The following is a 288,358-nucleotide window of genomic DNA, read 5'->3' on the forward strand; positions in this document are numbered from 1 at the left end:
CCAGCCGAAGTGGTTGAGGCGGGTTCGATGTTGTAATTTAAAGTTAAATTGGACGTATATATGGACAGGAGAGGAATAGAGGGTTATGGGCTGAGTGCTGGTCGGTGGGACTAGGTGAGAGTGGGAGTTCGGCACAGACTGAAAGAGCCGAGATGGCCTGTTTCCGTGCTGTAATTGTTATATGGTTATATGCAGTTGATGACATGTAAGCTTATTTCAATTATCCCTGCTGGTGTCCTTCGAACATTGATTTGACAGTAACAAAGGTAACTTAACAAAGGACATTAACCGAGGTAATTGCTTGGAATGAACATCAAGGGCAAGTTCTTCCAAAATTTACGCTACTGACTTGAGTGTTGAATTGCTGAATCAAACAAACTTTATTGATAAGCTTGTTTGAAGCACTCAATTGTTATGCAGACCTGAGTGACAGGTACTTTGAACTTGAAAAGCTCAGAATGGAGACTGGAGAAACTCAGAACATAGACTAGAGAAGGTCAGAACATAGACCAGAGACACTCAGAACATAGACTAGAGACACTCAGAACATAGACCGGACACTCTCAGAACATAGACCACAGACACTCAGAACATAGACCACAGACACTCAGAACACAGACCACAGACCTCAGAACATAGACTGGAGATACTAAGAACATAGACGAGACACTCAGAACACAAACCAGAGACACTCAGAACATAGACCGGAGACACTCAGGACATAGACCAGAGACACTCAGAACATAGACTAGAGACACTCAGAACATGGACCACAGACGCTCAGAACATAGACTAGAGATACTAAAAACATAGACGAGACACTCAGAACACAAACCAGAGACACTCAGAACATAGACCGGAGACACTCAGAATATAGACCACAGACACTCAGAACATAAGACCATAAGACAAAGGAGCAGAAGTTGGCCATTCGGCCCATCAAGTCTGCTCCGCCATTTTATCATGAGCTGATCCATTCTCCCATTTAGTCCCACTCCCCCACCTTCTCACCATAACCTTTGATGCCCTGGCTACTCAGATACCTATCAATCTCTTCCTTAAATACACCCAATGACTTGGCCTCCACTGCTGCCCGTGGCAACAAATTCCATAGATTCACCACCCTCTGACTAAAAAAATGTCTTCGCATTTCTCTTCTGAATGGGCGCCCTTCAATCCTTAAGTCATGCTCTCTTGTACTAGACTCCGCCATCATGGGAAACAACTTTGCCACATCCACTCTGTCCATGCCTTTCAACATTCGAAATGTTTCTATGAGGACTCCCCTCACTCTTCTAAACTCCAAGGAATATAGTCCAAGAGCGGACAGACGTTCTTCATATGTTAACCCTCTCATTCCCGGAATCATTCTAGTGAATCTTCTCTGTACCCTCTCCAACGTCAGCACATCCTTTCTTAAATAAGGAGACCAAAACTGCCCACAGTACTCCAAGTGAGGTCTCACCAGCGCCTTATAGAGCCTCAACATCACATCACTGCTCCTATACTCTATTCCTCTAGAAATGAATGCCTACATTGCATTCGCCTTCTTCACTACTGACTCGACCTGGAGGTTAACTTTAAGGGAATCCTGTACAAGGACTTCCAAGTCCCGTTGCATCTCAGAACTTTGAATTCTTTCCCCATTTAAATAATAATCTGCCCATTTATTTTTTCTGCCAAAGTGCATAACCATACACTTTCCAACATTGTACATCATTTGTCACTTCTCTGCCCCTTCTTCCAATCTATCCAAGTCTCTCTGCAGACTCTCTGTTTCCTCAGCACTACCGGCCCCTCCACCTATCTTCGTATCGTCAGCAAACTTAGCCACAAAGCCATCTATTCCATAATCCAAATCGTTGATGTACAATGTAAAAAGAAGCGGCTCCAACACGGACCCCTGTGGAACACCACTGGTAACTGGCAGCCTACCGGAATAGGATCCCTTTATTCCCACTCTCTGTTTCCTGCCAATCAACCAACGCTCTATCCACGTATGTAACTTTCCTGTAATTCCATGGGCTCTTGTCTTGTTAAGTAGCCTCATGTGTGGCACCTTGTCAAAGGCCTTCTGAAAATCCAAATATACAACATCCACTGCATCTCCCTTGTCTAGCCTACTGGTAATTTCCTCAAAAAATTGTAATAGGTTTGTCAGGCAGGATTTTCCTTTAAGGAATCCATGCTGAGTTCTGCCTATCTCGTCATATGCCTCCAGGTACTCTGTAACCTCATCCTTGACAATCAACTCCAACAACTTCCCAACCACCGCTGTCAAGCTAACAGGTCTATAATTTCCTTTTTGCTTCCTTGCCCCCTTCTTTTTTTTTTTTCTTTTTTTTTAATTTTATTTTTATTTGGATAAGGAATTCACAATTATCATGTACTTTTTTCACACATATAACCTTTTCCATTTTTTTATATGTATAAAACTACAATTATTTATACATTCTTAAGTACACATTGAGATGATATAAAAGGAAAATAAACATTTAAATAGATAATTATGTACTGTGGTAAATCTAACCTATTAGGCTAAGTAATGAAATTAGTTGTTAAGAAAAATGGTAATAATAGTTTCCATACAACCCTTCTGGACCATTTCCAATGGTCCAAAATGTTGCATACAAGCCTATATACCAACCATTGTAGGTGTTTATATCCCAATTTGTTCATGCTTGTTCCTGCCCGCAGACATAATTATCCAATCCTTATGTACTTATTTACTTAATTTTTTCATTTTTTTTTATCCCTTTCCCAAATCTTTCCCTTTACTTGTGTTAATTCTCTATTTTCCAAAAAAAAAACAAACATTTAGACTAGGGGTGTTTACGTTAGCAATATTACTGTGTTGATGAGAAGAGCAATATAAATCATTAGGAGAGTCATCTAAAGTCTGCTCGCATTGGGGTTATATATTCAATCCATTTATTCCAGATTTGATAAAATGTTTCTTTTTGAGTTCTCAGGGAGTAAGTCAACTTTTCCATTTTAAATATTTCCAAGATAATTTCGTACCAATCTTCTAATGTAGGTGGTATTGGATTTAGCCATTTTCTAGTGATTGATTTCTTACTTGCCGCTAAGAGGGCCTGCAGCAACTTTATGTCTTCCTTCTGTTCAAGGAACAATACATGCCCCAAATAGAGCGTCTCAAAGTTCAGAGGTATCTGGGACCTAAGTACCTTAACTAATGTTCTATGAATACCTTCCCAAAATAGACTTAATTTAGGGCAATCCCAGAAAATATGAAAATGATTCGCCTCCTTGGAGCCGCACCTTCTCCAACACATCACATTTGTATCTTTATATTTTTCCTGATATGGGGTCTTGAAGTATCTTATAATGTTTTTCCAACAATGTTCTCTCCAAGTCAAAGAATTAGTCGAGGACCATTGAAAGCTGCAGATTTTCCCCCAAGCCTCCTCTGAAAGTACCAACCCCGCTTCTTTCTCCCACTTCTCTTTAATATACAGTGTATTTACATTTTTAGCATGGGAGAGTGCATTATATAGGCGAGAAACTGATTTACTAGGTATTGAACTGCAAGCCGAATTCAGAATCTTGAAAAATTCTAATTCTACTTTTGATAGGTCTGTATATCTACAACTCTGGTTAACATAGTTTCGTATTTGAAGGTACCTAAAAAAGTCATTATGTTCTAGGCCATGTTTGTCCTGCAGGATTTGGAAACTTTGTAATACTCTTTTATCTATAAATGAGAGGTAAGACCTTTCTTTATCCATAGCTCAAATCTTTTATCTCCTCTGTTGGGAAGGAATTCGGTATCATATGCACACCATCTAAAGAGTTTTAACATGTTATTAATTCCACATGAATTAACCACCTTCTGCCATACTTTTAATGTAAGATTTATCCAAGCATTATTAAATTTTTCCAACTGGGCCATCAATCCTTTGTCAGCTATTGAGGCTTGAAGAGGAAAACTGTCAACTAATCCAAATTCTATTTCCTTCCATCTAGCCTTATATTCCCTATTACACCAATATAACAGAGGGGTTATCTGTGAGGCATAAAAATAATTTCTCAGGCAAGGAAGAACCATACCTCCTCCTTCCTTCCCTAACTGTAAGGTGTTATATCGAATTCTAGGTTTCCTTCCTTGCCAAATGAAGCGGGAAATCCATTTGTCCCATTCCCTGAATTGATTATCATCCACCTCCACCGGTAAAGTACGGAAAAGATACAATAACCGAGGAAGAATATTCATTTTTATAGTATTTATCCTTGAATTTAAACTTAAAAAGGGGATAAGATTCCATCTATGCATATCTGCTTTTATCTCTGAGATTAATGGCCCATAATTTACCTGTGACAGTGTTGAAAGATCCTTCGGCAGGGTTATTCCTAAATATTTTAATGATTTAGCTTCCCACTTAAGATCGTATATATCCTGCAATTTTTTGGATGGTGTATAATTTAGGGACATAACCTGCATTTTCTTTACATTTATTTTATAACCTGATATTTTCCCAAAGTCATCCAACAGTGTAAACAATCCTATAAATGATTTTTCTGGTTCACTCAGATAGACCAAAACATCATCTGCGAATAACGCCACTTTCTGTTCAATCCCTGCCACCTTGATACCTTTTACGATACTTGGATAGGTTGGGTGAGTGGGCAAACTCATGGCAGATGCAATTTAATGTGGATAAATGTGAAGTTATCCACTTTGGTGGCAAAAATAGGAAAACAGATTATTATCTGAATGGTGGCCGATTAGGAAAAGGGGAGGTGCAACGAGACCTGGGTGTCATTATACACCAGTCATTGAAAGTGGGCATGCAGGTACAGCAGGCGGTGAAAAAGGCGAACAGTATGCTGGCATTTATAGCGAGAGGATTCGAGTACAGGAGCAGGGAGGTACTACTGCAGTTGTACAAGGCCTTGGTGAGACCACACCTGGAGTATTGTGTGCAGTTTTGGTCCCCTAATCTGAGGAAAGACATCTTTGCCATAGAGGGAGTACAAAGAAGATTCACCAGATTGATTCCTGGGATGGCAGGTCTTTCATATGAAGAAAGACTGGATGAACTGGGCTTGTACTCGTTGGAATTTAGAAGATTGAGGGGGGATCTGATTGAAACGTATAAGATCCTAAAGGGATTGGACAGGCTAGATGCGGGAAGATTGTTCCCGATGTTGGGGAGGTCTAGAACGAGGGGTCACAGTTTGAGGATAGAGGGGAAGCCTTTTAGGACCGAGGTTAGGAAAAACTTCTTCACACAGAGAGTGGTGAATCTGTGGAATTCTCTGCCACAGCAAACTGTTGAGGCCAGTTCATTAGCTATGTTTAAAAGGAAGTTAGATATGGCCCTTGTGGCTACAGGGGTCAGGGGGTATGGAGGGAAGGCTGGGTTCTGAGTTGGATGATCAGCCATGATCATAATAAATGGCAGTGCAGGCTCGAAGGGCCGAATGGCCTACTCCTGCACCTATTTTCTATGTTTCTATGTTTCTATATAGCGCAAAAAGGAGAGGAGAAATTGGGCATGCCTGTCTAGTGCCTCTCTCTAAAATGAAGGAGTCAGAGAGGTCCCCATTTATCTTAATTCGGGCTGTAGGGCTGTCATATAGAGTCTGAATTACTTTAATAAACCTTTCTTGAAAGCCGAATCTTCCTAACACTCTGTATAGGAATGCCCAACTAACCGAATCAAAAGCTTTCTCAGCGTCCAATCCTACTACCATTGTCTCTGTCTTGTTCTTATTAACCTGTTCTAATATGTGCAGAGTTCTCCTTTTATTGTCCTGTGTTTGTCTTTGTTGAATAAATCCAGTCTGGTCTAAGTGGATTAGGCCAGGTAAAAGCTTTTCCAATCTGCGCGCTAATATAGATGTAAATAGTTTGTAATCTAAATTAAGAACACTAATTGGCCGATAATTGCCACATTCTAGTTTACCTTTACCCTCTTTAGGAATAACTGAAATAATCGCTTCTCTCCAGGAAGGTGGAGTTTCTCCTCTCTGCAAGATCCAATTAAAGGTGTTAAGTAGTAATGGGGCTAACTGTGTCTTCAGGGACTTGTACCACTCTGAGGTAAACCCATCAGAACCCGGGGACTTTCCAGCCTTTAACCTAGAGATGGCCACGTTCAGTTCTTTGACAGTTACTGGTTCTAATAAACTTTCATTTTGTAAATCTGTAAGTTTAGGTAGATCTAAAAAATTCAATACACTGTCTATATAGGGCTCATTGGGGGCCCGGGGTTGGGAGTACAGCTCTCGATAATATGTTTCAAAACTCTCTTGAATTTTCCCTATTGTACTCTCCACAAGCTTTGTCTTTGGATTCTTTATTTTATGAATTGTATTGTCTGCTTGTTGTTTTCATAATTTATATGCTAATAATCTAGCTGATTTACCTCCTACTTCATAATTCTTTTGTCTCAGGTAAAGAAAATTTCTTTGAGTTTCCAACGTATAAATATCATCAATTTCACTTTGCAATTTCCTAATTTCCTGTTTTCGATTTGAATTACTTTTGTTGCTATCTACAACTTGAAGTTGTTTTAATTTTCCTTGAAGGTCTGCTAATTTTTGTGCATTGATTTTTTTCATGTGAGTAGTAATGGAAATAATTTTCCCTCTCAGTACAGCTTTCAATGTATCCCATAATATCACTGGTGATGTTTCTCCCGTGTCATTAAGGTCTAGATATTCTTTGATTTCTCCCCTTAATCTCTCCATTACTTTCGGGTTATTGAGTATATGTGAGTTTAGCCTCCATAGTGTTTTCCTCATTTTCCTTTCCAGGATTAGAGACATAGAGACTGGGCTATGATCCGACAGATCAATTGTTGCAATATTACAGTTTTTTATCCTGAGTCTATCTGTATTAAAGATAAAGAAATAGTCTATCCTTGAATAGGCTGAATGAGGGAAAAAGTAATATGTATAGTCTTTACTAGTAGGGTGTAATTCCCTCCAGACATCTATAAATCCCAACTCCTCCATCAATGAATTCACTTTCCGAGTCAGAGGTTTATTCTGAGTAACTATTCTTGAAGAATCTAATATAGGATTTAATCTAATATTAAAATCCCCTCCACAAATTACTACCCCTCGAGAACTGACCATTAGGTCAAAAATGTGTCTATAAAATGACCATTCACTACCTGGAGGAGCATAAACATTCAGCAATGTTATTTGTAATTGCCCCCTTCTTAAATAGCGGAGTGACATTTGCAATGTTCCAGTCTTCCGGAACCATGCCAGAATCTGTCAACTTTTGAAAGATCATCGCTAATGCCTCCACAATCTCCAAAGCTACTTCCTTCAGAACACGAGGGTGCATTCCATCTGGTCCAGGAGATTTATCGACCTTTAGACTATTCAGCTTCCTGAGTACTTCCTCTGTCGTAATTGTGACTGTGCACACTTCCCTTCCCTGCCACCCTTGAGTGTCCGGTATACTGCTGATGTCTTCCTCAGTGAAGACTGATGCAAAATACTCGTTCAGTTCCTCTGCCATCTCCTTATCTCCCATTACAATTTCTTCAGCATCATTTTCTATTAGTCCTATATCTACTCTCACCTGTCTTTTACTCTTTATATACTTGTAAAAGCTTTTAGTATCCTCTTCGATATTATTTGCTAGCTTCCTTTCATAGTTAATTTCTTCCCTCTTAATGACCTTCTTGGTTTCCTTTTGTAAGGTTTTAAAACCTTCCCAATCCTCTGTCTTCCCACTAATTTTTGCTTCCTTGTATGCCCTCTCCTTTGCTTTAACTTTGGCTTTGACTTCTCTTGTCAACCACGGTTGCATCCTTTTTTCACTCGAAAATTTCTTCTTTTTTGGAATATACCTGTCTTGCACCTTCCTCATTTCTCACATAAACTCCAGCCGCTGCTGCTCTGCCATCTTTCCCTTTCCAGAGACACTGACCAGAGACACTCAGATCATAGACCGGAGACACTCAGAACATAGACCACGGACACTCAGAACATAGACTAAAAGACACTCAGAACATAGACCGGAGACACTCAGAATATAGACCAGAGACACTCAGAGCATAGACTAGAGACACTCAGAATGTGGACAAGAGAATAGCCGGCATTCTCACCCAAGACTGACCGATGTCAAAATGCTATGGTTCAACCTCCGCTGAGTCCATTACTTGGAGGGGTCCTTCTCTCACAGTGTACATTGGCAATATCAGAACCCAAGGATAGAGGAAAGACAGTCTCCGATGTAAGCATGCAATCATATAGCATTAACTTATAAATATTACCAGTTCTATTTAACGAGAATACTAACTGGACTTGATGATTCAAACTCTCTACAGGTAGCAAAACCTTGGAAAGACAATCTGAATCTTCCCCAGAATACAAAGACCAAAAAGGTTTGGAATATGTACTTGCCAATCATTTCTTGTACTTTCCTCAAGTTGAAAATGAATTTAATTATTACCAGTTGTCCAACTAGGTTATTGTCATGACGTACTCTGGTAATATCGGAACCTAAATGTGCAAACAGGCTCCAATGTAAAGATGGTTTTAAGTGTTTATTCATAATTCCAACAGAACATCGGTGGTCCAGCCAAGCATCACTGTGAGAAGTGACATTCTGAAAGTTAGCTCCCTGAGATTAGCAGTATTCAGGCATCCGCATAAATTACACAAATTACACGGAATCCCCGAACCTATAAAAATAAAGCTGACAAACTTAAAGAGAAAGCACAGGCCTGAAAAGATCATTGTAGTTATGTTAAAGATTGCTTTTCCATTTAGTTAGAACTCATCCTATGGTACAGTGTCCAATACTGGGCTTGGGATTCATATGTAGCTGCATTAGCCTATGTATGGACCCAAAGTGCAGTACTTGGGCATCAAATGGCTCAATGTGCCAAGCTTCTATCTACCCCTAGTGTTGCAAACGATGGGTCTATTCCCATTACTGCACAATATCCTCATCAGCTGGATGTTGCTGTACAACCTGTCATTCATAGAAAAGTTCTTCCAAACCCACACCTTTGACCACAAGTCCATCAGGCAGGGGTCAACATGGAATATCTTGTGGATATTGCAGGAGAAAGACTTGAAGGAACAGACTGTCCAAACCACCTGGTAGAATGCCTCATCACCTAACCTCACTAGCAGGTACCAAGATATTGCTTGGCTGACAGTAGGAGCCCCCCAACCAAGTCAGTTCCTGTTTGCATAGTCAAAATATCATTCCCAATGTGTGCTGCCCTCAGGAAGGCTGCGCTGGGAACACAACAGTCAAGAGCCTTAACAATGTTGCTGAGCAGAGTGATCTTGGGATCCAACTTCATAGCTCCATAAAAGTGACTACACAGCTCGATAGGGTGGCTAAGAAGGATTATGGAATGCTTGCTTTTATTAATTGAGGCATTGAGTTCAAAAGTCAAGAGATTATTTTGCAACTTTATAAAACTCTGGTTATGCCTCATCTGGAGTATTGCATCCAGTTCTGGTTGCCCCACTATAGGAAGGATGTTGAGGCTTTGGAGAGGGTGCAGAAGAGGTTTATCAGGATGCTACCTAGTTTAGGGGCTATGTGCTATTATGAGAAGCTGGACAAAATTGGATTGTTTTCTTTGGAGCAGCAGAGGCTGCGGGGAGATCTGATTATGAGGGGCATAGAGTGGACAGGGAGTATTTTTCCCCAGGGTAGGAATGTCTAATTCCAGAGAGTATGCATTGAAGATGAAGGGCAGGTTCAGAGGATGTGAGGGGTAAGATTTTTACTCAGAGTGGTGGATGCCTGGTGTTTTTGATTTACATTTAGCTGGTTCAGCTCGACACTGTGGCCGGAAGGGCCTGTTCTGTGCTGTACGACACTGCATGGTCCACTGCTGTACCGCACTGCGTGTCCCACTGCTGTGCGGCACTGCGTGTCCCACTGCTGTGCGGCACTGCGTGTCCCACTGCTGTACCGCACTGCGTGTCCAACTGCTGTGCGGCACTGCGTGGTCGCACTGCTGTGCGGCACTGCGTGGTCCCACTGCTGTGCGGCACTGCGTGGTCCCACTGCTGTGCGGCACTGCGTGGTCCCACTGCTGTGCGGCACTGCGTGGTCCCACTGCTGTGCGGCACTGCGTGGTCCCACTGCTGTGCGGCACTGCGTGGTCCCACTGCTGTGCGGCACTGCGTGGTCCCACTGCTGTGCGGCACTGCGTGGTCCCACTGCTGTGCGGCACTGCGTGTCCCACTGCTGTACGGCACTGCGTGGTCCTGTACTGTGCGGCACTGCGTGTCCCACTGCTGTACTGCACTGCATGTCCCACTGCTGTGCGGCACTGCGTGGTCCCACTGCTGTGCGGCACTGCGTGTCCCACTGCTGTGCGGCACTGCGTGTCCCACTGCTGTACGACACTGCGTGGTCCTGTGCTGTGCGGCACTGCGTGGTCCCACTGCTGTGCGGCACTGCGTGTCCCACTGCTGTACTGCACTGCATGTCCCACTGCTGTGCGGCACTGCGTGGTCCCACTGCTGTGCGGCACTGCGTGGTCCCACTGCTGTGCGGCACTGCGTGGTCCCACTGCTGTGCGGCACTGCGTGTCCCACTGCTGTGCGGCACTGCGTGGTCCCACTGCTGTGCGGCACTGCGTGGTCCCACTGCTGTACTGCACTGCATGTCCCACTGCTGTGCGGCACTGCGTGGTCCCACTGCTGTACTGCACTGCATGTCCCACTGCTGTGCGGCACTGCGTGGTCCCACTGCTGTGCGGCACTGCGTGTCCCACTGCTGTACGGCACTGCGTGTCCCACTGCTGTACGACACTGCGTGGTCCTGTGCTGTGCGGCACTGCGTGGTCCCACTGCTGTGCGGCACTGCGTGTCCCACTGCTGTACGGCACTGCGTGTCCCACTGCTGTACGACACTGCGTGGTCCTGTGCTGTGCGGCACTGCGTGGTCCCACTGCTGTGCGGCACTGCGTGTCCCACTGCTGTACTGCACTGCGTGTCCCACTGCTGTGCGGCACTGCGTGGTCCCACTGCTGTGCGGCACTGCGTGTCCCACTGCTGTACTGCACTGCGTGTCCCACTGCTGTACGACACTGCGTGGTCCTGTGCTGTGCGGCACTGCGTGGTCCCACTGCTGTGCGGCACTGCATGTCCCACTGCTGTACGGCACTGCGTGGTCCTGTGCTGTACGGCACTGCGTGTCCAACTGCTGTACGGCATTGCGTGGTCCTGTGCTGTGCGGCACTGCGTGGTCCTGTGCTGTGCGGCACTGCGTGTCCCACTGCTGTACTGCACTGCGTGTCCCACTGCTGTGCGGCACTGCGTGTTCCACTGCTGTACGGCACTGCGTGGTCCCACTGCTGTATGGCACTGCGTGGTCTCACTGCTGTACGGCATTGCGTGGTCCTGTGCTGTGCAGCACTGCGTGTCCCACTGCTGTACGGCACTGCGTGGTCTCACTGCTGTGCGGCACTGCGTGGTCCTGTGCTGTGCGGCACTGCGTGTCCCACTGCTGTACGGCACTGCGTGGTCCCACTGCTGTGCGGCACTGCGTGGTCCCACTGCTGTGCGGCACTGCGTGGTCCCACTGCTGTGCGGCACTGCGTGGTCCCACTGCTGTACGGCACTGCGTGGTCCTGTGCTGTACGGCACTGCGTGTCCAACTGCTGTACCGCACTGCATGTCCCACTGCTGTACCGCACTGCGTGGTCCTGTGCTGTGCGGCACTGCGTGGTCCTGTGCTGTGCGGCACTGCGTGTCCCACTGCTGTACGGCACTGCGTGGTCCTGTGCTGTGCGGCACTGCGTGGTCCTGTGCTGTGCGGCACTGCGTGTCCCACTGCTGTACGGCACTGCGTGGTCCTGTGCTGTGTGGCACTGCGTGTCCCACTGCTGTACGGCACTGCGTAGTCCCACTGCTGTGCGGCACTGCGTGGTCCCACTGCTGTACCGCACTGCGTGGTCCTGTGCTGTGCGGCACTGCGTGGTCCTGTGCTGTGCGGCACTGCGTGTCCCACTGCTGTACGGCACTGCGTGGTCTCACTGCTGTGCGGCACTGCATGGTCCTGTGCTGTGCGGCACTGCGTGTCCCACTGCTGTACGGCACTGCGTGTCCCACTGCTGTGCGGCACTGCGTGGTCCTGTACTGTGCGGCACTGCGTGTCCCACTGCTGTACGGCACTGCGTGGTCCCACTGCTGTGCGGCACTGCGTGGTCCCACTGCTGTACGGCACTGCGTGGTCCCACTGCTGTACGGCACTGCGTGGTCCTGTGCTGTACGGCACTGCGTGTCCAACTGCTGTACCGCACTGCGTGTCCCACTGCTGTACCGCACTGCGTGGTCCTGTGCTGTGCGGCACTGCGTGGTCCTGTGCTGTGCGGCACTGCGTGTCCCACTGCTGTACGGCACTGCGTGGTCCTGTGCTGTGCGGCACTGCGTGGTCCTGTGCTGTGCGGCACTGCGTGTCCCACTGCTGTACGGCACTGCGTGGTCCTGTGCTGTGCGGCACTGCGTGTCCCACTGCTGTACGGCACTGCGTAGTCCCACTGCTGTGCGGCACTGCGTGGTCCCACTGCTGTACCGCACTGCGTGGTCCTGTGCTGTACGGCACTGCGTGTCCCACTGCTGTACGGCACTGCGTGGTCCTGTGCTGTGCGGCACTGCGTGTCCCACTGCTGTGCGGCACTGCGTGGTCCTGTGCTGTGCGGCACTGCGTGTCCCACTGCTGTGCGGCACTGCGTGGTCCTGTGCTGTACGGCACTGCGTGTCCCACTGCTGTACGGCACTGCGTGGTCCCACTGCTGTGCAGCACTGCGTGGTCCTGTGCTGTGCGGCACTGCGTGGTCCTGTGCTGTACGGCACTGCGTTGTCCCACTGCTGTGCGGCACTGTGTGTCCCACTGCTGTGCGGCACTGCGTGTCCCACTGCTGTGCGGCACTGCGTGGTCCTGTGCTGTGCGGCACTGCGTGTCCCACTGCTGTACGGCACTGCGTGGTCCCAGTGCTGTGGGGCACTGCGTGGTCCCAGTGCTGTGCGGCACTGCCTGTCCCACTGCTGTGCGGCACTGCGTGGTCCTGTGCTGTGCGGCACTGCGTGTCCCACTGCTGTGCGGCACTGCGTGTCCCACTGCTGTACTGCACTGCGTGGTCCTGTGCTGTACGGCACTGCGTGTCCCACTGCTGTACGGCACTGCGTGTCCCACTGCTGTGCGGCACTGCGTGTCCCACTGCTGTGCGGCACTGCGTGTCCCACTGCTGTACTGCACTGCGTGGTCCTGTGCTGTACGGCACTGCGTGTCCCACTGCTGTGCGGCACTGCGTGGTCCCAGTGCTGTGCGGCACTGCGTGGTCCCACTGCTGTGCGGCACTGCGTGGTCCCACTGCTGTGCGGCACTGCGTGGTCCCACTGCTGTGCGGCACTGCGTGGTCCCACTGCTGTGCGGCACTGCGTGGTCCCACTGCTGTGCGGCACTGCGTGGTCCCACTGCTGTGCGGCACTGCGTGGTCCCACTGCTGTGCGGCACTGCGTGGTCCCACTGCTGTGCGGCACTGCGTGGTCCCACTGCTGTGCGGCACTGCGTGGTCCCACTGCTGTGCGGCACTGCGTGGTCCCACTGCTGTGCGGCACTGCGTGGTCCCACTGCTGTGCGGCACTGCGTGGTCCTGTGCTGTACGGCACTGCGTGTCCCACTGCTGTGCGGCACTGCGTGGTCCTGTGCTGTGCGGCACTGCGTGGTCCTGTGCTGTGCGGCACTGCGTGGTCCTGTGCTGTGCGGCACTGCGTGTCCCACTGCTGTGCGGCACTGCGTGGTCCTGTGCTGTGCGGCACTGCGTGGTCCCAGTGCTGTGCGGCACTGCGTGGTCCCAGTGCTGTGCGGCACTGCATGTCCCACTGCTGTACCGCACTGCGTGTCCCACTGCTGTGCGGCACTGCGTGTCCCACTGCTGGTCGGCACTGCATGGTCCAGTGTTGTACGCCACTGCGGCTCGACAGGCCTGTCCAGTGCTGTACTCTTCTGGGTTTTCTGTTCACACCGACGCTTTGTCCACACAGAGTGACTCTTCTACAATGTTCCTCTCAATAGTTCAATGTTTCAATGGTTCAATTTAATGTCAGAGAATGTATACAGTGTACAAGCTCAGACATTGCATACATGGGTGTTATCAGCAAGAATAAACAGTTCTCAGCAGTCTGTAGTCCGCAGTTCACAGATGGACAAACATACAATTGCATGTGTGCAATCCAGCTTGCCTTCCCAGTGAACCCTGGATGACAGCACCATCGGAGGGATCAGCCCCCAAGCCAACATGGACACCACACTACACTGCCTCCGGTGTCTCCTCTCCTGAACTGCTGCAACATGCAACCCTGCAGCTCGAGGCCTAGTCCTTGCTACAACCTGGGCCACACAGCTGTCTCTCTCGCCAATAAAGAAGGGAAACAGACTTGCAGTATTTTACATTACCAAGTCCAACAGGTCTTACAATCACAAGAGAAACATCCAAGACAGTCTCTCACTATTAGACTACCCACCGCCATCAGGCATTGACTCCAATGCCTTCTTGAGGCAGGCAGTAATGTGGTCCGCACCATCCAGCTCCTCCAGCAACGAGCAGCTCGCTGATGGGGTAGACCTGCTGTACTTGAAGTTCTTTATCTCCAGCAGTGTCTTACAATCATAAAAAAAAGTTTAAAAAAGACAAAAATGTCTTTGGTTGGCCCCTGAGAGGCCACTGTGTCTGAACATGCTGCCATCTTACCAGAAAAAGGTGATGTCATTAACCTTGATGGAAAACAGAGAGAAACAAAGTATGTTTAAATGGTGACGGATCAAAAGGTACTGATACACAGAATGTTCTTGTACACAGATCAGTGATTTACATGCAAATAGGGCAGCAATTAGGAAAGCAAGTGGTGTGTTAGCCTTTATTATATGAACAGAGATGTATTTCTGCAAGTTCTGATGAGTATTGATGAAGGGTCTTGTCCTAAAACATAACTATTTCCTTTAGATACAGCCTTTAGATCCATTGTGTGTTGGTCTTTCTGCAATTATGTCTGGCCCTGACAAGACCACACCTGTATAGGTCTTCTCTCCCCACATCAGAGAGGATATATTGTACTACAGGAGTGCAGTGAAGGTTCACCAGACTGATTCCTGGTTTCGCTGCTTTGTCAATTGAAAAGAAGTTAAGCAAAGTGGACCTGTACTTCCTTAAGTAAGAGGTTACATCAATGAAGCATACAAGGCTTGAGAGGATAGTTGCAGAAGATTTCCTCTGTTTGGAGTATTCAGAACCAAGGGTCACCATCTCCAAATAAGGAATGAGCCATCAGGACAGAGATGAGAAAGGACCTAGAATTCTCTGTCCAAGGGAGTTGTGAGAGGTTAGTTGCTGCATATATTCAAGACAGGGTATGCTGGATGTTTACCATGACATCAATCCCATGACAGGAAAAGCATGGGATTCGTGGCCAGAACAAGAAAGTGGTGCTGAGCTAAATGGTCGGCCGTGATCTTACGGTATTGCAGAGCAATCATAGGGGACTGAATGACTTCTTGCTGCTTCTCTGTTCTTTATTCTCATATACTCTGCCTTCGTCTGGGAATGCTTGATGTTGATAGTGAGATGACCAAGAAAAGAAAGGTGCTTCATTTACAGTCACAACCTATAACTAATGCCAAATATGGGGGTGAGAGTTGGTTGAAAGCCATCAGAATTGAATTGGTGACTTGGCCTCAGCTCCCTGATGTTACTCACAGTTTATGGCTTTATCAAATAGTTATTGTCTGAGTGGTTGATCTCGTAATCCTAGTATGCCTCAGGTGTATTATTTGCAGTAATAGGTTCTCCATTAATTCTCCCAATAATCAGCAGACACCCCTGAACATGGGACATATCTGTTGGGTTGCTATCCCCCAATATAGTTTGTGAAAGGATGGAAAAACCTTTCCTAAGACTGTTCATAGTGACTGCCACATATCTGATGTTGACGCTAATTAGGAGGGTCTCTGTAATGACTGGAATTGAGAAGCACTATGGGAAGTGCTGCCTCATAGCTCGTGACCCAGTTTCGATCCTGACCTCCTCTGTTCTCTGCTCACGTCCTCTATCACTGAAGGCATCGTTGTTGGATGCGGTAAAATACCCCTAGTCTGTAGGTGTGTGGTGGAATCAGGCGTGGGGAGGGTATGATGGGGGCAGAGTATGGAGATAATCAGAATGTAGGAGAATAAAATGGAATTTAGTGTAAGATTAATGCAACAAGGTAATTTAAGGTTGTTACAGACACAGTGGGCCAAGTGGCCTTTTTCTGTGCTGTATGGCTCGAAGTTGACAAGTCTGTCAAAGAGATCTATTACGTAAAATATTTTTTAAGCGTTCTCTTACACTGTGCTGTTACATGCAATGTCACAAAGATATCCTACAACTGAAAACGTAATCTCTATATTGCAGATATTGCTTATGGCCAAAAATATAAGCTGAAAGAAATTAAAGGTGAGCAGAGTAGTGTAGAGCTAGTCTCTTCTTCTTTTGTGTCACTTGAGCTCCCTTTATAGCAATGAGGACAGAGAAGCAAATATCCAATGAAAATATAAAAATAAATTTTGCTGAAAATACAACACAAAAACAATAAGTGAGCTCAGCAGGTTAGTGGCCATCTGTCGGGAGAGAAGCTAATGTTTCTGGTCTGCTTCTGATGAAGGGACCTGTGATATTATACATCTCTTTCTCTCTATCCACAGATATTGGCTGATGTGCTGAGTGTTTTCAGCATTTTCTGCTTCTTTTTCAAGTAACTCTCTTATTTTCTGCATGATGATTCAAAGAACCCTAATCTATGTTGTGGGAAAGGGAAAAGTTCACTTGCAACAATCTCAGTAAACAGTTGGTGTTCTTAAGCTGCAGCGCACCAAGGCCCAGGAAATGGTTTTCATTCTGTGTTGGTGTGCTAAACATGTACAAACGGATCCCCTGCAAAATGCACAAATTCGTATCATGATTTACACTGAGAATCATAGCCTAGAATAGATTTGTGGCCATTCCCACTAGACACTAGACACTAGAGTACTACGGCACAATACAGGCCCTTCGGCCCTCGATGTTGTGCCGACCCATACATTCCTTAAAAAAACCTGACTAAACCCACACTACCCCGTAACCCTCTATTTTTCTTTCGTCCATGTGCCTGTCCGAGAGGCTCTTAAATACCCCTAATGTTTTAGCCTCCACCACCATCCCTGGCAAGTCATTCCAGGCACCCATCTGTGTAAAAACTTACCCCTGATGTCTTCCTTAAACTTCCCTCCCTTAACTTTGTACATATGCCCTCTGGGGTTTGCTATTCATGCCCTGGGAAACAGGTACTGGCTATTCACCCTACTTATGCCTCTCATCTTGTAGATCTCTATCAAGTCCCCTCTCATCCAAAGAGAAAAGTCCCAGCTCTGCTAAAATTGCCTCCTAAGACTTGTCTTCCAATCCAGGCAACATCCTGGTAAATCTCCTCTGCACCCTTTCCATAGCTTCCACATCCTTCCTGTAATTTGGTGACCAAAACTGAACACAATACTCCAGATTCGGCCTCACCAATGCCTTATACAACTTCATCGTAACATTCCAGCTCTTATACTCAATACTTTGATTAATAAAGGCCAATGTACCAAAAGCTCTCTTTACGACTCTATCTACCTGTGACGCCACTTATAGGGAATTTTGTATCTGTATTCCCAGATCCCTCTGTTCTACTGCACTCCTCAGTGCTTTACCATTAACCCTGTATGTTCTACGTTGGTTTGTCCTTCCAACGTGCAATACCTCATACTTGTCTGTATTAAACTCCATCTGCCATTTTTCAGCCCATTTTCCCAGCTGGTCCAAGTCCCTCTGCAGGCTCTGAAAACCTTCCTCACTGTCTACTACACCTCCAATCTTTGTATCATCAGCAAATTTGCTGATCCAATTTACCACATTATCATCCAGATCATTGATATAGATGACAAATAACAATGGACCCAGCACTGATCCCTATGGCACACCACTAGTCACAGGCCTCCACTCGGAGAAGCAATTCTCTACTACCACTCTTTGGCTTCTTCCATTGAGCCAATGTCTAATCCAATTTACCACCTCTCCATGTATACCTAGCGACTGAATTTTCCTAACTAACTTCCCATGCGGGACCTTGTCAAAGGCCTTACTGAAGTCCATGTAGACAATATCCACTGCCTTCCCTTCATCCACTTTCCTGGTAACCTCCTCGAAAAACTCCAATAGATTGGTCAAACATGACCTACCACACACAAAGCCATGTTGACTCTCCCTAATAAGTCCCTGTCTATCCAAATGCTTGTAGATTCTGTCTCTTAGTACTCCCTCCAATAACTTACCTACTACCGACATTAAACTTACCGGCCTATAATTTCCCGGATTACTTTTCGATCCTTTTTTAAATAACGGAACAACATGAGCCACTCTCCAATCCTCCGGCACCTCACCTGTAGACAGCGCCTTTTTAAGTACTTCTGACAGGGCCCCTGCAATTTCAACATTAGTCTCCTTCAAGGTCCGAGGGAACACCCTGTCAGGTCCTGGGGATTTATCCACTTTAATTTTCCTCAAGACAGCAAGCACCTCTTCCTTTTCAATCTGTACAGTTTCCATGATCTCACTACTTGTTTCCCTTAATTCCGTAGACTTCATGCCAGTTTCCTTAGTAAATACAGACGCAAAAAACCTATCTCATTGTTGTTATCCTATCTACATTTGCCATTTCTCCTGGCAGTCCCTTCAAGGCAATTACCACTGTCTATGTCAAAATTTGACAAAAAAAATCTGTTTTAAATTCACCCCCTCTTACCTTAAAGCTATGCCTTCTGTTATGAGTTTTCTACCCTGGAAAGATTATCTACCTCATCTATACTCCTTGTAAATTTACATTTACATTTTCCGGAGTTTTCTGCCCTGGGAAGATTATCTACTTCACCTATACCCCTTGTAAATTTACATTTGTATCAGGTCACCCATCAGCCTCTGACATTCCAGGTAAAACATTCCAAGTTCAGCTTTGATGCAAGCTTTTCTTTATAACTAATACTTTTTATACAAGTAACATCCTGGTAAACCTGTTCTGCACACTCTCTGAAGCCTCCACATCTTTCCTTCACGAGCTTTCCAGAAATGCACGCAAGACTCCAATGTGGCCTGAACATTTAGTTGCAGTATGACTTTCTGACTTCAATACTCAATGCTCTGACCAATGAATGCCAGCATGCTGTCCACCTTCTTTACCACACAATCTATTTCTGTTACCACGTACAAGGGCGTATGGAATTGCAGACCTGATTCTAATAATGTAATTGAGATACCTGTGTAAACACTGTTAAATGGCATTCAGTGCTTGCATCAGTCATGAGTTCATCCTGTCATAGAATAACAGGAGGTCCTCCATGCCATCAAGTGCAATGCAATCCAACTTGAATCATTCCCTGTTTTGCACCTGTGATCCGAAAGGTTTATTCCCATCCATCCCAGATCCAATTTACCTTTTAAATCACTAATCTTTGCTTCCATTGCCTTTGAAAGACCTAAGACTCTAATAATAGTTCTTCCTGATATTCACACTTGCCCAAACCCATCTTGCATCCTCCAATCCTTGTACCATCAGCTAATGGTAGCAACTTTGATTTGACTGACATTTAAAATTGCCATGACATTAAATGCCTCTGTCAAATCTCCCCTCACCCTCCTTCACTTGAAGGAGAGACTCAGTTTCTCCTGTTTAATCTTGTCAATGACAGACACCCTCTTTTACTGGTTTCTACTTATTCTCTAGCTCCCTCATCATCCGGGAAGCTCTGGGTGTGATCACCATCCTTTCCCTCTTGTCCGAATGTACCTAGCCCTTACTTTACTTGACACATCTCTATAAACACCTCAGCTTCATTGAATCTTCTCCATATTAATGCTTAGTTCCATTTTGTTTTGCCAGATCCCCTCCCATCCCTCTTCCAATTCAGAAGACTGACTTTGTTCCTTGCCCTTCTCTGTTACTAATAGAGCTTTATCAAATTATTTGGAAATGACTCTACAAAAACTCTGAAGTGTCTGTACTGTCAGTAATATCCTTTATGATTAATTTTATTTTGTTCTCACTCCAGATATATCACTTTATCTAAATTTGCAGCATACACTTAAAGCTGCTGAGAAACAGGAAAGAGATGCGCTGGGTTAAAAAGTACTGACAATGTAGCACAGTGACTATAACTAGTGCTTCTAAGCCCAGCAGTCTGGGTTTGGCCCAGACCTTGGGTGTTGTCTAAGAGGAACTTGTACACTCTCTGTGACTGCATGGGATTCCTTTGGTCCTCTGGTTTTGTGCCAAATCCCAAAACTGTGCAAGTCAGTAGGTTCATTACCCACTGTAAATTGCCCCCAGTGTGCTGATGAATGAAACAATGTGGAGAAAATAAAAGGATTAGTGCAAAAATGGGTGTGTGATGGCAAGGAACAATGAGAGCCTTCTGAATTGGATGAGGGATGGGATTGTAAATAGATGAGGTGTTTATAGAGCTTTGTCAGGTCAGGCTAGATACATTCCAACAAGAGGAAAAGCAATGAGAATTGACAGTCAGATGCTACATCAGGAACTACTGCTCTTCTGAAAGGTTTAGAATGAAGGTACTCTCTGCCAATCTAACATATCAAGTTGCACAACTACTAGAAGCAATGTTCCCACTCTAAGGAAAGACTTATAATAGCACAAGGAAAATCGGAAGTCATTCCCATTCCTGAGCCTCGTTACATGCTAATTATCATATCCGTACTGTAAAATAGTCAACCAGGCAAAGTAGCAACAGGTCAAGAGTGGAAATATTGTCAGCTAACTGACAGGCTCCTTGGAAAGAGGTATAGTCAGCAATGATGAAGTGTATTTCTAGTTTAGCCGTCCCTTAACACACCAAGGCTTTGTGCAGTCATGTGAGTATGATGTCTGGGGTTAGAAGGAGTGATAATCCAGTCCCACAAGATCCTTGTTTACACTTGGAGAGCTAATAACAAGCAGATCCCCAAGGATAAATGAAACTACAGTGTAAATGATAACTCCGTGGTAAAGCATTTAGGACTGATATCATTAATCCATGTGTGTGAAAGGTTATTAACATTCAGAGGTCACACAGATTACACAGGATCGTAATAGTGAGAAGTTTGAACTGGATGTTATGCAGGTTTTCTGGAAAGAACGAGTTGGGCAGAATGGCCTTCCTGCCTCCTGTTTCCCATTCCCCCACCCCACAGTGACTTTGTAAACCGAATCAATGAATCAACAGAAGGTTCGGAGAACTCTTTCCAAGTGGATGCTTTACTTACTGATGGTGATGCATAATGTAGTGAAGAATCCCTCCACCGGCCCTGCGCTTCAGTGCTGCTGTAGTGCCCATGCTGTCAGCATGGCGATGAATGCTTCAGTTAATGACTGTGATTAAGCTGAAGAACACCAGGAAAGACACCCCAGGGATCACTATACACTTGCTAAGCAAATGTCTTGATGGTGATCATCATACTTCCAATAATCATTTCAAGGTACATCCATGGACAGTGGGAGGTTTTGCTGCCTTCAAGAATTTGATAACAACACTTGCATTAAAGATAGATGCACTGGAATTTATTTCCTCTCATGGTCTGAGCTACCTGGAGGATGGGGTAGATAAAGAGGATGCAGGAGGTGGGGACAAGATCAGAAAGCTATATCTGCCCATGGACTTCACAGAGTGTCTCCCATCCCATTGAAGCACGTGGGATTCCTGCAATGCAGCAAGCCCATCCTCACTGAGAGAAGCCTGCAGTACTCACAGAGCAGCAAAGACAATCAAACTGTGACCCTGTGGCCATGCGAACTAACCTCACGTCCACACTCTTGGTCTGAGACCTTGCACATCAACTGGTGATCAAGCAGTAAATGCCCCCATTGATAGTGAATTCTGACTAGAAAATGATTTCCTCCTCCCTCCAATCCTTCCAACAAATAATTTCAATCCATCACCTTTGTTCTTGGTGTCTCTGTTAAATGAAATATATCCGCATTAATCCAATTTCCTCAATGTTAGCCCATTGCATCTTCCCTCGACCTCTTCTATTCCAATGTAGAACAGCTTATCTAGTTTTTAACCTGGGTTAGTTACTTCAGTTCCAAAGGTATCCTTGAAAATCATGTGTCCTCTCCAGAGATGTTATCTGCTTGCTGTCACAATGAAGTATATTTCTCTAACCTTACCTAATACACTTCATGCATATTCTCCCTTTTCTGCTTCTTGATCAATAAATGAAAGCATCTTATAAGCTTTCTTAGCCAACTAAACTGTTAACTCTCGTGTCTTCCACACTTCCAGGACACCCATTTACTGGATTTACCTTACCTTGTTTGCCCTGCACAAAGTGCATTACTACACATCAGTGTGTGTGTTAGAGGACACTTGCCCTTTGGAGCCATTGCAGTCCATTGACACCTCACGGTTTTCTTCCTCCTACTTAACTATCAGGTATTATTTTGACTCAAGTGTGCAGTTATAACCGAAAAGCAGAGGGAGAGACATGGATGCAGAGGAACAGTTCACTGATTTTCAATAAGAACTATGAAGAATTAAAGGAAAAACAAAAAAGCTTGGCTAACAGGGGTAGAACATAGAAACATAGCACATTACAGGCCCTTCAGCCCATAATGTTGCGTCGACCATGTAACCTACTCTAGAAGCTGCCTACAATTTCCCGAGCGCATAGCCCTCTATTTTTCTGAGCTCCATGTACCTGTCCAGGAGTCTCTTAAAAGACCCTATCGTATCCACTTCCACCACCGCTGCCAGCAGTGCATTCCACACACCCACCACTCTGTTTGAAAAACTTACCCCTGACATCCCCTCTGTACCTACTTCCAAACACCTTAAAACTGTGCCCCCTCATGCTAGCCATTTCAGCCCTGGGAAAAATCCTCCAGCTATCCACACGATCAATGCCTCTCATCATCTTGTACACCTCTATCAGGTCACCTCTCATTCTTCGTCGCTCTAAGGAGAAAAGCCCAAGTTCACTCAACCTATTCTCATAAGGTACACTCTTCAATCCAGGTAACATCCTTGTAAACCTCCTCTGCACTCTCTCTATAGTATACACGTCCTTCCTGAAATGAGGTAACCAGAACTGAACACAGTACTCCAAGTGGGGTCTGACCAAGGTCTTATATAGCTGTAACATTACCTCGTGGCTCATGGGTGTAAGCCATGACATGACCTCATGGGTGTTAACCAAAACATTGAAACTGAACCTAACTGGTGGATAGGTTGTGGAGAAAAAGTCAGGAATCAAAACTTGAGCACGGTGTGAATAATGTTCTGAGCTATGTATATTTCAATGCAAGAATTATTGTGGGAAAGGCAGATGAGCTCAGGGCATGGATCAATACATGGAATTATGATGTTGTAGCCATTAGTGTGACCTGGTTGCAGAAGGGGCAGGACTGGTAGCTCAATATTCCAAGTTCTGTTGTTTTAGATGTGACAGAGCGGGAGGGATTAGAGAAAGGAGGGGTGACATTACTAGTCATGAAAATGTCATGGCAGTGCTCAGTCAGGACAGACTGGAGAACTGGTCTAGTGAGGCATTATGGGTGGAACTGAGGAATAAGAAATGGGGCCATACTACAGACTGCCCAACAGTCCACAGAATTTAGAGGAACACATTTGTAGAGAGATTGCACTGTTGCAAGAAAAATAAGTTTGTTATAGTAGGTGATTTTAACTTTCCACATAATGACTGGGACTCCCATACTGTAAAAGGACAACAAGGGATAGAATTTGCCAAATGTATTCAGGAAAGTTTCCTTAATCAGTACATAGAAGTCCCAACGAGAGAGTGAGATACTAGATCTCCTATTAGGGAATGAGACAAGCCAGGTGACAGAAATTTGTGTAGGGGAACACCTTGCATGGAGTGATCACAGTTCCATTAGTTTCAAAGTAAATATGGAAAAGGATGGGTCAGGTCCGTGGGTTGAGATTCTAAATTGGAGTAAAACCAATTTTGATCGTATCAGAAAGGATCTGACAAGTGTGGATTGGGACAGGCTGTTTTCTGGCAAAGGTGTACTTGGAAAGTGGGAGGCCTTCAAAAGTGATTTTTTGAGAATACAGAGTTTGTATGTGGCTGTCAGAATAAAAGATAAAGTAACAGGTTTAGGAAACCTTGGTTTGCAAGAGATATCAAGCCCCTAGTTAAGAAAAATAAGAAGGTGCAAAGCAGATATAGCCAGGTAGGAACAAATGATGTGCTTATAGAGTATAACAAATGCAAAAGAACACTGAAGAAATAAATCTGGAGAGATAAAAGAAGGCATGGAGTTGCTCTAGCAGACAAGGTGAATGAGAATCTTAAGAGATTCTACAGATATGTTAAGAGCTAAGGGATTGCAAGGGACAACTGTAGTCATCTGGAAGATCAGAATGATATTCTATGCGCGGAGCCAAAAATGGTGGGGGTGATTTTGAGTGGGTTTTTTTTGCATTTGTATGTACTCAGAAGATGACACAGAGTTTATAGAAGTGAGCCAAAGCAGCTGCGAGGCCATGGACCCTATACAGGTTACAGAAGAGGAGGTGTTTGCTTGCTTGAGACAAAATAGGGTTAATAAATCCACAGGGCCTGACAAGGTGTCTCCTTAGACCCTGTGGGAGGCTGGTGCAGAAATTGCCAGGGCCCTAGCAGAGATATTTAAATTATCCTTAGTGACAGGTGAGGTGGTGAGGTACTGGAGGACTGGAGGTTAGGTAATATTGTTCTGCTGTTTAACAAAAGCTCTAAAAATAAAACAGGAAATGATAGGCCGGTGAGCCTGACGTCAGTAATGGGAAAGTAATTGGAAGGTATTCTAAGGGATCAGATATATGAGTATTTGGATAGACAGGGACTGATTAGGGTGAGTCATCTTGGCTTTGACAGTGGTAGATCATGTCTAATCAATTTTATAGTTTTTCAAGAGAGTTACTCGGAACATTGATGAAGGCAAGGTAGTGGATGTTGTCTACATCGACTTTAGTGAGGCATTTGACAAGGTCCTGCATGGGAGGTTGGTCAAGAAGGTTCAGTCGCTTGTGTTACGTACCCCGTAACTGAGTTGCCAAACCAGCAGAAATGGAACGCTTGTTGGAGTCTGTGATTACTAGGAACTAATAAAGTTTTATTAAAGAAATAAGTAATACAGTACACTAATCGCAAGGTTATAAATGTAACAGGTTAGCAATGATAATACACACATGTACACAGAAATAGGGTAATAGGAATCAACCAAGCTCTATCGCAGTGTAGGGGTAAAATGATCAGTCTTAAGTGAAGCAGAGTTCAGTTCAGTTTAGTGCAGTTCAGAGTAATCGCTGTTGTTGTACCATTAGGGAGAGAGAGAGAGAGAGTGAGAGATGCAGTTGGTTTCGGGCAGACCTTTTGATGTCTTCTGATCCCGCTGTGGTCACCGACTGTGACCCCTCCGTTCTGGATATGATCGTTCTTCCGTGGTGAACCCGGCATCCAGGCAAGAGCGGACACACACCTCAGGTTCCCACCGATCGTACCTTTACACCCTGTGAGCCTCTGACCGATTCCCATGAACCGGTCCTCCAAAGTCCCACCAACTTGTGGGGGCACACTGCTCTTTCCAGGGTCTCGTGGCATGTCATTCCCATTCTGACATGTCTATCCACGGCCTCCTCTACTGTAAAGATGAAGCCACACTCTGGTTGGAAGAACAGTTTTTGCAGAACTTCCGATAGTACCCCACTATCCCCAAGAACTTTCTCAGGGCTCTCTTGTCTATCGAGATGGGAACTTCAGAGATAGCCTGCATCTTAGCCTGCATCAGTGCCAGCTGCCCCTGTCCTACCACATACCTCAGATAAGTGACCTTAGCATGGCTGAACTCACTTTTCGCGAGATTCACTGTCAGTTTGGCTTCAGACAGCCGTTTAAACAGTTCCCCTACTGCCACGTGTCACTCCAGACCACTAAATCGTCAATATACGCGTCTGCATTCTTTAACCTTTTTATCACTGAATTAATCATCCTGGGGCGTTCTTCATGCCAAAAGGTAAAACATTATACTCGTATAACCCAGATGGAGTGACAAATGCTGAGATTTCTCTAGCCTGGTCAGTTAAAGGAACGCACCAGTACCCTTTCAGCAAATTGATCTTTGTGATGTACTTAGCTCTCCCAAATTTATCAATGCAATCGTCTACCCTTGGGATGGGGTAAGCATCAGTTTTTGTGATGGCGTTCACCTTTCTGTAATCTGTACAGAATTGTATGCTTCCATCGGGTTTCGGGACAACCACACAGGGAGAAGCCCATTCCGACTTGAATGGCCTAATAATACCTGTGGCTAGCATGTGTTCAATTTCTTTCTCCACTAGCTTTCCCTTCTCCAAGTTCATCCTATAGGGGTGTTGCTTAATAGGCTGATCTGATGTAATGACAACATCATGTACCGTCCCCTTGCATCGCCTCGGGACATCCGGACATACAGCTGCAAGCCAGTTAATTAGCTTTATCAGCGGCTTGCTCTGTTCAGGGGTTAAGTGAGAGACCTTATAAGCAAAGTTGGCCAAAACAATAGAGTTCTCCAATCTAGTCGGCACCATATTTATCTTTTCAAGATGGTTTTTCCCCTTATCATTTGGCTCCCCAGCCTCATTTATTTTTGTGATAACACCAACTAGATCTGCTTTCTGATTGTGGTAAGCTTTTAACATATTAATATGTACTAATTGGGTCAGCTTACGTCTGTCTGGCGTTTCAATAACATAATTCAAAGAGTCTATCTTTTTAATCACTTTGTACGGACCTTGGAATCTCGCCTGGAGGGGGTTGGTTACCACTGGAAACAGAACTAAGACCCTATCGCCCACTTGAAACACTTGTTTGCGGGCACGTCTATCATACCACTGTTTCATTTTAGTTTGGGAGTGTCGTAGATTTTCTTTGGCAAGGTCACAGATCCTTTTAAGCCTCTCACGAAATTTTAAAACATAATCAATCACATTGACTGGTACTGTCGGACTGGACCATTGCTCTTTTAGTAAGGTCAGCGGTCCTCTGGGCCGATGACCGAAGACAAGCTCGAATGGGCTGAACCCCAATGACTTCTGAACCGTGTCCCTTACAGCAAATAACAAGAGAGGCAAGGCATCATCCCAGTCCCTAGTGTTCTCTTGACAATAAATTTTAATCACGGTCTTTAATGTTGCATGGAATCCTTCCAACGCCCCTTGGGACTCCGGGTTGTATGCGGAGGCCAAAATCTGCTTCGCTCCCATCTCATCCAACATCCGTCGGAATGTGTGAGATGTGAAGACACTCCCCTGATCTGACTGGATTTCCCTTGGCAGCCCCACCGTAGTGAAAGATTTCACAAGCACCTTTACCACTGCGGGAGCCTTGACGCTTTCCAGGGACACAGCCTCCGGAAACCTGGTGGCGGCGCACATCATAGTCATCACATACTCTCGCCCACTTGCAGTTCTGGGCAGGGGACCGACAAAATCCACAATTATTCGGGAAAAAGGTTCCCCGAAAGCGGGTATCGGTCGAAGGGGTGCTTTAGGCAGGACCTGGTTCGGCTTTCCTACCCCCTGACAAGAATTACACTGTCTACAATAGTCAATAATATCCTTCCTCATATTCAGCCAGTAAAACCCTTTCATAATTCTATCGACTGTTTTCCTCACCCCAAAATGTCCACCGAGGGATATCTTGTGGGCCAGGTTAAAAATCTCGTCCCTATAAATTTTCGGCACTACCACCTGGTGTACGACCCCCCACTGCTCATCTGCGGGCACGGTACTTGGTCTCCACTTCCTCATCAGTACTCCCTCCTTCACATAATAGCCCACTGGTTCCCCTTTTATTTCTGCTTCGGAGAGAGCTGTCTCCGTCAAAACCGTCAGCTCCTCGTCTCGTTCCTGTGCCTGTATAAATTCCTTCCTCGCTAATGTTAAATCTACGTCAACTCCCTCACTTCCTTCCGCTCCACTATGCTCCTTCTTCTCACTTTCTAACCCCTCCTGGTACAAGGCTGGTAAAAACGTCTCAGCTAAATCTACATTCACTTCAGTAGCCTTCCTCGACATGCGCCGAGTTACTGCGCAAACAGGATAAACCTGTGAGTCCATGGGCGGGTCCTCAGTCCTGGCAGGCTTGCTTGTCAGCTTTACTGCTGGGTACACATCTCCACCTGCAAGGTCGTTACTGAGTAAGACCTCCACGTCTTCCATCGGTAATTCGGGCTTCACCCCTACCGTGACCAGTCCAGAGACCAAGTCACTTTTTAGGTGTATCTGGTGCAAAGGTACTGCTTCAGTCCCTTCCCCAATCCCTTTTATCACCCTGACCTCCCCAGTCTCGGTCTCTGCACTAAAATCTAACACCCTCCTTAAGATCGATGACTGACAAGCCCCAGTGTCTCTTCAGATCCGTACTGGAACTGGGTTTGACCCCTCCTTCATCGACACCAATCCGGCCGAAATAAACTTCTCGCGCCCTTCCTGAACTCTATCAGACCTCTTCTCCCCTAGCAGTTTGTTTGCCGGCTCAATACAGCCAGTCGGAGTCGTCGTTTTTCCTTTCCCCGTCTCCTTCTTTAGGGCAAAGCACCTGGACGCAAAGTGACCGGCTTTTCCACAATTATAGCATACAACCCCAGGAGACTTCCTACCAAACTGCTTCCTGTCTTCCTTATCCTTCTTATTAGTCCCCGGCTTACTTTCTGGCTTTTCCAGTGGACTTTCTCTACCCTCTCGACTACCCTTCTGGTACCTCTTACTCGGGGTAAACTTTGCTTTATGTGTTAATGCGTACACATCCGCTAACTTAGCAGTTGCAGCTAAGGTTTCTGCCTCTTTCTCATCTAGATAGGGCCTCATACCTTCAGGGACACAACCTTTAAATTGCTCAATCAGTATTAGCTGTAGCAGTCTGTCATAATTTCCAGTGACCCCTTTCGAGGCGCACCAACGCTCACAATACATCTGCATCTCACGGGCAATCTCTAAATGCTGCTTCCTCACATTCCGGAACCTTTGCCGGTATGCCTCCGGGACCAACTCATGAATCTTGAGTATAGCCTCTTTCACCACATCATACTTCTGGGCATCGTCTGCTGACAACGCTGAGTAAACTTGTTGAGCCTTCCCCTTAAGTACGCTGACTTGCAGCGACTTTTTCAAAATGTAGAAAGTACCGATCAGCATCAGCCTCCTCAAATGGGGGAACCAACCTAACCTCCTGGGTCGCCCTGAACCCTCCACCTTGGTTCAGCATTTGGCTCCTCTCTAGCGCCATCCTTAACTTCTCCAGCTCAAACTCCCTTCCCTTCTCTCTCTCTTCTCGTTCTAACTGCTTTATTCTCTCTTCCCATTCTAACTGCCTTACTCTCTCTTCCCATTCTAACTGCCTTACTCTCTCCTCCCATTCTAACTGCTTCTCTTCTCGTTCTAATTGCTTTACTCGGAACTCGTGCTCGGGTCTTAATTTTTCCATGTGCAGCTGCACTGCCTCTCCACAGGTTTGCTCATAGATACCACCTCCAGCTCCCTGTGGGGAAACACACCTTTAGATACATAATGCTCAACGATAGCTCTGTGCATCTCCACTCTCCTGATTGTCGGCTTCCCCTTAAAAAGATTCAACCGTTTGGCAACAGTCGCCAATTCTGATTTCCTGGCATCCTCTAATGCCTCCAAGGTTGGCGCCTTTAGAAATTTCTCAATCTCCTCTTCTGCTGTTTGCCCTTTTCTCTCTTTCGGGAATTTTAACCCAATCAATTTACTCTGTCCCAATTTTGGCATTCAAAATCCTGGACATGATCCCCACTTATGTTATGTACCCCGTAACTGGGTTGCCAAACCAGCAGAAATGGAACGCTCGTTGGAGTCTGTGATTACTAGGAACTAATAGAGTTTTATTAAAGAAATAAGTAATACAGTACACTAATCACAAGGTTATAAATTTAACAGGTTAGCAATGATAATACACACATGTACACAGAATAGGGTAATAGGAATCAACCAAGCTCTATCGCAGTGTAGGGGTAAAATGATCAGTCTTAAGTGAAGCAGAGTTCAGTTCAGTTTAGTGCAGTTCAAAGTAATTGCTGTTGTTGTACCGTGGTGGGGGTGGAGAGAGAGAGAGAGAGAGAGAGTGAGTGAGAGATACAGTTGGTTTCGGGCAGACCTTTTGATGTCTTCTGATCCCGTTATGGTCACTGACTGTGACCCCTCCGTTCTGGATACAATCGTTCTTCCGTGGTGAACCCGGCACCAAGGCAAGGGCGGACACACACCAATCGTACCTTTACACCCTGTGATCCTCTGACCGATTCCCACAAACCGGTCCTCCAAAGTCCCACCAACTTGTGGGGGCACACTGCTCTTTCCAGGGTCTCGTGGCGTGTCGTGCCTTAGCAAACTTGCTCTTTTTATCCCCCGATGGGGTATCACCTGTCCATCAAACTTCAAACAGTTCAGGTTCAAAGCAAACGGTCTGTCAATATCTGAATTGAGTTTCTTTCTCGTTAATCTCTCTCTTCTCTCTTATTAGCATTTTGAATGTTTCTCCATTGTCTTCCGTTATCTCTCTCATTAGCATCATCCATCCAGTAGCTCTGCTTGGTGTCACACATGACACTTGGCACTCAAGATGAGGCAATAAATTGGATTAGACGTTGGCTTTATGGGAGAAGCCAGAGAGTGGTAGTAAATGGTTGCCTCTCTGACTGGAGGCCTGTGACGAGTGGTGTGCCGCAGGGATCGGTCTGGATCCATTGTTGTTTGTCATCTATATCAACAATCTGGATGATAGTGGCAGAAGACAGCATATGTTTCTTAGACATTAAAAAGGTTCATAAATGGATCGAATGTTAAATTATCATTATTAAACAATGACATAACAAAAGTAATTTCTTTATTTTTCAGATGACATATACAATCTAAAGTCCATGAAAATGGACTTGTCAGAATTTGAAGCTCTCGATGCTTATGCTTGCAAGGTAAGCATCAAAGAGATTCAGGGGTGCTCCTGTGTTACCACATTCTGCTCTGTAAATCAAATGTCAGACAGTAGCCTGGTTCCTATAAAGCCTCATTAAAATACTAGGTTCTCAGTTGCCAACGGAAGTAGGCATTTTTGCTGCTTACCCTAGGAAATCCAGTCATGCATGTTGCTCAGTCAGTCATGCTCTTCTCCTGCAGAGTGAATGAACAATATCAGGTCCATTCAGAGCAGGGATTCCCAACCTGGGGAACCCCTCGGTTAATGGTAAGGCTCCATGGCATAAAAAAGGTCGAGAACACCTGGTGTAGAGCAAGGGTCAGCTCAGGAGTTTCAATGGGTAAGAGCCAGAGCCAGTAATGAGCTATGGTGTCCTGGTGGTTTTGGTAGTCATGATGTCAGGCTGGTGATCAGGGAGTCAGACTCACAATAGTCAGGGGTGAGATTGACAGTTGTGTATAAAATGCTGGAACTGATGGGATTTGGTGGAAGCTGTGGCAGTTAGTGACTGAAATGTGATCAACTGACATTTTTTAGAATGTTTCTCAGGAAAGGGTTGGTGACCGGAGGCCTGATTTAGATTGTTGGGGGAGGTTGGGGTGGTCAGTGGGTCAGGACTATCTACAATCCCACACATGTAGATGCTGGGAATTACAGGCCTATGTTGTGGAATACCCTACCAAGCGCACTTTCTCTCAGCCAGTAGAAACAGAAAACACCGGAAACAGGCAATTTAGGCAGCATCTGCGCCGGGAGAGAAATGGGTTCCTTGTATGGGAACTGATCCCTCTTCATTGATGCTACTAACCTGCTGATCAACTCTGTTCATGGTGCAGAGTTGGTCCTCTCGGTACTGCAGACTAACAGAGGGAGGTGGGAGGAAAGTTTCCTACTGGTGGATCTTGCATAGAGCCTGTGATGTTTCACGCCATTAGATTTTTCTTGCAGAGTGCATGGAAGTCACTGAGCACATGCTGATTTCACAGTCCAGACATATCCTTCCATTGCTCTAATCCAAAGTAATTCCTTTTGTTCCCCAAAAGAAAACTGACATGCACATTGGAAACCACAGAAGATGCTAGAAATTTTAGTTAATCATCTGTTTCCATAGAAGGATCACTGTTCATGTGATTTTTACATTGGCTGTTACTCTTTCATCTTTTCCTACTGATGATCTTGACGAAGTTCAGATCAGGCTTTCACTTAGCTTTTCTTCTCCCCTTTATCAGTCCTGACCCGAGCCGGGAACTCACTAGAAATAATTGCTAAAATCAAATGGGAGCTGAGAACAAGAATTAAATTGTATAAGATGTTAATGAGGCTGAGAATATTGTGTGCAGTTTTGGTCACCTACCTACAGGAAAGGTATCAATATGATTAAAAAGTACAGAGAAAATTTACAAGGATGCTGCTGGGATTTGAGAGCCTGAGTTATAGGCGTAACACCCTGGGTAAGATTTCTACTGCTATGCAGTGAGGTATTTTTATCTTAGCAGTTTTCTGCAAAAACAGTGAGTGCTGTTGGTAAGAGTGTTTTGGCTTTGGCTAAAGATAAGGAGCCATGTTGTCCAACTTAGGAATGTGGTGTCAGCCAGTCGGGGTAGTCTTGGTACGTGTTGTAACTTTCTGCCCAGTGGGATGCATTGGAAGATTCCAGAGAGCTGGGCGTGATCATGTTTCTGAAGGAGAGTAGTCTGGTTTGGGGTCTTCTGGCAGGAGCAGGCACAAGGGAAGATGCTGGCCAATTGCTGCCCAAAGGAGCCACCCTTTGGAAGAAGTAAGAAGTATTTCGTGCAGATGAGAGTTCCAAGGAGGAAGTGCCAATACTCCTGAGTTAGCCAGTTCATTCGAGATAGACTTCGAGGGAAATTCAAACTTTGGCTAGTGTCATTCACACAGAATATGGGGTCAGAGTGAGTGAGTAAAGCGAAGCACTTGACTACTTCAGAAATTAGCTTCGACATTTATGTGCACATTGGACTGGTTCCATTTTCCTGGGCCCTTTTATTGTTTTTTTCCTGTTAACTGTTTTATAAATTTGAATATTAGTAAATATACTTAGTTTGGAATTTTATGCTAGTGAATCATCTGTCATTTCTGGGCGACGGATAATTGTGTATGGGGCAATATTTACACAGCATTTGCTACAATCAATGTTCCTTAATGAGAATATCCCAACCGTCCTCTTTGGTTAAACACACATCATACCAATTCTAGACGTGTGTTACTTATGGAAGGTGGCCTTCTCACTGCTGAGGTGTTAGCAGAGACAGCGAGCAAGCCAAGTTTGTACACTAACCCAGTGAGGGGATTACATAGGGAGAGGTTGAAAAGGTCTAACCTAACCTTTATTCCCTGGAGCACAGGAGAATGAGGAGAAATTTGATAGAGATATACAAGATTATGTGGGGTATAGATAGGGTAAAAATAAGCAGCCTTTTCTTCTGAAGTTGGGTGAGGCTAGAGGTTAAGAGTAAAAGGTGAAATATTTAAGGGAAACCAGAGAGCAATGGGTGTGTGGAATGAGGTGCCAGCGGAAGTGGTGGATCAGGTCCAATTTCAACATTTAAGAGAAATGTGGATAGGTGCATGGATGGGAGAGATATGGAGGGTTATGGTCAGGGTGTGGGTCAATGGGAATAGGCAGAATAACAGTTCAACATGGAATAGGTAAGCTGAAGGTCCTGTTTCTGTGCTGTAGTGCTCTAGGGCTCTAAGCAATTTTCAAATAGTCTGGTATTGGCTCAAAGAAATAATTCCTCCATGAAGTTCCAATAAACCAGCACAATTCCCCCTCACTTGTAACATACCCTCTGTGGTTTCCCCCACTTTTCTGTATTTAGAATCTTGGATATTGCCACATTCCCAGACTCACTATCAAGATGGGCTTTTTGCATTCACACAGCAGCTGCCCGTCAAATCGGAATTTCCAAATACAACGAAAGCTCGCCTTCGCACAGCTCATCCATATCAGATCATTACACTGTGCCTAACTTCAGGTAGTGCAAGAGAAAGCAAGAAAAATGCAGAATAAAGTCAGAAACTCAGCGTGTTAGGTCTCCTCTTAGCGGTGTGGCATTTTGTAAGGAGTCTGTACATTCTGTTTCCTCGTGGATTTCCTTTGGGTGCACTAGCTTTCCTCCCAGATTCTGGAGATGTATGATCCAGTAGGTTGGTCTCACTGGACTGGGTCCATCGGCCTGAAAGGGCCTGTTACTACATCACTCATAAAGCAGTGCGGCTATAGAGAGTGCAGTGAAGTGCAAGAACACGTTGAGGTGGTCAGGAGCCCTCACAATTCTCTAGAATTACATATTTATCATGGAAGCGTAAATGACAGTAATCTCTCTCTGCGCTTTCCAAACTTTTGTTGGATATCTAGGCATCCAAACTACCTTCATCTATCACTGCAATGAGAGAAGACACTCTACAGACAGGGTAGGGTAATGAAGTTATTTTTGTCCTGAACTTGTATTAAGTTTGTGTTGGGCATGTGGCCAAGTGGTTAAGGCATTCGTCTTCTAGTTATCTCAAGGTCGCTAGTTCGAGCCTCAGCTGTGGCAGCGTGTTTGTGCCCTTGAGCAAGGCACTTAATCACACATTGCTCTAGTTTGTGCGAGGAGTGGCGCCCCACACAGACTTCCAATCTGCACCTTGTAAGGCATGAAAATGCCCAACACAGGCCTCTCATGGTCTGAGTCGGCGTTCCCTCCCTGTATTAACTTGTTGCAGCCCCCATAATACCTGAAAGATATCCCAAGCTGAACAATCCCTAATGCTACAAACCACTACTGCAGCAGTTCCAAAGTTTAACACAGTGTTATGGGTGACAAGCATTACTGCCCAGTCCAGGTGGGGCAGTGTAGATGGCACATGCCCTTCTTCTCAAATAGCTGAGAGCTGTCTGTGCGAGCAAGACTGTGGTGACAGTGTTGTCTATCCAGGGAAACTGGTTCATTTGGAAGAAACCCAGGGAAAGATGCGAGACTAGTGGTCTAAGTCATTACTGCTTCTAGATTCTGAAGGCATCACTGTATCTGGAAGTGGAGGCTAAATATACCAACCCATCCCTACCCAAAACCCAAAATAATCTGCAGATGCTGGGTCAAAGCAACACTCGCAACACGCTGGAGGAACTCAGCAGGTCGGGTAGCATCTGTGGAAAAGATCGGTCGACGTTTTGGGCTGGAACCCCGGCCCGAAACGTCAACCGATCTTTTCCACGGATGCTGCCCGACCATCCCTACCCATATGTCCCGTCTGACGAAGGGTCTCGGCCTGAAACGTCGACTGCACCTCTTCCTATAGATGCTGCTTGGCCTGCTGCGTTCACCAGCAACTTTGAAATATTGAAGCCATTTCACTTGCACTTCACAAATACCTGCTAGTGGAGTTTTTGACAAAATAGAAAATTCATCAAACAGATAATGGTAAATAAATTACTATCTCATGTTTGAACAGGTTTCTCCAAGGAGTTCTGTGTCGGCCCTGGTAGAGGACTTACTGCTGTATGCAAGCACAGATCTGGAAAAAATTCGAGCAATATGGATGTGGATCTGTTGCCATATTGGTAAATGTACAGTTAAATTATCTTAACCATTCTATAGAGGAGTTATTCACAAACAATGAAATGTGAATTTAGCTGCCGGAAGTAACTTTATGAGCACAGTATGTGCCATCAAGCAAAACTTGCTTGCTAGATCCCTAGCAGGGAACTGCACTCATTTTTGATCTTCTCTCCTTCAGGAGTATCTCCAAAGGGAATCTACTCAGTTGACACATGCTCCAGCATGCCTTCTTCATTATTGCATTAATGTGCTGGCCCCACAATAGATTTTTTGAGATGTTGACACCCAGGAACTTGAATCTGCTCACCTTTTCTACTGCTGACCCTTCAGTGAGGACTGGTGTTTGTTCTTCTGACTTCCCCTTCTTGGAGTCCACCATCAACTCCTTAAATCTTGCTGATGCTGAGTGTAAGATTGTTGTTGTGACACCATTCACTCTTGTACACCTCCTCATCACTGTCTAAGACTCTGCCGACTGTGGTGTCACCTGCAAACTATTATGCCATTTGAGCTGCACTTAGCCACACAGTCACGAATGAAGGGAGAGTCTTTTAAGCTTACATCCTTGAGGTGTGCCTGTGTTGATTGTCAGCAAAGAGATGTCATTACTAATCCATACTGACTGTAGTCTCCCAGTGACTGAGGATGTCAAAGATCCGTTTGCAGAGGGAGGTGCAGAGGTCCGGCTTTAGAGGCTTGTTGATTAATACTGAGAGGATAACAGTGTGGAATGCTGAGCTGTAGTCAATACGGTCATTTTTCTGAATGATAGCATGGAACCTGCTGCATTTTATAACAAATTGGTTAATTTTTCTGGCAGCAGTCCTTTAATTTAGAAATTAATTGTTTTACCGATTACCACAGTGAGAAGTAGAGAGAGATCTGGTTCATGGGAGCCAAGGGGGAAAGATAGGTGTGGTTCATAGGGGCCCAAGTGGGGGATAGATATGGCTCATGTGACTCAGAAGGGAGAGGATGTTGAGCTATTGAAAGAATCAATACTGGAAATACTCAACATATTAGGCAGCATCCATGGAGAGAGAACAGTGTTAATGTTTCAGATCAGAGACATTTTATCATACTCTACGTCCATGCACTCACTAACCAGATGTATTATTGAATTCACAAGAAAGTCTGCAGATGCTGGAAATCCATAGCAACAAACACAAAATGCTGTAGGTACGCAGGAGGCCAGGCAGCATCTTTGGAAAAGAGTAAACTGTCGACATTTCAGGCAGACACTTCCTTAGGACTGGGGGGTGGGGGGGGGGGATACCAGAATAGAAGGGTCGGGGGAGGAGAAAGAGGCTAGCTGGAGGTGATAGGTGAAGCCAGGTGGGTGGGAAAGGTCAAAGGCTGGAGAAGAAAGCATCTATAGGAGAAGAGAGTGGACAATAGTAGGAATAATGAAAGGAGGAAGGGACTGGGAGAAGTAAATGGCAGGTGACAGGAAATGAAAGTTCAGAGTGGAGAATAGAGGAATGGGAGGGGTTGATACAAGTTCTTCCCTGTCGCTGTAATAGGGCTAGGCTCTCAACTCACTGAGCCTTCACTAGGTAATGATGTGAATTCTACATGGGCACTGTCTCCAACACCTTGCTTTATAAATATGTTACGCACATTCAATGGCTTATGGCAAAAGCTTTTTGCATTTTGTTTGCAAGCTAGTGAGTTACTGGTGTGGAAAATGAGGAGGCTGCCCACCCCTAACTGGACAACATCCAGTCAGTTGAGAATGTCTCACTCCGCAGTTTTCTTGAAGTACAGAAACTGAAGTGGAAAGGAAAACAGTTATATACCCAAATATCTCAAGCAATGTAGTCCGTCAACTTCTGATCCAAACTTGCATTACTCAGCAATCAATCTTGAATCTACCCCAGATGTTGTAACAGCTTTATCTGGATGCTGATTCTGGACTGGGATTGAGGCACCAAATAATTAACTGACATTCCCTTTATTAGTTTTCATCATAATGCCCCTGACTCTTTCTGTTTCTGACAATACTTCTCCAGTAATGAGAAAGGGTCTTGGCCTGAAAAGTTGATTGCTCATTTCCTCCATAGATGCTGCCCAACTTGTTGAGTTCCTCAAGATTTTCAGCAGCTAGAGATATCTCATATTTCCACTTACAAAGCTGTTTTTTTATAAAAATAAGTGTTCCAGCTCTCCTGATGTAATAACAGACGGTGCCAAGATAACCAGGATGCACTTCAAAAGCCTTTCAATTCATAAAACTTTCCTTAAATAGAATTGTAGAAAAGTACAGCACATAAACAGGCCCTTTGGCCCATCTAGTCAAACCAAACCATTAAAGTGCTGACTCTGGGAATATCACCCTTACTATCCATGTACCTATCCAATCTTCTAAACATTAAAATCAGGCTTACATGTACCACTTGCACTGGCAGCTTGTTCCACACCCTCACGACCCTCTGAGTGAAGAAGTTTCCCCTCATGTTCCCCTTAAACATTTCACCTTTCACCCTTAACCCATGACCTCAAGTTGTAGTCCAACTTTTTCAGTGGAAAAAGCCTGCTTGCATTTACCGTATCTATACTCTCAATTTTGTATACCTCTAAATCTCCCCTCAATCTTCTATGTTTCAAGAGGTAAAATCCTAATCTATTCAAACTTTCTTTATAACTCAGGTCCTCCAGTCCTGGCAACATCCTTTTAAATTGTCTCTGTTACTTTTTCAAACTTAGTTACATGTAACATGTGCAGCACCAGTCTTATCATGTGTGCCTAGTCGTCGTTCTCTTTAGAGAAAATCAAATTACACTAGGTGCGAATAGGCCATCAGAAGAATCCAGGTATCAGAAGGAGGCAGTGAAGAGAAACCACACACTTCTGGAAATAAGGTCTTGTTTAGAAGAAAAAAACAATATACACAAAATGTTTACATGAGCAAGAACAATTCAAAATTCAAACGTTCTGTTTAGGCTCCAAATAGAACATAGAACATAGAAAACCTACAGCACGATACAGGCCCTTCGTCCCACAATGCTGTGCCAAACACGTCCTTACCTTAGAAATTACCTAGGGTTACCCACAGCCCTCTATTTTTCTAAGCTCCATGTATCCATCCAGGAGTCCCTTAAAAAGACCCTATCGTTTCCACCTCCACCACCACCGCTGGCAGCCCATTCCACGCACTCACCACTCTCTGCATAAAAAACTTACCCCTGACATCTCCTCTGTACCTACTCCCGAGCTCCTTAAAGCTGTGCCCTCTCTTGTTAGCCATTTCAACCCTGGGGAAAAGCCTCTGACTGTCCGTTTGATCAATGCCTCTCATTATCTTGTACACCTCTATCAGGTCACCTCTCATCCTCCATCGCTCCAAGAAGAAAAGGCCAAGTTCACTCAACCTATTCTCATAAGGCATGCTCCCCAATCCAGGCAACATCCTTGTAAATCTCCTCTGCACCATTTCTATGGCTTCCACGTCTTTCCTGTAGTGAGGCAACCAGAATTGAGCACTGTACTCCCAAGTGGGGTCTGACCGGGGTCCTATATAGCTGCAACATTACCTCTTAGTCACAGTCATAGTCATACTTTTTTAAGCCCGGGGGAAATTGGTTTTCGTTACAGTTGCTCCATAAATAATAAATAGTAATAGAACCATAAATAGTTAAATAGTAATATGTAAATTATGCCAGTAAATTATGAATTAAGTCAAGGACCAGCCTATTGGCTCAGGGTGTCTGACCCTCCAAGGGAGGAGTTGTAAAGTTTGATGGCCACAGGCAGGAATGACTTCCTATGACACTCAGTGCTGCATCTCGGTGGAATGAGTCTCTGGCTGAATGTACTCCTGTGCCCACCCAGTACATTATGTAGTGGATGGGAGACATTGACCAAGATGGCTCTTAAACTCAATCCCACGATTGATGAAGGCCAATGCACCGTATGCCTTCTAAACTACAGAGTCAAACTGTGTAGCAGCTTTGAGTATCTTATGGACTTGGACCCCAAGATCCTTCTGATCCTCCGTGCTGCCAAGAGTCTTGCCATTAATGTTATATTCTGCCATCATATTTGACCTACCAAAATGAACCACCTCACGCTTATCTGGGTTGAACTCCATCTGCCACTTCTCAGACCTGTTTTGCATCCTAATAATACCCTGCTGTAACCTCTGACAGCCCTCCACACTATCCACAACACCCCCAACCATTGTGTCATCAGCAAATTTATTAACCCATCCCTCCACTTCTTCATTCAAGTCATTTATAAAAATCACAAAGAGTAGGGGTCCCAGAACAGATCCCTGAGGCACACCACTCGTCACCAGCCTCCATGCAGAATATGACCCATCTACAACCACCCTTTGCCTTCTGTGGGCAAGCCAGTTCTGGATCCACAAAGCAAGGTCCTCTTGGATCCCATGGCTCCTTACTTTCTTAATAAGCCTTGCATGAGGTACCTTATCAAGTGCCTTGCTAAAATCCATATATACTACATCTACTGCTCTACTTTCATCAATGTGTTTAGTCACATCCTCAAAATATTCAATCATGCTCGTAAAGCACGACCTGCCTTTGACAAAGCCATGCTGACTATTCCTAATCATATTATGCTTCTCCAAATATTCATAAATCCTGCCTCTCAGGATCTTCTCCGTCAACTTACCAACCACTGAAGTAAGGCTCACTGGTCTATAATTTCCTGGACTATCCCCACTCCCTTTCTTGAATAAGGGAACAACATCTGCAACCCTCCAATCCTCTGGAACTTCTCCCATCCTCATTGATGGTGCAAAGATCATTGCCAGAGGCTCAGCAATCTCCTCCCTCACTTCCCACAGCAGCCTAGGGTATATTCTGTCTGGTCCCAGTGACTTATTCAACTTGATGTTTTCCAAAAGCACCAGCACATCCTCTTCCTTAATATCTATATGCTCAAGCTTTTCAGTCCACTGCAATTTATCCCTACAATTGCCAGGATCCTTTTCCATAGTGAATACTGAAGCAAAGTATTCATTAAGTACCACCGCTATCTCCTCCGGTTCCATACACACTTTTCCACTGTCACACTGGATTGGTCCTATTCTCTCACGTCTTATCCTCTTGCTCTTCACATACTTGTAGAATGCCTTGGGGCTTGCCTTAATCCTGTCCGCCAAGGCCTTCTCATGGCCCCTTCTGGCTCTTCTAATTTCATTCTTAAACTCCTCCCTGCTAGCCTTATAATCTTCTAGATCTCTATCATTACCTGGTTTTTTGAACCTTTCCTAAGCTCTTTTTCCTTCTTGACTAGACTTACCACAGCTTTGTACACCACAGTTCCTGTACCCTGCCATCCTTTCCATGTCTCATTGGAATATTGCTACGCAGAACCCCACACGAATATCCCCTGAACGTTTACCACATTTCTTTTGTACGTTTCCCTGAGAACATCTGTTTCCAATTTATGCTTCCAAGTTCCTGCCTGATAGCCTCATATTTCCCCTTACTCCAATTAAACGTTTCCTTAACTTGTCTGTTCCTATCCCTCTGCAATACTATGGTAAAGGAGATAGAATTGTGATCACTATCTCCAAAATGCTTTCCCACTGAGAGACCTGACACCTGACCAGGTTCATTTCCTAATACCAGGTCAAGTACAGCCACTCCTCTTGTAGGCTTATCTACATACTGTGTCAGGAAACCTTCCTGAACACAACTAACAAACTCCACCCCATCTAAACCCCTCACTCTTGGAAGATACCAATCAATATTTGGGAAATTAACATCTCCCACCACAACAACCCTGTTATTATTACTCCTTTCCAGAATTTGTCTCCCTATCTGCTCCTCGATGTCCCTGTTACTATTGGGTGGTCTATAAAAAACACCCAGTAGAGTTATTGACCCCTTCCTATTCCTAACCTCCACCCACAGAGACTCCGTAAACAACCTCTCCGTGACGTCCTCCTTTTCTGCAACCGTGACACTATCTCTGATCAACAGTGCCACACCCCCACCTCTTTTGCCTCCTTTCTGAAGCATCTAAAGCCTGGCACTTGAAGTAGCCATTCCTGCCCCTGCACCATCCAAATCTCTGTAATAGCCACAATATCATAGCTCCAAGTGCTGATCTGTGTTCTAAGCTCATTTGCTTTATTCATAATACTCCTCGCATTAAAATAGACACATCTCAAACTATTGGTCTGAGCTTGTCCCTTCTATTATCACCTGCCTATCCTCCCTTTCGCACTGTCTCCAAGCTTTCTCTATTTATGAGCCAACCTCCCTTTCCTCCGTCACATCAGTTCGGTTCCTACCCCCCAGCAATTCTTGTTTAAACTCTCCCCAAAAGCCTTAGCAAACCTCCCCGCTGGGATATTGGTCCGTCCTTTTTGTACAGGTTACACCTGCCCAGAAGAGGTCCCAATAATCCAGAATTCTGAATCCCTGTCCCCTGCTCCAATTCCTCAGCCACACGTTTATCCTCCGCTCATTCTATTCCTCTACTCACTGTCACATGGCACAGGCAGTAAATCAAGATTATTACCTTTGAGGTCCTGCTTCTCAACTTCCTTCCTAATTCCATGTAGTCTGTTTTCAGGACCTCCTCCCTTTTCCTACCTATGTCATTGGTACCAATATTTACCACGACCTCTGGCTGTTCTCCTTCCCACTTCAAGATATCATGGTCACAATCAGAAACATCCCGGACCCTGGCACCTGGGAGGCAAACTACCATCCGTATTTCTTTCCTGCATCCACAGGATCGCCTGTCTGACCCCCCCCCCCCCCCCAGTAATAGAGTTCCCTATCACTGCTGCCATCCTCTTCCTTTCCCTATCCTTCTGAGCCACAGGGCACGGCCACTGTTGTTTCCCCCAGGTAGGCCGTCTCCCCCAACCCTACTCAAACAGGAGTACTTATTGTTTAGGGGGATAGCCACTAGGGTACTCTCTAGCATCTGCCTCTTGCCCTTCTGTCTCCTGACTGTTACCCACAAATCTTAGATATCAACAAAAGCCAAATTCCTGTTTAATAGAATCAGTGATATTCCTTAGAGTAACCTTGGTTACTTGAATTTCTCAAACTAATTAGATCTAGTGTTATTTAATCCCTATTCTCAAGTATTATAGTTAACTTCAGTTTCAGTTCTGGGCAGTATATCTACAAGTTTAAATTCAAATTCAAAAATTATATCGTCGTCGTCGTTCACACACTGCTTCTTCATCTTGGGTGGCTCACCATCATGTTTCTTGGTTCATTGGATGAAATAATTGATCATCCATGGAAGGTCAATTCACAAACTTGTACAAAACTTGTCCAAGTCCCTTGGTATGATTTTGCAGAACTAATTCCTGACTACAGTGTAGGGATTTTGGACACTGGTCTCTGCTGATATTGTCTTGGTAAAGCTGCTGCATGTTATAGCTTGTGAACGCAGCAGGCCAGGCAGTACCCCTTCCTAGAGATGCTGCCTGGCCTGCTGTGTTCACCAGCAACTTTTATGTGTGTGGCTTGAAATTCCAGCATCTGCAGATTTCCGCATGTTTGCGTGTTATAGCCATAGCTTCAATAAATCTTTTACCGCTATTGTCTCTCCTCTAGGGGTTTCACCCTGAGGGTTTTAAGTTAGTAGGGTAAGGATACTCACTACTAATTCCACTCTTAACAGTTCATGTCTTCAGCTTCTAATCGTTGCTGCGTTTCTCTCCTTGTCCATCCTGTGTCCTGCCCGCCCCTCCCTTGCATAGTGTTTTTTTACCAAATTCTCTTTTTTTTTATAAAATCAGTAAACCTCATCTTCATCCCTCTGCAGGTCGAACTTTCTAACATTACAATTTTGGGTTTAATACACCTGGGTTACATACATCTTTCCTGTAGGTAGGTGAAGAAAACGGCACACAGTACTCCAAATTAGGCCTCACCAATGTTTTATACAACTTCAACATAACAATCCATTTCCTGTACTCAATACTTTGATTTCTGAATGTCAATTGGCCAAAAGTTTTCTCTTTTCTAGAAATGTAACCCTTTACATTATTGAGGAATTGCTCCAGTTTAACCACCCCTCAAATATATTGTTTCCTGGTTTGGCTGAAGGTTTCTATCAACAGCTGGACAAAGAGTAAGGGGGTGACCTCTCTCCTTCTTTAGTACCTTCTGCAGAGAAGAGGACATCATACACCACTTAACGTGCTTCTTGAGAAGATCGCTTCATCTGGAAGGATTGTGAAGCCTTTGACCCACTTGCCCCAAGGGGTATTATAGTGCAGTAACAGATAAGCAGTAACATTGCCTGGTTGGCAGATTGTTGTCTGTGAAATCATGATATGTTCATTGTCTGTTAGAAAATGACCACACCAAGTGTACAAACTTCTAAAGTAACATGAATGTGAAAGGCCTGTGTATTTGCTTCTTCACAACTAACCCCCAAGTCATATAGATAGACATTAATGAGTTCTGTGTAGTCCCTTCCAAGGTTAGCTTCTGTCATTGATCAGTTCTGTGTAGTCCCTTCCAAGGTTAGCTTCTGTCATTGATCAGTTCTGTGTAGTCCCTTCCAAGGTTAGCTTGTACCATTGACTCTTGTCCTCTACATCTTTCTGCAGTTGCAGCAAGACCGTGTCTGGTTACCTCTCTGTGATGTACATTTTCACACTTTTACAGCACTTGATAAATAATGATCAAATTAGAATGTAGCAGACAGTGTTTTTGTGTATTGGCAGAGTATGATGTGAAGGGATATCACAATAAGGATAAATTACACTCTGGCCCAGAAGATGTATTGAAGACTGGCAAAGCAGTGTGCGCTGGGTATTCAGGACTCTTTTGTCAAATGTGCAGGTAAGACAGTTTTGTGTTAAACCTTGGCTCTTTTCTTCAGCAGCTGCCTTTGCCCTCTTCTAGAATGCAAACTACAATTGAGCTAACAGGATCCATCTCATGTATACAATTGCTGCCTGTTGCCATGGTAATTGCAGAGTTCAGAGATTATTTAAATTCCTAAAGTGGCCTGCTCCACTTAAAGCCAGTCTGCAGCTCATGAAGGGGAGCTGCAAGTATGGTTCCCAAAGAGGAAATGGCAACATTTGCAGACTGACCTTGGTGGAACATGCAGAGAGGAATGGCAATGTGCTGTCTTCACAGCAGACCAGGAGACCCACTCACCTAAGAAGTCAGGAGCATCTGAATGTGATACTCAAAGGCATGGACACAGCACTGGCTAACTGGAGAGGTATGACTGCATCACTGAACCCCAGTATCTCAATCCAAGTGTGTTCCTGAATGTAGTATCTTCATACCTAACCCCCGTTTATGCCACCCTGTAACGTGTCATGTCACACTACTCTTAGCTGACTTGTTGCCGACTGCTTATACATTGCCTCATTAAGATGATTCTGCCATGTGTAGCCTGATCAGGTGATCGTGACATCAATTTTGTGGTCATTTATTGATTTTCCACGACTTTGGCATCACTGGCTAGGTCAACATTTAAGAGTGAGGGCAACACAGAGCCCTTTGGCTCAATGAGTCCATGTAAACTATGGTACACACTCCCACTTACAAACCATGTTCAGCCCATATCCTTCCAAGCTTCACTCCTCCATGTACCTATCCATGAGCTTCTTACCTGCCTCAACAATTCCTCTGGTGTCTCATTCCATACACTGACTATCCTCTGCAAGGAAAATACCACTAATCATGCCCCTTTTAAGTATTTCCCTACACCCTAAACCTGTGCCCCTAGTTATTGATTGATTGAGATACAGTGTGGAACAGACCCTTCTGGCCCTTTGAGCTGCAAACGCTCAGCAATCCCCCAATTTAACCCCAGCCTAATCACAGGACAACTTACAATGACCAATTAGCCTACCAACCAGTACATCAGAGGAATGTGGGAGAAACTGGAGGAAACTGACCTGGTCACAGAGGGAAGGCACCAATCCTTACGGGTAGTAGCAGGAATTGAACCCCGATCACTGATACTGTACAACATTGTGCTAATCACTACACCACCATTTTTTGGACATTCATCTGAACTGTAGCTCAATATTAAACATTTCCATAATGTTGCCCCCTCATTCTCCTACACTCCAAGGAATGGAGACCTAGCTTGTCCTTGCTACCCTTCTTAAACAACAGACACTAGTCACCTTCCATCTTTGGGAACTCCATCAGTGGCTAACATGAATTCATGGAAGTGTTTCCACAAGGGCCTCCACAATTTCTCCTCTCGCCTTCCACAAAGTCTGAGGATGTACACAGTCAGGCCCTGGGGCTTAATTCACGCACAGCTGCATATACATCTCTGGTATTGTCAATGCCCTCCAAAGCACCTCCACCCATTTCCAATCACACACAAGAGAAAATCTGCATATGTTGGAAATCCAAGCAACACAAACAGAATGCTGAAGGAACTCAGCAGGCCAGGCAGCATCTATAGGAAAGAATAAACAGTGAACGTTTTGGGCAGAGACCCTTCTGCAGGACTGGAGAGGTTAAAAAATGAGTTAGATGGTGGGGGAGGGGAGGGAGAAACAAGGTTATGGTAAAACTGGGAGGGGGAAAGGTGAAGTAAAGATCTGGGAAGTTGATTGGTGAAAGAGATACAGGACTGGAGAAGGAGGGAATTTAATAGGAGAGGACAGAAGGCAATGGAAGCAGGAAAAAGGGGGAGGAGCACCAGAGGGAGGCAATGAGCAGGAGATAAGGAGAGAGGGAAAATGGGTGGGGGGCCTTTACTAGACGTTCGAGAAATCAAAGTTCATGCCATCAGGTTGGAGGCTACTCAAACAGAATTTAAGGTGTTGCTCCTCCAAACTGAGTGTGGCCTCATCGCGACAGCAGAGGAAGCCATGGATGCACTTGTCAGAATGGAATGGGAAGTGGAATTAAAATAGGTGGCCACTGGGAGATCCCACTTTTCTGAAGGATGGAGCGTAGGTGCTTGGCCCCAAACAGTCCTTCCAGGTGAGGCAACACTTCACCTGAGAGTATGTTGAGTCAGGTATAGACCCGATATAGATTGGGAGACTGCTTCGCCAAAGCGGGATCTCCCAGTGGTCACCCATTTTAATTCCACTTCCCATTCTGACATGTCCATGCATAGCCTCCTCTACTGCCGCGATTGAGGCCACCCTCAGGATGGAAGAGCAATGCCTTGTATCCTGTCTGGGTAGCCAACAAACTTATGGCACAAACATCGATTTCTCGAACTTCCGGTAATTGCTACCCACCTTTCTCTATTTCCCATCTCATTTTCCCTTTCTCACCTTATCTCCATGCCTGCCATCATCTCTCTCTGGTGCCCCTCCACTTTTTTTCTTTTTTCCATGGTCTTCTGTCCTCTCCTATTAGATTCCCCATTCTCCAGTCCTGTATCTGCTTCACCAATCCCTAGCTTTTTACTTCACCTCTCCCTCTCCCGGTTTCACCTATCACTGTGTGTTTCTCTCTCCCCCTCTCCCCACCTTCTTACTCTGACTCCTCATCTTTTTTTTCTTCTGTCCTGATGAAGGGTCTTAGCTTGAGACGTCAACTGTACTCTTTTTCCATAGGTGCTGCCTGGCCTGCTCAGTTGCCCAGTAATTTTTGTGTGTTTCTCCACCTACTTCCCTCCTCTTGAACCACCATGAGCCACACCAAGGAGTCTGAAGTCCTGCTCTGCATTGATTTCAATGCATGGTGGCCCTGCTGATCTCATTGTACCTTCTCTTTACCTGTTCACCAATTTACTTTTAATAGACCAATAACTTGTTGGCTTTCTTTAACCTTCCTGGCTAGATTCATGTATCCTTAACCTTTCTATGGACATCCAGAGATTCACTTATCCCTGACTTCTTATCAACCCAATATTTCCCATCAACTTAGGCTCCAAATGTGGCAAATTTCATCCCAACGGGAGCACGACACACCTAGGCATCCCAATCGGAACATGAAACATAGAAGCAGAATTAGGCCATTTGGCCCATCGAGTCTGCTCTGCCATTCAATCATGGCTGATTCTTTTTTTCCTTTCCTCAGCCCCACTCACTGGCCTTCTCCCTGTAACCTTTGATGCTGTGGCCAGTTAAGAACCTGTCAATCTCTGCCTTAGATACACCCAACGACCTGGCCTCCAGTGCTGCCTGTAGTGACAAATTGCACAAATTCACCACCTAAGGGAATTTCTACGCATCTCTGTTTTAAATGGAGGCCGCTCTATACAGAGGTTGTGCCTTCTTGTCCTAGACTCGCGCCCCCCACGGGAAACATCCTTTCCACATCTACTCTGTCTAGGCCTTTCAACATTCGGAAGGTTTCAATGGGATCCCCTCTCATCCTTCTAAATTCCAGCGAGTACAGACCCAGAGTATCAAACGTTCCCCGTATGATAACCCTTTCATTCCTGGAATCATCTTTGTGAACCTTCTCTGAACCCTCTCACTGCCAGCACATCTTTTCTTAGATGAGGAGCCCAAAACTGTTCACAATCCTCATGGTGAGACCTCACCAGTGCCTTATAAAGCCTCAGCATCACATCCCTGCTCTTGTGTTCTAGATCTCTTGAATTGAATGCTAACATTGCATTTGCCTTTCTCACCACTGACTCTACCTGTAAGTTAACCTTTAAGTTGTTTTGCACAAGGACTCTCAAGTCCCTTTGCATCTTAGATTTTTGGATTTTCTCCCCATTTATTTCTTCTACCAAATGTACATGACCATGTATTTTCCAACATTGTATTTCATTTGCCACTTTCCTGCTCCCAGGCCTCCCAGCGGGAACACGCTGCTCCCAGGCATTTGATATCACACTTTCAATGCCTCCAACTTGCTGGACTATAAAGAACATCCCACTCAACAAGGGTGTATGCTTGTTGGTACATGAAGGACCCTGCAATAACTGCCAACTTTTACTTTTCCTGATAGTCTCCCATCTACAGTATCTGAAGCCTCTACCTTGGATGTGACCACCTCAGTCAGCCTCATCTATGATTCTCACTCTGCTAGATAATCTTGACTACATCCAACTCCCACTCCAGAAACTTGGCTCACTGCATCAGGAGCTGCAATTTGGAGCACTTCCTGCAGATGTAGGCATCAAGGAAATCCCCTCACTGCCCACATCTTGCAGGAGAAGCATTCCACTGTCCCAAAAGCCATCCTGCTTAAACAACTATGGAACAAAAGTAAAACCTAACCTGCTCCTTCCCACCAAAGCCTCTTGAACTGAGTCCTCAACTCTCCATTTCTGCTGCAAAAGGCTGCTCCACCTAACCTTGCCTTCCTTTTATTGGATAAAGTGCCCTCCAATTCACAGGTCAATGAAACTTGTCTTTTCAAAGTCCTTCTCTCGCTCCACTTACTCATCCCCTCCACACCAGTCTTCCCACTCTTACACTGACTCATTATCACAATAGCCACTCTACTTGAGCCAGCCTTCCTCTTATCTGATACTGTTAATTAGCCAATCATCTATCAGCTAATGATTAGTTGAGTTACCTCTTTAAAAGTGAATCGGACAGCATGTACCAGGACTCAGCTTGTTTCCACTTCGTTACTGTTGCTCCAAATCCAAACACAGAGATTCAGTTCTTTTAAATTGATCTTCTTGCTCTCACTCCAACACCTAACCAAGTGCATCCACAGACCTCATGGAAGGCCAAATCAGAAATCACAGACATCTGCTTTGTTGTTAGCCACTGGCAAATTTCCAGAAGACTGGAGAGTAGCTAATGTTGTTTCATCGTTCAACAAGGGTAGCAAGGGCAGACTGGTGAACTACAGCCTGGTGAGCCTGACTCACCTCAGTTACAGGGAAATTATTTGGTGGAATTCTGAGCAACAAGATCTACCATCGCTTGGATAGTCAACGCCTGATCAGGAACAGTCAGCATGGTTTTGTGCATGGCAGGTCATGTCTGATTAATCGTTTGGACCTTTTTGGAAAGGTAAGTAAGGGTATAGGTGAAGGTAGGGTGGTGGATGTTGTCTATATGGATATTTTAAGGCCTTTGATGAGGTCCAACACGGCAAGCTGATCTGGAAGGTTAGGTCACATGCGATTCAAGCTAGTGAAGTGGATTCAGAACTGATTCGATAGTAGGAAGCAGAGGGTGAGGATTCCAGGTCTATTCTCCAACATGGAACAGAGGGACCAAACAGAGAACAGTGGAGGGGGATTAGTCGTTTAGATGTAATGCAACAAAAAAAATTGTTTCTTGAAGACACAGAAGTGAAAGTGGTTCCTACGAGGATAAGAAAGGGAAGATAAGACGTGGTGGAATCATGCTGTAGCCAGTGGAAGGGCCAAAAGATAGTATGCTAAATGCAGAGGCCAGCAAAATGACAGGCGAGCACCAAGAGAACTCTATCCTAGGTCTTGCTTGGGGATGGGGTGAAAGCAGAAGTGCAGGAAATGAGGGAGATATGGGTGAGGACTCGATCAATCACAGTGAGAGGAAGCCACATTTCCTGAAAAAGCAAGACATCCATGGACCCTGTAACCTTCTCATCCCACCAGATACCCCGCTTCTAATTATGTGAACTGCTCTGCCCTGTTTTTTAGGTACGAAGTGGGTGACCCCATATTTGCTACAAAATGAATTTCATTTCCCATAGTTATCCATTATGTAATTGACTATGTCCAGCTGTAGTGCTTACGGAGATGTCCCCATGTCATCTGCAATCTTGGACAGGAGGGTCTCTGACCTACCTTCTAAATCATGCAGTGAAGAGTCATAACTCCAAAATATATCCTTGAATGAAAGCACCACTCGTATTCAGGGAATGTGGGAGCCTACCCATTATACCCAGTCCCTGTGCTTAATAACCAGCTCAATAACTTATTCAGTTACCATATCTTTAAATTTGGTCACGAGTGTCTTGTACCAAATGCTTTCCAGTATCCTGTATAAATTATCAACTAGATCTTTTCTCTCACCCAGTGACAAGATGTTCAATGATGTAATGGAGTGACATGAGTAGGCAAGTATAAACTTGACCCACAAAGGATACTGGACGCCATTGGCAACAAGTAAAGCCCTGTCCTGAACATTGTCAGCAGTCAAACCTGCCAAAATGAACGATGTTTGTAACTTTCAAAATGCCTAAAAAAAACCCTCAAGAATTAAATAAATCTCTCAAAATAATTAAAATATTGACTTTTTTTTGAAAAGGAATCAACACTTTAAACATTAAAATTTGATGTAAAGATGATTAATTTTGTGAATATAACTACCCCATCCGTTCCCGTTCTATGACATACTACACATTGAGCTCTCTTGAGAGTAGAGTCCTAGACCCTATCCAGGATTTCCCAGGCAGCTGTAATCCAGGGAAACGAGTGCGAAACAGTTGGTGGAGTTCTGGCATGAAAGCTGGTAACTTGAAGCATACCACACCTAAGCTAAGAAGCACCAGCAGTTCCTTGCTGAACCCTTGATACTTCCAGAGGAACTTGGGACAATATCCCATCTGTACAACGTCATCCATAGCTTCAATCGGATTTCCAGATGTTAGGTATCTTCTATAAATCCATGCAATCTTTCTGACCATTTGAAGAGGCATTGCCATGTAACGTTCCTCCTCTGTGGACACTTCCAAATTTTTTGTTTTGCTCCAGCAAAAGGGTCAAGAGGTTAATTTTCATGACTTCTGAATGTCAGGCTTCCTGGATTGTAATTCATTGTTTTTCCTCTTTCATTTTTGTGAAGCAGCGCATCTCTGATTTTCCAGTCCAAAGAAATGGTTCTCAAGAGGACATCACTGAAATATTCTCTGCACTTTCTTGTCAAATGCTGGTTTAGAAACCACTTTCTCCATAGAGTTTGTTATCCTTTAGTGCTGGTATTTTCTTCATTACCTTTATTTGCTCACCATAATTTTGGAAAGTCCCTGTATCTGATCTAGATTCCAGTTCACCTTGTCACCAACATAGATAATTGACAGATAAGCGTAACCACACTTTCAACTGCATGCTGCAGAATTATCTTCCTTTATTGGTATACTCCCAAACAATCAGTATTATTTAGAGTTTAGAAGAATGAGAGAGCAGCTTTCTGAAATGTAAGATCCTGAGTGAGCTTTACAGAGCAGTCTTGAATGAGAAGGTATGTCTTCAGTGTTGGACGCCAGTCACTTAAAAATGAGGTTTGTAGAAGTTTCATCTCACAGATAATGGTGAATCTCTGGATTATGAGGTTCGATCAGTGGGGGTTAGGGTCTTATAGATAATAGTGAACCTCTGGGATTATGAGGTTTGTTCAGTGGGGTTAAGGTCTCACAGATAATAGTGAATCTCTAGATTCTGATGTTCGATCACTGGGGTAAGATTCTTACAGATAATAGTGAATCTCTGGGATTATGGGGTTCGATCAATGGGGGTATTTAAAGTGGTGGTAGATAATGTTTGAAAGATGTGGTTAGTTATAAACTGGCAAAGAGGAGGAGCAAATGATAAACACAAGTAGTTCTGCAGATGCAGAAATCCAATGCAACACACTCAAAATGCAGCCGGTCAAGCAGCGGCTATGGAAAGGAATAAACATTCAACTTTCTGGGTTGAGACCTTCCATCAGGACTGGAAAGGAAGGGGAAAGGGGTGGGGGGTGAAGTCTGGGACAGATCAGTCATGATAAGAGTTAGTATCAGGCTTAACAGGTTGTGGCCTATTCCTGCTCCGTGTTTCTTGTATTTTCTCTGCTCTTGGCTGCAGAAAAGATGGTAGCTTGAGTTAGTGAGAACATGGATTGTTCTCAAGGCTACAGTGACTGTATTTGGTTGTTGCTCCTTCACCCTTACAATGCATGTACTGTATCATTATGACCATTAAAGTTTGAAAGAGATAGCAGCTTATTTTCACAAGTGTACCTGGAAGTGGTTACTGACCAAATGTACATTAACCACCACAAATTAGCATTGCAGCTGTAGAGTGTACTGAAATCTCCGGATATTCCAAAGGCTATAACTACGATATGGGGAAGAAGTTCAAAGGGGATTCGGATCATGCATGGAATGCGGTGTTTCTGGAGGGGAAGTGGCACCTCCTGGACAGCACGTGGGGAGCTGGTCATGTTAATGAGACCTGCACCAAGTTTACCCGCAAGTAAGTCATGCTTCTCGCTCATGTCCCGCATTGACAGAAAGAAAAAAATAAAGCAATGACAACATGTTCTTTTTTAACTTTTAGTCCTGTTAGCTTGTAGTTTCCATGTCTTACCTGAGGTGTATTGGGGAGTCTGTATATACTTGGTTTGTGTATATTTACTGGTCTGTGTGTACTAGGTGTGGTCCGTGTGTACTGTGGGAGGTCTATGTGTACTGGGGGAGATCCGTGCGTACTGGGTGTGGTCTGTGTGTACTGGGTGTGGTCTGTGTGTACTGGGTCAGGTCTGTTTGTACTGGGTGTCGTCTGTGTGTATTGGGTGTGGTCTGTGTGTACTGAGTGTGGTCTGTGTGTACTGGGTCAGGTCTGTGTGTACTGGGTGAGGCCTATGTGTACTGGGTCAGGTCTGTTTGTACTGGGTGTGGTCTGTGTGTACTGGGTCAGGTCTGTGTGTACTGGGTGAGGCCTATGTGTACTGGGTCAGGTCTGTTTGTACTGGGTGTGGTCTGTGTGTACTGGGTCAGGTCTGTGTGTACTGGGTGAGGCCTATGTGTACTGGGTCAGGTCTGTTTGTACTGGGTGTGGTCTGTGTGTACTGGGTCAGGTCTGTGTGTACTGGGTGAGGCCTATGTGTACTGGGTCAGGTCTGTTTGTACTGGGTGTGGTCTGTGTGTACTGGGTCAGGTCTGTGTGTACTGGGTGAGGCCTATGTGTACTGGGTCAGGTCTGTTTGTACTGGGTGTGGTCTGTGTGTACTGAGTGTGGTCTGTGTGTACTGGGTCAGGTCTGTGTGTACTGGGTGAGGCCTATGTGTACTGGGTCAGGTCTGTGTGTACTGGGTGTGGTCTGTGTGTATTGGGTGTGGTCTGTGTGTACTGAGTGTGGTCTGTGTGTACTGGGTCAGGTCTGTGTGTACTGGGTGAGACCTATGTGTACTGGGTCAGGTCTGTTTGTACTGGGTGTGGTCTGTGTGTACTGGGTCAGGTCTGTGTGTACTGGGTGAGACCTATGTGTACTGGGTCAGGTCTGTTTGTACTGGGTGTGGTCTGTGTGTACTGGGTCAGGTCTGTGTGTACTGCGTGAGGCCTATGTGTACTGGGTCAGGTCTGTGTGTACTGAGTGTGGTCTGTGTGTACTGGGTCAGGTCTGTGTGTACTGCGTGAGGCCTATGTGTACTGGGTCAGGTCTGTTTGTACTGGGTGTGGTCTGTGTGTACTGGGTCAGGTCTGTGTGTACTGAGTGTGGTCTGTGTGTACTGGGTCAGGTCTGTGTTAACTGGGTCAGGTCTGTGTGTACTGGGTGAGGCCTATGTGTACTGGGTCAGGTCTGTTTGTACTGGGTGAGGCCTATGTGTACTGGGTCAGGTCTGTTTGTACTGGGTGTGGTCTGTGTGTACTGGGTCAGGTCTGTGTGTACTGGGTGAGGCCTATGTGTACTGGGTCAGGTCTGTTTGTACTGGGTGTGGTCTGTGTGTACTGGGTCAGGTCTGTGTGTACTGGGTGAGGCCTATGTGTACTGGGTCAGGTCTGTTTGTACTGGGTGTGGTCTGTGTGTACTGGGTCAGGTCTGTGTGTACTGGGTGAGGCCTATGTGTACTGGGTCAGGTCTGTTTGTACTGGGTGTGGTCTGTGTGTACTGGGTCAGGTCTGTGTGTACTGGGTGAGGCCTATGTGTACTGGGTCAGGTCTGTTTGTACTGGGTGTGGTCTGTGTGTACTGGGTCAGGTCTGTGTGTACTGGGTGAGGCCTATGTGTACTGGGTCAGGTCTGTTTGTACTGGGTGTGGTCTGTGTGTACTGGGTCAGGTCTGTGTGTACTGGGTGAGGCCTATGTGTACTGGGTCAGGTCTGTTTGTACTGGGTGTGGTCTGTGTGTACTGGGTCAGGTCTGTGTGTACTGGGTCAGGTCTGTGTGTACTGGGTGAGGCCTATGTGTACTGGGTCAGGTCTGTTTGTACTGGGTGTGGTCTGTGTGTATTGGGTGTGGTCTGTGTGTACTGAGTGTGGTCTGTGTGTACTGGGTCAGGTCTGTGTGTACTGGGTGAGGCCTATGTGTACTGGGTCAGGTCTGTTTGTACTGGGTGTGGTCTGTGTGTACTGGGTCAGGTCTGTGTGTACTGAGTGTGGTCTGTGTGTACTGGGTCAGGTCTGTGTTAACTGGGTCAGGTCTGTGTGTACTGGGTGAGGCCTATGTGTACTGGGTCAGGTCTGTTTGTACTGGGTGAGGCCTTTGTGTACTGGGTCAGGTCTGTTTGTACTGGGTGTCGTCTGTGTGTATTGGGTGTGGTCTGTGTGTACTGAGTGTGGTCTGTGTGTACTGGGTCAGGCCTGTGTGTACTGGGTGAGGCCTATGTGTACTGGGTCAGGTCTGTGTGTACTGGGTCAGGTCTGTGTGTACTGGGTGAGGCCTATGTGTACTGGGTCAGGTCTGTTTGTACTGGGTGTCGTCTGTGTGTATTGGGTGTGGTCTGTGTATACTGAGTGTCGTCTGTGTGTACTGGGTCAGGTCTGCGTGTACTGGGTGTGGTCTGTGTGTATTGGGTGTTATCTGTAAGTATTGGGTGTGGTCTGTGTGTACTGGGTGTAGCCTGTGTGTACTGGGTGGACTATGCCTAGAGTCATAGACCACTATAACACAGATATGGGCCACTGCTCCCTACCATGATGTCCACCCCCTATCTACTTCCAATTTCCTGCATTTGGGCCATATTCCGCTTAGCTCCGCCCCTCCATGATCCACCCAAGTAGCTCTTAAATAATACTTTTGTTCCTGCCTTAATCTCTTCCTCTGGCAGCTCATTCCATATACTCTGTGTGAATATATTGCTCCTCAGATCTTTTTTAAATCACACCCCCCTCTTCCCAAACTAAATCTATGCCCCTTAATTTTGGGCTCCATCATCCAGGGTAGAAGACTGCTGCCATCCAACTTCTCATGATTTTGCAAACCTCAATATGTCAGCGCAGCACACACGAAATGTTGTAAGATCTCAGCAGGCCAGGCAGCATCAACAGTCGACATCTTGGACCGAGACCCTTAATCCAGACTCATAATGTCAACCCTCATTTCCTATGTTGCAAGGAATGGACCTTGGCTGCCACATCTCTCCCTATGCCTCAAGCTGTCTGGTCCAGCAACATCTTTGTCAATCTTTTCTGCACTCTTCCAGTTTTAATCACATTTCCCCTCCACCAGGATGACTAAAACTGCACATAGTCCTCAAAGTGTGGCCACTCCAACAACTTATACAACTGCAACATAATGTCCCATTTTACCACCATGTGTACACTTGTACTATATCTGTTCCATCACACTCCCTACCATTCATAGTAGTTTGACTTTCCAAAATACATCACTTCACAACCATTATTGAAATTCATTTAAACTAACCTCATTCACCAGGAGTTGGAATTTAGCTTCCTATGCCCTGGAAATTCAAAAGCTCATCTAAGTATTTTTAAAATGATTTAAGAGTACCTGTCCCTGGCACCTACTTGGGCAGTGTATCCACATACCAAACACAATGGGGAATGCAGTTTACTCCACTTTCCTCTGACCCAGCAACTCCTCACATTAAACCTATTCTCTTTGGTTTCTAACATCTCCATTACGTGGAAGAGTTTTTCATTATCCACATTATGAATGCATCTCATCATTATGTATACCACTGTGGTCTCAAAGTGAGAGAGTATTGTGGTATATTTGTATGTAAACATCTAACAGACTCATCTGTGAAGCATCAGAGCTGAGAGGAAAACTGATAAAAGTTTATAAAATTACGAGAGGCATAAACAAGGTAGAAATGTTGAATATTAGAAGTTCAAAGTTGTCTAATGTTCAAAGTAAATTTATTATTGAAGTACGTATATGTCACCTGAAATTAATTCACAGTAGATATAAATAAACAACAATCAAAAACACGAAAAAAGACACAGAAACAAAGACAAATAACCAATGTGTATAAAGAGACAATTTGTGCAAATACAATAATAAATAAGTAATAAATCTGATTGAGAGTATGAGTTGTAGAGTTCTTGAACGTGAGTTTACAGGTTACAGAGTAGTTCAGTGCTGAGGTGAGTGACGTTCAGGAGCCTGATGGCTGAAGGGTAGTAACTGTTCCTGATCTGCTGGTGTGGGATCTAAGGCTTCCCAATGTCAGCAGTGAGGAGAGAGAATGGCCTTGATGGTGGGGCATGCAGGCAGAGCATCCCAGGCAGCCACCACTCTGTAAAAATCTTGCCCCTCACACCGCTTTTGAGCTTACCCTTCACCTAATGCACACCCTCTCGTATGAGACATTTCAGCCCTGGAAAAATAGTCATGTCTGTCTACTCTCTATGCCTCTCATAAACTTGTAAACCTCTATCAAATGTGCCATCAGCCTCCACCACTTCAGAGAAAACAACACAACCTATTCTCATAAGACATGCTCTCTAATCCAGGCAGCATTCTGATAAATCTCTGCATTCTCTCTAAAGCTTCACACTCTTCCTATAATGAGATGACTAGAATGAATACAAATCCCATGTGGTCTAACCAGAGTCTTACCAAGCTGCAACATTACATTGCAGTTCTTAAACTCAGTCACTCAACTAATGAAGGTCAACACACCATACCCCTTCTTAACCACCCTATCAATGTGTGCTGCAACTTCTGTTGCCATTTCAATTCCAGATCAAACCCACCTGTTAAAGTGCAACAAGACATTTGAAATAAAATAAAATGCAGCGAGGAATGGTGGGGTTACAAAAAGTATGTGTTCTTCGGGAGGGAAGACACGATCAAGTTTTAAAAAGAGGCAGTAAACGGAGGAATTCGTAGTTCATAAACAGTGAGTACTGAGTGATAATAATCATTTTAAAAAATCAGAAATGGCTGGCTACATGATGAATTTGATTACACAACAGATAATCGGCTCATGTTTATTGAGTTATCGGAACAGTGTTTTGAAGCAAGTGAAATAGACAATGAGATACGAGTGCCAATTATGCTGAGTTTAAAGGCATACAGTTTGCTTTGAAGCTTGCCTGCTCCAAGCAAACCATTAGAAATGAGCTTTGCTGCTATTGTCAAAGTAATGCGGGAACACTTAGAATGGAAGCTATTGTTGATAGCAGAACACTTTAAATTTCAAAAGCAGAATCAAAAAGAAGGCGAGTCTACTTCAGTGTACGTAGCTGAATTGAAGCAACTGAGTTCAATGATGGCCTGAATGATACACTAAGAGATTGTTCAGTTTGTGGAATCTTAAAAGAAAGCATTCAAAATTGGCTCCTAACCGAAGCACAACTTACCTTCAAAAGAGCAGTTGAAATGGCTGTTTCAAGGGAAGCCACAGAAAAGAGACACAATTGAGTGCAGTCAGCATTGAAAGTGGGTGTGAACAAAACTACAATGTCTAAACAGAAACCAGAATGGCTGAAAAAATTGTGCTACCACTATGGCAGGGGTTCACATTTACCAAACAAATGCAGATTTAAAGGTGAAACTTGCAAAAAATGCAACAAGGTAGGACCATAAAAAGAATGTTGGGCGAACAAAATTAAGTGGACTGCACAGAGAAGAGAAAAAGATGAAAAGTTAAGTTGCAGTTTTAGAAAGAGCACTAATCTGCACGCTGTTGCTGAAAGATCTGATAATGATGAAAGTGGCCAGGAGTGAGTGCCCTTGAGATTCACAACATGAGAATTAGCGATAGACAAGCAATATGGCTTACACCAGAAACAAATGGCAACTTAATTAAAATGGAATTGGACACTGGTTCAACTGTTTCAGTCATTCCACAAAATTAGTTTGAGAAGCATTTCAAAGGTACTAAATTTAGGCCTGCAGAGTTTATTCTGGAGAAAAGATAACTCATGTGAGAATGACATTTGTACCAGTGAAATACAACAACCAACAAGCAGATTAAGCTTGTATGTGGTAAAAACAGAAGGACCAGCATTGTAGAAGTGTGACTGGCTGAGACAACTACAGCTTGATTGGAAATCCATCCACCAATTGCATGCTATGTCCCTGCAATAAGACATAGGAGTAGAATTAGGCCATTTGGCCCATTGACTCTGCTCCATCATTCAATTATGGCTGATCCTTTTTTCTTCCCTCCTAAGCCCCACTCACTGGCCTTCTCCCCATAACTGTTGGTGCCATGTCCAATCAAGAACCTATCAAGCACTGCCTTAAATACACCCAACAACCTGGCAATGAAGCCAATTAGATAAGATTAGATTATGAGGACACGCAGTCCTCTTTTATTGTCATTTAGTAATGCATGCATTAAGAAATGATACAATATTCCTCCAGTGTGATAGCACAAAAACACAGGACAGACCAAGACTGAAAAACTAACAAAAACCACATAATTATAACATATAGTTACAACAGTGCAACAATACCATAACTTGATGAAGAACAGGCCATGGCACAGTAAAAAAAAGTTCAAAGCAAATTAAAACTGAAAGCAAATTAAGTGTGTTACGATATACTTCCGACCATGCCAGCTTCTGAGATTTAAGTACTCCAACTTTCTGGCATACGGATAACTGGCACAGCCTCTTTAAAGGCTTAGGATGTTCTCGTTAATTGATAATCATGTTTTGGGTGCCAAGAATGGAGTATTTAAGGAACACCTGAACATAGGCTGAGCTTACCAGTGATTTGTCTAGCATTTGTTTTGTGCTCAGATTCTCGATCCTGTTTTAGATCGTGTCTCAGTCCCAGCCTCGGAGACTCCAGCATTTGGGTCCAAGCCATCCTTGTCAAGGACTCTCTTCACAGTACGATTGAGCCAACATGAGCCAGCAGGGCTGTCAGTGTCTATCATCCGCTGTGACCAGCCACAGCGAAGATATTTCCAGACAGAGCCTGGAGATTCACCACCTCCAGGTAGACATTGGTTAATTTTTGCAAGGAGGAAGCCAGAGTCGCTTGGGAGAACCATTCGGTCCCGGTCCCGGACAGATTCAACGGTAACCCGGGGTCTTGCCACAGCTTGCTCATTCAATGCTTGTTAGTGTTTGAACTTCAGCCATCCCAGTTCCCAGTGCAGAAAAGTGGCCTTCATTATCTCTCTCCTGACTGGAAGAGCCCTGGTCTGGGCAACCACGCACTGCGAACTTAGGTCAGAGATTTGCTCAGATTTGGTCGTCATGAAAAAAGTGCTTCATCACCCCACCGGAGCCTCAGACTGCCTGCTGAGGTTTCAATGGGGGTGGGGGGGGGAACGCAGAAGATGGTCAGTGACCAACTACATGATCGAATTTTGAAATTTCAGACCTTGGCCTACGAGAGGGGCTAGAATGGGGAGGCCTTGGCCACGCTATACCGCCACGGACTCCGAGACAAACTGAAGGATGCCCTTGCCTCGGGAGAGCCAACAGAGAACTTAAGAATTCTCATCGACTAGTCCATCTGTCTCGATAGTCATCTGGCAGAGTGAAAGTGGGACCACTTCAGGAGATCGAAGGGAGCAGGTCCAAGCCTAGTTCCTATGCATTGCAGTACCACTCCATGACCCATCCATCGCCTACTCAAGATCCAGTCAAACCCACGCAGACCAGTGGCACTGGAATCTCTGCTGACGAGATATCCCAGTGTTGGAGTCAAGTTTGCTGTTTTTACTGCAGGGGAAGCAGGTCACCTACAGGCCGAATGTCCGAAGCTGCACCCACCTGGGGAACTGCTAAGACTGTCCAGTGTCAGGTACGGCCAACCCCCAGATTCTGGTTTCGTGCTGAAGGTGGAGATCAATTGGGGGAACAACTTGAGGCAGATGAAGGTTTTCTAGGGCAGCCAGTAGTTTTCTGGCTTTAGAAACTGCCTGTCAGTTCGACATACCATTGCGAGAGTTGAGCCAGTCCTTGCCTGCAACTGTCTTGGATGGCTGACAGCTAGGTCCCGGACTGTGGAATTGTAGATGAGGTTAGGTGATCATGTGGACAACATTAGTTTCTACATTATTGGCTCTCCACTCATACCCCTGATCCTGGATACCCTTGCCTGTCTCGACATAACCCATCCATGCACTGGAGAGAGGGGAGAACCTTTGCTTGGTTTAGTCAATGTAAGACGGTTTGTTTGCAGTGTGATATTCCAACACCCAGACTCTCTAGTGACCAGTGACCTATAATGCGGCAGACTTCAGTGTGAGGGACCCGAGACCTTCTGGAGACCTAGTCCAGTCCTCATGAGTGGACAAGCTGGTATGGCCCATGGGACAGTGCAAGTCCCACACAGGAACTAGAGAGAAGGAATTTTTGGGTCAGGAGAAAACCTGGGAGACTTGCTACTAAGCTGAAGGGAACCTGACGCCAGGTCTCAGGACTTGCTGTGTGAAGAAGAAGGTGGTACTTTGTAGAAACGTATCACAAGGAAGGCCTCCCCATGACCACGCAGTTTTCTCCAGGTTCTCCGGTACCTCACACAGTCCAAACACATAGGTTAATTGGCCTTTATAAGTTGTCCCGTGATTAGGTTCAGGTTAAATCGGGGGTTGTTGGGTGGCGCAGTTCAGAGGACCGGAAAGTCCTATTCCATGCTGTATTTCTAAATGAAATAAATAGAAATATTGGATTCGGATTAATGGAATTCACCACTGTAAGGAAAGTCTTGGTCATACTGTATGTAACGTTGCTTTGGATTCACACGGGTAAGTTGGATAACTTGGTTTAGGCCAGTGCCTAAGGCTCGAATTGCACGATGACAATGTTTTATTTTTTGATTCTATTTTAGTGATACAGCACAGTGGTCCTTCCAGCCCCTTCAAGCAGCACCACCCCAGTAACCCCAACAAATCCAATTGACCCTAACCTAATCGCAGGACAATTTACAATCACCAATTAACCTACCCACTACATCTTTGGCCTCTGGGAGGAAACCAGAGCACCTGGGTGCACCCCAATAGCATGATCGGCAGCAATGCTTCACTACCAGATGAACTCAACACCTTCAATGCCCACTTTGAAAGGGAGAACACAACTACAGCTGTGAAGATCCCTGCTGCACCTTATGACCCTGTGATCTGTGTCTCAGACGCTGATGTTAGACTGTCTTTAAAGAGAGTGAACCCTCGCAAGGCAGAAGGTCCCGATGGAGTACCTGGTAAGGCTCTGAAAACCTGTGCCAACCAACTAGTGGGAGTATTCAAGGACATTTTCAACTTCTCACTGCTAAAGGCAGAAATTCCCACTTGCTTCAAAAAGGCAACCATTATACCAGTGTCTAAGAAGAGTAATGTGGGCTGCCTTAATGACTATGGCCTGGTAACACTCACATTGATGGTAATGAAATGCTTTGAGAGTTTGGTCATGACTAGACTGAACTCCTGCCTCAGCAAGGACCTGGACCCATTGCAAATTACTTATCGCCACAATAGGTCAATGGCAGAAGCAATCTCAATGGCTCTCCACACAGTTTTAGACCACCTAGACAACACAAACACCTACGTCAGGATGCTGTTCATCGACTATCGCTCAGTATTTAATACCATCATTCCCACAATCCTGACTGAGAAGTTGCAGAACCTGGGCCTCTGTACCTCCCTCTGCAACTGGATCCTCAACTTTCTAACCAGAAGTCCACAGTCTGTGTGGATTGGTGATAACATATCCTCCTCGCTGAGGATCAACACTAGCACACCTCAGGAGTGTGTGCTTAGCCCACTGCTCTACTCTCTGTATACACATGACTGTGTGGCTAGGCATAGCTCAAATACCATCTATAAATTTTCTGATAATACAACCATTGTCGGTTGAATTGCAGGTGGTGACAGAGGGCATACAGGAGTGAGATATGCCAACTAGTGGAATGGGGCCGCAGCAAAAATCTGGCACTCAACGTCAGTAAGATGAAAGAGCTGATTGTGGACTTCAGGAAGGGTAAGACAAAGGAGCACATACCAATCCTCATAGAGGGATCAGAAGTGGAGAGAGTGAGCAGCTTCAAGTTCCTCGGTGTCAAAATCTCTGAGGATCCAACCTGGTCCCAGCATATTGATGTAGTCATAAAGAAGGCAAGACAGTGGCTATAATTTATTAGGAGTTTGAAGAGATTTGACATGTCAACAAGTACACTCAAAAACTTCTATACTTTATACTTTATACCTTATTGTCGCCCAACAATTGGTACTAGAATGTACAATCATCACAGCGATATTTGATTCTGTGCTTCACGCTCCCTGGATTACAAATATTAAATATTATAAATAGTTAAAATTAGTAAATATTAAAAATTTAAATTACAAATCATAAATAGAATATAGAAAAATGGGAAGTAAGGTAGTGCAAAAAAACCGAGAGGCAGGTCTGGATATTTGGAGGGTACGGCCCAGATCTGGGTCAGGATCCGTTCAGCAGTCTTATCACAGTTGGAAAGAAGCTGTTCCCAAATCTGGCCGTACGAGTCTTCAAGCTCCTGAACTTACTCCCGGAGGGAAGAGGGATGAAAAGTGTGTTGGCTGGGTGGGTCATGTCCTTGATTATCCTGGCAGCACTGCTCCGACAGCGTGCGGTGTAAAGTGAGTCCACAGACGGAAGATTGGTTTGTGTGATGTGCTGCGCCATGTTCACGATCCTCTGCTGCTTCTTTTGGTCTTGGACAGGACAACTTCCATACCAGGTTGTGATGCACCCTAGAAGAATGCTTTCTACGGTGCATCTATAAAAATTACTGAGGGTTTTAGGGAACAGGCCAAATTTCTTTAGTTTTCTCAGGAAGTAAAGGCACTGGTGGGCCTTCTTGGCAGTGAACTCTGCTTGGTTGGACCAAGTCAGGTCATTTGTGATATTGACCCCGAGGAACTTAAAGCTTTTGACCTTTTACACTTGCGCACCACCGATGTAAATGGGGTCATGCGGTCAGCTACTCCTTCTGACGTCAACAACCAATTTTTTTCGTCTTGCTGACGTTGAGGGATAGGTTATTGTCTTCACACCATGCCACCAGGTTCTTAATTTCCTCTCTGTACTCAAACTCATCATTACCCAAGATACGGCCTACAATTGTGTCATCAGCAAACTTATATATTGAGTTTGATGGAAACTTGGCTACACAATCATGGGTGTACGGTGAGTACAGCAGGGGGCTGAGTACACAGCCTTGTGGGACACCGGTGCTCAGAGTGATTGTAGAGCAGCGGTCCCCAACCACCAGGCCGCAAAGCACGCGCTACCGGGCTGCGTGGGAATGATATGATTTGGTGATTTGAGTCAGCTGCACCTTTCCTCATTCCTTGTTATGTCCACTGTTGAGCCATTACCCATGCGAGGTCATCACCCGCTCGTCATCCATGTCAGCGCGGGAAGAAGATCAACTCCTCGAGCTTGCAAATGACGGCGGGCTGAAAAGTATGTTTGACTTAACATCTCTGCCGGCATTCTGGATCAAAGTCAAGGCTAAATATCCTGAGATAGCCAGGAAAGCACGGAAAACGTTGTTTCCATTTCTAACATATCTCTGCAACGAATACAACGAAAACTAAATTGCGGAATAGACTGGATATAAGGAACCCCCTTCGAATATCGCTGTCTCCCATCACCCCTCGATAGGACCGTCTCGTTGCAGGAAAACAAGCCCAGGGCTCCCACTGATTCGGCGATATTAGTGTGTTGCAATGATTTTATACGGGGAAAATATGCGCTGTGTGTCTAATATCCAAACGTTATTTAAAATGTTATGATGCTATTGATTTATATAACAATTACAGCACGGAAACAGGCAATCTCTGCCCTTCTAGTCCGTGCCGAACGCTACTCTCACCTAGTCCCACCAACCTACACTCAGTCCACAACCCTCCATTCCTTGCCTGTCCATATACCTATCCAATTTTTCTTTAAACGATAATATCGAACCTGCCTCTGCCACTTCTACTGGAAGTTCGTTCAACACTAACTTGTCCTCCCCAATAATTGACTTATCACTATATTCATGCGAGGAAAATATGCGCTGTGTGTTTAATATTAAATTCGTTAGATAAATCCTTTTAGAAACGAAACTGAGTGTATTAGCCACTTATCACTGATATTCCAGTCGTGATTAACACCCCCCCCCCCGAACAGAATTGCAAAAACGATTTGTGGAAAAAATCGTACATGCATGCGCAAGTTACGCATGTGCGCTGGTGCCCGCGCAAGGCTTCATGGTCATTGTAGTCTTTCTCGGTGTAAACCCAGCGTCTTTGACTGCTGCTCTTGTCCGTTGGCAACTCTACCACCACCTCCCCCCCCCACCGCCCCCCCCCGGTCAGCTGGTCCGCAAGAATATTGTCAATATGAAACCGGTCCGCAGTGCGAAAAAGGTTGGGGACCCCTGTTGTAGAGGAGAGCTTGCCCCCTATTTTTACAGCCTGGGTCCTGTCTGTGAGGAAGTTGAAGATCCAGCTGCAGATCTGAGTGCGAAGGCCCAGGTTCCGGAGCTTAGGAATCAGTTTATTTGGAATGATGGTATTCAAGGCAGAGATGTAGTCAATGAAAAGAAGCTTTACATATGCGTCTTTATTCTCCAGGTGTTCTAAGGAGGAATGTAGGGCCAGAGAGATGGCATCTGCCGTTGACCTGTTGCTCCAGTAGGCGAATTGCAAAGTGTCGAGGTTGACCAGTAGGCTGTGGTTGATGTGTACCATAACCACACATAGCAATTGATGTCAGAGCTACAGGTCGATAGTCATTCAGACATGCCACCTTGCTCTTCTTCGGCACTGGGGTAATCGTTGCCTTCTTAAAACACGAGGGGATCTTAGACTGAAGCAAGGAGCAGTTGAAGATGTCAGCAAACACTCCAACTAGCTTGCTTGCACAGGCCTGGAGAACCTGTCTTGGGACATCATCTGGGCCGGTCTCCTTCCTTGGATTTATCTTCAAGAAGGCCCTTCTAACGTCCTCCTCGGTGACGATGAATCTCGATGCCACCAGGTCCGGTTCATCTGGAGGGAGCGGGACGCTCCTCTTCTGTTCAAATCTTGCATAGAATACGTTAAGTTCATCAGGAAGAGAACGCCACAGTTATTGATATTCCCAGCCTTTTCTTTGCGCCCAGTGATCTCATTTAGACCCTGCCATAGTCTGCTGGCATCCCTTTGGTTAGCCTGGGCTTCCAACTTGGGTCTTGGCACTCTTAATGGCTATAGTTGTACCTTGGAGAGCATTCTGACAGCCTGCATCATTGTCTGGTATGGAGGGGCTACTGCACAGGACCGAAAGAAGCTGCAGAAGGTTGTAAATCTAGTCAATTCCATCTTGGGTAGTAGCCTACAAAGTACCCAGGACATCTTTAAGGAGTGGTGTCTCAGAAAGGCAGCATCCATTATTTAGGACCTCCAGCACCCAGGGCATGCCCTTTTCTCACTGTTATCATCAGGTAGGAGCTACAGAAGCCTGAAGGCACACACTCAGCAATTCAAGAACAGCTTTTTCCCCTCTGCCATCCGATTCCTAAATGGACATTGAAGCTTTGGACACTACCTCATTTTTTTTTAAATATACAGTATTTCTGTTTTTTGCACATTTTAAAAAATCTATTCAATACATGAAATTGATTTGTTACTTATTATTATGTTTTATTTTATTTTATTTCTCTGCTAGATTATGTATAGCATTGAACTGCTGCTGCTAAGTTGACAAATTTCACGTCATGTGCTGGTGATAATAAACCTGATTCTGATTGTGGTGCATTCCATGGAGAGGACATACAGAGAATGGTGCTGGAATTGAACTCCAAACTCCGGAATGCCCCAAACTATAGTAGTGTCTCCCTAACCACTATGCTACCATGGTGCCTAGCACCATGTAAATTTCTGTCTTTACAGCCCCCAGACTCTGTGTCCTTGCTACTTTGACTGTTTCTTGCAAGTCTTATTCATCCTGGAGAGGTAGTGACTCACCATCCGAAGGAGAGAGTAGAAGACGACCAGCAGGAAGTTTCCATGCCGAGTTGCAACCATATAAAAAACGCTGTCTCAGTCACTAGTATTGGCAACTGACTCTATCAATCACATCAGAGCAAAAATCAAACACTGAAATTGAAACAGGAAATGCTGGAAACACTTAGCAGCCTAGGCAATATCTGTGGAAAGAAAGACACGATAGTTTCAGTTCCAACATCATTCTGACCTGACCTGTTGAGTGTTTCGGTACTGTCTATTTTTATAATTGTATATTTTCCTTCAACAATGATGAAGCTGAAGTGATATGGATACAGGATATGGTCTCACTTGTACAAGAGACAATTGACTGTGCAAACTCACATGGATATTCTAAATCAACTACACTGCAAAATGAACTGATGCCATTTCTCATCATATTAAGACACCCTACCTTTCTGTTGCAGGTATGTTGAATTTTACTTCTTTACACATCCATCACTGTTCATCAATAATCATTTCCCCATGGAGGAAAAGTGGCAGCTGATTACTCCAAGGATTTCCCTCAAGATATTTGAAGATATGGTGTTCAGGACTGGTGACTTTTTTGAAATGGGTCTGATGTACATCCACCCGGATGTCCAGCTGATATCCACAGGTACAGTGAGACTGTGTGATCATCTGAAATTTCTCCATTTGGCTAATTTGAACAAGAAATCAATGTAGAGTGAAGGTGAATAAAAGAAAGATGCCAAGAGAGTGCAGAGGAGAGACCCAGAACTTCAGAGACAGATAAGTTACTGGAAGGGATTCTGAAAGACAGGATATATCCATGTTTGAAAAGACTGATTGTAGATAGTCAACATGGCTTTATGCATGGGAAATTGTCATTCACAAACTTTGTTGCACTTTTGAAGAGGTGGCCAAGAGAGCTGATGAGATAGGGCAGTAGATATTATCTACAGTACCTTGTGTTCAATACAGCTTTTGACAAGGCCCCACATGGTAGGCCCATCTTAAACAGGAGAGCTTCTTCAGATGCTGGAAATCTTGAGCAACACAAAGTGCTAGAGGAACTCAGCAAGTCAGGTAGCATCTGTGGAGCGGAATAAACAACTGATGTTTCAGGGCTAGAGCCTTCATCGTGACTGGAAAGGAAGGGACAGAAGCCCAAATAAGAAAGTGGGTGGGGGAGGAATAAAAGCTTGTAGGTGAAAGGGAAGGTAGGTGGTTGGTTTAATTTTAACAACAGAATGAAGCTGGGAGGGGATAGGTGGAGAAGGGCAGAAGGAGGGGAGGAGCACCACAGGGAGATGTTGGGCAGGTGATAAGAAGTGGTGAGAATTAGAACTAGAATTGGGAATGGAAAAAAGAGAGAAGAAGAGGGGGAAGAAGTTACTGAAGTTAGAGAAAGGTTAGGTTAAATGGAATCCAGGAACAATTAGAATTGGCTTGGTGAAAGGGGATAGAGAGTGGTGGTGGAGGACCGTTTTTTTTCAGACTGGATTGGTATTGTTTGTCATTTATCTTAATGATTTAGGTGACAATGGTTAAGTCTGTGGAATGTAGAAAATTAGTTGTGTGTTGGGCAGTGACAAAAGTCGTCTAAGGTTGCAACAGGATCTAGCTCAACTGGGAAAGCCGGCAAAACTGTGGCCAAAGCAATTTAACTTAGACAAGTGCAAAATCAAGCAAATGAAAAGTAAACTGGAGCAGGGCTTGGATGGTGAAAGGCAGGGTCCTAGAAATTGTTGTAGGACATAGGAAAAGGCCTTTCAGCTCATGATGTCTGCACCAAGTACAACACCAAATTAAACTAAATTTCTTCTGCTGGCACAACCCATGTCACTCTGGATGTTTGTGAGCCTCTTAAACACCATTATTGTATCTGCTTCCACCACTTCCGCGCTGGCAGATGGTTCAGATACCCACTCTTTCTGTGTTTAAAAAAAAGCTGTCACACACATCTCCTTTAAACTTACCCCTTCTCATCTTAAATGCATGTCCTCCAGTATTTGACATTTCTACCTTTCTTATGATTCAGAATTTGTAAACTTATTTCAGCTCCTCTCTCAGCTTTTCGTGCTCTAGAGAAAACAACCCAAGTTGTCCAACCTCTCCTTACATCTCTTATCCTTTAATTCAGGCAATATCCCGGTAAACGTCCTTCTGTACACTTTCTAAAGACTCCACCTTCATCCTATAATGTGGTGACCAGAATTCCAAGTACAGCCTAACCAACGTTTTGTATACAATATCTTCAACATGACTTGCTAATTCTTGTACTTTCTCCTCATTGCCATCTGAGATACTGCCAATATCAGTGGTGTTATCAGCAAATTTATATCTTGCTTGTGCTGAGCTGTGAGTGTAGAGAGGTGGGCTAAGTACACACCCTTCAGGTATGCCTGTGTTGATTGTCAGCGAAGATGACATGTGATCTCCTGATAAGGAAGCTGACCATCACAGGAAAAATACAAGGGCCTAGGTTTTGAAGCTTATTAATTAGTAGCGAGGGGATGGTTGTGGTGAAGGCCAACCTGCAATTAATAAAGACTAATGTTTGTTTTGTCATTATCTAGATGCTCCAAAACTGAGTAGACAGCCAGTGATATTTTATTCTTTGTAAACCCATTGTGGTGATAGGCAAATTCTAGAAGGTCCAGTCCCTGTTCAGGCAGAAATTAATTCCAGCTACCATTAACCTCTCAAAGCATTTCAGCTCAGTAGATGTGAGTGCTGCTGGAAGGTAATCATCGAGACAGCTCAGTCGATTCTTTGAAAGTGTGTGGAAATCTCAAAGCACTGTACTGAAAGGGTGAGCATATCTGTGAACATCCAGCCAGTGATCTGTACAGATTTCCAGTACCTTGTCAAGGTCACCATGATGCCCTGCAGAGGTTCATCCTCTTGAAAGATGTTCTGACATCAGCTTCCAAGACAGATGCAGTGGGAATTCATGCATATGCAGTGTTATTCATACATAAGGCATTAAACTTAGAGAATGAAGCATCAGTCCCATTTATACTAGTAGGTTTTATTTATTTTAATTAGCAGTGCAGAGTGGAGTAGGCCTTTCTGGCCTTTCAAGCCACAGCACCCCAGCAATCCCACAACCTTGATTAACCCTAAAGCCTGATTTCTGCTTCTGCGTTAACTCGACGCCATAACCTACGTGAGTAACTTACACACGTTGTGAGCATTTATATTTGTGTGTTGATGTGTCTCCATCGCTCTGCAATTCGGGCACATCGCGCATGCGCACACAGCTGCCCATGCAAGGCTTCATGGTCATGGTAATCTTTCTCGGGGTAAACAAGGAGCGAGTGTCTTTTTTCGTAAAAGCGAAATATGTCCTCCATAATTTCGGAGGTCTGTAAAGCTTTATGGAAAGAGTTGCAGCCAGAGTTCCTTACCTGCCCTTCAGTCGCCCAATGGGAAGTTATTGCAGCGTAGGATGAAATGCGATGCTACCAAGTGGACCAATCACGTGCAGTTACATTTTGGGAGAGGTGCGCGTGGCCGCAACACAAGCTCTCACATAGGGTTCCGCGTCAGCTTTGCGTAGGGTTTGCGGCGACGCAATACTTAACAGTGACGCATTGACGCAGAAGTATAAATCAGGCTTAACAATTTACAATGACCAATTTATGTGCCTCTGGTTGTGTCCCTAACTTCATAAAGAATTGTCTTCTTGCTCTCACAGTAGTTGAACGAATTGTCGTAGGAAATGGTAGAGGTATGTAGAAATACCAGAGATATTGGTGTAGACTTGAGTAAAGGGATATGGGCCAAACATGGGCTAAAGGGACCAGCTCAGAATCCAAAGGCCTATTTTCTGTCCTGTATAATCTAAAACTCCATAGGACACGGTGGTGCAGAACCACAGAGAGGAGGAGCAGGGAGACAGAGGAACACAGAGATAGACGCAAGGGTGGATAAGAACAGAGATACTCAGATGTGGAGACAGTGGGACACAGGACCCAGAGAGGCAGCTACAGAGTCTATAACAATTTCATACTTAGTGACCTTGTGAGTACGAGAAGGACCTAGAAATATAGAGAATGAAGAGAGACAGAGGGACAGAGAAAAAGGGAGATAAGCATACAGCGAGAGAGAGAATGAGAGAATTGAAGAGAGATGGAGTGGATGGGGGGGTGTGAAATTGCTGAATCAGTAGATACCCAGAGGATGAAGCTAGAATCTGTGTTGAGTGTTTCGGTCAAAGAATATTCATTCACTCTCTACCTATACATCACACTGAATGACAATGTGGCATGCACTTTCTGAAAACAGAAAAAGATTGCCTTTGTATAGCACCTTTTCCATCTCCATGATATCCCAAATCCCTTAAGAAAACTGGAGAATTGTGACGGTTATAAGCACAGCTGCAAATCTATGCTGTAAAACACCAGAAGCAAAAGTGAACTAAATGATCAGAATATCAAAGTGATGATAATGGAGGAAACAAAGTTACACAGGGCAAATGAGCTGGGAGAGGGGCAAGTTCGTTATAACACTGCCGTGATATGGTATATGTCAGGATACTGAGTATAGAAGTTGGGATGTTACCTTGTACATAATGTTGCTAAGGTTCCACTTGCAATACTGTGGTGGAAGAAAGGCTGAATTCAACATTTAAGAGAAATTTGGATAACTACATGGTTGGGATAAGTGTGGAGGACTTTGGTCCAGGTGCAGATCAATGAGATTAGACAAATTAATTGTTCGGCATGTACTAGATGGGCCGAAGGGCTGTTGGTCTGCTGTAGCGCTGAATCAAAATTGCAGGAATGCATCTGGAATCTATCCCTGCCCCCAGCTGGGATAACAACGGGTTATAATCTGGAGACACCTCATATTCCATCTGGGTAACCTCCAGCCTAATGGGATGAACATCAATATCTCTAACTTCTGGTAATTCCCCCTTCCCCTTCTTGAATTCCCCACTCTCACCTCTTCTCTTCTCCTCTCCTGCCTATCATCTCCCACTGGTGCTCCTCCTCTTTGCCTTTCGCCCATAGTCAGCTCTCCTCTCTTATCAGATTCCTTCTTCTCCAGCTCTTTTCCTACCTATCACCTCCCAGATTTTTACTTCATCCCCCCTCTTCTCCACCCACCTGGCTTCACCTATCACCTTCTAGCTTGTACTCCTTCCTTCCCCCTTCCCACCTCCTTATTCTGCCTTCTTTCTCCTTCCTTTCCAGTCCTGATGAAGGGGCTCAGCCCGAAATGTCGACTCTTTATTCATTTCCATAGATGCTACACGCCCTGCTGAGGTCCTGTTGGTTGGTTATTGATTTATTGATTGAGATACAGTGTGAAATAGGCCCTTCTGGCCCTTGGAGACATTTCGCACAGCAATCCCCTGATTTAATGGTAGCCTAATCATGGGGCAATTTATAATGACCAATTATCCTGCATTTGGACTGTGGGAGGAAACCGGAATACTTTGGGGGAACCCAGACAGTCACAGGAAGAATGTAGAAATGCCTTACAGCAGCAGTGGGAATTGAACCCTGGTTGCATGTTGTGCTAACAACTATGCTACCATACCACCCAGCATTTTTTATGTTGCTTGAATTTTCCAGCATCTGCATAGTCTCCTGTGTTGGGAAAATAAATTGTCACTATTTCAGGTGGAAACCTTGCATCTGGAGGGCATCAGTTCTTCAGAATATCTGCTGCTCCAAGTTATATATTGACTGAGTAACTCGAATGAAACAAATGAGGCAGAGAAAAATGTGATTAACCCCAGTGAGCAGTGAAGAGATGACTTGTTTACCACTCAGGGTTGCAAAAGGCAGCTTGGGCAATCACACAGGGCAGTATGGACCAAGCCTGTACGCTGCTGACTTAGTGCTATTCACCAAAAAGTTCATTATGTTTCATTGACTTCACACACAGAACAAACCCTGGGATGTGTGTGAAGTGCAGAGTGTTTCTTCTAAGGAGATTCACTTTAGTTTATATATAACTTGGGTATACGAGTTAGGAACCTAATTGCCTCTATAGATAATGTGGATGGTAACAATCCCAAAGGGTGAGGAGTCCAAGTCAAGTAGACATGGTTTAGGGTGAGGGAAAAATTTAGAAGGGACCAGGGCAGCAACCTTTTCACTCAGAAGGTTGTGAGTATACAGAATGGACTGCCAGATGGAGTGGCTGAGGCATGTGCAATAGCACAATTTAGGAAGCTTCTGGATAGATACATGGAAGGGTGGGACTTGGAGGGATCTAGGCTAAATGATCTAGGACTAGATGGGTGGGCACAATGGTCCGCATGGATTTGTTGGCTAAAAATGCCTATATCCATGCTGCGTTTCTCTGACTCTATAACCTATAACTCTATAGTGTGTGTTATTTGAACTTACAGTATGTGCCTGTGAAGCTTCTCTAAGCAAGTTTTCATTGGACCTGTACATTAGACTTGTGCACATGACAATAAACTGAACTTAATGTAAACCATCTTCTTTACTTAAAGCCCAGCAAAACAGCAGGAGGGGTTGTCAGTTGTGGACACATTTAACTAATTTTAACTCATTTCAAACAGTAAACGGAAGAGTGATTATCAACATAGAAGGGCACTCCCCAACCTTGTTTATGTACAGCCTGGATGAGAGGAAGGACTGCGCAATCCTAACCCTGACTAGGTATGGCATGAAGCTGGAAGTCCTGCCCCAGAAGAGAGGAGACCACAAGTTAAAGATCTACGCTAAGCCGTGGGACTCCGAATCAGAGACTTACACTTTTATTTGTGCCTATTTAATTAAGTGCGAGTCAGTGGATGAAAACTTCAAGCTGCCGAAGGTGTTCCATAACCCAATGGGCCCTAGCTGGCTCACAGAGATGAAAGGGCTGCTCCAACCCTCACACCCTGAGCCCCTCATTTACTGTAACGATGGCCGGTGCACGGTGCGCTTTATGGTGAATAAGGAACTGAGCTTCACCAGTAAACTCTCCTGCGACGAGGTTAACCTGTCAGATGAAGTCATGAGGAACCATGTATTCAAAACACATTTGGGCAACTGGGTGGAGTTCAAAATCCAGCTCCCACATTCTGGCCTCTATGTGTTTGCAATCTTTGCCAAGGACAAGGCCAGCCACAGCCCCGCACATGCCCATGTCTGCGAATATTTAATCTCCTGTGCCAACCACAATGTTCACTGGCCAGGCTTTCCCAAGATCTTCAGCTCCTGGACAGATGGGTGTGAACTGGTAGAGCCTCTGTCTGGCATCCTGCCCCCAAACCAGATTGTCAAGTTCAAGCTGAAGATCCCCCATGTCAGGAAAGTTCAGGTGTATGGAAAAGGAGCGTGTCCACTCAACATGAGCAAGGATGGCTACTGGGAGGGCATCTGCAACACCCAAGACGTCAAGCACCTCAATGTGGGTGTTTCGGACAAAATGTTTGACAACAAGTTTACATTTGCCCTTCAGTATGAAGTGGGAGACAAATAACATAGGTGAAGTTGCAATGGTGCTGACAGTCACCATCAGTAGCAAAAACGAGGCTGGTTGGAATAAAAATTTAAAAAAAACTTAAAGTCTGTCTGAAGGTGTTTAGTAAAATGGTCTCCATTTCACACTGAAGCTTCACAGCTGACTAGAGACTATATTCAAACTATTCATTTAACACCTGGACCCCATGACATGCTCAAAGAAGAAAGAATTAGAAACTGAATATGACTTTTACGTCTTCAGAATGTCCAAAGATATTTCAGAGCTAATAAATTACTTTTTAAAGTTTTTTAAATGTCGTGGTGTAGGGAACAATACAGCCATTTACTGTAAGTGACAGTTTGTCCTCAGTGCCTTAGAACATAGAACATAGGAATCTACAGCACATTACAGGCACTTCAGCCCACAATATTGTGCCGACCATGTAACCTACTCTAGAAACTGCCTAGAATTTCCCTACCACATAGCCCTCTATATTTCTAAGCTCCACGTACCTATCTAAGAGTCTCTTAAAAGACCCTATTGTATTCAAGACCCTGTTGGTCTTGAAGGTACCTTAACAGGTTGGTCACCATGAGGAGACACATTGATTGGTGACCAAGGAGGCTTCAACAAAGCAACGTAATTATACGCAAACAACAGGAATTCGACAGATGCTGGAAATTCAAGCTCCAACCTGATGGCATGAACATCGACTTGTCTAACTTCCGCTAATGCCCCACCTCCCCCTCGTACCCCATCTGTTACTTTTTTTTTATACACACGTTCTTTCTCTCACTCTCCTTTTTCTCCCTCTGTCCCTCTGAATTTACCCCTTGCCCATCCTCTGGGTTCCCCACCCCCCTTGTCTTTCTTCCCGGACCTCCTGTCCCATGATCCTCTCATATCCCCTTTACCAATCACCTGTCCAGCTCTTGGCTCCATCCCTCCCCCTCCCCCTCCAACTTTCAAATCTCTTACTCACTCTTCCTTCAGTTAGTCCTGATGAAGGGTCTCGGTCCGAAACGTCGACTGTACCGCTTCCTAGAGATGCTGCCTGGCCTGCTGCGTTCACCAGCAACTTTGATGTGTGTTAACGTAATTATACAGAAGCTTGGAAAGGGAAGTGAATCGAGACAAGGAATAGAACTGGAGGAGTACAGTGAAAATAGGGGTCGTCAGGCTGAAGGGAGTTGGGGAGGAACAAGGCTATCAGGGGGATCTTTAAATCAGGACAGTGGGAGAACAGGAGTGTAACAGGGGTGGTAAAGGACAGGAAAAAGGCGAGGGGATGTGGGGACAAGTTAACACACTGGGTGGTTGAGATGATCCGACATGGAGGGTGAATGGCGAGAACCCATAGAGAGAAGGTTAACATTGCTGAGAGCAAAGGAAACAAAAAAAAATAGGAAATGTGTGGCTAAGTTTGGGGAGGGGGGTCAGATTGTGTGAGGGAAAAGCTAGGCTGTGATTGATGTCCAGCCTCAAGAGAGAGGGTGGAGGGATACAGAGAGCGGGCAGAGGGAAGAAAGTAAGTGGGTGAACAGAGGGATGGGGAGGTTGAGGGAATGAGGGATGGGGAAAGTGAACAGAGAATGGGCTGGAGTGGTTGGAGTAGGTATCTACAAGCGGTAGTGATCAATGTGGTGTTCAAATCAGTTTTTTGTCTGTGATAAGACCCTGCAATCTGAGAGGAGCATTGGCTGGTGGAAACCTTACCCTGAGGAGGAACTGGTTTCTGCTCATTTGTAGCATGTCCTGTATATCAAGCTCTGTTCTCTCACTGGATCATGGCTGAATGGCTCCAGAATTGTCTGCCTACACCAGCACCAATTTGTATAGCACAATCACTTGATGTGCTGACAGATGGTAAGGTGTAAGTGAAGCACATCATTGTTCAGAGTTCATCCACATGAAAAGGGTTTGCAGTCCTATGCGATTGGAAATCAAGTAAGTCCACAGCGTACGAGTTTTGCCACCTTTTTCTCAGACAATGCCAGTTATGTACTCGCACCGGGGGCTGACCTGCGCCTGTGCCATCCAGAGCAATTTCCAGATCCACCACTTCTAACTGTACAGACACCCAGAGTTTCGATCCTGTGCAGGCTCCTGCAGAGCCCTAATGGGTCTGCATTGTCTTCATCCCATTACTGAGACCCAGTAGACTTGTGACAAGAGTGGCTCACCCCTTCGCTCACTCCACTCTGAACAGACCTCTCAGTGCCTTGCATTGCCTGATGGCCTTCAGCTGCCCAACATTTGAGCATGCCCCTTCACCATCCCCTACCACTTCCATCAAATGTGCTGCCACTTCTGAAACCCCTTGCCTCGCCGCAAATCCCGGGTTCCACCCCAACACTGTTGGCCAAGCTAACCCTTCACCCTTTTCTTGTCTCCACCATTGCTGCTGACCCTTCTCCCCCAGTATGCCAACATGCAACGGCCTAAAGACTTGTAACCAAGGCTACAAGTGTACCTCGATGCACTGGGATATTACTGGTTGTGGCCCCAGCATGTTAACCTTTCTCAACCCACTGCAATCACATAGCAGGTGATCAGAAGACCCATGGTGGCTGCACTAATGTGCACAGACAGTACTTCACTGGCTCCTCTTTCTCTGACATTCCATCCAATTTTAACACTTGTAATATGAGTGATAGAATCTAGTGGTTGGTGAGAATGTGAGAAGAAAAATAATAGATGAATGTAATGGGTGGTTGACAGTCAGCACAGACTCAGTTATGGCATACGATTCTATCATGCACTCTGCATGTGATTCAGTGCTGCAAGTTCACCCAGAATGTTCTGTTAAATGATGCAGTGCCAATGCATCACCCAGGGTGTCCAATCCCAAGTGTAAATGGTCAATGAAAGATGCCCTGTGATCACCTGTTGAACAGAGTTAGGCCATTCAGATGCCCAACTTTATGACTTCTTTGATGCAACATTGACTATGTATTGATGATGCAAGGGTAAGGTGTATGGCTAAAATTTGTGTCATTTATGTGTTATAATCCTGAAAATGTAAGAATACTCTGCCACACAGGATATTTTATAAGACTAGAAATGGAGATGAATGTGTGTAATTAAACCACAGGGCAGTCTAAGTATTTAATTAGTGCTGGACGATACCTACAGATAACCAGCCCTTTTTATCGGGATATAAACGTCAAAGTCACAAACAGTGCTTTACTCTACACAAAATGACGGAGTAACTCAACAGTCAGACAGCATCTATGAAAATGAATAAACATTCAACGTTTCAGGCCAAGACCCTGAAGAGAGAGTAGGAAGATACCTGAATAACAAGGTGCAGGAAGGGGAATGAGGACAAGCTAGAAGGTGATAGGTGAAGTCAAGTGGTTGGGGGAGGAGGGGATGAAGTAAGAAGCTGGGTAGAAAAGGCAAAGGGCTGAAGAAAAAGGAATCTGGAGAGGAGACTGGACCATGGGAGAGGAGCACCGGGGGAAGGTGATAGGCAGGTGAGGAGAAGACGTAAGATGCCAGAGTGGGGAATTGAAAAAGAGGAAGGTGTTGGGGAGAAAATTAGCAGAAGTTGGAGAAAGCGATATTTATGCCATCAGATTGCAGACTATCTAGATGGAATATAAGGTATTGCTCCTCCAACCTGAGAGTAGCCTCACTGTAGTAGTAGAGGAGGCCATGGACTGACATGTTGGAATGGGAATTGGGAGTGAAATGTTAGCCACCGGGAAGAAGAAAAGGCCATGGACTGAGATATTGGAACGGGAATGGGGATTGGGATTGAAACGTCAGCCACCGGGAAGAAGAAAAGGCCGTGGACTGAAGGCTGGAATGGGAACAGGGATTGGAAGTGAAATGGTTGGCCACTGGGAAGAAGAAAAGGCCATGGACTGACATGTTGGAATTGGAATGGGGTTGGGAGTGAAATGGATGATGCTCTGCAGCAACTGTACAATAAATAGTAATAACTAAATTACAATAAGTATATTTAAAACTACTTAAAATAGAGGAAAAGAAAGAAAAACTGGGTGATAGTAATCGAGGTTGGTTATTATATATTTAAATATAATAAATATATTTAATTAGGTCACCACACTCTTCTTGAACACCAGTATGATTGAAGCTGGTGGGTACCACACACTGCTGAAGTGAAAGGTTGAAGATATCTGTGAACACACCAACTAGTTGGTCAGCACAGGTCTTTAGTACCAGGTACCCCGTTGGACTGGATGCTGTCCTTGGAGCTTGTTGAATAGAACTAAGCCATTCTGTAAGTGCTCCTCTGCTTCCCTTGACCGTACCTTCTTGGTCCTCACCACTGGTGCTGCCATCTTTCGTCCCTGCTATATACTGGGAGTAGAAGTACAGCCAGGTGATCGGACTTTCCAAAGTGTAGGCGTGGGATGCCTTCTTGAGGTTGGTATGACAATGGTCAAGTATGTTGGCTCCCCTGGTTCCACAAGTGATATATTGGTGATACTTTTTCAGAGAATTCTTCAAGCTGGCTGGTTGAAATTTCCCATAATGATAGTGAAGGTATCATGGTTCACAGTTTTGTGCCTGCTGATTACATTGCTCAACTCCTCCAGTGCCTGCCAGAAGTTGGCCTGAGGTGGAGTGTAAGAAGAAAAGGAGCAGATAAAATGGATGACATTTGATCACTAGATATTCCAGGTTCAGTGAGCTGTACTGAGACAGAACCACCCTGTTTGTGCCTCACGATAAGTATCCTCCACCTCCTCTGCCTTTAAAAGACTTTGCTGTCCTGTCTTTGCAGGGAATGGTGATAACATCGAGCTGCAGCATTGTGCTTAAAATGGCTGGAGATTGTCATGTGTCCATGAAGTAAACTACACAGCAATCTCTGATGTTTCTCTGGGTACAGCAATCTTGCTCTGAGGTCTTCAATTTTATTTTCCAGAGACTGTACATTCACTAGCAAGATAGTCAGGAGTGGAAGGCTTAGGCCTCTGCATTCCAATTGTACCTGTAAATCCCCGCTTCTATTTTCTTGAAGGAGAACTGCACTCACAACCCAAGTCTGCCGTCTGAGGTTCATTGGTTTTGAGTATTGATAGACTTTTTAAATGGCAATGGCTGTGACTGTGGATTTCAGTTGCAGTAGTCCTAAATGGAACTATTTGATGATTCCCATTGGAGCTGCATGCAAACCAATGCTGCTTAATGCCACCATCTTACCAGGAGTGAAAAAGCACTTGGCTGGGAAGCATTTCTTGAGGATGATCTATAGTCAAACCACTGGACTGAGTGTGCCCAGGTCTTGCACTCATCTACAGTGGTAAACAATTAAATGGCTGGCAGAGAAAGAAAGGACAATGTAAGGAGTCGATTATTTCAAGAGGATAAATTGATAAGCCCAAATAAAATTATTACTGGCTCTTTAAAGGAGGGAGAAAAGCACAGGGTCTGGCCCTCATCTTCCAATATTATTCAACAGATGGAGTACTGGAAAACTGCAACTCGATTGTTAAAGCAGCATACATCAAAGTTGCTGGTGAACGCAGCAGGCCAGGCAGCATCTCTAGGAAGAGGTACAGTTGACGTTTCAGGCTGAGACCCTTCGTCAGGACTAACTGAAAGAAGAGCTAGAAGAGATTTGAAAGTGGGAGGGGGAGGGGGAGATCCAAAATGATAGGAGAAGACAGGAGGGGGAGGGATGGAGCCAAGAGCTGGGCAGGTGATAGGCAAAAGGGATATGAGAGGATCATGGGACAGGAGGCCCAGGGAGAAAGAAAAGGGGGAGGGGGGAAAAACCCAGAGGATGGGCAAGGGGTGTAGTGAGAGGGACAGAGGGAGAAAAAGGAGAGGAGAGAAAGAATGTGTGTATATAAATAAATAATGGATGGGGGTACGAGGGGGGAGGAAGGGGAATCAGGGGAAATTTGAGAAGTCAATGTTCATGCCATCAGGTTGGAGGCTACCCAGATGGAATATAAGGTGTTGTTCCTCCAATCTGAGTGTGGCTTCATCTTTACAGTAGAGGAGGCCGTGGATAGACATATCAGAATGGGAATGGAACGTGGAATTAAAATGTGTGGCCACTGGGAGATCCTACTTTCTCTGGCGGACACAGCGTATATGCAAGAGTTGGTAGAATATCAAGCGTAGAACAGAGAGCATGTTACTGGACAGGACAGGTTTGAGTGATGGCCATGAGGGCAAGTTGGATGACACAGTGGGACAACTGGTAAGAACTGTTGCCTCACTTCAGTGACTTGGATTCAATCCTGACATCCACTGCTGACTGTGTGGAGTTCGTATTCCCTCCCTGTGACCATTAAAGTTTCCTTTATGTGCCCTGATTTTCCCCCACATCCCAGAGACGTGGAAATCATTAGGTTAACTGGACATTGTAAATTGCCTCTTGGATGTAGGTGAGTAGTAGAATGTTATTTTATTTAGAGATGATATAACACAGTAGCAGACCCTTCTGGCCCAACGTGTCTGTACTGCCCAGTTACACCCATGTGACAATTAACCCCCTGACCCATACATCTTTAGAATCTGTGAGGAAACTGGAACACCCAGAGGAAGCCCACGTAGTCACAGAGAGAACGGAACCCGGGTCACTAGCACTGTAATAGCACGATATTATGGTGTTGGAGGGAGTTGATGAGGATATGGAGAGGACAGACTATGGGGAAATTAGTGAGGAGTGGGATTGCTCTGTAAACCAGCATGGACACAGTGGGCTGAAATAGCCTCATTCTATATCATAAGGACTTCAGAGTATTTTCCATTACTGGCCAAAGCAAAGAAGGTAATGCTCAAAATGTCTGAAACACTAGTTTAGGCCACACATATACCTTATTGAACACCACACTATGAAAGGTGGTTTGCACTGAGAAGAGTCCATAGATTTATGAATACCTTATTAGGTCTGGTGAATGAGAGGGGAAAGATGACTAAACTGGCTTAGATTTTTATTTAACAAAGGAAGTTGAAAGCACATTTAATTGACAGACTTCAGTGGCTCCACCATAATTTGAAGGTAATTAGGGATGCACGATAAATCCTGGCTTCACCAGTGATGCCCACATTGAATAAATGAATGAATGAACAAGATTTGTATCAAACCAATATGGAAAACAATCACATCACAAGTTTGGTGATTCAGGGCAGCAAGCAGCTCAACATCAACTCAAGGCCAATTCACAAGGTCTAATTGTGGAGGATATTCAACATCTGCTGTGAACAATCCAACGAAGATCACACTGCAGACTGGAGAAACTCACATGAACTTTTCTGTGCAATGTATAATTGCAGTCATCCAGTACAGAAACAAGTTCTTTGACCCAACATGTCCACACAGACCATTAGGTAGTCCATACACTCATCAATACCAACCCTTGACTACACCCAATTTTCTTCTCACATTCCTCTAACTGTTCCCCCCACCACCCCCCACCAGCACAATTAACATTGGAATGTGGGAGGTAATCAGAATAGCCAGGATATATATATATATATATATATAGACACACACACAGGTGAAACCCCTTTTTACCAGGCGTCTCAAGATGCAGCTTGTTAGCCCCTCAACATTGGACTCAGCGGTGAGTCCACCATAACCGGGAAGTTGGGATGTCTTAACCACCCAAACTCCAACCTGTGTAAACGCTGCCCCCATGCAATTAGCTGTCAGCAAGAAATAACAGATTGTACACTGCATACAATTATAAAGTATATTTACAAATTTCAGCTAGTAGGAGCAGTTAGTAGGAAAAAGAAAAGAGAGACGAAAAAAAGTCCACTACAGTTAACCCAGTCCAAATGAGCACATAAGTTGGAGCTCATCTTGAATCTGTCTTTAACTCAAGTGCTGGACCCTCGGTCTGCGTGAAAGCACAAATGTCACTCAAAATCCATCTTGAACAAATGGGCTCCCCCACGGGATTATTGGTCTTTCCTTCTTGAAGCCATTCATTTGCACAAAGCACCTTGTGCAACAGGGACAGCATACTCAGCCATCTTTCCTCCTGTTTTCACCCAGCTCCTGCTAAAAAGACCTCGATCTACACCAGTGTCCATCGCCAAAACCTCTCCACCCGTTGTTCTCTAAAACCTTCTCCCAATTCTACCATGTTGATTGGTTGACACAGCATAATAGCCCTTTATCTTTAGCTCAAACCCAAACATGCTAAAAGCAGAGCAAACTGCTGTTACAGAAGCACTAAAATGAAATACCTTTAGCACAGCAGTAAAAATGTTAACCAGAGTATATATGCTAACTCCACATAGACAGTGCCCATTGTCAATACTGAAGATAGGATGTTAGAGCTGTGACAGAGCAGTATGACCACTGCACCATCCTGGGCAAGGGTTGCATTAAAATATCACTGTAACATGTGGATGCTACATTTGCACTACATTTTATCAAACATACTTAAAAGGTCAGGCAAGGTCAAGTCATGAATGTGATGGAATTTGCACGGCTGAGTACAAGTTCAGCAATACTCAAAAATCTTGGTATTATACAGGGCATAGAAACCCACTTGATTGGCACTCCATCCTTTATTCATTCACTCCACCACTGATGTACAGTGGCAGCTGCTTGTTCCACTTTGAGGATGCACAGCAGTTACTCAACAAGACTTATCAGAGAGAATCTTCCAAACCCACCTCTACCAGCTAGGAGAGAAGAGGAAGCATGGGAACACCACTACAGGAAGTTGCTCTCCAACCAAAAGCATCATGATGACTAGGAAATCTTCAATGATTTTAATATGCAGATAGATTTGGAAAATTAAGATGGTGCTGGCTCCCAAGAGAAGGAATTTGTAAAATGCCTGAGGTGGCTTTTTAGAGCATCTTGTGGTTGAGCCCACTAGGAAAAAGGCAATTCTGGATTGGATGTTGTGCAATGAACCAGGAGTGATCAAAATATGGTAGAATTCACCCTGCAGTATGAGAGAGAGAGAAAAGCTAAATTCAAGTGTATCAGTATTACAGTGGAGTAAAGAGAATTACAGAAGCTTGAGAGAGGAGCTAGCCAAAGTTGATCAAAAGAGGACTCAAGCAGGGATGATGGCAGAACAGCAATGGCTGGAGTTTCTGCGAGCACTTCAGAAGGCACAGGATGACACATGCCAAATAAGTAGTGTTGTAAAGGGAGATTGACACAACTATGGCTGACAAAGGGAGTCAAAGTCAGCAAAGAAAGAGGACATACTATAATATGACAAAATTAGTGGAGAATTGAGAAGCTTCTGAAAATCAACATAAAAAGCAACTAAATAGCCATGAGAGAAAATATGAAATATGAAGGTAATCTAGCCAATAATATTAAGAAAGGATACCAATTGCTTTTTCTGATATATAAACAGTAAGAGAGGTGAGAGTGAATATTAGACCACTGGAAAATGACCCTAGAGAGGTAGTAATGGGGGGCAAAGGTAAGTATTTTGTGCCAGTCTTCATTATGGACAACGCTAGAAAATCGAGTGAGTGTAGTTACTATTTCAAAGGAGAAGTTGCTTAGGAAGCTGAAAGGTCTGAAGGTAGATAATTTACCTGGATCAGATGGACCACATCCCAGGGTTCTAAAAAAAGGCTGAAGAGATTGTGGAAGCATTCGTCGTGATCTTTCAAGAATCACTCGATTCTGGAATGGTGTCAGAGGAATGGAAAATTACAACTGTCCACTCTTTGGGGGGGGGGGGGGAAGGTAAAAGGCAGGAAGCTATACACCAGTTAGCCTGACTTTTATGGTTGGGAAGATGTTGGAGTCTGCTATTAAGTATGAGGTTTCAGAGTACTGGGGGTGCATGATAAAGTAGGCCAAAGCCTTAAGGGGAAATCTTGCCTAACAGATCTGTTGGAATCCTTTGAAGAAATTACAGGCAGAATAGACAATGGAGTCAGTGGATGTTTTTTACTTGGATTTTCAGGAGACCTTCAACAAAGTGATGCATATAAGGCTGCTATACAAGGTAAGAGCCCATTGTAATACTGAAAAGATACTAGAATGGATAGAAGATTGGTTGAGTGGCAGAAGACAAAAAGTGGAAATAAAGGGGCCTATTCTGGTTGGGTGTCGATGACTAGTGGTGTTCCAAAGGAGTTGGTATTGGGACCACTTCTGTTGACATTATATGTCAATGATTTGGATAACAGAATTGATAGATTTTGTGGCCAATTTTGTGGATGATACAAAGGTAGGTGGATGGGCAGGTAATGTTGAGGAAGCAGGGAGTCTTCAGAATGACTTAGGTTAACAGAAGTGGCAGATGGAATACAGTGTAGGAAAGTGTATGCTAAGGCACAGACTATTTTCTAAATGGGCAGAAAACTCAGAATTCAGAGATGTAAAGGGACTTGAGATTCCTCATACAGAATCCCCTCTCTATAGGTCAACTTGCAGGTTGAGTCCATGGTAAGGGAGGTCAATGCAATGTTAGAATTCATTCATATAAAAACAAGGATGTGACTTTGAGCTGGGGTGGGTAGGGTATGTGTAGGAATCCACACCCCAATTGCCCAACAACAATCTGTGGAATTCATTGCCAAAGACAGCTCTGGAAGCCAAGTCATTGACTATATCAGTAAGGGCATCAAAGATTATGGAGAGAAAGCAGTGAATGGGGTTGAGAGAGTAATAAATCAGCCATAATTGAATGGCGGAGTAGACATGATGGGCTGAATGGCATTGATTCTGCTCCTATAGCTAATGTGTAATGGTGAGAATTTTCGGCCCCTCATCTAAGAAAGGATGACCTGGCATCAGAGAGAGCCCAGAGCATGTTCATGAGAATGATCTCAAGAATAAAAGGGTTAATATATTAGGAGCGTTTGATGACTCTGGGTCCATACTTCATGGTAGAGAAGAATGGCGGGGGGGGGGGAATCTTATTGAAACCTAGCAAATACTGAAATGCTCAGGTAGGTGGACGTGGAGAGGATGTTTCCTATAGTGGGAAAGTTTAGGACCAGATGGCACAGACTCAGAATAGAAGGACATCCCTCTGGAACAGACATGAGAATGAATTCCTTAAGCCAGAGAGTAGCGAATCTGTGGAATTTATTGTGGCAGATGGCTGTGGAGGCCAAGTCTTTGGGTATATTAAAAGCAGAGGTTGATAGGTTCTTGATTAGTGAGGGCATCAAAGGTTATGGGGAGAAGGCAGAACTGATTTGAGAGAGATAGTAAATCACGATGATAGAATGGCAGAGCAGATTTAATGGGATGAATCGCCTAATTCTGCTATGAATCGCCTAATTCTGCTCCTATGTCTTATGGCCTTATGGAAATATACTGTTTCTGGGCCCAAATCTTGGAACTCATTTCGGTATACCCACATCACAAGGACTGCTGCAGCTCATCACCAGCTTCTCAAGGGCAACTAGGACAAGCAATAAAATGCTGACTGAGCCTGCAGCCAACATCCATTTAAAAAAAAGAAAATAGCTGCTTCAATTCTATATAAAATTTATTCATAAATCCATGTAAAATAAATGAAAACATTAGTGATGAAAGTTTCTGCTCAAAAACCAGCTTCATAAGTTTGTATTTGCAGTATTTACATTTCTCCATCAAATACTTGCAGCACAAGGTAGGCTATGGATAAAATAATCTAAAGACAATGTTTCTCAACCCTGTTTGCATCAAAGAATGTTATCAGGAGTTGGAAGTCTATTTTCACTTATCAGTTCTCATCAATATACAAAATAAAATGCACCATTATTTTAAACACAAGACATTCAGTGTGTATTTCTTGCATGTTGAATCATCTGATGAACACAATTAGCGCAGCACCAATGTCAGCCAATGCTCAGTGTTGTGGTCATACAAGTAAAACTTGCAAATTTAGCAGTTCCAATATTAAATCCTTGGCCTAGTTGCCTTATCTATAAAAGGAGATTCTTTGATGGATATAGGGGCATAACGTGGAAGTCTGAACCACATCTCCATATGTACATCAGTAATACACTAGCAACGCTGTCTTGCCTTTCCAGTGTAATTTAAGGAAGATAGAACAAAAAGCCACAGTATTGCAAACAAAGAACTCAGAAGATAGACAAGATGGCAAACTTATACCCTAATATACATGAGATGCCTTTCAAGGAACCATACAGTTCAATCACTGAGACTCAACAACCTATACAATAGCTTCAAATTACTGATTCTCGCACAGTAGAACTTCCACCAAAGGAAGCCCATGAGCTGCCCTTCCAACTGTAGGTCATTTGTATTTATCAACAGTTCTTTCACTTTCAATTTTCAGTTCCTCAATATGGATGTCCAGTTGCTTTAAGAGTTGCTGTGACCGTATATCCTCATCCTCAAGAAACCTGGCTGCTATTGATGTATTAGAAGATTCAACTGCTAGGCTCTGAAATAAAACAGCAAGAGAGGATTATTGACTTTTTACTGGCATGCGTACAGTAGTATTAGTGTGAAACAATTTATCGTGTGCTTAGTCATCAACAGAGACCCTTAACTGAGGAAAACATTTACATCACACTACAGGCCTTCCAGACAATCTAATTTGGATTCCCATTTGAGATAATCCCACGTGCTTCTGCGTGGCCTTCTTAACCTTCCCATCCATGTACCTGCCCAAATCTCTTAAATGTCATTAATGCAACTGTCTCTGGCACCTCATTCCATATACAGACCACACTCTGGGTGAAGAAGTTGCCCGTCAGATCTATTTTAAATCTTTCTCTTCCTATTCTAAAGCTACGTCCACACTAGACTGGATAATTTTGAAAAAGCCGGTTTTGTGTAAAAACAATAGGCGTCCACACCAGGCGTTTTTGAAAATACCTCCATCCACATTAAAACAGGTATTTGGGCAAATCTCCTCCTACTGGGCATGCGAAGGACACATCTACAGAAAACAAGCGAAGAGGAACCGGTATACTGGTGCGCTTTGTCCAGTTACAGACTAGAAAAACTTAAAAGGAAATTGCCAAACGACAGACAAAAAAAAGGAACAGAGCCTTATACAGCGGGCAGTGTAGTTTGCGGGCTGCGGAGTGAGCCGGGAGCAGAGTGAAGGCTTAAGGGCTTCGGCTCAACGGGTTTAGGCGGAAACGGGCGAGGCGAAGAGGGTTTGGTATTCATTTTTTCTTGTTATTTGAGGAGAGGGGAAGTATGAGTGTGAGGGCAGCTTGTCATTCTCGGTGCCGGATGTGGGAGGTCCTGGAGTCTCCAGGCCTCCCGGACGTCCGCATCTGCGTCAGGTGCACCGAGATGCAGCTCCTAAGAGTCTGTGTTAGGGAACTGGAGCTGCAGCTCGATGACCTTCGTCTTGTCAGGGAGAGTGAGGAGTTGATAGAGAGGAGTTACAGGCAGGTGGTCACACTGGGGCCACGGGATGCAGACAAGTGGGTCACGGTTAGGAGGGGGAAGGGGAAGAGTCAGGTAATAGAGAGTACCCCAGTGGCTGTGCCCCTTAACAATAGGTACTCCTGTTTAAGTACTGTTGTGGGGACAGCTTACCTGGGGGAAGCGACAGTGGCCGTGCATCCGGCACAGAGACCAGCCCTGTAGCTCAGAAGGGTCGGGAAAGGAAGAGGAGGGCAGTAGGGGACTCGATAGTAAGGGGGTCAGATAAGCGATTCTGTGGACGCTGTCCGGAGATCCAGATGGTAGTTTGCCTCCCTGGTGCCAGTGTCCGGGATATTTCCGATCGCATCCAAGATATCCTGAAGTGGGAGGGAGAGGAGCCAGAGATCGTGGTACCAATGACATAGGTAGGAAAAGGGGAGAGGTCCTGAAAGAAGAATATCGGGAGTTAGGAAGGGAGTTGAGAAAAAGGACCGCAAAGGTAGTAATCTCGGGATTACTGCCTGTGCTACGCGACAATGAAGAGTAGGAATGCAATCAGGTGGAGGATAAATGCGTGGCTTAGGAATTGGAGCATGGGGCAGGGGTTCAAGTTTTTGGATCATTGGGACCTCTTTTGGCGCAGATGTGACATGTACAAAAAGGACAGCTTACAGTTGAATCCTAGGGGGACCAATATCCTGGCGGGGAGATTTGCAAGGGCTACTGAGGTGACTTTAAACTAGAATGGTTGGGGGGGGTGGGAATCAAATTAAAGAGACTAGGAGAGAGGAGGTTAGTTCACAAATAGAGAAAGCTAGTAGACAGTGTGTGAGGGAGGATAGGCAGGGGACAGAGATCAGGAGCACTCAGACCAAAGATGTAGGGGACAAGGAAGAAAAAGTTAACAAAGTTGTTTGCTCCATTAAGGATAAAAAGAGAGTAAGAGGTGGAGAGTTTCTTAAATGCATCTATTTTAATGATAGGAGCACTGTAAGAAGGGTGGATGAGCTTAGAGCATGGATTTATACCTGGAAATATGATGTTGTAGCTATTAGTGAAATGTGGTTGCAGGAGGGGTGTGATTGGCAACTAAATATTCCAGGATTTCGTTGCTTCAGGTGTGATAGAATAGGAGGGGCAAGAGGGGGAGGTGTTGCATTGCTTGTCAGAGGAAATATAACAGTGGTGCTCTGGCAGAATAGATTAGTGGACTCGTCCAGGGAGGCTATTTGGGCGGAATTGAGGAATAGGAAAGGTGTAGTGATGCTAATAGGGGTGTATTATAGACCAGTTAATGGGGACCCAGAACTGGAGGAGCAAATTTGTAAGCTGATAGCAGATATTTGTAGTAAGCACAAGGTTGTGATTGTGGGAGATTTTAATTTTCCACACATAGACTGGGAAGCCTATTCTGTAAAAGGGCTGGATGGTTTGGAGTTTGTCAAATGTGTGCAAGATAGTTTTTTGCAGCAATACATAGCGGTACCAACTAGAGAAGGGGCAGTGTTGGATCTCCTGTTGGTAGGGCAGGTGACGGAGGTATGTGTGGGGAAGCACTTCTGGTCCAGTGATCACAATACCATTAGTTTCAATATAATTATGGAGAAGGATAGGACTGCACCCAGGGTTGAGATTTTTGATTGGAGAAAGGCTAACTTTGAGGAGATGCGAAAGGATTTAGAAGGAGTGGATTGGGACAATTTGTTTTATGGGAAGGATGTAATAGAGAAATGGAGGTCATTTAAAGGTGAAATTTTGAGAGAGCCATGATTTTCAAGGGATATTAGAAACTTGGTTCAGAAAAAGAGAGGGATTTACAATAAATATACGCAGCTTGGAGTTAATGAGGTGCTTGAGGAATATAAAGAATGTAAAAAGAATCTTAAGAAAGAAATTAGAAAAGCTAAAAGAAGATACGAGGCAGCTTTAGCAAGTAAGGTGAAAATAAATCCAAAGGGTTTCCACAGTTATATAAATATCAAAAGGATAGTGAGGGATAAAATTAGTCCCTTAGAGAATCAGAGTGGAAGGCTATATGCGGAGCAAAAAGAGATGGGGGAGATTTTGAACAATTTCTTCTCTTCGGTATTCACTAAGGAGAAGGAGATTGAATTGTGTAAGGTAAAGGAAATGTAAAGGGGTTTCGACTTTTATGTTACTGCGGAGGCCAATTAAAATGGCGTCTTGTTATGTTAATCTGGGGAATGTGGCTTTGTTGTGTTAAGCGCTGAGAAAGTTTGCGCTAGCAGCTTGTTTTTACTTTAGAGTGTGATAAGAGAATGCTATTAACCAATTGGGATAGTTGTTATGGTTTTGGTGTATTTGAAGATACTGTATGCGCGGGGTTTTGGGGGAGAAGGCGGGAGAGCGAGACAGAGGATGGATGAGGTGCTGTGATGTCCGCTAACGGGGTTGGACCCCGAGGAGGGCGTTCGGCGAGGAGACGGAGACAGACTCGTGTGGAGCGTCTGGTCGACCACCGTTGTTGGTCCCAGGCGGCCGGTCGAGGTGGTCCGAGGGGTCGCAGGGTGAAGAAGAAGGTCCTTGAGCTCCAACGGTTTTGTGCACGAAGAGATTGAACTTTGAGAAGTGTGGCGCCTTTTATTTTCCTTTTATATTTTATTCTCTTTTAATTATATAATTCCAGTAATATCTATAAACTGTAAATCATTTAATTGCATCTGGTGTATTGTCTGTTATTTGGGCGGGGTGGGGTACATCACACAGCATCCACACAAACGAATTATCCAGTTTGGCGGGGCCGAGGTTGTTTCCCTAGATGACAGCAAGCCGAGCGACCCTGAGGCTGGCCGCGGGGTGGGGGGGGGGGTGGCTACAGAAACAAGAAAGGTAGTTATGGAAAGTATGACGATTAAAGAAGAGGAAGTACTGGCGCTTTTAAGGAATATAAAAGAGGATAAGTCTCCGGGTCCGGACAAGATATTCCCTAGGACCTTGAGGGAAGTTAGTGTGGAAACAGCAGGGGCTCTGACAGAAATATTTCAAATGTCATTAGAAACGGGGATGGTGCCGGAGGATTGGCATATTGCTCATGTGGTTCCATTGTTTAAAAAGGGCTCTAAGAGTAAACCTAGCAATTATCAGCCTGTGAGTTTGAGGTCAGTTGGTGGGTAAATTGTTGGAAAGTATTCTTAGAGATGGTATATATAATTATCTGGATAGACAGGGTCTGATTAGGAACCATCAACATGGATTTGTGCGTGGAAGGTCATGTTTGACAAATCTTATTGAATTTTTTGATGAGGTTACTACGAAAGTTGACAAGGATAAAGCGGTGGATGTTGTCTATATGGACTTCAGTAAGGCCTTTGACAAGGTTCCACACTGAAGGTTAGTTAGGAAAATTCAATCGTTAGGCATTAATATCAAGGTAGTAAAATGGATTCAGCAGTGGCTGGATGGGAGACAACAGAGAGTAGTGGTGGATAACTGTGTGTCAGATTGGAGGACGGTGTGTAGCAGTGTGCCTCAGGTATCTGTACTGGGTCCAATGTTGTTTGTCATATATATTAATGATCTGGATGAAGGGGTGGTAAATTGGATTAGTAAGTATGCAGATAATACTAAGATAGGTGGCATTGTGGATAATGAAGTAGGTTTTCAAAGTTTGCAGAGAGATTTAGGCCAGTTAGAAGAGTGGGCTGAAAGATGGCAGATGGAGTTTAATGCTGAAAAATGTGAGGTGCTACATTTTGGTAGGACTAATCAAAATAGGACATACATGGTAAATGGTAGGGCATTGAAGAATGCTGTAGAACAGAGGGATCTAGGAATAATGGTCCATAGTTCCCTGAAGGTGGAATCTCATGTGGATAGGGTGGTGAAGAAAGCTTTTGGTATGCTGGCCTTTATTAATCAGAGCATTGAGTATAGGAGTTGGGATGTAATGTTGAAATTGTAGAAGGCATTGGTAAGGCCGAATTTGGAGTATTGTTTACAGTTCTGGTCACTGAATTATAGGAAAGATGTCAATAAAAGTGTGAGAGTACAGAGGAGGTTTACTAAAATGTTGCCTGGGTTTCATCTCCTAAGTTACAGAGAAAGGTTGAACAAGTTACGTTTTCTTTCTTTAGAGCGTAGAAGGTTGAGAGGGGACTTGAGAGAGACTTGCTTTCAAGTAACACATCCCTGATGATAATTTTTGGTGTAAACACTCTGCACAACTCTACTTACTTTTATTAACAATGTGTACCACCTAACAGAATCAATTTAAATTAAAACTCCAATTTACATCGTCAGCATTCACAACATTCTGAATGTAGCAATTTCTTTTGTTTTTCAGAATGCAAATGCTTTATACTGACAAAAATGCAATAAAACTAGCATACCGGAGGCAGATGTTGGTCACCATGAAGTGAACAGAGAGATTGCACTGACACACTGTCAGGAAAATCCACTTCATTCTCATCGTCAGACAACGTGCAAGATGTGATCCCATGCAGAGAGTCAGATGGCGAAACAACACACGAGTTCCATTGATGGACATTGCAATGGTCAACCTCACCAGCTTGGCCTTGACCTTCTGTTAAATTACCACAGTCAGGCTTGGACAGTGGATGCTGACTTTGCGTAGGCAGCTTGTAATCTTTGGCATTTGTAGTCATCTCCCTGAGTCGCTTCTGAAGCTTTTGCAACTCCTCCTCATGTTCAAGCCGGAGCTCTTCCACTCGCCTGAAAATATTCAGAGTTTTCTAGGTTGTATTATCAAATACAGGGTAGGATTAACTTTCAGTGGCCACTTTATTAAGGTACACCTGTACACCTGCTCGTTAATGCAAATATCTAATAAACTAATCATGTGGTAGCAACTCAATGCATAAAACCATGCAGACGTAGTCAAGAGGTTCAGTTGTTGTGCAGACTAAACATCAGAATAGGGAAGAAATATGATTTAAATGACTTTGACTGTGGAATGATTGCTGGTGTTAGACAGTGTGGTTTGAGGATCTCAAAAACTGCTGATTTGCTTGATATTCACGCACAACAGTCTCTGGAATTTACAGAGAATAGGGTGAAAAACAAAAAAAAAACATCCAGTGAGCAGCAATTCTGTGGATGAAAACACCTTGCTGATCCTCAACAATGGCAATGCCATTCAACTCAGTGCTGAAGGCTGATGCACTTGCGGGTACTGCCCTCTTAGGACATCTGCCATGAGGTGTTGCTCCTCCAACTAAGAGTGGCCGTATTGTGGCAGAAGAGGAGGCCATGGACAGACATATTGGAACAGAAATGGGGACTGGAATAAAAATGCTTGGGCACCAGAAAATCCTGATACCATCGTTGCCAAGCCCTGACCAGTGACCAATCCGTGTTTGGCATTGATTAGCAAGAGCAAATTAAAGGAAAGCACAGCAGCCACAGTCTGAGTGGACAGAGTCAAAGAGTGGTAATCTTAAGGCTTTAATCTCTTTGAGGCTTCAGCAAAGAGATATTTCAGTCAGAGAAATCAAAGAAAAGCTCTTGGTATAGCTTTTATCCCTTCCCTACTTTATATTAGTAGAGATGACAGGCCAAATAGTTGAATGCTCCGCTCGCGGGACGTGGGAAAGCAGGGAGAATTCCAGTGTCCCTGACAACAACAACTGTGATAAATGCATCCAGCTGCAGCTTTTAACAATTAGTGTTAAGGAATTAGAGCTGGACCTGGAACTGGATGAACTCCAGATCATTCGGAGGGCTGAAGTGGTGATAGATAGGACATACAGAGACGTAGTTACACCCAAGATGCAGGACACAGGAAACTGGGTGACCGTTAAGAAAGGGAAAGGGATTGAGGACCAAGTGCAGAGTACCCCTCAACAACAGGTAAATCACTTAGGATACTATTGGCAGGGGCGGGGGGGGGGGTGGCGGGGAGGAGGGGTGTGGTTGACCTAACAGAGGAAAGTCACAGTGGTTCTGTGACTTACAGGGGAAGGATGGAGAAAAGGCACGCTGTGGAGATAGGGGATTCATTAGTTAGGGGAACGGACAGGAGGTACTGTGGGTGAGAACGAGATTCCCGGTGGTACATTGCCTCCCAGGTGCCAGGGTCCACGACATCTTGGATCGAGTCCTCAGCATTCTTAAGTGGGATAGTGAACAGCCAGAGGTCGTGTTCCATGCAGGTACCAATGACATGGGTAGGGCAAGTGACAAGGTTCTGCACAGGAAGTTAGGTGCTAAGTTAAAGGGCAGGATCTCCAGAGTTGTGAACTCAGGGTTGCTACCTGTGCCACGTGCTTGTGAGGCCAGAACTAGGAAGATTGTACAGTTTAATATATCGCTCAGAAGTTGGTGTAGGAGGCATAAGGGCAGGCATAAGATTTTTGAATCATTGGGCTCTTTCCAGGGAAGGTGGGACCTATACAGAAGGGATGGCTGGCAACTGAGCTGGAGGGGGACTAATATCCTAGCGGGAAGGGTTATTAATGCTGCACGGTGAGATTTAAACTAGAGTTGCAAGGGGATTTAAACCAGAGTGCCAGAACAGTTAGTGAAGAAGTTGTGGAGGCAGATGTTGCTAAGACCTCAGACAAAGTTAGGAATCAAAACGTTGAGCATAATGCAACTAGTCTCCTGAGCTGTGTATATTTCATTGCAAGCAGTACCATAGTTAAGGCAGATTAGCTCAGGACATGGATCAATATCTAGAATTACAACGTTGTCACCATTAGTGAGACTTGGTAGCAGGAGGGGCAGGACTGGAAGCTCAATGTTCCTGAGATCTGTTGCTTTTGGACATGACAGAGCAGGAGGAATTAAAGGAGGAGGGATGGCATTCCTAGTTAAGGAAAATATCACAGCAGTGCTCCGTCAGAACAATCTAGTCATAGTCATAGTCATACTTTATTGATCCCGGGGGAAATTGGTTTTCGTTACAGTTGCACCATAAATAATAAATAGTAATAGAACCATAAATAGTTAAATAGTAATATGTAAATTATGCCAGTAAATTATGAAGTAAGTCCAGGACCAGCCTATTGGCTCAGGGTGTCTGACCCTCCAGGGGAGGAGTTGTAAAGTTTGATGGCCACAGGCAGGAATGACTTCCTATGACACTCTGTGCTGCATCTCAGTGGAATGAGCCTCTGGCTGAATGTACTTCTGTGCCTACCCAGTACATTATGTAGTGGATGGGAGACATTGACCAAAATGGCATGCAACTTAGACAGCATCTAGTGAGACGTTATGGGTGGAACTGAGGACTGAAAGGAATGACCACGTTAATGGTGCTCTATTTTAGACCACCAAACAGTCCTAGCGATTTAGGGGAATAAATTTCTAAAGAGATCGCAGACTGAAGCAAGAAACATAAGGTTGTTATAGTAGGTGATTTTAACTTTCCACATAGTAACCAGGAATCGCATACTGTAAAAGGACTAGATGTGATAGAGTTTGTCAAAAGTATTCAGGAAAGTCTTCTTCATCAGTATGTATAAGTCCCAATGAGAGAGTGTGCGATACTGGATCTGCTGTTAGGGAGTGAGACAGGGCAGGTGACAGAAGTTTGTGTAGGGTAACACTTTTCATCCAGCGACCACAATGCCATTAATTTCAGAGTAACTGTGGAAAAAGATAGGTCTGGTCTGCAGGTTGAGATTCTAAATTGGAGAATGGCCAATTTAGATGATATCAGAAAGGATCTGGCAAGTGTGGATTAGGACAGGCTGTTATATACTTGATAAGAGGGAAGCCTTCAAAAACTAAACTTTGAGAGTACAAAGTTTGTATGTGCCTATAAGAACTAAATGTAAAGATAACAAGAGTAGGGAACCTTGGTTTTCAAGAGATACTGAAGCCCTGGTTAAGAGAAAAAAGGAGGTGCATAGCAGGTATAGGCAAGAAAGAACAAATGAGGTGCTCATGGAGTACAAGATATGCAAGAGAACACTTAAGAAATCAGGAAGGCTGAAAGAAGGCGTGAAATTGCTCTAGCAGACAAGGTGAAGGAGAATCACAAGGGATTCTACAGACACGTTAAAAGCAAAAGGATTGCAAAGGGCAAAATTGGTCGTCTGGAAGACCAGAATGGTAATCCATGTGGGAAGCCAAAACAGATGGGGAAGATCTTAAATGAATTTACTTGGAAGATGGATACAGAGTCAACAGAAGTGAGACAAAGCAGCATCAACTTTATGGGCCCTGTACAAATTACAGAGAAAGAGGAGAACTCCAGGATGAGCCTCAACTTTGTGTGCTCAGTGAACTGGTTTAACTGTAATTGATCCTTTTATTTTTTAATGTTTTCTTTCCTAGTAATGATTCAATAAAGATGAAATTTGTAAATATACTTTCTATATAATTTTATGCAGTGTACGATCTGTTATTTCTTGCTAGCCAACTGTGAATGGGCAGTATTTACACAGTATTTGCTTAAATCAAGGTTTCTTTAATTGGAACACCCCAACTTTTCCGTTTGGTTAAACCCCAAATCATACCGAACCTAGACATACATTGCTTGAGAAAGGTGGTCTTCTCACCGTTGAATCACATAGCAGTTAGCAGAGCTCGCTAGCAAGCCAAGTTTGCAGATGAGCCCAGTGAAAGGGTTACATACTGTATGTATTGAGCACAGAAAATGGGATGTTATGTTGAAGTTGTATAAGCCACTGGTGAGGCCTAATTGGAGTATTGTGTGCAAATTCATTAACAGCTCTATTTCCATTTTTAATATCTTTGTTTTTCCCTTTCAGGGTTCTTTTGAAGACTCTGATCTGGAGTTACACGCTGACTATGGCTCTTTGCGGGGATGGAACTTGCTCTCAGGGTTTCATAACCAGCCTTTGTTGTTCGGCACGCCAAGGGCTCGGCCCAAGAGTCCGGCTCGGCTTTGGAGGCCTAGGATTTCGGGGCTCTGGAGATGGGCGGATCGAAGGTCGGTGTCACAGGAGACCCGTGTGACATCAGGGGAGTTGAAATATCAACGGCTGTGTGCCCAGATCTTTGGGCACAGCTCTCGAAAAAAAAACAACGTAATGGATTTTTAACATCGTAAACCAGCGAGTTGTTTACGTCTCCCTGCTCGCTGTGAAAACGGAGATACCTCTTTCTCCCTTATTAGGGGGAGGGGGAGGGGGAGGGGGAGAGGGAGAGGGAGAGAGCGAGAGCGCGAGCACACACGCGCCTGTGGTATGTCGAATACTGGGTGAAACACTAAGTCTTTGGGGTAACTGCAAGTCTGTGCCTTTGCTGTTGCTATGCTCACACTTAAGTGCTCGGTGGAGGGTGCCGATGCTTTTTTTGCCGGTGAGGGGGAAGGGGGATTGTTGTTTGCTGCACTTACGCGTGGGAGGGAGGGGAGCTGCAGGGGGACTTTGGGGTTCTAACATTTACTGTCATTCATTCTTTGGGGCACTCCTCTGTTTACGTGGATGGTTGCGAAGAAAAGCATTTCAGAATGTATATTGTATATATTTCTCTGACATTAAATGTACCTTTGAAATCCTTTGAGTTTTGGTCACCTACCAACAAGAAAGACATAAACAAGGTTGAAAGAGCGCAGAGAAAATTTACAAGGATGTTGCCGGATCTGGAGGACAAGAATTATAAAGAAAGAGATAATGGGCTAGGATTGTATTCTTTAGAACGTCGAAGATTGAGGGGAGATTTGAAAGTGGTATACAATATTATGAGGGGTATGTATAAGGTAGATGGAAGCAGGCTTTTTCCACTGAGGTTGAGTGGAGCAACTAGAGGTTAGGGTTAAGCACAAAAGGTGAAAGTTTAGGGGGATATGTGGGGAAATTTTTTCACTCAGAGGGTCATGAAAGTGCGGAATGAGCTGCCAGTGCATGCGAGCATGATTTCAACGTTTAGGCAAAGTTTCGATAGGTACACATATAGAGGGGGTAAGGAGAGCTACGGTCCCAGCGCAGGTTGATGGGAATAAGCAGTTTAAATGATTTCTGTGCTGTACTCCTCTGTGATTCTATGACTCAGCTCTGGCTCCATCAACCCCAGCTGCTCCTCCCATGCAACCATCCCTGAACACCCCAACCATCCTCTCTCATCTGATGCCACCAACCTTCTTCCCCCCCTCTGATCTCTGCCGTGCCTTCACTATTCCCACCAATGTTCCCTCTCTGAGGTGGATCACTGTCCTCAGCAATGCCTTATCTTTGAACTCCTTCACCCATACCTCAGTGAGTTCCAGGACCAAGATACCAAGCTTTCCTTCTGTCACCTCTATCTCCGAACCCATTTATTTGACAACGATTCCCCACCCCACACCTATGACTCCTTCGCCCATTCTCCAACCCACCTCCTCTTCTTGGACACCCTGCTCTGTTTTAAAACCATAAGGCATAGGATTAGAATGAGGCGATTTGGCCCATCGAGTCTGCTCTGCCATTCCATCATGGCTGATTTATTATCCCTCTCAACCCTGTCCACCTGCCTCAGTCCAAGACCTTTGACACCCTGACTAATCAAGAACCTATCAACCACCGTTTTAAATATACTGAATCACTTGGCCTCTAGAGCCATTTGTGACAATGAATTGCACAGATTCACTTCCCTCTGGTTAAGGAAATACCTCCTCATCTCTATCCTAAATGAATGTTTCTCCATTCTGAGGCTGTGTATGGTCATGTTCAAACTCCATGACCATACACGTCTCCACATCATGTTCCATTTGACTTCTCTGGATCTTTTCACCACTAATTGTTGACGAGTCTTCAGCACTCCCCTCCTATTCGAACCTTACCTCCTCTGAACACATTCCCCTCCAGCCTCTCTGATGCAATCCCAATCTCACCATCAAACTTGCAGGAAAAAAGAGGTGGCATTGTAGTCTGGTGGACTGACTACTAGCTTACTGAGGGCAGGCAGCAAACTCTCAGACACCTCCTCTTATTTGCCCCTTGAAAAGAACCCCACTCAAGACCATCAGAACATTGTCGCAGACATCTAATGACAAATGTCATCTAATGAGGACATCTTCCATCCACTGCCACCAACCTTATAGTTTCCTTAACCTGAACTGTTCATTTCTACCTCCTACCCAAGATCCACAAGCCTGACTGTTTGGGTACATCCACTGTTTCTGCCTGCACTTGCCACACTGAACTCATGTCTGGATACTTTGACTCCATTTTATCCCCCTTTATTCAATCCCTTCTGACCTATATCTATGATATTTCACATGCTCCTGATCTCCTCACAATCTGCAAGTTCCCTCGCCTTGATCGCCTCACTTTCACCATGTATGTCCAGTTCCTTAACACTTCTACCCCCATCAAGGATAGCAACCTGTGGAAGCAAGTCTTTACATATATTTAAGGCAGAAGCTGATAGATTCTTGATTGGTCAGGGAATGAAGGGATACTTGGAGAAGACTGGAGATTGCAGCTGAGAGGAAAAATGGATCAGCCATAATGAAATGGCAGACTCGATGAGCGAAATGACCTAACTCTACTCATATATCTTATGGTCTTATGGTACGGTAATGGTTAGGATACACCAGGGAAATTTTTCCATTAGCAGGTCAATACCAGTATTACAGCTGCCTTGGAACAGGTTTCTTGGCTCGACAGCAAGTTCTGGAATACAGTTTCTCAACCATGGTATCACACTGCTGTCTGTCATGTAATTCTCATCCTATTTAGTGCTCGTATATTTCAGTGCTACAATTTAACTAGGTTGGTGTTACTTTTTATTACTATGTCTGGTAATGTTTCTACTATGCTCCTTATTTAGTTCCCTGGCTTGACAGAAACAGTTGGGGTTATCCCCTTGAACAAAAGTGCCTGCCGCACTACACAACACAGCATACCATTATTGCAAAGCCATGAACTTGCCTGTAGAGATACCTGCGCCAAACAATGATGGAGTCAAAGACATTATCTCAAGCTGTTGACCTTCTAGCTGTGCTACAAATGAGGATAGACGATGAAGTCCTTCAATCATTGTACCATCTATACTTCTGCTGCTACTCCTTCAAGTTCAACTTGTTAGCAGTGACTCATCAGAAAGCAATAAACTGTGGGGAATTTCTTTACCATGTTTGATCTGACAGTTTAGGGATAAGGCAATGTTAAGGACCTCCAAGGCCATTTACACTAGGTATCTACTTCAGGTAGCCATATCCTACTGGAGACCATGACAAACGCATGGTGTTTCCAAGATGTGACCAATTCCAAGAGAATGAATTTTTCTACTTTGTCTATCATAATTCCCAATCAAGGCATTCCGAAACATCATGACTGCCAAAGCCTCCATACCTGTCTTCAGTCTCTCTGATGTCTGTCAGCTTGTTCTGTATCTGAACCAGAAGCATTTCGTATCTCTCCTGAGACACTTTTGCTGACATTTCCAGTTTGCTTCTAACATCAGCTAGTTCTTTCTGGAGCTGTTGATTTTCCTGTTCCAATTGCCTCAAAGATGAAAAGTAGCCATCCCGAAGGTCCATTAGCGAACAATTCTGCTGAAATTGCAATGAATGAAAAATATATTACCTTTATTCTTCCCTATAACTTCTGAAGGCAAATAACTAACACATCTTATCAACCATTTCATTCTTCAAGTGATAACTTTAGCAAGGCCTTTGACAAAGTCCCATATGTTGGCTAGTCAATAAGATTCAGTCGTTCGGCATTCAAGATGAGGTTGTGAATTGGATCTGACATTGGCTTCACGGGACAAGGCAGAGAGTGGCAGTAGATGGTTGTCTCTCTGACTGGAGGCCTGTGACTAATGGAGCACCAAAGGATTCGGTAGTGGGTCCGTTGTTGTTTGTCATCTACAAACGTATTATCAACAATCTCGATGATAATGTGCTTGCTCTCTGAGAGGACAAATCAGCGTAGGACTTACATGGTGAGCGATAGGTCACTGAGGAGTGCAGTAGAGTAGAGGGATCTGGGAATACAGATCCATAATTTCTTGAAAGTGGGATCACAGGTAGATAGGGTCATAAAGAAAGCTTTTGTCACATTGGCTTTCGGAAATCAGAGTATTGTGTACAGGAGTTAGGATGTTATGTTGAAGTTGTATAAAACACTGACGAGGCCAAATTTGGAGAATTGTCTGTAGCTTTGGTCACCTTGGTACAGGAGAAATAACTATAAGATTGAAAGAGTAAAGAGAACATTTACAAGGATGTTGGCAGGACGTAAGTATGATGCTAGCTTTATTTCCCTCTGGGAGTGGTGGTTAAAATAATATCTAAATGAATGCTGAAACCAGCAATACTTAGAAAGCTGTGAATCTATTGCCGGCAAACAGGATTTGTACTGATAGACACGTGATGGTCAGCATGAACATGACGGACCCATTTCTGTGATGTATGCCTCCAATGGCAAAAAAGGTAAAGCAGCAAGTAAAATCAAAGAAAACTCAGCATGTAAAGAGCAAGTGAATAATTGCAAAACCTACTTGATCAAAAAACCTAATGTAGGGGGTGGCAGTGAACGTGGGTAAAGATTTTCATGAAAATAAAGTAAACACCTTCACTGAAGAGATGGATGTTACTGATGCTGTAGCCCCCAAAACTATTTTCACGTTTTACTGTGTCATTTTCTAAATTTAACATACATTGAAGCAGGATTTTTGAGATTATCTATAAAATATTATGTATCATGTCAAATAAAATGAAAATTTCCAAAACCTGTCAACAAGTTTACTAAAAATTAAGAACCAACATTGTGAGGCTGAAAAAATATTCATCTCCTTTGCTGTTTGTCATCTAAACCAACAATCTTGATGATAATGTGATAATGTTGTTCTTTGGGGGGACAAATCAGGGTAGGACTTACGTGGTGAGCGATAGGGCACTGAAAAGTGCAGTAGACTACAGGGACCTGCGAATACAGATCCATAATTTCTTGAAAGTGGCCTATTGCTCACTGTGTAAGTCCTATCCTAATGCTAACTTTCCTCAGGTGCAATACTGTGGAGAATCTTACCAACTCACCCAATTTGTTGATGTATAAAATTGGAGGATCACCTGACTAAATATCCTCTCTCTGTGTAAGGTCCAACAGTACAGTAGATTTTTAACAGACCAAATGAAAATGAAGGCAAGAGCATTCAAGGAAAGTCAGAGAAATGATAATAGAGAAGCAGAAATCTGGGAAAGGGTACAAGACCACCTCAAAGGCAATGAACATACCTCTCACCTCAGTGCAGGCCATTGTAAAAAAGTGGAAAATATATGAACCCATAGTCCGTTGCCACTTCCAGCTGCCGGGGCCCCAGATGTCGATTGGGTCGGGCCCCGAAGCCGACACTTAATCCCGGAGGGCCGGGCTCCTAACTGAAACAAGTCTGTGAGCTGAGTCATGGTTGCGGAGGCCTCCACTCCAGCCGAGCCTCGGGCTTGATTTCCGAGGTTGGTGGCGGAGGCCTCACTTCCGGCAGCAGTGGATATCCACCAACTGGGCTTTACAATCGTTGTTCCAGGGAAGTGTCTGGGGCACCTTGAGGTCTCCGACGTCACTTCTGTGTGATTGTCTGCTCCGGAGAGGTGCTGGTCGGAATGGGCCGTGTCTCCAAGCTCTCCGGCACGGTAGCAGGCCACGGGTCTCCGGGAACGTGGTGGGCCTCGGACCAGGCTTCGCTGGTCAGGTCCAGGTGCGGTCTGGAGTTTAAGAAGCAATTCTGGCGCAGTGATCTCCAGCTAGGTCAGTAGCTTCGCCAGGGTGTTGCTGATCTTGCTAGATGTAGCAGATTGGAGGTTTAGAAGGGTTTCTCGGGTATAGGATAGTGTAGGGGGCAGTTTGCTCGGAAGGGCACACACAGAGTCGCCAGTTATCGGCGCCATCTTGGTATCTAATGCGCAAGCCATAGAGAACGAGGTGGATGATCTTAAAGGGAGACTCACCTACTGCAGGGAGATGCAGAACTGCTGTGTATTCTGTTTCACCGAGACCAGGCTCTCCCCTGCCACCCCCTACTGTGCCATCCGACCAGAGAGACTTTCAATCCATCGGATAGACCGCATGGCATCTTCGGGCAAGACGAGGGGAGGTAGTGTCTGCCTACTGATCAACACTGCGTGGTGCTCGGACACAGTGGCACTGACAAGCTCCTGCAGCCCCGACCTGGATCACCTGTCGGTGAAGTATCGTCCCTACTATCTGCCACGGGAATTCACCTCGGTCATACTGACAGCAATATACATTCCCCCCCAGGCGGACATGGAGTGTACTCTGAACATACTGTATGCCAACATCAGTGAACTTGAGACCCGGTATCTGAAGGCTTTGCTCATTACAGCTGAGGACTTTACCCAGGCCAACCTCAGAAAGGCGCTGCAATAGTTATACCAACATGTCTCCTGCCCCACTAGAGGCCCGAATATACTTGACCACTGTGACACAGCAGTCAAGGATGCCTACTGTTCTGTCCCATGACCTCACTTCGGAAAATCAGACCATCAGACCGTACTCCTCCTCCCGGCTTAGAAACAGAAACTGAAGCGGGAGGTCACAGTATCAAAAGTGGTGTCGCATTGGACGGAGGAAACGGATAAGGTCCTCCGTGACTGCTTTGAATCGGTGGACTGGTTAGTATTCAAGGACTTGGCAGCTAACCTCGATGGGTATGCCTCAGCTGTCAAGGACTTCATTAGGAAATGCACAGAGGACTGCGTATCTCGCAAGACGATCCAGGTATTCCTTAACCGGAGACCTTGGATGAATTATGAGGTCAAGTCCCTTTTGAAGGCTAGAGCTGCGGCTTTTAGGTCCGGGGATACCAGTTGCTACACAGAATACAGGCGTGAACTCCGGAAAGCCATTAAGCCATTAAGAGGCAATATCGAGCCAAGTTGGAAGCCCAGGCTAAACAGAGGGATGCCGGTAGACTATGGCAGGGTCTAAGTAAGATCACTGGGCGCAGAGAAAAGGCTGGGAATATCGATAACTGTGGCGCTTCTCTTCCTGACGAACTTAACGTATTCCACGCAAGATTCGAACAGAAGAGGAGCATCCTGCTCTCTCTGGATGAACTGGACCTGGTGGCATTGAGATTCATCGTCACCGAGGAGGACATTAGAAGGGCCTTCCTGAAGATAAACCCAAGGAAAGCGATGGGCCCAGATGGCGTCCCGGGACGGGTTCTCCAGGCCTGTGCAAGCGAGCTAGCTGGAGTGTTTGCTGACATCTTCAACTGCTCCTTGCTTCAATCTAAGATCCCCTCGTGTTTTAAGAAGGCAACGATAATCCCAGTGCCGAAGAAGAGCAAGGTGGCATGTCTGAATGACTATCGACCTGTGGCTCTGACATCAATTGCTATGAAGTGCTTCGAGAGATTGGTTATGGCACACATCAACCACAGCCTACCGGTCAACCTCGACGCTTTGCAATTCGCCTACCAGAGCAACAGGTCAACGGCAGATGCCATCTCTCTGGCCCTACATTCCTCCTTAGAACACCTGGAGAATAAAGACGCAAACTTAAGCCTCCTTTTCATTGACGACAGCTCTGCCTTTAATACCATCATTCCAAATAAACTGATTCCTAAACTCCGGAACCTGGGCCTTAACACTCAGATCTGCAGCTGGATCTTCAACTTCCTCACAGACAGGACCCAGGCTGTAAAAATAGGGGACAAGCTCTCCTCTACAATCACTCTGAGCACCAGTGTCCCACAAGGCTGTGTACTCAGCCCCCTGCTGTACTCATTGTACACCCATGTTTGTGTAGCCAAGTTTCCATCGAATTCAATATATAAGTTTGCTGATGACACAACAATTGTAGGCCGTATCTCGGGTAATGATGTGTTTGAGTACAGAGAGGAAATTAAGAACCTGGTGGTATGGTGCGAAGACAATAACCTATCCTTCAACGTCAGCAAGACGAAGAAATTGGTTGTTGACTTCAGAAGGAGTAGCGGACCACATGACCCAATTTACATCGGTGGTGCGCAAATGGGACAGGTCAAAAGCTTTAAGTTCCTCAGAGTCAATATCACAAATGACCTGACTTGGTCCAACCAATCAGAGTCCACTGCCAAGAAGGCCCACCAGCGCCTTTACTTCCTGAGAAAACTAAAGAAATTTGGCCTGTCCCCTAAAACCCTCACTAATTTTTATAGATGCGCTGTAGGAAGCATTCTTCTAGGGTGCATCATGGTATGGAAGTTCTCCTGTCCAAGACCGGAAGAAGCTGCAGGAGAGAGAGTGCGTGCGCAGCCCTCCGGTAAAAAATGATATTGTATCCGTTAAATAGGGACCGTGGACAATTCTGATTTGAGGGAGACAGACCTGAAAGCACAGAGGAGCATCTGGAGAAATTTCTGAAACGCCAGTTCGCTGCTGTTGTTGCTGCGCGATCGGGAATCTTTCGGAGGGAAGGCCTCAAAATCCCTGGCTTTGCCCGCTGTTGGCGACCAAGATTGAGGTCGAATCGTTCGGACAGAGATGGCGCTCAGTACTTAATGTCGGAGAGCTGATCGGAGGCTCGCAGTTTTTGGATGACTCAGAGTCGGACTGTGGTTGGGCATGGCAGGGAGAGTTTTTCTTCTTCTCTTGTCTGCGTGAGATGTGGGACATTTGAGAGACTTACAACTTTTTACTATGCTCATGGACTGTTCTTCATCAAGTTATCGCATTCTTGCACTGTTGTAACTATATGTTATAACTAAGTGGTTTTGTTAGTTTTTTCAGTCTTGTTCTGTCCTGTGTTTGGTGATATCACACCGGAGGAAATATTGCATCAATTTCTTAATGCATACATTACTAAATGACAATAAAAGAGGACTGCGTGTCTTCATAATCTAAGATTGTGAACATGGCGCAGCACATCACACAAACCAATCTTCCGTCCTTGGACTCACCTTACACCGCACACTGTCGGAGCAGTGCTGCCAGGATAATCAAGGACACGACCCAGCCAACACACTTTTCGTCCCTCTTCCCTCCGGGAGAAGGCTCAAGAGTTTGAAGACTCCCACGGCCAGATTTGGAAACAGTTCTTTCCAACTGTGATAAGACTGCTGAACGGATCCTGACCCGGATCTGGGCCGTACCCTCCAAATATCCAGACCTGCCGCTCAGTCTTTTTGCACTACCTTACTTCCCATTTTTCTATTTTCTATTTATGATTTATAATTTAAATTTTTATTATTTATTATCGATTTGTAATCCAGGGAGCGGGAAGCACAGAATCAAATATCGCTGTGATGATTATACGTTCTACTATCAATTGTTTGGCGACAATAAAGTATAAACTATAAGGTATAAAGTATGTGCTGAGCTCATCTGTTTTTCCTACAATACTTCATGCATTGAAATATGCATAGCTCAGAACATTAGTCGCACCATGCTCAACCTTTTGATTCCTGACCTGTCTGAGGTCTTAACACGTCTGCACACCCTCTCCATCATATGTCTGGCACTCTTGTCCTGTCCTATAACTTAGCACCTAACTCCCTGAACTCACTTTGAAGATCCTCTTCACTCTTCTGACCTACGTCATTGGTACCTCCTTGGACCATGACCTCTGCTCACCCTCCCACATAAGAATGCTGAAGACGCGATCCAAGATGTCAAGGACCCTGGAACCTAGGAGGCAACATATTATCTGGAAATCTCATTCCCATCCACAGAACCTCCTTTCTGTTCCGCTAACTAACAAATCCACTATCACCACAGCTTGCCTCTTCTCTACCCTTCCCTTGAGTCACAGAGCCAGACTCAATGCCACAGACCTGACCACTGTGACTTTCCTCTGTTAGGTCACCCCCCTGTCCTTGAATAGTGTCCACAGTGGCATACCTGTTGTTGAGGGGGATGGCCACAAGAATGCCCGACACTGGCTGTTCAATCTCTTTCCCCTGACTGTCACCCAGTCTCCTGTGTCCTGCATCTTGGGTGTAACTATCCCTCTATATGTCCTATCTATCACCCCCTCAACGTCTAGAATGACCTGGAGCTCATCTAGTTGCAGTTCTAACAACAATTCCTTAACGTGGATTGTTAGAAGCTACAGATGGATGCAGTTCTCGCAGGTTAAGTCATCAGGGTCTTCTTAGGCAGGAAGATCTCCAATTACACTATTTGAAATGCATTTAGACACGTTTAGCTTAAACCAGTGGTCCCCAACCACCGGGCTGTGGACCGATACCGGGCCGCAAAGCATGTGCTACCAAGCTGCGAGGAAACGTTATGATCTGGCGATATGAGGCGACATAAAGCGATATGGGTCAGCTGCACCTTTCCACATTCCCTGTCACGCCCACTGTTGAGCTTCAGCGCACGCAACGTCATTACGCAGGTGAGATCATTACCCACGCGGTCATCAGTCGGTATGAGTAAAAAACAAACGTCGCCTGAGAGTTTCTTTGGAAGAGCTGGAAGAGGACATAAAAGGCCTAACGACGAACATAACGCAGAGGCAGCTGAGGCAGAGACTGCAAAAAAAAAGAAAGCTTCCTTCAACAGAAAATACGACGAGTTGTACATAAAATATGGCTTTATTGCGACCGGTGACTCGCACGCTCCAAGCCTCCTGTGGGTGATATGTGGAGACAAACTGTCTAATCGCTACAGAGATTTCTTTCAGGAAAAAAGTCACCACTGGAAGCACACTTCAGTGACGAGGAGTGGATAGCAAAACTCGCTTAACTGTGTGACATCTTCAACTTGCTCAATGAACTCAATTTGTCACTTCAGGGGAGAATGACAACTGTCTTCAAGTTGGCAGATAAAGTGTCTGCTTTCAAAGCCAAACTGGAAATGTGGGGATGGCGAGTGGAAAGGGGCATATTTTACATGTTCCCAACATTAGTTGGGATTTTGGGAGAGACTGAGGCTGCACCGTCTTTCTCACAGCTAGTGCGCGATCACCTATCCTCGCTGTCGACAGAATTGGAGCATTACTTCCCAACCGCAAATGACCCAAGACATGCAAGGGAATGGGTCCATGACCCATTTGTGAATGTCCCCGGTGAATCATCCATGTCAGCGCGGGAAGAAGATCAACTACTCGAGCTTGCAAATGACAGTGGGCTGAGAGATATGTTTGACATAACATCTCTGCCGGCATTCTGGATCAAAGTCAAGGCTGAATATCCTGAGATAGCCACGAAAGCACTGAAAACGTTGCTTCCATTTCCAACATCATATCTCTGTGAAGCAGGATTTTCTGCAATGAATGCAACGAAAACGAAACTGCGGAATAGACTGGACATAAGGAATCGCTGTCTCCCATCACCCCTCGATAGGACCATCTTGATGCACGGAAACAAGCCCAGGGCTCCCACTGATCCACCGATATTGGTGTGTTGCAATGATTTTATATGTTCATACGAGGAAAATATGCGCTGTGTGTTTAATATCCAAACGTTACTTAAAATGTTATGATGCTATTGAGTTCTAAGTGACTTATAATTGACTTATCACTGTATTCATGGGAGGAAAATATGCGCTGTGTGTTTAATATTAAATTCGTTAGATAAACCCTTTTAGAAACAAAATTGAGTATATTATTAGCCACTTATAAGTGACTTATAGTTTCACCTATATTCTGGTCGTGATTAATAACAACCTCCCCCGCCACCCCTGTCAGCCAGTCCACGAGAATATTGTCAATATTAAACCAGTCCGCGGTGCAAATAAGGTTGGGGACCCCTGGCTTAAACCAATGCCTTCTAGTGCTAAACTCCCTTAACCTGGGAAAAGAATGTGACCACTCATTTAGCTATGCCCCCTCATGATTTTATTAACGTCTTTAATTCATTCCTCATCCTCGGATCAGGCAGCACTGAAAGAAATACAATAAAGGGGCTTTAGCCTGACAGTTAACTATGTTTCTTTCTCCACAGATGCTGCCTGACTTGCTAGAAAATTTCCAGCAAGTTCTACGTCTCCAGAATTTTAACTTCAAACAAATGACTGAGATTAATCAAAAACACCTTGATTTCTGTAGCTTTTCTGTCAGCTTTCTCCAGTTCACTCTGAAGCTGGCGTTCCACGTTGGGGGTGGCTACACTCATTTCTGCAATAGTTACATCACGCTGGTGCAGTTCCGTGGTCAGCTGTGAGATCTCCAACTTCATTCCCTTCAACTCAGAATAATGTTGCTGCTCCACCAAATCCAACTGGTCTCTCAGCTGTTGTAGAAATAGAACACGGTGTCAATGGAATACAAACTCCCAATTCCCAGAGCTGTTGCTTTCAAAGCCTCTAGTGGCTCAGATTCACTTCTAACGTCTGGTGTTGACTGAACATTTGCACTGTGACAGTGTAGGTTTGCCCCAGAGATTCCAATTCACCCCCATTTCCAAAAGACATGCAATATGGTACACTGGTCTAAGAGGATAGAGGAGCTGGTGAAGTGGGGGGTGGTTGGCATGAGAGGGGTATCGGGGGGGGTGGTGAGACTGGGCGAGAGAGAGATTTAACTAGTATAAATAGGGGCTTGATAGTTGGTGCAGATTCATTGGCCTGAATAGCCTGCTTCCATTCCGCCTGACGCTATTGAACACAGCTCAGCTTGTGAAAGAACTGATAGAAACTTAAAAGTAAATATTACTGTGATGTAAATTGTACTTATAACCATATAACAATTACAGCACGGAAACAGGCCATCTCGGCCCTTCTAGTCCGTGCCGAACTCTTACTCTCACCTAGTCCCACCGACCTGCACTCAGCCCTTAACCCTCCATTCCTTTCCTGTCCATATATCTATCCAATTTAACTTTAAACGACAATTTACTTCCATTTTCTTCTTTATTAGTCCAAACCACTATAATAAAAGGGTAACACTCATAATCTAGTTCCAAGCAAATTAATGTTAACTGCAAGTTTCCACTAAATCTACTTGTCTGCTTTCAAGAAAGCACTTTAAAATAAACATTTATCTTTGTGGAGTTCAGAGATTTCCCCTAATTTTAAAATTTATTTTTAATCACTGATAACCAGTATGACCAGCAACCAATATTCTTTCGAGTTTTTTTTCATGTCATATCTGCTTTATGATGAAATGATTTTAGCGCAGAAGGCCTCACCCACAAGTATGGTCTTTCTTTCTGTTCATATGACAGGCCTACTGATCTACAATCACTGATCTTCTGACAGCTTCCCTCCCACCCTCCAGACCAGCAACTCCCTCACCCTGACAGAGTGTTAAAACCCCAAATTTCACATTGGCAACCTTTCTCCTTTTGCAGAGATTTCAAGACTAGCTGCAATTCCAGACAGAATTGCTCCCTCTGTTCAAAAGCAGTCCTTGCCCTTACAAATCAAACTTCTGGGAAAAACTCCATTAAAGATCAGATTCCACATGAACAACAAGTTAGATTTCCCTAATACATTATGTCCATAGGGTTTAAAAATATCTCAAAGCTAAATGGCATTGACAGTTAAAGATTAACATAGTTGTGAGGAATCCTACTGAACTGATATACTGAGCGGTAAGGGACCTGAGATATTAGGACCAAGATCAGTGGAATTGCCTTGGAAGCCCTCATGTAATGGCTCCAAATTACTATTGGTATCCCACACTAATTTTTGTTCTATTATATCCTCTTTCTTTGTCTTTATGCTGGCTTTGACTTCTCTTGTCAGCCACAGTTGCATCACCTTGCCTTTAGAATAACATTTCTTTGGAATGTATCTATCCTCTGTCTTGTGAGTTATTCCCAGAAACTCCAACCAGTGCTGTTCTGCCTTGCTAGTGTTCCGTTCCAATCAATTTTGGTCAGCTCCTCTCTCATATCTCTGTAATTCCCTTTACTCTACTGTAACACGGATACATCTGACTTTACCTTCTCCTTTTCAAGTTGCACGGTGAATTCCTTTACCTTAAGCTCTCCAATTAATTTCAGTTCATTGCACAACACCTAATCCAGAATAGCTGATCCCCTAGTGGACTCAACCATGAATTGCTCTAAAAAGCCATCTTGTTGGCAAAGTACAAATTCTGCCTCTTGGGATCCAGCACCAACCTGATTTTCCCAATCTACCTGCACATTGAATCCACCCTATCGAAACAACACTCTTTTGACATCTCCATCTGCAACTTCTCAGCCCAGTCTACATCCTATCAATGTCCTGCTGTAATCTCTGACAACCCACCAGACTATGCACAACACCCCCAACTTTTGTGCTGCCCTTCTACTTCTTCATCCAGGTCATTTATAAAAATCACTAAGAGGAGGGGTCCCAGAACAGATCCCTGCAGAACATCACTTGTCATCGTCCTCCATGCAGAACATGAACCATTTACCACCCCCCTTTGCCTTCTGTGGGCAAACAAATTCTGGATCCACAAAGCAAGGTCTCCTTGGATCCCACACCTCCTTAATTTCTGAATGAGCCTTGCATGGGGAACCATACCAAATGTCTTACTAAAATCCATATACAGTACATCTACTGCTCTACCTTCATCAATGTGTTTTGTTACATCCTCTGCTCCTATCCCCCTCCAGCACTACGGTAAAGAAGATGGATTTGTGATCACCACCACCAAAATGCTCTCCCACCGAGAGATCTGACACCTGACCATGTTCATTTCCCAATAACAAATCAAGTACAGCCTCTCCTCTAGTTGGCTTATCTACATATTGCATCAGGAAACCTTCCTGAACACACCTAACAAACTTAACCCCATTTAAACCCCTTGTTCCAAGGAGATGCCAGTCAATATTAGGGAAGTTAAAATCACCCATCACAACAATCCTATTATTATTGCACTGTTCCAGAATCTGCCTCTCTATCTGCTCCTTAATGTTTCTGTTACTATTGGGGGGCCTAAAAAAACACCCATAGTCATTGATCCCTTCCTTTTTCTGACTTCCACGCACACTGACTCAGTAGACATTCCCTCCATTACTTCCTCCTTTTCCACAGTCGTGATACTATCCCTGATTAGCAATACCACACCCTTACCTATTTTGCCTCCCTCCCTGTCCTTTTTGAAACATCGAAAGCCCCGGCACACTTATCAGCCATTCCTGCCCCTGAGACATCCAAGTCTTTGTAATAGCCACAACATTATAGTTCAACATATTGATCCACGTTCTAAGTTCATCAGTTTGTGATACTCCTTGCATTAAAATAGACATATCTTCAACCATCTGGATGAATGCATCTTTGCTCTATCATCTGCCTAACCTTCCCCACAAACTCCCTACAAGCTGTCTGTACTTGTTCGCCAACCACCGCATCCTCTGCCTCTTCACCTTGGCTGCCACCCCCTGCAAATCTAGTTTAAACCATCGCCAATAGCATTAGCAAACCTTCCTCCCAGGATATTGGTTTCCCCTCCAGTTCAGGTGCAACCCATCCCACTTGTGCAGGTCACCCTCTTCCCCAAAAAAGTTTCCAATGATCCAAAAACTTGCAACCTTGCCCCGTGCACCATCTGTTGTCTTGGTGATCTCCATCACTGGTCCACTTCTTGCATAGTCACTCAGTTTTTAAGAATGGCCTGCCCTAGGCAGATTTACACCCTGTTCATATTCTTTCCTTTTCTGGATGATTGACATAACGATACTTGGAAATTTTCTTGTATCCCTCTCCTGACTTGTGCTTTTCAATAATCTTTTCACTGAATTCTTTGGAGCGTTCTTTTGTTGTCATGGTGTAGCTTTTGCCAGGATACTGACTTGCCAGCAGTTGGACCTTCCAGGTACAGGTGTATTTTTAGTATAATCAATCGAAACACCTTGACTGCACGCAAGTTTCCAAAAACAGGTCTCCATTTAACTAATCATGTGACTTATAAAACCAATTGGCTGTACCAGTGATGATTTGGTGTGTCATACTAAAGGGGGTGAATACTTGTGCAATCAATTATTTTGTATTTTATATTTGTAATTAATTTAGATCACTTTGTAGAGATCTGTTTTCACTTTAACACGAAGGAGTCTTTTACTGTCGAACAGTGTCAAAAAAGTCAAATTAAAACCTCTGTGATTCAATGTTGAAAAACAATAAAACATGAAAACGTCTGGGGGGGGGTGTGAATACTTTTTATAGGCACTGTATAACTTCCATCAGGGTCTTTTTACCCTTGCAGTTCCTTAGCTCTACTCACAACAATACCCCTTCACCTTCTGATCCTATATCACCTCTGTATAATGATTTGATTTCATTGTTAACCAACAGAGCTAGCCCGCCCCTTCTGTCTACCTGCCTGTTCTTTTGAAACAATGTGAATCTTCCAGCTATGACCACTTTTCAGCCACAATTCAGGGATGCCCACAACATCATACATGCCAATCTTTAACTGTGCTGCAAGGTCATCTACCTTTTTCCATATACTGTGTGCATTCAAATACAACACCTTCAGTCCTACATTCACCTTTTTTAATTTTGTCCCCTTTTTACAGTGCAACTCAATCTGTTGACTACAATTTTGCCCTATGATCAGCCTCTCCTTGCGAGCAGTCTCACTACACACTGCTTCTGTAAACTAAGTGCCCCATCCTCAGCCCTATCAATCTGGTTCCTATCCCCCTAGCATATCGATCCCCCTCTAGTTAAGGTGTAACTCGTCCCTTTTGTTCCCCAGAACAGATCCTAATGATACAGAAATCAGAACCCCCGCCCCCTGCACGAATTCCTCAGCCATGCGTTCACCTGCCAAATTATCCTGTTCTTACCCTCACTGGCATGTGTCCCAGGCAGCAATCCAGAGAATACTACCCTGGAGGTCCTGCTTTTTAGCTTTCGACCTAGCTCCCCAAAATCTCTCTTCAGGACTCCTCACCTTTCCTACCTATATCATTCAGAGTCTGTTGTCACTCCATTTCTTGCCCTACCATATCCAGCTGGTAACGTTCGGAGCGGACAGTGGAATGAGAGGGTAACAGAGTAGTAGGGCTTTGGCTCAACTGGCTTGGGCGGTAACGGGACGAGGTGAGGTAGGTTTACCTGTGATAATTGTGGAAAGGAGGTATGTGTGTGAGGCCGGTGTTCTGTGCTTGGTGTCATATGTGGGAAGTCCTGGAGTCTCCCAGCCTCCCAGACGGCCATATCTGCACCCAGCGTGTCGAGCCGCAGCTCCTAAGGAACCACATTAGGGAACTGGAGTTGCAACTCGATGACCTTCATCTGGTCAAGAAGAGTGAGGAGATGACAGAAAGGAGTTATAGGCCGGTGGTCACACCGGAGCCACGGGAGACAGACAAGTGAGTAACAGTTAGGAGAGGGAAGGGGAAGAGTCAGGTACTAGAGAATATCCCTATGGCTGTCCCCCCGAACAATAAGCACTCCTGTTTGAGTACTGTTGGGGGAGACAGCCTACCTGGGGGGAGCAACAGTGGTCGCGCCTCTGGCACAAAGTCCGGCCCTGTGGTTCAGAAGGGTAGGGAAAGGAAAAGGAAGAGGAAGGCAATAGTGATAGGGACTCTATAGTTAGGGGTCGTACAGGCGATTCTGTGGACGGAGGAAAGAAACTTGGATGGTAGTTTGCCTCCCAGGCGCCAGGGTCCAGGATGTTTCAGATCGCGTCCAGAATATCCTGCAGTGGGAGTGAGAACAGCCAGAGGTCGTGGTACATATTGGTACTAATGACATAGAAACACAGAAAATAGGTGCAGGAGAAGGCCATTCGGCCCTTCGAGCCTGCACCGCCATTCAGTATGATCATGGTTGATCATCCAACTCAGAACCCTATACCAGCCTTCCCTCCATACCACCTGATCCCTTTAGCCACAAGGGCCATATCTAACTCCCTCTTAGATATAGCCAATGAACTGGCCTCAGCTGTTTCCTGTGGCAGAGAATTCCACAGATTCACCACTCTCTGTGTGAAGAAGTTTTTCCTAATCTCAGTCCTAAAAGGCTTCCCCTTTATCCTCAAACTGTGACCCCTCGTTCTGGACTTCCCCAACATCGGGAACAATCTTCCTGCATCTAGCCTGTCCAATCCCTTTAGGATTTTATACGTTTCAATAAGATCCCCCCTCAATCTTCTAAATTCCAACGAGTATAAGCCTAGTCGATCCAGCCTTTCATCATATGAAAGTCCTGCCATCCCAAGAATCAATCTGGTGAACCTTCTTTGTACTCCCTCTATGGCAAGAATGTCTTTCCTCAGATTAGGGGACCAAAACTGCACACAATACTCCAGGTGTGGTCTCACCAAGGCCTTGTACAACTGCAGTAGTACCTCCCTGCTCCTGTACTCGAATCCTCTTGCTATGAATGCCAGCATACCATTTGCCTTTTTCACCGCCTGCTGTACCTGCATGCCCACTTTCAATGACTGGTGTATAATGACACCCAGGTCTTGTTGCACCTCCCCTTTTCCTAATTGGCCACCATTCAGATAATAATCTGTTTCCTGTTTTTGCCACCAAAGTGGATAACTTCACATTTATCCACATTAAATTGCATCTGCCATGAATTTGCCCACTCACCTAACCTACCCAAGTCACCCTGCATCCTCTTAGCATCCTCTTCACAGCGAACACTGCCGCCCAGCTTCGTGTCATCCGCAAACTTGGAGATGTTGCATTTAATTCCCTCATCCAAGTCATTAATATATATTGTAAACAACTGGGGTCCCAGCACTGAGCCTTGCGGTACCCCACTAGTCACTGCTGCCATTCTGAAAAGGTCCAGTTTATTCCCACTCTTTGCTTCCTGTCTGCCAATCAATTCTCTATCTACATCAATACCTTACCCCCAATACCGTGTGCTTTAAGTTTGCACACTAATCTCCTGTGTGGGACCTTGTCAAAAGCCTTTTGAAAATCCAAATATACCACATCCACTGGTTCTCCCCTATACGCTCTACTAGTTACATCCTCAAAAAATTCTATGAGATTCGTCAGACATGATTTTCCTTTCACAAATCCATGCTGACTTTGTCCGATGATTTCACTGCTTTCCAAATGTGCTGTTATCACATCTTTGATAGGTAGGAAAAGGGAAGAGGTCCTGAAAACAGACTACAGGGAGTTAGGAATGAAGTTGAGAAGCAGGACCGCAAAGGCAGTTATCTCAGGATTACAAGCCTGTGCCACATGACAGTGAGTATAGGAATACAATGAGGTGGAGGATAAATGCGTGGCTGAGGAATTAGAGCAGGGGGCAGGGAGCAGGGATTCAGATTGCGGGATCATTGGGACCTCTTTTGGGGCAGGTGTGACCCGTACAAAAAGGACGGGTTGCACTTGAATCCCGGGGGGACCAATATCCTGGTGGGGGGGTTTGCTAAGGCTACTGGGGAGAGTTTAAACTAGTATTGTTGGGGGGTGGGAACCGAACTAAAGAGGTGAATAGAGAAAGCTTAGAGACAGTGTATGAGGGAGGATAGGCAGGTGATAGAGAAGGGTCGCGCTCAGACCAACAGTTTGATGAGTGTCTATTTTAACGCAAGGAGTATTGTGAACAAAGCGGAGGAGCTTAAAGCGTGGATCAGTACTTGGAGCTATGATGTGGTGGCCATTACAGAGACTTGTATGCCTCAGGGACAGGAATGGTTACATCAAGTGCCGGGTTTTGGATGTTTCAGAAAGGACAGGGAGGGAGGCAAAAGAAAAGGAGAAGGAAGAAGGAAGTCTGAGAATCGGAGCTGGAGTGCGGCGGAAGCCATTTTGAATTTTTCGTTTTTTTTCGTCGGAGTTCAGAGAGGCGGGACTGCGCAGGCGTGTGACGTCGGGCAGTGAAACGCGGAAGATTTAAAAGGAACACAGCCGTATACAGCGGGCAGAATCATTTGCGGGCTGCGGAGTGAGCCGGGAGCAGAGTGAAGACTTAAGGGCTTTGGCTCAAAGGGCTTAGGCGGAAACAGGCGAGGCAAAGAAGGTTTGGATTTCATTTTTTCCTGTTATTTGAGGAGAAGGGGAAGTATGAGTGTGAGGGCAGCTTGTTGTTCTCAGTGTCGGATGTGGGAGGTTCTGGAGTCTCCCAGTCTCCCGGACTTCCGCATCTGCGCCAGGTGCGCTGAGATGCAGCTCCTAAGGGACCGCGTTAGGGAACTGGAGCTGCAGCTTGATGACCTCGTGAGGAGTTGATAGAGAGGAGTTACAGGCAGGTGGTCACACCAGGGCCATGGGAGGTAGACAAGTGGGTCACAGTTAGGAGGGGGAAGGGGAGGGGTCAGGTCTTATAGAGTACCCCAGTGGCTGTGCCCCTTGAAAATAGGTACTCCTGTTTGAGTACTGTTGGTGGGGGGGACAGCTTACCTGGGGGAAGCAACAGTGGTCGTGCCTCTGGCACAGAGTCCGGCCCTGTAGCTCAGAAGGGTAGGGAAGGGAAGAAGAGGGCAGAAGTAATAGGGGACTCGATAGTTAGGGGGTCAGGCAGGTGATTCTGTGGACGCAGTCAGGAGACCTGGATGGTAGTTTGCCTCCCCGGTGCCAGGGTCCAGGATGTTTCTGATCACGTCCAAGATATCCTGAAGTGGGAGGGTGAGGAGCCAGAGATCGTGGTACCAATGACATAGGTAGGAAAAGGGGAGAGGTCCTGAACGAAGAATATAGGGAGTTAGGAAGGGAGTTGAGAAAAAGGACCGCAAAGGTAGTAATCTCGGGATTACTGCCTGTGCTACGCGACAGTAAGAGTAGGAATGCAATGAGGTGGAGGATAAATGCGTGGCTGAGGGATTGGAGCGGGGGCAGGGATTCAAGTTTTTGGATCATTGCGACGTCTTTTAGTGCAGGTGTGACCTGTACAAAGAGGACGGGTTGCATTTGAATCCTAGGGGGACCAATATCCTGGCCGGGAGATTTGCGAAGGCTACCGAGGTGACTTTAAACTAGAATGGTTTGGGCTTGGAAATCATATTGAAGAGACTAGGAGAGAGGAGGTTAGTTTCACAAATAGAGAAAGCTAGTAGACAGCGTGTGAAGGAGGATAGGCAGGGGATAGAGATTGGGAGCACTCAGACCGAAGATGTAGGGGAGAAGGAAGAAAAAGATAACAAAGTTGTTTGCTCCATTCAGGATAAACAGAGAGTAAGAGGTGGACAGTTTCTTAAATGCATCTATTTTAATGCTAGGAGCACTGTAAGAAGGGTGGATGAGCTTAGATCATGGATTGATACCTGGAAATATGATGTTGTAGCTATTAGTGAAAGATGGTTGCAGGGGGGGTGTGATTGGCAACTAAATATTCCAGGATTTCATTGCTCCAGCTGTGATAGAACAGGAGGGGCAAGGGGGAAAGGTGTTGCATTGCTTGTCAGAGAAAATATAACAGCAGTGCTCTGGCAAGATAGATTAGTGGACTCGTCTAGGGAGGATATTTGGGTGGAACTGAGGAATGGGAAAGGTGTAGTGACGCTTATAGACCACCTAATGAGGACCGAGAATTGGAAGAGCAAATTTGTAAGGAGATAGCAGATATCTGTAGTGAGCACAAGGTTGTGATTGTGGGAGATTTTAATTTTCCACACATAGACAGGGAAGCCCATTCTGTAAAAGGGCTGGATGGTTTGGAGTTTGTCAAATGTGTGCAAGACAGTTTTTTGCAGCAATACATAGCGGTACCAACTAGAGAAGGGGGAGTATTGGATCTCCTGTTAGGGAATGAGATAGGACAGGTGGCAGAGGTATGTGTTGGGGAGCAATTCGGCTCCAGTGATCACAATACCATTAGTTTCAATATAATTATGGAGAAGGATAGGACTGGACCCAGGGTTGAGATTTTTGATTGGAGAAAGGCTAACTTTGAGGAGATGCGAAAGGATTTAGAAGGAGTGGATTGGGACAATTTGTTTTATGGGAAGGATGTAATAGAGAAATGGAAGTCATTTAAAGGTGAAATTTTGAGAGGACAGGATCTTTATGTTCCTGTTAGTTTGAAAGGAAAGGTTAAAAGTTTGAGAGAGCCATGGCTTTCAAGGAATATTGGAAACTTGGTTTGGAAAAAGAGAGGGATCTACAATAAATATAGGCAGCTTGGAGTTAATGAGGTGTTCGAGGAATATAAAGAATGTAAAAAGAATCTTAAGAAAGAAATTAGAAAAGCTAAAAGAAGAGGCTGCTTTGGCAAGTAAGGTGAAAATAAATCCAAAGGGTTTCTACAGTTATGTTAATAGCAAAAGGACAGTGAGGGATAAAATTGGTCCCTCGGAGAATCAGAGTGGACGGCTATGTGTGGAGCCAAACAAGATAGGGGAGATTTTGAACAATTTCTTCTCTTCGGTATTCACTAAGGAGAATTGTGTAAGGTAAAGGAAACAAGAAGGGTAGTTATGGAAAGTATGACGATTAAAGAAGAGAAAGTACTGGCGCTTTTAAGGAATATAAAAGTGGACAAGTGTCCGGGTCCGGACAAGATATTCCCTCGGACCTTGAGGGAAGTTGGTGTGGAAATAGCAGGGGCTCCGACAGAAATATTTCAAGTGTCATTAGAAACGGGGATGGTGCCGGAGGATTGGCATATTGCTCATGTGGTTCCATTGTTTAAAAAGGGTTCTAAGAGTAAACCTGGCAATTATCAGCCTGTGAGTTTGACGTCAGTGGTGGGTAAGTTGATGGAAAGTACTCTTAGAGATGGTATATGTAATTATAGGGTCTGATTAGGAACAGTCAACATGGATTTGTGAGTGGAAGGTCATGTTTGACAAATCTTATTGAATTTTTTGATGGGGTTACTAGGAAAGTTGACCAGGGTAAAGCGGTGGATGTTGTCTATATGGACTTCAGTAAGGCCTTTGACAAGGTTCCACACGAAAGGTTAGTTAGGAAGGTTCAATTGTTAGGCATTAATATCGAAATAATTAATTCAGCAGTGGCTGGATGGGAGATGCCAGAGATTAGTGGTGGATAACTGTGTGTCAGATTGGAGGACGGTGTCTAGCGGTGTGCCTCAGGGATCTGTAGGGGGTCCAATGTTGTTTAAATATATATTAATGATCTGGATGATGGGGTAGTAAATTGGATTGGTAAGTATACAGATGATACTAAGATAGGTGGTGTTGTGGATAATGAAGTAGGTTTTCAAAGTTTGCAGAGAGATTTAGGCCAGTTAGACAGTGGGCTGGAAGATGGCAGATGGAGTTTAATGCTGATAAATGTGAGGTGCTACATTTTGGTAGGACTAATCAAAATAGGACATACATGGTAAATGGTAGGGCATTGAAGAATGCAGTAGAACAGAGGGATCTAGGAATAATGGTGCATAGTTCCCCGAAAGTGGAATCTCATGTGGATAGGGTGGTGAAGAAAGCTTTTAGTATGCTGGCCTTTATAAATCAGAGCATTGAGTATAGGAGTTGGGATGTAATGTTGAAATTGTATAAGGCATTGGTAAGGCCAAATTTAGAGTATTGTGTGCAGTTCTGGTCACCGAATTATAGGAAAGATGTCAATAAAATTGAGAGAGTACAGAGGAGATTTACTAAAATGTTGCCTGGGTTTCTCCTGAGATACAGAGAAAGGTTGAACAAGTTAGGTCTTTATTCTTTGGAGCGCAGAAGGTTGAGGGGGGACTTGATAGAGGTGTTTAAAATTATGAGGGGGATAGATAGAGTTGATGTGGATTGGCTTTTTCCAATGAGAGTGGGGGAGATTCAAACAAGAAGACATGAGTTGAGAGTTAAAGGGCAAAAGTTTAGGGGTAACATGAGGGGGAACTTCTTTACTCAGAGAGTGGTAGCTGTCTGGAACGAGCTTCCAGCAGAAGTGGTTGAGGCGGGTTCGATGTTGTCATTTAAAGTTAGATAGGATAGATATATGGACAGGAAAGGAATGGAGGGTTATGGGCTGAGTACAGGTCGGTGGGACTAGGTGAGAGTAAGAGCTCAGCACGGACTAAAAGGGCCGTGATGGCCTGTTCCATGCTGTAATTGTTATATGGTAATATGGTTATAAAAAAGGCGGGGGCGTGGCACTGCTTATCAGAGATAGTGTCATGGCTGCAGAAAAGCTGGACGTCATGGAGGGTATGTCCACTGAGTCTCTGTGGGCAGAGGGTAGGAACAGGAAGGGGTCAATAACTTTACTGGGTGTTTTTTATAGGCTACCCAATACTAACAGGGACATTGAGGAGCAGATAGGGAAACAGATCCTGGAAAGGTGTAATAATAACAGAGTTGTCGAGGTGGGAGATTTTAATTTCCCAAATATCATTTAGCATCTCCCTAGAGCAAGGGGTTCAGATGGGGTGGAGTTTGTTAGGTATGTTCAGGAAGGTTTCTTGACACAGTATGTAGATAAGCCTACAAGAGGTGAGACTGTACTTGATTTGGTATTGGAAAATGAACCTGGTCAGGTGTCAGATCTTTCAGTGGGAGAGCATTTTGGAGATCGTGATCATACTTCTATCTCCTTTACAATAACATTGGAGAGAGATAGGAACAGACAAGTTACAAAAGCGTTTAATTGAAGGAAGGGTAATTATGAGGTTATCAGGCAGGAACTTGGAAGCTTAAATTGGGAACAGATGTTCTCAGGGAAAGGTACGGAAGAAATGTGGCAAATATTCAGGGGATATTTGTGTGGAGTTCACCATAGGTACATTCCAATGAGACAGGGAAGTTATGGTAGGGTACAGGAACCGTGATGAACAAAAGCTGTAGTAAATCTAGTCAAGAAGAGAAGAAAAGCTTACGAAGGGTTCAGAGAGCTAGGTAATGTTGGAGATCTAGAAAATTATAAGGCTAACAGGAAGGAGCTTAAGTAGGAAATTAGGAGAGCCAGAAGGGCCCATGAGAAGGCCTTGGCAGGCAGGATTAAGGAAAACCTCAAGGCATTCTACAAGTATGTGAAGAGCAAGAGGATAAGACGTGAAAGAATAGGACCTGTCAAGTGTGACAGTGGGGAAGTGTGTACGGAACCGGAGGAAATAGCAGAGGTACTTAATGAAAACTTTACTTCAGTATTCACTATGGAAAAGGATCTTGGTGATCATGGTGATGACTTGCAGCGGACTGAAAAGCTTGAGCATGTAGATAATAAGAAAGACGATGTGCTGGAGCTTTTGGAAAGCATCAAGTTGGATAAGTCGTTGGGACCGGATGAGGTGTACCCCAGGCTACTGCAGGAGGCAAGGGAGGAGATTACTGAGCCTCTGGCGACGATCTTTGTATCATCAATGGGGATAGGAGAGGTTCTGGAGGATTGGAGGGTTGCCGATGTTGTTCCCATATTCAAGAAAGGGAGTAGAGATAGCGAGGAAATTATAGACCATTGAGTTTTACTTCAGTGGTTGGTAGGTTGATGGAGAAGATCCTGAGAGGCAGGATTTATGAACATTTGGAGAGGCATAATATGATTAGGAATAGTCAGCATGGCTTTGTCAAGGGCAGGTCGTGCCTTACGAGCCTAATTGAATTTTTTGAGGATGTGACTAAACACATTGATGAATGAAGAGCAGTAGATGTAGTGTGTATGGATTTCAGCAAGGCACTTGATAAGGTACCCCATGCAAGGTTTATTGAGAAAGTAAGGAAGCATGGGATCCAAAGGGACATTGCTTTGTGGATACAGAACTGGCTTGCCCACAGAATGCAAACAGTGGTTGTAGATAGGTCATATTCTGCATGGAGGTCGGTGACCAGTGGTGTGCCTCAGGGATCTGTTCTGGGACCCTTATTCTTTGTGATTTTTATAGATGACCTGGATGAGGAAATGGTGGAATGGGTTGGTAAATTTGCTGATAACACTAAGGTTGGGGGTGTTGTGTATCGTGTGAAGGGCTGTCAGAGGTTACAGCGGGACATTGATAGGATGCAAAACTGGGCTGAGCAGTGGCAGATGGAGTTCAGCCCAGATAAGTGTGAAGTGGTTCATTTTGGTAGGTCAAATATGATGGCAGAATATAGTATTAATGGTAAGACTCTTGGCAGTGTGCAGGATCAGAGGGATCTTGGGGTCTGAGTCCATAGGACGCTCAAAGCAGCTGCACAGGTTGTCTCTGTGGTTAAGAAGGCACACAGTGTATTGGCCTTCATCAATCGTGGAATTGAATTTAGGAGCCGAGAGGTAATGTTGCAGCTGTATAGGACCCTGGTCAGACCTCACTTGGAGTACTGTGCTCAGTTCTAGTCGCCTCACTACAGGAAGGATGCGGAAACCATAGAAAGGGTGCAGAGGAGATTTACAAGGATGTTGCCTGGATTGGGGAGCATGCCTTATGAAAACAGGTTGAGTGAACTTGGCTTTTTCTCCTTGGAGCATTGCAGGATGAGAGATGACCTGATAGAGGTGGATAAGATAATCAGAGGCATTGATCATGTCAGAGGCTTTTTCCCCAAGGCTGAAATGGATGCCACAAGAGGACACAGATTTAAGGTGCTTGGGAGTAGGTACAGAGGAGATGTCAGAGGTAAGTTTTTTTTAATGCAGTGAGTGGTGAGTGCGTGGAATGGGCTGCTAGCAACGGTGCTGGAGGCAGATACGATAGGGTCTTTTAAGAGACTTTTGGATAGGTACATGGAGCTTACAAAAATAGAGGGCTAGTAATTTCTAAGGTCCGAAGGGCCTGTTATTGTGCTGTAGGTTTTCTATGTTTCTATCACAGGTTCAGGCAAGAAGTGGACTGAAAACATACTCTAAAAAATTCAAAAGCTTTATGTACAACTTCATTGATCCCTACTGGAGCATACATATGTTTGTGCAGCCTATGATACTCCGCACACCAAAACATTTTTACTGTGCCTTGGTCCTGTCAATGCAATGTGAACTCCTGTTTCCTTCAGAAGTTAACAGATAAAAATTGGGAATATGGGAATGAATGGATATCAAGTATTATCAGAGAAAAGTAACATTGAATACCTATCACAAACAAGTAAAATCCACGAGCTCTTCCAAGCCATTAAGTAATTTTGTTGTAGAATTGGCATGAAGTTTGTATATTAACAATATTATCGGAGGCACATTTGTAAATGTCTTCAAGAAGATTTGGAGCAGGTTATGTCAAGTTTCTGAACAAAGAAATTTATATGGTTAAATCCAAAATATTCTTAGTAAATCATTTAACCAACTAACAGACAAATAAAGATATACACATTCAATGCAGATTCTGTACCTTTTTCACATCTGATTTGCATTTATTATACTCCTCTTTCACCTGCTTCAGCTCCTCCTGTTTTCTGAAAATTTCTTGATTTGCAGAATCTAAGCTAATGAAAACATTTTATTTCAAGATGGATTTTGAGTCAACATATACATACAGGAAATTAACAAAATTATTTTTTCTCAAGACTTCAGCATTATGCACTGAGAAATCATCACTACAATCTATTGGCTTCATAAGTAATTTTGTTTAACAATGGTGTCACAGTTCAACATGAAACATTAATGATAAATTGAAGAATAGACTGAGTCCTCATTCCTCAATTATACTGGTCCTGTACTACAAATCAGCTTTCTGCCTACTATTAGGAATCATAAACATGTAATCTGATTAGTACAAGCTTCCCAACAAACAGAAACCAAAACAATGAAAAGAAATAATAATATTAGTAAACAGAAAATATCCGCAGGGCTGTAGAGAAAGAGCCAAGAAAGAGAACTAATATATAGATCTTTATGAGCCAACAGATAATACGATGGGCCAATTGCTCTCTTTCTGTCTAATTTGAATCTATGATTCTAGCTCAGGCCTAAAATATTTCCATTCTCGACAGAGAAATGAGCAATAGCTTTGACAATAGTCAGTATTGTGTTCTTGCCAGTAGAAAGTTGAAAGCCATTTGCTATCTACCTATGCTGAAGGACTGTAACTTCATCCCTGAGATTCTTCTCATCTTGTAGGCTTGCATGGAGTGGGACCTCTTGAAGTTCAGTTTGGGTGAAAGGTGCATTATTGCACTGCTGCTTCAAGCTTTCTGACAACCTGCTGGCAATCACAAAAGAATTGTTAAAAAGGAGTCTGCACGTTGTAACATGAATCTGATGCATTATATTTTATTTAGCTATGGAATGGGCCCTTCCGGTCCAACAAGCCACACCATCCAGCAACCTACCAATTTAAGTTTAGCCTAATCCTGCTGAAGGGTCTCAGCTCAAAACATCAACTGTACACGTTTCCATAGATGCTGCCTGGCCTGCTGAGTTCCTCCAGCATTTTGTGTGTATTTTTCAGCCTATTGAGTCTGCTCCACCATTTCATCATGGCTGATCCCAAATCCCATTCAACCCCATCTACGCTCTTACCATATCCTTTGATGCCCCGGCCACTCAGGAATCTATCAAATTCTGCTTTGAATATACCCACGGACTTGCCCTTCACCACAGTCTGTGGCAGAGCATTCCACAGATTCACCACTCTTTGACTAAAAAAAATTCCCCTTTACTTCTGTTCTAAGAGGTCGTCCTTCAATTTTAACGCTGTGCTCTCTAGTTCTGGATACCCTCACCAGAGGAAACATCCTCCCCATATTCCGTTTATCTAGTCCTTTCAACACTCGGTATGTTTCAATGAGATCCCCACACATTCTTCTAAATTTCAGTTAGTACAGGCCAAATGCTCCTCCTATGTTAACCCCTTCATTCTCGGAATCATCCTCGTGAACCTCCCCTGGACTCTCTCCAATGACAATAACTGCTAAGGAGCCAAAAACTGCTGACAATACTCTAAGTGCGGTCTGATTAGTGTTTTATAAAGCTTCAGCATTATCTCCTTGCTTTTATATTCTATCCCCCTTGAAATAACTGCCAATATTGCATTTGCCTTTTTTTTACCAAAGACTCAATCATAAATTAACCTTCTGGAAGTCTTCCACAAGGACTCCTAAGTCCTTTGCAGCTCTGAAGATTGAATTTTCTCCCCATTTAGATAATAGTCTGCACTATTGTTCCTTATACTAAAATTCATTATCATACATTTCCCAGCCTTGTATTCCACGTCATTTTTTGCCCATTCTTGCAATTTGTCTAAGTCATCAATTCCATTATCCGAATATCTGACAAACAATGTGAAAAGAATCGATACCAATACGGACCCGAGGAACAGCACTAATCACCAGCAGCCAACCAGAAAAGGCTCCCTTTATTCCCACTTGCTGCCTCCTGCCTGTAAGCTATTCCTCTATCCATGCCGTACAGCTCCTGCAACGCCATAGGATTTTATTTTGTTCAGCAGCCTTATGGGAGGCACCTTATCAAATGCCTTCTGAAAATAACATCCACTGCCTTTTTTTTTGTCTGCCCTGCTTGTTACTTTGCTGACCATGCAAACCATGCTGTCTTCGACTTATTTTATCATTAGTTTCCAAGTACCTCGAAACGTCATCCTTAATAATGGACTTCAACACTTTCCCAACCCTGAGGTTAGGCTAACCGACCTACAATTTCCTCTCTTTTGTCTTCCTTCCTTCTTAAAGAGTGAAATGACATTTGCAATCGTCCAGTCCTCCAGGACCATGCCAGGATCAAGTGATTCTTGAGATATCATGACCAATGTATCCATTATCTCTTCAGCAACCTCTTTCAGGACTTTGGGATGTAGTACATTTGGTCCACGTGACATCCATCTTAAGACCTTTCAGTTTGCCTAGCACTTCTTCCTTTTTAAAACAATGGCACTCCCTGACACTCACGGACAGCTGGCATACGGCTAGTGTCTTCCACAGCAAAGAATGAAACAAAGTACTTATTAAGTTCTGTCCCTCACCAGCATCATTTTCCAGTGGTCCAATATCAACTCTTACCTTCCTTTTATTCTTTATATAACTGAAAACCCTTTTTGTATCCTGCTTTTTTTATTGGCTAGTTTGCCCTCATATTTCATCTTTTCTCTTCTTATGGCTTTGTCAGTTGCCCTTTGTTGGATTTTAAAAGCTTCTCAATCATCAAACTTCCCATTTACTTTTGTTACTTATATGCCCTTCCTTGGCTTTTATGCAGTCCTTAGCTTCCCTTATCAGCCACGGTTGCCTAGCCCTGCCATTCGAGAACAACTTATTCTGAGGGACATATCTATCCTGCGCCTTGACAGCTATTTCCAGAAACTTCAGCCACCTTTGTTCCGCCATCATCCCCTCCAGTATCCTCCTCCAATTCACCTGGGCAAGCTCCTCTCTCATGCCTCTGTAATTCCCTTTATTCCATTGCGATACTGATACATGTGACTTAAGCTTCTCCCTCTCAAACTGCAGTGTAAATCAATCATATTATGATCACTGCCTCCTAAGGGCTCCTTTATGGTAAGCTGACTAATAAGATCCTGGTTATTACACAGAATGAGAATCAGTTTATTATCACTGGCCATAAGTCGTGAAATATGTTAACAGCAGCAGCAGTTCAATGCAACACATAATAGAGAAGCAAAAAGTAAAAATGAATAATTAAGTAAATCAAGTACAGTATATGTATATTGAATAGAATAAAAATCATACAAAAACAGAAATAATATGTATTAAAAATGTGAGGTAGTGTTCATGGCTTCAATGTCCATTGAGGAATCGGATGGCAGAGGGGAAGAAGCTCAACACCCAATCTAAGATAGTCTTTCAAGATTCAAAGATTCAAAAAACTTTATTGTCATTCTAACCATACATCAGCTCTGCAGGGCAGAATGAGACAGCGTTCCTCAGGAGCAGTGCAATCATAACATAACAAACGCAACACTAAATAGTAAACATAACAATAAATAGTAAAACACAACAACCACATGTCAGTCTGACTGCCTGTGGGAGGAAGCTGTTTAGTAGCCTTGTGGTTTTAGTTTTGATGCTCCTGTAACGTTTGCCTGATGGCAGAAGAACAAACAGTTCATGGAGAGGGTGTGAGGTGTTTTTAATGATGTATCGTGTCTTCTGGAGGCATCGACTCTGAAAGAGGTCTTGGACAGAAGGTAGGGAGACCCCAATAACCTTCTCTGCTCCCCTAACCACCCTCTGCAAGGCTTTTTTATCGACAGCACTGCAGCTGGAATACCAGGTTGTGATGCAAAAGGTCAGCACACTCTCAACCACGCTTCTGTAGAATGTAGTTAAGATGTTAGTGGGGAGTGATGCTTGTTTAAGCTTCCTCACAAAGTGCAATCTCTGCTGGGCCCATTTCACAAACCCAGTGGTGTTCCTGGACCAGGTGAGATTGTCCGAGATCTGCACCCCAAGAAACTTGATATTTTCCACTCTCTCCACTGTAGAGCCGCTGATGCTGAGGGGTGTGTGCTCAGGCTGAGACCGTCTGAAATTGGCGAACATCTCCTTGGTTTTGGTGACATTAAGCATCAAGTTGTTATCCCTGCACCAGCTCTCTAGGTGTTTGACCTCCTCCCTGTACATAGTTTCATTACTTTTGCTGATGAGCCCCACCACTGTGGTACCCTCTGCAAATTTAATGATCAGGTTCTCCTTGAATCTGGCTGCACAGTCATGTGTTAGCAGTGTACACAGCAATGGGCTAAGCACACAGCCTTGTGGGGATCCAGTGCTCAGTGTGATGGAGTCAGAGATGTTCCTGCCAACACGGACTGACTGTGGTCTCTCTGTCAAGAAATCCAGAATCCAGCGACACGTGGCAGTGCTAAGGCCAAGCAGCGACTGTTTCTTCACTAGTCTCTGCGGGATGATGGTATTGAACGCTGAACTGAAATCGATGTACAGGATTCTGGCATAAGTGTCTTTGTTGTCCAAGTGAGAGGGAACTGTGTGCAGTGTGGTGGATATTGCATCCTCCGTAGAGCGATTTGGACGATAAGCAAACTGCAGAGGATCCAGTGATGAGGGGAGGCTGGCTGTGATATGAGGCTTGACAAGCCGTTCAAAACATTTCATCACTATGGGGGTCAGGGCAACGGGATGGTAATCATTCAGACAGGCTACAACTGATTTCTTTGCTACAAGGATGATTGTGGAGGTTTTGAAGCATCTAGGGACAATAGCTTGACTAAGGGAGATGTTGAAAATGTCTGTCAGGACATCTGCTAATACATCAGCACATTCCTTGAGCACACGTCCAGGGATGTTGTCGGGACCTTCCCATTTTTCGTGGGTTGACCCTGGCAAGGGTCCTCTGTGTTTGCTCCGGATCAATGATTGGAGTCGGCTAGTCAGATGGTAAAAAGGGACTGGCTCTCCCCCTTGCTGTAGTGTTTGATGCTTCGAAGCGGGCAAAGAAATTGTTAAGCCTGTCTGGTAGAGAGGTGTCACTGTCATCGGTTTTCTGCCTGATCTTGTAGTCTGTCAGAGCTTTAATTTCCTGCCACATCCGTCTGGTGTCACCTGTGTCACAGAAGTGTCCATGTATTTTGCCCACGTAGGCCCTTTTCGCTTTCCTGATCTCTAGTGAATGCGCAGACCTGGCTAAGCTCCTGTCCCCCAGTCTGTAGGCTGTGTCACAGGCCTTCAGTAGTGAACGCACCTCTGTTGTCATCCATGGCTTTTTATAACCATGTGCGGTGAAGGTTTTCATCACAGTGACATCCTCCATTCATTTGGCTATGTAGCTGATTACTGCCTCCACATACTCCTCAATATCTATATGGTCGTCATAGGAGGCTGCTGTTTTGAATACGTCCCAGTCTGTGTGCAAAAAACAGTCATGTAGTGCTGAGGCTGCTCCTTTTTGCCAGACCCTTATCTCTCTTTTCTCTGCTCTCACACGTTTAAGCAGTGGTTTATATGCTGGTGTTAGCATGACAGATATGTGGTCAGAGTGGCCAAGATGGGGGCGGGGGGCTGCTTTGTATGCCTGTGGTGTGTTGGTATAGACCAAGTCCAGTGCGTTGTCTCCCCTGGTTTTGAAGTCCACATTTTGCAGGAGTTTGGGGAACACAGTCTTTAAGCTGGTGTGGTTAAAGTCCCCAGCAATCACCACAAAGCTGTCAGGATGTGTAGTCAGTAGCTCACTGATGGCTTCATATAGGCCTCCCAGTGCTTCGTTAGCATTAGCCTTAGCATTGGCACTGGAGCTACGTAAACAGCTGCCACAAACATGATGGTGAATTCCCTCAGCAGATAGAACGGCCGGCATTTCACAATGAGAAATTCAGCCAGTGGCGAGCAGTTTTTAGCAGCTACTGTAGCGTTCACACACCAGTCTTTGTTTATATAAACACACAGACCTCCTCCTCAGCTCTTACCAGAGCTAGCTGCCTCTCTGTCCGCACGAAATGATGTCATTCCCTCTAGCTGCATCGCCACGTCCGATATGTTGTCATGGAGCCAGGATTCCATTAAGACATACACACAGCAGTCTTTAAATTCCTTGCGTGTTTCTCTCAGCAGACGCAGCTCATCCAGCTTGTTGTCGATGGAGCGGACATTTGAGAGCAGGAGGGACAGTACCGCTGGCCTTGTGGGGTTAGCTTTTAGCCTAGCATGGATGCCGGCCCTCTTACCCCTCCTCTGTCTTCTCTGACAGCGCTTTCGCTTCCTCCTCCCTTGGGAAGCAGCCGGCTTGGTAGCGGATAGTAGTCCGTAGCGGCGTAAACTGTCCATGTCACACCAGAACTCGTCAGTTTTTCCGACATAGTATGCCCTGATGTTAACGAGCATATTCGGACTGTATGTTATGCATCCAGGACAAATAGAACAAACACTAGATACACTTATCACTCCCCGAGGGGCCGCTGCGTCCATGCACGCCGCCATCTTAATCATGCCTAGTAGGCTCAGAACAAGCTGCTCTAAAAAGCCATCCTGCAGGTATTCAACAAGTTCCCTCTTTTGCGATCCGACACCAACCTGATTTTGAATTGAATTAACTTTATTACTTACATTCTTCATATACATGAGTAAAAATCTTTACGTTACATCTCCATCTAAATATGCAATGTGCAATTTATAGTAATTTATAATAAATAGTACATACAACAGGACAGTCAATATAACATAGAAATACAGTTGTGTCAGCATGAATTAAGCTGCCTGATGGCCTGGAGGAAAAAGCTGTCCCAGAGCCAGTTGGTTCTGGCTTTTATGCTGCGGTACCGTTTCCCGGGTGGTAGCAGTTGGAACAGCTTGAGGTTGGTGTGACTCAAGTCCCCAATGATCCTTTGGGCCCTTTTTACACACCTGTCTTTTTAAATGTCCTGAATAGTGGGAAGTTCACATCTACAGATGCCCTGGGCTGTCTGCACCACTCTCTGCAGAGTCCTGTGATTGAGGGAAATACAGTTCACATACCAGGCAATGATACAGCCAATCAGGATGCTCTCAATTGCACCCCTGCAGAAAGTTCTTAGGATTTGGGGGCCCATACCAAACTTCTTCAACCGTCTGAGGTGAAAGAGGTGCTGTTGTGCTTTTTTCACCACACAGCCGGTATATAGAGACCACGTGAGATCCTTGGTGATATTTATGCCAAGGAACTTAAAGTTGTTCATCCTCTCAACCCCAGATCCATTGATGTCAACAGGGGTTAACCATTCCTCCTGTAGTCCACAATCAGCTCCTTTGTTTTTGTGACACTGAGGGAGAGGTTGTTTTCTTGACACCACTGTGTCAGGGTGATGACTCCTCTGCAGGGTGTCTCATTATTATCTGAGATTAGGCCAATCAGTATAGTGTCATCAGCAAATTTAATTCGCAGATTGGAACTGTGGGTGGCGACACAGTCATGGGTATACAGAGTAAAGGAGGGCTTAGTACACAGCCCTGAGGGGAATCTGTGTTGAGGGTCAGAGGTGAGAGAGCCCACTCTCACCACCTGCCAGCGATCTGACAGGATCTAGCTACATAGAGCAGGGTGAAGGCTGAGGTCTCTGAGCTTCTTGTCAAGCCTGGAAGGAATTATGGTGTTGAATACTGAACTGAAGTCCAAAAACGGCATTCTCACGTAAGCATCCTTCTTCTCCAGATGTGTAAGGACGGCATGTAGAACTGTGGCTATTGCGTCATCTGTCGGTAGGCAAATTGTAGGGGGTTCCCAATCCCCTCGCATATTGAAGTCCCCCACTAGAATTGTGACATTACCCTTATTACATGCCTTTCCCAGATCCCTTTGCAATCTCAACCCCACATCTACGAAGGGAAGAAGATGGCGGCGCAACGACAGCTCGCGTGGCCTCTCCGGTGATGAATAGTCATACTTTATGGATCCCGAGGGAAATTGGGTTTCGTTACAGTTGCACCAACCAAATATATATATATAGCAATATAAAACCATAAATAATTAAATAATAATATGTAAATTATGCCAGGAAATAAGTCCAGGACCAGCCTATTGGCTCAGGGTGTCTGATCCTCCAAGGGAGGAGTTGTAAAGTTTGATGGCCACAGGCAGGAATGACTTCCTATGACGCTCTGTGTTGCATCTCGGTGGAATGAGTCTCTGGCTGAATGTACTCCTGTGCCCAACCAGTACATTATGTAGTGGATGGGAGACATTGTCCAAGATGGTGTGCAACTTGGACAGCATCCTCTTTTCAGACACCACCATCAGAGAGTCCAGTTCCATCCCCACAACATTACTGGCCTTACGAATGAGTTTGTTGATTCTGTTGGTGTCTGCTACCTTCAGCCTGCTGCCCCAGCACACAACAGCAAACACGATAGCACTGGCCACCACAGACTCATAGAACAACCTCAGCATCGTCAGGCAGATGTTAAAGGACCTCAGTCTCCTCAGGAAATAGAGACGGCTCTGACCCTTCTTGTAGACAGCCTCAGTGTTCTTTGACCAGTCCAGTTTATTGTCATTTCGTATCCCCAGGTATTTGTAATCCTCCACCATGTCCACACTGACCCCCTGGATGGAAACAGGGGTCACCGGTGCCTTAGCCCTCCTCAGGTCCACCGCCAGCTCCTTAGTCTTTTTCACATTAAGCTGCAGATAATTCTGCTCACACCATGTGACAAAGTTTCTTACTGTAGCCCTGTACTCAGCCTCATCTCCCTTGATGATGCGTCCAACTATGGCAGAGTCATCAGAAAACTTCTGAAGATGGCAAGACTCTGTGTAGTTGAAGTCCGAGGTGTAAATGGTGGAGAAAGGGAGACAAGACAGTCCCCTGTGGAGCCCCAGTGCTGCTGATCACTCTGTCGGACACACAGTGTTGCAAGCACATGTACTGTGGTCTGCCAGTCAGGTAATCAACAATCCATGATACCAGGGAAGCATCCACCTGCATCGCTGTCAGCTTCTCCCCCAGCAGAGCAGGGCAGATGGTGTTGAACGCACTGGAGAAGTCAAAAAACATGACCCTCACAGTGCTTGCTATATCTGTTCGAATATCTGTTACCTGTCAAGTAGGGGACCGTGCACAATCCTGATTTGATGGAGACAGATGTGAGTGCACAGCAGAACATCTGGAAAACTTCTGAAATGTCTGCTTTGCTACCGCTGCTACTGTGTGGTAACTGGAATCTCTGGAACTGAAGGCCTCGAAATCCTCGGCTTTGCGTGTTTCAGCAGCCGGGGAGAGGTCGAAGGCGCTCGAGAGGCTGTATCTGAGAGGCTGCTCGGAAGCTCAGAATTTTCAGATAGTTGGACTCAGGGTTGGCTGTGGTCGGCTGCTTCCAAGGTATCGGCAAGTTGACGGTGCCTGGAGGTTTACGGCAGGGAGTTTCTCCCTTTGCCGCTGCTATCGGGGACTCGGGAGTCGATCAACTCGGGACTTTAAGACTTCTTTACTGTGCCTATGGACTGTTCTTCATCAAATTATGGTATTGCTTTGCACTGCTGTAACTATATGTTATAATTATGTGGTTTTGTCAGTGTTAGTCTTTGGTCTGTCCTGTTTTCTGTGATATCACGCCGGAGAAACATTGTATTATTTCTTAATGAATGTATGCATTTCTAAATGACAGAGGGTCAGACACCCTGAGCCAATAGGCTGGTCCTGGACTTATTTCCTGGCATAATTTACATATTATTATTTAATTATTATGGTTTTATGTTGCTATATTTATACTCTATTCTTGGTTGGTGCAACTGTAACCAAACCCAATTTCCCTCAGGATCAATAAAGTATGACTATGACTATAAAAGAGGACTGAGTGTTCTCATGATCTAATCTAATCATTTTAGCTACTATTTGGAGCCCTATATATGATTCCCATAATGGGTTTTTTACCCTTGCAGTTTCTTGACACCACTCACAAGGATTCAACATTCTCTGACCCTATGTCACCTCTTTCTAAAGATATAACGCCTTCTCTTTCTAAAGATATAATGCCTTCTCTTACCAATAGAGCCACACCACTGGCTATGCCTTCTTGACTATCCTTTCAACACAAATCCTTTGATGTTGAACTCCCAACTATGACCTTCTTTTAGCCACAACTCAGTGATGCTCACAATGCCATATCAGCCAATCTCTAATTTGCGTCACGAGTGCATCCACCTTATTCCGAATGCTATGTGTATTTAAATACAGCACCTTCAGTCCTTTCCAATACTTTCCCTACTACTGACGTGAAGCTTATAATACCTGGATTATCCCCTTTTCTCTTCTTGAACAAAGGCACAGCATCTGCTACTCCCCAGTTGCTAGTAAGGACATATAGATACTTGTAAAGCTCCAGCAATCTCCTTTCTTGCTTCTTTCAATATTTTGAGATGTATGCCATCATGCCACCTTAGTGCTTTTCAGAAGATGAGCACTATCTCCTCCTCAGTTTCAAAATGTTCCAGCACATTAGCATGACCCATTCTGTTTTCATAATCTTCCACATTTTTCTCCTTGGTAAATACTAATACAAAGCATTTAGTATTTCAGCCAGTTTCTCACACTTCAAGCAAAAATTCCCTCCTTTATCCTTGAGTGGACCTACCCCTCTCTTTCATTATAAACATAAGAGATTCTCCGGATGCTGGAAATCCAGAGTAACACAACCACAATGCTGGAGAAATTCAGAAAGGTTGATAGCATCTATGGAGAGAAATAAACTGTCAATGTTTCAAGTAACAAACTTCATCATGACTGGAAAGGAACGGGGAGGAAGTTAGATTAAGGTGGTAGGGAGGGAGGGAGAGAGGTGGGGGGAGAGGGAGGGGGAGAAGAAGGGAGGAGGAGGGAGGGAGAAAGGAGGAGAGGGAGAAAGGAGTACAAGCTAGGGGGTAAACTGCTTAGTTCCTCCAGCATTTTGTGGATGTTACTCTCCTTAGTTATCTTGTTTTTGGAATTGGAATTGGTTTATTATTGTCATGTGTACTGAGATATAGTGAAAAAACTGGCTTGCATTCCATTCATACAGATTGATTCATTACACAGTGCATTGAGATAGTATGAAGTAAAACAATAATAGGATGCAGAATAAAGTGTGCTGGTAACAAACAAGGTGCAGTGCAGGTAGCAATCGGCTTCATGGTCATAAGAAGGCAGACTGTGAGGTCAAGACTCAGACTTACCGTCCAAAGGAACCACTAACAGGGTGATAGAACTTGGTGGTATGTGCCTTCAGGCTTTTGTATCTTTTCTGCTCTTTTTTATGTTTTTTGGGGGGTTTCTTTGTTTTGTTGCTGCCTGTTAGGTAACAAATCTCAAGGTTGTATAATGTAAACATACTTTGATAATAAATGTACTTTGAACTTTTGAGTTGTAGAGCCACATGTTAATCCACAGACATATTACCAGATGTCAGATTTGAGCCAGGGTCTTTTAAACTGAGAGGCTTGATTTAGACTGCCCCCACCCAACCAGGAAACCATCTGGATAGGATCTGCCTAGCCAAGCCATCACAGAATCTTCCGCCTTTCATCTTGCTCTTCTGAACATCCATGTACAGACCCATTCTTTTCAGTCATACTTCATAGGACCCCACGTGCCATGAATCAGTCTTGTGAACTTTCCAAACATACTTTCCATAACTTAATGATTGTTTGGCAGCACAATAGCAGTTAGCGCATTGCTTTACAGCACCAGTGATCACAGATTAGGATTAAATCGAGCAAACAGAGAGTGGTGAATCTGTGGAATTCTCTGCCACTGAAGGTCAGTTCATTGGCTATATTTAAGAGGGAGTTAGATATGGCCCTTGTGGCTAAAGGGATCAGGGGGTATGGAGGGAAGGCTGGTACAGGGGTCTGAGTTGGATGATCAGCCATGATCATACTGAATGGCGGTGCAGGCTCGAAGAGCCAAATGGCCTACTCCTGCACCTATTTTCTATGTTTCTATGTTAAACCTTGGATCTTCCTTGGCAACGGACCCACTGCCTCACCTCATCTCAGTTCTGCCGTATCAAATTGCCTCCAGGTCCAAAGGGAAGTGTGACGGGGTCTATGAACTGTGCTTTTAAAAGAGAGAGAGAGAGCTGTGGAACACAGACACCTTGTTAAAAAGAGATAGAAAGAAAGAGGGAGAGGGGCGAAGACTGCTCACAGTTTGTTTATGCTTTCTACAAGGACGCTGCCTGCTTCTAAGTTCTTACAGAGAGAGCTACTTGAGAGACAGCTGGTATTCAGCATGGTGAGATAAATAGAAGGTCAGATGATAGACCTGCAGACGCATCGTTTTGGACATGTAATGTGGCCCCTGCCCATCCCCCACATGAGCTATCTGTTGTTGGCCCCCAACCAACACATATTCCACTCTCCCCTCCTACCTCTCCTCACAGTCCCCCACCCTGCTCTCATGACTATACCCCTTCCCCACACGAAACCACCACGGTGGGCTTCACAACTGAACAGGTGAGAAGACAGCTGAAACGTCTCAACCCAAGCAAGGCTGCAGGACCGGATGGTGTCAGTACCAGGGTGCTCAAAGCCTGTGCCCCTCAGCTATGTGGAGTACTTCACCATGTGTTCAACCTGAGCCTGAGGCTCTGGAGGGTTCCTGTGCTGTGGAAGATGTCCTGCCTCATCCCTGTGCCGAAGACACCGCGCCCCAGCGGCCTCAATGACTACAGACCGGTGGCATTGACCTCCCACATCATGAAGACCCTGGAGAGACTTGTTCTGGAGCTGCTCCGGCCTATGGTCAGGCCACACTTAGATCCCCTCCAGTTCGCCTACGAGTCCTGACTAGGAGTTGAGGATGCCATCGTCTTCCTGCTGAACCGTGTCTACGCCCACTTGGACAAGCCAGCGAGCACTGTAAAGGTCATGTTTTTTGACTTCTCCAGTGTGTTCAACACCATCCGCCCTGCTCTGCTGGGGGAGAAGCTGACAGCAATGCAGGTGGATGCTTCCCTAATGTCATGGATTCTTGATTACCTGACTGGCAGATCACAGTACGTGTGCTTGCAACACTGTGTGTCCGACAGAGTGATCAGCAGCACTGGGGCTCCACAGGGGACTGTCTTGTCTCCCTTTCTCTTCACCATTTATACCTCGGACTTCAACTACACAGAGTCTTGCCATCTTCAGAAGTTTTCTGATGACTCTGCCATAGTTGGACGCATCATCAAGGGAGATGAGGCTGAGTACAGGGCTACGGTACGAAACTTTGTCACATGGTGTGAGCAGAGTTACCTGCAGCTTAATGTGAAAAAGACTAAGGAGCTGGTGGTGGACCTGAGGAGGGCTAAGGCACCGGTGACCCCTGTTTCCATCCAGGGGGTCAGTGTGGACATGGTGAAGGATTACAAATACCTGGGGATACGAAATGACAATAAACTGGACTGGTCAAAGAACACTGAGGCTGTCTACAAGAAGGGTCAGAGCCATCTCTATTTCCTGAGGAGACTGAGATCCTTTAACATCTGCTTGATGATGCTGAGGATGTTCTACGAGTCTGTGGTGGCCAGTGCTGTCATGTTTGCTGTTGTATGCTGGGGCAGCAGGCTGAGGGTAGCAGACACCAACAGAATCAACAAACTCATTTGTAAGGCCAGTGATGTTGAGGGGATGGAACTAGACTCTCTGACGGTGGTGTCTGAAAAGAGGACGCTGTCCAAGTTGCATGCCATCTTGGACAAAGTCTCCCATCCACTACATAATGGACTAGTTGGGCACAGGAGTACATTCAGCCAGAGACTCATTCCACCGAGATGCAACACAGAGCGTCATAGGAAGTCATTCCTGCCTGTGGCCATCAAACTTTACAACTCCTCCCTTGGAGGGTCAGACACCCTGAGCCAATAGGCTGGTCCTGGACTTATTTCCTGGCATAATCTACATATTACTATTTAATTATTTATGGTTTTATTACTATTCATTATTTATGGTGCAACTGAAACGAATTCCAATTTCCACCGGGATCAATAAAGTATGACTATGACTATGACAATGAGCTTTGTTGTGCCCACAGAAAAGGTGGGTTTTGGAGGATCGATCAGTGGCTCTCGCAGTGTGAAAAGGGTGTGACCGGTGGGGAATTATTCGTGTGTCCAACCCTCGTCTGGGTTGATAATTCCACCACAGAAGAACGGTCCCCTTTGTTGTGGTCACAGCTGGTGACTTCTAAAGCAATTCGCAGGACAACGGGAAGATTGACGGCGTCAGTTCACTTGAAGACTCAAATCTCTCTCTCTCTCTCTCTCTCCATCACTACTCAACTCAATAGCACGAACTGAACTGAACTTTACTCATCATCGTAAGATTAGCTATTTACCCCTAGACTTGAAGAAGCTTGGTTTTCATATATTTCCACACTTATGTGTGTGTGTGTGTGTGTGTGTGTGTGTGTGTGTGTGTGTGTATATTATATATATATATAAAAAAAATCATTGCTAACTTATTTGATATATCTGCATTTATATTAGGGTATTGCGTAGTTACTAATAAATACCATTAGTTAATAGCAATACTGGACTCCAATGTGTTTTCCATTTCTGCTGGTTCTTTAACTTGTCACAGGGTACATGACAAAATTGAGGCCTGCGTCCAAGATATGAACAAATTGGTTGGGGGGCCTGTTTGATTTGATTGGGGAAAATCCTTTTTGGTTTGGGTGTGTGGAAAAACAGCAGAAATGGATGCTAGGGAATTTTTGAGATCGCCAGACCCGGTGACTTTGAAGAAAGCTAAAAAGGATGATGTGCGGGACATTGCTAAAGAATTGAGAATTGAGGTAAGGAAGGGTATGACGAAGGTAGAAATTCAAAGGAAAATAGCTGTTTATTATGTATCTATACAGGAATTTGATGAGGGGGAGTTAAATAGGTTTCCTATAGGGAAAGAGGAGTTCCAGGTACAACTGGAACAGATGAAGTTAGAGAGATTTAAATTAGAGATTGAGGAAGCAAAGAAACAGGTAGAAGAGGCAGACAAACAGAGAGTGTTCGAGAGGGAGAAATGGCAACGTGAAGATCAAGTGGTTAACCATGGTGAGGGGTTTAGTGTCAGTTGAGAAATTAAGTTAGTACCTCCATTTGATGAAGCAGAAATTGAAAGGTATTTCCTACATTTCGAGAAAGTGGCCCATAATCGGAATTGGCCGAGGGATCAGTGGGCGGTGCTACTACAGAGTGTGATTAAGGGGAAGGCTCACCAAGCATATGCGGCCCTATCTCTTGAAGACGCAAATGATTATGAAGCAGTGAAAGATGCTGTGCTTAAGGTTTATGAGCTAGTTCCGGAGGCGTACAGACAAAGGTTTCGAGGTTTGAGGAAGCCTTGGAACCAAACGTATATGGAGTTTGCCCATGAGAAACATGTGTACTTTGATCGTTGGTGTGCTTCAAAAGAGGCGGATGAGGTCACAGTCGGTGACTTCTAAAGGAGTTCAGAGGACAACGGGAAGATTGACGGCGTCAGCTCACTTAAAGACTCAGATCTCTCTCTCTCTCCATCACTACTCAACTCAATACCGCGAACTGAACTGAACTTTACTCATCATCATAAGACTATCTATTTACCCCTAGACTTGAAGAAGCTTGGTTTTCATATATTTCCACACTTACTTATATATATAATCATTGCTAAACTATTTGATATATCTGCATTTATATTACTGTATTGCGTAGTTACTAATAAATACCATTAATTAATAGCAATAATGGACTTCCATTATGTCTTCCATTTCTGCTGGTTCTTTAACCCGTCACGGGGTACGTGACAGAAGTTACAGGCTATTGTTTGTGATGACCATTTGCCAGAAAAAGAATGAGTAAAAAAAGTACATAGTTGTTTTCTTTGTTTTGTTAGCCACCAGCCAGAAGTTACTAAGATTCACCAGCACCATCTTAAACCGAAAGACTCAGACGGCACAGGCAGATAAGAGGTTGGCCTCTTAAAAGAGGGAGAAATTTCTTCACTTGAGGGCACTTGAATGTTAGGAGTTCTCTACTTCAAAGGACAATGAATGTGGAATCATTTTCCAGAATCAGATGAAATTTGGAATCTTTGCACATGGTGCTGGCGCAGAGATTTCCTAATGGACCAAGAGCTCTTCACCCATCCACAACTGTTATATATTAGAACATCACATTGCCCAACCCACTTTAGCCCAACAACAGTACATTACCTGGCAGTCTTCTCTGTGGACTGCAGCGATTCATTACAATTGGCCAATTCCTTATACAGTTGTTTCCGCTGGAGATTTTTACTCTGAATGATGTGTTCTTGTTCCTGTGGTTTCTTGTTCTGTTCCTCATTTTCCTCCATTGATTTCTAATAAGCAATGAGATTGCAAAATTTAAATAAGATTTTAAGAACTTAAAAAGAAGCAGACCCTTCAAATCTGTTCCATCATTAAGACCATTTACTGTATGATCTTCTACCTCAGTGATCTTTCACCTCAGCACCATTATTATAGCCGTTAATATACACAATCAATCAATATGCAAGATCAGTTTATTTCTCCAGTCTGTTATATTTACTTACTGTGATACAGCACGGAATAGACCCTTTTGGCCCTTCAAGGCATGCCGCCCCACAACTTCCAATATACAACGACCAATTAACCGACTAAGTGAAGGATAATCCAAAGAGCTTTTACAGGTATATTAAGAGCAAAAGGATTGTAAGGGATAAAATTGGTCCTCTTGAAGATCAGAGTGGTCAGCTGTGTGCGGAACCAAAGGAAATGGGGGAGATCTTAAATAGGTTTTTTGCGTCTGTATTTACTAAGGAAACTGGCATGAAGTCTATGGAATTAAGGGAAACAAGTAGTGAGATCATGGTAACCGTACAGATCGAAAAGGAGGAGGTCCTTGCTGTCTTGAGGAAAATTAAAGTGGATAAATCCCCGGGACCTGACAGGGTGTTCCCTCAGACCTTGCAGGAGACTAGTGTTGAAATTGCAGGGGCCCTGGCAGAAATATTTAAAATGTCGCTGTCTACAGGTGAGGTGCCGGAGGATTGGAGAGTGGCTCATGTTGTTCTGTTGTTTAAAAAAGGATCGAAAAGTAATCCGGGAAATTATAGGCCGGTAAATTTAACGTCGGTAGTAGGTAAGTTATTGGAGGGAGTACTAAGAGACAGAATCTACAAACATTTGGATAGACAGGGACTTATTAGGGAGAGTCAACATGGCTTTGTGCGTGGTAGGTCATGTTTGACCAATCTGTTGGAGTTTTTCGAGGAGGTTACCAGGAAAGTGGATGAAGGGAAGGCAGTGGATATTGTCTACATGGACTTCAGTAAGGCCTTTGACAAGGTCCCGCATGAGAGGTTAGTTAGGAAAATTCAGTCGCTAGGTATACATGGAGAGGTGGTAAATTGGATTAGACATTGGCTCAATGGAAGAAGCCAAAGAGTGATAGTAGAGAATTGCTTCTCCGAGTGGAGGCCTGTGACTAGTGGTGTGACACAGGGATCAGTGCTGGGTCCATTGTTATTTGTCATCTATATCAATGATCTGGATGATAATATGGTAAATTGGATCAGCAAATTTGCTGATGATACAAAGATTGGAGGTGTAGTAGACAGTGAGGAAGGTTTTCAGAGCCTGCAGAGGGACTTGGACCAGCTGGAAAAATGGGCTGAAAAATGGCAGATGGAGTTTAATACAGACAAGTGTGAGGTATTGCACGTTGGAAGGACAAACCAAGGTAGAACATACAGGGTTAATGGTAAGGCACTGAGGAGTGCAGTAGAACAAACGGATCTGGGAATACAGATACAAAATTCCCTAAAAGTGGCGTCACAGGTAGATAGGGTCGTAAAGAGAGCTGTTGGTACATTGGCCTTTATTAATCAAAGTATTGAGTATAAGAGCTGGAATGTTATGATGAGGTTGTATAAGGCATTGGTGAGGTCGAATCTGGAGTATTGTGTTCAGTTTTGGTCAAGAAATTACAGGAAGGATCTAAATAAGGTTGAAAGAGTGCAGAGAAGGTTTACAAGGATGTTGCTGGGACTTGAAAAACTCAGTTACAGAGAAAGGTTGAATAGGTTAGGACTTTATTCCATGGAGCATAGAAGAATGAGGTGAGATTTGATAGAGGTATATAAAATTATGATGGGTATAGATAGAGTGAATGCAAGCAGGCTTTTTCCACTGAGGAAAGGGGAGAAAAAAACCAGAGGGCATGGGTTAAAGGTGAGGGGGGAAAAGTTTAAAGGGAACATTAGTGGGGGCTTCTTCACACAGAGAGTGGTGGGAGTGAGCTGCCAGACGAGGTGGTAAATGCGGGTTCTTTTTTAACATTTAAGAATAAATTGGACAGATACATGGATGGGAGGTGTATGGAGGGATATGGTCCGTGTGCAGGTCAGTGGGACTAGGCAGAAAATAGTTCGGCTCAGCCAAGAAGGGCCAAAAGGCCTGTTTCTGTGCTGTAGTTTCTATGGTTCTATGGTTTTCTAATGCCAACCAATGGTGCAGTGGCATCAGCACTGGACTTCAGGTGAATGGTCCTGCATCAATGCTGGGTTGAGCGTTAAGCTCGCAACTCAGCCTCATAAAAAAACAAACAAATACCAAGGAAACATCAAAAAATGCCACACAATCTGTCACAAGGCGCAAAAAAGAACAGCAATAACAACAAACAACAGGAATTCTGCAGATGCTGGAAATTCAAGCAACACACATCAAAGTTGCTGATGAACGCAGCAGGCCAAGCAGCATCTGTAGGAAGAGGTGCAATCGACGTTTCAGGCCGAGACCCTTTGTCAGGACTCCTGACGAAGGGTCTCGGTCTGAAACGTCGACTGCACCTCTTCCTACAGATGCTGCTTGGCCTGCTGTGTTCACCAGCAACTTTGATGTGTGTTGCTTAGCAATAACAACAAACCTACTAACCGGTACTTTGGACTGAGAGAGGAAAATAGAGCACATGGAGAAAATCCACGTATTTCCATAGGGAGGATGTAGAGACTCCGTACAGATGCCATCAGAATTGAACTCTGAACTCCAACGGCCCAAGCTATAACAATATTGCACTAACTACTACACTACCGTAGAGCCCTATACCATGTTGAAGGCTGACAGCAGACCAGATAGACATTTATAAAATTGTAAAGAGGCACAGATACGGTAGATAGTTATATTCATTTTTTCCAAGGAAGAAGTGACAAATACAAAAGGACATAGCTTCAAAGTGAGAGAGGATGTGTTCAAGAACAAATGCATTTTTGCTTACAGAGTGGCAGATACAAGAAAAGTGCTGCCAGATACAATAGTGCCATTTAAAGGGCATATATACAGACATGTGAATATGCATGAAATGATGGGATATGAATTGTGTGCAAACATAATGAATTTGTTTCATTTGGCATCATGATTTGTATAGATATAAGGGGCTGATGGGTCAGTTCTATCACTGTATGTTCTACTTGAGCCTCCAGAACACTCTAAAGACATTTTTGGAGGTTCACTGCCTTGAATGACATTTCCTCTCATCTCAGTCCTCAATGGACTACCTTCAGTCTGAGCCCGTGTTCCTGCTCCTAGATTCCTCAGCCTGGGGAAACATCTTCCATAAATGCAGCCTGCCAAGACTGGATAAGACCATAAGAGAAAGGAGCAGAAGTCGGCCATTCAGCCCATCGAGTCTGCTCCGCCATTTTATCATGAGCTGATCCATTCTCCTATTTAGTCCCACACCCCGCCTTCTCACCATAACCTTTGATGCCCTGGCTACTCAGATACCTATCAATCTCTGCCTTAAATACACCCAATGACTTGGCCTCCACTGCCGCCCGTGGCAACAAATTCCATAGATTCACCACCCTCTGACTAAAAAAATTTCTTCGCATTTCTGTTCTGAATGGGCGCCCTTCAATCCTTAAGTCATGCCCTCTCGTACTAGACTCTCCCATCATGGGAAACACTCTGTCCATGCCTTTTAACATTCGAAATGTTTCTATAAGGTCTCCCCTCATTCTTCTAAACTCCAAGGAATACAGTCCAAGAGCGCATAAACTTTCCTCATATGTTAACCCTCTCATTCCCGGAATCATTTTAGTGAACCTTCTCTGTACCCTCTCCAATGTCAGCACATCCTTTCTTAAATAAAGAGACCAAAACTGCCCACAGTACTCCAAGTGAGGTCTCACCAGCACCTTATAGAGCCTCAACATCACATTCCTGCTGCTGTACTCTATTCCTCTAGAAATGAATGCCTACATTGCATTCGCCTTCTTCACTACTGACTCAACCTGGAGGTTAACCTTAAGGGTATCCTGTACGAGGACTCCCAAGTCCCGTTGCATCTCAGAACTTTGAATTCTTTCCCCATTTAAATAATACTCTGCCCGTTAATTTCTTCTGCCAAAGTGTATAACCATACACTTTCCAACATTGTATTTCATTTGCCACTTCTTTGCCCATTCTTCCAATCTATCCAAGTCTCTCTGCAGAGTCTCTGTTTCCTCAGCACTACCGGCCTCCACCTGTCTTCGTATCGTCTACAAACTTAGCCACAAAGCCCTCTATTCCATAATCCAAATCGTTGATGTACAATTTAAAAAGAAGCGGCCCCAACACAGACCCCTGTGGAACACCACTGGTAACCGGCAGTCAACCAGAATAGGATCCCTTTATTCCCACTCTCTGTTTCCTGCCAATCAGCCAACGCTCTATCCACATATGTAACTTTCCCGTAATTCCATGGACCCTTATCTTGTTAAGTAGCCTCATGTGTGGCACCTTGTCAAAGGCCTTCTGAAAATCCAAATATACAACATCCACTGCATCTCCCTTGTCTAGCCTACTGGTAATTTCCTCAAAAAATTGTAATAGGTTTGTCAGGCAGGATTCTCCTTTAAGGAATCCATGCTGAGTTCTGCTTATCTTGTCATATGCCTCCAAGTACTCTGTAACCTCATCCTTGACAATCGACTCCAACAACTTCCCAACCACTGACGTCAAGCTAACAGGTCTATAATTTCCTTTTTGCTTCCTTGCCCCCTTCTTAAAGACCTTTAACAATTTTCCAAATTTTGACTGGATCTTCACTCATTCTACTAAGAACCACAGAATGTATTCCCAGTCAACTCAGTCTATCACGTGGCAAACCTGCCATCTCTGAAAACAGGCAAGTGCATAAAACAGATTCTTAAAGTAATCAAGTGGTCAAAGAGGATGCATTAAAATGTAATGAAATGCCGAATATATTACAAAGGAGACTAATTATTTTCTAATTATTCCACCATATGTGATAATATAAATTTAAAGTGGTGATAACTGAATTAACGATGAAAATAACAAAAATTATAAAACCAACTAAAAGTGAATCTTCACATAATATCAAGACAGAGTCCAGCAAATACAATTTAAACCATGCTTAATTTTTCACATGCTTTTACTGAACAAGGTGGAAAAACACAAAATGCTCTTAGGTACAATATGCTTGTCATCTTTGTCTCTCATTTTCTTTTGATCAGTTTTGTCACTCACACATTCAAAGACATTTCATGTCTCACTGATGCAAAATATCCAGTCTCTTGACAAGCAGCTGGCAAGAACTTATGTGGAAACAAGTTGGCCTCAGTTAAGATCCAAATTGTTGCACAAAGTTATACAGGTGACTATAATGGTTTGTTGAAATAGACTAGGTACAACTGGCACCCAAGCCACAACTCAGCACAAAGTAATCAGCTCTTTGATCCCATTCCACTATTTATTTCAGCTCCATTTCCTTGCCTTTTTTTGTAAATCTTTACCTAAACAAAAATCTATTCTTGATACTGCATTTTAAAATGCACCATTACCACTATCACTTACTCTCCTCCCTAAACACTACCATCACTCCACCTCCAAGGTGAAGGGAGAAAATTAAGAAAAAAATGTTCACCTTAGAGTAACTTGAACTTTCATGAGATAGACCAGGTAGCATAGTAGTGTTGCAGCAACAACCTTGCACTCATTGTCAGCAAGACCAAAGAGCTGATTGTGGACTTCAGTAAGGGTAAGATGAGGGAAAGCAAACCAATCCTCATAGGGGGATCAGAATTGAAGAGAGTGAACAATTTCAAGTTCCTAGGTGTCAATATCCCTGAGGACCTAACCTGGATGCAACATATTGATGCACCTATTAAGAAGGCAAGACAGCAGCTGTATTTCATTTGGAGTTTAAGGAGATTTGGTTTGTCAACTAAAACACTTGAAAACTTCTATAAATGTACCGTGGAGAGCATTCTAGCTGGCTGTATCATCATCTGGTATAGGAGGTGCTACTGCACAAGATCAAAATAAGTTGCAGAAATATGTAAAATTAATCAGCTCATGGGTACCACGCTCTGTAGTTTTCAAGACATCTTAAAGGAGTGGTGCCTCAGGGAGGCGACGTCCATCAATAAGGATCCCCACCACCAAGGACATTCTTGACAGTAACAGTGTAAAGAGGGCATGAGGTACATAAGCCTGAAGGCACAATTCAGCAATTCAGGAATAGCTTCTTCCACTCTTTTATCTCCAGTAACATTCACAGCCTTTCTCACTGCATCGTGCAACCACTGGAAATATAACTTCAACCTGTTTCCTTTTCTCTTCCCACCATTTAGGGTACCAAACACACCTTCCAGATGAAGCATCATTTCAAATTTCCATTTAAGCATACACTCTTCAATGATCATGACATCGTTTCCTTGATACTGAAGGAACCAAAAAAAGTGGGTAATCACTTCCTTAAACACTTTCACTTAATATGCATGAGTACCTGCTCTTCCATCAACCAATCACTTTAATTCTCCATCCTATTTTGATTCTGATCTCTCCATCTCTGGCTTCATCCACACTTCTTAAAGAAGCCCAATGTTAGTGTTTCTACTGCCATGCTGTCAATATATCATTTTAGCAATTTCTGCAAAAGCAGTGTCCTGCTGATAGAATGTTTTCGCTTCAGCTAGAGCTATGAAGCCCTGCTGCTCAATTTAAGAATAATGCGTCAACTAATCAGGATGGCGGAATTGGGAGAAAGGTCTAGAGAGTGGGGCAGAGAGAGATTTGTGACAGGCAGTAGTCTGGTTCGGGGTCTTTTTGGCAGGAGTTGCGGAGAGGACAGGAGGTTAGATGGCTGAGAATGCTGTGGGAAGGAGCGTCTCCAGTGCACGAAGTGCTTTGTGCAGATGAATGGCTCCAAGGCGGATGGGGCAACACTCCCAAGAGAGAGCCTGTTTGTTCAAGATGGATTTTGAGTGAAGTTCGGACTGTGGTGCATGCTTTCACGCAGATCGTGGGTCCAGCACATGAGTAAAAAGACAGTTCCAGGATGAGCTCCAACTTTATGTGCACATTTGCACTGGTTTAATGTAATGGGCCCTTTTATTATTTTTTTTCTTTTCTCTTTCCTACTAACTAGTTCTGGATACCCCCACCATGAGAAACATCCTCTCCACATCCACCTAAACTAGTCCTTTCAACATTCAGTAGGTTTCAATGAGATCCCCTTGCATTCTTCTAAATTCCAGAGAGTACAGGTCTAAAGCTGCCAAATGCTCATGTGTTAACCCCTTCATTCCCAGAATCATCCCCATGAACCTCCTCTGGACTCTCTCCAATGACAACACATCCTGTCTGAGATATGGAGCCCAAAACTGTTGACAACACTCTAAATGCGGCCTGACTAGTGTTTTATTAAGCTTCAGCATTATCTCCTTGCTTTTATATTCTAGTCCCCTTGAAATAAATGCCAACATTGCATTTGCCTTCTTTACCACAGACTCAGCCTGTAAATTAATCTTCAGAGAGTCTTGCACGAGGGCTCCCAAGTTCCTCTGCAAATCTGATGTTTGAACCTTCTCCCCATTTAGATAATAGTCTGCACTATTATTCCTTTACCAAAATGCATCATACATTTTCCAACATTATATTCCATCTGCTACTTTTTTGCTCATTCTTCAATATTTGTCTGTCCTGCTGCAATTGCTATCTTTGTATCATCTACACACTTTGCCACAAAGCCATCAATTCCAATATCCAAATCATTGACAAACAATGTGAAAAGTCGTGGTCCCAATACTGATCTCTGCTGAACACCACTGAAAGCCAACCAGATGGGCCCCCTTTATTTCCACTCACTGCCTCCTGCCTGTCAACCACTCCTCTATCCATGTCAGAATACTTACCAGTAATGCCATACGATTTTATCCTGTTAAGCAGCCTCATGTGTGGCACCTTATCATATGCCTTCTGAAAATCCCAAGTAAATTACACTCACTGCCTCTCCTTTGTCCACCCTGCTTGTTACTTCCCAGAAGAATTCTAACAGATTTGTCAGGAAAGATATCCCTTTGCAGAAACCCTGCTGACTTTGACTTATTTTATCATTAGTCTCCAAGTAGTACTCTGAAAGGTCATCTTTAATAATAAATTCCTACACTTTCCCAACCACTGAGGTTAGGCTAACTGGCCTATAATTTCCTTTCTTGTACCTTCCTTTCTTATTAAAGAGTGGAGTGACATTTGCAATCTTCCAGTCCTCTAGGACCATGCCAGAATGAAGTGATTCCTGAAAGATTAAGACCAATGCATCCACTATCTCTTCAGCAACCTCTTTCAGGACTCTGGGATGTAGTCCATCTGGTCCAGGTGACTTATCCATCTTAAGTCCTTTTTGAGTTTGCCTTTTTTTTCCATTAAGTGCAATCGTGAACAATAGCCAGATCAGAAATCCTGATCAAATCAACTAGTTCCCATCATGTTGACTCATAACGGATCGTGTTCGCTGTGGAACAGCTTGATCAAGGATGGGGTGATCAGCACTGATAGACAAATTATACCTCCGCTACCCCATAATACCCCATAAAGTGCCTTGCACTTTTTCCTTTGTAATAGCACTCACTCCTACTCCCTGACAGTCACTGACCTCTGGCACCCTGCTAGTGTCTTTCACAGTGAAGACTAATGCAAATTACAGTCTGTCATTTCTTTGTCCCCCATTACTAGCTCACCAGCATCATTTAACAGTGATCCAATATCAACTCTTACCTCCTCTTTACTCTCTATATATCTGAAAAAACTTTTAGTATCCTGCTTTAAGTTATTGGCTAATTTGCCCTCACATTTCATTTTTTCCCCTTCTTATAGTTTCTTAGTTGCCTTTTGTTAGATTTTAAAAGCTTCCCAATCATCCACCTTCCCATTCACTTTTGCTACCTTATATGCCCTATGTAGTCCCTAACTTCCCTTGTCAGCCACGGTTGGCTACCCTTGTCCTTTGAGAACTTTTTCTGTAGGAGATAGCTATCCTCTGCCTTGTGAACTATTCGCAGAAACTTCAGCCATCTCTGCTCTGCCATCATCCCCCGCCAGTATCCTCCTCCAACCTACTTGGGCAAGCTCCTCTCTCATGTCCCTGTAATTCCCTTTATTCCATTCCAATTCAGATACATGTGACTTTTGCTTCTCTCTCTCTCAAATTGCAGTACGAATTCAATCATTTTATGATCACTGCCTCCTAAGGGTTCCTTTACATTAAGCTCCCTAATAAGATCTGGGTTATTACCGAACACCCAATCTAAGATAGACTGTCACCAAGTAGGCTCAAGCACATTGCTCTAAAAAAACCATCTCGTAGGCAAGCTGCTCTAAAAAGCCCCTCAACACCTATTCTCATGCCTTCTCCCTGTATTCTTAGATGTCCTTACTAATCCAGAATCAATCAACCTCTGCCTTAGCTATAACATAGTTAAAGTGGTCTCCAACGCAAACCTTCAACTGTCGGAGGCAGAACGCTCTGTCCTCAATAAGGGCCTCACCTTTGTCCCCCTTCGCCCACACCTCAGCGAGTTCCGTGTTCGCCACGATGCGGAACTCTTCTTCCGCCGTCTCCGTCTCCGAGCCTACGTCTTCGGCAAGGACTCTTCCACCCCCACCGATGACCCCTTCTCCCGTCTTCAACCCTCCTCTTCTTCATGGACACCCCGCTCTGGTCTTCTGCCTGTTCTGGATCTCTTTATTGCCAACTCCCGGCGGGACATCAACCGTCTCGACTTCACCGCACCTTGTTCCCATTTTTAGTACTAGTCCTGACGAAGGGTCTCGGCCTGAAATGTCGACTGTACCTCTTCCTAGAGATGCTGCCTGGCCTGCTGCATTCACCAGCAACTTTGATGTGTGTTGCTAAAGTGGCCTCCATGTGATTTGGCTTCCACAACTGCCTGTGGCAACGAACCCCAGATTCACCACACCCTGGCTAAAGAATTTCCCCCTCATCTCTATTCTAAAGGGATGTCCTTGTATTCTGAGATTGTGCCCTCAGGTTTTAGATTCCCCCACTACAGGAAATATCCTCTGCATACCCACTTTGTCTTGAAGCTTTAATATTTGATAGGTTTCAATAAGAACTTTCAAATGAGACAAAATCTTCTAAACTGCAGTGAGTACAGGTCCAGAGTGATCTAATGCTCCTCATACATTCTCCTTTTCATTCACAGGACAATTTCTCAGATAAGGGACTCAAAATTGTTCACAATACTCCAAGTCTAATCTGATCAATGCCTTGTAGAATCTCAGCATTACATCCCTTTATATTCTAGTCCTCTTAAAATGAATGCTAACATCAGATTTGCCTTCCTTACTTCTGACTCAACCTACAAGTTAACCATTAGGGAATCCTGCAGGAGGACTCGCAAGTCCCTTTATACCTCATTTTTTTAAATTTGTTCTCCATTTAGAAAACAGTCCTTATTCTTTCTACCAAAGTGTATGACCATACACTTCCTTACACTGTCTTCTACCTACCACTTCTAATTTGTCTTATCCTGCTGAAGATTCCCTGCTTCCTTAACACTACCTGCCCGTCCACCTATTTGTGTATCATCTGCATACCTGACCATAATTGACATATCAACACCGACCACTATGGAACACCACCAGTCACTGGCAGCCAACTAGAAAAGGTCCCTTCTATTTCCACTCTTTGCCTCCTACCAGTGAGCCAATCTTCTTTCCATGCCATTATCTTTCCTGTAATACCATGGGCTCTTATCTTGCAAGGTGGATAAGACCCCAGGACCTGATGGGATATACCCCAGGTTATCGAGAGGCAAAAGGGAAGAGATTGCTGGGGCTTTGACCAATATTTTCATGTCCTCTCTAGCCACAGGCCTGGAGGACAGGTGAATAACTACTGTTGATAAAGAAGGGAACAAGGGATAATCCTGTAAACTATAGACCGGTGAGTCTCACGTCAATGGTTGTAAAGTTACAAGAGATAGGATTTATGAGTACTTGGAAAACCATGGCCTTATAAGGGAGAGCCATCACAGTTTTACACGGGGCAAATCACATCGAGTTTTTTAATGAGGTGACGAGGGTGACTGATGAACGTAGAGATGTGGATGTCGTCTACATGTATTTTACTAAGGCATTTGACAAAGTCCCTCATGGGAGGCTCATCAAGAAAATTAAGATACATGGGGGTCAATGGTGAATTGGCCATTTGGACTCAGAATTGGTTTGCCCCTAGAAAATAAAGGGTAGTGGTCAAAGAGGCTTATTCTAGCTCAGGGGTTCAGAACCTGGGGCCCACAGACCTGTTGCTTAATGATATTGGTTCATGGTATAAAAAAAGTTTGGGAACCCCTGTCCTAGCCAAGGTTTGTCATTAGTGCTGTCCTGCAATGGTGATCTGAACTGGGACCACTGCCATTTGTGATGTAAATAAATGACCTGGATGAAAATATAGATGGATGGGTTAGCAAGTCTGCAGATGATACGAAGATTGGTGGTATTGTGGATAGCAGAGAAGTCTGGCAAAGAATACAATGGGATATTGATCAAATGTAAATATGGGCAGAGAACCAGGAGATGGAGTTTAACCTGGCCAAATGTGGAAAGTCAAATGCAAAGAGACAGTTAAAGGAAAGATCATTAACAGTGTTGATGATCAGAGGGATCTTGGGTTCCAAGTTCATTGCTCCTTGTAAGTAGCTACACAGGTTGATAGGGTGGTTAAGGCGGCATATGGTATGCTTGCTTTTTTTGAGTTCAAAAGTCAGGAATTTATGTTGCAGCTTTATAAAGTTCTAGTTAGGCTGCATCTGGCTACATCACCATCTGATATGGGGTGGGCTGGGGGTTGGGGGCACCGCACAGGATCGAAAGAAGCTGCAGAAAGTTATGAACTCAGTCAGCTCATGAACTCATGGGCACTAGGACATCTTCAAGGAGCAATGAATACTTCAAAAAGGTGTCATTTATCATAAGGGCCCCCATCATCCAGATCATGCCCTCTTCTCATTGCTACCACCAGGGACGAGATGGTGAAGGCACATATTCAATGACTCAGGAACAGCTTTTGCCCTTCTGCCACCAGATTTGTGAATGGACATTGAACCCTTGAACACCACCTCACTACTTTTTTTGCACTACTCATTTAACATATGTAAAACATAACTATTTAACGTATGTGTATGATATATGCCAGTAATATTAAAGCTGATTCTGATTTGGAGTATTATGTAGGTCTGGTTGTCCCATTATAGGAAGGCTTTCGAGGCTTTGGGGAGGGTTCAGAAGAGGTTTAGCAGAATGTTGGTTGGATTAAAGGGAATATGCTATGATGAGAGGCTGGACAAACTTGGGTTGTTTTCTCTGAAGCGCTGGAGGCTGACAGGAGAACTGACAGAGGTTTATAAGATTATGTGATGCATAGATAGAGTAGACAGACAATATCTTTTTCTGAGAAGTTGAAATATCTAATGCTGGAGGGCATGCATTTAAGGTGCGAGGGGTAGTTTCAAAGGAGTTGTGAAGGGCATTTTTTTTGTATATACACACACAGAGTGGTGGGTGCCTGGGACATGCTGCCTGGGGTGGTGGTAGACGCAGAATATTAAGAGATTTTTAAAACATATTTCTATAGGCACAAGAAGGAGAGGAAAATGGAAGGATATATCCATTGTGTAAGCAGAGAGATTGGTTGAGTTAGCCATTTAATTATTAATTTAATTGGTTTGGCACAACATTGTGGGCCAAAGGGCCTGTTCCTGTGCTGTACTGTTCCCTGTTCCAGGGCATGGGTGATCCGTACGTGAAGAGCAGGCTACAACTGAACTAAACAGGTGACCACTATCCCTGAAGGTAAGTTTGCTAATGATACTTGGGAGGGTTTAAACCCATGAGGCTGTGAGTAGGACTCAGAATGACAGTGCAGTAGGTGGGGAAGCCACCCAGTTGGAAAAAAACAGGCAAGTCCAGTGAGAAGAGCAGAATCAGAAGAAGCATGAGAGGCTTAACTACATTTATTTTAATGTAAGGAATTTCATAGCAGGTGGATGAGAGGCAGGTGTGGTTCAACATGAAACAGAATTGATGTCCAGGTTGGACTTTTCATCAGCTTTTCCAAGTGATTGAAATGTAGTTAGAGAGAAGTTGATCATGAGCAATATACAAGAACAGTTTTTTATCATTCTATCTGCAATTGTGTAGGACCTCAAGTGAACTCAGTGAATAAGTGTGCAATTAAGGTTTCCTCATCTGAGGAAGACTTTTTTGCTACAAAGGAAATGCAAGAAAGGCTCACCAGACTGATCCCTGGGGTGGCACTACTGACATGAGGCAAGGTTAAGACATTTGGTTGTTATTATAAATGCCAGAGGTTAGAAGAATGAGAGGAGACCTCACTATAAATTAAAACTCTAATAGCCTGGGTAAATTAGATACAGGAAGAATGTTGACAATGGTGAAAGACGACCAGAAATGGAGGTTGCAGCCTAAGGTAGACTATGTCATCTGGCATTAAAGAGACAAGAAATCGTTCACCTTGAGTAGTGATCTTAAAGAACAGAAGGTAAAAAATATATTAAAGGAATTAGCCTCTATTCTAATAGCTACAGAGAATGTAGGAGCCATGTATCAATTTATTGTCTGTCTGGATTGTATTTGTGTTACGCATCCTCACTCTGGGTTAAGGCCATTTGTCGTGTGGGTTTGTCACATGGATTTGGGTGGCGGTAGATATAAATGAATATAATCATCTGTTTGGCAGCATAGAGGGGGTGAGTAAGAAGCACATATTTTTAATTGACTACGTCTTTGTTTGCATTTGATCCAATTACACTTCGTCTTGCTGATTTTTTAATTATGGAAGTCAAATGATTTTATAGTTGGTTTGTAATAAAGGATTAAACATCCTTTCTCCACTTGGAATTCAGTTGGTTGGAAGCGCACCAGACAGTGCGATATTCCCTCACCTAGCCTCTCACTGACTCTTAATTTGTTTTCAAGTAGTTGCTATATTTTGTAAACAAAAAATAATTTTAAACCAAACACCAATTTATGGCAAAGCTATCAGCACAGACTACATTGCACAACGTGTCATGTTCTGGATGAAGAGGATTCTTCAGACATGTTGGTGGAGAAAGAATTCCAACACAAAGAAATGCGAAGAAAGGCCAGCTGGATATCTGAGAAAACTACCATCTCAACACTGAGAAGTGCTGCCTGTCCATTGAAGACCACTGCTTGATCATGTGGTGTTTGCCTGATGGTCCGTCACTCTTTTATTGAAGTGCTCAAGCCCTGGTTCATTCTGCGGTTTGCAAAGTTCATGAGTGCTGAAATCCCGGTTGCTGACATTTGAAATGAGTGCTGTTTGCTTGGTCTGACTGATGCACTGTTGATGCTTGAATAGTTTGTTGCCTGTGTTGATTGAACGGAATATCACCGATACGTTTTTGCAAATGTGCTGTGGGTCAGCAAAAAATTAGTTGTAAATTATGCAATACAGAGAAAGCAACATGAGTGAATCAAAGGATGGGACTGACATCAGTGGTTCTGAAATGGAGGCTGGCAAGAGAGAAGTTTAATTTACTACCAAAGCTTTGGTGAATAAAATTGAAAGTCTTCAAAAGCAGTACAAAACAAGCAAGAACAAAATTAATGATTTAGTATCATTAATTAAGGATCTTAGTGAAAATAAAGAAAATGCCTCACAGGTGCAATCTCAATTTGAGAACCGGATTAATCTTTGTGAAGCTGCCACTCAGCTACATCATGCAGTGATTCCTTTATTTTCCAAGGATGAGTAGGAAAAACAAAATGAATGTTTTGCAAGCATTGAAAAACACAGCAGAGCATTCAAAAAGGATGAGAGACAATAGTTGATTCAAACACTTCACATTGATGGCCATGTTCAATTTGATGCTGCTGCAATGAATGAAGACATGCCTCATGTTCCAACAGATGAAGTTTCTCAAGTTCCAATGCATGTTATGATGCCTCAAGAGCCTGAAGGCTGAGGGGAAATAACTGTTCCTGAAGCTGGTGGTGTGGGTTCTGAAGCTCTAGTACCTTCTTCCTGATGGCAGCAGTGAGAAGAGAACATGTCCTGGATAATGGGGAGCCTTGATGATGGATGATGCTTTCCTGCAAAAATGCTCCATGCATGTTTCCCCATATCAGAGGCAGAAAAAGCTACGGTATGCAGACCTAGGGTAAGGGGTAGAAATTTTGACTGGACATGTTGGGGACTTCCTTCACCAGAGAGTGCTCAGTGCTGCTATGCACTGCCTGAGTGTGGCTGAAACTGGGTCACTGACGGCATTGAAGCATCTGGATGAGTACTTCAATTGCTTAGGCACTGAAAGTGAATATGCTGGGAGATGGAATTAATACAGGTGGGTGCTTGCTGGTTGATGTGGATGTGATCATTTGGGAGGCTGAAGGAGTGATAGATAGGACATATAGACAGGTAGTTACACACAAAGTGCAGAACACAGGAAACTGGGTGATAGTCAGAAAGAGGAAAGGGATTAAGGAGCCAGTGCAGACTACCCCTTGGCCATCCTCCTCAACAACAGATATGCTACTTTGGATACTCTTGGGGGGATGACGTAGCAGAGGAAAGTCACAGCAGTCAGGTCTCTTGCACTGAGTATGACTCTGCGACTCAGAAAGGAAATGGGGAGAAGAGGCGAGCTGTGGTGATAGGGGATTTGTTCCTTAAGAGAACAGAAAGGAGGTTCTGTTGATGAGAACGAAATTCCAGGATGATATGTTGTCTTCCAGGTGCCAGGGTTTGGGATATCTCGGATCGAGCCCTCAGCATTCTTAAGTAGGATGGTGAACAGGTAGGTACCAATGACATAGATAGGAAGAGTGATGAAGTTTTGCAATGTGAGTTCAGGGAGCTCGGTGCTAAGTTAAAGGCAGGAATGTCCAGGGATGTGATTCAAAGATTCTAAGTACACTTATTATCAAAGAATGTATAAATTATACACCTTGCGATTTGATTGTTTACAGGCAGCCACAAAGCAAGAAACCGAAAAAAAAAAGTTTAAAAAAAGACCATAACCAGTGTGCTGAGAAAGAGGGGAAACACACACACACACAATTCTGAACCAGACTGAGTCATTAGATTCACACCCCAGAGCAGCTTCGATCTCAGTTCTTCATATTAGCAGGGCAAAAACGCCGCAGAACTTCCAGAAGGACAGCTGCCGAAGCAGTTCAGACTCAGTGCTTCCAGTCTATCTGGAGGACATTCTCAGGATTGTTCCCTGTGCCACATACTACTGAAGTCAGAAGTAGGAAGATTATACAGTTTAACACTTGGCTAAGGAATTTATGTAGGAGGGAGGGCATAAGACTGTTGGATCATTGGATTCTCTTCACAAGGGAAGGTGGGACCTGCACAGAAGAGATAGGTTACAACTGAACTGGATAAAGTTAATCAGAAAAGCCTCAAAAGCCAATGCCTTCTACATCATACAAATATATTACTCGACTTTCTCATATTCATGTGCCTATCTAAACATCTCTTAAAAGCTTCTAATGTATTTGCCTCTACAGCTGTACCAGGCAGCGCATTCCAGGCACCTACCACAACTTACCCCTCACATCCCCTTTAGACCTACACCCTCTCACCTTCAATGCATGGCCTCTGGTATTAGACATTTCTACCCAGGGAAAATGATACTCCTCAATACCCTAGCAAGAAGGTTTAATAGTGCTGCAAGGTGGGGTTTAAACTAGAGTTGCAGGGGAATGAGAACAAGAGTGCCAGAACAATCAGTAGAGAGGCTGTGGAGACAGATGCTTTTAAGACCTCAGATAAAGTCAGGTATCAAAAGGTTGAGCATGGTATAACTGATGTCCTGAACTGCGTGTATTTCAATGCAGGAGGTATCGTAGGAAAGGTAGGTGAACTCAGGGCATAGATGAACACCTGGAATTATGATATTGTAGCCATTAGTGAGACTTGGTTCCAGGAGGAGCAGGACTGGCAGCTCAATCTTCGAAGGCAGAAAGAGAGGGAAGGATTAGAGGTGGGGTGGCATTACTAGTCAGGAAAAATGTCATGGCAGTGCTCAGTCAGGACAGACTGGAGAACTTGTCTAGTGAGGTGGTATGGGTGGAACTGAGAAACAAGAAAGGTTGTTAATGTTAATGGGACTATATTACAGGCCAGCCAACAGTCCAAGGGATTTAAAAGAACAAATTTGTAAAGAGATCACAGACTGTTGTAAAACAAACATAAAATTATTATAGTAGGTGATTTCAACTTTCCACATATTGACTGGGACTCCCATACTGTAAAAGGACTAGATGGGATAGAGTTTGTCAAATGTGTCCAGGAAAGTTTCCTTCATCAGTACATAGAAGTCCCAATGAGAGAGAATGTGATTCTTGATCTCCTATTATGAATTTTATGTACAAGAACACTTTGTATCGAGTGATCACAATGCCGTTAGTTTCAAAGTAAATACACAAAAAGGTAGGTCTGGTCAGGCTGAGATTCTAAATTGTAGAAATGCCAATTCTGATGGTATCAGAAAGGATCTGGCAAATATGGATTGGAAAAGGGAGTGTACTTGGTAAGTGGGAGGCCTCCAAAAGTGAAATTTTGAGTGTACAAATATTGTATATATGTGCAAAGTAAAAGGTAAAGATTACAGGTGTGGGGAACTTTGGTTTTCAAATGATATTGAGGCCCTGGTTAAGAGGGGAAAAAAAGGAGGTGCATAGCAGATAAAGGCATGTAGGAACAAATGAGGTGCTAATGGAGTATAAGAAATGCAAAATAACACTTAAAGGAAGAAATCAGGAGGGCTAACAGAAGGCACGAGGTTGCCATCACAGACAAGGCGAAGGAGAATCCTGAGGGATTGTACAGATATGTCAGAAGGAAAAGATTTGCAAGGGATAAATTGGTCCTCTAGAAGAACAGAAAGGTAATCCATGTGTGGAGCCAAAAGAAATGAGGGGAGAACTTAAAGGAAGGTAGTATGGCCTTGACTAATTTTCGTTTATATTATTGGGCAGCCAATACTCATTGTCTTATTTTTTGGTCTTTCTTCCATAATAAGTCTGACTGCTAAAATCGGTGACAATGGAGATTTGAACTCTACTAAGGATCTTTCAATTCCTGCCCTTCTCAGTTCCGCACTTCCTTGTCATTTACCTAAACTTATTGTTAATCCTCTTATCAGACAAACTTTAAGAATATGGACTCACTTCAGAAAATTTAATGGTCTTCATGGTTTTTCTCTCTCTAGCCCTATTTTACACAATCATCTTTTCCTACCTTCTATGTGGATTCAACATTTTACGACTGGCATAAAAAGGGTATTAGGCGTTTTGAAGATCTTTTAATAGATAATCATTTTGCAACTTTTCAACAACTGACTGTAAAGTTTAATTTACCTATTACTCATTTAGAAACCATAGAAAAACTACAGCACAGAAACAGGCCTTATGGCCCTTCTTGGCTGCGCCGAACCATTTTCTGCCTAGTCCCACTGACCTGCACACGGACCATATCCCTCCATACACCTCCCATCCAGGTATCAGTCCAATTTATTCTTAAATGTTAAAAAAGAACCCGCATTTACCACCTCGTCTGGCAGCTCATTCCATACTCCCACCACTCTCTGTGTGAAGAAGCCCCCCCCCCAATGTTCCCTTTAAACTTTTCCCCCCTCACCCTTAACCCATGTCCTCTGGTTTTTTTCTCCCCTTGCCTCAGTGGAAAAAGCCAGCTTGCATTCACTCTATCAATACCCATCATAATTTTATATACCTCTATCAAATCTCCCCTCATTCCTCTACGCTCCAGGGAATAAAGTCCTAACCTATTTAACCTTTCTCTGTAACTGAGTTTTTCAAGTCCCGGCAACATCCTTGTAAACCTTCTCTACACTCTTTCAACCTTATTAATATCCTTCCTGTAACTTGGTGACCAAAACTGAACACAATACTCCAGATTCGGCCTCACCATGCCTTATACAACCTCATCATAACATTCCAACTCTTATACTCAATACTTTGATTAATAAAGGCCAATGTACCAAAAGCTCTCTTTACGGCCCTATCTACCTGTGACGCCACTTTTAGGGAATTTTGTATCTGTATTCCCAGATCCTTCTGTTCTACTGCACTCCTCAGTGCCTTACCATTTACCCTGTATGTTCTACCTTGGTTTGTCCTTCCAAAGGGCAATACCTCACACTTGTCTGTATTAAACTCCTTCTGCCATTTTTCAGCCCATTTTTCCAGCTGGTCCAAATCCCTCTGCAAGCTTTGAAAACCTTCCTCACTGTCCACTACACCGCCCTCCAATCTTTGTATCATCAGCAAATTTGCTGATCCAATTTACCACATTATCATCCAGATCATTGATATAGATGACATAGAAACATAGAAAATAGGTGCAGGAGTAGGCCATTCAGCCCTTCGAGCTGGCGCCGCCATTCAGTATGATCATGGCTGATCATCCAACTCAGAACCCTGTACCTGCCTTCTCTCCATACCCCCTTATCCCTTTAGCCACAATAACCATATCTAACTCCCTCTTAAATATAGCCAATGAACTGGCCTCAACTGTTTCCTGTGGCAGAGAATTCCACAGATTCACCACTCTCTATGTGAAGAAGTTTTTCCTAATCTCAGTCCTAAAAGGCTTCCCCTTTATCCACAAACTGTGTCCCCTCGTTCTGGACTTCCCCAACATCGGGAACAATCTTCCTGCATCTAGCCTGACCAATCCCTTTAGGATTTTATACGTTTCAATAAGATCCCCCCTCAATCTTCTAAATTCCAATGTGTATAAGCTTAGCCGATCCAGTCTTTCATCATATGAAAGTCCTGCCATCCCAGGAATCAATCTGGTGAACCTTCTTTGTACTCCTTCTATGGCAAGAATGTCTTTCCTCAGATTAGGGGACCAAAACTGCACACAATACTCCAGGTGTGGTCTCACCAAGGCCTTGTACAACTGCAGTAGTACCTCCCTGCTCCTGTACTCGAATCCTCTTGCTATGAATGCCAGCATACCATTCGCCTTTTTCATCGCCTGCTGTACCTGCATGCCCACTTTCAATGACTGGTGTATAATGACACCCAGGTTTCATTGCACCTCCCCTTTTCCTAATCGCCCACCATTCAGATAATAATCTGTTTTCCTGTTTTTGCCACCAAAGTGGATAACCTCACATTTATCCAGATTAAATTGCATCTGCCATGAATTTGCCCGCTCACCTAACCGATCCAAGTCACCCTGCATCCTCTTAGCATCCTCCTCACAGCTAACACTGCCGCCCAGCTTCGTGTCATCCGCAAACTTGGAGATGCTGCATTTAATTCCCTCGTCTAAGCCTGTTTGGGAAAAGAATAAATCAGGGAAGATAGTGCACCCGTGGCTGACAAGGGAAATTAGGGATAGTATCAATTCCAAAAAAGAAACATATAAATTAGCCAGAAAAAGCGGCTCACCTGAGGACTGGGAGAAATTCAGAGTCCAGCAGAGGAGGACAAAGGGCTTAATTAGGAAAGGGAAAAGAGATTACCAGAGAAAACTGGCAGGGAACATAAAAACTGACTGTAAAAGCTTTTATAGATATGTGAAAAGAAAAAGATTGGTTAAGACAAATGTAGGTCCCTTACAGACAGAAACAGGTGAATTGATTATGGGGAACAAGGACATGGCAGACCAATTGAATAACTACTTTGGTTCTGAAATATATATTGTAAACAACTGGGGTCCCAGCACTGAGCCTTGCGGTACCCCACTAGTCACTGCCTGCCATTCTGAAAAGGTTCCGTTTATTCCCACTCTTTGCTTCCTGTCTGCCAACCAATTCTCTATCCACATCAATACCTTACCCCCAATACCGTGAACTTTAAGTTTGCACACTAATCTCCTGTGTGGGACCTTGTCAAAAGCCTTTTGAAAATCCAAATATACCACATCCACTGGTTCTCCCCTATCCACTCTACTAGTTACATCCTCAAAAAATTCTATGAGATTCGTCAGACATGATTTTCCTTTCACAAATCCATGCTGACTTTGTCCGATCATTTCACCGCTTTCCAAATGTGCTGTTATCACATCCTTGATAACTGACTCTAGCATTTTCCCCACCACCGATGTTAGGCTAACCGGTCTATAATTCCCCGGTTTCTCTCTCCCTCCTTTTTTAAAAAGCGGGGTTACATTAGCCACCCTCCAATCCTCAGGAACTAGTCCAGTATCTAAAGAGTTTTGAAAAATTATCACTAATGCATCACTAATACTCCTTGGGCTACTTCCTTAAGCACTCTAGGATGCAGACCATCTGGCCCTGGGGATTTATCTGCCTTCAATCCCTTCAAGGTGTAAATACCTAACACCACTTCCCTACTAACATGTATTTCCCTCAATTCCTCCATCTCACTGGACCCCCTGTCCCCTACTATTTCCAGAAGATTATTTATGTCTTCCGGAAATAGTAGAGGACAGAGGGTCCAGTGAAGACAGAACCAAAGTAGTTATTCAATTGGTCTGCCATGTCCTTGTTCCCCATAATCAAGCTCCTGAGACTTCTCCCCGAGGGAAGAGGGATGAAAAGTGTGTTGGCTGGGTGGGTCGTGTCCTTGATTATCCTGGCAGCACTGCTCAGACAGCGTGCGGTGTAGTGAGTCCAAGGACGGAAGATTGGTTTGTGTGATGTGCTGCGCCGTGTTCACGATCTTCTGCAGCTTCTTTCAGTCTTGGACAGGACAACTCCCATACCAGGTTGTGAAACACCCTAGAAGAATGCTTTCTACGGTGCATCTATAAAATTTGGTGAGGGTTTTAGGGGACAGGCCAAATTTCTTTAGCTTTCTCAGGAAGTAAGGCGCTGGTGGGACTCCTTGGCAGTGCACTCTGCTTGGTTGGACCAAGTCAGGTCATTTGTGATATTGACCCTGAGGAACTTAAAGCTTTTGACCTGTTCCACTTGCGCACCACCGATGTAAATAGGGTTGTGTGGTACACTACTCCTTCTGAAGTCAATAACCAATTCCTTCACCTTGCTGACGTTGAGGGATTGGTTATTGTCTTCGTACCATGCCACCAGGTTCTTAATTTCCTCTCTGTACTCAAACTCATCATTATCCGAGATATGGCCTACAATTGTTGTGTCATCAGCAAACTTATATATTGAGTTTGATGGAAACTTGGCTACACAATCATGGGTGTACAGTGAGTACAGCAGGGGGCTGAGTACACAGCCTTGTGGGGCAGCGGTGCTCAGACTGATTGTAGAGGAGAGCTTGTCCCCTATTTTTACGGCCTGGGTCCTGTCTGTGACGAAGTTGAAGATCCAGCTGCAGATCTGAGTGCTAAGACCCAGGTTCCGGAGCTTAGGAATCAGTTCATTTGGAATGATGGTATTAAAGGCAGAGCTGTGGTCAATGAAAAGGAGCCTTACATATGCATCTTTATTCTCCAGGTGTTCTAAGGAGGAATGTAGGGCCAGAGAGATGGCATCTGCCGTTGACCTGTTGCTCTGTTAGGCGAATTGCAAAGCGTCGAGGTTGACCGGTAGGCTGTTGTTGATGTGTGCCATAACCAATCTCTCGAAGCACTTCATAGCAATTGATGTCAGAGCCACAGGTCGATAGTCATTCAGGCATGCCACCTTGCTCTTCTTCAGCACCGGGATTATCGTTGCCTTCTTAAAACACAACTGAAGCAAGGAGAAGTTGAAGATGTCAGAAAACACTATAGCTAGCTCGCTTGCACAGACCCGGAGAACCCGTCCTGGGATGCCATCTGGGCCCGTCGCCTTCCTTGGATTTATCTTCAGGAAGACCATTCTAACGTCCTCCTCAGTGACGATGAATCGCGATGCCACCAGGTCCGGTTCATCCGGAGGGAGCGAGACACTCCTTTTCTGTTCGAATCTTGCATAGAATACGTTAAGTTTGTCAGGAAGAGAACTACCACAGTTATTGATATTCCCAGCCTTTTCTTTGCACCCAGTGATCTCATTTAGACCCTGCCATAGTCTACCTGCATCCCTCTGGTTAGCCTGGGCTTCCAACTTGGCTCGATATTGCCTCTTGACGCCCTTAATGGCTTTCCGAAGTTCATGCCTGGATTCCGTGTAGCGATTGGTATCCCCGGACCTAAAAGCCGCAGCTCTAGCCTTTAAAAGGGACTTGACCTCATAATTCATCCAAGGTTTCTGGTTAGGGAATACCCAGATCGTCTTGCAAGATACACATTCCTCTGTGTATTTCCAAATAAAGTCCGTGACAGCTGAGGCATACTCATCGAGCTTAGCTGCCGAGTCCTTGAATACTAACCAGTCCACCAATTCAAAGCAGTCACGGAGGACCTCATCCGTTTCCTCTGTCCAACGCGACACCACTCTTGACTCTGTGACCTCCCGCTTCAGTTTCTGTTTCTAAGCCAGGAGGAGAAGTACGGCCTAATGGTCCAATTTTCCGAAGTGAGGTCGTGGGACAGAACAGTAGGCATCTGTGGTGGCCAGTGCGATCATGTTTGCTGTTGTGTGCTGGGGCAGCAGGCTGAGGGTAGCAGACACCAACAGAATCAATAAACTCATTCGTAAAGCCAGTGATGTTCTGGGAATGGAACTGGACTCTCTGACTGTGGTGTCAGAAAAGAGGATGCTGTCCAAGTTGCTTGCTATCTTGGACAATGTCTCCCATCCACTACATAATGGACTGGTTAGGCACAGGAGTACATTCAGCCAGAGATTCATTCCACTGAGATGCAACACAGGGCGTCATAGGAAGTCATTCCTGCCTGTGGCCATCAAACTTTACAACTCCTCCCTTGGAGGGTCAGACACCCGGAGCCAATAGGCTGGTCCTGGACTTTTTTTCTGGCATAATTTACATATTACTATATAATTATTTATGGTGCAACTGTAACGAAAACCAATTTCTCCTGGGATCAATAAAGTATGACTATGACTATCCTTGATTGCTGTGTCGCAGTGGTCAAGTATATTCGGGCCTCTTGTGGGGCAGGAGACAGGCTGTTATAACTTTGGTAGTGCCTTTCTGAGGTTGGCCTGGTTAAAGTCCCCGGTTGTAATGAGCAAAGCCTCTGGATACCTGGTCTCAAGTTCACTGATGTTGGCATACAGTATGTTCAGAGCACACTCCACGTCCACCTGGGGGGGAATGTAGACCGCTGTCAGTATGACCGAGGTGAATTCCCGTGGTAGATAGTAGGGACGACACTTCACCGACAGGTGTTCCAGGTCCGGGATGCAGGAGCTTGTCAGTGCCACTGTGTCCAAGCACCACGCAGTGTTGAGCAGTAGGCAGACACAACCTCCCCTCGTCTTGCCCGAAGACGCCGTGTGGTCCATCCGAGGGATCAAAAATCTCTCCAGTCGGATGGCACAGTCGAGGGTGGCAGGGGACAGCCAGGTCTCGGTGAAACAGAATACAGGTGTCCCCTGCTTTTCGAACATTCGCTTTACGAAACCTCACTGTTACGAAAGACTTACATTAGTTACCTGTTTTCGCTAACAGAAGGTGTTTTCACTGTTACGAAAAAAAGCAGCACGCGGAAAAAGCAGCACACGAAAAAACAGGCGGCGCGCGGAAAAAGGGCAGTATGCGATAAAAAGCAGCGCGCGCCCCGAGCAGCCGCTCTCCCACGGATTCGGAACTGCATTCTCACCGACAATGCTTAAACACGTGCCTGTGAGCAGCCGTTTGCAAGATGAGTTCTAAGGTATCAGAAAAGCCTAAAAGAGCTTGTAAGGGTGTTACACTTAGCGTAAAACTAGACATAATTAAGCTTTTCGATCGTGGTGAACGAAGTAAGGCCAAAGTGAGTTTGGCTTGTGGAAGTTGATGAAGATAATGTTGAAGAGGTTTTGGCATCCGGTGACCAAGAACTGATAGATGAAGAGCTGATGCAATTGGAAGAGGAAAGGATAACAATTGAAACTGAATGCAGTAGCAAAGTTGTCCAGGAACTGAACGTGAAGCAACTGCGTGAGATTTTCGCTGCAATGATAAAGTATGACTTTAATTTTGAAAGGGTACGTTGGTTTAGGGCATATTTGCAGGATGGTTTGAGTGCTTACAAAGAACTGTATGATCTAAAAATGCGCGAGGCTAAGCAGTCAAGCAAGCCTTCCACATCAGCCACAGCAGACGACGAACCTCAACCTTCGACATCAAGGCAGACAGACATAGAAGAAGATGACCTGCCTACCCTCATGGAAACAAACGATGAGATGACACCCCAGTGTCCTACCACCCCAAACCCCGGGCCGCAGACAGATACCGATCCACAGAGAATGCAGCGGTAGCCGGGAGGCACCCAACACATCTTTAAGAAAAAAGCCGAAATAAACAAGCTAATTAATTAGGTGCCACCCGGCACATAAATGTCGGCCCAGATCAGAGACGATTGCCGATTGTGTCGCCTCTGATCTGGGCCGATATTTATGTACCAGGCGGCACCTAATTAATTAGCTTGCTTTTTTCGGCTTTTTTCTTTAAGGTGTGCTGGATGCGTCCCGGCCACCGCTGCACCCCTGCATGCTTCGTGGATCGGTATCGGTTCGCTGCCCTGAGGGTGGAGACCACCACACCACCCTAGCCTCCGAAGACTCAGCCTAACACACCATCATCAGTGTGCTCGGCACTGTCTTCCCAATTCTGGTAAGTGAAACTACACTGTACATACATTATTTTTACTTTATATCGGCTGTGTATTTTTATGTGTTATTTGGTATGATTTGGCAGCTTCATAGCATGAAGGTTACTGGAGAGCGCTTGCGCCATGTTTCTGCCAAAAGTGCTTGCGTGAGATTTTCGCTACGCAGAACAGTGCAGGCAATGGTTGTGGAAAAGTATTTCTATTTTATATAGGCTGTGTACTTATCATATCATTCCTGCTTTTACTATACGTTACTGTTATTTTTTGTTTTATGTATTACTTGGCATGATTTGGTAGGTTACTTTTGGGTCTGCGAATGCTCACAAACTTTTCCCATATAAACAAATGGTAATTGCTTCTTCGCTTTACAACATTCCGGCTTACGAACTGTTTCATAGGAACGCTCTACCTTCGGATGGCAAGGGAAACCTGTACACAGCAGTTCTGCATCTCCCTGCAGTAGGTGAGTCTCCCTTTAGGATCATCCACCTTGTTCTCTCTGGCTTGCACATTAGCTAGTACGATGGTGGGCATAGGGACCCTGAAGCCCCTCAGCTTCAATCTGACCAGCAGCCCAGCCCTTTTCCCACGATTCCTCGGTAAGTAGTGCATCCTTTCCAGGTTTCCATCGATGCAGAATGTTGTTGTCAGCTCTTTGAGGTTGGTGGATGTGTCCCGCGGGGATCGATCGGCTGGTGGCGTCATCAGGCACTCCGGGTCGAGCCGAGTGACGGGGGAGGCTCCCCTGTCACTTCCAGCTGCCAGGGGCCTGGGCTGTCGATTGGGTCGGGCCCAGAAGCCGACACTTAATCCCGGAGGCCGGGCTCCTGGCTGAAACAAGTCCGTGAGCTGAGTCACAGTTGCAGAGGTCTCCGCTCCAGCCGAGCCTCGGGCTCGATTTCCAAGGTCGGCAGCGGAGGCCTCACTTCCGGCAGCTGTGGATGTCCACCAACAGGGCTTTACGGTGGTCGCTCCGGGGAAGCGTCTGGGGCACCTTGAGGTCATCAGCAAACTTATATATTGAGTTTAATGGAAACTTGGCTATACAATCATGGGTGTACAGTGAGTACAGCAGGGGGCTGAGTACACAGCCTTGTGGGGCACTGGTGCTTAGAGTGATTGTAGAGGAGAGCTTGTCCCCTATTTTTACAGCCTGGGTCCTGTCTGTGAGGAAGTTGAAGATCCAGCTGCAGATCTGAGTGCCAAGGCCCAGGTTCCGGAGCTTAGGAATCAGTTTATTTGGAATGATGGTATTAAAGGCAGAGACTCCATTTCATCGTAGTGGACTGTTCAACAGAATTAGAGCTGCAGGATAAGAGCTCTCCTTGAGCCTGGTGGTACATGCTATCATTCATTTGTATCTTCTGTCCGACTGCAGTGGGCAGAAGAGAGAATATCTGAGTTTGGTGGGATCCACAGACATAATCCATGGAAAGGAGGCTAGTTTCCATGATATGCTGAGCTGTGTACACAGTTCTCTGCGGTTTTTTGTAGTTTAATATTCATTTACATCTAATATCTTAAAGGTTACTTTATGATGAGGGTGATTGATGAAGTGGGTGAGAACTGCTTGCAAGCAGCCTCTGTATACTTTTATTTGGCTGGGCAATTATTCACCGTGTCTGGTAAATGCCATGTTGTAATTGTACTGAAATGATATAGTGGTGCTGTGAGAATAGAATACAACACTTTCGCATTCCAGGTCTCTCACATCTTTCTTGATATTGAGCAATCTGGACTGATTTGAAAGTAGTGCAGCCTCCAGGGAGCAGCTGAATGTGGCCGAAGCTTTGATCTTTCAATTCATCCACCTTATTACGAATTGCGGGACTTTCATATGAAGAAAGACTGGATGAATTGGGCTTGTACTCGTTGGAATTTAGAAGATTGAGGGGGGATCTGATTGAAACGTATAAGATCCTAAAGGGATTGGACAGGCTAGATACAGGAAGATTGTTCCCGATGTTGGGAAAGTCCAGAACGAGGGGTCACAGTTTGAGGATAGAGGGGAAGCCTTTTAGGACCGAGATTAGGAAAAACTTCTTCACACAGAGAGTGGTGAATCTGTGGAATTCTCTGCCACAGGAAACTGTTGAGGCCAGTTCATTGGCTATATTTAAGAGGGAGTTAGATATGGCCCTTGTGGCTACGGGGGTCAGGGGGTATGGAGGGAAGGCTGGGACGGGGTTCTGAGTTGGATGATCAGCCATGATCATAATAAATGGCGGTGCAGGCTCGAAGGGCCGAATGGCCTACTCCTGCACCTATTTTCTATGTTTCTATCTGATTAGTTTGTGAGACTGCTGTGTTTCCTAAAGCTGCTTTCTCGGTTTAACATGCATGTAGTCTTTGTAACTTCATCTTGACAAGCTGCTACGAGTAATGTCAGATGTTGCTTTTTGGCATAGTTTTTTTCTACTCAGTAAGCCTGGGTTGACTTTCTGGTTTGACGATGAGGGATATTCTAGTCAGTGGATCTTAGCACCTCAGGTGTGCCTGCGTTTGATCTGTCAAATTAATTCTGAGTTACCCTATACAACAGAGCAGTAATACCACAAAACACGGAGATGGAGGTCATCTTTCACAACTACTGCATGTTAGTCATTTACTAATGCTATTAGCATCTGGTGATAGCTCCACCCAGAGCACCTTCTGGATCCCTGTTACCCTCAATGTTGCTCTAGCTAGTGTTTAACTTCACTGATTCTTCATCTGGAGTTGGGCTGTGGCTGGTAATAGGTAGGAGGTTTCCTTATACTTGTGTTAACTGATGCTATGGAATTTGGAATTAGTGCTGCAGAATCCCAGGCCATTCTCTTCTGACTGTGCCAGTCCTGCTGATGGGCCAGGATACTTTATTTTTATTTATTATCCAGCAATATTGTTGTGCTGCCCAATCTTCTTGGTGAGGACCACGAAGGTCTAGCCATGGGAGACAGAGAAGTGCTTAGAGGACTGCATTGAGTCAGCGGAATGGTCAAAATTCAGGGATTCACCTTCAAGTCTGAATGAATATGCCAGGTTGTCACCGACTTCATCAAGACCTGTGCATAGAAATGTGTGTCTCGGTCATACCCAGACCAAAAGATGTGGATGAAGCCTGCTGAGGGCTAGATCAGTGACATTCAAGGTTGGTGATCCAGAACTATACAAGTAGTCCAGGTATGGCCTACAGAAAGTACTTCGAAAGTGTAAAAGCAATTCTTATTGAGATTAGAGATAGAATCGGATGTGTGTCAGCTCTAAAAGCATTCGCAGGTCGTTACTTCCCACAAAGCAAAACCTAACATTATGAATGACTGTCATGCTTCACTCCCCAATGAACTTAATGTCTTTTATGCATGCTTTGAAAGGAAGAATAAAACTAGACCTCTGTGAATCCCTGCAGCATCTGATGCTCCTATTAACTGTCTAAAGGCCAAAATAAGAATATCTTTCAAAGTGAACTCTCACAATGCATCCAGCCCTGACGGTGTACCTGGTAGAGATCTGAAAACCTGGGGCCAACTAACTAGCGGCAGTATTCAAGGACATTTTCAATCTCTCACTGCTGCAGCTGGAGGATCCCATCTGTTTTGAAAGGGCAACAATCATAACTGTGTCCAAGTAGAGCAGAATGAGCTTCTTCAATGACTATCATGACTATCAGTGGCACTCATTTCTATTGTGATGAAGTACTTTGAGAGGTTGGTCATGGCTAAAGACCTACAGCCGCTGCAATTTGTCACAATAGATCAATGGCAGATGCAAACTTACTGGCAACCTTAGATCACCTGGGCAATAGTAATACCTATATCAGGCTGCTGCTTATTGACTACAGCCCAGCATTCACAATCATATTAGATTAGATTAGATTAAACTTTATTGTCATTGTGCCAAGTACAGATACAAAGCCAAGGAAATGCAGTTAGCATCTAACCAGAAATGCAAAGAATAGTGTTATTTACAAAATAACTGCGAATAAAAACTAAGTGCTACAGCACACAAACATAAAAGTACTGAGACAGTACAATATGGGTGCAATACTGTTTAGCGCTGTGTTGTGAGGTTCAGCAGGGTCACAGCCTCAGGGAAGAAGCTCATCCTGTGCCTGCTGGTGCGGGAGCGGAGGCTCCTGTAGCGCCACTGGATGGGAGGAGAGTAAAAAGTCCATGGGTAGGGTGAGATGCATCCTTGATAATGCTTTTCACCCTGCCCAGGCAGCGTTTATGATAGATGTTCTCAATAGTGGGCAATTGGGTACCGATAATCAGCTGGGCAGTTTTCACCACAAGCTGGAGTGCTTTGCGGTCCAATACGGCCATACCACACTGAAATGCAGTTGGTGAGCATGCTCTCAATGGTACAGCGGTAAAAGTCCCTCAGTATCCTGGGACAGAGGTGAGCTTTCTTGATGCTCTGCAGAAAATAAAGGCACTGTTGCGCTTTTTTGATCAGGATGGAGGAATTCAGGGACCAGGTGAGATCCTCGGAAATGTGGACACCAAGGAATTTGAAGCTTGATACATGCTCCATTACAGCTCCGTTGATGTAGATGGGGACGTGAGTGTGGCTCCTTGCGTGCAAGTCCACAATGATTTCCTTGGTCTTCTGGGTGTTAAGGGCCAGGTTGTTGTTGGCACACCATGCAGCCAGGTGCTCGACCTCGGAGTACAGAAGAGGGCTCAACACACAGCCTTGAGGCACGCCGGTGTTCAGGGTGAGAGTGGAGAAGAGGTTGTCTAACTTAACTGGTTAGGGTCTGTTAGTCAGAAAGTCCAAGGTCCAATTGCAGACGGATGAGCTGATACCAAGCTGGCGAAATTTGGCGATCAGCTTGGAGAGCATTACAGTATTGAATGCCGAACTAAGGTCAATGAACAGCATTCTGACGTAAGTGGCTATCCAGGTGGGTCAGAGCAGAGTGAAGTGCTGTGGAGATAGAGTCCTCTATTGACGCAATAGGTAAACTGATGGGAGTCCAGGGTAGTGGGCAGACAGGATTTCAGATATGATAGAACCAGTCTCTCAAAGAACATTGCAATGATGGGGGTGAGTGCAACTGGGCGGAAGTCATTCAGGCCCGTGGCAGTGGAATGCTTCGGCACTGGCAAGATGGTGGTGATCTTGAAGCTTGTGGGGACAACTGCCTGGGCCAGGGACAGATTAAAAATCCTCAGTTCTCATCAAACAAACTCCAAAAACAGGTTTCTCTGTACCTCCCTCTGCAACAGGATCCTTGACTTCCTCGCCTGGATACTGCAGATTGAAAATAAAGTCTTCCTCACTGACAATCAACACTGGATATATATGCTTAGCCAACTGCTCTACTCTCCCTACACCCACAACTGTGTGGCTAGGCACAGCTCAAACACCACCTATAAATTTGCCGACGACTCAACTGTTGTAGGCAGAATTTCAGATGCGTACAGAAATGAGATCGATCAGCTGGTTGAGTGGTGTTGCAGCAACAACATTGCACTCAATGCCAGTAAGAACAAGGAACTAATTGCGGAATTCAGGAAGTTGTCGTTGAGGGAACACACACCAGTCCTCATTCAGGGATCAGCAGTGGAAAGCGTGAGCAGTTTCAACTTCCTGTGTGTCATCATCTCTGAGAATCAATTTTAATTTCAAAGGCAGCACTGATAACTCTCAAACAACAAAGACAAAATTTTCTTTCGTTTTAACAATTTCACTTTGCCCAACCTGGTTCAGTAGATAAATGCAGCCATCTGCTTATCCACAATCCCCCTCACACCTCACGTGCATGCCCATAACAGGGAAAGTGAATATCCCAACTAAATGCTTACATAGACCAAATGAACAGAACTCAACAATCTCCCACCCTTTTTATATGCATATTTAAAAAAATTTTAAATAATTCAAATATCTATTAGGATATGGGGATTAGTTCTAACCCTTGATGTTGATATAGTTCTTAAGGTACCAAATGCTTTCACTCAGTGCCTTCAGCAGCACAAGAGCTGGCACTCCCTTCTTTGTGACACCCTGCTAGCTGTTCTTTTGTAGTTGACCATAGCACATGATCAATTTTCTGTGCTTAGACAAGTTCCTTAATGCTGCTTATCTCTAGATGAAGTCTCTTCTCTGTAACTGATTTGATGGATTTGATGGCATCAACCAAAATGTAGTTGGCTGCAATACAAGTTATTTGTAGACTGTTCTTCGTTGGGTCCCCATGGACAAACTCAGAATAGTGTGTGGCCAGATAAACAGCATTGCCAATACCTTCAGAGCACAGACTGTTCCACGTAGCCGACGACTGTGTTGGTGCTGCCTCCTGCACCCATGTGGAAGTTGTCAACTTAATCAACTTTGCCTGCCCTCAAATGCAAACCTGAGATTAATTTTCTTGTGGGAATTCACAATAAATACAAAGAAACACAGTAGAATCAATGAACGATGGTACACAACAGGACGGACAAACAATCAATGTGTAAAAGACAACAAACTATGCAAATACAAATAAGTAAGCAAAAAATATTGAGAACCGAAGATGAAGCGTCCTTAAAAGTGAGTCAACAGGTTGTGAGAACAGCTCAGTGTTGGTGTGCAGGAAGTTAAATGAAATTATCCTTCTGGTTCAAGAGCCTTAAGGTTGACGGGTAGTAATTATTCCTTAACCTAGTGGTGAGGGTCCTGAGGTTCCTGTACCTCCTTCCTGATGGCAGCAGGGAGAAGAGAACATAGCCTGGATGGTGGGCATCCTTGATAATAAATGCTGCTTTCTTGTGACACCATCCTTGTTGAAATAGATGCAATATAAAACAGTGGGCCAATCCACCTTGGTAAATTGCTGTCCTGATTGCTGGGCTTACACTCTTTGGTTTCTGCAAATACCTCTATTTTCTCACTGACTTCACTCTCTCAAGTCCCACACCTACTGCCAATCTAGTTTAAATCCACCTTTTATTATATTTTGAGATACAGCGTAGAACAGGCCCTTCGAGCCACAGCACCCAGTAATCCACTAGCCTTATCACAGGACAATTTACAATGATCAATAACTGGTACGACTTTGAAAAGTGGGACAACATAGAATATCCAGAGGACACTCAAATGCACATGGGAAGGAACATACAAACTTGCTTACAGAGGATGCTGAAATTGAACTACAATGTTGGTCCCCAGCAAGATCAAGTCCAACCCAACCCTCTTGTATAGAATGCCTCTACTTCAGAAGAGATCCCGGTTATCCAAGAATCAAAGTCCCTGATCCCTAGACTAACTCTTCAGCCGCACATTCATTTGGCCTAGCTTTTTATTACTGGACTCATTAGCATGTGGCCCTGGGTGTAATCCAAAGGTAACAACACCCAAGGTCCTGCATTTTATTACCTAGCTCCCTATGCTCATTCTGCAGAACTCTATCCTTCATCCTACTTCTACCTCTGTCATTTCGACTTGTGTCCAACAATCTCTGGCTGTTTGCCCTCCCCTCGAGAAATTTCTGCGCAGACATCCTTCGCCCAGGAGACAACATTCCATCTTTGTGTCTTTTCTGTAATCATAGAATCACAGTCTGTCCCCTTCATGACCCAGTTCCTATTAGTATCACCCTTTCCGTGATCTCATTACCTATGCAGAATATCCTGTTATCTAGAAATTGGATTCACCTATTTTTGCTCTTCCGAAATATCTGAGTTTGGCATAAGATTACACACATGTGCCTTGAAATTGGTCAAAAAGACGCTGTCATATAGCTCAGCGAATCGTTCATTGATGCACTATGTTCAGACCAACTGGATGCGTTCTCCTAGCTTAATATGGGTGCATGGTTGGAGTTAAATACAGTAGTGCAGAGAGTCATTTGGTTTGCACTGTGATCCAAGACTTTGGAGAATATTTATGAACATAGTCTTTCTGTGAAGGAGTCCCTTATATCCCTTATATTCCTACATTACATGCCTACTGTCTTGGTTGAACTGTGCCTGTTGTGCTGGCTGATATCCCTTGGCAAACCCTCGCTCTTGATGATTTCTCATATATGCATCAAGGTCCTCAGGCTCCAGGCGCCCTTAACTCCTTTTCCTCCAGCAGTAGCTGCAGTCCTTGATTGGCAAGGTTGTGCTGCATGCAGAAGGTGAAGACTGTACAACAAAAGGAGGGACTATACGGAACCTGGTGTTGGGTAATGAGCCTGGTCAGGTGACTGACCTTTCAGTTGGAGAACAATTGAGGAACTGTGACCACAGCTCCTTAAGTTTTAAGGCAGCCGTAGATAAAGTTAAGTATTGACCTGGCAGGAGAGCATTAGATTGGAGCGGGGCAAATTATAAAAGTATTAGGCAAGAACCATGAAGAGTTAACCAGGAACACTTGTTTGTAGGCAAGTGCACCTCCTACAGTGGATAGTGTTGAAAGACCAACTGAACAGACTACAGGGCAAATATGTTCCAGACAAAAAGAAGGACAAGGATGACAAGACAAGTCAGCTTTGGATATTGAGAGGGGTGGTGAATCTAGTCAAAAAAAATGTTGGGCTTAAAGAGCTGAAATCAACTAGAGCACTTGAGGATTATAAAGATGCTAGAAAGCTCAAAACAGTAATTGGGAGATCAAGGAAGGTTAATGGCAAGTTAGTTTAAAGAGTATCTCAAGAGCCAAAGAATAACTAAGGAAAGCGGGGGCGGGGGGGAGGATTTATTAAGGTTAAAGGAGGTACTATGTGCTTGGAAACAGTAGACGTGGGAGAGGTCCTACTCTGCAACTGGATCCTTGACCCCCTCATCAGAAGACCACAGTCGGTACAGATCGATGATAACAGTTCCTTCTTGATGACAATCACCACAGGTGCATTTCAAGCATGCACGCTTAGCCCAATGCTCTGCTCTACTCTATACCCATGACTGTGTAGCTAAGCATAGCTCAAACGCCATTTGCAGTTGACACCATTGCTGTCAGCAGAATGTCAGATGGTGATGAGGAGGCATCCAGGGAGTGAGATAGATTGACTGGTTGAGTGGTATTCCAGCAACAACCTTTGCAAGACCAAGGAATTGATTGTGGTTTTCAGGAAGGAGAGGTCAGGAAAATGTGCACCAGTCCTCACCGAGGGGTCAGCAATAGAAAGTTTCATGTTTACGGGTACCAACATTTCGAAGGATCTCTCCCAGCCCAACACATTGATGCAGTCACAAGGAAAGCACGTCAGTGGTTCTACTTCATTAGCAGTTGAGGAGATTTGGTATGTCACCATATACTCTTGTAAATTTCTATAGACTCATGGTGGTGAGCATTCTGATTCCATCACAACCTTGTTTCCAGGCTACCAATGAAAGGGTCACAAGAAGCTGAGCAGTTGCACACTCAGCCAGTACCATCATGGGCGTAGCTCTCCTCACCATCAAAGAGCAGTGCCTCAAGAAGTCAGCTTCCATCATTAACAACCCTCACTATCCAGGACACGTCCTCTTCTCATTACTACCTTTGGGGAGGTGGTATAAAAGGCCTGAAGACCTACATATATTCAATACTTCAGGAACGGCTTCTTCCCCTCAGCCATCAGACTTCTGAATGGTCCATGAAGCCATGAATACTACATCATTATTCCTTTTTATTGTACTATTTATTTTGTAATTTATGGTAACTTCATGTCTTTGCACTGTACTGTTACGGCTAAACAACAGGTTTTACATCACACAAGGCAGCAATAATAAACCTCATTGATTCCAATTCCTGATTCTGAGTACTTTGCATCAGTATTTACCAAGAATAAGATAATCAGTGTGAAGTGTGCTAATATGTCAGATCATTTTGAGATGAAGAATGAGGGAGTGTTAATCTTAAAGAAGATGGTGAATAAGACTCCAGAGCCCGATGGAATATACAGTACCTCAGGTTACTGAGGAAGGCAAGAGATGAAATTGCTGAGAGCCTGACCAAGATCTCCATGACTTCTCAACGGTCCAGCTCTCAAGAAGAATGGTGAATAGCTAATATTGTAGTTATTCAAGTAAGGAAATAGAGATTATCTTGCAAATTATGAACCATTGGTCTCACATCTGTAGGAAGAAAGCTATTGGAGTGGATTCTTAGGGATTGGAATAATTTATTAGGAAAACCATTGCCAAAATAAGAACAGTCAGCAGGGCTTTGTGCAGGGTAAATCGTGTCTTACTAACTTGACTGACTTATTCTAGGATGTGACAAAGACCACTGATGAAGGCAGAACTGTGCATGTTGGTGTCATGGATTTTACCAAAGCATTTAACAAGGTCTCATATAGGAAGCTCTTCCAAGGTAGGACCAATAGTGACTTGTCTGGATTCAGAATTGGCTTGCCCATGGATGATAAAAGGTAACAGTCAACAGGACATAACCTGGCTGGAGGTCTGTGACTTATGAATCTATCCTGGGATTTTTGTTTTTTGAGATTATAAATAAATAATCTGTATGAAAAAATGGACGGGTGGGTTACAAACCTTGCAGACAATACAAAAAATTGTGAATGCAAACAACAGGAATTTTGCAGATGCTGGAAATTCAAGCAACACACGTCGAAGTTGCCGGTGAACTTCGGCCTGAAACGTCAACTGTACCTCTTCCTAGAGATGCTGCCTGGCCTGCTACGTTCACCAGCAACTTTGATGTGTGTTGCAAAAAATTGTGATGTTGTGCATCATGGAGAAGATCGCCAAAGAATACAACAGGATATAGATCAGTTTCAGGTATGGATGGAGAAATGGCAGATGGAATTTACTCTGATTAAATGTGAGCTGCTGTAGTTTGGGAGACCAAATGTGAAGGGACAGTACACTGCTAATGGTAAAACCTTTAACACAGTGTTGATGTACAGAAGGGTCTAGGGGACAACAGCACCCTGAAAGTAGCTGTACAGGTTGTTACATACTTCATGGATATCTCGTGACTGTCTTATGACCATGATGTAATGGTCTTTTGGATGTCACCTGATGTAATTTTCCCACCAATGTGACGTCCCATGATGACATGTTCACCATGGGTATAAAAGGAGACCCCTGGGGTGACGCAGTTGGTTTTCCAGTTAGAACATCAGCCAGATACTCCGCTCCACTGCATATTTGCCTTATGACGCAGTTTTGACTTAAAACGGAGTTTTGTGTTCTATTGTAAGGTACAAAAGTGTTGGGCCGGTAGTTTAACCAATCGCTGCTAGGTTTGTTGATGTATCTTTTCAGTAGTATTGGAGAGTGAAGACGGGAACCTGAAGGAGTCGTTCAACGGTTGAAAGGATCGACCATTATTGCATTCGTTCAAGAAAGAGTGATCTGTATGAGATAGCCTCTGCTAAAAGCAGCAGAAAAGGCTGTGCAGTATCTAGTATCCAGAGGGAAAAGGTCAGTGCCTTTAAACCGTTTTATTTCCATCGTCGTGAATCCTGCGGACAAGGTAGGATCCGGCTGGGATTGGCAGAGATGTCGTATCTTCAAGGAATTCTTTACTTCAGGAAACTCTCTCCTAATTGACTGTATAAATCTCTTGGACTTCCAAATTTACCATTCTATGAACTGTGTTTGAATTTACCACTTTAAGAACTGTTCTCGCATTTATACTTTATTTTCGCCAAACAATTGATACTAGAACGTACAATCATCACAGCGATATTTGATTCTGCGCTTCCTGCTCCCTGGATTACAAATATTAAATAGTAAAAATTAGTAAATATTAAACATTTAATTTATAAATCATAAATAGAAAATAGAAAAATGGAAAGTAAGGTAGTGCAAATAAACCGAGAGGCAGGTCCGGATATTTGGAGGGTACAGCCCAGATTCGGGTCAGGATCCGTTCAGCAGTCTTATCACAGGTGGAAAGAAGCTGTTCCCAAATCTGGTTGTACGAGTCTTCAAGGTCCTGAGCCTTCTCCCGGAGGGAAGAGGGACGAAAAGTGTTTTGGCTGGGTGGGTCATGTCCTTGATTATCCTGGCAGCACCGTTCCGACAGCGTGCAGTGTAAAGTGAGTCCAAGGACAGAAGATTGGTTTGTGTGATCTGCTGCGCCATGTTCACGATCTTCTGCAGCTTCTTTCGGTCTTGGACAGGACAACTTCCATACCAGGTTGTGATACCCCTAGAAGAATGCTTTCTTACGGTGCATCTATAAAAATTAGTGAGGGTTTTAGGGGACAGGACAAATTTCTTTAGTTTTCTCAGGAAGTAAAGGCGCTGGTGGGCCTTCTTGGCAGTGAACCCTGCTTGGTTGGACCAGGTCAAGTCATTTGTGATATTGACCCCAAGGAACTTAAAGCTTTTGACCTGTTCCACTTGCGCACCACCAATGTAAATTAGGTCGTGCAGTCTGCTACTCCTTCTGAAGTCAACAACCAATTCCTTCGTCTTGCTGACATTGAGGGATAGGTTATTGTCTTCACACCATTCCACCAGGTTCTTAACTTCCTCTCTGTACTCAAACTCATCATTACCCGAGATACGGCCTACAATTGTTATGTCATCGGCAAACTTATATATTGAGTTTGATGGAAACTTGGCTACACAATCATGGGTGTACAGTGAGTACAGCAGGGGGCTGAGTACACAGCCTTGTGAGGTTTATCTTTATCATTTTAAGAACTAGTACTGAGTGGCGGTTTGTTAAATGGCCGCATAGCGGTTTACTTCCAGTTAAGATTTTCGTTTGTTTATTTTTTTAATATTGAGCAGAATTTAATAAATGTTTGATTGTTTTTATAAAACCTGACTCAATTCTATATTCATTGTTGCCGGTCACGTGACATAAATTTGGGGGCTCGTCCAGATATGTTCCAATTTTGAGCTTAAGTGCTTGTTTAAGTATCAACCTGATTTGGAAAAGGGAAATACCCAATTCTTTTGTTTGATTGGTGTGTGCATGGTATTCGGCAGCAATGAATATTGACAACTTTATGGCTTCACCTGACCCAGAGTTTTTAGCGACGGCGAGAAAGGGTGTTGTATCCGAGATTGCTAGGAGGTTGGATATTAAAGGAATTACGAAGGTTACAACAAAGCCCCATAATTCAGAGAAAAATCGCTGAGCATTATATAAGTTTGGGGAAGTTTGATGAAGATGTGTTAGATAGGTCTCCAATGATTAATCTGGAAATGCAGTTACATATTGAACAAATAAAGTTAAAGCAATTAGAAGCTGATTTGGAAAGAAGTCAGTTAGAAGCTGAAAATAAACAGAAGGAATTCAAGGCTAGAGAAGCCCATAGGAAAAGGGAATTTGCAGAAAGAGAAGCAAATAAAAGGAGAGAGTTTGAGCTACAGATGGAGAAATTAAAATCCGAGAATCAGTCTTCTGGTTCTATGAAACATTTTATTGCTAGTTGTGAGGTTACTTGGGCTCCTCTATTTAGTAAAACAGAAATGCACAAATATTTCCAGCATTTTGAAATTGTTGCTCTGAGTTTAAAGTGGCCAAAAAAGCAATGGCCAGTGATGTTACAAAGTGTAATAAAAGGGGAAGCACAACAAGTTTACACAGCTTTAAATGCTGAGCAAGCACTGGATTATGATATTGTCAAACAGTATATACTGAAGGCGTATAAGTTGGTTCTGGAAGCGTATAGAGAAAGATTCAGAAATTTGAAGAAATCTGTGGAAAAAACTTACATGGAATTTGCCTACGAGAAATCTGTGTGTTTTGAGAGATAGGTTTCCTCTAAAAATGTGAATGGGGAGTATAATAAATTCAGAGTTGATTTTGCTGGAGGAATTTAAAAGGAGCATTCCTGTTGAAGTAAGGATATACTTAAATGAAAGGGATACTGTTACATTGAAGGAGTCTGCTAAACTAGCTGACGAGTATGCCGTAATTCATAAGAATAAATTTTCTCCAGGTAGAACTTTTAAAAGGAAAAATAGCACAGAGAGTCAAGGTAAACCAGAAATTAAATCTAAAGTTAGTGAGAAAGGTAAGGATGAAGGGAGACATGTGAAGGAAAGACATTTTGGTATTATTTGTAATTATTGTAAGAAACCTGGACATGTAATAGCTAACTGTTTTCAATTGAAAAAGAAAGAGAAGGAAGCAGTCCCAGATGCTTGTGTGCAGCATATTGAAACACCTGTAAAGCCACAGAGTTCGATAAATACCAATGAAGCTTTGCCAGAGTCTGACCAAGTTAAGAGGGGATATGAACATTTTATAACTGAAGGATTTGTATCCTTGAAATAGGGATCCACTCCGGTACCGATAAAAATGCTTAGAGATACTGGAGCTTCTCAATCACTAATGTTAGACAGTGTTCTAAAGTTTAGTGATGAGTCTGACATTAATGAGATAAACTATATAAGAGGAGTTGGGAGTGCCCTTATTCCAGTATATTTACATAGAGTAAATTTAAGGTCAGGATTAGTTACAGGATTAGTTAAAGTAGGACTACAACCCAGTTTACCTGTGAATGATGTTTCTCTATTGTTAGGGAATGACTTAACAAATGGACAAGTTTTTCCTGATGTACATTTGACAATAAAGCTTAATTCTGAGAAACCACAGAGGGATTCTAACATAGATTTTTCCTGTGTTGTAACCCGAGCTGTGGCTAAAAAGACTGATGAGGTTGTTACCCATGACTGCTCAACTCGGAATGCGAACTTTGAGGATGTGTCAGAAACTTTCTTACCTTCATTATTTGATGAAGATTTTGGTAGTAAGTCTGACCATGAAGATTTGTCTTTATCTCGGAAGGAGATGACAGCAGAGTAGGGTAGAGATCCTGAGATAGTTAAATTAAAGGAACGAGCTGTTCCAGATAGTGAAATTGAGAAGGTGCCAGTAGGATGCTATTTTGAAAAGGGAGTATCTATGAGGAAGTGGAGATCTCCTACAGTTCTTGCAAGTGAGGAATGAGAAGTTAATCACCAGGTAGTTGTTCCTAAAGTTTATCAAAATGAGATTTTAACTATGGCTCATAGTATTCCTTTGGGTGGCCATCTAGGTGTAAAGAAAACTATGAAGAAGGTTTTTAAACATTTTTACTGGCCTAGTTTAAGAAAAGATGTAGCGACATTTTGCAGAACGTGTCATACATGTCAAATTGTGGGTAAACCTAATCAAGTTTCTCCAGTGGCCCCATTGCAACCAATTCCAGCATTTGGTGAGCTGTTCTCAAAGACAGAAAGAATACAAAGGCACTGGGGAAAAAAAAGAGCAAAACGAAAGAGTCTGAAAATAGATAACAACTCTCAGGCAACACTAACTAACACATTTCAGCTGCAAAAATAGATCAAGAGGTGACAGTCATCTTCAAGGTTACAAAGGGGGTTTCTTCATTGGACAGAAACCATGGCAACGAAACTTATGGGAAATCAGGTACAAGCAAGATCACTAAAAATTAGCATTACAAATGGTGTGAGATGATGAAATGTATCACTAGCTGATGATAGAGTGGTATTACCAAAAGCAACACAAATATGAAAGAGACACAAACTGGCTATGCATTAAGATGCAAAAAAAAACTTGTGCAGAAAAGTTATCGGCTTACACCTGTCAACTCAGGTGAGTAGTAAACTCTAGTTATTTAACTTTATTTAGACTGATATAACTTTTGCTCATTTACCTTGGCGCCAGAACATCAAAACTGCATTCCTTCAGAAGTCAAGAACTCAAAACAAGCATACATTGCACAGATAGTGAAGCTTAAGTTAAACGTATTACTAACTAAATCATTGAGAAATATTTGTCCATCCTAATGACCAAACCTTAACTTGCACAAAGTATTTACCTCAACCTTCTTGTTCAGCCTGTTGAGTTCAGACAGGCTTGCCTTCCTGTCTTGTCTGTCCTTCATGTCTTCCCTCACTTCCCTGAAATGCCGTCTCTGCAACTTCTGATAGTTTTTCTTCAGTTTCTCAATCTTAAAAAATGAAAGTTTGAATGCATGTTACTCCACATATCCAAGCAGTGGAGTGATAAGACTAGTTTAGCACAAAACTCTGATAAATGCAGCTAGACAAGCTATGTAAATTGCCTATCCATTGACAGTAAAGTACATTTCCTGGCAAGCATTGGAGCGTAAATGCCATCAACATTACAACCAACTTTATAATGGGTAGAAGTACCATTATCATCACAAGCAGCTAAGCAATAGGTATAGATGGCATCAATACCATAATCAAACGTGCTGAATAAAGGTGGCTTTAATACATCCTGTCCCTTGGTTATGAATATCCTGCTTATGGACAGCCATACAAATGAATCAACTATTGAAAGGACAGGCAGGTAGAGGGGGTGGGGTGGCTCTGGTGCTAAAAATGAAATCAAGTCTTTCAAAAAAAGTGACATATGATCATAAAATCCTCAAGGGTAGAGTTAAGGAACTGCAAGGGTAAAAAGACCCTGACGAGAATTATATACAGGCCTCCAAACAGTAGCCAGGATGTAAGGTACAAATTACCAGAAGAGAAAGAAAAGGCATGTAAAAAAAAAACACTGTTATGATAGTCATGGGGAATTTCAGTAGGCAGCTAGTTTGGGAAAATCAGGTTGGTGCTGGATACCAAGAGAAGGAATATGTAAAATGCCTATGATGTGCTTTTTAGAGCAGCTTGTGGTTGAGCCCACTAGGCAAAAGGGTGGAGGAGCAACATCTTATATTGTCTGAGTAGCCTCCAACCTATTGACATGAATATCAATCTCTCCTTCTGGTAAAAAAAATGTTCCTCTCCCCCCCCAACCCCTCATTACTCACTGCAGCCTCTTATCTCTTCTCACCCACCTATCACCTTTCCCTGAATCCACTCCTCCTCTTTCTCCTATGATCCAATTTCCTTCCTTTCTAGCCCTTTACCTTTCTTACTCACCTGGCTTCACCCATCACCTTCAAGCTATCCTCCTTCACCTCCTATCTTTTTATTCTGGCATCTTCCCCCTTCCTTTCCAGTCCTCAAGGAGGGCCTTGATCCAAAACATCAACTGGTATTTCCATAGATGCTACCTGACTTGCTGAGTTACTCCAGTATTTTTTGTGTGTTGCAAAGACAATTCTTGATTGGGAGTTGTGTAATGAACCAGACTTGACCAGGAAGCTTAAGGTAAAGGAATTCTTAGGAGACAGTGATCAAAATATGATATAATTCACCATGCATTTGGAGACGGAGAAGCTAAACTAAAATGCGATGCATCAGTATTACGGTGAAATAAAGGGAATTACAAAAGCATGAGAGAGGAGCGGCCAAAATTGATTAGAAGGGAACATGAACAGGGATAATGGCAGAGCAGAAAAGTCTGGAGTTTCTGGGAACAATTTGGAAGGCATAGGATTGATGCATTCCTAAGTAGTAGTAATAATCTAAAGGGAGGATGAGGTAACCGTGGCTGACAAGGAAAGTCAAAAACAGCATAAAAGTCAGAGAAGGTATGCAATATAGGAAAAATTCGTGAGAAGCTAGAGGATTGTGAAGGTTTTAAAAACAAAGAGAAGGCAACTAAGGAAAAGCAATGAGAGAAAATATGAAATAATTATTATTGATTTATTTATTTAGCAATACAGCACAGAGTAGTCCCTTCCTGCCATTTGAGCCACACTGCCCCTGCAACCTCTCAACCCTGATTAACCCTATCCTTTTCACGGAACAATTAATCTTGGACTATGGGAGGAAACCGGATGACCGAGGGAAAATCCAGAGGACATACAGAGCTGGAATTGAACTCTGAACTCCTGAGTGCTCCAAAGTGAATAGCTTCACGCTAACTGCTACACTGCCAAGAAAAGAACTCCTACAAACAGTAGCAGGAATTGAACCTCAGAGGGTGATTGCTGGTACTGTAAAACATTAGGCTAACCACAATACTATCATGCCACCAAATATGAAGGCAAGCTAGTTAATAATATCAAAGTTTTATTCACATATATAAAGACTAAAAGGGATGAGAGTAGATATCGGACCAGTGAAAAATGAAGCTGGTAAGGTAGTAATGGGGCACAAAGAAATGGCAGACAAATTCAGTAGATATTCTAGAACCTAGAACAGAACAGGAGAGGAGCAGGTCTTCCACCCACAATGCTGTGCCAAAACAATTAAATTAGTAATCAAATGGCCAATTAAACTAATCCCTTGAGCCTACAAAATGTTCATACCTTTCCACTTCCCTCACACTTATGTGCCTATCTGAAGGCCTCCTAAAAGTCCCTAATGCATCTGACTGTATCACAACAACAAGCAGTGCCTTCCAGGCACCCAGCACTCTGAGTAAAAATTTTGCCCCTCATATCTCCTTTGAAATTAACCCCTCTCACCTTAAATGCATGCCCTCTGGTATTAAACATTTCAACCTTGGGAAAAAGATACTGTTTGTCGACTCCATTTATACCTCTCATAATTTTATAAACCTTTATCAGATCTCCCCTCAACCTTCAACACTGCATAGAAAACAACCCAAGTTTGTCCTATCAGTCATCACTGTAAAAGACACCAACAGTTTGCCAGAAATTCTAGTATTATCAAGAGGCAGATATGAGTGCAGTTACTATTACTACAGAGAAGGTACTGGTAAGCTGAAAGTAGATAAGTCACCTGGACTGGATGACTACATCCCAGGTTCTGAAAGAGGTAGCTGAAGAGATTGTGGAAGCCTTATAAGTGATCGTTTAAGAATCACTAGATTATAGATTAGTTCAGGAGGACTGGAAAAGTGCAAATGTCACTCCACTCTTCAAGAAGGGAGGGAGGCAAAAGACAGGAAAGTTAGCTTGACTTCCGCAGTTGGGAAAGGAGTCCATAATTAAAGATGAAGTTTTGAGCTAGTTGGAGGCACAGGATAAAATAGGATGAAGTCAGCATGGTTTCCTTATGGGGAAGTCTTGCCTGACATATCTGTTAGAATTTTTTGAGGAAACAATAGGCAAAATAGATAACAGTCAGTGGAACACACACAAAATGCAGGAGGAACTCAGCAGGCCAGGCAGCATCCATGGAAAAGAGTACAGTCGACGTATCAGGCCAAGACCTGCTGAAGGATCTCAACTCAAAACGTCGAATGCACTCTTTTTCATAGATGCTGCCTGGCCTGCTGAGTTTCTCCAGCATTTTGTGAGTGTTGCTTGAACTTCCAGCATCTTCAGATTTTCTCTTCTTTGTGAAAGAGTCAGTGGATGTTGTTCATAAGAATTTTAAAAAGGCCTTTAACGTGGTGCCACACATGAATTTGCTTTACAACATAAGCAGTAAAGTGGCAAGATATGTATTTAAAGAAAAATACTAGCATGGATAGAAGATTGGTTAAGTGGTAGCAGCAAAGTATGGGAATACTTTGAATTGGCTACTAGTTATCAGTGGTATTCCACAGGGGTCAATGTGTGGAGCACTTGTTTTCAAGTTACTTGTCAATGGCTTGGATGACAGAATTGATAGCTTTGTGGCCAAGATTATGGGTGATACGAAGATAAATAGAGAGGCAGATAGTATTGAAGAAGCACGGAGTCTTTAGAAGGACAGATTAGGAGAATGGGCACAGACATGGCAGATGGAATATAATGTAGGGAAATGAATCGTCATGCACTTTGGTAGAAGAAATAATAGCATAGACTACTTTGTAAACAGAGAGAGGATTCAGGAATCTGCACTGCCAGTAGACTTGGGAATCCCAGGTTGAGTCAGTGGTAAGGAAGGCAAATGCAATGTTAACATTTCTGTGGTTCTGTGGTCATGACAGAGAATCCAGGATGGTTTGTTGCCTCCTGGGTGCCAGGGTCAAGGATGTCTCTGATCGATTGCATGACATTCCGAAGTGGGAGGGTGATCAGCCAGATGTCATGGTGCACATCGATACCAATGACATAGCAAGGAAGAGTGAGGAGGTCCTGGAGAGTGAGTATAGAGAGCTTGGTAGGAAGTTGAAAAGCAGGACTTCGAGGGTGGTAATCTCAGGATTGCTACCTGTGCTACGTGCCAGTGAGGGTAGGAATAGGATGCTCTGGAGGATGAGCAAATGGCTGAGGAACTGGTATAGGGGGCAGTGTTTCAGATTTCAGGATCATTGGGACCTCTTCTGGGGCAGGTGGGACCTGTACAAGAGAGACGGGTTACAATTGAACTACAGGGGGACCAATATCCTTTCAGGGAGGTTTGTTAGTGCTAATGGGGAGGCTTTAAACTAGATTTGCAAGGGGATGGGAACCAGAGTGCCAGAGCTGACAATGTGGCTGGGGTGAAAATAAATGATGTTAAAAGTTCAAGCAAATCCACTAATAGAAAGGTTGTGAGTGGTGGTAAAAATCTTCTGAGGTGTATATATTTCAATGCTAGGAGTATTGCGGGGAAGGCGGATGAGTTGAGGGCGCGGATTGACACGTGGAATTATGACGTTATAGCAATTAGTGAAACTTGGCTACAAGAGGGGTAGGACTGGCAGCTTAATATTCCAGGGTTCCGATGTTTCAGATGTGATCGAGGCAGAGGAATGAAAGGTGGGGGAGTAGCATTGCTTGTTAGGGAAAATATTACAGCAGTGCTCAGGCAGGACAGATTAGAGGGCTTGTCTACTGAGTCCTTATGGGTGGAGCTGAGAAACAGGAAAGGTATGGCCACATTAGTGGGATTGTATTACAGACCACCCAATAGTCAAAGAGACTTGGAAGAGCAAATCTGCAGAGAGATAGCAGGCAACTGCAGGAAACATAAAGTTGTGGTGGTAGGGGATTTTAATTTTCCATATATTGATTGGGACTCCCATACTGTTAGGGTCCAGATGGTTTAGAGTTTGTAAAATGTGTTCAGGAAAGTTTTCTAAATCAATATATAGAGGGACTAACTAGAGGGGATGCAATATTGGATCTCCTGTTAGGAAACGAGTTTGGACAAGTGACGGAAGTCTGTGTAGGGAGCACTTTGGTTCCAGTGATCATAACACCATTAGTTTCAATTTGATCATGGACAAGGATAGATCTGGTCCTAGGGTTGAGGTTCTGAACTGGAAGAAGGCCAAATTTGAAGAAATGAGAAAGGATCTAAAAAGCGTGGATTGGGACAGGTTGTTCTCTGGCAAAGATGTGATCGGTAGGTGGGAAGCCTTCAAAGGAGAAATTTTGAGAGTGCAGATTTTGTATGTTCCTGTCAGGATTAAAGGCAAAGTGAATAGGAATAAGGAACCTTGGTTCTCAAGGGATATTGCAACTCTGATAAAGAAGAGGGAGTTATATGAAGTGTATAGGAAACAGGGAGTAAATCAGGTGCTTGAGGAGTATAAGTGCAAGAAAATACTTAAGAAAGTAATCAGGTTGGCAGTCAAAGTGAAGGATAATCTAAAGAGCTTTTACAGGTATATTAAGAGCAAAAGGATTGTAAGGGATAAAATTGGTCCTCTTGAAGATCAGAGTGGTCGGCTGTGCGCGGAACCAAAGGAAATGGAGGAGATCTTAAATAGGTTTTTTGCATCTGTATTTACTAAAGAAACTGGCATGAAGTCTATGGAATTAAGGGAATCAAGTAGTGAGATCATGGAAACTGTACAGATTGAAAGGGAGGAGGTGCTTGCTGTCTTCAGGAAAATTAAAGTGGATAAATCCCCAGGACCTGACAGGGTGTTCGACCTTGAAGGAGACTAGTGTTGAAATTGCAGGGGGCCCTGGCAGAAATATTTAAAATGTCGCTGTCTACGGGTGAGGTACCAGAGGATTGGAGAGTGGCTCATGTTGTTCCATTGTTTAAAAAAGGATCGAAAAGTAATCCGGGAAATTATAGGCCGGTAAGTTTAACGTCGGTAGTAGGTAAGTTATTGGAGGGAGTACTAAGAGACAGAATCTACAAGCATTTGGACAGACAGGGACTTATTAGGGAGAGTCAACATGGCTTTGTGCATGGTAGGTCATGTTTGACCAATCTATTGGAGTTTTTCGAGGAGGTTACCAGGAAAGTGGATGAAGGGAAGGCAGTGGATATTGTCTACATGGACTTCAGTAAGGCCTTTGACAAGGTCCCGCATGGGAGGTTAGTTAGGAAAATTCAGTCGCTAGGTATACATGGAGAGGTGGTAAATTGGATTAGACATTGGCTCAATGGAAGAAGCCAAAGAATGGTAGTAGAGAATTGCTTCTCTGAGTGGAGGCCTGTGACTAGTGGTGTGCCACAGGGATCAGTGCTGGGTCCATTGTTATTTGTCATCTATATCAATGATCTGGATAATAATGTGGTAAATTGGATCAGCAAATTTGCTGACAATACAAAGATTGGAGGTGTAGTAGACAGTGAGGAAGGTTTTCAGAGCCTGCAGAAGGACTTGGACCAGCTGGAAAAATGGGCTGAAAAATGGCAGATGGAGTTTAATACAGACAAGTGTGAGGTATTGCACATTGGAAGGACAAACCAAGGTAGAACATACAGGGTTAATGGTAAGGCACTGAGGAGTGCAGTAGAACAGAGGGATCTAGGAATACAGATACAAAGTTCCCTAAAAGTGGCGTCACAGGTAGATAGGGTCATAAGGAGAGCTGTTGGTACATTGGCCTTTATTAATCAAAGTATTGAGTATAAGAGCTGGAATGTTATGATGAGGTTGTATAAGGCATTGGTGAGGCCGAATCTGGAGTATTGTATTCAGTTTTGATCACCAAATTACAGGAAGGATCTAAATAAGGTTGAAAGAGTGCAGAGAAGGTTTACAAGGATGTTGCCAGGACTTGAGAATCTCAGTTACAGAGAAAGGTTGAATAGGTTAGGACTTTATTCCCTGGAGCGTAGAAGAATGAGGGGAGATTTGATAGAGGTATATAAAATTATGATGGGTATAGATAGAGTGAATGCAAGCAGGCTTTTTCCACTGAGGCAAGGGGAGAAAGAAACCAGAGGACATGGGTTAAAGGTGAGGGGGGAAAAGTTTAAAGGGAACATTAGGGGGGGCTTCTTCACACAGAGAGTGGTGGGAGTATGGAATGAGCTGCCAGATGAGGTGGTAAATGTGGGTTCTTTTTTAACATTTAAGAATAAATTGGACAGATACATGGATGGAGGTGTATGGAGGGATATGGTCCTTGTGCAGGTCAGTGGGACTAGGCAGAAAATGGTTCGGCACAGCCAAGAAGGGCCAAAAGGCCTGTTTCTGTGCTGTAGTTTTCTATGGTCTATGGTTTTTTTCTATTTATTTCAAGAGGACTAGAATATAAAAGCATCAATGCAATGTTGAGGCTTGATAATACGTTCATTAGACCACACTTGGAGCATTGTGAACAGCTTTAGGATGCTGAGGCCAAGTAATTTTAAAGCAAAGGTTGATAGGTTCTTGATTAGTAAGGGTGTCAAAGATTATCGGAAGGCAGGAGAATGAGGTCAAGAGGGATAATAAATTAGCCATGATAGAGTGGTGGAGCAGACTCAAGGACCAAATGGTTTAATTCTGCTCCTTTGTCTTATGGTCTATCTTCCATTGCATCATTACATTCCAAAGTCCATTTTAAGAACACATACACTTCTGCAAATGAACTACTTGCCCTCTCTTCCACTTTCAGTAACTTTTCTTTCTTATCAATTTTTGATGCCATTCATTGCAATACCATTAAGGCATGGTTAACACAGTAAGGTGTTGGGCACATGGCCAAGTGGTTAAGGCATTCGTCTAGTGATCTGAAGGTTGCTAGTTTGAGCCTCAGCTGTGGCAGCATGTTTGTGTCCTTGAGCAAGGCACTTAACCACACATTGCTCTGGTGTCTGTGTGAGGAGTGACGCCCCACACAGACTTCCAAACTGTGCCTCGTAAGGCATGAAAATGCCCGACGCAGGCCTCTCATGGTCTGAGTCAACGTTCCCTCCCTCCCCCCCTCAGCCTCCCCTAACACAGTAAGTGAATTTTGTGCAATTTTACCTGGGGACAGCTTTGGGATGGGTACAGTGGACAGTGAATTGTGGTGGAACATGGATGGATAATACTTCATTTCAACTATCTTTCATAGTTAGTGAATTTGACAAAGGAGAGAAATTGATTCAAGGAGAAAATTGGAAAGAGAGATTTCCATTTAAATGCTCATTGTTCAAGAGAACTAGTAATTGTATCTTTGACATTACCTCTCCCTGAAATATGTTGAGCTGTGATTCATACTGCACCACCATATCATGTTGAACTTTTTCACTGTCCTGTAACTGCTCTTGCAACAGATCCACCTGAAAAACAGAAAAACTATTTGTGCAAAAGAATCAAACAAGAATATATTTATGTACATGTGGCAAAGAGAGTTCAATTTCTACCTCAACTGTCCCATTCAGCTTTTGCAATCAGTTTTAGCCAGATATGCTATGTTTTTTTCTCCCCATAGGCCCCTACTATTGGAACCTAGTTAGTTAGCCTAGAATCTCCTTCAGAACTAAGGAGGAAAGGGTGGGGAGGGGGGGGAGACACCAGAATAAGAAGGTGAGATGAGGGGGAAAAGAGGCTAGCTGGAAGGTGATGGTTGAAGCCAGGAGGGTGGGAAAAATCAAGGGCTAGAGAAGGAGGAATCTGATTGGAGAGGAGAGAGGACCATAGGAGAAAGGGGAGGAGGGGGAGACCCGCGGGAAGTAATAAGCAGGTGAGGAGAAGTAAAAGGTCAGAGTGTTACTTCTCTCACTTGCCTATTACTTCCCCCTGGGTCACTTTCATCTACTATCATAACCCTATATTTTTTGCAACAGCCTGTAATCTTTCAACAAACTTGTTCCTCTAAATTCCGCAGACTGTTGGGTGGTCTATAATAAGTCCCAATTAACATGGTCGTACCTTTCTTATTCCTCAGTTCCACCCATAAAGCTTCACTAGGTGGGTTCTCCTTTCTGTCCTGACAGAATACTGCCATGACATTTTCCTGACTAGTAACACCACCCATGCCCCTTTAATCCCTCCCACTCTATCACACCTGAAACAACAGAACCCTCGAAAATCGAGCTGCCAGTCCTGCCCCTCCTGCAACCAAGTCTCACTAATGGCTACAATATCATAATTCCATGTGTTGATCCATGCCTTTCCTACAATATTCCTTACATTGAAATATAAGCAACTCAGAACATTCGTCCCACCATGCTCAAGCATTTGCTTCCTGACTTTGTCTGAGGACTTAACAACATCCATCTCAACAACCTTTCCACCATCTGTTCTGGGGCTCTGACTCCCATCCCCCTGCAACACTAGTTTAAAGACCACAACCCCGTGCAGTACTAGCAAACCTTCTAAGATATTAGTCCCCTTCCAGTTCAGGTTCAAACAGTCACTTCTATACGAGTTCCACTGTTCCAGGAAGAAAGCCTAATGATCCAAAAATCTGAAGCCCTCCTTCCTACACAAACTCCTTAGCCACATGTTAAACTGTATAATCTTCCTATCTCTGGCCTCACTAGCACGTGGCACAGGTAGCAAAGCTGAGATCACAACCCTGGAGGTCCTGACCTTTAACTTGACACTAACTCCCCGAACTCACTTTGCAGAACCTCATCCCTCTTCCTACCATCAGTGGTGCTAGAAAGTTTGTGAATCCATCAGAATTTTCTCTGTTTCTGCATAAATATGACCTAAAATGTGATCAGATCTTCATGCAAGTCCTAAAACTAGATAAAGACAACCCAATTAAATAAATACAGAAAAAATTATACTTGTTCATTTATTTATTGAGAAAAATGATCCAATATTACAAGTAATTGTTGGAAAAAGTATGTAAGCCTCTAGGATTATCAGTTCATTTAAAGGGGAAATTAGAGTCAAGTGTTTCAATCAATAGGATGACAATCAGGTGTGAGTCTGGGAGGCCCTACTCTATTTAAAGAACATAAACCTGGGTCTTCACTATCAAAGTCTGACTTTTACCACACAGGTTTTTGGAAGTGTGCCTCGATCAAAGATTTCTGGAGGACCTCAGAAAAAATATCCTTGATGCTCACCAGGCTGGAAAAGGATACAAAACTATTTCTAAAGAGTTTGGATCCACTAATCCATAGTCAGGCAGATGGTGTACAAATGGAAGAAATTCAACACCGCTCTTTGTGTCCTCCATGAATATTTTTACATGCCTTGCTCTTGGGAGTGATTTTTGCTGGTCACAAAGAGCTACTGGGTAACAGCTAAGGAGCTACAGGGCTCTATTCCACTGGCTAATATCAGTGTTCATGAGTCTACCATCACGCAAACACTGAACAACAATGCTGTGAATGGCAGGATTGCAAGGAGAAAGCCACTACTCTCCAAGAAGAACATTGCTACTCATCTAAAGTTTGCTAAAGACCACATAGATATGCCAGAAAGGGTATTGGAAGAATGTTCTGTGGACAGGTTACTCCAAAATAGAACTTCTTGGCTTAAACAAGAAGCATTACGTTTGGCGAAAAGCAAACACTGTATTCTAGCATAAGAACCTCAACCCATCTGTGAAACATGGTGGTGACAACATCATGGTTTGGCCTGCTTTGCTGCCTCAGGACCAGGATGGCTTACCATTATTGATGGAACTATGCATTCTGAATTGTACCAGCATATTCTGCAGGAAAATGTCAGGGTATCTGTCCGTAACTGAAGCTCAAGTGAAAGTGGGTCATGTAGCAAGACAAAGATCCTAAATACACAAGTCAGTCTACCAGAGATTGGTTAAAGCAGAAGGAATTTCACGTTTTAGAACAGCTGAGTCAAAGTCCATAAGATCATAAGACATAGGAGCAGAATTAGGCCATCTGGCCCATCGAGTGCTCCGCCATTCAATCATGGCTGATTCATTCTTTTTCTTGTCCTCAACCCCAATTCCTGGCCTTCTCCCCGTAACCTTTGATGCCATGTCCAATCAAGAACATATCAATCTCCATCTTAAATGCACCCAACAACCTGGCCTCCACAGCTGCATGTGGCAACAAATTCCACAAATTCACCACCCTTTGGCTAAAGAAATTTCTCTGCATCTGTTTTGAAAGGACACCCCTCTAGCCTGAGGCTGTGCCCTCTTGTCCTAGACTCTCCCACCATGGAAAACATCCTTTCCATATCTACTCTGTCTAGGCCTTTCTGCATTCGAAAAGTTTCAATGGGAACCCCCCTCATACTTCTGAATTCCAGCGAGTACAGACCCAGAGCCATCAAATGTTCCTCGAATGATAACCCTTTCATTCCTGAAATCATCCTTGTGAACTTCCTCTTGACCCTCTCCAATGCCAGCACATCTTTTCTAAGATGAGGGGCCCAAAACTGTTCACAATACTCAAGGTGAGGCCTCACCAGTGCCTTATAAAGCCTCAGCATCACATCCTTGCTCCTTTATTCTAACCTCTTGAAATAAATGCTAACATGGCATTTGCCTTCCTCAACACCAATCAACCTGCAAGTTAACCTTTAGGGTGTTCTGCACAAGGATTTCCAAGTCCCTTTGCATCTCAGATTTTTGGATTTTCACCCCATTTAGAAAATAGTCCATACATTTATCTCTACTACCAAAGTGCATGACCATTTTCCAACATTGTATTTCATTTGCCACCTTTCTGCCCATTCTCCTAATCTGTCTAAGTCTTTCTGCATCCGACCTGTTTCCCCATCACTATCTACCCCTCCACCCATCTTCATATTATCTGCAAACTTGCAACAAAGCCATATATTCCATCATCTAAATCATTTATATACAGCATAAAAAGCAGTCCCAACACCAAAACCTGCGGAACCACTGGTCACTGTCAGCCAACCAGACAGGGATCCTTTTATTCCCATTTGCTGCCTCCTACCAATTAGCCAATACTCTAACCATGTTAGTAACTTTCCTGTAATACCATAGGCTCTTAATTTGGGAAGCAGCCTCATGTGTGGCACCTAGTCAAAGGTCTTCTGAAAGTCCAAATATACAACATCCACTTCATCCCATTTATCTATCCTACTTGTAATCTCCTCAAAGAATTCCAACAGGTTCGTCAGGCAGGATTTTCCCTAAAGGAAACCATGCTGACTTTGTACTATCTTGTCCTGTATCACCAAGTACTCCATCACCTCATCCTTAACAACTGACTCTAACATCTTCCCAACCACTGAGGTCAGGCTAACTGGTCTATAACACGAGGAAATCTGCAGATGCTGGAATTTCAAGCAACACATATAGAAGTTGCTGGTGAACGCAGCAGGCCAGGCAGCATCTCTAGGAAGAGGTTCAGTCAATGTTTCGTGCTGGGACCCTTCGTTTCGGGTCGAAGGGTCTCGTCCCAAAACGTCAACTGTACCTCTTCCTAGAGATGCTGCCTGGCCTGCTGCGTTCACCAGCAACCTTTATGTGTGTAACTGGTCTATAATTTCCTTTCTGCTGCCTTCCTCCTTTCTTAAAGAGTGGAGTAACATTTGCAATTGTCCAGCCTTCTGGCAACATGCCAGAGTCCAATGATCTTTTTGAAAGATCATTTCAAATGCCACCACAATCTCTAACGCTACCTCTTTCAGAACCCTAGAGTGCAGTTCATCTGGTCCGGGTGACTTATGTACCTTTAGGTCTTTCAGCCTTTTGAGCATCTTCTCTCATTATAATAACTGCACCCATTTCTCTTCCTTCACACACTACAACATCAGGCATACTGCTTGTGTCCTCCACAGTGCAGACTGATGCAAAATACTCATTTAGTTCATCAACCATGTCCTTGTACCCCGTTAGTATTTCCCCTGCCTCATTTTCTAACAGTCATATATCCACTCTCATTTCTCTTTTATTTTTAGTATACTTGAAAAGACTTTTACTCTCCACTTCGATATTATTTGCTAGCTTGCTTTCATATTTTATCTTTTCCCTGCTAATGACTTTTTTAGTTGCTCTCTATAGTTTTTTAAAAACTTCCCAATCCTCATCTTCCCACTATTTTTGCTTTGTTTTATGCCCTTTCTTTGCTTTTACAATAGATTTGACTTCCCTTGTCAGCAATGGTTGTACAATTTTACCATTTGAGTATTTCTTCATTTTTGGAATACACCTATCCTGCACCTTCCTCATTTTTCCCAAAAATGCACGCCATTACTGCTCTGCTGACATCCCTGCCAGCAGCCCCTTCCAATTTACTTTGGCCAACTCCTCTTTTATACCACTGTAATTTCCCTTACTCCACTGAAATACTACCACACCAGACTTTACTTTCTCTCTATCAAATTTCAAGTTGAACTCAATCATATTGTGATCACTGGTTCCCGAGGGTTCTTTTACCTTAAGCTCCCTAATCGCCTCCTGTTCATTACATAACACCCAATCTGTTTAGCTGATCCCCTAGTAGGCTCAATGACAAACTGCTCTAAAAAGCCATCTCTTAGGCATTCAACAAACTCACTCTCTTGAGATCCATTACCAACCTGATTTTCCCAATCGACTTGCATGTTAAAATCTCCCATGAGTACGATAACATTGCCTTTTTTCCCTATTGCCCTATTTCCTGTGGTCCAGTGGACTCGATGGGCCAAATGGCCTAATTCTGCTCCTATATCTAATAGTCTTATTATAGCAAATTTGACTGCTTTGAGGAACAGGCAGTTACTGTCTTGAGGGCGCGGGGCGAGGGAAGAGCCCGCTACGAAAGAGACGGGGCCGGTCTGCACCCCAAAAAGGGATACGTCATTGGAAGACGATGATTCGGACATGTGGCACCTGTTTCCGTTCACTAATTCCCCGGTACCGGAAGAAGAGGCTCCTGGCCCTTCCCCTACTGAGTTAGGGGAGAGGAGGGAGGGTGTTGAGGAGCCGCCTGAAATACAGCCGGCATTGGGGGAGAGAGAGTGGAACCAGAACCCGAGGCAGAGGGCTCACAGGTGCTGAGGGGTCCCAGTGAGGGTGAGGGTCCGACAGGTAGGCCCAGGGTGTCACCTGTGGTGTCTGAGCTGGAAGAGTCAGCAGAGGAGGTACAGAGGTCTCAGAGAAGTAGGCACCCCCTGGAGAGGTTGCCCTATACAGCGCTGGGAGAACAGGTGTGATCTCTACCGCCCTGGGAAGTTATGTCACTGCTTTATGCACCTGGGTTGGGTTTTGTGTTTTGCAAGGAGCAATGGCGAACTCTGTTAATGTCATGAGGGCATGACTTTTATTTGGTGGGGGGAGAGTGTAAGGGGTTTCTTCTTTTATGTTACTGTGTATGGTAATTAAAATGGCTTCTTTGTTATGTTAAATGCTGAGAAAGTCTCTAGCTGGCACTTTGTTTGGGTTATAACAGATAGCAGAGTACTATGAACCAATGGGTGTCCACGTTATTCTTTCTTGGGGTCATATGGCAGGGAATCAGGGGTTTTTGGCGGGGAGTTGGAGGAGAGACCGTGAGGATGATGGGCATGCGGGAAAGCTCAGGTTGATCACTCTGGGCGGGGAGTCGGGAGGAGAGACCGCGAGGATGCCGGGCGTGCGGGAAAGCTCAGGTTAATCACTCCGGGCGGGGAGTCGGAGGGAGACCACGAGGATGACGGGCGTGCGGGAAAGCTCAGGTTGATCACTCCAGGCGGGGAGTCGGGAGGAGAGACCGCGAGGATGACGGGCGTGCAGGAAAGCTCAGGTTGATCACTCCGGGCGGGGAGTCAGAGGGAGACCGCGAGGATGACGGGCGTGCGGGAAAGCTCAGGTTGATCACTCCGGGCGGGGAGTCGGAGGGAGACCGCGAGGATGCCGGGCGTGCGGGAAAGCTCAGGTTGATCACTCCGGGCGGGGAGTCGGAGGGAGACCGCGAGGATGCCGGGCGTGCGGGAGAGCTCAGGTTGATCACTCCGGGCGGGGAGTCGGAGGAGAGACCGCGAGGATGCCGGGCGTGCAGGAAAGCTCAGGTTGATCACTCCGGGCGGGGAGTCGGAGGAGAGACCGCGAGGAAGCCGGGCGTGCGGGAAAGCTCAGGTTGATCACTCCGGGCGGGGAGTCGGAGGAGAGACCGCGAGGATGCCGGGCGTGCGGGAAAGCTCAGGTTGATCACTCCGGGCGGGGAGTCGGAGGGAGACCGCGAGGATGCCGGGCGTGCGGGAAAGCTCAGGTTGATCACTCCGGGCGGGGAGTCAGAGGAGAGACCGCGAGGATGCCGGGCGTGCGGGAAAGCTCAGGTTGATCACTCCGGGCGGGGAATCGGAGGAGAGACCGCGAGGATGCCGGGCGTGCGGGAAAGCTCAGGTTGATCACTCCGGGCGGGGAGTCGGAGGAGAGACCGCGAGGATGCCGGGCGTGCAGGAAAGCTCAGGTTGATCACTCCGGGCGGGGAGTCGGAGGAGAGACCGCGAGGAAGCCGGGCGTGCGGGAAAGCTCAGGTTGATCACTCCGGGCGGGGAGTCGGAGGAGAGACCGCGAGGATGCCGGGCGTGCGGGAAAGCTCAGGTTGATCACTCCGGGCGGGGAGTCGGAGGGAGACCGCGAGGATGCCGGGCGTGCGGGAAAGCTCAGGTTGATCACTCCGGGCGGGGAGTCAGAGGAGAGACCGCGAGGATGCCGGGCGTGCGGGAAAGCTCAGGTTGATCACTCCGGGCGGGGAGTCGGAGGAGAGACCGCGAGGATGCCGGGCAAGAGGGAAAGCTCAGGTTGATCATTCCGGGTGGTCCCGAGCTGCGAGTCAAAGGGGTCCGAGTGGTCCCGAAGAGGTCCCTGAGCTCCAACGTGTGCACGAAGAAATTGAACTTTGATAGGTCTGGCGCCTTTTCTATTCCTTTTTTGTATTGAACTTCTATTAATCTCATAGAATTCGTAATATCTATGAAGTGTAATTGGTAAAACGTACATTGTGTGCTGGCCGATGATTGGTGTTTGAAGCTGAATCAGGTGGCATGTACAGCAACCGACATAACCGGGAGACAAGGTGGACGGCGGACGGGGTTTCCCCGAGATAAATACAAGCCAATATACAAACGTGTAGCTGAGCATTACACAAGAATATACTGACCTTGGAAGGACTGAATCTGAAAAAGACAAATTTTACCAGAACTAAATCTAGAAAAGAACAAATTAATTTATAAGGAAAGGCAGCATAGAAATGTATTCCCAGAAATGTAAGGTTATAGAATTACTTGTTTGACATTTTCATCATAAGGAGATATACAGCACCAAAATGGGCTTTTGGCCTAACTGGCCCCTGCCAGCCAAAGTTCCTATCCAAGCTTGTCCTATTTGCCCATGCTTGGCCCATATCAGTCTCTCAACTTTTCCTATAAATGTACCTGTCCAAGTCTCTTTTAAATGCTGTTTCTGTCTCATATACTTCCTCTGACAGCTCAATCCATATACAAACCACCCTCTACGTGAAAATGTTACCCCTCAGGTTCCCATTAAATCTCTCCACTCTCATACTCAACTTTCAGTTCTTGGTTCCCAACTCTGGGGGAGAAAAGTGTGCGCTCAATGCATCTACACCCCCTCATGATTCTATACATCTCTTTAATAATACTCCTAATTTTCTTATGCTCCGATGATTAAAGTCATAACCCACTTAACCTCTCTCCCTAACTCACTCTCTCAAATTCTAGCATCATCCTTGCAAATCTCCTCTGACCTCCTCTGCACTCAGGGTGACCAAAACTAAAATATTCCAAATGCAGCCTCAATGCCATCTTGCACAACTGCAACATAACATGTACTCATTGCCTGACTGATACAAGTTATATCGGAGGCTTACATTAGAGAGAAGATTTTTACTACCTATAAGGATTGGGGTTTTATTGGACAAAGGCCAATGTGAAGGTCTTACAACAGTCATAATCCCAGGAAGCTGTGAACAATTAAAAGATTAGGTGACCTCCAATTGACACAATATTCCCACACCTCTCTTGAGTTATTTCCAATAAGCCTATATTCTAAATGGTTTAAGACCAGTGTCCTTCATAGCCACTGTCACAACACTCCACCCTTCAAAATCACATCCACTGTTTCCACAACAACACATGGATTCTAAAAATGGTTTGTTGTAGACTGATATCTGGAGTCAACAGTTAAGCATGCACGAGTGCAGTGAGTTTTTCTCCTACCTCTGTTTGTTTTTGGTCAAGCAGTAATCGAATGGCGCTAAGTTCCTGTTCACGAACCTTCAGCCTGGTTTCCACTGACTGGAGCTGTGATTCCCATTCTGATTTTTTAGAGGCCATCATGATATCAATCTGCTTCATCAGTTCTTGCAATTCAACTTCACAGGTGGTGAGGACATTGCTGTAATTTGATTGAAAAGCCAGAAAACTCAGAAAAAGTAACTTACATATTTATCTGCAGACTCCATTCCCCATTCATACAGCACCGAGTGCAGCATTTTCAACTGGCCTCTACAAGGCTGCCCTGTCCCTTTGAATCCGTCCCAAAAGCTCTGCAGGAAAGCATAAGGCAAGACTAGATTTGGTTGTGCTATCATCCAGTCAAAAAAAAATGCCTATATTCAATCACAGACAGGAGCGGCGCTAAGGTGGTGCTAGCTGGTGCTATAGCCCCAGCAGAAATTACAATAGCACCACCAAAAAATTAACTGAAATTTCACATACAAATTGCAGCTGCTTCGCTTTCTCTGTACGGTTTTGAATACAGCTTGTTTTTCCAGTTGATCTAGTGAAACAAGGCCCCCAATTACCATAGCACCCATGCAGCAATAAACTTATAAACTGTCAGATCCACTCTACACTTCTGTTTATTCGTTCGTTATCAATGTCTTGCCGTTGCTGTCCTCAGATCAGTTAAGCTGATCTAAGATCACTTAAGGTGGTAATGTCACTCACTCTCACTCGTGCGAGAGATTGATAAGTGTACATCCAGCTGCAGATCCATGGTCTCGCGAGACTAACGGATGCCTCACACACACACGCACACACACACACAGTGCTTTTACAAGCTAGCGTGTGTCTGGCACGTGCATTATTTTGGCGGCGTGAAAAATGGATCGATTTTTAGTGATAAAACGACCTCATCCCGAGGAATCAGTGGTGTCTCAGCCTGAGCTTGTCTTAATTGAAAGTGACATGCAGAAAGAAGTAAGTGGGGATGAGGACGACAGCAGTTCATCGAAGGAGTGTGAGGGCGAAGTAGAGGAACAAGAAATGGAACGGGATTCGGAAGAGAATGTGGATGAAGCTGTTCTTAGTGCTAGTGGGAATACTGTTAGCGATGTTAGCCAGCAGCCTGAGGAAGGACGCAGTCGGCCAGCATTGAAAAAATACCCTTCGCTGCTCGCAACAGTTTGGCAATCAGCAAAAGAATTTTATTCGTGGCTGGTTTGACTGACTAGAATATTCGATCACGAAAGATACTACGTTCTGCTTTGCATGCAGGCATTTCCTGTGTGGAGGACATGGGTTCCATTCTGAGTCTACCTTCACTGTCACCAGTTACCGCAACTGGCGGAAAGCTACAACAGCTTCCAAAACCCACCATGCAAGTGCAGCTCAGAAGTTTGCTATGGAGGCATGGGCCGAATTCAGATTGAGAAAACAAGACGGTTCAAGATTGCGAAATATGCTTGACAAAGGACATGCAAAGATTGTCCAAGAAAATCGTGAGTATATGAGAGCAGTGGTTGAGTCTCTAGCAAGGACAGACAGTGAATGACAGTGGAATTTCTAGCTCTAATGAGACCCTAGCACGATGCATTTATAATTTTATACAAACTAATCTGCATATCACTGACTCTACCTGTGACATCGGCCTCATGCAAACAGAGTTTCACTTGCCTCAGACGCCTCAAAAACTACCTAAGGAATAGCAGCGGCGATGCTCAGAACAGCAACTTGCCCCTGTTGGCCATAAACAGCCGGAGGACCAAAGCACAAACAACAGGAATTCTGCAGATGCTGGAAATTCAAGCAACACACATCAAAGTTGCTGGTGAATGCAGCAGGCCAGGCAGCATCTGTAGGAAGAGGTACAGTCGACATTTCAGGCCGAGACCCTTCGTCAGGACTAACTGAAGGAAGAGTTAGTAAGAGATTTGAAAGTGGGAGGGGGAGGGGAAGATCCAAAATGATAGGAGAGGACAGGAGGGGGAGGGATGGAGCCAAGAGCTGGACAGGTGATAGGCAAAAGGGGATACGAGAGGATCATGGGACAGGAGGTCCAGGGAGAAAGATGGGGGGGGGCGGGGGGAACCCAGAGGATGGGCAAGGGGTACAGTCAGAGGGACAGAGGGAGAAAAAGGAGAGTGAGAGAAAGAATGTGTGTATAAAAATAAATAACAGATGGGGTACGAGGGGGAGGTGGGGCATTAGCGGAAGTTAGAGAAGTCGATGTTCATGCCATCAGGTTGGAGGCTACCCAGCCAGAATACAAGGTGTTGTTCCTCCAACCTGAGTGTGGCTTCATCTTTACAGTAGAGGAAGCCGTGGATAGACATGTCAGAATGGGAATGGGATGCGGAATTAAAATGTGTGGCCACTGGGTGATCCTGCTTTCTCTGGCGGACAGAGCGTAGGTGTTCAGCAAAGCGGTAGAAAAAGGAGAGTGAGAGAAAGAATGTGTGTATAAAAATAAATAACAGATGGGGTACGAGGGGGAGGTGGGGCATTAGCGGAAGTTAGAGAAGTCGATGTTCATGCCATCAGGTTGGAGGCTACCCAGCCAGAATACAAGGTGTTGTTCCTCCAACCTGAGTGTGGCTTCATCTTTACAGTAGAGGAAGCCGTGGATAGACATGTCAGAATGGGAATGGGATGCGGAATTAAAATGTGTGGCCACTGGGTGATCCTGCTTTCTCTGGCGGACAGAGCGTAGGTGTTCAGCAAAGCGGTCTCCCAGTCTGCGTCGGGTCTCGCCAATATATAGAAGGCCACATCGGGAGCACCGGATGCAGTATATCACCCCAGCCGACTCACAGGTGAAGTGTCGCCTCACCTGGAAGGACTGTTTGGGGCCCTGAATGGTGGTAAGGGAGGAAATGTAAGGGCATGTGTAGCATTTGTTCCACTTACAAGGATAAGTGCCAGGAGGGAGATCAGTGGGGAAGGATGGGGGGGGGACGAATGGACAATGGAGTCGCGTAGGGAGCGATCCCTGCGGAAAGCAGAGAGAGGGGAAGGGGATCCCGTTGGAGGTGGCAGAAGTTACAGAGAATAATATGTTGGACCCGGAGGCTGGTAGGGTGGTAGGTGAGGACCAGGGGAACCCTATTCCTAGTGGGGTGGCGGGAGGATGGAGTGAGAGCAGGTGTACGTGAAATGGGGGAGATGCGTTTGAGAGCAGAGTTGATAGTGGAGGAAGGGAAGCCGCTTTCTTTAAAAAAGGAGGACCAAAGCACTTGTCATCCAGAAAATCATTGATGCTTTCTCCACCAATCACAACAACAGACAGATTGTGCTTCTCTGAAAACATCAATGGTGAGTGCAGTTGATCTTTTTTTAATTTTGGGCCAAGACTAATGTGATTATTATTATTATTATTTTGTGGTGGATACCCCATAGTCCTTATTGTTTCCTGCAAATCCTAAAATATTACATTGACTGCTATTAAGCCTACTGGTTTTGCTAAGATTTCCAAGCAGTGATTCTGTTGATTTTTGTTTTAAATTCAGTAGCCGAACTACTTGAGGTATTGCATGGTCAGAGTATGATTTGTCCAACTCCTAGTAAAGCCTTGCATCTGTTGTTTGCCTTATTTGACTTTACAACGGTGTATCTTTTGGCATTGTCTGTCTACGTAATGCGAATAGCAGTGGACATTGTGGATTAGTGTTGTGTTTTTCAGTTGAAAAGCACGCACTTGACGCTTATTGCAGGATTGGTGCGTGATTCACATTGTGCACTGTGGGTCGGATGCTCTGTTCGTTTGTTTGTTTATGCTCTGTGTAAATCCAGGTTGTCTCCGATGCTGTTGACACTGCCACAGTTCATTCCTATATTAGATCTATCAATTGCTGTTGCTTGTGAATCAACAGAGGCATTTATAGTCGGCATATAATGCTTGAAACTGACTTTTGAATGCCACGTGTCTGGCCTTGCAAATACATATTACCATAGGGTACATCCCTCAGCACCATCACTGAATAATTCAGCCCCACTGTAGCACCAGCAAGAAAAAATCTCTGGCGCCGCCACTGATCACAGACCTGCATCTATTGTGCAAGCATCACTAATGTAGCTCTATTGTAGAACTACTTCAGTGAAATACCAGAGAACTGACAGAATTTTTTTGTACACAGTGCTTTCAACAGTGGAAAGAAGGTATCAAAAAACAAGTTCTTTCATAGATTTTCAGTTGTTTATGTTAGCTTTACTTTTCCTTGTTCGGCACAAATTTCTGTGGCTCAGTGGTTTAGCTTTAGTCATTTCCTTACAGTTCCAGAGGTTCAATCCAGATCCCTGAAACTAACTTTCTTCAGGTGTAATACTGTATACTAAATTACCAATTCACCCAATTTATCAGTGTATAAAATTGGAAGATCACTTGAATAAATACCCCCTCTCTCTGTAAGGTTCAATGGTATGGTAGATTTTCAACAGACCAAACCAAATTGAAGACAAGAGAGCATTTAAGGAAAGCCAGGGAAATTTTAACAGAGAAGCACAAACCTTGGGAATGGTACAAGGTCATCCCAAAGCCACTGAACAGACCATCTTGAAAAAGCAGAAAGAATATGAAACCACAGCCACACTGTGTAGGTCAGGGCACCCCTCCAAACTTGGTCACCAGAGAAGAATGGCACTTGTGAGGGAGGCTACTGTGAAACCAGCAGTCACTCTGAGTGAGCTGCAGAAGTCAGTAGCTGCAACTGGAGATGAAGTTCATGACTCCACAATCTCTAATGCCTTGCACCACAAAAAGGGTATTTATGGACGCAAACACGAGGAATTCTGCAGATGCTGGAAATTCAAGCAACACACATCAAAGTTGCTGGTGAACGCAGCAGGCCAGGCAGCAACTCTAGGAAGAGGTACAGTCGACGTTTCAGGCCTAATTGAGGAAGAGCTAGTAAGAGATTTGAAAGTGGGAGGGGGAGGGGGAGATCCAAAATGATAGAAGACAGGAGGGTGAGGGATGGAGCCAAGAGCTGGACAGGTGATTGGCAAAAGGGATATGACAGGATCATGGGACAGAAGGCCACATCGGGAGCACCGGACACAGTATATCACCTCAGCCGACTCACAGGTGAAGTGTCGCCTCACCTGGAAGGACTGTCTGGGGCCCTGAATGGTGGTAAGGGAGGATGTGTAAGGGCATGTGTAGCACTTGTTCCGCTTACAAGGATAAGTGCCAGGAGGGAGATCAGTGGGGAGGGATGGGGGGGGGAACGAATGGACAAGGGAGTCACGTAGGGAGCGATCCCTGCGGAAAGCGGGGAGGGGGGGAAGATGCGTTTGAGAGCAGAGTTGATAGTGGAGGAAGGGAAGCCTTCTTCTTTGAAAAAGGACATCTCCCTCGTCCTGGAATGAAAAGCCTGATCCTGAGAGCAGATGCGGCGGAGATGGAGGAATTGCGAGAAGGGGATGGCATTTTTGCAAGAGACAGGGTGAGAAGGGAAATAGTCCAGATAGCTGTGAGAGTCAGTAGGCTTATAGTAGACATCAGTAGATAAGCTGTCTCCAGAGATAGAAACAGAAAGATCTAGAAAGGGGAGGGAGGTGTCAGAATGGACCAGGTAAACTTGAGAGCAGGGTGAAAGCTGGAGGCAAAGTTAATAAAGTCAACCAGCTCAGCATGCACGCAGGAAGCAGCGCCAATGCAGTCGTCGATGTAGCAAAGGAAAAGTGGGGGACAGATTTCAGAATAGGTTCGGAACATAGATTGTTCCACAAAGTCAACAAAAAGACAGGCATAGCTCGGACCCATGTGGGTGCCCACAGCTACACCTTTAGTTTGGAGGAAGTGGGAGGAGCCAAAGGAGAAGTTATTAAGAGTAAGGACTAATTCCACTAGACGGAGCAGAGTGGTGGTAGAGGGGAACTGATTAGGTCTGGAATCCAAAAAGAAGCGGAGAGCTTTGAGACCTTCCTGATGGGGGATGGCAGTATATAGGGACTGGACATCCATGGTGAAAATAAAGCGGTGGGGGCCAGGGAACTTAAAATCATCGAAAAGTTTAAGAGCATGAGAAGTGTCACGAACATAGGTAGGAAGGGATTGAACAAGGGGGGATAAAAGCATGTCGAGGTATGCAGAAATGATTTCGGTGGGGCAGGAGCAAGCTGAGACAATAAGTCTGCCAGGACAGGCAGGTTTGTAGATCTTGGGTAGGAGGCAGAAACGGGAAGTGCGAGGTGTGGGAACTATAAGATTGGTAGCAGTGGATGGGAGGAACAGGTTGGAGGAACAACACCTTATATTCCACCTGGGTAGCCTCCAACCTGGTGGCATGAACATTGACTTCTCTAACTTTCGCTAATGCCCCACCTCCCCCTCGTACCCCATCTGTTATTTATTTATATACACACATTCTTTCTCTCACTCTCCTTTTTCTCCCTCTGTCCCTCCCACTATACCCCTTGCCCATTCTCTGGGTTCCCCCCCCCTTTCTTTCTCCCTGGGCCTCCTGTCCCATGATCCTGTCATATCCCTTTTGCCAATCAGCTGTACAGCTCTTGGCTCCATCCCTCCCCTCCTGTCTTCTCCTATCATTTTGGATCTCCCCCTCCCCCTCCCACTTTCAAATCTCTTACAAGCTCTTCCTCAGTTAGGCCTGAAACGTCGACTGTACCTCTTCCTAGAGATGCTGCCTGGCCTGCTGCATTCACCAGCAAGTTTGATGTGTGTTGCGGGTATTTATGGAAGAGTGGCAAGGAAGAACCCCTGCTAAAAAAAACATATCCTTGCCCCTAAAAAGCCCGTCACTGAGAAGATATCGTAAAGATGTGGAAGAAGGTCTTGTCATCAGAAGAGACTAAAGTAGAATATTTTAGCTTTGACACTAAGAGATACGTGCGGCATAAATCTAATACTGTGCCTCAGTCAGGTAACCCTATATGGAGGCGGCATCATACTTTGGTGAAGAGTCATCAGTCCTAAAGAAGGGTCTCAGCCTAAAACATCGACTGGTTACTCTTTTCCATTGATGCTGCCTAACCTGATGAGTTCCTCTAGCACGTGTGTGTTGTTTTGGACTTCCAGCAGCTGCAGACTTTCGCATGATCATGCTATGAGGATACTCTTCAGTAGCAGGACTAGAAATCTGGTCAGGATTGATGGGAAGATGAATGCAATTAAATACAAAGAGATCCAGGATAAAAACCTGCAAGGCTCTGCCAGAAGGCTTAAACTGGAGAGGAAGTTCATCTTTCAGCAGGAGCAGTTGAGCATCAGACCAGAAGTCTCTACAGAGTACTGTGAGAACAGCTAAGAGGATCATAGGGGTCTCCCAACCACCCATCGGGGACGTTTATCAGAGCACAGCGAGTGTAGGGCCCTTGGTATTACAGGTGGCCCCCATTTTCTGAATGTTCGCTTTACGACAGCTCACTGTCACGAAAGACCTACATTAGTTACCTGTTCTCGCTAAATGAAAAGTGTTTTCGCTTTTGCAATAAAAGGCAGCACACACCCCGAGTAGCCAAGCTCCTCCCCCGGAACGGCATTCTAGCCACCGTAGCTTAAACATGTGTCCGTGAGCATCTGTGCTTTATCTCGATTTATTTTGTGCATCCGTTAGCAAGATGAGCTCGAAAGTATTGGGAAAGCCTAAGAGAGCTCGTAAGGATGTTACGCTTAGCGTAAAACTGGATGTAATTAAGCCTTTTGATCGTAGTCAACAAAGTAAGGATATCGTCCGCGTGTTGAACATGCCTGCGTCCACCATTCACACTATTTACACGCAGAGAGAAAGAATCTTGAAAGCTGCGGTGTTACTATTGGTTCTGCTCATAGCAAAGTGGTCTCTTTTAGTCAGCACCGAATAATGGATAAAATGGAAAGTCTATTGCTTGAGTGGATTGATGAGTGTACAAAGCGTGGTGTTCCATTAAGTTATCTTATACTTAAGGAGAAATCAGTCAGTCTTTTTAATAAGCTGAAACAGAAAGCGCTGGACGATGGTGATAAAAGTGTTGCGAAAGTGGAATTTAAAGGTAGTCATGGGTGGTTTGATCGGTTTCTGAGGCAAAGGCAGCTTCATAGTTTAATGTTTACTGGAGAGAGTGCTTCGGCTGATACTGAAGCTGCTGAAAAGTTCCCAGCAGAACTGAAGAAAATAATTACAGAAGGTGGTTATTCGTATAAGCAGGTGTTTAACTGTGACGAAACTGTAATATATTGGAAAAAATTGCCAAGCAAGACATTTATTTTGATAGAGGAAAAGCAGGCTAAGGGACACAAGGCATCAAAAGACAGGTTTACCCAAACGCTTATTATTAACACCACTGGTGATGCTGTCCTTAAGCCTCTACTAGTGTACCACTCAGAAAATCCGAGGGCACTTAAAGGCATTGATAAGAAAACACTTCCCGTTCTGTTCCGTTCACATCCAAGTGGTTGGAATACCCAAGTGATTTTTTCTGAGTACATGAGTGGATACGTTAGTCCTTTTGTTGAAAAATACTGTAGAGAAAATAACCTCGACAATAGGTGTCTTGTGATTGTCGATAATTGTGCTGCTCATCCACCTGGCTTTACCGAGTATGGCGGTAACATTCGTGTTGCATTCTTACTGCCGAATACGACATCGTTGCTGCAGCTGTGTGACCAAGGCCTAATAGCCACAATTAAGGCTTACTATACGTAAAATGTGATGCGTTTTATTGTAAGTACCATTGACAGAGAGGGCAACTCCGAAGCATCTTTGCCAGAGATCTGGAAAGAATACAATATAAAATTGGCAATCACCAACCTTGGAGATGCTTTCAAAAGGCTAACAGTTTCGATGAGAAATGGTGTTTGGAGGAAACTGTATCCCAAAGCAGAGAACGATTTTAAAGGCTTCGAACCGACAAGAATAAATATGGCAATAGTGACTTTGGCTAAGAAGGCTGGGTTTGTGGAAGTTGACAAAGATGATGTTGAAGAGATTTTGGCATCCCATGACCAAGAACTGACAGATGAAGAGCTGATGCAATTGCAAGAGGAAAGGATACAAATCGAAACTGAACGCAGTAGCGAACGGCCCGAAAGTGAAGTCGTCCAGGAACTGAACGTGAAGCACTTGCGTGAGATTTTTGCTGCGATTGACAGCACTGCAATGATTGCAGAAAAGTATGACTCTAATTTTGAAAGGGCACGTAGGGGTAGGGCATATTTGCAGGACGGTTTGAGTGCTTACAAAGAACTGTATGATAGAAAAATGCGTGAGGCTAAGTAGTCAAGCATACTGTCATTTTTCAAGCCGTCCACATCAGCCACAGCAGACGACGAACCTCGGCCTTCGACATTGAGGCAGGCAGACATAGAAGACATTAGTGACTGGTCTCCTGTACCTCCCACCACCGCAACCTCGGCCTAACACACCATCATCCATGTGCTTGCTGTCATTCCAATTCTGGTAAGTGAAACTACACTGTACGTACATTATTTCTACTTTATATAGGCTGAGTATTTTTATGTGTTATTTGGTATGATTTGGTAGGTTATTTTTCAGGTCTGGGAACACGCCAAAATTTTTCCAATATTAATGAAAGACATTTTTGCAAAAGTGGAATTTAAAGGTAGTCATGGGTGGTTTGATCGGTTTTTGAGGCGACAGCAGCTTCATAGCTTAAAGGTTACTGGAGAGAGAGTTTCCGCTGAGAGTGCTTCCAAGAGCGCTTGCGTGAGATTTTCGCTATACTTGATAGTGCTGCAATGATTGCAGAAAAGTATTTCTACTTTATATAGGCTGTGTATTTATCATATCATTCCTGCTTTTACTATATGTTAGTGTTATTTTAGGTTTTATGTGCTACTTGGTATGATTTGGTAGGTTATTTTTTTAGGTCTGGGAATGCTCAAAAATTTTTCAGAGCAATCGCCTCTGATCTGGACCGACATTTACATGCCTAGCAGCACCTAATTAATTAGCTTGTTTATTTCGGCTTTTTTCTTAAAGATGTGCTGTATGCCTTCCAGCTACCGCTGCATTCCACAGATCGGTATCGGTCGGCAGCCTGGAGGGTGGGGCCACTACACCACCCCAACCTCCAAAGACTCAGACTAACACACCATCATCAGTGTGCTCAGCGCTGTCCCAATTCCGGTAAGTGATATTACACTGTACATACATTATTTCTCCTTTATAACAGCTGTGCATTTTTATGTGTTATTTGGTATGATTTGGCAGCTTCATAGCTTAAAGGTTACTAGAGAGTGCTTGCACCATGTTTCTGCCAACGGCGCTTGCGTGAGATTTTCGCTACGGAGAACAGTGCAGGCAATGGTTGTGGAAAAGTATTTCTACTTTATATAGGCTGTGTATTTATCATATCATTCCCACTTTTACTATATGTTACTGTTATTTTAGGTTTTATGTGTTATTTGGCATGATTTGGTAGGTTATTTTTGGGTCTGCGAATACTCACAAATTTTTCCCATATAAATAAATGGTAATTGCTTCTTCGCTTTACGACATTCCGGCTTACGAACCGTTTCATATGAACATTCTACCTTCGGATGGCAGGGGAAACCTGTAATAGCTTTTCACAGAATTTCTCATGAAAACCCTGGAAAGCTTCCAGCTCAGTGATTTTTGAGAACTTCCTGCCTAGTTTTGTACTTAACACACTGCAAAAGCAGCAGACTAACTACACCCCTCATGATACACTTCTATCAGGTCATCTCTCAATCTCCTACTTTGCAGGGAATAGTGCTAGTCCACATGACTTCTTGAAACTTAACCACCAAATGAAAGCAACATCCCATTAAATCTCCTCTGCACTCTTTCTACTCTAATAACACCTTCCCTACAAGAGGGTGACCAAAATTGTACATAATGGTCCAAATGCAGCCTCACCAATGTCTATACAACTGCAACATGACTTCCCAACCAATATCTTCAATGCTCTGACAGATGAAGACCAGTGTGCCAAATGCCTTCAACATGACAGCACTTTCAGTGAACTAGACACTTGCACTCCTTGCAACACACAGAAAATGCTGGAAGAACTCAGCAGGCTAGGCAGCATCTATGGAAAAAACAGTCAACTTTTCCGGGGAGGGTGGGGAAGAGACCCTTTGGCAGGACTGAAGAAAAAAAGATGAGGGGTAGATTTAAAAGGTGGAGGAGGGGAGAGACAAATACAAGGTGATAGGTGAAACCGGGAGGTGAAGGGAGATGAAGTAAAGAACTGGGAAGTTGATTGGTGAAAGAGATACAGGGCTGAAGAAGGGTGAGTCCAATAGGAGAGAACAGAAGGTCATCGAAGAAAGAAAATGGGGGAGGAGCACCAGAGGGAAACAATGGGCAGGCAAGAAGATAAGGTGAGAGAGGGAAAAGGGGATGGGGAATGGTGGGGGGGGGGGTGGTGCCCATTCCCTGAAGTTCGAGAAATCAACGTTCATGCCATCAGGTTGGATGGCTACCCAGACGGAATATAAGGTGTTGTTCCTCCAACCTGAGTGTGGCCTCATCGCAACAGTAGGGGACATGAATTGACATATCCTCACCTACCACCCCACAAGCCTCCACACCCAGCACAAAATTCTCCGGAACTTCTGCCATCACCAACGGGATCGTACCACCAAGCATATTTTTCCCTCCCCCCCCCCCACTTTCTGCTTTCCGCGGGCGTTGCTCCCTACACGACTCCCTTGTCCATTCATCCTTCCCCTCTGATCTCCCTTCTGGCACTTCTGCTTGCAAGCAGAAGTGCAACACCTGCCCCTACACCTCCTCCTTCACTACCATTCAGGACCCCAAACAGTCCTTCCAGGTGAAGCGACACTTCACCTGTGAGTCTGTTGGGGTCATATACCGTGTCTGGTGCTCCCAGTGTGGCCTCCTGTATATCGGTGAGAACCGATGAAGATCGGAAGACCATTTCGCCAAGCACCTACACTCTGTCCGCTAGAAGAAACTGGATCTCCCAGTGACCGTCCCTTTCAATTCTACTTCCTATTCCAATATGTCAGTCCTTGGCCTCCTCTACGGTCGTGATGAGGCCACACTCAGGCTGGAAGCACAACACCTTATATTCCATTTGGGTAGCCTCCAACCTGATGGCATGATCATCAATATCTCAAACTTCTAGTAATGACCCCCCCTCACCATTCCAAATCCCCTTTTCCCTCTCTCACCTTATCTCCCTGCCTACATATCGCCTCCCTCTGGTGTTCCTCCTCCCTTTTCTCCTGTTCTCCTGGCCTCTTATTCTCTCCCGTCAGACTTCCCTTCTCCAGCCCTGTATCTCTTTCACCAATCAACTTCCCAGCTTTTTACTTCATCCGTCCCCCTCCCTGTTTCACCAATCACCTTGTGTATCTCTCTCCCCTTCTCCACCTTTTAAAGCTACTCATTTTTTTTCTCCAGTCCTGCCAAAGGATCTTGGCCCGAAACATCGACTGTACTTTTTTTCCATAGATGCTCTCTGACCTGCTGAGTTCCTGCAACATTTTGTGTGTGTTGCTTGGATTTCCAACATCTGCAGATTTTCTCATTTGTCAGTTGCACTCCTTGGTCCCTCCAGTAAATAATGTTCCACAGGGCCCTAGCTTTCACTATACAACTCATATCTGGCCTGATCTCTCAAGAGTGCATTACCTCACATTTATCTTAATTGAAAGCTATTCATCAATCCTCAGTTCACATACCTAGTTGATAAAGATTCCCTTGTAATTTGTTATAACCTTCTACACAACACAGTAGGTTTAGTATCATCTACAAACTTACTAATGATGCCTTATACATTTACATCCAAATCACTCATATAAATTACAAACAATAACTGATCCCTGCGCACAGTCTCAAAAACAACCCTTGACCATTACTTTCTGCTCTGCTTCCTCCAGTGAGCCTATTATCAATCCAATCAGCTGCCTCTGGATCCCATGTGATTTAACCTTCCAGACCAGCCTGCCATGTGGGATTTTCTTGAAGGCCTTATTAAAGTCCATACGGGCAACGTCTACTGGCCTGCCCTTATCTACCCTCTTGATTAATTATTCCAAGAACTCCAAATATGTCAAATTTGGCACAGTGCTGACAGTGCCAAATGTTGATAAATCATGCCCCTCAGAAACCCCTCCAGGAATTTACTCTCCATCTATGTCACTTTCACTGGTCTGTGGTTTCCTGGCTTTTTGTTTTACTACCCCTTTTAAATATTAGTCACTCCCCAGTCCTCCAGAACCTCACCTCTAGACAGAGGCAAATCCAAAATCTCTGCTTGGACCTTCGCAATTTCTCCCCTTGCTTCCCACAAGATCTGAAAATGCACCAACCCGGACCCTGGCAATTTATCCACCTTAAAGCCTCCAATATCAGTTCCCTGCCAATTTTTGGGATTTTGCCTCAACTTGCCTACTAGATTCTTCACATTTCCTCTTTTTTCCCTAACTTATTTCTTATGCACTCTCACACCTCTTGCACTGATTAAGATTCAATAGTTCCCAAATGCTTATGTGCAGTGTATACCTCCCTCTCTTTCTTAACCAGAGTTTCAATATCTCAAATCAGCGAGGGTTCCCAAAACCGGCAGCCTTGCCCCTCACCCTAACAGGAGCAAGCAGGGCCTGAACTCTTAACACCACAGTTTTAAAGGCCTCTCATTTGGCATATACTCCTTTCCCTGCAAACAATCTCACCCAATCAATTACTGCAAAATCCCACCTAATGGCTCCAAAATTTGCTTTGCCCAGTTCAGGACCTTAACCTGTGAACCAGTTGTACCTTTCTCCATATTTTAAAACTAAAATAATTATGGTTACTAGACTCAAAGCACTCACTGACACCTCTGCCCTACCTCATTTCTTTTGAGGCGCAGTATTGCACCCTCATTAGTAAGTTACACTTGTATATTGAGAAAAGAATCTTTCTTGGGCCCACTTCACAAATTTCACTCTGTCCAAGTTATTTACACTATTGTTGGTCCAGCCACTTTTAGGGAAATTTAAATCTCTACCAACGTTACCCTACTATGCAAACAACTTGCTACAATCCTTCTACATATCTGCTCCTCCAGTTCTCACTGACTATTGGTAGGGGGTGGGATGGAGGCGCTATAATACAATCCTATCAGTAACCATCTACTACTTGTTTTTTAAGTTTTATCTGTATTTGCCTCACTGGATTATCCTTCCAGGTATATTCTAAGTACTGTTGTTACATCCTCTTTTACCAAGAAAGCAACTCCCACTCCTTTCCTACCTGTACCAAGGGAGCTCTGCAAATTATCCGCTTAAAGAAAAATCCATTGCAAAAGAATCGAAGTTTATAGGTACAGTCCTTCCTCAGGTTTAAAACACCTGACTTATGTACATATTGTCCATTTGAATGAGCATTTGAAGGACTGATAGGATGGATGGGATGGTTTGCCATACACTATAGGCATCATTGCTGAGGGGGAATGGGACATTTCCCTGTGCCTTCGCTCTCCCTCTCCACTCAAACCAAAACAAACAGGAGCTGAGTTAAGCCAAGCAGAGCTGGGTACATTGTGCTGCTTCACTCACTGAGTCAGAGAAGCTGCTCTTCCCATGCCTACTCACTCTCTCATCACAGCTGTATCTGTGATCATCTCCCCAGAACCACCTTCATTCATGCCCAACTTACAAAAGCAGTTGTCAGCAACACCATCCTGTTGTAACTGCCTGCATAAATAATAATTGTACACAGAGTTTAGAAAATGTCAATTATATTTTCAAAGAAGGAATTAAAACCTCAAATATTGGATCAAAAAAGTCACATCTATAACATTAAAATATTCTACTTACCCTTCTTGGCCAAGGTTTTGCACTGCTTCTAGTAAAGCCTCCATTTCCTCTCAGCTTCATAGAGTCAACTTGAGGGAAAGAAGAGAAAAACATAACAAGATTTATTTTTAAATTAAATGTATTTGGTATAACCTCAATTCTTTGCACCTGCAGACATTTGTCACATCTCCCATATTAGGATTCACCCATCTATTCTTTCTCAAACTGAAGCTAGTTTCTTCACCTCCAAGACTCAACTTCCTTACTTTAATTAACTTTAATCTCCCATTTACAAGCTGAAATCATTCTCATTTAAATTTAAAGAAATATGCGCAGTGCAGAGTAGAAAGTAGAATCAATTTGATGCTCGAGCAACACACTCAAAATGCTGGAGAAACTCAGCAGGCCAGGCAGATGCTCTATGAAAGAGGCAGCACAGCACTACTGGCCAAATTTTACCATACAATTTCAAAATTATCAGCCTGAAAATCTTTGCTATGTTTCAGCAAATTGCTGCTACAGTCTATATGTTCTTCAGCAAAGCTTTTGACAAACTTCCACAAGGGAAACTGATCAAGGCAACTTAACAAAACTGGATCTGAAATTATTTTAGTACTGTAATAAGAGTTTGAAGATGATGGTTGAGTGCTGTTTTAACTAGTGGTGTACTGCAAAAATTGGAACTGGAATCCTGTATTGACAATTTGGAACACACACAAAATGCTGGTGGACGCAGCAGGCCAAGCAGCATCTATAGGAAGAAGTACAGTCGACGTTTCCGGCCGAGACCCTTCATCAGGATGTAAATGTTCACAAATGATACAAAAGTTGGCAGCATTGTTGGATGCAATGACAGCTGTCTTAATGAACAATAGCAGACTAAATTTAAATCTGTAAAAAAATGTGAAATGATGTACCTTGAGAGAATTAAGGACATACACAAAGAATGGCATTCTCAGTATTTCCTAGGGAATACCAAGCACAGGAGGAACTAGTGTTCATGTCCAATAATACAAGAAAGTAGCAGAATGGGTACATAATGTGGGTAAAAAAAAAAGCATACAAGGTCACTGACTTTAATAACAGACTATGGAACTTCAGAGTTCAAGATAAAACATTAGCTAGGCAACAACCAGAGTAGACTGTGAAGTCATCACACTACTAGAAGGGTACGCTTGCACTGGCAAAGGTACACAGGTTGTTGCCAATGTTGGAGCTTTTTAGCTTGGAGGAGCAAGGAGGGTTTGTTTTTCTTGCTGTGGAGAAGGCTGAGGGCGACCTGATAGTGGAGTAGAGAGAATCATGAGGTGTATAGACAGAGAAATGTTTACAACCGGTTTAGCTTTTACGTATGGAACATGTAATTTAAAGGGGATTTGAGGAAGAATTTTGTTCACTTTTCTTCAGAACTTTTTCACTTCCACAAATATTGAGACTGGTACTCTCAGCAATTAGGTATTCAAAATGAACATTTGAAGCAGTTTCGCTCGTAGGTGTCAAGATCCTGGGCTTAATCCATGAAGACACCACAACATGTCTATTTTTTTTCTACACAAGCATCTACAGATGTACAGTTGAAAGCATTCTGACTAGTTGCATCAAAGTTTGGTGTAGAAATTCCAATGCACAAGAATGCAAGAGGCAATGGTTTGGCACATGAGTAGAGACAGCTTGTAGAGTTCGTGAGAAAAGATAAGCAGATGATAGAGCAAAGATGCACTCAGCCGCATGGTTTTAGATGTGTCTATTTTAATGCAAGGAGTATCATAAACAAGGCCGATGAACATAGAGCGTAGATCAATACATGGAACTATGTCGTGTGGCCATTACAGACTTGGATATCTCAGGGACAGGAATGGCTACTGAGTGTGCCAGGCTTTAGATGTTTCAAAATGGACAGGGAGGGAGGCAAAAGGGGCGAGGGTGTGGCATTGCTAATCAGGGAGAGCTTCACGGCTGCAGAAAAGGAGGAAGCCATGGAGGGATTGTCTACTGATTCATTGTGAGTGGAAGTCAGAAACAGGATATGGACGATAACTCAACTGGGTATTTTTTATAGACCCCCCCCCCCAATAGTAACGGAGGCATTGAGGAGCAGATAGGGAGGCAGATTCTGGAACGGTGCAATAACGGTTGTTGTGATGGGTGCTTTTAACTTTCCTAATATTAACTGCATCTCCCTAGAGCAAGGGGTTTGGATGGGATGGAGTTTGTTAGGTGTGTTCAAGAAGGTTTTCTAATGCAATATGTGGATAAGTCAACTAGAGGAGAGGCTGTACTTGATCTGGTATTGGGAAACGAACTTAGTCAGGTGTCAGATCTCTCGGTGAGAGAGCATTTCGGAGATAGTGATCACAACTCCATCTCCTTTACCATAGCACTGGAAAGAGATAGGAGCAGATAATTTGGGAAAACATTTAATTGGAGGAGGGGGGAATATGATTAGGCAGGAACTTGGGAACATAAATTGGGAGCAGATGTTCTCAGGGAAATGCACGGCAGATACGTGGCAAATGTTCAGAGAACATTTGCATGGCATTCTGCATAGGTATGTTCCATTGAGGCAGGGAAAGGAGATGGTGGGGCAAAAGAACCATGGTGTACAAAGGACGTAGAAAATCTAGTTAAGAAGAAAAGCTCACAAAAGGTTCAAGAAACTAGGCACTGTGAGAGCACTAGAAAATTACAAGGGTGCCAGGAGAGAGCTCAAGAATGAAATTAGAAGAGTTAGAAGGGGCCATGAGAAGGCCTTGGCAAGCAGGATTAAGGAAAACAAGTATGTGAAGAGCAAGACGATGAGCGTTGAAAATAGGACCAATCAGGAGCAAACAGCAGAAACATGTGCATGGAGCCGAAAAAGGTAGCAGAGGTACTTAATGAATACCTTGTTCAGTATTCACCCGGGACAAGGACCTTGGCAATTGTGGGGACGACTTACAGCAGACTGAAATGCTTGAGCGATGTGCTGGAGCTTTCGAAAGGTATTAGGTAAGTCGCTGGGACCGGGCTAATTATACCCAAGCTACTGTGGGAAGTGAGGCAGGAGACTGCTGAGCCTCTGGCAATGATCTTTGCATCAATAGGGATGGGAGAAGTACCAGAGGATTGGAAGGCTACTAATGTTATTTCCTTGTTCAAGAAAGGGAGTAGAGATAACCCAGGAAATTATAGACCAGTGAGTCTTACTTCAGTGGTGGGCAAGCTGTCGGAGTAGATCCTGAGAGGCAGGATTTATGAGCATTTGGAGAGACATAATCTGATCAGGGATAGTCAGATGGCTTTGTCAAGGGCAGGTCTTGCCTTACAAGCCTGATTGAATTCTTTGAGGATGTAACAAAACACATTGATGAAGGTAGAGCAGTGGGCGTAGTGTATTTGGATTGCAGCAAGGCACTTTATAAGGTTCCCCCATGCAAGGCTCATTCAGAAAGTAAGGAGACATGGGATCCAAGGAGATTTTGCTTTGTGGATCCAGAATTGGCTTGCCCACAGACAGCAAAGGGTGGTTGTAGATGGTTTGTATTCTGCCTGGAGGACAGTGGCCAGTGGGGTTCCACAGGGATCTGTTCTGGGACCCATCCTCTTTGTGATTTTTATCAATGGCGTGATGAGGAGGTAGATGGGTGGGTTAGAATGTTTGATTGCACAGAAGCTTGGGGTGTTGTGGATAGTCTGGAGGCTTGTCAGAGGTTACAGTGGGACAACAATAGGATGCAGAACTGGGCTGAGAAGTGGCAGATGGAGTTCAAACACAGACAAATGTGAAGTGGTTCATTTTAGTAGTTCAAATTTGAAGACAGAATGTAACAATAATGATAAGACTCTTAGCAGTGTGGAGGATCAGTGAGATCTTGGGGTCTGTGTCCATAGGACACTCAGAGCTGCTGTGCAGGTTGACAGTGTTGTTGAGGAGGAGTATGGTGTGTTGGCCTTCATCAACTGTGGGATTGAGTTCAAGAACCATGAGAACCCACTTGGAGTACTGTGTTCACTTCTGGTCACTGTACTACAGGAAGGATGTGGATACTATAGAGAGAGTGCAGAAGAGATTTACAAGGATGTTACCTGAATTAGAGTGCGTACCTTTTGGGAATAGGTCGAGTGAATTCTGCCTTTTCTCCTTGGAGCGACGGAGGATGAGAGGTGACCTGATAGAGGTGTATAAGATTATGAGAGGCATTGATCGTGTGGATAGCCAGAGGTTTTTTCCCAGGGCTGAAATGGCTAACACAAGAGGGCATAATTTTAAGGTGCTTGGAAGTAGGTGCAAGGGAATGTCAGAGGTAAGTTTTTCACAGAGAGTGGTGGGTGCGTGGAATGTACTGCCAGCGATGATAGTAGAGGTGAATGCAATAGGGTCTTCTAAGAGACTCTTACATAGGTACATGTTTAGAAGAATAGAGGGCTATGTAGTAGGGAAATTCTAGGCAGTTTCTAGAATAGGGTAATGGTCAGCACAACTTTGTGGACCGAAGGGCCTGTAATGTGGCATAGATTTCTATGTTCTATTTGCAGACTCAGGTATTGCCATCATGGTTACAGCTCTCTCTAGCAGCAATGCCTCAGGAAGGCAACATCCATTATCAAGGACCAAATATCCAGGCATGACTTCCTTTCATTAGAATGGAAACAGGTCCTTCGGCCCAACTCGCCCATGCCACCTGTGTTGCCCAGTGAGCTCGTCCTATCTGCCCATAGCCTCCTAATGCCTCCTATGTATTTACCCAGTTTGTAAATGTGGCCAATGTACCCACCTCAGCCAGCTCATTGCAAATACACTTCACCCTTCACATGGCCCTGCTGCCCATTTTAAATCTCTGGTAGCTGATCTTAAACCATGTCCTTTATTTTTAGCACCTCCATCCCAGGTACAAGACTATGCACTTTCATCCTATGCCCTTTTATGATCTTATATATCTCTATCAGCTGACAGTCCAGAGGGAAAAAAATTCTGTTCTCCATAACCTCCTCTTGTAACTCAGGCCCCCATTGCTGCCATGAGACAGGAGATACAGGAGTCTGGAGACCCACACTTCAAGGATCCACAACAGCCATCAAGTTCTTATGTTGATCTGGAAACCTTAATTCTACTTCAGACATTTCCTTCAACCTGCACAAATGTTGCGATATTTGTTTTCATTATTCTTTTCATAATAAGCTAGGTATAATTTATGTAAGCATAAGCTTGTCATGTAAGTAAAGTATTCTGCTGCTGCAAGAAGCTAATTTTGTGGCACTTATATCCTGGGTTTTTAATGCCATAACAATAAACTTGAATCACCATGATAACAAAGGCTAAAGGCTGAACATTACAAAATGGGACTAATATATTAGATATTTGATATGATTTGATCATGGCCTGCCAAAGGCCATTACTCTATACTTCATCATAGGCATTACAAGGTTATAAATATTGACCATCAAACCTTCTGAAGTGCAGTTGTTTCATTTTTAATGAGTTGGTTGTTAAATCACAACCAGGCTAGCTCAAAAACAACACCCATTTCTCCAAAAACTGATAAGACTACAATCAGCTTCAAAACATATCCTACATTCATTCCTGCAGAACATTCTTCAACAAATCAACATCTTAATGGTTCGTACTTTAAGGTTCATTCTCTATTCTATATTCTCCCAATATTCTACCTTCCGTTCTCTTCTCCTTTACATTAACCTTCAAAATATGCCCTGGAAAGCAAAGCAACCATCTAAATACCTGTTCAATTATTTGCACCTTACCCGTGGATTGTTTGTCAAATTATATTGAGCCAGAAGTCAGATATATTGTATATACATGAGCTCTTCAGCCAAGTTATTCAGTTTTTAAATAGCTGAGGCCCCAGGGTTAATACTAGAGACAAGTCACTGACATCAGGCTACCAACCCAAAAAAAGTGTTTTTTTCCCCCTACACTTCTCTCTTTTCCACACAATGCTCCCACCTTGCTAACCAACAATCCCACAAACCATAATTTCACATAAAAGCACGCAATGTGACAAATTAGAGTGATTGAGAGTTAAGTCATTGGAGAGTCCAGAGGAGGTTCTTGAGGATGATTCTGAGAATGAAGGGGTTAACGTGAGGAGTGATTGGCAGCTCTGGACCTGTACTTACTGGAATTTGGAAGAATGTGGGGAGATCTCATTGAAGCCTACCAAATGTTAAAGGACTAGATAGGATGGATGTGGAGAGGATGTTTCCTATGGTGGGGGTGTCCAGAACTGGAGAACACAGCCTCAAAACTGAGGGGTGAATCTTCAGATTAAGGAGGAATTTTTTTTAGCCGGAGAGTAGGGAATCGATGGAATGCTCTGCCACAGATTGCAGTGGAGGCCAAGTCCGTGGGTATACTTAAAGAGGAAGTTAATCGTTTCCCTATCAGTCAGGGCATCAAAGGATAGGGTGACAAAGCAGGTGTATGGGGTTGAGTGGGATCCGGAATCAGTCATGATGAAATGGTGGAGCAGACTCGATGGGCTGAATGGCCAAATTCTGCAATGTTTTATGGTCTAAGCTAGATCAGAAGGTCATCAACATACATGAAAAAAGTAGTATCTTTAAACAATGTTTTCAAGGATCAGAATTCTGGGAAGAATTTGTAGAAAAGCAGGTGCAGATCCCTCCCACAGTTCTCCTAAATCCAGCCAAGAATTGAAAGTGTCCTGATGAAGGGTCTCGGCCCAAAATGTTGACTGTTTACTCTTTCCCACAGATGCCGTCTGGCCTACTGAGTTCCTCTTACAATTTGTATGTATCACTTTCTAAATATTGGATCCCCAACCCTTTTTCTTTGGTCCTCACTCAATCCATTTCCTCTTCAGGTCCAGTCCAATCTTGTTCACACCAGTAATCTGTTAACCAGCATCAAACTTCCAGCTCTGCTCTAAACAATCTCTCCCTCAATGTCGCAAAAACAAAGGAGCTGGCTGTGGATTAAAGGAGGAATGGAGACAAGCTAACCCCTGTTGAAATCAATGGATCTGGGGCTGACAGGGTAAACAGCTTTAAGTTCCTCGGCATCCACATCACTGAGGACCTCACGTGGTCTGTATACACCAGCTGTGTGGTGAAAAAGGCACAACAGCGCCTCCTTCACCTCAGACGATTGAGGAAGTTTGGCATGGGCCCCAAATCGTAAGAACTTTCTACGGGGGCACAATTGAGAGCAACCTGACTGGCTACATCACTGCTTGGTATGGGAATTGTACCTCCCTTAATTGCAGGACCCTGCAGAGTGGTGCGGACAGCCCAGCACATCTGTAGTTGTGAACTTCCCATGATCCAGGCCATTTACAAGGACAGGTGTGTAAATAGGATCATTGGGGACCCAAACCATCCCAACCACAATTTATTCCAGCTGCTACCATCCAGGAAGCGGTACCACAGCATAAAAACCAGGGCCAACAGGCTCCAGGACAGCTCTTCCACCAGGCCATCAGACTGATGAACTCATGCTGATTTGAGTGTACTCTATATTACATTGACTGTTCTATTTATTATAAATTACTATGATTGCACTTTGCACATTTAGATGGAGACATAACGTAAAGATTTTTACTCCTCGTATGTGAAGGATGCAAGAAATAAAATCAATTCAATTCAAATATCAGTTTCACTCTTTCCTGACTCCTAGTGTTACCATTTTTTAAATAGTTTGTATGGATTTCTACCCTACCAATGAAATCAAACTTTGCTCAGCTAAACTTCTTTTATATTTCCAAATGCAACCCATCATTTTACCCCCCTGACTCACCTGGCTTGAGATCCTTTCCTAAATTTTCATTTCCCTATTATGGACAGGTAATCATTCTTTTGCTTAATTGTTCTCTTATAATTTAACATGAGTTACAATATAAATGCAAACTTTATATTGTCTTACATTTGACTAGTGGACTGAAGGCATACCTGCAGCTTTTAAAAACCTAGCTTGGTTAATTAACGATACAATCTCTGGTAAACACAACATTAACATACACATACGTTACCTCAGTCATACTGAACAGAAGTTTCAGTGACCGCCTGGTACATGTGCTGAGACAGGATATGAAACAGTGGGTAAACCAATATTATACACAGAAGGCAAACAAAAAATAAGAAAAAAGAAAGAAAACAAAGAAAGGACACTAAAATCATGAACAAAATCATTTAAGATAAATTGTTTGAATTTAAAGTTAGTTACAGGTAAAAAGTCACAATCAGCTTTGTTTCCTTTTTGATGACATCACTCACCCTTTCACATTTAATACAAAAAGTCATGAAAAAATTACATCATTTTATAAATTAAATATGACCATCTGCAGACGAGGATTAGGGACAGAACACCAGAAATTGGCTTACATAGGCAGTTATGCAAGTACTCCCTATGTAAGTTACTCTCCCTCCTTCCTGCATCTCCCCCTTCGCCCTCCCCCCGCATCACCCATCTACCCATCTACCCCTCTCTCTCCCCATCCCCGGTTATCAACCCTCCCCCTTCTCACCCCTCTCCTACTCCACCCACATTCTCCACTCCCCCATCCCCCCTTCCCCACAGCACTCCCTCCATCCCCTCCCCGTCCCACCTCCCCCAAACACCCCTCTCCTTTTCTCACTCTTCACCTCTCTCACCCTCCCCCAACTCCACTACACCCCCTCACATTCCCCCAACCCCACTACAACCCCTCACCCTCCCCCAACCCCTTCTCATCTTCCCTACACCCCTCTCTCCATTCCCACTCCTCTCCCTCTCCCCTCCCTCCTCCCCTCCCCTCCCTCCTCTCCTCCCCTCCCCCTCCCCCTCCTCCCCTCCCCCTCTCCCTCCTCCCCTTCCCCTCTCCCCCTCCCCCTCTCCCCTCCCCCTCTCCCTCCTCCCCCTCTCCCTCCTCCCCTTCCCCTCCCCCTCTCCCTCTCCCCTCCCCCTCTCCCCCTCCCCCTCCCCCCTCCCCCTCTCCCCTCCCCCTCTCCCCTCCCCCTCTCCCTCCTCCCCTCCCCTCTCCCCTCCCCTTCCCCCTCCCCCTCCCCCTCCCCTCCCCCTCTCCCCCTCCCCCTCCCCTCCCCCCCCTCCCTCCCCCCTCCCTCCCCCTCTCCCCTCACCTCCCCCTCTCCCCTCCCCTCCCTCCTCCCCTCCCTCCTCCCCTCCCCCCCCCTCCCCCTCCCCCTCCCTCCTCCCCCTCCCTCCTCCCCTCCCTCCTCCCCTCCCCTCCCCCTCCCCTCCCCTCCCCCTCCCCTCCCCTCCCCTCCCCCTCCCCCTCCCCCCTCCCCCTCCCCTCCCCCCTCCCTCCTCCCCTCCCCTCCCCCTCTCCCCTCCCCCCCTCTCCCCTCCCTCCTCCCCTCCCCTCCCTCTCCCCTCCCCTCCCTCTCCCCTCCCCTCCCTCTCCCCTCCCCTCTCCCCCCTCCCCCTCCCCTCCCTCTCCCCCTCCCTCTCCCTCTCCCCCTCCCCTCCCCCTCCCCTCCCCCTCCCTCTCCCCCTCCCCCTCCCTCTCCCTCTCCCTCTCCCCCTCCCTCTCCCCCTCCCTCTCCCTCTCCCCCTCCCTCTCCCTCTCCTCCCTCCCCCTCCCTCTCCCTCTCCCCCTCCCCCTCCCTCTCCCTCTCCCTCTCCCCTCTCCCCTCTCCCCCTCGCGTATCGCCCCCTCCCTCTACATCTCCTCTATTAGCACACGAGTGATTCTCACTGACAAACTGCCCCTACCCGCCGTACCTAACTCTGCTCCTCTCCCGCCAACCGAAGCCTAGGACCCTACTACGCCTGCGCTTTCCTTCCTCGAACTGCCTTTCGGGACATGTAGTCCATATATCCTCTACTGCGTTTCAGCGGCAGTTGGAAACCCACCAGAGGCTTCAGCTGAGGGGTCACAGAAGGATAGGGCTTTCGTGGAGAGAACAAGGAAGCAAGGTCGCGAGGCACCTCCGTTCTCTCGGCCAAAAAATGCGGGATCTCCCTGTGGTCACTCATTTTAATTCCACTTCCCATTTGTCAGTCCGTGGCCTCCTGTATTGCCGCGATGAGGCCACTCTAAAGCTGGAGGAGTAATATAGCCTCCAGCCTAATGGCATGAACATTAATTTCTCGAACTCCTAGTAATTGCCCCCCCTTCACCGTTCCCTATTCCCGTTTCACTCTCTCACCTTATGTCCTTACCTGCCCATCACCTCCCTCTGGTGCCCCTCTTCCTTCCCTTTCTTCCATGGTCTTCTCTCCTGTCAGATCCCCCACAACCCCTTATCTCTTTCACTAATCAACTTACCAGCTCTTTACTTCACCCCCTCCCTTTCTCCTGATCTCACCTATCACCTACCAACTTGTACTTATTCCTCCCCTCCCCCCACCTTCTATACTGACTTCTCATTCTTTCCAGTCCTGATGAAGGGTCTCTGCCCAAAACGTTATCTGTTTACTCTTTTTGGTTAGGTGCTGCCTGCCCTTGCTGAGTTCCTCCAGCATTTTGTGTGTGTAACTAGAAATTGGGAACAGCTATTTTTGGGCAAGCCTACATCAGATGTGGAGAGTGTTAAAAACCAGCTGCACAGAGTACAAGGCGGGTATGTTCTGTTCAGAAGGAAGGACAAGGATGGCAAGGTATGAGAACCTTGGAGGTCAAGAACAGTGATGAATTTAGTCCAAGAAAAAGGAAAAAGTACGTAAAGTCTAGGAAGCTAGAATCAAACCGAGCTCTTGAGGAACCAAAAAATAACTCAAGAAGGGAATTAGGAAAGCCAGGAAGGACCATGAAAAGTCCTTGGCAAATAGGGTTAAAGAGAATCCCAAGGAATACTATACCTACAGCAAGAGGATAACTAGGAAGAGGGTAGGACCTCTCAAGGATAAAGAGAGGGAACACTTTCCTTGATACAGAGGACATGGGTAAGGTCTTTAATGAATACCTTACAATAATATTTACCAAGGAGAAAGATGTTGCGGGTAGAGAGATCATTATTGAGCCTTTTGAGGTTAAGAGGGGGTATTGTTGGATTCTTCAAAGAGCCTTTAGGTGGATAAGTCCCCAGGGTTTGATAAGATATACCCCAGGTTATGGAGAGGTAAGAGAAGAGATCGATGGGGCCTTGACCAATATCTTCATGTCCTCTCTAGCCACGGGCAAAGTCCCAGAGGACTGGTGAGTAGCTAATGTTGTTCCATTATTCAAGAAAGGGACCAAAGTAAATAGAAACTATAAACCAGAGTTGCACATCAGTGGTACGAAAGTTACTGGAGAGAATTATTTGAGATGGGATTTATGAGTATTTAGAAAACCATGGCCTAATTAGCAAGAGCCAGCATGCTTTGTGTCATCTTACTAACTTGACTGAGTTTTTTGATGAGGTCATGAGGTTAATTAATGAAGATAGAGCTGTGGATGTTGTGTACATGGATTTTAATAAGGTGTTTGACAAAGTCTGTCATGAGAGGCTCATCCAGAAGATTAAGCTGCATGGGATCCATGGTAAATTGTTCATTTGGATTCAGAACTGGCTTGCCCATAGACAACAGAGGGACTTACTTGAATTGAAGGTCTCTGATTATTGCTGTTCCACTGGGATCTGTATTGGGGCCTTTGCTGTTTGTGATGTATATAAATGACCTGCATGAAAATGTAGATGGGTGGGTTAGTTAGTTTGTGGATGATACAAAGATTAGTGGTGTTGTTGATAGCGTGAAAGTCTAGCAATTTATATAGTGGATGTAGATCAGTTGCAGATGTATGTGGGGAAATGACATATGGAGTTTAACTCAGTCAAATGTGAAGTGTTGCACCTTGTTAGATCAAATGTAAAGACAGAGTACACTGTTAAGTGCTATTAATGCGAGATTGGACAAACTTGAGGCTTTCTCTGCAGCAGCGGAGGCTGAGGGGAGATCTGATAGAGGTGTATAGGCTTATGAGAGGCATAGATAGAATAAACAGACAGTATCTTTTTGAATGGAATTGACTTTATTTCTTAGCAACACTCACAACGCGCTGGAAGAACTCAGCAGGTCGGGCAGCATCCGTGGAAACGATGAGTCAATGTTTTGGGCCGGAACACTTCGTCAGGACTGTAGGGGGAAGGGGCTGAGGCCCTATAAAGAAGGTGGGGAGAAGGTGGGAAGGAGAAGGCTGGTAGGTTCCAGGTGAAAAACCAGTAAGTGGAAAGATAAAGGGGTGGGGGAAGGGAGGCAGGGAGGTGATAGGCAGGAAAGGTGAAGAAAGAATAGGGGAAAACACAATGGGTAGTAGAAGGAGGCGGGACCCCTGAGGGAGGTGATAGGCAGCTGGGGGAGGGGGCAGAGTGACATAGGGATAGGGGAAGGGAGGGGGAGGGAATTACTGGAAAACCACAGAAAACCAGTCCCCTTCGTTGTCACAGTTGGTGACTTTTTTTTAAAGGATTTCGGAAGACGACGAGAAGATCGACGGCATGAGCTCAACTGAAGACTCAAATCTCTCCCTCTCTCTCTCTCCATCACTGCTCAACTAAATACCATGAACTGAACTAAACTGAACTTTACTCATTATCGTAAGACTGTATTTTTTTTTGTAAGGCCAGTGATGTTGTGGGGTTGGAACTGGACTCTCTCACAGTGGTGTCTGAAAAGAGGATGCTGTCTAAGTTGCATGCCATCTTGGTCAATGTCTCCCATCCACTACATAATGTTCTGGGTGGGCACCGGAGTGCATTCAGCCAGAGACTCATTCCAGCGAGATGCAGCCCTGAGCGTCATAGGAAGTCATTTCTGCCTGTGGCCATCAAACTTTACAACTCCTCCCTTGGAGGGTCAGACATCCTGAGCCAATAGGCTGGTCCTGAACTTATTTCATAATTTACTGGTATATCTTACATATTACTATTTAACTATTTATGGTTCTATTACTATTTATTATTTATGGAGCAACTGTAACAAAAAACAATTTCCCCCGGGATTAATAAAGTATGACTATGACTATGACTAGACTTGAAGAAGCTTGATTTTCATATATTTCCACACTTACTAATATACTTACTTATATATAATCATTGCTAACCTGTTTGATTTATCTACATTTATATAACTGTATTGTGTAGTTACTAATAAATATTATTAGTTAATAACAATACTGGACTCCAAAGTGTTTTCTATTTCTGCTGGTTCTTTATTCCCATCATGGGGTATGTGACAAAATTGGGGCCTGCGTTCGTGATATGAACAAATTGTGGGAGGCTTGTTTGAATTGATTGGGGAAAAATCCCTTTTGATTTGGCTGTGTGGAAATGCAGCAGAAATGGACGTTAGTGTTGAGGAGTTTATGTTGGAACCAACCCTGGAAGCGCTGGATGATGCTATAAGGGTTGTGCTGTTGGGAACTGCTCAAAAGTTAAGACTAAAAGTGACCACTACAATGAGGAGAGCTCAGATGCAGATGGTAATAGCCCAGCATTATATAGATAAGGGAACGTTTGATGAGGAGGCATTAGAGTTGTTTGTTGGAAGGAAACCTACTGAGGCTGAGGTTCAGTTGAAATTGCAATTGAAATTAAAACGACTCGAGGCTGTGAAGCAGAAAAGAGGGGGACCATGAGGCTAGAGAGGTAGACAAACAGAGAGAAGAGGCAGAAAGACAGAGACAGTTTAAAAGGAAGATGAGACAGCTCGAGAGGGAGAAATGGCAACGTGAAGATCACGTGGCAGGAAGACAGAGACAGTTGAAAAGGGAGATGTGGCAGCAAAGAGGTTTAGTGTTGGACCCTGATGATTTTTACAACTCAGACCGGCTTGTTTTGTGTGATGAATTTAAAAGTTGTGTTCCTGATGACGTAAGGGCATACCCAGATGCGGAGGAGGCCGCCACCCTGCGGGGGTCTGATAAGAAAGCAGACAAGGAGGTTTTATCCCACGAGGTTGAGTTTACTCCAGATGAGAGTTTGCCAGAGAATAGCTGGGAGGTTCGGGGTGACCTTGAATTTGAAACTGGGACAAGCGATGACAGCCCAGAAGAGGTAGCTGTCCCGATTGCATGTGTTCAGGTTGTTGAAGTACTTGTGAATTCACAGAGTTCTGAACCTTGTATTGAAGCTCAGTTAAAATCTGAGGTGTCTGACTTAGTTGAAAAGGAATGCAGTTTTTTGTGTCAGATGATCTTGGTTCAGTGGATAAGGGATTAACCTTGGTACCAGTGGAATGTGAGGATCCTCAGTCACTTGTATTAGGCAGTGTTTTAAAAGTTAGTGATGAGGTGGAAATTGATGAGGTAAGTTTTATGGGCAGTAATGGGGAAAGTGCTGTTCCTGGACTTCTGGATAAAGTGCTGGAAAAGGTTGGATTGGTTGCGTGACCTTTGACCCTGCTTGCAGGACAAAGGCCTGCTGAGAAAGGATGTGCTACTCTGTTGAATTTTGTTTGGACACTTGGACACCTGCAAGGTCATCACAGAAACATAGAAACATAGAAAATAGGTGCAGGAGTAGGCCACTCGGCCCTTCGAGCCTGCACCGCCATTTATTATGATCATGGCTGATCATCCAACTGAGAACCCAGCCTTCCCTCCATACCCCCTGACCCCTGTAGCCACAAGGGCCATATCTAACTTCCTTTTAAACATAGCTAATGAACTGGCCTCAACAGTTTGCTGTGGCAGAGAATTCCACAGATTCACCACTCTCTGTGTGAAGAAGTTTTTCCTAACCTCGGTCCTAAAAGGCTTCCCCTCTATCCTCAAACTGTGACCTCTCGTTCTAGACCTCCCCAACATCGGGAACAATCTTCCCGCATCTAGCCTGTCCAATCCTTTTAGGATCTTATACGTTTCAATCAGATCCCCCCTCAATCTTCTAAATTCCAACGAGTACAAGCCCAGTTCATCCAGTCTTTCTTCATATGAAAGACCTGCCATCCCAGGAATCAATCTGGTGAACCTTCTTTGTACTCCCTCTATGGCAAAGATGTCTTTCCTCAGATTAGGGGACCAAAACTGCACACAATACTCCAGGTGTGGTCTCACCAAGGCCTTGTACAACTGCAGTAGTACCTCCCTGCTCCTGTACTCGAATCCTCTCGCTATAAATGCCAGCATACCGTTCGCCTTTTTCACCGCCTGCTGTTATTTAGTGTAATATTATGGAGATAAGTCGAAGTGAAGGTTGTAATCAGATGGAGGAATTGTTTGGTCTTTTCCATAATGTATACATGGATACATGGTTCTTATAAGCCTGGTGATGGTGCTAAGTTTAGTAAACAATGGAGGAATGTTGACCCCTCTCCAAGATAGTCATAGTCATACTTTATTAATCCCGGGGGAAATTGGTTAAATAGATAAGGTTGATATAGCTGTTCAACTGATGAGCAAAGCTGCTGTTGAGGCTTATGATAGCAAAACCAGAGGTTTAAATTATGATGATGTGACACAGACTTTTCTACCTTCCAGATTTCAGCAGGACTTAGAGGGTAGTACAATTGATGAGAGTAAGGTGTATAGGGAAGGTTTGTCCTTACTGAGGAAAGAATTTATAGAGGAACTGAAGCGAGATTCTGAAATGGTGGCTTTAAAGAAGATAGCTCTCACAGGAGAGGAGGTTCAGATAGAGTCAGTGGGATATTACCTTAAAGATGGGGTGTTAATGAGGAAGTGGAGACCAGCCACTGTGCCTGCAAGTCACGTGATGGTTCTGAAAGTTTACAGAGCTGAAATTTTAAACATGGCTTACATTATGCCTTTAGGCGGACCTCATGGAGTGAGAAAGACAGTGAACAGGATTATGAAGGAATTTTACTGGCCTAGTTTAAGAAAGGATGTTATGAATTTTTACAAGACTGACCATACCTTTCAAGTTGAGGGGAAATTTAATCAGGTTATTCAGGTAACACCGCTTAAACTGATAATCTGCTTTTAGTGAACCTTTTCCTAGGGTCATAGTGGTTGGTGTAGGCCCATTGCCAAAGACTGCAGCTGGTTATCAGTATGTGTTAACAATTGTGTGTGCTGTGTCTAGGTCCTCTGAAGCAGTGTCTTTTGAAGACATCAAGGCCAAGACTGTGGTAACAGCATTCAGTAAGTTTTACACACTGGTCGACCTGCCCAAAGAAATTCAATTTGACCAGGGCAGTAACTTTACTTTGAGAACATTCCAGGGGATAGTTAGAGAATTGGAAGCTAGACACATGGTGTCATCTGCATATTACACGGAGTCCAAGGGAGCCTTGAAATGGTTCAACTCAACTCTTAAGACCATCATTAAAACATATTGTGTGAAAAATGTGAAAAATTGGGATGAGGGGGTTCCCCTCCTCTTATTTATTGTTGGAGGTTCAATTCAGAAGGCATTGGAGGGTAGTTTGTTGGAAGCTGTGTTCAGTTACAGGCCAAACATGTGTCAGTGTGCTTAATTATGTTTTAGAACTCTGGAAGGGATTTAATAAGCTTTGTGTCCTTGCAAAAGAAAGTTTACAGAATGGTGGAATTAAAATAAAACACTTGTTTGCTAGAATTGCAGCTGGGAGAATTGTTATGGAACAAAATGGAGTCGTGGAATCTGATAATGGAGTGGAAAAACATGTTTACCCACTGAATCTAGTCTCACCAAGATGCCAGAATTCCATTGTTTTGAAAAATATTACTGATAAGGTCCATCAGTTGGACCCTAAACCGCAAAAACAAGTGAAAGGACTAATTGACATTTTGAAGCGGTGCACAGGTGCAGTGCATCACGCCATTATAAATTCAGCCCACCCCTTGAAACAGCATCTTCACAGAATGAACTTTGAAAAAATAAAACAGTTGAACAAGAAATTAGAAACCAGAAAGAACAAGAAAAGAGAGTGGATGATTGTATTGATAGAGTGGGGAAAGCTAAATACCTTATAAAGATTGACTTGTTAAAAGGATACTGGGGTGTTCTTTTGTCAGAGAAGGCTAAAGAGATATCAGCATTTGTGACACCGTCTAGACTGTATGAGTATAATGTTTTACACTTCGGGATGAAAAATGCTCCAGGGACATTTCAAAGAATAATAAATTCTGTGATTGGAGGTTTAGAAAGCACAGGGGTTTATATTAATGATTTAGTGGTCTGGAATGACAAGTGGGAAGAGCATATTGCAGCAGTAGAAAAACTGTTTGAGAGACTTTCCGAGGCCAATCTCGCTGTGAACCTTGCTAAAAGTGAATGTGGTCATGCTGCTTTTATTTATCTTGGCTATGTGGTAGGCCAGGGCCAACTGGTTCCTGTACAGGCCAAGGTTCAAGCTCTTGCTGAGGTTCCTGTTCTGACTGGCAAGAAAGTTTTGAGAAGGTTTTTAGGAATGGTTGAGTCTTATCATAAGTTTTGTAAGAACTTTGCTGACATCGCTGTCCCCCAAAAAAAACTCTGGGGAAGAGTGAAAGATTTGTATGGAATGACCTTTGTCAGGAGGCATTTGAACGTCTGAAAACCATCCTGTGTTATCATCCTGTGCTCAAAGCACCTGATTTTTTTTTTCAAAGCCATTTTCTACAGCAACAGACGCTGGTGACGAAGCTGCTGAGGCAGTACCGTTACATAAGGGAGAGGGTAACATTGAACACCCAGTAGCTTATTTCTCAAATTTAATGTGCACCAGAAAAATTATTCAACTGTTGAAAAGGAATTGTTAGCACTTATTCTGATCTTACAACATTTTGAGGTCTATGTGCAGGGGCCTCGAAATCTTTCAGTTGCTCAGAGACCATTTGTGGTTTACATGGATTATAATCCATTGGTGTTTCTAACTAAGATGAAGGATAAGAATAGAAGGTTGTTAAACTGGAGTCTGATATTGCAAGAATTTCATCTGACAAACATGTGAAAGGTACTGACAATATTATAGCTGATTGCTTATCCAGATGTTAAGTTGGAAATTATGCACATTTTTGCTCTGTCATCTGATGATTTTACCTGTATTGTTTCAAACTTTGTAATTTACATTTAGAAAAAAATTTGCCTTCATTGAATTTTTTTTCTTCTGAAGAAAGGGGGTGTGACGGGGTCCTGAATTACCCCTATGAACTGTGCTGAATTAGATTATGAAAACCTGCAGTCTCCTTTTATTGTCATTTAGTAATGCATGCATTAAGAAATGATACAATATTTTCTCCGGTGTGATATCTCAAAACACAGGACAGACCAAGACTGAAAAAACTAACAAAACCACATAATTATAACATATAGTTACAACAGTGCAACAATACCATAACTTGATGAAGAAGTCCATGAGCACAGTAAAAAGTTCAAAGTCTCTCAAATGTCCCACATCTCACGCAGACGGGAGAAGGAAGAAAAACTCTCCCTGCCATGCCCGACCACAGTCCGACTCTGAGTCGTCTGAAAACTTGGAGCTCTGATCAGCTCTCTGACACCGAGTATTGAGCGCCATCTCTGTCCGAATGATTCGACCTCAATTTCGGTCGCCAACAGCAGGCAAAGCTGGGGATTTTGAAGTCTTCCCTCCGGAAGATTACCGACCATGCAGTAACAACAGCAGCGAACTGGTGTTTCAGAAATTTCTCCAGTTGTTCCTCTGTGCTTTCACGTCTGTCTCCATCAAATCAGAATTGTCCACGGCTCGTATTTAATGGATACGATATCATTTTTCACCGGAGGGCTGCGCATGCACGGCGCGCTGCTCTCTCTCCTCCCGCCGATTACCCCTATGAACTGTGATTTGAAAAGAGAGAGAGAGAGTTATTTAACACCGACATGTTGTTTTAAAAGAGAGAGAGATGAAGACTGCTCACAGGTTGTTTATACTTTCCTCAAGGACATCGCCTGCTGGCATTTCTTACACAGAGAGGAGTTATTTGAATGACAGCTGGTATCCAGTATGATGACATAAATAGGAGGTCAGATGATATAGACCTCAGACACATGTTTTGGACACTGAATGAGCTTTGTTGTGCCCGCAGAAAAAGTGGGTTTTTGGAAGTTCAATCAGGCGGATCGATCAGTGGCTCTTGCAGTGAAAAGAAAAGGCAGTGACTGGTGGGGAGTTGTCCATGTGTCCACCCTTGCCGGGGTGATAGCTCCACCACAGAAAACCAGTCCCCTTTGTTGTGGTCACAGTTGGTGACTTTTTTTTAAAGGATTTCGGAGGACAACGAGAAGATCGCCGGCGTCAGCTCAACTGAAGATTCAAATCTTCCCTCTCTCTCTCTCTCCATCACTAGTCAACACAATACCACGAACTGAACTAAACTGAACTTTACTCATCATCATAAGACTGTATCTTTTTGCCCCTAGACTTGAAGAAGCTTGATTTTCATATATTTCCACACTTACTGATATACTTACTTGTATATAATCATTGCTAACCTGTTTGATTTATCTACATTTATATTACTGTATTGTGTAGTTACTAATAAATATTATCAGTTAATACCAATACTGGACTCCAAAGTGTTTTCCATCTCTGCTGGTTCTTTATTCCTGTCACGGGGTACGTGACAAAATCATTGTTTACCGACCCCCAGACAGAATATGGTCCATCTACAACCACCCTCTGCCTTCTGTGGGCAAGTCAAAGCAGTGTTCTGTATCAACACATCCAAGTTTCCCTGTAACCCATGTTGCCTGACTTTCTGAATGAGCCTACCATTGGGAACCTCATCAAACACCTCACTAAAATACATATACGCCACATCCACTGCTCTACCTACTTCAATGTACTTGGTTTGAGGATAAAGGTGAAGCCTTTTAGGACTGAGATTAGGAAAAACTTCTTCACACAGAGAGTGGTGAATCTGTGGAATTCTCTGCCACAGGAAACAGTTGAGGCCAGTTCATTGGCTATAATTAAGAGGGAGTTAGATATGGCCCTTGTGGCTAGGGGGATCAGAGGGTGTGGAGGGAAGGCTGGTGCAGGGTTCTGAGTTGGATAATCAGCCATGATCATAATAAATGGTGGTGCAGGATCGAAGGGCCGAATGGCCTACTCCTGCACCTATTTTCTATGTTTCTATGTTACATCTTCGAATAATTCAATCAGACTTGTGAGGCATGATCGACCCCTTACAAAGCCATGCAGGCTATCCCTAATCAGACTCTTATGTTTCTTCAAGTGCTCATAAATCCTGTCTCCAAGAATCTTCAATAATTTTCCCAACACTTTTCCCTCACTAGTTTATTCTTAATTATTGATTAAGGACCTCCCACACCTCCTCCGACTCAAACCACGTTTCCCCTTTTATCCCTGATCTGTCCTACTCTCACTCTAGTCAAATATTCAAAGTACATTTATTATCAAAGAATGTATAAATTATACAACTTTGAGATTTATCTGCTTACAGGCAGCCACAAAGCAAGAAACCTGAAAAAATAACAATTAAAAAAAAGACCAGCTGCCAGCGCCCAGAGAAAGAGAAAATAACACAAATCATGCAAACAATAGAAGCAAGCAACAGCGTTCCAAACCATATTGTGTCCTTAGATCTGAATCCCCAGAGAAGACTGGAATAGGCCCAAAGCCTCAGTATCAGTTCATCATATTAGCGCGACAAATTGCCACAAAAGTTCGCAGACACGAAGTACAGCAGCCAGGGGCAGTCTCACAGCCTTAGCGCCCTGAGAGAGAAGTGAATATCGTCCTCCTGTTCTTCACATACATGTAGGAGTTTACCTTAATCCTACTCACCAAGGCCTTCTCATGCTCCCTTCCAGCTCCCCTCAGACAATTTTTCAGCTCCTTCCTGATTACCTTGTAACCCTCTAGAACGCTGTCTGATTCTTGCTTCCTAAGCCTCTAGCTTCCTCGTGACTAAATGTTCCACATCTCTTGACAACCTTGGTTTCTTCACCCTACCATCCTTTCCCTGCCTCAAAGGGACAAACTTATCCAGAACTCCATGCAAGTGTTCCCTAAACAACATCCAAATTTCCATTGTGCATTTCTCTGAGTACATCCTTTCCCAAGTGATGTTCCCAAGTTGCTGCCTAAAGCATGATAATTCCTCTGCCCAATTAAATACTTTCCCAAACTGTTGGCTCCTATCCCTGTCCAAGGCTATAGTAAAGGTCAGGGTTTTGCCACTATCTCTGAAATGCTCACCCACCAAGAGATCTGACACCTGACCTGATTCATCTGATCCAGTATAACTTCTCAAATCAGTCCGTCTACATATTGCATCAGGAATCCTTCCTGGACACACGTAACAAATTCTGCCCCAGCAAATCTTTTACACTGAGGTGGTGCCATTCAGCATTAAGGAAATTGAAGTCACCTGTTACTTTTGCTCCTTTCCAAAATCTCTCCCAATCTGTTCCTCAGTGTCCCTGCTGCCATTGGGGGTCCATAGAATCCTCCCAATAGAGAGATTTCTCCCTTCCTGTTTCTGACTTCCACCCACACTGAGTCAGTAAACAATCCCTCCACAATGTCCTGCCTTTCTACAACTGTGACAGTATGCCTAATTATCAATGCCATTTCCTGTCACGGTCCCAACCGTTAATTCCCCAATTTCTCCAAATTCCCTTTGATTGTGTTACAGCCTCGACCGTTAATTCCCCGTTTTCTCCTGATTCCCTTTGATGGCGGCACACCTGGTTCTCACCAAGACCTGCAACTAAAAACCCCGGCTTTGCATCCACTCATTGCCAGATGGTTGTTTAGCCAGTGTGGTAATTAACATTCCCAGCTGCTTAGGATTGTGTATTCGAAGTTTTACTTCCGTACCGAGGTTTACCTGTGTAACTCCGTCTATCCATGTCAAGAAAAGTATTATCTATGCTCCATGTCAAGATAAGTTCTGCCTGCCGCCTGTCTCCTGTTTGCCATTCAGCGCCAGCAATGCCCTCTGTCAAGGTAAGTTCTACCTGCCTCCTGCTTTCCTGTTCACCCTCCTGTGTGCCATTCAGCTCCAGCCATTCTCACACCCTCGTCTGCATCCTAACCCTATTTCCATGCCAGTGTCCTGCGTTTGGGTTCGCCCCGTTCTATGCAACAGAACGATCTGGCCACCATGGACCCAACGGACACAAATATCCTTCAACAAGCCCTCGTCAGCCAGGGTTCCCTACTGAGACAGCACGACCAACTCCTCCGGGAGGCCATGGAGAACCTCCGTTCTCTGTCTGCTCATGTCACGCAGATCCGTAACCAGGTGGACCGTGTCTCCACTCATTTCACTCAACCCACTCCTGGAACCCTGTCTAACCAGCCCAGACAGCCTGTAGCGGCAACCCCCCAGGTGTCAACCGTACAAGTGCTGCTCGAAACTTTCTGGAAGAACTTGAATCAGCCGCCACGGTTTAATTAATATACGATCTGTGTGATATTGGCTTTGGCTTTTCATTTTTTTTTTCAATTTCTATTAATCATATGATTCATTTTTGAAAATTGACTTTTATAAGTATAAGACTTAGTTTTGATCGGTAGCGTTGGTATTCTTTATACTTAATTTTACTGTTATTATCAGTTATTTTCTATATTTTTTTAATAATGTATGAGGGGGAATATTTTGTTTTTTCTCCCTGTGGCATAATCAAGGTGGCGTTTTGTTTTTCTTCTTTCCATTATACCTTTGTTTTTTTTTATCGCGCCATCTTTTTGGGTTCTTCTCCCCATAATACTTTTCTTCCCGGATACGCCTTTTTTTATACTTAGCTGTTTTGCCTTACAAATATTTTACATTGAATAATATGTATTGGTGTCTCTTCTCTTTTTATGTTATTAGCATGTTAGTGATTATAATGCTAAGGTATTTTATTTAACTGTATTTGTTAAGTTTATTGTTTTTTTTCGCTGTTATGGTGTAGTTTTTTTTTCTTAGGTGGTCTTTTTACCAACATATATTTGGGAGCTGCCTTCTGGAGAAATGGGGGTAGATTTAGTCTTAGTTAGCTTTCTGGCCTCTCTTGGCTTAATTTTAGGGGTCTTGGGCGGTGGGTGGGGGGGTCTTTTCTTTTTTCATCGGGATAATTCTGAACTACAACAATGTCTGCTTTGTCGCAACTTCCGTTTCCTTTCCAAATGCTGGTTCCTCTTCCGGTTACATGGGTTTATACTCTGGTTAACCCTTTATATACCAAAAGACTGATTTATGGTTAACATGGTTCAGAAGATTAACTTTGTTTCTTGGAATAAAAATGGACTAAACCATCCGATTAAAAGGAAAAAGATTTTTAAAGTCTTCCATAGAATGAATGCCCATATTATTTTTGCCCAAGAAACTCATGTGAGGAAAGAGAATAATCAGCGTTTTTTTAAGTTTTGGAGGGATGATTTATTATTATATATGTCTGACCCAGAAAAATCCATTCCTGCAACTTTATCCTTGTTGGATAAGTTCAGTAAATTTTCTGGTTACAAACTGAATCTTAATAAGAGTGAACTTTTTTTCGTTAAATATGATGGTTCCAATTTATAAATATTTACCATTTAGATTAGTTATTGATCAATTTACTTATTTAGGAGTTAAAATTACTAAGAAGCACAAGGATTCATTTAAGGTTAATTTTTTACCCTTGATCAGATTAAAGGTTTGATAACTAAATGGTCACCAATGTTTTTGTCATTAATTGGTCGGATCAACGCTGTTAAGATGATTATTTTATCTAAGTTTCTATATTTATTTGAGGCATTGCCTATTTTTATTCCAAAATCCTTTTTTGACAATGTTGATTCAAAAATTTCCTCATACACATGGCAGAATAAAAATCCTAGATTAGATAAAAGACAGAAGCCCAAAAAAGAGGGTGGCTTAGCATTGCCAAACTTTAGATTTTACTATTGGGTGATTAATATTCATTATTTAAAATTTTGGACATGGAATTGGGATACATTTCCTAGTCCACAATGGGTCAATCTTGAATGTAATTCTGTTTCAGGATTTTCATTGGGTTCTATTTTGGGGACCCCACTTCCTTTTGATTTTTCTAAACTGGACAAACAAATGAATAACCCAATAGTTAAATATACTCTTTGAATATAGTTTCAGTTTTGAACATTTTTTGGACTGAATCAATTCATTTTAACTAGCCCTATTATATCTAACTTTCTTTTTCAACCTTTTTTGAATCAAGCATATCTGGTTTGGAAAACAAAGGGTATAATACGTTTTTCTGATTCATTTTCAGATAATTGTTTTATGCCTTTTGAACAATTATCTAATAAATATAATTTACCTAGATCACTTTTTTTTAAGATATTTACAGATTGGAAACTTTTTAAATACTGTTCTTACTACCTTTCGGATTTCATATTTCACTGATATATTGGAAAAAATTTTGAATCTAAACCTTTTTCAGAAAGGTTCAATAGCAATTATTTATAATATGATAAGGAAAATAAATCCAGATGTTTCCAATACAATTAAGAATGACTGGGAAAGGGAACTTAAGCTTACCTTACCTACCGAAAAATGACAAAAAAATTTTCGATTAGTTAATTCTTCCTCTATTTGTGCTAAACGTGTTGATATAGTTTAAAGTTGTACATATGTCTAAGGATAAATTAGCTCATTATTACGCTCATATAAACCCTATATGTGATAGATGTCATTCTGAGATAGCTTCATTAACTCATATGTTTTGGTCTTGTCTTTTATTGAAGAAATATTGGGACAATATTTTTGATATTATTTCCACTGTCTTGAACATTGATTTACAACCTCACCCTATTACTGCCATTTTTGGTTTACCAATGATTGAAAAACATCATTTGACCCCTTCAGTTTGTCGGATGATTGCTTTTGTTACTTTAGTGGCTAGAAGATCTATACTATTGAATTGGAAAGAGATTAATCCTCCTACAACATTTCATTGGTTTTCTTAAACTATATCTTGTTAAAATCTAGAAAAGATTAGAAGTGTTATTTTTGACCCATCTATTAAATTTGATGAGACTTGGAGACCATTTATTCAATACTTCCACATGATGTAATTTGACCCTTGCCAATCTATTTCATGATTTCAATATTTGCGGAGAGGAGCGGAAGTGGCAACACTATTGGTTCTATCTGAGGTATCATAACAGCCCTTTTTTTTTCTGTAGTTTTCTTTAGTTTGGGTAGATTAGTATTTTTAGGGGATTTTTTTTTCTTTTTCTTTTTTTATGATATTTTATATTTTATGTATACTCTTTATATATTTTGTTGCTAATCTGTGTGATTTTGGGATGTTTTTAACTATGTGCTACCTGACTGTAAACTTTAATAATTACTATCAATTAACGTAATCCCAATTATTATGTACTAACTTTTTGTAACGTGTTTGTTGTTGAAACTAATAAAAAGATGGAAAAAGAAAAGAAGAAGAGTCCCGTGGGGTGAAGTGACTGACAATATTTAAAACAAGTATATTTACAGTACAAATCTATCAGGCGGTCGAGTCCGTCGCTGTGATCTACGTAGCACCGGCGACAGCAGTTGTGCTGGCTCTGGCCTGACTTGAGGTGCCAGCACGCTAGGCGTTGGTAATCCCTCATGCGTGTGCGTCGTGCTTAGTATGGGAGTGTCGTGGGGTGTCTGTGTAGGGCTTGGAGTGCACGGTGTCTCGTGGGTATATATATCAGTGGATACAGGGTTAATAGTCACCATGGAGCGTTCAGGGTCGGGGCCCGGTGCTCCTGCGGGCACTTTGTCATGGATGGAGACCATGTCCTCCCGCCCATCAGGTAAAACCACATAGGCATACTGGGGGTTTGCATGAAGTAAGTGAACCCTCTTGACCATTGGGGAGTATTTATTGCTCCTCGCATATTTTCAGAGCGGCACTGGCCCCGGGGACGTCAGCCAAGTTGGTAGGGTGGTCCCAGTGGTCGACTTTCTGGGAAAAGAAAAGAGTCGCTCATGAGGTGTGGCATTGGTGGACATGCATAACAGGGAGCGGATGGAGTGGAGTGCCTCAGGAAGGACCTCCTGCCAGTGGGAGACCAGCAGTCCCTTCTCCACCTGTCCATTCCCCCGGGGATTATAGTGCGTGGTCCTACTAGTTGCAATCCCCCTAGTCAGCAGGTATTGGCGCAGCTCGTCACTCAAAAACAAGGACCCTCTGTCACTGTGGATATAGCATGGGTATCCGAACAGAGTGAAGATCTTGCGCAGGGCTTTTATAACTGACGTGGTAGTGGTGTCGGGGCAGGGGATGGCAAAGGGGAACCACGAGTACTCGTCAATAATGTTAAGAAAGTACACAGTCGGTGGAGGGAAGGGGGCCCTTAAAGTCAACACTCAGTCGCTCAAAAGGGCGGGTGGCCTTGATTAGTTGTGCCTTATCGGGTCGGTAGAAGTGCGGTTTGCACTCTGCGCAGACTTGGCAGTCCCTGGTCATCATCCTGATCTCCTCAAGGGAGTTAGGCAGGTTCTGGGCTTTCACAAAGTGGAGAAGCCAGGTAAACCCCTGGGCGGCAAAGATCTATATGTAGAGCATATAGCTGGTCGATCTGTGCGCTGGCGCACGTTCCCCGGGATAGACCATTGGAGGGTTCGTTGAGCTTCCCAGGCCTGTACATGATGTCATAGTTGAAGGTGGAGAATTCGATTCTCCACCTCAGAATTTTATCATTTTTGATTTTGCCCCACTGTTGGTTACTAAACATGAATGCAACTGAGCGCTGGTCAGTCAGCAGGGTGAACTTTTTGCCGGCGAAATAGTGCCTCCAGTGCCTAATAGTTTCCACTATGGCCTGGGCCTCTTTCTCCACCACGGAGTGCCGAAATTCAGGGCCTTGAAGGGTTCGGGAGAAGAACGCCACCGGTCTTCCCGCCTGGTTGAGGGTAGCAGCCAGTGCAAAGTCGGAGGCGCACTCTCTACTTGGAAGGGAATGGCCTCGTCCACCGCATGCATTGCTGCTTTGCTAATGTCCCCTTTTATGCAGCTGAAGGCCGCGCGGGCCTCGGCTGAGAGGGGGGGATGTGGTGAACTTGACCAAGGGGCGGGCCTTGTCTGCGTAGTTAGAGCCCCATTGGGCGTAATATGAACAGAAGCCCAGGCACCTTTTGAAGGCTCTGAGGGTGCTGGGAAGAGGGAGTTTCAATAGGGGGCGCATACGGTTGGGGTCAGGGCCAATGACTCCGTTCTCCATGACACACCCAAGGGTAGCAAGTCGGGTGGTCCTGAACACACGCTTGTCCTTGTTATTGGTGAGATTGAAAGCTTTGGCCGCTTGGAGAAATTTTTGGAAGTTGTTGTTGTAATCCTGCCGGTCGTGACCGCAGATGGTGATGTTATCCAGATATGGGAACGTGGCCTTCAGTTGGCACTGGTCCACCATCTGGTCCATTTCCCTCTGGAAGAGAGATACTCCATTTGTGACACCAAAGGGGACGCGCAGGAAGTGATAAAGCCTGCCGTCCGCCTCAAAGGCAGTGTAAGGGCGGTCCTCCCACGGATGGGGAGCTGATGGTAAGTGGATTTTAGGTCTATGGTCGAGTACACCTTGTACTGTGCTGTCTGATTGACCATATTCGCGATGCGGGGTAGAGGGTACGCGTCAAGCTGAGCTGCGTGAACCTATTGGATAGGTTCAATAGACCAAAACTGCCCACAGTACTCCAAGTGAGGTCTCACCAGCACCTTATAGAGCCTCAACACCACATCCCTGCTCCTATACTCTATTCCTCTAGAAAGGAATGCCAACATTGCATTCGCCTTCTTCACTACTGACTCAACCTGGAGATTAACCTTAAGGGTATCTTGTACAAGGACTCCCAAGTCCCGTTACATCTCAGAACTTTGAATTCTTTCCCCATTTAAATAATGGTCTGCCCGTTTATTTCTTCTGCCAAAGTGCATAACCATACACTTTCCAACATTGTATTTCATTTGCCACTTCTTTGCCCATTCTTCCAATCTATCCAAGTCTCTCTGTAGACTCTCCGTTTCCTCAGCACTACCGGCCCCTCCACCTATCTTTGTATCATCAGCAAACTTAGCCACAAAGCCATCTATTCCATAATCCAAATCATTGATGTACAATGTAAAAAGAAGCGGCCCCAACACTGATCCCTGTGCAACACCACTGGTAACCGGCAGCCAACCAGAATAGGATCCTTTTATTCCCACTCTCTGTTTCCTGCCAATCAGTCAATGCTCTATCCATGTATGTAACTTTCCTGTAATTCCATGGGCTCTTATCTTGTAAGTAGCCTCATGTGTGGCACCTTGTCAAAGGCCTTCTGAAAATCCAAATATACAACATTCACTGCATCTCCCTTGTCTAGCCTACTGGTAATTTCCTCAAAAAATTGTAATAGGTTTGTCAGGCAGGATTTTCCTTTAAGGAAACCATGCTGAGTTCTGCCTATCTTGTCATATGCCTTCAGGTACTCTGTAACCTCATCCTTGACAATCAACTCCAACAACTTCCCAAACACTGATGTCAAGCTAACAGGTCTATAATTTCCTTTCTGCTTCCTTGCCCCCTTCTTAAATAGTGGAGTGATATTTGCAATCTTCCAGTCCTCCGGAACCATGCCAGAATCTATCGACTTTTGAAAGATCATCGCTAATACATCCGCAATCTCCACAGCTACTTCCTTCAGAACACGTGGGTGCATTCCATCTGGACCGGGACATTTGGACTATTCAGCTTCCTGAGTACTTTCTCTGTCGTAATTGTGACTGTGCACACTTCTCTTCCCTGCCACCCTTGAGTGTCCGGTATACTGCTGATGTCTTCCTCAGTGAAGACTGATGCAAAATACTCGTTCAGTTCCTGTGACATCTCCTTACCTCCCAGTACAATTTCTCCAGCATCATTTTCTATCGGTCCTATATCTACTCTCACCTGTCTTTTACTCTTTATATACTTGAAAAAGCTTTTAGTATCCTCTTTGATATTAATTGCTAGCTTCCTTTCATAGTTAACCTTTTCCCTCTCATTGACCTTCTTAGTTTCCTTTTGCAAGGTTTTAAAAACTTCCCAACCCTCTGTCTTCCCACTAATTTTTGCTTCCTTGTATGCCCTCTCCTTTGCTTTAACTTTGACTTTGACTTCTTTTGTCAACAACGGTTGCATCCTTTTTCCATTCAAAATATTTTTTTTTTGGAATATACCTATCTTGCACCTTCCTCACTTCTCGCATAAACTCCAGCCACTGCTGCTCTGCCGTCTTTCCTGCCAGTGTCCCTTTCCAGTCAACTTTGGCCAGTTCCTCTCTCATGCCACTGTAATTTCCTTTACTCCACTGAAATACCGACACATCAGATTTCGGCTTCTCTTTTTCTAATTTCACAGTGAACTCAATCATGTTATGATCACTGCCTCCTAAGAGTTCCTTCACCTCAATCTCTCTAATCACCTCAGGTTCATTACTCAATACCCAATCCAGTACAGCCGATCCCCTAGTGGGCTCAACAACAAGCTGTTCTAAAAAGCCATCTCGCAGACATTCTACAAATTCTCTCTCTTGAGATCCAGTGCTGACCTGATTTTCCCATGTTAAAATCCCCCACAATTATCATAACACTGCCCTTCTGACAAGCCTTTTCTATTTCCTGTTGTAATTTGTAGTCCACATCACTGCAGCTGTTTGGAGGAATATAAATAACTGCCATCAGGGTCCTTTTACCCCTGCGATTTCTTAGCTCAACCCATAAAGATTCTGCACCTTCCGATCCTATATCACCTCTTTCTAATGATTTAATCTTATTTCTTACCAATAAAGCCACGCCTCCCCCTCTGCCTACCTTCCTATCCTTCCGATACACCGTGTATCCTTGGACGTTCAGCTCCCAGAGACATGCATCCTTTAGCCAGGTCTCATTGATGGCCACAATATCATACCCGCCAATCTGTAGCTGTACCACAAGATCATCCACCTTATTCCTTATGCTGCGTGCATTTAAGTATAACACCTTAAGACCAGTATTTGGTACTTTTCACTTCAATTTCACTTCAACTTTATTGCACTGCAACTCATCCCAATGGCTACAAATTTGCCCCATCACCTGCCTGTCTTTCCTGACATCTTCACTGCTCGCTATCTTAGATTTATTTCTGTTTTCCCCTTCCTCCGCTCTGTCATTCTGGTTCCCATCCCCCTACCAAATTAGATTAAACCCTCCCTAACAGCTCTATTAAACTTTCCCACCAGGATATTGGTCCCCTTCGGGTTCAGGTGTAACCTGTCCTTTTTGAACAGGTCATACTTCCCCCAGAAGGGATCCCAATTATCCAAGAATCTGAAGCCTTGCCCCCTGCATCAGTCTCTCAGCCACACATTCATCTGCCTGATCCTACTATTCTTGCCCTCGCTAGCACGTGGTACAGGTAGCAATCCCGAGATTACTACCCTGAAGGTCCTGCTTCTCAGCTTCCTTCCTAACTCCCAGAAATCTCTCTTCAGGACCTCCTCCTTTGTCCTATCTATGTCATTGGTACCAACATGTACCAAGACAACTGGCTGCTCACCCTGCCCCTTCAGAATATTCAGGACCCAATCCGAGACATCCTGTACCCTGGCACCTGGGAGGCAACACACAATGCGGGTATCTCTATCAGGCTCACAGAATCTCCTGTCCGTTCCCCTGACTATGGAATCCCCTATGACTACCGCATTCCTCTTTTCCCTCCTTCTCTCCTGCACAACAGCGCCAGGTTCAGTGCCAGAGACCCGGTCACCGTGGGCGTCCCCTGTCAGGTCATCCCCCTCAACAGCATCCAGAACAAGATACTTGTTGCTGAGGGGGACAGCCACAGGTGTGCTCTCTGCTATCCAGGCATTTCGCTTCCCTCTCTTGACAGTGACCCAGTTTTCTGACTCCTGTAGCCTAGGGATGACTACCTCCCTGTAGCTCCTGCCTATCACCTCTTCACTTTCCCTGATAAGCAGTAGGTCATCAAGCTGCAGCTCCAGATCCCTAACACGTAATATAAAGTCTCGATATTCTGTGCCCTGCACCACTAGCGTCGCTACACAACCCCCCCAGATGCCTGTTGTATGTGACCCGGAAGCCATGACGACCCTCCGACTTACCAGCCGTATTGCGTGTCCACAATGCTGCACCGTGTCCAGGTGGATAAAACTCTCCGTGCTGCCTGTGTCAAACAGGCAGCTTGTCCTGCGCCCCTCCACCAGGTGTGCATCATTGACCTTGCGAGCTGGTGGGGAGCGCTTTGGTAGAGGGTCATGGAAGCCAAGTTTGAGTCACTGTCTTGGTCCAGCGGGGTAGGGTGCCCCGTGAGCACCTGTTGGTCGTAGGCGGTGGGAGGTGGCGCCGACCAAGATGGCTGCCCCCGTGTCTCACACGTGGTGGAGGCGTGCAGGGAAGATGGCGGCAGGCAAGATGGCGACCCCCATGTCTCGCACGTGGTGGCAGCATGCAGGGAAGATGGCAGCAGGCAAGATGGTGACCCCCATGTCTTGCACGCGGCGCTGCTCGATCCCACTCGTGGTTTGGACTTACAGACCTTGGCGTGGCCCTGTTTCCGCAGCTGAAACAGGTAGCTTGTTGGGCCGGGCAGAGTTTCTGGGGGTGCTTCTCGAGTCCACAGAAGTAGCACTTCGTGGACCCGTGACTGGCAGCAGCCGAAGTCGATTCGCCGGTGGGATGTGGGGTCTGAGGCGCCCATGAGGCCATTGAGGGAATTGCGTGTCTGGAGAGCCTCAGAGTTATTCAGAGCGGCCTCCAGCGTGTCAGCCAGCTCGATCACTGAACTTAGGTAAGATCAGCTTTTTCCAACAGCCGCTGGCGCACATACACTGACCTGGTCCCCGTGACGAAGGCGTCTCTCACTAGGAGCTCTGCATGCTGTCTTGCCATCAGTTCTTGGCAATTGCAGGCTTGCACGAGCGTCTGTAGGGCCCGAACAAACTCAGCACTTGATTCCCTGGGCCGCTGGTGCCGAGTCTCTGAACAATGTCACACGTAGACGCTGTTTATCGGCCGCAGGTATTGTCCTTTGAGTGCGCTCATCACGCCGTCTTAGCTTGGCTGGTCTCTGATCAGTGAGTAGACCCATGGACTGACCCTGGAGAGTAGACCTGTGCTTCACTGTGGGGTCGGTCACTTTAATCTCCTCTAGGTACGATTTAAATCAGGCCAGCTAGAGTTCGAAAGCATTTCCAGCTTCAGGTGTTTGCGGATCGGGGTCTAACTTGTCGGGTCGCAGGGCGTGTTCCATGCTTTAAGATTTACTGCGAGTAAAATTGAAGCACCTTCAATAATTCCAAAAGACTGAAGTAGGGTAAATACTGAAAGGCTTTTATTCGCAGTAAAATATGACTTCCAGCATGCCGCGTGTCTGCCCCCAGACTGAGGGGGAGGAGCAGGGCGAAATCACCTTTATTCAGGGGTCTGTGAGAGGAGCTACAGGGGCAGTCAGCAGAAGGGCGTGTCCAGACAGTTAACCCAGTTACAGCATATATATATGGTTTACCACACGTCCATTTGTTCCCCATCGACCTCCTCCAAGCGTGGTTGACTCCTGAACCCTTGCTCCAAGTCCACTCCGTCCTGCGGTCTACCAACTCTCTCCACTCGTGTCTTCTCTCTTCATCCCTCACCAACAAAAAGCCCAAGAATACCTTCTCTCTGACACACAAGAAAGAAACAACACACCTCTCATTGGATGGCGCATGTTCCAAAGCCCCCTCTATCTCTAGTCATAACCCAACCACTGCTGCTACAGAGAAACCATTACATTAGTAGTGAATCCTTACAGAGTGTTACATGTGCAACCAAATGAAATAATGTTCCTCCAGACCAAGGTACACAATACAGTGCCTATAACTCACACACAAGACATAAAGCAATATTACCACAAATAGCAAATAATAACAACAGGAATTCTGCAGATGCTGGAAATTCAAGCAACACATTTTAATTCCACATCCCATTCCCATTCTGACATGTCTATCCACGGCCTCCTCTACTGTAAAGATGAAGCCACACTCAGGTTGGAGGAACAACACCTTATATTCCGTCTGGGTAGCCTCCAACCTGATGGCATGAACATCGACTTCTCTAACTTCCGCTAAGGCCCCACCTCCCCCTCGTACCCCATCTGTTACTCATTTTTATGCACACATTCTTTCTCTCACTCTCCTTTTTCTCCCTCTGTCCCTCTGAATATATCTCTTGCCCATCCTCTGGGTCACCCCCCACTCCTTGTCTTTCTTCCCGGACCTCCTGTCCCATGATCCTCTCGTATCCCCTTTTGCCTATCACCTGTCCAGCTCTCGGCTCTATCCCTCCCCCTCCTGTCTTCTCCTATCATTTTGCATCTCCCCCTCCCCCTCCAGCTTTCAAATCCCTTACTCACTCTTCCTTCAGTTAGTCCTGACGAAGGGTCTCGGCCTGAAATGTCGACTGTGCCTCTTCCTATAGATGCTGCTTGGCCTGCTGCGTTCACCAGCAACTTTGATGTATGTAGCAAATAATAATATATTCCAGGAGATTGACATTCAGGAGGTAAATAATATAGGAAATAACCTCAGGGGTAATTGGAGATTACTACCTGAGCCAAGTATAGACTGACAAAAAGACTAACAAATGAGGTAAGTCAGCATGTGGATGGATACACAATTGGTGTCAGATGGATAAGTGTTTGTGAGACATGGACACCAGTTCTGAGGATGGATGAAAGTGAAATTTCTTCCCTCAAGACTTACCAGCTTCTTTTGCTACTTCTGATGAAAGATCTCTGACCTCAAACTTTGACTGTTTCTCTTCCTACAGATGTGGCCTGACTGGTATTTCCACCATTTTCTGTTTAGGTTTTAGCTTTCAAGCATCTGCTGCATTTGTTTATTTTCATTGAACCACTAACCCTGCCCAATCCTGTTATTTTCTAATTGCTACATTACCAATCTCTTAATAATATGTTTCAGTATCTTCCCAACTGCTGATGTCAGACTAACTATAGTTTGCTACCCTGTAACATGCGGGGACCGTTCTAAAATCCATGGGATTTTGAAAGCTGACATCTATTGCATTCAGTATCTCATGGCCACAATTTTCCAAAACCTGGAAATATTAGTTACTGTTGATTTTTGTTATTTTGAGATGTCTTTCATGAAGACATACAAAATATTTCTTTAACTTCTCTTTGTTTTCCTTATTCCCTAAGATACTTTCTCTTTAAAGGACCCATGTCATCCAATTTTCAGTCACAACACTGAAAGTCCAAGAGAGGAAACCTGGAAGATGTATGAGAATGGTTTCAGGAAAGAAGGGTTACAGCTGAAGAGTTAGAGTGGAGAAGCTGGGATTGTTCTCCCTGGAACAAGGAAGATTAGGCGGTTGGACACTTCGTGTTGAGTCCATGTATTAACTGCTGAGGGTGGCAGATATTTTGGAGATAGGAGATAAGTAGGTGCTGCAGCAAAAAGATAATGAATGATGGAGCAGGCTTGAGCAATTGTGTGGTTCATTTCTTATCTTCTCAGATTTGGATGCAATATATAAAAGGACCTGATGATGGCACTGGAACCTTGCATTCACTTTAATATCCTAGGCTGTAAAGAGAAATGCCCAGTAACTGCAAATCACAGCAGTGACAAAGGGATAGTCAGGGGCGTCTTTGTAATGCTATGATCCTATTTGCAACAGTGACACAGAGCAGGATGATGCACCCTGCCGGGTTCATTCCTAACGAAAAGTTTGTGCATGACTTGACTCAAACAAACAAGAAGAAATACCTGTCAGCGGTGAGATACATCAAAATGCCATCCAAACATTTGGAAGCGCATGGAGAGCCTTGGATCAATGCACTGGAATCACACAGATAGCCTGCATAATCAGTGGAAGGAGTGAACCACCTCACAAGCTACCTGCCTTGTCAGATAGTCACCTCAAGTTGCACAGAGCCGAAGTGGAAGTAAGTAACTCTGGAGCCTGAGAAAAACATGACATAAAAGTATAGTAAAAATGTTAAATTGTATCAGTGAATTCTACTCCAAATAAGGGTGAATTAAAAGGTGTGTTGCTTACCAAGTAACATTTTGTGACCTTCATTGGAACTAATAGGTTAATGGAAGAAGTGTACTCACTTAAATTTGATTGTCCACCTCTAAAGGGTATATTAAAGTTATAGAGAATGTGTGTTTGTGGGGAAACGTGGCAGCACATGTAGATTCAACATGTCCCACAGATGGCAATGACTATAAAATTAACCAATGTTATTGGTTAATCTTACAGTCGAGTCGTCATTGTTTAAAACATAAATGGCAGTGAGGAAACATGGCCAGCTATCATGCATCTCATGATATAATTTAGTGATTTTGCATCTATCTAAAGTCTCACTTCTTGGTGAGCAATTGTTTTCATTCTCCAAGAAACAAAGTACGGTGTTGTTGAAAGTTAAGCTCGCTGAAGCCGAACAATTTTGTCAACATTTCTATCAATCTCAGCGTCCATTGTGAAATGTTATTGATACTTGTTACATACACCTGTAAGGGTGCATTCTCCAGTTACCTTATAAGGTAAGAGCAGATATCATCAGGTGGTTCCCAACCTTCACAGAGTGTTTCGACCCTTAACCACGACACTCTCCAGTGGGTGGACCAGCAGTGGTGGCCAAATCACTGCCCATCTGCTCCTATATAATACACCTGTAAATAACATGCAACATTCCTTTCAGTGATTTTCACCCAGTCACAAAAACAACATCCTTGTTTCTTCACAGAATATTCGGTTTTTACTTACCAGTTTCCACTCAAGCCTTGTTATTTAAAGGGCCAAGACAAACTAAATTAAATAGCCCAAAAATTGCAGATGCTGGGAATCTGAAATAAAAACGGAAAATGCTGCAAACACTCATCAGGTCAGACAGCATCTTTGGAGAGAGAAATTGCAATCTGTGACTTCCCGCAACCTCAAACACACTCTCATCATGTGTAGACAATATTGTCCATGGAGGACAGAATTTAGGGTCACTCTCTGTTTCCTGACCTCACACCCACACCCGAACTCTGCTTGCTGACCTCTGACATATTGAGTTCAAATTTAATTGTTATTCAACATACAGCTGAATGAAACAGCGTCCCTCTATGGCCCAGGTGCAAAGTGCAGTACCAGCAGTCACACCTCACATAGCATATATAGCTACTATAGCAGAAAAGTGTTCAGTCACAAAAAATAAATAGTTCAAGTCTGTGAATGTCATGGCCTGTAGATTGGTGATCATGGGATGTTGTCTTCTACTGGGTTAACACTGGAGAGCAGTACCACTGGGAGGAGCCATTCCCCAGTTTAGCAAGGAATCCAGCTCTGGAACCACAGAGGCCTCAGGTCTCTCCTGCATCACCTCCAGCATCTCTTGTAGGCAGCTGCAACTGGCAACCCTGTGGCATGATGGCTTAGACTGCACAGTAACCAAGGCAACGCAGTTGCCTTGCAATCAGTATCACCAATAAACCAGTGAACCAAGGTAACTTAACAGGCTGGCTCCAGCGAGGAGAGGCGACTTATTGGCACTCGCTTTGGAGAGAAGACTTGAGTAGCTCTGGTGATGTAACTTGGCTCATTCCGGCAGGGTGACTTGCTTGCATTTGCTTCAGTGACATCCGATGATGATCTAGCGCCATGTACTTCTTTTCCTTCTTTTTTGTTTTATGGAGGTTGGCAACCAGTTTTCAGTGCATTACCACCACCTGCTAGACTTCTTGCGTTCCAACCAAATATGTCCTGGAATTCTCTACTTTAGACAATCTAGTTCAGCCTGCAGTTCTCTATTAGCATCACTCTGTAGTTGCAATTCATCGTGAATGCTTAATGCGCTCAATAGATAATGCCGCAAACTGCTATTCTTCCCTAATTATGTCACGTTTTCGTGTAGTTGCATTACCTCAATTACATTGATTTCATCTGCATCACTTGTAAGACCAAAATCGTTTTGTTAAAGAATAGTAATTATTGCACGTTATACTTTTAAAATTGCTGTTTTTCCAAGTCTATCTGCTTTTTCAGGTTTTCCTTTTCTTGGGTCGTGGACAGCAGTTGTTTACTGAGACCTCAGAGTTCTTCCTCATTTGTTTGCATGTTTTCATTTTATAATCTGAATGTAGATAATTCACTTTGCAACAAATTCCTTTTCCTTTTGTATCCTTGTAATACTTTCCTCCATTTTCCAATCTCTTTCCAACTCACCATTGTTCTTGTCAGGTACTTCTATTTGTTGTTGGAGTTCTGCACATTTACCCTGGGCTTCAACCATAAAATCTGAGGATTTTCCTTAAGTTCTGAAACATTTCTTAAATTCTTGACTATTTGTGATAAATATACTGCCATTAAGATTCCATCTCCCCTGCCTGTGAACTGTTGGATCCTCCATTCAGTGTTTCTTTGACTTCTTCCCACCTAATCCCTTTAATAAAAAGATACTTTTCTGCAGACTTGACGATAATTCTAATTTTCTCAGGTCTTTTGCTTGTTTGCTCTGAACAATTAATTGCATCCACCATAAAAAGCACGAAATCCTTTCTGCTCCTTAATAGTGTATCCTTATTTTTCATATTACAGCTCTCACAATTCACCAGTTTATTATTCCCTGTATTTGTTTGCTTGACAGCCTTTTTTTCATCAAATTCTTTCACTGCCTCTGCATAACTGATTCCTTGAGTTACTTTTACATACTGTATCTCAGCCACCTACTTGCTAGAAATGCACCCTCGATAAGCTGCGCTGTGTTCCTCACCACAATTGCAGCATTTCAGCATTGCTCCCACTTTACATTTCCCATATTCAGGTTCTCCAGCGCATCTCCCACATCTTTGTTTTCCTCTGCAGACCGCCGCAATGTGCCCGAATTTCTGACATTTATAGCATCTTAAAGGCGGTGGTATATATATTCTAACCACATAACACATATACCCTAAGTAAACATTAGTCAGCAATCTCTCTTCATCAAAGTTAATCATTACTGATAAACTATCACACTTTTTCCCGTTTCTTGTAACTTTCAAACGTTTGGCCTCAATAATTTTTACACCTTCTATGTTCTGTTTAATCTCATCCATAGTAACTTCTGTTGGTATCCCCGAAATAACTCCTCTAGTCCACTTTCTATTGTTGGGAATTGAGCATTGTACTTCTTTGCCATCTATTTTACATAATCTTATCACTTTGCCTTGCTGAGCACTATCCCGACAAAACACTAATAGCGATCCATTTCGTAAAATCTTTGCTCCTTTAATCTCGCCTATAATTTTGTTGGGCATCTTCGTCAAATGAATTGGGTTCCAATCGCCAAAAGAAGCCCCGTCTTCACTCAGTTTTATAATTGCTTTAATCTCATCTTCTTTCCATTGTTTTGCTGTCCTGTTTTGATCATCCACTGACTCCTCAGAGTCTGATATCCCGTACCTCTGCTTTCTTTTCTTCCTCTTTCCATTCTGTTCCTCTTTGCTGCCGACCTCCATCTCTAGTTCACTTCCACTCTTGCCAAAAACTTCCTTCACAGCTTGGCTCTTTCCTTGATATTCTCTCTCTCCGCCATTTTCCAGTCACAACTCGACTCCACATTCTCTCAGCACCTCTTTTCAACAGCCAACTCACATCCCAACTCCTCCTAGCACCAAGTAGCTGTAAACCCAACACAAAATACTGCTCATTCAGCTGAGACTCAAGTACCTTTAATTACAGAACCCAAGAAACATGGGGAAACAATGAATTAAGGAAAACAAGGAGTCAACAGTCCTGATCATGACACAAAGTAAATTTAAAGGGAGCCAGAGAATAACCGATCAGGACCGTGACACTTCCATGGTCTTCTACCCTCTCCTATCAGATTCACCCTTCTCTAGCTCTTTATCTCTTTCACCCATCAACTTCCCAGCTCTTTACTTCACCCCTCCCCCTCTCCTGGCTTTACCCCCTTGTACTTCTTCCACCCCTCCCCCCACCTTCTTACTCTAAAATCTCATCTCTTTTTTCAGTCCTGATGAATTGTCTCAGCTCAAAACATCGATTGTTTGCTCTCTTCCATAGATGCTGCCTAGCCTGCTGAATTCCTCCAGTATTTTGTGTGTGTTTGGATTTCCAGCATCTGCAGTTTTTCTCGACTTTGTCTCACTTTGGATACTGTTGAACCTAACAGAAGAAAATCACTGTCTCTTCCACTGAGTCTGCCTCTGTAACTCAGATGGACAACAGCCATGCTGTGGTGATTGGGGATTCATTAGTTAGGGGAACAGATAGGAGGTTCTGTGGGTAAGAACAAGGTTTGTTGCCTCCCAGGTGCTTGACGTCTCGGATCGAGTCCTCGGCATTCTTAAATGGCAGTGTGAACAGCCAGAGGTCATGGTCCATGGTGGTGCTCCGCAGCGGACGGCAGACAGAGCATCACCAAACGCAATGAGTTCTTTCTCCTTGCAGGGGGATTTTTCTTACTTTTTAAACTTTAAAACAGAGGGAAGGTCTAGCAGAGCAGCTATCTTTGTAGTGGAGGCTAGAGTCAGAGTGGAAACTTCGAGACTTTGACTCAAGAAGCTTCAACAAGAAGAGGCCGAGGCCAAAGAAACAGGTAAGAAGGGTAAAAATAGGTATAGGCGGGATGCCAGAGGTGTTTTTCACACAGAGAATGGTGGGTGCATGGAATGCACTGGCAGCAATGGTGATAGAGACAGATACAGAAGGGTCTTTTAAAAAAGTCTTAGGTAGATATGTGGAGCTTAGAAAAATAGAATGCTATGTGGTAGGGAAATTCTAAGCAGTTTCTAGAGGTTATATGTTCGGAACAACATCGTGGGCTGAAGGGCCTGTAATGTGCTGTAGATTTCTATGTTTTATGTTCATGTAGGTAATGACATAGATAGGACAAGTGGTTCAGCACCAGGAGTTTTGTGCTAAGCTGAAGGGCAGGATCTCCAGGGTAATGATGTCAGGATTGCTACCCATGCCAAGTGCTAGTGAGGCCAGAAATAGGAAGTTTATATAGTTTAACACATGGTTAAGGAGTTGGGGTAGGAGGAAGGGCATAAGATTTTTGGACCATTGGGCTATCTTCCAGGGAAGGTGGGACCTTGTACAGAAGGGACAGTTGGCTCCTGAACTGGAGGAGAACTAATATCCTGGTAAGAAGGTCTGTTAATGCTGCACAGTGGGATTTAAACTAGAGTTGCAGGGGGATGGGAGCCAGAGTGCCAGAACAGTTAGTGAAGAGGTTGTGAAGGCAGTTGTTGGTAAGACTTCAGACAAAATCAGGAATCAAAAGGTTGAGCATGCTGCGACTAGTGTCTTGAGCTGCTCAAATTTCAATGCAAGAATTACAGATATCTGGAAGAAAGTTAGATGAGCTCAGGGCATGGATCAACCTGGAATTAAGACTTTTTCGCTATTAGTGAAACTTGGTTGCAGGAGAGGCAGAGCTGGGAGCTCAATATTCTGGGGCTTTGTTGTTTTAGACATGGAACATGGCAGACCAATTGAATAATTACTTTGGTTCTGTCTTCACTAAGGAGGACATAAATAATCTTCCAGAAATAGTAAGGGACAGAGGGTCCAGTGAGATGGAGGAACTGAGCGAAATACATGTTAGTAGGGAAGTGGTGTTAGGTAAATTGAAGGGATTGAAGGCAGATAAATCCCCAGGGCCAGATGGTCTGCATCCTAGAGTGCTTAAAGAAGTAGCCCAAGAAATAGTGGATGCATTAGTGATAATTTTTCAAAACTCGTTAGATTCTGGACTAGTTCCTGAGAATTGGAGGGTGGCTAATGTAACCCCACTTTTTAAAAAAGGAGGGAGAGAGAAACCGGGGAATTATAGACCGGTTAGCCTAACGTCGGTGGTGGGAAACTGCTGGAGTCAGTTATCAAGGATGTGATAACAGCACATTTGGAAAGCGGTGAAATGATCGGACAAAGTCAGCATGGATTTGTGAAAGGAAAATCATGTCTGATGAATCTCATAGAATTTTTTGAGGATATAACTAGTAGAGTGGATAGGGGAGAACCAGTGGATGTGGTATATTTGGATTTTCAAAAGGCTTTTGACAAGGTCCCACACAGGAGATTAGTGTGCAAACTTAAAGCACACAGTATTGGGGGTAAGGTATTGGTGTGGGTGGAGAATTGGTTAGCAGACAGGAAGCAAAGAGTGGGAATAAACGGGACCTTTTCAGAATGGCAGGCGGTGACTTGTGGGGTACCACAAGGCTCAGTGCTGGGACCCCAGTTGTTTACAATATATATTAATGACTTGGATGAGGGAATTAAATGCAGCATCTCCAAGTTTGCGGATGACACGAAGCTGGGTGGCAGTGTTAGCAGTGAGGAGGATGCTAAGAGGATGCAGAGTGACTTGGATAGGTTGGGTGAGTGGGCAAATTCATGGCAGATGCAATTTAATGTGGATAAATGTGAAGTTATCCACTTTGGTGGCAAAAATAGGAAAACAGATTATTATCTGAATGGTGGCCAATTAGGAAAAGGGGAGGTGCAACGAGACCTGGGTGTCATTATACACCAGTCATTGAAAGTGGGCATGCAGGTACAGCAGGCGGTGAAAAAGACGAATGGTATGCTGGCATTTATAGCGAGAGGATTCGAGTACAGGAGCAGGGAGGTACTACTGCAGTTGTACAAGGCCTTGGTGAGACCACACCTGGAGTATTGTGTGCAATTTTGGTCCCCTAATCTGAGGAAAGACATCCTTGCCATAGAGGGAGTACAAAGAAGGTTCACCAGATTGATTCCTGGGATGGCAGGACTTTCATATGAAGAAAGACTGGATGAACTGGGCTTGTACTCGTTGGAATTTAGAAGATTGAGGGGGGATCTTATTGAAAGGTATAAGATCCTAAAGGGATTGGACAGGCTAGATGCAGGAAGATTGTTCCCGATGTTGGGGAAGTCCAGAACGAGGGGTCACAGTTTGAGGATAGAGGGGAAGCCTTTTAGGACTGAGATTAGGAAAAACTTCTTCACACAGAGAGTGGTGAATCTGTGGAATTCTCTGCCACAGGAAACTGTTGAGGCCAGTTCATTGGCTATATTTAAGAGGGAGTTAGATATGGCCCTTGTGGCTACGGGGGTCAGGGGGTATGGAGGGAAGGCTGGGGCGGGGTTCTGAGTTGGATGATCAGCCATGATCATAATAAATGGCGGTGCAGGCTCGAAGGGCAGAATGGCCTACTCCTGCACCTATTTTCTATGTTTCTATGTTTCTATTATGGGTAGAACTGAGAAATAAGAAAGGAATGATGACGTTATTGGCTATATCACAGACCATCCAACAGCCTGCGGGATTTAGAGGAACACATTTGTAGAGAGACCACAGAATGTTGCAAAGTTGTTGTTAAAGTATGTGATTTTAACTTTCCACATATTGACTGGGAGTCCCATACAAGGACTAGATGGGACAGAGTTTCTCAAGCTTGTTTAATTTCCTTCATCAGTATGTAGAAGTCCCAATGTGAGAATGTGCGATACTGGATCTGCCATTAGGGAATGAGACAGGGCAGCTGACAGACGTTTGCGTAGGAGAACCTATTGCATACAGTGACCACAATTCCATTAGTTCCAAAGTAAATATGCAACAAGATCAGTCTGGTCTGTGCGTTGAGATTCTAATTTGGAGAAAGGCCAATTTTGATGATATCAGAAGTGATCTGGCAAGTGTGCATTGAAGCAGGCTGTTTTCTGACTAAGGTGTATTTGGAAAGCGGGAGGCCTTCAAAAATGATATTTTGAGAGTACAAAGCATGTATGTGCCTGTAAGAATTAAAGGTAAAGATATCAAGTGTAGGGAACCTTGGCTTTCAAGAGGTATTTAGGCACTGTTTAAGAGAAAAAAGGAGGTGCACCACTTTCAATGAATTAAGGACCTGAATCTCCAGATTCCTTTGTTCTACCACACTCCTCAGAGCCCTACCATTCACTGTGTAAGACCTATTTCAGTTGATCCTACCGAAGTGCAATACTTCATACCTGTCTGTATTAAATTCCATCTCCCATTTTTTCAGCCCATTTTTCCATCTGATGCAGATCCCTCTCCAAGCCAGGCTAGCCTTCCTCACTGTCCACTACACCCCTAATCTTGGTGTCTTCTGCAAATCTGCTGATCCAGTTAACCATATTATCACCCAGATCTTCAATATAGATGACAAACAACTAAGGACTCAGCACCGATCCGTACAGCACACCACTAATCACAGGCCTCCAGCCAGAGAGGCAACAATCCACTACCACTCTCTGGCTTCTCCCACAAAGCCAATATCCAATCTAATTTACTACCTCATCCTGAATGCTGAGGAACTGAACCTTCTTGACCAACCTCCCATGTGGGACCTTGTCAAATGCCTTGTCCATGTAGACAACATTCACTATTTTCTCTTAATTCACTTCCCTGGTAACTTCCTCAAAAAACGCTGTAAGATTGGTTAGATATGACCTACCACACACAAAGCCATGCTGACTATCCTTAATCAGTCCATGTCTATCCAAATAATTGTATATCCAGTCCTTTAGAATACCTCCCAATGACGTCAGACTCACCAGCCTATAATTTCCTTGTTTCTGTTTTAAACAGTGGAACAACAATCCTCTGGTACCTCTCCTGTCACTGAGGATGATTTAAATATCTCTGCTAGGGCCTTGGCAAATTCTGCACTTGCCTTCTGTAGGGTCTGGGGGAACACCTTGTCATACCATGGTGATTTATCTACCCTGATTTGCCTGGGGTAGCAAACATCTCCTCCTCTGTAATCTGTACGGGGTCCATGAAGTTGATGCCATATTTCCTCTTGTTTATAGCCTCTGTGTCCATCTCCTGAGTAAATACAGATGCAAAGAATTCATTTAAGATCTCCCCCATCTATTTTGATCCACACATGGATTACTATTCTGGTCTTCCCGACGACGAATTTTGTTTTTTGCAATCCTTTTCCTCTTAACATATTCCTTGGGATTCTCCTTCACCTTGTCTGCTTGAGCCTTCTTTTAGCCTTCCTGATTTCTTTCTTAAGTGTATTCTTGCATTTCTTATACTCCATAAGCTCCTCATTTGTTCCTACTTGCCTACACCTTCTATGCACCTCCTTTTTTCTCTTAACTGGGGCCTCAATACATCTTGAAAACCAACTACTACTACTACGTTGACTCAGGCCTAGGGGGCCTACATTTGAAAACCAAGTTTCCCTTCATTTGTTTTCTTTACCTTTTATTCTGGCAGGCAGATAGAAGTTTCCTACTCTCAAAATTTCATATATGAAAGCCTTCCACTTACCAAATACACCTTTGCCAGAAAGCAGCCTGTCCCAATACACTCTTGCCAGACCATTTCTGATACCTTCATAATTCGACTTTCTCTAATATAGAATCTCAATCCAGGGACCAAACCTATCTTTTTGCATATTTACTTTGAAACTAATGGCATTGTGGTCACTGGATGCAACATGCTCCCCTATACAAACTTCTATCACCTGTCCTGCCTCGTTTTCTAATAACAGATCCAGTATTGCACACTCTCTCATTGGGATTTCTACATACTGATGAAGGAAACTTTCCTGAACATGATTTGACAAACTCTATCCCATCTAGTCTTTCTACAGTCTGGGAGTCCCAGTCAATATGTGGAAAGTTGAAATCACCTACTATACAAACCTTTCTTTCAACTGTCCAAAATCTCTTTACAAATTTGTTCCTCTAAATCTTTAGGGCTGTTGGGTGGTCTGGAATAATGTTCCATTAACGTGGTCATACATTACTTACTTCTCAGTTCCATCCATAACATCTCACTGGTTGAGTTCTCCAGTCTTTCCTGACAGAGCACTACCATGACATTTTCCCTGACTATTCCACCCCTCCTTCTTTAATCCCTCGCCCTCTATCATGTCTAAAACAATGAAGCCCCAGAATATTAGGTTGCCAGTCCTGCCCCTCCTGCAACCAAGTCTCACTCATTGCCATACCATCATGATCCCAGGAGTTGATCCATGCCCTGAGATCATCTGCTTTTCTGATGATACTTCTTGCGCTGAAATATACAGAGCTCAAAACAATAGTCGCACCAAGCGCAATCTTTTGATTCCTGACTTTGTCTGAGGTCTTAGTAACACCTGCCTCCACAATCTCTCCACTAACTGTTCTGGCACTCTGGCTCCCATCCTCCTGAAATTCTAGTTTAAACCCTATCATGCACGTCAGCAAACTCAGTGCGTGAGTGGGCCAGTGAAGGAGTGGAGCTTTGAGGCTTTGACTCGAGAGGCTTCGACGAGAAGAAGCGGAGGACAAGCTTGCTCGCAGTTAGTTTTTACAATATCTCCTGAGACGGTGATGTGCCTCTCATGTGAGATGTGGCAGTCTTGGGGGAACTCCCCTCTCCCGCAGAGTCACATCTGCCAATCTGCCAGAAGTGCATAAGGCTGGGCGATCTGGAAGACCGTGTAAGGAATCTGGAGCAGCAGCTGGATGACCTTCGACTCATAAGGGAGAATGAGGCAGTCATAGGTGAGAGCTACAGGGAGGTAGTCACACCTAGGCTGTCAGAAGCAGGTTGTTGGGTGACAGTCAGAAGGGAGAAAACGAAGGTGAGCAGACAGGTAGTCCACTACCTGTAGTCATTCCCCTGAATAATAAATTTACTGTCCTGGATACTGTTGGCGGGGATGACCGATCAGGTGTGAGCCACGGTGGCAGGGCCTCCGGCATTGAGTCTGACCCTGTGGTGCAGAAGGGTGGGACGGAGAAGAGGAGAGCTGTCGTCATTGGAGACTCTATAGTCAGGGGAGCAGACAGGAGATTTTGTGGACGTGAGAAGGACACCCGCATGGTTTGTTGCTTCCCGGGTGCCAGGGTCCGGGATGTCTCTGACTGGGTGCACGACATCCTGGTACGAGGGGGAAAGCAACCAGAAGTCGTGATACATGTTGGGACCAACGACATAGGCAGGAAGAGGGATGAGGTCCTGAAGTGTGAGTTTCGGGAACTATGCAGAAGGCTGAAGAACAGGACCTCAAGGGTGGCATTCTCAGGATTGCTGCCAGTGCTACGTGACAGTGATGGTAAGAATTGGAGGAGATGGCAGTTGAATGCGTTGCTGAAGAGTTGGTGCAGAGAGCAGGGTTTTAGATTTTCAGATCATTGGGGTCTCTTCTGGGGAAGGTGGGACCTGTACAGATTGGATGGGTTGCACCTGAACTCGAGGGGGAGCAATATCCTTGCAGGTAGGTTTGCTAGCATGGTTCGGGAGGGTTTAAACTAACTTGCGAGGGGGATGGGACCAAAGAGCGATGAGCAGTGAAAGAAGTGCATGGAGTAAAGCCAGATCTAACATACAGAGAGGCTTTGAGGAAAGAAAAGCAGAATAAACAGCAGGTAGTAAGGTAAGGTAGATAGTAAGGTAGAAGGGCTGAAATGTGTGTACCTCAATGCAAGAAGCATCAGGAATAAAGGTGATGAACTGAGAGCTTGGATACATATATGGAATTATGATGTAGTGGCCATTACAGAGACTTGGCTGGCACCAGGGCAGGAATGGATTCTCAATATTCCTGGATTTCAGTGCTTTAAAAGGGATAGAGAGGGCGGAAAAAGGGGAGCAGGGGTGTCATTACTGGTCAGGGATACTATTAAAGCTACAGAACGGGTGGGTAACGCAGCAGGATCCTCATTTGAGTCAATATGGGTGGAAGTCAGGAACAGGAAGGGAGCAGTTACTATATTGGAGGTATTCTATAGGCCCCCTGGTAGCAGCAGAGATACAGAGGAGCAGATTGGGAGGCAGATTTTGGAAAGGTGCAAAAATAACAGGGTTGTTATCATGGGTGACTTTAAATTCCCTAATATTGATTGGCACCTGATTAGTTCCAAGGGTTTAGATGGGGCAGAGTTTGTTACGTGTGTCCAGGACGGATTCCTGTCACAGTACGTGGACAGGCCGACTAGGGGGAATGCCATACTTGATCTAGTACTAGGTAATGAACCAGGTCAGGTCACAGATCTCTCAGTGGGTGAGCATCTGGGGGACAGTGACCACCGCTCCCTGACCTTTAGCATTATCATGGAAAAGGACAGAATCAGAGAGGACAGGAAAATTTTTAATTGGGGAAAGGTAAATTATGAGGCTATAAGGCTAGAACTTGCGGGTGTGAATTGGGATGATGTTTTTGCAGGGAAATGTACTATGGACATGTGGTCGATGTTTAGAGATCTCTTGCGGGATGTTAGGGATAAGTTTGTCCCAGTGAGGAAGATAAAGAATGGTAGGGTGAAGGAACCATGGGTGACAAGTGAGGTGGAAAATCTAGTCAGGTGGAAGAAGGTAGCATACATGAGGTTTAGGAAGCAAGGATCAGATGGGTCTATTGAGGAATATAGGGAAGCAAGAAAGGAGCTTAAGAAGGGGCTGAGAAGAGCAAGAAGGGGGCATGAGAAGGCCTTGGTGAGTAGGGTAAAGGAAAACCCCACGGTATTCTTCAATTATGTGAAGAAAAAAAGGATGACAGGAGTGAAGGTAGGACCGATTAGTGATAAAGGTGGGAAGATGTGCCTGGAGGCTGTGGAAGTGAGCGAGGTCCTCAATGAATCTTCGGTATTCACCAATGAGCGGGAACTTGATGATGGTGAGGACAATATGAGTGAGGTTGTTGTTCTGGAGCATGTTGATATTAAGGGAGAGGAGGTGTTGGAGTTGTTAAAATACATTAGGGGCCTGACGGAATATTCCCCAGGCTGCTCCACGAGACTAGAGAAGAGATTGCTGAGCCTCTGGCTAGGATCTTTATGTCCTTGTTGTCCACGGGAATGGTACCGGAGGATTGGAGGGAGGCGAATGTTGTTCCCTTGTTCAAAAAAGGTAGTAGGGTTAGTCCGGGTAATTATAGACCAGTGAGCCTTACATCTGTGGTGGGAAAGCTGTTGGAAAAGATTCTTAGAGATAAGATCTATAGGCATTTGGAGAATCATGGTCCGATCAGGGACAGTCAGCATGGCTTTGTGAAGGGCAGATCGTGCCTAACAAGCCTAATAGAGTTCCTTAAGGCGGTGACCAGGCATATAGATGAGGGTAGTGCAGTGGATGTGATCTATATGGATTTTAGTAAGGTATTTGACAAGGTTCCACACGGTAGTCTCATTCAGAAAGTTAGAAGGCATGGGATCCAGGGAAGTTTGGCCAGGTGGATTCAGAATTGGCTTGCCTGCAGAATGCAGACGGTGGTGGTGAAGGGAGTACATTCAGATTGGAGGATTGTGACTAGTGGTGTCCCACAAGGTTCTGTTCTGGGACCTCTACTTTTCGTGATTTTTATTAATGACCTGGATGTAGGGGTAGAAGGGTGGGTTGGCAAGTTTGCAGACGACACAAAGGTTGGTGGTGTTGTAGATAGTGTAGAGGATTGTGAAAGATCGCAGAGAGACATTGATAGGATGCAGGAGTGGGTTGAAAAGTGGCAGATGGAGTTCAACCTGGAGAAGTGTGAGGTGGTACACTTTGGAAGGACAAACTCCAAGGCAGAGTACAAAGTAAATAGCAGGATACTTGGTAGTGTGGAGGAGCAGAGGGATCTCGGGGTACATGTCCACAGATCCCTGAAAGTTGCCTCACAGGTGGATAGGGTAGTTAAGAAAGCTTATGGGGTGTTAGCTTTCATAAGTCGAGGGATAGAGTTTAAGAGACGCGATGTAATGATGCAGCTCTATAAAACTCTGGTTAGGCCACACTTGGAGTACTGTGTCCAGTTCTGGTCACCTCACTGTAGGAAGGATGTGGAAGCATTGGAAAGGGTACAGAGGAGATTTACCAGGATGCTGCCTGGTTTAGAAAGTATGCATTATGATCAGAGATTAAAGGAGCTAGGGCTTTACTCCTTGGAGAGAAGGAGGATGAGAGGAGACATGATAGAGGTGTACAAGATAATAAGAAGAATAGATAGAGTGGATAGCCAGCGCCTCTTCCCCAAGGCACCACTGCTTAATACAAGAGGACATGGCTTTAAGGTAAGGGGTGGGAAATTCAAGGAGGATATTAGAGGAAGGTTTTTTACTCAGAGTGTGGTTCGTGCGTGGAATGCACTGCCTGAGTCAGTGGTGGAGGCAGATACACTAGTGAAGTTTAAGAGACTACTAGACAGGTATATGGAGGAATTTAAGGTGAAGGCTTATATGGGAGGCAGGGTTTGAGGGTCGGTACAACATTGTGGGCCGAAGGGCCTGTACTGTGCTGTACTATTCTATGTTCTATGTTCTATGTTCCCACTGAGCTATTACTCTCCCTCCAGTTCAGGTACAAGCTGTCCCTTCTGTACAGGTCCCTTCTTACTTGAAGAGAGTACAATGATCCAAAAATCTTACGCCCTCCCTCCTTTATCAACTCCTTAGCCAGGTATAATCTTCCTAGTTCTGGCCTCACTGGCACATGGCACAGGTAGCAATCCTGAGATCACAACCCTGGACGTGCCACCCTTTAACATATTCTGGTGATGTGCTTCAGCACTCTTTCTTTCGCTACCACATCTTCCCAGTAGTGTAGCTACAAAAGATATATGTAATTCTCCAGATGCAATCTGACTTGTGTTTTATACAGCTGCAGCATCACCTCCCAACTTGTGACAACCTCTTTTGCCAAGACTCCACCGATTTTCATATCATCTGTAAACTTACTAATTAAAGCACTTACATTACAAGGCACTTAGATATGTCACGAGCAACAAAGATCCAAGTGCCATTCCCTATGATATGCCATGTTACAGAATTCATCTGTAACTTTGTTACTTCAATTTGCTGTCCTTCATTAACTCAGGACATGTAAACTTGTGTTTATCAGTGAAGTGGGTGAATTTGGTCAGTTTCGTATTTACTATGCTTTCCTTATCTAACAAGAGAAAATACCCATTGCAGTCTTCGTAGTGAAGATAATCACATTGGACTGTTAAGGAGTTGGAGTAAAATGGTAAAACATTGATGTCCATATAGGATAATGGAATACCTGAGGAGAAAGAGAAACTTGTAGTAGGTGGCTAACTGAACAAAAATTTCTCTTGACTTTCCAGATAAAAGATGTTTCAGGATTGGGAGAAGTTCTCAAAGATTTATGGTGTTGCAGTAGTGTGTCTTGTAGGTGTATGGTAGGCACAATAGACATGATGTGCCATTGGTGAAAATAGCAAATGTTTAGGGAGTTTCAAGTGCCCATCAGACAGCCTGTGGCATTGTTGTCGATGAGGAGTTTACTGAGTGTGATTGCTGTCACACTCATTTGAACTAATGTAGGGGAACGCACCATACTCCAGAAAGGATTCTGTAGGTGACGTTACGCATTGCAGGATACCCAGCCCCTGGCCTGCCCTTGTGTAACCACAGTGTTTGTGGCTAATGCAGTGGAGCTTCTGATCAATAATGCCTCCAAAACTAAGCTGTTCTTCCCCAAGAGGATCAAGGGTGGGTAAATAGCCTGCCTTGTTGGGGGTGATCACTGCTCACACTCATGTGGCAGTAATGTTACTTACAGCTTAGCCAATACTCTGTCATCTTGGTCTTCAAAGTTCTAAGTTCACACTAAATTTATTATCAAAGTATTGTACATATATGTCACCATATACTACCTTGAGTCTCACTTCCTTGTGGGTATTCATCATAAATATAAAGAAACCCAATAGAATCAGTGTTCTGGATCAAGGGGCTGATGGTTCCTGAGCCTGGTGTTGTAGGACCCAAGGCTGCTGTACCTCCTTCTTGATGGCAGCAGTGAGAAGAGAGCATGGTCTGGATGGTGGGGGTCCTTGAATAAAAGATGCTGCTTGGAACAGCGTTCCTCATAGATGTGCTCAATGGTGGGAAAGGTTTTATCTGTGATGGACTGGGGTGTGTCAGCTATCTTTTGAAATCTTTTATATTCAAGGTTATTGGTGTTTTCATTCCTGCTGTGATGCAACCAGTCAGTATACTCTGCACCACACATTTATGGAAGTTAGTCAAAGTGTTAGATGACATTCTAAAACTTTACAAACTCCTAAGAAAATAGAGGCACTGCCATCCATTCTTTGTAATGGCACTTACATGCTGGACAGATCCTCTGAAATGATAACACCAAGGAATTTAAAGTTGCTGACCCTCTCCACATCTGATCCCATGATGAAGACTGATAGGCCTCTAGTTTCCTCCTCCTCTAGCCAATAATCACCTTTTCGGTTTTGCTGGCATTACGTGAGAAGTTGTTATTGTGGCACCACTCAGCCAGATTTTCATTCTCCCTTCTATATGTTGATTCTTCACTACTTTTAATCCAGCCAACAACAGTGATGTCATCAGCAAACTTAAATATGGCATCAGAGCTGTTCTTAGCTGCAAAGGTAAGCACACAGCCCTGTGGTTGTGGAGGTGTTGTTGCCAATCTGAACTGATTGGGATCTACAAGTGAGAAAATCAGGGATTCAGTTGCTCAAGGAGATATTAAGGAGATGATAATGTTGAATGAAGATCTGTAGTCAATGAAGATCATCCTGGTGTATACATCTTCACTGTCCAGATGTTCCAAGCTTGATTGAAGAGCCAGTGAAATAGCATCTGTTGTTGACCTGTCGCTCCTTTGGTCAAATTGGAACAGGTTCAAGTCGCTCCTCAGGCAGGAGTAGATATGTTTCATCATCAACTTCTCAAAGCACTGCATCACAGTAGGTACAAGTGGTACTGAATGATAGTCATTGAGGCACCAGTGTAACTAAAGCCTGTTTGAATTCAGTGGGTATCTCAATGCCAAAGCACAAGTGAACATCCAGCCAGTTGTTTAGCCCAGGTACTTCCTGTGGGTTCACCCACCTCAAGAATGCTCTCACCTTCAGAATGCTTCAGAAATTTAAATCACATGGTAATTAGAGGCTGTGGGAGTTCTTGAAGGTAACGAGCATAGAGGGTTGTGAAGGTTTTGTTGCTTCTCCCAAGGATTGTTTCATTTTTAAGGAGTTGCAGCCAAACTAATGACTTATAAACACAAAATAATCTGCAGATGCTGTGATCAAAGCAACACTTACAGTACGCTGGATGAACTCAGCAGGTCAGGCAGCATCAGTTAGAAATGATGAGTTGACTTTTCAGGCCGGAACCCTTTGTCAAGACTGAAGAATGAAAGATGGGGAAGGATTTGAAGAATGCTTGTAGCTTCAGTTGAAAGACCAGTAATTTGAAAGACAAAGGGGTGGGGGAGGGGAAGCATTGACGAAATAGCCCTTGAAAACAATGGGTAGTAGAAGAAGGAGGCAGAACCATGAGGGAACTGGGGGAGGGGGTAGAGTGAAATAGGGATAGAGGAAGGGAGGGGGAGGGAATTACCGGAAGTTGGAGAATTCTATGTTCATACCAAGGGGCTGGAGACTACCTAGACGGTATATGAGGTGTTGCTCCTCCAGTCTGAGTTTAGCCTTATCATGGCAGTAGAGGAGGCAATGTATGGACATATCTGAATGGGAATGGAAAGCAGAGTTGAAGTGGGTGGCTACCGGGAGATCCTGTCTGTTGTGGCAGACGGAGTGGAGGTGCTCGACGAAGCGATCCTCCCAATCTGCGTCGGGTTTCACTGATGTAGAGGAGGCCGCACCAGGAGCACCGGATGCAATAGATGACCCTAACAGACTCACAAGTGAAGTGTTGTCTCACCTGGAAGGACTGTTTGGGGCCCTGAATGGTTGCAAGAGATGAGGTGTAGGGACAGGTGTAGCACTTACACTGACAGGGATAAGTGCCAGTTGGGAGATCCATGGGGAGGGATGTGTGGACCAGGGATTCGCGGAGGGACCGATACCTGCGGAACGCGGAGAGGGGTGGAGAGGGAAAGATGTGCTTAGTGGTGGGGTCCTGTTGAAGGTGCTGGAAGTTGTGGAGGATAATGTGCTGGATCCGGAGACTGGTGGGTTGGTAGGTAAGGACAAGGGGAACTCTGTCCTTGTTGTGGTTGCGGGAGGATAGGGTGAGGGCCGAAGTGCGGGAAATGGAGGAGATGTGGGTGAGGGCATCATTGATGATGGTAGAAGGGAAACCACAATCCTTAAAGAAAGAGGACATTTGAGATGTCCTGGAACGGAAAGCCTCATCCTCGGAGCAGATGCGGCAGAGACGGAGGAATTGGGAATAGGGAATGGCATTTTTGCATGTGGCGGGGAGGGAAGAGGTATAGTTGAGGTAGTTATGAGAGTCAGTGGGCTTGTAGAAGATGTCAGTGGACAGTCTGTCTCCAGAGATGGAGACTGAGACATCGAGAAAGGGGAGAGAAGTGTCCGAGATAGACTAAGTGAATTTGAGGGCTGAGTGGAAGTTTGAAGTAAAGTCGATGAAATTGACGAGCTCAGCATGGCTGCAGGAAGCAGCACCAATGTAGTCATCAATGTACCGAAGGAAAAGTTGTGGAGCAGTACCAGAATAGGTTTGGAGCACAGACTGTTCCACATAACCAATGAAGACGTGGGTCCCATGCGAGTTCCCATAACTACACTCGTAGTCTGAAGAAAGTGAGAAGAGCTAAAAGAGAAGTTATTAAGTGTGAGAACCAGTTCCGCCAATCGGAGGAGGGGAGTGGTGGTGGAGAACTGGTGAGGTCTATTATCCAGGAAGTAGCGGAGAACTTTGAGGCCTTCTTGATGGGGAATGGAGGTGTATAAGGATTGGACATCCATAGTAAAAGTGTAGTGGTTGGGACCGGGGAATTGGAAGTTATTGAAGAGGTGGAGGGCATGGGATATATCCCGGATGTAGGTTGGGAGGGACTGAACTATGGGTGACAAAATGGAGTCCAGGTAGGCAGATAGAAGTTCGGTGGGACAGGAGCAGGCAGACAGGAGACAGGACAGTTAGACTTGTGTATCTTTGGGAGGAGGTAAAACCGAGCGGTATGGGGTGTGGGAATAATGAGTTTAGTAGCTGAGGATGGAAGATCTCCAGAGTTGATAAGAGCAGTGATGGTGCGGGAGACAATGATTTGATGTTTTTTGGTGGGGTCCTGTTCCACTGGTAAATAAGAGGAGGTGTCAGAGAGCTGCCGTTTTGCCTCAGTGAGGTAGAGGTCCGTCCACCAGACTACTATGGCACCACCTTTGTCAGCAGGTTTGATGATGAGGTTAGGATTAGTGCGGAGTGGAGGGCAGTGCGTTCAGAGGGAGTGAGGTTGGAACAGGAGAGAGGAGTTGTGAAGTTGGGACAGTTGATGTCTCGGCGACAGTTGGACATGAAGAGATTGAGTGCAGGTAGAAGGCCCAGGCGGGGTGTCCAGGAGGAGGAGGAGGGTTGAAGAAAGGAGAAGGGGTCATCTGTAGCGGGAGGGGAATCCTTCCCAAAGAAGTAGGCTCGGAGATGTAGGCGACGGAAGAAGAGTTCAGTGTCATGGCAGGCACTCACTGAGGTGTGGACGGAGGGGGACAAAAGTGAGGCCCTTGCTAAGGACAGAACATTCTGCCTCAGAGAGGGGACGGTCAGAGGGGATGGTGAAGACATGGCAAGGGTTGGGGCTGGGGTCAAAGGATGGTGAAGAGTGGGAGGTATCAGGAGAGAGAGCGGGGTTGGGATGTTCAGGGAGAGCAGGGTTAGGGAAGGATGAGGAATATGAAGGATATGTCCATACATGGCCTCCTCTACTACCATGATGAGGCTAAACTCAGGTTGGAGGAGCAACACCTCATACACCGTCTTGGTAGTCTCCAGCCCCTTGGTATGAACATAGAATTCTCCAACTTCCAGTAATTCCCTCCCCCTCCCTTCCTCTATCCCTATTTCACTCTAACCACTCCCCCAGCTCCCTCATGATTCCGCCTCCTTCTTCTACTATCCATTGTTTTCAAGGGCTATTTTGTCAATGCTTCCCCTCCCCCACCCCTTTGTCTTTCAAATTACTGGTCTTTCAACTGACGCTACAAGCATTCTTCAAATCCTTCCCCATCTTTCATTCTTCAGTCCTGATGAAGGGTTCCGGCCCGAAACGTCGACTCATCATTTCTAAATGATGCTGCCTGACCTGCTGAGTTCATCCAGCGTACTGAAAGTTTTGCTTTAAACTAATGACTTTGCCGTTGTGAATGAATATACCCACCATTGACCCTTTGATCAAAATGCCAGTCACTGTTCTGTTCGGGCTCTGTGCTGAGATTTACAGTTTGGTAGCTGAGAATATTGTCTCTCATTGCAATAATAACTGTGCTCATGGTGATTTACATTTATAACCATTTATTTTACTTCACTACTGTAGGCACTTGAATTCTCAAATGTTAAATGGACAGCATTTACATCCTCAGACACCCAAGAATTTAGAGAGTTAACGAGTGAACCGATGGGCACCCATAAATTCAGGAAACAGGAGCTGAGACTTTGTCTATGGACCTAGAATAATTTCACAGGAGGTCAGGTGCTGCTGGAAGAAGATGTCCAGAAAATAACTACCAAAAGAATGAATCAAGCCAACTACCCAGACAATGATAAACCTGCTGAAATGAACAGCTTCACTTGGACCTGTCAATTGAGAGCTTCATTGATATCTGTTGAATAAAGCTGGAGATCTTACTACTAATAATCAAATTTGTCTTGCTCTTCATGTTGAAAAAATTGGATGAGTATGGAAAGGCATTTGCAGATACCATAAATGTCTCAAGGTTCTGTGATAGGACATTGTCCAGTGCTGGAGTAAGCCTTGTTCTGTAATCTGCTACTGAACAGTACCTGGTTTTGGGTTTGTCCTGTAATCAGACAGTGAGCAGTACTAGACGTTTGGTTGTCTTGTAATTGGTGTTAGTCTGGTCCTGTAACTGGACACTGATTGGTGCCTGTCATCAGGTTTCCCCTGTAATCAGACACTGAATGCAGGTTGGTGTCAGATTTTGTCATAACGGGGGTTGCTGGGAGCAGACCCAAATGCGAGGCACAGACACCAAAGTACAAAGAACTGGACTAGATTTAGGGATGGGACTGGATGCAGACTAGAAGCTGGGACAAGAACACAGACTTGGACAAGGACTTGACTAGGATATCGGAACCAGGACATGAAACTTGGAACTAGGAGCCTGGGCTTGGACTCCGAGCCAGAGACTGGACAAGGACCCAGAACCTGGGTTTTGACTTGGGTTCGGACCCCATAAATAGGCCAAGACATGATGAGGCTTGGGCTCTTCATGGCTTGGGTACAGACTCTGAGCCAGAGACTGGGCAAGGACCCAGAACCTGGGTCTTGCCTCAGGCTCAGACCCCAGAACTAGGCAAGGACATGACATGGTCTTGGGAGACCAGGAACATGGAACACAGAGCCTCGGTCTTGGGAGAGCAGGAAAGTGGAACACAGAGCCTCCGTCTTGGGAGAGCAGGAACGTGGAATACAGAGCCTCGGTCTTGGGAGAGCAGGAACATGGAACGCAGAGCCTTGGTCTTGGGAGAACAGGAACGTGGAACACAGAGCCTTGGTCTTGGGAGACCAGGAACATGGAACACAGAGCCGGGACCCCTCCTTGGGAACAGGACATAGGGCCTAGACTCATACACAGAACACAGAGCTGGGACCCCCTCCTTGGGTACAGAACATAGGGCCAGGACTCATTCCACAGAATGCAGAATACAACGAAACAGTTCTCAACACAAGGTAGTGGCAGATAGCCGGACCTACCTAGCGAAGGCGCGGACACAGAAGTTTCCTAACACTAGGTAGCGGCAAATGGCTGGACCTACCTAGTGAAGGCATGGACACAGAGACAGTTCTAAACAACAATGGACAGTTACTCATTTTGATCTGGCAATTGAACTAGACAGTGGTGCAGGCAAGGGTTACGGGCAAGGCAAGGCTTCAGATAAGGCAAGGCAAGGCTTCAGACGAGGAAACAGAAGGCAGGGGAAGGGAAGGAATACAGACAGAGAGTATGGACAGGGACAATCCAGCAACCAGAGGCTGAATCCTGAAGGTATTTATGAAGCCAGCCCAAACAAGAATCAGCTGCCTCAACAGAAACTGGGGAAAACTAGAAAACTTGGAATAAGGAACATGGACCAGACCGTGAACCAGAATGCGGATTTCACGGACTGGACCATGACAGGTTTGACCTGTAGTCAAATACACATGGCTCTTCATTTTAACTGTCATACTTTCACTTGGAGGTTGCTGTGAGAGTGAAATCCCAGAGCACTCTGTAGGACCATGAAAATACAGAACAAGCAACTGTGTACCTCCCTCAATTACCAGATTAAACGATTGTGAACTGTGGGAAGTCTGACCAGGAAGAAAGAATGTGCCATAAATAATGGCATGTTTAACACTATATTAAAAATCATCATCAGATTAACAGTAACAAAAAACATAGGTAATTCTGTTGAAAATCTTGAAGAACAAGGAAACAACAGGAATTCTGCAGATGCTGGAAATTCAAACAACACACATCAAAGTTGCTGGTGAACGTAGCAGGCCAGGCAGCATCTCCAGGAAGAGGTACAGTCGACGTTTCAGGCCGAGACCCTTCGTCAGGACTAACTGAAGGAACAGATTTGAAAGTGGGAGGGGGAGGGGGAGATCCAAAATGGTAGGAGAAGACAGGAAAGGGAGGGATGGAGCCAAGAGCTAGACAGGTGATTGGCAAAGGGAATATGAGAGGATCATGGGACAGGAGGCCCAGGGAGAAAGACAAAAAGGGGGGGAACCCAGAGGATGGGCAAGGGGTATAGTCAGAGGGACAGAGGGAGAAAAAGGAGAGTGAGAGAAAGAATGTGTGTATAAAAATAAATAACGGATGGGATGCGAGGGGGAGGTGGGGCATTAGTGGAAGTTAGAGAAGTCGATGTTCATGCCATCAGGTTGGAGGCTACCCAGATGGAATATAAGGTGTTGTTCCTCCAACCTGAGTGTGGCTTCATCTTTACAGTAGAGGAGGCCGTGGATAGACATATCAGAATGGGAATGGAACGTGGAATTAAAATGTGTGACCATTGGGAGATCCTGCTTTCTCTGGCGGACAGAGCGTAGGTGTTCAGCAAAGCGGTCTCCCTGTCTGCGTCGGGTCTCGCCAATATATAGAAGGCCACATCGAGAGCACCGGACGCAGTATATCACCCCAGCCAACTCACGGGTGAAGCGTCACTTCACCTGGAAGGACTGTCTGGGGCCCTGAATGGTGGTAAGGGAGGAAGTATAAGGGCATGTGTAGCACTTGCTCCGCTTACAAGGATAAGTGCCAGGAGGGAGATCAGTGGGGAGGGATGGGGGGGGAACGAATGGACAAGGGAGTCGGTAGGGAGCGATCCCTGCGGAAAGCAGAGAGATGGGGGAGGGAAAGATGTGCTTACTGGTGGGATCCCGTTGGAGGTGGTGGAAGTTACGGAGAATAATATGTTGTACCCGGAAGCAGGTGGGGTGGTAGGTGAGGACCAGGGGAACCCTATTCCTAGTGGGGTGGCGGGAGGATGGAGTGAGAGCAGATGTACGTGAAATGGGGGAGATGCGTTTGAGAGCAGAGTTGATAGTGGAGGAAGGGAAGCCCCTTTCTTTAAAAAAGGAGGACATATCCCTCGTCCTAGAATGAAAAGCCTCATCCTGAGAGCAGATGTGGCGGAGACGGAGGAATTGCGAGAAGGGGATGGCATTTTTGCAAGAAACAGGGTGAGAAGAGGAATAGTCCAGATAGCTGTGAGAGTCAGTCAGTCTCACTGACTGTGAGAGTCAGTCAGTGATAGCTGTGTGAGAACAAGGTATGTCTGCAGTTGTACTTAATTTTTAGGATGAGAGACGGTAACAGTAATTAATTCTTACTTAAATATACTTGAAAATGAAACAAGTATACTTGTCTCAACTTCCTGCAGCACTTCACAGCACAAGATCAGGAACTTCATCTTTTCCAATACATTTGAATGGAGGTGTCAACAGTATGATCCTGTTTCTATGATGTAAACAAGAGCTTATATCTGACCCAAACATCCCAGACTCTGTATGTCCACATTTGAATAACAGGGAGGGTTATGAATCTTGCCATAGTTTCAACAGTGGTTTCTGCAGTAATGCCCAGTTTAGATCAGGTGTCCTTTTGTTACAAATCAGAATCAGAAATCTCAGAAAACTCTCTGACGGTGGTGTCTGAAAAGAGGATGCTGTCCAAGTTGCATGCCATCTTGGACAATGTCTCCCATCCACTACATAATGTACTGGTTGGGCACAGGAGTACATTCAGCTAGAGACTCATTCCACTGAGATGCAACACTGAGCATCGTAGGAAGTAATTCCTGCCTGTGGCTATCAAACTTTATAACTCCTCCCTTGGAGGGTCTGACACCCTGAGCCAATAGGCTGGTCCTGGACTTATGTCCATCTGGCATAATTTACATATTATTATTTAATTATTTATGGTTTTATATTACTATATTTATACTCTATTCTTGGTTGGTGCAACTGTAATGAAACCCAATTTCCCTCGGGATCAATAAAGTATGTATATTTATCTATCTAATCAGAATTAGAATCAGATTTAATATCACTGGCATGTGTCGTGACATTTGTTCTTTTGCGGCAGCAGTACATTGCAATACCATATAACCATATAACAATTACAGCACAGAAACAGGCCATCTCGGCCCTTCTAGTCCGTGCCGAACTCTTACTCTCACTTAGTCCCACCGACCTGCACTCAGCCCACAACCCTCCGTTCCTTTCCTATCCATATAGATGTCCAATTTAACTTTAAATGACTACATCGAACCTGCCTCAACCACTTCTGCTGGAAGCTCGTTCCACACAGCTACCACTCTCTGAGCAAAGAACTTCCCCCTCATGTTACCCCTAAACTTTTGCCCTTTAACTCTCAACTCATGTCCTCTTGTTTGAATCTCCCCCACTCCCAATGGAAAAAGCCTATCCACATCAACTTAATCTATCCACCTCATAATTTTAAATACCTCTATCAATTCCCCCTTCAACCTTCTACGTTCCAAAGAATAAAGACCCAACTTGTTCAACCTTTCTCTGTAACTTAGGTGATGAAACCCAGGTAACATTCTGGTAAATCTTCTCTGTACTCTCTCTGTTTTGATGACATCTTTCCTATAATTTGGTGACCAAAACTGGACATAATACTCCAAATTTGGTCTCACCAATGCCTTGTACAATTTCAACATTACAATCCAACTTAATATATAACAATAAAAAACAATAAATTGCAACAAGAAATATATTTAAAATATAAATAACACACATCAAAGTTGCTGGTGAATGCAGCAGGCCAGGCAGCATCTCTAGGAAGAGGTACAGTCGACGTTTCAGGCCGAGACCCTTCGTCAGGACTAACTGAAGGAAGAGCTAGTAAGAGATTTGAAAGTGGGAGGGGGAGGGGGAGATCCAAAATGATAGGAGAAGACAGGAGGGGGAGGGATGGAGCCAAGAGCTGGACAGGTGATTGGCAAAGGGGATATGAGAGGATCATGGGACAGGAGGCCCAGAGAGAAGGAAAAGGTGGTGGGGGGGGGGGGAATCTCTTACTAACTCTTCCTTCAGTTAGTCCTGACGAAGGGTCTCGGCCTGAAACGTCGACTGTACCTCTTCCATGAGATGCTGCCTGGCCTGCTGCGTTCACCAGCAACTTTGATGCGTGTTGCTTGAATTTCCAGCATCTGCAGAATTCCTGTTGTTTGCGTTTTTAAAATTCACTACTGCAAAGCCTCTTCCAGTGATGTCTACACTGAAGAAGTTTAGATCCTCTCTTTGACGGGAGTTCAGTGAAACCATCTCTCACTGCTCCCCATCTGTAATTTCTTCAGCTCTTCAACTTTTCGACCACATTTTGCTTCTCCTATCATTTTGGATCTCCCCCTCCCCCTCCCACTTTCAAATCTCTTACTAACTCTTCCTTCAGTTAGTCCTGACGAAGGGTCTCGGCCTGAAACGTCGACTGTACCTCTTCCTAGAGATGCTGCCTGGTCTGCTGCATTCACCAGCAACTTTGATGTGTGTTGCTTGAATTTCCAGCATCCGCAGAATTCCTGTTGTTTGCGTTTTTAAAATATAAATAGATGAGTTGTACAAAAGAGAGCGAAATAAGTAGTGAGGTAGTGTACATGGGTTCATTTTCCATTCAGAAATCTGATGGCAGAGTGGAAGAAGCTATTTCTGAAATGCTGAGTGTGTGTCTTCAGGTTCCTGTAGATCATCCTTAATGGTAATAATGAGAAGAGGTAACGTCCTGGGTGATGGTGGCCCTTAATGATGGATGCCACCATTCTGAAGCATCACCTTTTGAAGGTGTCCTTGATACTGAGGAGGTTAGTGCCCAGGATGGAACTGGCTGATTTTAAAACTTTCTGCAGCTTTTTCCGATCCTTTGCAATGGCCCCTCCATACCAGTTGGTGATGTACCTGTTAGAATGTTCTCCATTGTACATCTGCAGAAATTTGTAACAGTTCCTGGTGCCATACCAAGACTCCTCAAACTCTTAATGAAATATAACTGCTGCCATGCCTTCTTTGTAATTGCATCAATATGCTGGGTCCAGGGTAGATCTTCAGACATGTTGACATCCAGGAACTTAACCCTTTCCACGGCTGATCCCTCAATGAGGACTGATGTGAGTTCCCTCGACTTCCCCTTCCTGAATTCTGCAGTCAAATCCTAGGTCTTGCTGATGTTGAGGGCAATGTTGTTGTAACAAAACGACTTCGCCAGCTTATCTATCTTGCTCTTGAATGCCCCCTTGTCACCTACTGAAATACGGCCAATAATAGTAGTGTCATTGCAAATCTTTAGATGGCATTTGAGCCGTGTCTAGCCACCAAGTTGTGAGTATAAAGGGAGTAGAACAGTGGGCTAAGCACACATCCTAGAAGTACATCAGTGTTGAATGACAACAAGGAGGAGATGTTATTTCCAGTTCACACAGGCTGTGATCTCTCCAATGAGGAAGTCATGGATCTATTGCAGTGGAAAGTCCTGAGGCTCAGGTCCTGGAACCTGATTAGAAATGAGGGTATGATGGTGTTGAATGCTCATCTGTAATCAATAAACAGAGGCTTGATGTAGTTATTATTATTGTCCAAGGCTGAGTGGAGAGCCGGTGAGACTACACCCACTGTTGTCCTCGTGTGGTGATAGGCAAATCGCAGTGGGTCCAGGTCCTTGCTCAGGAAGGGTTTTTTTCTGGCCATGGCCAACTTCTCAATAGACTTTATCACCATTGATGTGAGTGTAGCTGGGCAATAGTCATTGAGACAGCTCACTCTGCTCTTCTTAGGCACTAGTATGATTGTCGTCCTTTTGAAATGGGTGGAACCTCCAATTGCAGCAGTGAGAGAAATCTCTATGACTTTCAAATCATTTCTGAGAATGGACCTTTCTAACCTTTACCTGCAGCAGAGCTATGGAGGAGATTGGGTGCATCTATTGAATGATGCAAGCACTCTGTCACTATCGAGTAAATGATGGGCTCTGCGAACCTTTCCCCTCAAATGTTAGGTTCTGGTAGCTCTTTCCTCCCAAGGTGACAAGAATAAATTATAACAATCTCTTCAGCAAAATAAAATCCCTGCAGGAGGAAATGGTGATTAGCAGCTGGTAATTGAGAGGAACAGAGAGCTAGCTTCAGAAGTTTGTAGAGTGTGGTGAAACACTGGAGCACAGGTTGCCTGCAGCAGAAGGAGGTGGGAATGAATTGCAAATACAAAAAAGGAATATGGATTAGATGAAGTTATGGGCCACATTGGTGGACAATGGACCAACCATGGGGTAAGTGTGGCAACAAGGCTGAGCTCACTATGGGATAATGGTTAATAGTGGGGTGATTGGTGAGGGCAATGATTGTTTGTGGGGTGATGGTTGTGACTGATTGTTGGTTGTGGGAAATAGTGACATCATGACGGGACTTGATGGACAAGGATAAGGAAATCAATTTGTGAAATGAATGAAGGGCCTGGCAAAGGTGCTGAGAACTGGGCTGGTGATGTAAAGGGACTGTGGACAGCAGGGCTCTGGGCTGCATTTCATACTGTGAAGATGAGAGCTGAGTAAGGCAACAACCTGTGTGCCAGTATCAGAATCGGCTCTGATAGTTTTCACGACAGCTAAAATGTATGTTTGAAGATTAGTTTGGTTGCTGAAGAAATAGCTATGATCAGCTGCAAAGATCCCTGCTGTACCCAATGATCCTGCAATATCTGTCTCAGAGGCCGATGCTAGGCTGTCTTTAAGGAGGGTAAACCCTTACGAGGTGATAGACCCCAATGGAGTACTTGGTAAGGCTCTGAAAACTTGTGCCAACCAAGTGGCGGGAGTATTCAAGGACATTTTCAACTTCTCACTGCTATGGTTGACAGTTCCCACTTCTTCAAAATGGCAACAGTTATACCAGTGCCTAAGAAGAGTAGTGTGAGCTGCCTTAATGACTATCGCCCAGCAGCACTCACATCTACAGTGATGAAATGCTTTGAGAAGTTGGTCATGGCTAGAATCAACACCTGTCTCAGCAAGGACCTGGACCCACTGCAGTTTTCCTATCATCACAATGGGTCTATGGCAGGTGCAGTCTCAATGGCTCTTCACACAGCCTTAGATCACCTGGACAATACATACACATATATCAGGATGCTGTTTGTTGTCAAACAGGGTTGTCGTGGTAGGAGATTTTAGTTTCCCCAGTATTGATAGGCATCTTCCTAGAGCAAGAGGTTGAGGTGTGTTCGGGAAAGTATTCTGACACAATATGTAGATAAGCCTACAAGAGGAGAGGCTGTATTTGATCTGGTATTAGGAAATGAACCTGGTCAGGTGTCAGGTCTAACAGTGGGAGAGCATTTTGGAGATAGGGATCGTAATTCTATCTCCTTAACCATAACATTGGGAGAGGAACAAACAAGTTAGGAAAGCGTTTAATTGGAGTAAGAGGAAATATGAAGCTATCAGGCAGGAACATGGAAGCATAAATTGGGAACAGATGTTCTCAGGGAAATGTATGGCAGAAATGTGGCAGATGTTCAGGGGATATTTGCCTGACATTCTGCATAGGTACAGTCCACTGAGCCGGGGTAAGGATGGAAGTGTACAGCAACCATGGTGCACAAAGGCTGTTGAAAACCTAGTCAAGAAGAAAAGAAAAGCTTACGAAAAGTTCAAAAAACTAGGTAATGATAGAGATCTAGAAGATTATAAGGCTAACAGGAGATTAAGAATGAAATTAGGAGAGCCAGAAGGGGCCATGAAAAGGTCTTGGCAAGCAGGATTAAGGAAAACCCCGAGGCATTCTACAAGTATTTGCAGAGCAATAGGATAAGATGTGAGAGAATAGGACCAATCAAGTGTGACAGTGGAAAAGTGTGTATGGAACCGGAGGAGAATACGAAGGTATTTAATGAATACTTTGCTTCAGTATTCACTACGGGAAAGAACCTTGGTGATTGTAGGGATGACTTACATTGGACTGAAAAGCTTGAGCATATTGATATTAAGGAAGGGGATGTGCTGGAATTTTTGGAAAGCATCAAGTTAGATAAGTCACCGGAACAGAATGAGGTATACCCCAGGCTACTATGGAAGGTGAGGGAGGAGATTGCTGATCCTCTGGCAATAATATTTGCATCATCAATGGGGATGGGAAAGGTTTTGGAGGATTGGAGGTTTGCAGATGTTGTTCCCTTATTTAAGAAAGGGAGTAGAGATAGCCCAGGAAATTACAGACCAGTGAGTCTTACTTCAGTGGTTCGTAAGTTGATGGAGAAGATCCTGATAGGCAGGATTTATGAACATTTGGAGAGGCATAATATGATTAGGAATAGTCAGCATGGTTTTGTCAAAGGCAGGTTGTGCCTTAGGAGCCTGATTGAATTTTTTGAGGATGTGACTAACCATATTAATGGAGTTAGAGCAGTAGATGTAGTGTATATGGATTTCAACAAGGCACTTGATAAGGTACCCCATGCGAGGCTTATTGAGAAAGTAAGGAGGCATGGGATCCAAGGGGACATGCTTTGTGGATCCAAAATTGGCTTGCTCACAGAAGGCAAAGGGTAGTTGTAGACGGGTCATATTCTGCATGGAGGTCGGTCACCAGTGGTGTGCCTCAGGGATCTGTTCTGGGACCCCTCCTCTTCGTGATTTTTAAAAATGACCTGGATGAGGAAGTGAAGGGATGGGTTAGTAAATTTGCTGATGACACAAAGGTTGGGGGTGTTGTGGATAGTGTGGAGGGCTGTCAGAGAGGTTACAGCGAGACATTGATAGGATGCAAAACTGGGATGAGAAGTGGCACATGGAGTTCAACCCAGATAAATGTGAGGTGATTCATCTTGGTAGGTCAAATATGATGACAGACTATAGTATTAATAGTAAGACTCTTGGCAGTGTGGAGAATCAGAGGGATCATGGGGTCTGAGTCCATAGGACACTCAAAGCTGTTGCACAGGTTGACTCTGTGTTTAAGAAGGCATACAATGCATTGGCCTTCATCAACCATGGGATTGAGTTTAAGAGCCGAGGGGTAATGTTACAGCTATATAGGACCCTGGTCAGACTCTACTTGGAGTACGGTGCTCAGTTTCTGATCAGCTCACTATAGGAAGAATGTGGAAACTACAGAAAGGGTGCAGAGGAGATTTACAAGGATGTTGCCTGAATTGGGGAGCATGCCTTATGAGAATAGGTTGAGTGAACTTGGCTTTTTCTCCTTGGAGCGATGAAGGATAAAAGGTAACCTGATAGAGATGTATAAGATGATGAAATTCATTGATCACGTGGATAGTCAGAGGCTTTTGCCCACGGATGAAATGGCTAACATGAGAAGGCACAGTCTTAAAGTGCTTGGAAGTATGTACAGAGGAGATGTCAGGGGTAAATTTTTTATGCAGAGGGTGATGGTTCATGGAATGGGCTGCCAGCAACAGTGGTGGAGGTGGATGCGATAGGGTCTTTTAAGAGTCTCCTGGGTAGGTACATAGAGCTTTAAAAAATAGAGGGCTATGAGTAACCCTAGGTAATTTCTAAAGTAAGTACCTGTTTGGCATGGCTTTGTGGGCCAAAGGGCCTGTTTTGTGCTGTAGGTTTTCTATGTTTCTATAACTAGAGACCACGCAACTGTTCCTACAGTCCCTGACACCTTGTGCAGGATCCATTACTTCAAAATTTTCTTCATCCATATCGATGTATGGCTTCCTAATTCCATATGCTCGATCCATGGAAAGCAATCTTCAATGCAGACACTATTGAAAGACTTCTGGAATGCAAAATATATTACAACAATTAATCACATGCTCAACAGTACCAATGGATTTGTCAAAATGACTTTCCTTACATTTATCCATATTGGATAAGGATACTGGCTTTGGAGGTGGTGCAGAGGAGGTTCACCAGGCTGATTCCAGAAATGAGGGGGTTAGACTATGAGGAGAGCTTGAGTCGCCTGGGACAGTATTCGCTAGAATTCAGAAGAATGAGAGGAGATTTACAGAAACATATAAAATTATGAAAGGGATAGATAAGGTAGAGGCAAGAAAGTTATTTCCACTGGTAGGTGAGACTAGAATTAGGGGACCCAGCCTCAAGATTCGGGGGAGTAAATTTAGGATGCAGGTGAGGAGGAACTGCTTTTCCCAGAAAATGGTGAATCTGTGGAATTCTCTGCCCAATGAGGCAGTGGAGTGTACCTCAGTAAATATATGTAAGACAAAGATGGATAGATTTTTGGATAGTAGGGGAATTAAGGGTTACGGGGAAAAGGCAGGTAGGTGGAGATGAATCCATGGCCAGATCAGCCAAGATTTTATTGACTGGTGGAGCAGGCTTGACGAGCCAGATGGCCGACTCCTGCTCCTATTTCTTATATTCTTATGGATGCCCAGTTCTCAGGCCTGCTATTTCTGGATGCCACAGATATTTTCTTTTGATTTCATATTATCTTTAATTTCTCTTATAAGCACTGATGAATTGTTTAGGCATTATTACATAACTGGCAACAATGAATATTAATCGAGACTGGTTATATAAAAACAACCAAACATTTATTACACACATATAAAGATAAGGGAAAAAAAAACAAAAGAAAACTTTAACCGGAGGTTAAACAGGTACACAGCCGTTCATCAACTCCACTCGGCTCTGGTTCTTCAAGCGTTAAATGCAAAAACAATTCTTAAAGCAATACAGTCAGATATAGTTCTTAAAGCGATAACTTTGAACGTTCAACAGTTTTACACATTCAATTGGGAGAGACTTCTCTGGAGAAAGATTTCTTCACCGACGCACCTTTACTGCTAGTTCCGTCCACAGGATTCCCGATGCCGAAAATAAAGTCTAAATCAACTGACCTTAAATTCCTTTACAGAGAGAGAGCCTTGTTGCATGAACTCATTGCGCTATTGCAAGAGTTATCTCGATGCAACGAAGACTCAATAAGGTCGATCCTTTATTAAACTGCCAAATGATGCCGACTTCTCTCGATCCTTCACTTCGATGAATTCTTCACTCTCCCTTCAAAACTGTCGGAATTGAGTAAATTGGCTCTTCCAGCCACAAATTTCCAGTCCAAATACAATTTCTTGTAAGAGAACACACCTTCCATTTTAAAAAATGAAACTGCGTCACAAAAACAAACACGCAACAGAAACGGAGGCACAACACGTTCTACCTGGAAATCTACAAACTCAAAAATCCCACTGCGTCACCTGAGTCCACCCTTATATAGTCACGGGGCACATGTCATCACGTGACCGCACAACGGCGGGAAAATCACATCAGGTGACCTCCAAAAGACCAGTACATCATTCTCACACAAAAAAACAGATCTCCTTGAGCATGTAACAGCATACTGGAGAGCCGGGTGATGTGCAAGGTCTCTGCTGTCTCCAGCACCCAGGTATGTACTGACCCACCACTGGTGTATGATGAGTCTGCCCTGTTTTCCCACCCCAATCCTTGTTCTGGACTTCCAATGCTTCCAATCTGACCAAAGTCTTTCTGGGGTTGTGAGCACCTCAGGTATTTGGGGGGTGGGGTTCTGTGGTGCTTTCAGAACATTGGGGTAACTTAGATAGGAATATTTAGTGTTACGTACCCCGTAACTGGGTTGCCAAACCAGCAGAAATAGATCACTCAGTTGGAGTCTGGATTACTGGAACTAAGAAAGTTTTATTAAAGAAATAAGCAACACAGTACTCTAATCAAAAGGATAATAAATACAACAGTTCAGCAATGATAAACACACATGTACACAGAACTAGGATAATAGGATCAATCAAGCTCTATCATCGTCTGGGGTAAATGACCAGTTTCAAAGTGACGCAAAGTTCAGTTCAATTGAGTTCAGTTCAGTTAACAGTAATCACTGCCGTGCCGGTGGACGGGGGGTGGGGGGAGGAGAGAGAGGGCGAAAGCGAATGAATATTCAAAACGGCTTCCACACAGACCTTCGATATTCCTCGCAGTCGGCTTTCGGACGAGCCCTTTGTAATGTCTTCTGAGGTCACCGACTGTGACCCCTCTGTTTCAGATACGATTGTTCCTCTGCAGTGAACCTGGCACCCAGGCAAGGGCGGACACACACCAGGTTCCCGTCGATCGTACCTTTCCACCCTGTGCGTCTATGGCTTGGTCCCGCGACCGGCCCTCCAAAACTCCCACCGACTTGTGGGAGGCGCACCGCTTCCAGGGTCTCGTTACCTCGTGGTGTCGTGTGTGTGTCCTGCCTTAGCGAACCTGTCCCTTTTTATCCCCCGGCTGGGGTATCGCCTGTCCATCACACTTCAAACAGTTCAGGGTTCAAAAAAGGAGCCGATCTTGACAGTTCTCAGACCGGTGTCTCCTTCTGTTAAACTCTCTCGTCTCTTCATTAACATTTCCAAATGCTGCTCCACTGTCTTCCTTATCTCTCTTTCTCCTGAAGACAGGTGGCAGACCAACTGTTGATCCCACTGGTGCCTCTCCTTGAGCATGTAACAGCATACTGGAGAGCCGGGTGATGTGCAAGGTCTCTGCTGTCTCCAGCACCCAGGTTTGTACTGACCCACCACTGGTGTATGATGAGTCTGCCCTGTTTTCCCACCCCAATCCTTGTTCTGGACTTCCAATGCTTCCAATCTGACCAAAGTCTTTCTGGGGTTGTGAGCACCTCAGGTATTTGGGGGGTGGGGTTCTGTGGTGCTTTCAGAACATTGGGGTAACTTAGATAGGAATATTTAGGTAAAGTGAAATATTTCAGTTCTCCAGATACCTTGGGTCAGGAGTTGTTAGCACAGCCAGGAATTTCCCAGGACAGCCTCCACTCCTGAGAAGGATGTGTCAAAAATGTCACTAGTGGATTTGGGGAGTGTTACAAGTTTGAACAAGTGAGGCTTTCATTCTAGACCTATTAACCATGTAAGGCACGGCTGAGTGAGAGCTTCCCAGGACATTATCCAGAAAGCACAGCAAGGATCCCTCACTGTAATGCAGTACCAACTCAGGCTTGGTTAGTGGGGTTCTCTGTGTGGAGGGGGTGGGGAATGAACGCAAGTTCAATACTGAGGGAGTGCTACCTGGTCAGAGGAGTTGTCTTCCAAATGAGATATAAAGGATCCTGTGGCAGAATTCAAAGAAAGAGAATTTTTGACCAATACAGTCACAATTACGTTTCACATGTATGTCATTGGCCACAATCTGTTTTGGGTTGGTGAAAAACACTACGTAAATGCCAAACATTCTTTACTAGCTACAGAAAAGTCTGGCCTGAGATTTATAGGAAGTGAACAGTCCCTGCATTTAGTTTCATGCTTTGAAGGAATGTGAAAAGGAAGATGACTGAGTAGTGGTTTTGGTTTTGATTTTTGCCTCACTTTGTTACTCCTGTGAGCTGAAAGAAATGAGGTCTTAGAGCAAAATGAACTCATGAAATTGACCAACGTCTGTAGACCACGTTTGTGGAAAATAACTTAAACTTTAACACAAAAGTGAGATAACTTCAAGATAACATTCCATAAATGTAATTGGAGTGCAAGCTTTCCCTCATGTTCTCGAATGCCAAAATTTTTGAAAGTACTCAAATTCCATAAGAATTTTAAAAATTGAGAAATGTTTTGCTTGAGACTGATCTCAGGATCACGGCGGTAAAGATATTTCTTTTTCTCAGAAACTATGTCAGTTCTATTTATAAAACAGCTAATTATTCCTGACTTAGAAAATGCTGCTTGTACTTTATGAATCCTAATAAATAAATAAAATTCAGAACATTGGAATGATTGTGATTCAGAGGTAAAGAAAGAATTACCATTATATAGTGCTTTTAATAGTGTCAATGATTTCCAATATGTCAGTGATTTCTATCTCCTAGGCATTGCCTACCTCTTTCCCTGACTCATGTCATCAGCTATTTAAATCCTCAATGTTATAACCTTCATTATAACTAATACAACATGTGCAACATGTGCTTTATCATTGGCATGCAGCTATCTTTAGTTTTCTCTCCACAACTCCCTTGATAATCAATCACTGTGGCAATCCAGAGAGACAATCACAGTAAAGTGCACAACAGAATATAGTCTTCCCCTCCCTCAAATTAAATTTAACAAGAATATACCTGCCATGAATATCAATACAACATAACAGTTACTAGTTCCTGGGCTGAAGCAGACTGTTCAAAATTAGGACAAGTTCTAAGGATTATTCCCCACTAACGAAACAATGTTAGGAATATCCAACATAGTGGTTGTCCTACTGGTATCTTCCATTGTCACAGTTTGAACCTTTGTTTGGGAGTACCAGATGTGCAGAGCTAGAGGGTCTATGGATCACATTCTGCACCATCTGGAAGGGATGCTGCTAGCAGAGTAGGGACTATGTGAAAGTGAGCGGTAGTCCATGTGAATGTGTCAACCCCCTCAGCCCCCCCCCCAGGGAAAAAAAAACAAGCTTTTCCTCATTATTGATACGTTCCATCCCGTTACGTATCCTGGTCTAGATATTCCAGAGTTGAATGAAGAGCCAATGAAATGGCATCTGTTTTGAACCTGTTGTCCTGCTCAGCAAATTGGAATGGTTCCTAGTTGCTTCTCAGGCAGGAGTTGATACTGTTACATACCCCGTGGGTATCTTGTAACTGTCTTATGAGCATGATGTAATGGTCTTGCGGAGGTCACATGATGTAATTTTCCTGCCAGTGTGAGGTCACATGATGACCTGTTCTCAACAGGTATATAAAGGAAAACCCTTGTGATGCAGTTAGTTTTCAGTTGAGTTGTTGTTTGCTTCGTTAGTTACTCCATTATGCTGCATATTTGTCATGATGCAGTTTCGTTTTAAAACAGGGTTTTCCTTTCTATTTTAAGGTGCAAAGTTCGGTGCTGGCAGTTTCGCCAATTGCTGCCAGGTTTGTGTGTTGCATCTATAATTTTCCCTTTTCAGTAGTATTGTAGAGTGAAGACTTAAAGGATGGGAACCTGAAGGATCGGAATAAAGTTGGAGTTGTTTGGCGGCTTTATAAAGGATCGACCTTATTGAGGATTCGTACATAAAGTGGTGACCTGCATCTGAGATAAATCCTGCAAGAGCAGGGAAGTTGTGCAGTGTCCCCTCGCCAGGAAAAGGTCAGTTCCTTTAAGCTGTATTATTTCCTTCATTATGAATGCTTTGGAGAATCAACAGTAATGTCACGTCTTCGAAGAAATCTGTTTCCAGAGAAGTCTCTCCTTATTGACTGTGTAAATCACTTGGACTCTCATATTTACCATTTTAAGACTGGATTTGAATTTACTACTTTAAGAACTGTTTTCACATTTACCCTTTTAAGAACTGTTCCAGAGTCCCAGATGATCCACCGCTCGAACACTCCAGCTTCAATGACAAGTAACCATCATATGAATAGTCACCCGTACTAAGACCCCAGATCTCTAGTGCACTGTGGTGTCGATGGTGTCAAGTATGGGTCTAGCATAAATACCCTCTATCCATAGTGATACACTGGAGCCTGGCCCAACTAAGCCTTCAGGAATAGGGCTTTTTTGGCTTTAGTGTGTTCCTTGATCTGTTGCTGAGAATGTGTTCCCCCTGAGATGCCTGGCCGTCCCTTGCTGGGTCTCTCTGATTAGGTACCTGGGGGCTCACTCCCCGCGGGTTTTCCCATCCTTCACGCTCCCACATGAAGTGTCCCTCTTCACCACAGTTATAACAGACAGTACCAATCGCTCCCCTTCTTGTGTGACCCCGTTCACTTGCAGCCCTCTGTTAGTCCGACCCCTCGGGGGTCACACTCCCCATCAGCTTTATTGTGTGGGGGGGCCGCACCCGCCGATAATAACCAGGACATCTCAATCCTAAACTCTGCCATGAGCTCCTTTACCACTCCCTGGGGTGGGCTATCAGTGGTCACTTCAGCAAAGGGGGCTACTACCGAGGACTGTACCCTGCTGATGGAGGTCTCCTGCACCTCCACTGCATTCTCCTTCTCTTTTACTTCTCTGATCTGCTCAACAAATGAAACATTTGCAGACCCTAGGCAACTGGGCGCCTTTCACCACCACTTGGTCCATTCTTAACTCATTCAGCTCAGTCATTTCGATGGTCCCCTTATGCCACAAGCAACTCAGCTGCCTCTCCAGCCGAAAAATGTAGGCGGAAAGCTTCTCCCCCTTCTCCTGAAGTATGTTCTGAACACCCATCATAAGCTCCATTGGGTTTCCCACCATGCCAAAAACATTTTCTAGTGCTTGCATGCAGCCAGAAGAGGTAGCAAAGGGGGTTTGTGTCTTTAAAGATCTCACTATGTCAGCAGCCAGCCCCATCAAACTTTCAACCAATCGCTGTCTCTTTACGTCATCAGAGCACTGCCCCTCATCCAGCATCTGAGAGGTCCTTTCCATCTAAGTCTCATACTCCTTCTCTCCTTCAGGGGTGGGCTTCGTTCCTGAGAACAGGCGGAACCTACAATAGCTGGGGCTTTGAATCTGGATATTTTGCCATTTATTCACCAGGGAGGTAAGGGCTGCTACCAACTCAGAATGTTCAGCCCTCCCTGGGGGACTCATTAGGCCTTCTACATCAGACCACTCCTTCCCCTTGCTCTGCAGAAAAGAGAGCAATTTGTCTTTAAAGTCTCTGACCCCAGCTACGGGAAACTCAGCTTCTGATTCAGCACGCTCGCCTTCACTCCCCTCCTCCCGGAAAGTATGGACAGCCCACGGCCCCTCTCTCCCAGGGACCCAATAGTACCTCACCTTCACTCCCCTCCTCCCGGAAAGTATGGACAGCCCACAGCCCCTCTCTCCCAGGGACCCAATAGTACCTCACCTTCACTCCCCTCCTCCCGGAAAGTATGGACAGCCCACGGCCCCTCTCTCCCAGGGCCCCAGTAGTACCCGGCATTTCCATTACCTGTACCTCAGCGCTAGTCTGAACTGAAACTGAACCCACCATTTGTCAATCCTCCGCTCCATGATCATAACTGTTCCTAATGCTCTAACGGAACTGAAAGTCCGAATTAATAATTCATTGGCACTACGAATATCTACTCCACGCAATACACATGCATTTGTCACTGGTAGCCCCGTGCATTCGCATCACCACTCAACCCCTGCAGCGTCCATAACCACGTATCTTAATCAATCCCGGACGATCGTCATCGTCGTGGCTATCCCTCGGGGTCAAGGGTGATGGTCTCCATTCTGTTGATCTACTTAGGGGCTCTCAAGTGGCTTATGAGTCCAATCTTGGCTTTGAAAGTTCTTCTGCATTCAGGACAGGTAGTTCCAGATGGCAGATCAGGCTTTGGTTGTTGCTGCCTCTCTTTCCATTTTCTTCTCTTTTCTTCTAATTCTGCACATCTGTTGGCTTTGAAAGTTGCTGTTCCTCCTCAGATGATGGCTTGCCAGAATTTCCTGTCCTTGCCATTGGTTTCCCAATCGTTGATGTCGATGTTACATTTCTTCATGTTGGCTTTTAAGACGTCTTTGAATCTCTTCTGTTGTCCGCCTCTTTTACGTTTGCCTTCTTCAAGCTGGGAATAGAAGATTTGTTTCAGCAGACGTTTGTCTTTCATCCGAACAACATGACCGCTCCATCTTAGAAACATAGAAACATAGAAAAATAGGTGCAGGAGTAGGCCATTCGGCCCTTCGAGCCTGCACCGCCATTTATTATGATCATGGCTGATCATCCAACTCAGAACCCAGCCTTCCCTCCATACCCCCTGACCCCTGTAGCCACAAGGGCCATATCTAACTTCCTTTTAAACATAGCTAATGAACTGGCCTCAACAGTTTGCTGTGGCAGAGAATTCCACAGATTCACCACTCTCTGTGTGAAGTTTTTCCTAACCTCGGTCCTAAAAGGCTTCCCCTCTATCCTCAAACTGTGACCTCTCGTTCTAGACCTCCCCAACATCGGGAACAATCTTCCCGCATCTAGCCTGTCCAATCCTTTTAGGATCTTATACGTTTCAATCAGATCCCCCCTCAATCTTCTAAATTCCAACGAGTACAAGCCCAGTTCATCCAGTCTTTCTTCATATGAAAGACCTGCCATCCCAGGAATCAATCTGGTGAACCTTCTTTGTACTCCCTCTATGGCAAAGATGTCTTTCCTCAGATTAGGGGACCAAAACTGCACACAATACTCCAGGTGTGGTCTCACCAAGGCCTTGTACAACTGCAGTAGTACCTCCCTGCTCCTGTACTCGAATCCTCTCGCTATAAATGCCAGCATACCGTTCGCCTTTTTCACCGCCTGCTGTACCTGCATGCCCATGACATAGGCTTCAATGCTTGTTGTTTTTGCTTCATTTAGCATGCTGATGTTGGTTCTTCTATCTTCATAGCTGGTATTTAATCTGTTTCACAGACAACATTGATGGAACTTTTCAAGTGCCTTCAGATGTCGTCGGTATGTTGTCTGGGTTTCTGATGCATACAAGAGTGTTGGGATTACCACTGCTTTGTACACTAACATTTTGGTGTCTGTTCGGATGTCACGATCATGAAAGACTCTTGTTTGGAGACGTCCAAAAGCTGTTCCAGCGCATTTAAGATGATGTTGGATCTCGTCATTAAGGTCAACATTGGAGGAGAGGTGATTTCCAAGATACGGAAAGTGGTCCACATTTTCCAGGGTTGTTTCACCAAATTGAATTGATGGTTCTATCCGATTTGTCTCAATTGGTGACAGTAGATAGATGATCTGAGTCTTCTTGGAATTGATGGTAAGTCCAAGTTTCATGTATGCACGGTTGAAGGCAGTCAGAATCTGTTGTAGGTGGTTTTCTGAAAGAGCTGCAATACTGTTGTCATCTGAGTTTTGGAACTCGATGAGGGAACTCATGGATGTCTTCGTTTTGGACTTGAGATGGGCAAGATTGAAAAGTCTGCCATCTGTTCTGCAGACAATTTTGATTCCTGGGGGGTAGGTCGTCCTTGATAATGTGGATGATTGTCGCAATGAAGATGGTGAACAAAGTTGGGGCAATCACGTATCCCTGTTTTACTCCTGATCTAACTTGAAAAAGCTCACGGTTACTGTTGCTGACCATGACTGTGGCAAGCATGCCATCATGCAGGAGTCTCAGGGTTCGAATGTACTTTTCAGGGCATCCATAGGAGTTCTCTTGATACCGAGTCAAAGGCTTTGGTGAGGTGGATGAATGCCATGTACAAAGGTTGAAGTTGTTCACAACATTTTTCTTGTAGTTGTCGCATTGTGAAGATCATGTTGATTGATCCACGTGATGGTCTAAAACCGACCTGTGTCTCCGGAAGGATCTTCTCAATTAAAAGCTTGAGCCGGTTGTTCATGATGTGGGTGAGGATCTTTTCCTGCTGTTGCTAACAGGGAAATCCATGATAGTTTCCGCGTTCAGATCGATTGCCTTTCCTTTTGTAGATGGTAACGATTGCTGAGTCTCTAAAGTCTGCTGGTACGTCTTCATTTATCCAGATCTTGATGAGAAGTTGATGCAGTTGATAATGAAGTGGGTTACCTCTAATTTTGTAGACCTCGGCTGGTATTCCATCGAGTCC

At 44.4% G+C, this 288,358-nt stretch overlaps 2 protein-coding genes across 6 annotated transcripts; one reads left to right on the plus strand and one right to left on the minus strand.

Moving 5' to 3' along the window:
* The first annotated feature begins 25,911 nt into the window (after positions 1–25,911).
* ky (kyphoscoliosis peptidase) lies at positions 25,912–73,967 on the plus strand. The gene is made up of 7 exons (XM_063047312.1): positions 25,912–25,942; positions 30,971–31,044; positions 35,508–35,616; positions 44,293–44,410; positions 52,464–52,652; positions 66,974–67,164; positions 73,060–73,967. The coding sequence occupies exons 1-7, from the start codon at positions 25,912–25,914 to the stop codon at positions 73,965–73,967; spliced, it is 1,620 nt and encodes a 539-aa protein (XP_062903382.1).
* An 11,432-nt stretch (positions 73,968–85,399) lies between these two features.
* cep63 (centrosomal protein 63) lies at positions 85,400–222,370 on the minus strand. Of its 5 annotated transcripts, none has more exons than XM_063046157.1 (12): positions 222,341–222,370; positions 212,686–212,753; positions 197,925–198,102; positions 189,059–189,154; positions 180,790–180,921; positions 139,328–139,473; positions 123,788–123,922; positions 123,110–123,203; positions 108,091–108,288; positions 99,456–99,658; positions 91,578–91,920; positions 85,400–86,284 (listed from the first exon to the last, which is right to left on the minus strand). In XM_063046157.1, the coding sequence occupies exons 2-12, from the start codon at positions 212,727–212,729 to the stop codon at positions 86,135–86,137; spliced, it is 1,719 nt and encodes a 572-aa protein (XP_062902227.1). In that variant the 5' UTR covers positions 212,730–212,753; positions 222,341–222,370; the 3' UTR covers positions 85,400–86,134. The 5 variants fall into 5 exon arrangements, with proteins under 5 accessions (XP_062902227.1, XP_062902225.1, XP_062902226.1 ...); XM_063046155.1 differs by lacking the exon at positions 85,400–86,284 and adding an exon at positions 87,412–87,673 and having other exon boundaries at positions 123,788–123,919; XM_063046156.1 differs by lacking the exon at positions 85,400–86,284 and adding an exon at positions 87,412–87,673 and having other exon boundaries at positions 99,456–99,655.
* Positions 222,371–288,358: the final 65,988 nt, after the last annotated feature.

The sequence above is a fragment of the Mobula hypostoma genome, chromosome 4 (genome assembly GCF_963921235.1).
Source record: "Mobula hypostoma chromosome 4, sMobHyp1.1, whole genome shotgun sequence".
NCBI lineage: Eukaryota > Metazoa > Chordata > Chondrichthyes > Myliobatiformes > Myliobatidae > Mobula > Mobula hypostoma.

What these genes read in the sequence shown, in the direction of transcription:
- ky (XM_063047312.1), top strand. Translation starts at nt 25,912, where the DNA reads ATGGCTGAACTCACTTTTCGCGAGATTCACT. An exon ending in CTCTTTTGTCAAATGTGCAG is followed by an intron (nt 44,411 to 52,463) that starts GTAAGACAGTTT and finishes ACCACAAATTAG; the next exon opens with CATTGCAGCTGTAGAGTGTA. An exon ending in TGCACCAAGTTTACCCGCAA is followed by an intron (nt 52,653 to 66,973) that starts GTAAGTCATGCT and finishes TTTCTGTTGCAG; the next exon opens with GTATGTTGAATTTTACTTCT.
- cep63 (XM_063046154.1), bottom strand. Translation starts at nt 212,729, where the DNA reads ATGGAGGCTTTACTAGAAGCAGTGCAAAACCTTGGCCAAGAAGG. An exon ending in TTGACCAAAAACAAACAGAG is followed by an intron (nt 189,155 to 197,924) that starts GTAGGAGAAAAA and finishes TCTGTTTTTCAG; the next exon opens with GTGGATCTGTTGCAAGAGCA. An exon ending in GTGACCAACATCTGCCTCCG is followed by an intron (nt 87,674 to 91,577) that starts GTATGCTAGTTT and finishes TTCTTCTTTCAG; the next exon opens with GACCTCTCCCCTTTTCCTAC.